The 277,797-nt window shown below is 42.8% G+C and overlaps 5 protein-coding genes and 2 long non-coding RNA genes across 17 annotated transcripts in view; 3 read left to right on the top strand and 4 right to left on the bottom strand.

The window, feature by feature from the left end:
- Positions 1–34,699: 34,699 nt before the first annotated feature.
- LOC309886642 lies at positions 34,700–49,215 on the bottom strand. The gene is made up of 3 exons (XR_014318958.1): positions 48,275–49,215; positions 47,215–47,734; positions 34,700–35,674 (listed from the first exon to the last, which is right to left on the bottom strand). It is a non-coding gene; the product is annotated as an uncharacterized lncRNA (long non-coding RNA).
- Positions 49,216–50,926: 1,711 nt separating this feature from the next.
- Positions 50,927–104,006, top strand: RLF (RLF zinc finger). Of its 2 annotated transcripts, none has more exons than XM_082777609.1 (8): positions 50,927–51,140; positions 55,870–56,024; positions 63,159–63,240; positions 77,624–77,756; positions 82,197–82,399; positions 89,642–89,778; positions 96,106–96,247; positions 98,875–104,006. In XM_082777609.1, exons 1-8 carry the CDS (start codon positions 50,928–50,930, stop codon positions 103,585–103,587), a joined length of 5,778 nt encoding a protein of 1,925 aa, XP_082633735.1. In that variant the 5' UTR covers position 50,927; the 3' UTR covers positions 103,588–104,006. The 2 variants fall into 2 exon arrangements, with proteins under 2 accessions (XP_082633735.1, XP_082633736.1); XM_082777610.1 differs by lacking the exon at positions 50,927–51,140 and adding an exon at positions 63,475–63,829 and having other exon boundaries at positions 55,968–56,024.
- Positions 104,007–111,433: 7,427 nt separating this feature from the next.
- On the top strand, positions 111,434–134,637 carry ZMPSTE24 (zinc metallopeptidase STE24). Its single transcript, XM_082777611.1, has 10 exons — positions 111,434–111,569; positions 113,262–113,408; positions 116,207–116,293; positions 116,978–117,094; positions 120,993–121,145; positions 123,993–124,134; positions 126,075–126,235; positions 127,470–127,574; positions 130,530–130,673; positions 131,013–134,637. The coding sequence occupies exons 1-10, from the start codon at positions 111,453–111,455 to the stop codon at positions 131,235–131,237; spliced, it is 1,398 nt and encodes a 465-aa protein (XP_082633737.1). The 5' UTR covers positions 111,434–111,452; the 3' UTR covers positions 131,238–134,637.
- Positions 134,638–139,015: 4,378 nt separating this feature from the next.
- On the top strand, positions 139,016–208,409 carry KDM1A (lysine demethylase 1A). 9 transcript variants are annotated; one of them, XR_014318959.1, is made up of 22 exons: positions 139,016–139,348; positions 142,045–142,210; positions 147,015–147,074; positions 150,585–150,718; positions 154,864–154,942; positions 155,797–155,889; positions 158,046–158,152; positions 160,012–160,093; positions 161,746–161,840; positions 163,430–163,516; positions 165,808–165,950; positions 166,861–166,951; positions 167,952–168,086; positions 175,903–175,976; positions 177,296–177,407; positions 177,791–177,923; positions 178,662–178,849; positions 179,261–179,375; positions 189,245–189,372; positions 191,821–191,967; positions 192,819–194,751; positions 206,370–208,409. XR_014318959.1 is itself a non-coding variant. In XM_082777733.1 (21 exons), exons 1-21 carry the CDS (start codon positions 139,061–139,063, stop codon positions 193,002–193,004), a joined length of 2,643 nt encoding a protein of 880 aa, XP_082633859.1. In that variant the 5' UTR covers positions 139,016–139,060; the 3' UTR covers positions 193,005–201,407. The 9 variants fall into 9 exon arrangements, 7 of the variants coding, with proteins under 7 accessions (XP_082633859.1, XP_082633860.1, XP_082633861.1 ...); XR_014318960.1 differs by lacking the exon at positions 206,370–208,409 and adding an exon at positions 195,874–201,407; XM_082777733.1 differs by lacking the exon at positions 206,370–208,409 and having other exon boundaries at positions 192,819–201,407.
- Positions 206,615–245,744, bottom strand: LUZP1 (leucine zipper protein 1). 2 transcript variants are annotated; one of them, XM_082777731.1, is made up of 4 exons: positions 245,452–245,744; positions 212,656–215,904; positions 208,442–208,606; positions 206,615–206,741 (listed from the first exon to the last, which is right to left on the bottom strand). In XM_082777731.1, exons 2-4 carry the CDS (start codon positions 215,797–215,799, stop codon positions 206,703–206,705), a joined length of 3,348 nt encoding a protein of 1,115 aa, XP_082633857.1. In that variant the 5' UTR covers positions 215,800–215,904; positions 245,452–245,744; the 3' UTR covers positions 206,615–206,702. The 2 variants fall into 2 exon arrangements, with proteins under 2 accessions (XP_082633857.1, XP_082633858.1); XM_082777732.1 differs by lacking the exon at positions 245,452–245,744 and adding an exon at positions 238,282–238,416.
- A 13,417-nt stretch (positions 245,745–259,161) lies between these two features.
- On the bottom strand, positions 259,162–260,971 carry HTR1D (5-hydroxytryptamine receptor 1D; the record flags this gene model as incomplete). Its single annotated transcript, XM_082777655.1, has 1 exon — positions 259,162–260,971. Exon 1 carries the CDS (start codon positions 260,296–260,298, stop codon positions 259,162–259,164), a length of 1,137 nt encoding a protein of 378 aa, XP_082633781.1. The 5' UTR covers positions 260,299–260,971.
- A 100-nt stretch (positions 260,972–261,071) lies between these two features.
- LOC309886628 overlaps positions 261,072–277,797 on the bottom strand; it is a 17,489-nt gene continuing 763 nt past the window's right edge. Inside the window, exons 2-4 of the long non-coding RNA XR_014318957.1 lie at positions 273,859–274,153; positions 263,073–263,113; positions 261,072–261,158 (exon numbers count right to left, since the gene is read on the bottom strand). This is a non-coding gene — a long non-coding RNA (uncharacterized lncRNA). The remainder of the gene's footprint in view (positions 261,159–263,072; positions 263,114–273,858; positions 274,154–277,797) is intronic.

Below are 277,797 nucleotides of genomic sequence, written 5' to 3'. Positions count from 1 at the left end.
TTGATTTTTGCAAAAACTCTTTTTATTTTTATTTATTTATTTATTTTAAGTGTAATTTGGTAAATATCTTCTTCTTCTTCACTTTCTTTGCTCTCCATTTCCTCTAATATCATTTTATCTGAGTAGGGTGGTGGATCTATGGTCATTTGTTTCAATAATGTGGTTTCAATTAACCGCTGGACAAGTCCCCTTACACAGGGGATAACGCAACAGCCAATAGCTGTCAAAACTCCTGCTACTATAATCAAGGATGTAAATATGGACATTACCATCCCTTTCCATTTACCAAACCAAGATTTCAACCATCCTGTGATGGAAGTGTCTGCTCCCGAATTTTCTGCTAATTCATTGGCAAGGGTGGTAAGCCCTTGCAATGCTCTTGTTACTGTGCCATCCGGGGCAGTATTGTTACGGATAAAAGTACAATGGTTGCCCAGCATCACGCATACACCACCCTTCTCCACAAGCATCATATCTAATGCTATCCTGTTTTCCCAAGCCATTTTGCTGATGGCATCTAGTTGTTCAGCGATTCCTCTCATCACATCCTTGGTATAATTGATGAATCTCTGCCGATTATAATAGAAATAATTAATCCAATCCACATTTTTATTGATTGTTACCCACCAGAACAGTAACTCAAACCCTGCAGCAATTTAATTTCTGGCTTTATATTCATCCCGAACTCCTCTAGGTACCCCAACAGAATCTATGTATACTCTATCATCAAATGATATTCCTAGGCCTCCTTTACTTCTTCTGGGTATTTGTGATGTTTCTCTTTCAAATGCCAGGGTGAAGGGTATAGCTGATTGAACAAGTGCACAAGTGCCTTCCCAATTAGATGGTAGGGTGGACCGTAAGATCTTCCCTCCACTGTACCACCAGAGATCTGCCCTGGGGATCTCTAGTCTTGAGCAGTTTCCCATCAAGTCCTTGGTAGCACAAGGCAAATTCTCCCAGATGCCAGGTAGCACTCACACCCTGCCGTGAGAGGCAAGCTGTATGGTTACCTATAGCTGTAGAGAATGCAGGGGGAACTGTGATATTGTTATCATGCAAGAAACAGCAAAGAGAGACTTACAGGCCTCATTTCCCCAGGCAGTCTTTTCTTGGTACAATGCAATCATACAGCGCATCCCTTGGGAGTCTTTGGTCCACCCCCATGGGAAGGGCACTATCTGGGCAATCGGTCATCCCGAGGCACAAGCATAGCAGTAGCTACGGTTGAGACTCTGGACGGTATATTTGACACATTCTATCCAGGCATTCACGTCCCCATATCCTGTTTGAATCTCAAATGTTTGAACTGCCACATTTCAGAGGGCCTCCTGTTTACTCTCCTGTTTTCTCCTTGAGTTTCTCCCTTTCTCTGATGGCAATAGAGGATTGTTTCCATACAGCTATTCTCAATCTGGCTGTTGTGTCTCTCCCAGTTATTTGTTCTTTCTGCTCAATTGTCATTGGGCATTTAAATCTCCACAAGCTAACACCTCACAAGCATCAAACGTGACGGCTTGTGGTACATAACCCTCTGTCACAGTCACCCATATTTTGATGGGGTATCCCGTTTTTGCTATTATCTGGTCATGCCTTTTCCAAGTTACCAATTGACCAAGGCCTTCTCTGAGGCCTAGAATCACTAAAAACAAAATTAATAATCAATTTTTCCCTGTCATTATTTTTAAACCTTAGGTTTCCAAATAATTATCGATACAAAAATAAGATGTACACTACTACTATAACAACCCCCCCCTTGGGAGCACTGCAGTTCGCTATAGGTCTGTCCTTTCTCTCAATCACAAGTCACACTCGTTAGTTACCTGTGAAAATAAAAGGTTAGTTTACAATTGTAAGCTCTTATCCTGCTCAGAGTCCACTACGAGATTTTTCTCTTCAATTTCAACTTCCAACAAGTCTTTTGTAGGAACAGCTTCCCAGGTACTAGCGTCGACAGATGCTCGAGTATAGTGAGTCCAACCTTTTTCCGTAGTTCTTACGGCTGTTTCAGTGGTCAGTAATTGTCCTTCCCATTCAGGCCGGAGTTGACTCTTCCCAGGTCCGAATCAGGACCCAGTTTCCTGGATGATGGTGGTGAATGGGGAATTCCAAAGGTGGGGTTTGAGCCAACAACCCACAGGTCCTGAGAGATGACAAAGAAGAAGACAACCCCAGAATACAGTTCTTAAGGAAACTCTCTTATTTTGAATTGTGGTATCTCATCCCTTCTGCCCAGATAGGGCAATCTGAACAGCATCTCATATGGTGAAATTCCTATATCCTTTCTTGGTGCTGTTTAAACCTGTAGGAGTAAATATTTTACCAAAGGAAGTTGGGTTTCTAACACTAGTTTAGTTAATTGCTTCTTTAATGTCTGATTCATTCGCTCCACCTTCCCAGAAGAGGAGGGGTGCCAGGGGCTGTGAAAATCCCACTCAATCTCTAAGGCCTGCTTTAACCCTTGCAGTAAAGCTTACACCCATCTAGTCACGTGGTCAATTAGGACAAACAAGTAACTCAGTAAAGTTTACCTGTATACTTTGGAAAGGTCAAAGCCCTGGCTCCCGTCCCCCTCTAGATGGGTTACAGAACACCTTTTTATTTACCTTTTGACATATGGTACATCCTCTACATATGTGCTTCCCTAAAGTGTATATTCCTACACAGACATACTTTCTTAGCACAACATCACACATTGCTTGCACCTCCTAATGACTCTTCTGATGTAAAACAGTTAATATTTGCCTCATTATCACCTTATTCAGCATTTCTCTCCCATCAGGGAGTATCGATTTTCCTTCAGACTTCATGGCTCCTGATTCCTTAAAAAAATCTTTCTTTTAAAACTTTTTAGTTCTTTCTTAATTTTCAACAATTCCCTGAATCCTCTCTGCATTTATTCTGTTTTCCTTCAGACATTAGATGCCTTAAATACCTGACTTCTCTTTCTCCATATTGTAATTTATTTATTTATTTATTTATTTATTAATACTCCCAAGCCCTGCTTTCCCAGAAAGTTGAATAGCTTGTTAGTAGCTTTCTTCACAACTCTCTTCTCCTGTCCTGACAATAGAAAACGATCCACATATTTGTTAACATTAATACCTCCTTGGGAGGTTGTAATTGCTCAAAAATCTTTTGTTATTTAAACTGACCCAAATAGATAGGTGGCCCTGTAAACCCCTGAGGTAAAATTGTCCATCTATATTGTTGCTTCCGCCCCCATTTAAGGGTCTTTCCAGTCAGAGGTGAATACACATGTATGTTTGCTCTCAGGGCCAGAGAGCACTCCATTAATAACACTGTTATTCCAGTCTAACAATTTACTAGTTGAATGCCCAATTTAATCATCAAATCCCTTCCCAACAAGTTAGTCTCTGCCTTGGATACATACAATAATTGCCCAGCGATCATTTTATTCCCTAGTCTTAGCTTGGTATCCCCCAAAACTGGCACTGTTATCCCACTCCCTTCTACCCCCATCACTTTTTAGGGTTTCATTGGTTAATTTAATCCCTGATACTTTACAAGTCAGTAATGACCTAGCTGTTCCCCAGTGTATTGGGTTTGATGGCAAGGTTCGGGGGCTGTGAGTAGGGGGGTGGGAAACTGCAGTGGCAGCCCCCGTGAGCAAAACCCAGAAGCCTCCCCGTGGCAGATAAGGGACAATTTCATCTGGCCCCAAAAGGGGCCCACTGCTGCCCAGAGCCAAGCCATGAGCAATACAGTCCGTGCCTCTGTGAGAGCACATCCACGAAAACAAACAAACAAAGAAACAAACAAAAACCTGCGTCTCAACAGCAGTTGAGAGAGCGAGAAACCCCCCCGCAGACACCAAAGTCAGTGCAGAAGGAGGGGGAGGAGGCGCTCCAGGCGCTGGAGCCGAAACCCCCCTGTGGCCGCTGGAGAGGCCCCTGGTGGAGCAGGCTGCTCCCCCCTCCCCGATGCTTGGGAAACTGAACAAACATCACAGCAAATATGCAAATATACCATAACTTCTAGACTGTTACTTAGATAATGCCTACATCCTCTTTCCCTGCTCATTCAACTTCAAACAGCTCTGTTAAATATTACATGCCACACCTTTAACACCTTCAGCAACTCTTTTAACACTTCCTTTATCTTTTTCCAGCCTGTACTTTTCTAATACCAGCACCAAAGGCTCAGTCAGGGTCCAACTTAATTCCATACCTTTTCCCTCCAAGATACTGAAACAACATATCAATATAGCATATTTCATCTCATTTTCCTTCTTTCCTCCTTCTTCCACTCCAGATATTCCCATTCGAAGTGGCCAGCCTGGCCACACTTAAAACATCTTATCAAAGCCTGTCTCTGCTAGGACTCGGGCCACAACACAGGCAGCCTTCTTTGCCTGCTATTCCTTCATCTCTCTTCCTCTCCTTTCCATCCTGGCCCTGACTCCCCCTGAAGATTTTCTTCATCTTTCTCCAACCCTCTGCCTCACTACCCGCTGCACTGTCAATACCATTAGTTTCGATCTTTTTTTTTTTTTTTTTTTTTTTTTTTTTTTTTTTTTTCCCTTCTTATCTCCCCTCCAGACACACCCCTCCAGGGCCTCCCGCAGGAGGGTCCCCCAGTGACTGTTCACTACATCCCCCCACCTTCTGAAGCATTTTCTGCGTATTTTGCCAGGCTTTAATCACACAATGAACTTTCAAGAGCCCTTGGGATACTGGGTCCTCAGGTCTCATCCCCAAGTACTTTCTCATTCTGACACTAAGTCTCTCATATAATTTCTGTGTTGCACACTATTATTATTCCAGCCAGGATTGGCAAGTGGGTATTTCTGCCCTGCCGGTATTACCCCTGGTCCTGGAGGATGAGCTCTTTCCCATTCTTGTATAGCAGCTCTCCTCCTGATCATTCCCATTTCTTTCCCTGTAAACAACATACTTAGAGACATAATTCCCTCCCCCAAGAGTATAAATCAGGTCGTAGGAACTGCTCTAATTGTTCAGCTAGGCTGTTGGGGTCCTCGAATAAAGACTTCCTCTCCTTCTTAAAAGTCCTAACCTCTCTGCTGGTAAGGAGGAGGGGGTAGTTCACCTAAGAGGATACACCGTTAGTGTTAGTACTGTTAGTATCAGGGAAGGCAAAATTCTCAACATATCTTCTACCTTGTTCTAATTCTTGCCAGAGCCTAGAGTACAATCCTTCTTTAGGGACAGTGTTAATTACAGTCCCTGTCTCCCTTCCCGGAGTGACTGCTGCTGCCACCAGTTCAATATTAAGATTATAGGGAGCATAACTTGGCTCCTTCTCCGAAAAAGGAATCTCATTGTTTACACATAAATTTAAAGCCTGAATTTTCATCAGACCCGTATTTTGGCCAAAATACTGCTGTTTCCTTAATTGATTCTTTTGTCCAGACTGATACACAATGTTTAACCTTTTTTTTTTTTTTTTTTTTTAATTACTTTTCTTTTACAATCCCTCTGATTTTGGGATTATGTTTCCAATTTCTTATCATTTTTCAGGAAGAACTATTAGTAGGCACTCCCCCAGGGATATCTCCCTGTCCCCTGGAACTCATATTTTCCCATTTTTCCTAACCCTCGCCAGTATGTGCTACAGAAATTTCCCTTTTGCAGTGTACCACACACCAACGTACTGAAAAATGGGGGTGTACCGCCAAGCACTTCCCCGTGCCAGCGTTACCGCACACCTATGAGTTTACCAGATTCCCTGGAACTCGTACTTCCCATCTTTCCTAACCCTCGCCAGTATGTGCTACAGAATTTTCCCTTCTGCAATGTACCACACACCAACGTACTGAAAGATGGGGGTGTACCGCCAAGCACTTCCCCGTGCCAGCGTTACCGCACACCTGAGTTTACCAGATTCCCTGGTGCACTTCCAAGCACTTCCCCGTGCAAGGATTACCGTACACCAGATTCCCCTGGTGTAGTGCCAGCACTTCCCCGTGCAAGGGCTTACCATACACCAGATCACCCGACCCCCAAGGCAATACTTAATATTTCTTACCTTGGTCTTTGCACAGAGTTACCGGATCGATTCTTAAAAACCCGGAGTGCCTACCTTCTTCCTTTCCCCACTACTTCACGGATCCTGCCTCTTTAACCAGTCTCGGGCCCTCTGTCAGCTTTCCGCAGAACTGCCACCGTCGATGCACAGGACCGCTGAAATCAGCGGGGCATGCCTTCCTGCTGCTGCGGCGGTGGGTCTCCCCAGTAGGTGACTGGATCCCGGACGAGCCCCCAAATTGTGAGAAACACTCCGTAGCCAATAACTTAGGCTCAGGCGAGGATCAGAGTGAAGTAGTAATTTATTTGCGATTGCAATGGCGGGCGCCCCACAAGCAGGAGAGAGCGCATCTACTAGTTCCAAAACACAGTTTATATACCTTTTGATGGCAGGACCCTCCCCTGTTTCCCCACTGAGTGGGTAATCCAGATTCACAATCTATCTGATGCTTCACAAACAATGCATGGCCTTCAGTCGCCGGCCTGTTAAATTTCAAATTTCTTTTGACATTTTTACTGCTTGAAGTGGTAATGTTTCTTCACTTATCTGACTTGACTTGACACTGTGATTTTCACCTAATTGTCCTAAGGAGTCTGATTGCCTGCATTTTACAAGGTCGCCTGCTAAACTTTCTTATCACTGTAAGCATATCTCAGTACCACATTCCCTCCTTCTAAACAATGTAACTCTGCAAAAACAACATTTCTATTCCCACAACCCCTACCCCAACCTCTATCCCTAATCCTAACCACTAACCCTAACCCTAGTTCCCCAGAACTACGTTTCCCGGTAAGCTCTGGGCACCCAACATGGTCTCCCGTAAGTCCGGAGTCCCAGAACTACATCTCCCAGTATTCTCTGGGCACCATACTTGGCCATCCAGAAGCCCGGTGCCGGAAAACTACGCCTACCAGCATTCCCCAGGCAGCTGGCTTGACCAATCACAGCCCGAGTGTTCGAGTAATACATTTACCAGCACTCACTGTAACCCATGGAATTATGGCCCTTTCAAAAAAGCCTCAAGCCCTAACACTAAAAAACTTCGAAACCCCTACAAGCCTAACCCAAACTATTTACCACACCAAACCCCTGAAGTCCTATGCCTAAAAGCCCTAACCCAAACACTTAAGACGCTCAAAACCCATACCCAAAACATTAGGATTCTAAAAGCTGATTAAGGAGGTATTGGGGAGGCATTGGGGAGGCAAGGACAATCCCCAGACATGGACTGTGTATCTTGAAACAAGACACTGGAACTCATGATAAGGAAGCGGCAGACGGACAGAGAAACAAACGTAAGGACTATAAATCTCAAAACTGGACTTTGGAATTCATTATAAAGATACATCAAACGGAAGAATTAGCAACAACCAGCTCTTGCAATTAAGAAACCTGCCAATTCAGCAGATTCCTGACCAAAGGTGAAAAGTACACTGTGAGGAAGACTCGGGGTCTTCCTCCCAAAGACCCCTGCCCACGTCCCAAAGACCCCTGCCCACAATTCTTGGAAGGCTCTACGCAGGCGCAAGGTGCCAAAAGGCTAATTAGCATGAGAAGCGAGGGAAGGCGGGGATAGGTAATGCATATGTATAGGTGCTTGTAGAATATTGATAGATTGATTGTATAAATTCAAGACTGCTTTCCGCTTTAGGTATGCACGATAGGTGGAGAGATCCCCCGTGCATCCAGCGCTGCAATAAAGAATATACCACTTAAAGGAATTTCGGCTTCGATCTTTGAATCAATCTGGCACCCCAGATGGGACGACCTCTCTGCCGGACCGCAGGACCCGCTGGGGACAGGACTCCCTAGGGTACCCCCGGGATTTCCCGGAGGGACTCCTCGACTCACCGGATCACTGCGGAGGCAGACAAGGACCCCATCATTGTAAGTGAGTATATTCTTTATTCTGGTTTGGTTTTCTGGTAGACCGGTCATCTGGGACTGTCCAGTAAGTCGGAAGGTGACTTCTGCAGGACAGTATTTGGTATATACTTCGTGGTTAGTACCACAAGTATATCTGGGGACCTTGGGGTCCATCTGTATCTGGAACTGTCTGTAAGTCAGAAGGTGATCTTCTGCGAGGCAGTGTTTGGTATATACTTTGTGGTAAGCACCATAAGTATATTTGGGGACCTTAAGGAAAGAGCTCGCTTTAAGGTCCATCTGGAATTGTGTTGTCTATTTCGGTTTTCTGACTCATGGAGTATGGTATTTAACTCCGGTTATTGTTACTGCGATTTTGGCTATTTTCCTGGTGGTAATAGTAGGTTCGTGGCATTGTTATAAGAAAGATATCGTTACGGTGTTACACAGTTCGGTTTTCTGACTTATCGCATGTGGAATTTGACTCTGACTATTGTTACTGTGATTTTGGCAATATTGCTGGTAATAGTAGTTTTGTGACATCGCTACTGAAAGATATTGCGTGCCCGTATTTTTGTGAGTGATACGTTTTGTGATACGCTTTTGTAAGTAACATGTGTATTCTGAAAGTGTAAACTGGAAACTGGGGGGGCAAACAAGCAGTGAAATTTTAAAGAAAAGTGTGTTAGGATGTGTTTTAAGTCACTGGAAGGATATTGGAGGATCTGCCGGTGGAAGTGTGAACAGGAAAATATTGATAAAATATCGTAATCAGTGGTGGCCGCTTTATAAGCTGGAATGTGGAGAAAAGTGGCCCCTAAATGGAACTTTAAACTATAATATTTTGCTACAGTTAATGTTGTTTTTTGAGAAGCAGAACAGGAGGAAATGTTGTATACTGATGTCTCGGCATCTTGGTGGGAAAAGGTACGGAATTAAGTTGGCCCCTGACTGAACCTTTGATGTTGGCATTAGAGAAGTACAGGCTGGAGAAAGATAAAGGAAGTGTTAAAAGGGTTGTTGAAAGTGTTAAAGGTGTTTGAAGTTGAATGAGCAGGGAAAGAGGATGTAGGAATGTTAATAGTTCTGCCTCTGCCCGAGGCAGAGATCTTAAAATCATGGGTGTTAGCCCTTTAGGGCAAAGGGACCATGATCGGTCCGAGAGAGTTGTCACAGAAACAGAAAAGCAGTCAACTCTTAAAACAACCTGAGTTCATGTGCGAGCTCAGATTGCTGATGGGACCGTTCAGGGAACTGTGGACAATTGCATTCCCCTGACCGACCCCCACTAAGACCCGAATCTTCCTGAAAATTATGAACGGTTAAGTAAATACTAAAACCTGGATGAATTGGGAATTGAGAATATGCTTCCAACAAGGTCTAAAAGAAAGCCCTATGGAATTTTTGGACCAACTCTGAAATGTAATGAAAATAAATAAATAAATAAATAAAACAAAACGGTTTGGACCTGGCTTCGGAGGACAAATTGACTAGCCTTTTCCTAGGGTAATTGACCTCTGATTTCAACAGGAATAATGGGGACCTGGGGAATCTACCCTAGCGGATCCTCCACTGGTTATAATGAAGCTAGGGGAGGAATGGAAGTGAAATTTCTTATTGCTATGGGGCAACGTATTCAGTTCTAAATCAAGCATTAATGCCTTCACAGAATTATTATGTTAGGGTAAATGGTGTGTTGTTGTTTAACCCGGCCGGCAGCTAAACACCACGCAGCTGTTCGCTCCCCCTCCCCCTCCCTCTCTGGGACGGGGGAGAGAAATGGAAAGTGAAGCCTGTGAGTTGAGATAAAGACAGTTTAATAAGACAAAATAATAATAATAATAATAATAATAATAATAATAATAATAATAATAATAATAATAATAATAATAATAATAATAATAATAATAATAATAATAATACAATGATGATAATAGTACTACTACTAATAATATGTACAAACAAGTGATGCACAATGCAATTGCTCACCACCCGCTGACCGATGCCCAGCCTAACCCCGAGCAGTCCGGCCCCCTCCCCTGGCTAGCCACCCCTATATATTGTTTAGCATGACGTCAGATGGCATGGAATACCCCTTTGGCTGGTTTGGGTCACCTGTCCTGGGTCTGTCCCCTCCCAGCTCTTACTGCACCCCCAGCCTGCCTGTTGGCAAGACAGAGCAAGAAGCTGAGATGTCCTTGGCTTGGTATAAGCACTGCTCTGCAACTATTAAAACATCAGGGTGTTATCAGCACTCTTCTCATCCTAAGCCAAAACATAGCATTCTCCCAGCTACTAGGAAGAAAATTAACTCTGTTCTAACTGAAACCAGGACAAGGTGTAACCGAAAAGGCTTATTTTTGTGAACCTTTGAAGTACAAGTTAGGGAAACAATGGGGCATACACAGATTTTTATCTATGCCTAGCTCCTCATGGGCACTCTTAGGTAGAGATTTATTAGAGCAAGTAGGAGCAGAAATTGTCTTTGAAAAAGGGAAATGGAATTAAGAATAGGAGAAGAACAACTAACAAATGTGTTAAGCTTGGCACTAATACAAACTGACCCTAAAAGTGAAATACCTTTAGAGATCACAGATAAAGTATGTCCAGGAGTTTGGGCTACTGAAACCCCTGAAAGAGCTAAAAATGTGACCTTAATAATTATTAAATTAAAGCCAGGACAGAAACCCGTTAAGGTTAAGTAATATCCTTTGAGGATAGAAGATAGGAAAGGAATTAAAGAGATAATTAATAAATTTTTACAGTATGGATTATTGATTGAATGCGAATCAGAATAAAATACACCCATATTGCCAATTAAAAAGGCAGATGAAAAAGCTATAGGCTAGTTCAGGATTTGAGGGCCATAAATAAAATCACTGAGGATATACATCCAGTAGTGGCAAACCCTTATACTTTGCTGACTAAATTAAAGAATAGTCAAGTCTGGTTTACCGTACTGGATTTAAAAGATGCCTTCTTCTGCCTAGGCTTAGCCACAGAAAGCCAAAACCTATTCGCCTTTGAATGGGAAAATCCCGATTCAGGCAGAAAGACGCAGCTTACGTGGACATTACTACCTCAAGGATTCAAGAATAGCCCCACTATTTTTGGAAACCAATTAGCAAGGGAACTCAAAACATGGATGCCTCCGGACACTGAAGGTGCTTTGTTACAATATGTAGATGATCTCTTAATAGCTACCGAGACTAAAGGGAGTTGTATTCAATGGACTATAAGTCATCTTAATTTTCTGGGTTTAAATGGATATCAAGTCTCTTGACAGAAAGTCCAGCTGGCTCAACAAAGTGTGACCTATCTGGGATTTGACATTTCGGAAGGACAACGAGAACTAGGAACTGAACATAAGGAAGTCATTTGCCGGACTCCAGAACCTCAAATGGTAAAGGAGCTACAAACCTTTTTAGGAATGACAGGTTGGTGTCGCCTTTGGATTTATAATTATGGACTATTGGTAAAGCCTCTATGTGAATTGATAAAGATTAATCAGTCAAAGTTAGTCTGGACTGGAGAAGCACAAAAAGTCTTTAAACAACTTAAACAAGAATTGATGATTTTGAAATATCAAGCAATATTGGTAGAACAGGACAACGTGGAAATTGTGATAACTAATATTGCGAATCTAGCCTCTTTTCTTAGTGATGCTCCGGCACAACCTGTGATTCACGATTGTTTAGAAACTCTAGAGACTGTGTATTCCAGCCGACCAGACCTTAAGGAGGAGCCCATGGAAGATGCGGAAGAAACTTGGTTCACGGATGGGAGCAGTTTTGTTACGCAAAGACAACATAAAGCTGGATATGCTATAACAACTACTCAGCAGGTAATCGAGTCTAAGCCTTTACCCCCTGGAACATCAGCTCAAAAGACGGAGATAGTTGCTCTCACGAGAGCATTGGAACTGGCAGCAGGAAAAAGGGTAAATATTTGGACAGATTCTAAATATACATTCGGCGTGGTACATGCTCATGGAGCAATTTGGAAAGAACATGGATTGCTGACCGCTCAGTGAAAACACAAAGTATGCTGAAGAAATTTTAAAATTGTTAGAGGCTGTAAAACAACCAGAAAAGGTAGCTATCATGCATTGTCAGGGACACCAAAAGGGGAACACCGATTTTGAAATTGGAAATCGATTGGCAGAGGCTAAGCAGGCAGCTGAAATAACTGAGGTGAAGGCATTGTCTTTGATACCAGACGGTAAAATCCAAACTATATCCAAATTATACAAAAGAAGACTTAAAATTAATTGAAGATTTGAAAGGTCAAATGAAACCAGATGGATGAGTATATTTAAAAGATAACCACATAGTAATACCCTCTAGTTTGACATGGCCCATAGTTCTTACAGAACACAATAAAATGCACTGGGGAGCTGGCACACTGCATAAGAGCCTGAGTCAGACATTAGTGGGACGATATGATAAAACAAGTAACTCAACAATGTAGCATTTGGTTACACAATAACCCCAATACCAAGAATAGAATAAAATTTGGAATAATCGGTAAAGGAAAGTATTCGGGGCAACAGTGGCAAATTGATTTTTCAGAACTCCCTAGAAAAGGGGGGTATCATTATTTACTGGTTCTGACTGACACGTTTTCAGGAAGGCCTGAAGCCTTTCCCTGTCGAACAAACAAAGCAAGAGAAGTGGTTAAAGTCTTGTTAAATGAAATAATACCATGCTTTGGGATTCTAGTAGCAATGTCTTCTGATAGAGTTTCACATTTTTGTGCACAAGTGGTAGACCAGATAAGTAAGATTCTAAAGATAGATTGGCAACTGCATACTCCTTATAGACCACAGGCAAGTGGACAGGTAGAAAAAATGAACCATTTAATTAAACAATAAATAGCTAAAATTGGATAAGAAGCTAATTTGTCATGGCCTCAATCCCTCCCTTTAGCATTACTTGGAATTAGAGTTAAACCTAGAATAAAAGGGAATTTGAGTCCCTTCAAAATCTTATATGGAAGGCCATAGCAATTTCTATTTAGTGGAGAGGACCTAACGCAGTTAGGATCAAAATATTTATATGCTTATATAACTGAACTTCAGAAACAATTAAATAAAGTACATAAATTTGTTTTAGGGACCAGGGCTAGAGGGTTGGATCAACCAATCCACCCCTTTAAGCTCGGGAATTATATATATATAAAGACTTTTTCAGGACAACCCCTACAGGAAAAATGGAAGGAAAGTGGATGGGACCATACCAAGTATTACTGACAACACACACCGCCATTAAGATTAAGAAGCAAGCAGCTTGGATCCACAATTCAAGGGTGAAGAAGGTCCCAGCGAGGATATAGACCACCACTCCAATTGGACCAACAAAATTATGGTTTTCCAGATCCTAATGATTGCAGGGGTGCGGTTCTCGGATTTGGGGTGGGCAACTTGGGATGAGAACTTACACCTGACCTTAATACAAACAATTTCTCAAGTAACTAATAAGACGAACTGTTGGGTATGCACCCATCTGCCACAGCATGGGAATAAGGGTGTATCGTTAATCGGGATTCCCTTGCCTGCAAACTTATCTTGGACTAATTTGTGGGAAAACACATCTTGGGGTCGAAAATATTAAGCAGTTTTGGAACTAGAAGTGAGTAGCTTCATGCCGTTAGAATCCTATTATGTATGTGTACAAAGGTGTAACCCGCCTAAGGGTATAGGAAAACAGCATTGTATAAATACGGATACTACTTATGTGGGAAATCAGACATCTTGTAATTGAACAATTGATATTAGTACGACTAGCGGCTGGGCAAATTCAACCAGCTGGACGGTTCCAGAAGGAAAAGGGTGGTATTGGCTATGCAATGATACAGCCCGTAAGGTCTTGCCTGAGAATTGGAAGGGAACTTGCACTCTTGGAGCGGTAGTCCCCAATATGACAGTACATGATGTAGTGCCTCGAGGTTACTTGAGAAATCATATCCGGAGAATCAGATGAAAAATTAACAATCCATTGGTAGAGAGACACACCCCTTTTCATAGTTTTGTGTGATGGTTTATCACATGGTTAGGAGTGAGTGAATTGGAAAAGGCAATAGTTAATATTTCTGCAATTATAGAGAAGTTAGAAAACAAAATTCTGGATGCTATAAAGGCTCAACAAGAAGAGATATCTAGTTTATCACAGGTAGTATTCCAAAATCGGATGGCCCTAGACTTGTTACTGGCCACTCAAGGGGGAGTCTGTACAGTAATAAACACAAGTTGTTGTATGTATGTAGATCAGAGTGGAAGGATCTCTACCGACCTGGAAGAAATATGGAAGCAGACAAGGATCCTACATGAGATCAGTAAAGATGATCTTTCATGGAGTTTTAGTGAACTATGGAATAAGTTAACCTCCTGGTTGCCCAATTTCCAATGGTTGAAACAAGTATTCATTGCTCTAATCGTATTAGTAGTGTTAGGAATATTTGTGTGCATGTTGTTTAGATGCCTGCTTTGTTGTGTTACTGTAAATAATGAAAGTATCTGATGCAAAAGAATTTGCATGGGAAAAGAAAAGGGGGGATTGATTAAGGAGGTATTGGGGAGGCATTGGGGAGGCAAGGACAATCCCCAGACATGGACTGTGTATCTTGAAACAAGACACTGGAACTCATGATAAGGAAGCGGCAGACGGACAGAGAAACAAACGTAAGGACTATAAATCTCAAAACTGGACTTTGGAATTCATTATAAAGATACATCAAACGGAAGAATTAGCAACAACCAGCTCTTGCAATTAAGAAACCTGCCAATTCAGCAGATTCCTGACCAAAGGTGAAAAGTACACTGTGAGGAAGACTCGGGGTCTTCCTCCCAAAGACCCCTGCCCACGTCCCAAAGACCCCTGCCCACAATTCTTGGAAGGCTCTACGCAGGCGCAAGGTGCCAAAAGGCTAATTAGCATGAGAAGCGAGGGAAGGCGGGGATAGGTAATGCATATGTATAGGTGCTTGTAGAATATTGATAGATTGATTGTATAAATTCAAGACTGCTTTCCGCTTTAGGTATGCACGATAGGTGGAGAGATCCCCCGTGCATCCAGCGCTGCAATAAAGAATATACCACTTAAAGGAATTTCGGCTTCGATCTTTGAATCAAAGCCCTAAACAACAAAATTAGAACACTTGAAGCCCTAACCCCAAAATTAAGATGCTCAAAACCCAAAGCCAACCCAAAACAGTAGGATGCTCAAAACCCTAACTCTAAACATTAGGACGCTCAAAACACAAACCAAAACCCTAAACTTTAGGACGCTCTAAACACAAACTGAAAACATTAAGACACACAAAACTCTGACCCAAAAATTAAGATGCTTAAACCAAAGCCCTAACCCAAAACATTAGGACGCTCAACACCATAACCCAAAACCTAAGATGCTTAAAACCCAAAGCCAACCCAAAGCAGTAGGATGTGCAAAGCCCTAACCCAAAACAGTAGGACGCTCAAAACCCAAACCCTGGAGAACCTAACCTAACCTGAAAAAAAAAAAAAAAAAAAAAGGATCTTAAAACACTAACCCTAAATAACTGACCAAAAATAAAACCCTAGGACCCTAACACTAAAAATCCTATCAACACTACAACCCAAAAAATTCTAAAACCCTAACACAATAACCCTGAAACCCTTAAAACCCTAACTGTTAAAACTCCAACCCAGTTATACACCAGTTACCTCCCTTAAGGGATATAGAGAAGCTCTCTCAGATATGGCAGTCCTACTTCTCCTGCATGCAGCCGGAGGTCGGTCTCATTCTGGTGCTGATGGTGGTGGAAGCAGGGGCAACGGTGGTACTGCTAGAGATACCACAGCCACCGGAGGTGGATTGGTAGGATATGGAGATGGTAGGTTATCCAACAGCTCCCGTTTATTTTCTTTTTCTTTTTCCTGTTCTTCTTCAAATTTCTTATCTGCTTTTAGTGTAAATATTGAGGCTGGAAAAGGACATGAAGTCCTCCTGATCCATAATCCTGCATAATCACTTTCTTCCCAGCAAAAAGGTTCTTTCGAATTAACATGTGTATTTTACTCAATTGGATGTAAAAAAATAACTGCAGTGACAACCGCACCCCAAAAATAACAGCTACCTCTGCTCATCACACACCACTCACTCCAGAGGCACCTCAGGTCATGATGTCATGGACTACACACTGCCTTTCAGCCTGAACAAAGAAAAACAAAGTCACAAGATAATCATTCAGCTGCCAGCATTAGCACCCATCCCTCAACAACACAAAGGAACCCCATTTACAATATTATCATTTCAAAACAGCAGCCCCATTGCCTCAGCACCTGGAAAGGGGATCAGGCCAGTCACCGAGTTGCCTACCGAGTGCTGGACAGTTCCAGAAGGAGCTCTTCCCTGTGACAGGTTCCTCCAAAGCTTTACACTCTACTGGGGACAGGAAAGAAATAAAAATAAGAATTTCAAAACCCCGTATCTGTAAGCTTTCAAGATTCAAAAGACCTCCTCAAGCACACCGTTCAAGCACTATGCGAGCAGCTGCTCGCAACAAGATATACTCTCCCACCTCCGCATTTGCCAAATACCACAGAGATGACTGTGCCAGCTGCCCTTCAGTACGTGCCCAGAGGCAGACCGGATGTCTTTGCCAAAACAGTCCGGAAAATGTATTAGTACACCCATGGACATTAGCTATCATCACTAACTGCCAGGCAGGACAGTTCCAGACCAAACACATACACACAGGCACACCACAAGCACTACAAACAAAACACACAACACAAGGCACAAGAAAAAGCGACCCCCAGAGGGAAGCCCTGTGGCAACAGCAAGTCAGAACAGGTGCTCTGCAGCAGACCCAAGGAGAGACTCAAATGTCACGACATGTGACTGGAAGCAACTACCAGAACTGGGAAAATGGATGCATAAAAAGCCTGCCTTCAAGACAAGAGACCAGAAGGATGGGGAGTGAAAACTCCATAGGAAGACGCTTAGGAAATCAATTCCCAAGCAAGAGCTCCTGATGCAGCCCAGTTGACTTCTTCAAGAGTGAGGATGGAAACAGATGTGATCTCAAACTGAATACGATGCACAAGACCTGAAACAGATCTGTACTTCAAGCAGTGACTGCCAGACAAGAAGTGCTCAGATCAGAGTCATGATGACAAAACAAGCATTGAGGCCCTTCAGCACCGCTATCAAGTCGCATGTCTAGTCAGTCCAGTGTAAAAAGCTAGGAGGATATCAAGACCTGAGAAGCACAGTGTAATACACAATAAATGTTTGTTCATTGTCTTTTGTATTATAAAAACAGGGAGTTCTGTTTGAGGAACGGGAGTTGTGAAAACTCCCTGCTGAAGTAAGGAGCTGTATAATGCTTTGCTAGACACTATGAAAATTCTTTTGCTTAATATAACAAAATAGAGAACCCCCTCCCCTTCTCTCCTTCTGCATCTCAGTAGCCTCTTTTGTTAAAAAAACTGCTGCAAAGTTCATGTAACCATCTCCTGATAAGTTGTTAAACTAGTGTATCAACATCTTGCCTTCCTGTCTCACGCTGGGCCAACATGACCAAATAAAGAAAGAAGTTGAGCCACAACGCTGAGGAAGACTACGGCCTTCATCTTCACGACCACCAGAGGGACAGAGACGACCCCCTAGCAACAGTGCGCGCAGTCACAGAATACACCAGGATGTGCTGCGTAATCCTGAAATCACCAAGATATAAAAAGGGACCCTGGCGGGGGTGAGGTGCGCGCCGTTGGTGGAGCCGAGACTCCCCGGCCGCCCAGCACTGTTTTGCTTGCTGTTGCTTACTCAATAAGTTCCTTTCTATTATTAATGCAATGCTCTCTGAAAATTAATTAAGGGGGCAACTTATAACAAATTTGGTGCCGTGACTCGGATGAAGGCAATCTGATTGAAAGACCTTCGGAGGGGGCACCCCGCTGATTTCAGCGGCCTTCGCTAGGACTACTTTCATTCAAATCCTTCACCGATGAACTCTAAATTCGGCAGCAAGCAAATAAAGCCGGCAACCCCTAGTAATCTTTGTGCACGAAGACCGAACGAAGACTCAGGAGTGAGTAAGTATAGGCCGGTGATCCGTTCGGTTGGACCGAACGAAGACTCAGGAGTGAGTAAGTATAGGCCAGTGATCCGTTTGGTTGGGGTTGGGTATCCTGGAGCGTGTCGTTGTGAGACGTCCAATTGCGGACGAAGCGAGTGCGGACCCCTCGGTAGTGTGGTTCCCACATCCCGCGAGGGACTGGGCCACGAAAAGGGGGAAGCAATTTGTGTGTGTGTGTGAAGGTGCTCCAGAAGATGGGACAGAAGAAGAGTAAGCCTTCTGGTCCCATGGGCGGGGTAACGTCTGATGTTAGGTTACCCCAGGATTAATGATTAAAAATTGGGAGGATTCCCCTTTTAGGCGGGGAAGGAATAAAGTAAAAATGATACATTATTGTGTTGAAGTTTGGGGTGGTAATCAGATTTGAGAAGACCACCTTTACTGGCCTGTATTTGGGTCCTTTGAAGATTGCGTTTGCCAGGCCCTAAATATTTATGTAAACTCAAAGGAACCTTTTAGTTTGGAAGAAAGTGAATATGCACGTTTGTGGATCAGCTCGGAAACTCGAGCCAATTTATATCCTCTAAAAGAAAAAAGAGGGGATGGGAGGCACAAGATAAACTGAGAATTAGAGATCCCAGCCCCACTACCTCCCTATATTCCACCACCCCCACCTGCAGCCCCTCCGACTCCCGGGCTTCCTAATCTGCAACCCCGAGGAGACTCTGATAGCAACTCTGATTCTAGCACTCAGGGACCAGTGACTAGGAATATGTGGCAGTCCCCATTAACTCTGGGGACGTCTGAGATTTTAAGAAAGAGACAGGAGGAGGGTAAGCGATCTTTAATGGCAACTGGCATAATGTTTGCAGCTGCTGAGGAATAATTCTAACTGGAATAATAACTGTACATTGTATATTGTATATATAAAAGCCCGGGCATTTTTGTTAAAGTGTTCTTTTATACATATGTTAATATGTAAATAGGTAAATTTAAGAACTGCCATTGAGGTGTATGTCTAAGGGAACAAAATTTGCCCAGGCATATTATCGGCACATCAGGTTTAAATGTCCTCAGTGTAATTGTCTACAGGCAGTTAATTTACAGTGGTCTGTTTTTACTTGTGTATCTGTATATTGTGGATTTTGGAGGGATTGGGATTGACTAGTAAAGATCTTCTAGGAAAACGGTGGAATATTAACCACTGTAGATTACAATAGGAAAAGTTCAAAGCAAAGAAATCCCAAGGAAAAGACTCCTAGGATATATACTAACACATTGGAGGGATATAGTGGGGTGAGAGGGTACAGAGAGTAAAAGAACCCTTATCAAATATTGTAATCAATGGTGGCCACTTTATAAACTAGAGGATGGAGCAGAGTGGCCCCTAAATGGAACTACTAATTATAACACCATATTACAGTCAATGTTGTTTTTGTGCAAAGAAGGAAAACAGGATGAAATATACAACAGTATATTGATGTTGTTTCAACATCTTGGAGGGAAAAGGTACGGAATTAAGTTGGCCCCTGACTGAGCCTTTGATGTCGGCATTAGAAAAGTAAAGGCTAGAGAAAGATAAAGGAAGTGTTAAAAGGTTTGTTGAAGGTGTTAAAGGTATTCGAAGTTGAATGAGCAGGGAAAGGTGATGTAGGCATTATCTAAGTAACAGTCTAGAAGTTTTGGTATATTTGCATATTTGCTGTGGTGTTTGTTCAGTTTCCCAAGCATCGGGGAGGGGGGAACAGCCTGCTCCACCAGGGGCCTCTCCAGCGGCCGCAGGGGGGCTTCGGCTCCAGCGCCTGGAGTGCCTCCTCCTCCTCCTTCTGCACTGACTTTGGTGTCTGCGGGGGGGTTTCTCGCTCTCCCAGCCGCTGTTGAGCAGCAGGTTTTTGTTTGTTTCTTTGTTTGTTTGTTTTCGTGGATGTGCTCTCACAGAGGCACGGACTGTGTTGCTATGGCGTGGCTCTGGGCAGCAGTGGGCCCCTTTAGGGCCAGATGAAATTGTCCCTTATCTACCACGGGGATGTTTCTGTTTTTGTTTTGTTTTGTTTTTTCACGGGGGCTGCCACTGCAGTTTCGCACCCCCACACCCCCCGAACCTTGCCATCAAACCCAATACACTGGGGCAGCTAGGTCATTACTGACTTGTAAAGTATCAGGGATTAAATTAACCAATGAAACCCTAAATGTGATGGTGGTAGAAGGGAGTGGGATAACAGTGCCACTTTTGGGGGATACCAAGCTGAGACTAGGGGATAAAATGATCGCTGGGCAATTATTGTATGTATCCAAGGCAGAGACTAACTTGTTGGGAAGGGATTTGATGATTAAATTGGGCATTCAACTAGTAAATTGTTAGACTGGAATAACAGTGTTATTAATGGAGTGCTCTCTGGCCCTGAGAGCAAACATACATGTATATTCACCTCTGACTGGAAAGACCCTGAAATGGGGGTGGAAGCAACAATATAGGTGGACAATTTTACCTCAGGGGTTTACAGGGCCACCTATCTATTTGGGTAAATTCTAAAAAAGATTTTGGGGCAATTACAACCTCCCAAGGAGGTATTAATGTTACAAATATGTGGATCATTTTAAGGAAAATCGATACTCCCTGATGGGAGAGAAATGCTGAATAAAGTGATAATGAGGCAAATATTAACTGTTTTACATCAGAAGAATCATTGGGAGGTGCAAGCAATGTGTGATGTTGTTCTCAGAAAGCATGTCTGTGTAGCAATATATACTTTAGGGAAGCACACATGCAGAGGATGTACTATATGTCAAAGGGTAAATAAAATGGTCTTCTGTAACCTATCTAGAGGGGGACAGGAGCCAGGGCTTTGACCTTTCCAAAGTATACAGGTAGATTTTACTGAGTTACTTGTTTGTCCTAATTGACCACATGACTGAATGGGTGTAAAGCTTTACTGCAAGGATTAAAGCAGGCCTTAGAGATTGAGTGGGATTTTCACAGCCCTTGGCACCCCTCCTCTTCTGGAAAGGTAGAGCGAATGAATGGTGAAATTAAGAAACAACTAACAAAACTTGTGCTGGAAACTAAGGCTTCTTGGGTAAAATGCTTACCTCTTGCACTGTTAAACATATGGACACAGCTCGGAACTGATATAGGAATTTCTCCTTTTGAAATGCTATATGGTATGCCCTATGACTCGGAATTGCCACTTGATCACCCTCAATACTAATTAAGACTTGGAAAGAGACTTTTTTAACACCACTATGGGGAAGGCCCCTATGTTGTTTTGCTTACCACAGAAACGGCTATTCAAACTGCAGAGAAAGGATGGACACATGCCAGCCGTGTGAAAGGACCAGTCCGGGAAGGTAAATGGGAGGCAGCTCCAGGCCCTGACGACTTGAAGCTGACATTAAGACGGACTCGATAAGTATTGTGTATTATCTGTGTATCGTGGGAAGGGGAGGAGGCCCTGTTTCGAAGGCTCCCTAGTAGGTTCCCCTGAAGAACACTGCTGCTGCCAAGAAGAACCGATACCTTGTAGTTCGCTGCAACCGAACTGACAAGCGAGGCAGAGAAGTGAAAACGGTGGGGGACTGAGGGGCTGACAATTTAGATGGGCTCCGACCACCTCCTACGATACATGGGAGTCAGTATCATCGTTTTGGTCAGCTATGGGTCTGCGCATCCCCACCAGCCTTTTAAATGGATCTTAATCAGATGGGAGGATCAATTCATCATCCAGCAAACAACGACAGCGGGTGCTCCCAGTTTCCGCATCACATTATGTGACCTGGCGTCAGTGCAGCCATGCTTTAACCAATCAGGATTTTATTTCTGCCCAAGTTCTAACCCAGGAAAGGTGTACTGTAATTATCCAAACGCATATTATTGTGCATACTGGGGGTGTGAAACCATTGCTACAGACTGGACACTTGGGGCTGGTCGGAATAAATTCTTACAAGTGGGATATGGGCCGCAAGGTTGTAACTGACAAGTGGATCCCCGTTACAGGTGGTAAGGGCATGGTATAGGGTATACAGGAACCTTCTACGGAAATAAAGAAATTTGCAAGGTTCTATATGTGGGATTATTCTGGGTTGTGCCTGCGTGCACAAAAGGAGGGGTCTGGGGTGCCTGCGAGCACAGTGGGAGGGGTCCTGGGTTCCTGGGTGGGACGTTTTAACACTATATAAGATACTGTCACGCAGCAATAAATTGGCTTACGGCACAGAACGCTGGTCGTTGTGTCCGTTTGTCCCGGGGCTTTCAGTCGGGTTATCCTACATATGGTGACCCCAACGTGATACGAACCCCGACGTGCAACCGGTTGGCGCGAGTTAGGCGCGGCGCGAGTTAGGCACAGTGCGTACGTACTAGGTACGCGGGTGGCCATGGGGCCTGGAGTTGATGAGGTGGTGAGTACTGTTAAATCCTTGGCCAAGGAAGTAGGGATAACACTACGAAAGAAGGACATACAGTCCCTCTTGCTCTGGGTGACACGCCGGAATCTGGCAAAGTCTCCTGTCCATTGCCTGAGACAGACCGTTTTAGAAACAGTGGGATGGGATTTATTTGATAGCGCCTGCATCGGGAACAAAGAGGCGCTGACTTTATTACCGACCTATGGGTCGGTGTGAGCGGTTTTGGAAAAGGTAGCCAACGTGACATGCCTGTGGGCTGCTGTGCACCGCACGCTTTTGTCTGATGGGGATGGTGAGGATAAGCGGGCTCCTATGGAGCTGCCGGTAAATAACAATCTAAAGGAGGGGTCAGGGCAGGCGAAGGAGGAGGCTCAATCGGGAGATGAAAATAATGTGGAGCAGGAGAAAGAAGAAGGTGGGAACCCCCTTGTGGCCCCCCTGCGAGTTTGGTTAGATCATGAAAAAATAGCAGTGCCTAGTGCTCTCCCAGCAGAAGGGAACGTGGTACATACTTCATCGGACAGGTCCTTTTGGGGGGTAAATAAGAAGGGCTCCCTTATCCTATTCCCTGCTGGGGGCCCTGAAGGGGTAGGGGTGGCATCCGGGCAGGCGCCAGCGTTTTCGGGCTCCCTCCGGCCGCCGCTGTATGCCCCTCCGGTGTTTGACCCTGGAAAGCGGGAGGGGGGGGAAGCGCAGGTGGAGTCTTTTTCGGAGAAGCCCCTACCATCGTCCGTGTGTCGCGTTCCCATTCCGTCGGGTGCTACGCCCCGAGAGAGAGAACGAGTGGATAGTGAGAGTTCAACAGATGAGGAGTCTCGAGATCCTCGACAGGTTACCCCACGGCAGCCGATGCACATCCGCGAGGAGGTGCAAAAGGCAAGAGAGCCTTGCGTTTGGCAAGGCTCAGGAGATGCAACCTCTTGCTGCTGCTCTCAGTGAGCAGATGGCGGGAGTCACGTCTGCCCTCCAGACATTTGCCCTCCAGATACATCCTGGTGGTTGTTTTCGCTGTGGTCAGCGTGGTCACGTAGCTCGTGAATGTCCCGAGAAAAGGGAACCTGTGGTCGAAGTCAGCCGTATTCGTTGTTGGGTGTGTGGGCGGTCTGGCCACCGCGCTCGGGAGTGCTCACAACGCAAAGGGGAAGTGAAAGAGGGAAAAAGGGATGGGCAGTCAGGAAACGCCAACGCCGGGACGAAAAGGGACCCACCGTCTCAGCCACAAGCGTGGGTCCCAACCCCCATCGAGCAGGGGTGGACAAGTCCGCCATCCAGTCTCAGGCCGGAAAACGATTGGTAAATACAGAAGCTTGGCTTGCAGGTGCACGGGCAGTGGAGCAAGGAGTGGAGATTCCCGTGCAGCTGCGGACTGCCACAGCTGAGCCCACTGTGTTCCCTCTGATAGCCGAGAGTGATGATGGACTCTCTAGCGTGAATTATCCCCTGATACAAGTTAGCTTTGACATGGGTTCTCGGCCAACTTTGCCTGCCCGAGTAGCTATTCAAGGTGTGAAGGATCCATTTCCATCGGTAGCCACTATAACCTTTTTAGTGGATTCTGGTGCAGATGTCACCTCCATTTCCGCCGCACACTGGCCTCAACAGTGGCCACTAGATCTGCTGCCCTGAGCGGTCAGTGGGGTGGGTGGTTTGGTGGAAGGTCATCGTAGCCATCATCCAGTATTGATTCGCTGGGATGACGCTGGCGTCTGGCGGGAGGTGGGGCCTCTCAGACCCTACGTTCTAGCCATTCCTATATCTCTGTTAGGTCGTGATGCATTAGTGTTAGCAGGAGCTCGCTTGCATATTGAACCTTCACAGCAGGTTTTATACAGGGGGCCACTGGGGAGCCGCGCCCCTGTTGGCGTTTAACATGGCGGTCGGATGACCCCATATGGGTTGCCCAGTGGCCCATCACAAAAGAAAAGCTTATCGCTCTGCATGAACTCGTCAAACAAGAAGTGCAACAAGGACATCTCGTTCCGTCAACTAGCCCTTGGAATTCCCCTGTATTTGTAATTAAGAAAAAATATGGGAAATGGCGCTTTTTACATGATTTACGTGCGGTTAACGCCTCGATGGAGGACATGGGGCCCTTACAGCCCGGGTTGCCGTTACCTACTATGATCCCTAGAGATTGGCAATGTATGATTATAGATTTAAAGGATTGTTTTTTCAGCATACCTTTGCATCCCGATGACACCAAGCGTTTTGCTCTAACCATTCCATCGTTGAACAATATGCAGCCAGCAGCCCGGTATGAATGGGTTGTCCTCCCTCAAGGTATGAAGAATTCCCCTACAATTTGTCAGATGTATGTGGCCAAAGCCCTCGAGGCAGTTCGTCAGCAGCACCCCACTATTTTGGTAGTCCATTATATGGATGACCTGCTGCTTGCTGCCCCCGTGCTGCCTTCGGGTCTGTACGATCAAATAGAGGCCGCTCTATTGGGATTTGGTCTGACCATCGGGAAAGATAAAACTCAGCTAGTGGCTCCATACAAATATCTGGGGACTCAGCTTACAGAATGCCTTGTGCAGCCTCAAAAAATGTTAGTCACAGAGAATTCGGTTACTAACTTGCATCAGTTACAAGTGTTGGTTGGCGCCCTGCAGTGGCTCCGTCAATTTGTTCCGCTGCCCCCTGATGAGATGCAATTATTTACTGATCAGTTACGGGGCGACACTGACCTGACAGCCCCGCGCCAACTGTCTTCCCAACATCAGCACATATTAGAGCGCTTTATGCAACGCCTCCAAAAGCAAGGCTTATGGCGTCGCGATGCCGCGCGGCCCTTACTTGCACACATCCTTCTGCAGGTACAGGGAGCTATTATTATTCTACATCAGGGCCAGCTGCAGCGCCCACTGCTTTTTGGCTATGTGTCTGTGCCCCACGTTGCATTTCCACAATGGGATGAACTCCTTGCCCTCGCTATAGAGTGGGCTCGAACGAAGGTACGTGCAATAGATGGCAGTGAACCGCGCCTGTTGTCGGTGGAACTACGGCCGAATGCCCTGGTGTCTCTTCTACAACAATCTATGCGGGTGCAGACTGCCCTTGCAGTTTACCCTTATCCTTTGCAGGCGTATCCAAAGTCACCTTATGCGAATCTATTTTCTGTACTTGATGTAATCCCTGCTTTGCCGATCTCTCCAGAGCCATTGCAGGCTCGAACTGTTTTCACTGATGCAGCTGGCTCCACCCACAAGTTTGCTGTGGTGTGGTGGACTGGCTCGGAATGGGAAGGCCAAGTGCGCTGCAACACTTCTGTTTCTTTACAGCGTCTTGAAATGCTTGCTATTTGTCTTGCGCTCTCTCTTTTTCCCACAGAGCCTTTGAATATTGTAACAGATAGCCAATACTGTTTTCGCTCTGCCACCCTCTGCCGTTCCTGCATTGCACCACGGACTGAAACCGCAGTCCTCCTGTATAATGCTCTTTCTCGGCGTAGCCAACCTGTTTTTGTAATGCATGTCAACAGCCATACCCAGTTACCTGGTTTCATTACGGCGGGTAATGCGGCAGCAGACTTGGCATGCTACCCCGCTCTTGTCGATACCCGCGTAGCTGCTGCCCAGTCGCACCGCCAATTTCACCAATCGGCTTTGTCATTGCATCGTCTATTTAAAATTCCGCTAGCTGACGCACGGTCTATAATAGCCACATGTCCAGCCTGTAGTCACCCTGCTCCTCTGCCATCTGGGGTAAATCCGAGAGGACTGCGCCCCAACGAGCTGTGGCAGATGGACGTTACAGAATATGCACCTTTCGGACGTTTCCGGTTTCTCCACGTCGTGGTGGATACCTGTAGTGGTATGATGTGGGCTACTGCTCTCACAGCACAGAAAGCTCGAGAGTGCATTCGTGCCCTGCGCATTGCAGTTGCGGTCATGGGTATCCCGCACACTCTAAAAACAGATAATGGTCCAGGCTACACTAGTCGGCTCTTTGGCCAATGGTGTTGCACCTGGGGCATCACTCATATCTTGGGTATTCCACATAATTCTACTGGGCAAGCCATTATTGAGCGTACTCATCTGACTTTGAAAGCTCGCCTCAATGCCCTTAAAGAGGGGGGAATGGAGGCAACTGGCTATGGAGATTCCTGTCCGCACGCTTTGTTATTAAAGGCCCTTTTTAGTTTAAATCATTTGGAAGGTCGATCCGCAGACCATGCTATGACAGAACGTGTACCTTTAGGGGTTGTTCAGGCACGCCTGGACAGTGGGCCGTGGAATCGGGATCCGGTACCCCTGTTAGTTATGGGGCGGGGTTACGCCTGTGTACAACTACCATCAGGGGTTCGATGGGTTCCAGCCCGATGGGTACGTCCGTTCCCTGAGCAGGTGGACTCAAAGGAACAGGAAATGAGTAAGTAACTTTCTCCCCTTTACAGCGACTCCTGCTTGTCCTCGCCTTGTGCCCTGCAGTGTACGGGGGCTACTGGCAGGAGTATGCTGTGGGCTACCGGACCGCTCTGCTGTTTCCAACGCCATACGCTTACAACCTACGGTCTGCTGAGCCAGTACTCAACGGGACACTTCGTGGGTTGTTCCCGCCGGTTACTTGCCAGGGAAGGAAGCTGTCTACCATCCTTATCCATGCCACCATGCAGGCAGGTATCAATCTGACACATGAAATACACTTGTCATCGGACGGCACCACACATGCGACAGAGGACGGAAAAGAAACTGATCTGCCAGTGGCGCAATTGTGCGGCTCCATTGACATTTGGGACAAGGGGACAACAGCGGATGTGACCATTCCACCATGGACAGTTAAGACCATGGTGCGCAATCAGTCGGTGGCCTGGTTGTGGGTGGGGCCACCGGGCCAAGCTCCTGCACCGGAGGACTTTTTCCCTGGGGATGTTTGGACTGTAAATAGCCATGCGACGGCCCCTTACCAATCGGTCCGCGTCGCGCATGTTTCGAACTCTGTTCATTGGCGTTTACCTAACCCCTATTGGTTGCTCTGTTCTCAGGAACGTGCTTGGAAGGTGATTTCAGCTAACACGACACTTGGTTTGTGCTCTATGGGTCTGCTATTGTGGCCACATCACACTGTTCGCAGCCCTCGAGCAACCCGAGGAGTCTGTAACATTCCGGTGTTGTTAAAAATGAGAGATAAAAGGTCAGTTCAGTTCACACAGCAAACAAGGAGCAATCAAGAGGAAAATTTAATGATAGGGTTAATTAGAGATTTCGCAAAAATGCAGAATGTGAGTCAAGTGACCGCTTGTTTACCTATACCTAAATCTGCAGGTGATTCTATACCCTGGGGTATAGTCACATCACCGATACCCCAGATTGAGAAAAACAAAACAATCCAATGTGAATCAGAAACAGTCATACAGACAGAAAGGCTGGAAGGGTTTTATAGAAAGTGTCAGATTCGCCTTTATTCTGGGTGTCAAAAGGAAAGAAATTACATATTTACGGACCTAGACAACGAGGATGGACGACTAGGGATGTGTGAGTATGATGCACCACGCACACGACAAAAGGAAAAGGTTATATGGAAGTGTAAAGAAGATAACGAGATAGGAGGATTAGAGGGTTGGGAGTCAGCATGGGCATTAAGTATACTGCAGAAATACCAATATGGAGGGAATACTCCTTGGTGTTTGCAGTGGGTAGGAAGGACGAGTAATGACCAGAGTTTACTATACGAGACGGCTCAGAGGGAAACTAGTAGTCGGGAGAGGGTAAAGGCAGTCCCGTGGTGGAATTGTACACAAATATTCAATTGTGATACTGCTTTAGAAACAATATCTCTGCTCCCGGTAAAGATAGCCCTAGCCACCGGATGTGCATGCAGAGGTCTGCAAGTTAACATGAGTATAACCAACCGGAATATAGCCAGCCAGACTGGTAGGGAAAAGACCTTAGTGAATTGTAAATCCTCGACTATACGAAGCATGGGACATTTTGTGTGGGCCGCCAGTGATGGAACTTGGACGACTCATTTAAGTTTGGATGGCCCAGTAAAAGAAATTACTTTAGGATTGCCCACCCTTTGCCTGCTTTGGAAAAAATCTCCTCTCATAGAGAGAAGGACAAAAAGAGAAGTAAGTGAAGAAGATGATAAGTGGCAGGAACCGTCCACTGGGGTAAAGATAGGATGGGTGGTAGAATTGTTGTTTGCCCCGATAGCCTCCTACCACAACAGGGAGCTGATATACAATTTGATGGGGCAAGTACATAGATTGGCCAACATAACCAAAAAGGGGTTTAAGGAATTAAATATACAGTTACAAGCCACAACAAGAATGACCCTGCAGAATAGATTGGCCCTGGGTATGCTTCTGTTAAAGGAACATGGCGTCTGTGGATACCTTAAAGATAAGGTTGGCCATTGTTGTATACACATTCCGAATGTAACTGCCGATGTAGAACATGACATATCCCAAATAGCCCAGGTAGAAGGCAAAATAAAAGAAGAGCAGCGTGACGCAGAACAGAATTGGCTGGGGGCAACTCTCGAGGGGTTAGGCTTTCAGCTAGAAGGATGGCTTAAATCGCTTTTGCAAACAATATTGCTACTGGTAATAGTATTCATTGTGATAGGGCTGGTATATGCATGTATTAAAGCAAAAATAGATAGAAGCAGTACAATGAATCGCAGCATGCTGACCATTCTCACCAAGAATCATGAAGGGTTCCCATTGCCACCGCTTGCTCCTGGGATGGATACTTTTCTCTAAGTAGTTATGATTAAATCACGCTTAGCGTAACGGGTTAAAGGGGGTACATTACTGCATAAAGAGGGGGGAGATGTGGGATTATTCTGGGTTGTGCCTGCGTGCACAAAAGGAGGGGTCTGGGGTGCCTTCAAGCACAGTGGGAGGGGTCCTGGGTTCCTGGGTGGGATGTTTTAACACTATATAAGATACTGTCACGCAGCAATAAATTGGCTTACGGCACAGAACGCTGGTCGTTGTGTCCATTTATCCCGAGGCTTTCAGTCGGGTTATCCTACATAGGGGGGTGGGAAACTGCAGTGGCAGCCCCCGTGAGAAAAAAAAACCCGGAAGCCTCCCCATGGCAGATAAGGGACAATTTCATCTGGCCCTAAGGGGCTCACTGCTGCCCAGAGCCAAGCCATGAGCAACACAGTCCGTGCCTCTGTGAGAACACATCCACGAAAACAAACAAACAAAGAAACAAACAAAAACCTGCTGCTCAACAGCAGTTGGGGGAGCGAGAAACCCCCCCCCCCCCGCAGACACCAAAGTCAGTGCAGAAGGAGGGGGAGGAGGCGCTCCAGGCGCTGGAGCCGAAGCCCCCCTGCGGCCGCTGGAGAGGCCCCTGGTGGAGCAGGCTGTTCCCCCCTCCCCGATGCTTGGGAAACTGAACAAACACCACAGCAAATATGCAAATATACCATAACTTCTAGACTGTTACTTAGATAATGCCTACATCCTCTTTCCCTGCTCATTCAACTTCAAACAGCTCTGTTAAATATTACATGCCACACCTTTAATGTTATAAATTAGACCACACAATTTACTGGTCTATTGAAATTATTTTATTAATCAAGTAAGCAGACACAAGCAAAACAGCGCTGGGCGGCTGGGGAGTCTCCGCTCCGCAACAGCACACACCTTCCCTTTCCAGGGTAGCTATTTTATAGCAGTCGAGTTCCAGCTTATCGAGACCTATTGAACTGGCTGAGGCTGCGCAGTTTATTGTTGAGAGGGGGGGTCGTTGTTCCTCTGCTGGTGTTCACACGTTGTGCTCGTATTCAGGTGGGGGTAATGAAGCGGCAGACAGGATGTCTGGTTTCACTCAAGGATGTGTATCCAATACTCCCTCCTGTTATCTGCTTGCTTTAATCCTCCCCTTTACCAAGGCCGTTAATTTGTACAACCTTATCTCTTCAGCAGTTTCTCCAAATTCCTCAAAGACAATGAACAAACCCCCCACTAATTTATCACATTTAACACCTTCAGCAACTCTTTTAACACTTCCTTTATCTTTTTCCAGCCTGTACTTTTCTAATACCAGCACCAAAGACTCAGTCAGGGTCCAACTTAATTCCATACCTTTTCCCTCCAAGATACTGAAACAACATATCAATATAGCATATTTCATCCCATTTTCCTTCTTTCCTCCTTCTTCCACTCCAGATATTCCCATTCGAAGTGGCCAGCCTGGCCACACTTAAAACATCTTATCAAAGCCTGTCTCTGCTAGGACTCGGGCCACAACACAGGCAGCCTTCTTTGCCTGCCATTCCTTCATCTCTCTTCCTCTCCTTTCCATCCTGGCCCTGACTCCCCCTGAAGATTTTCTTCATCTTTCTCCAACCCTCTGCCTCACTACCCGCTGCACTGTCAATACCATTAGTTTCGATCTCTTTTTTTTTTTTTTTTTTCCCTTCTTATCTCCCCTCCAGACACACCCCTCCAGGGCCTCCCGCAGGAGGGTCCCCCAGTGACTGTTCACTACATTCCCCCCACCTTCTGAAGCATTTTCTGCGTATTTTGCCAGGCTTTAATCACACAATGAACTTTCAAGAGCCCTTGGGATACTGGGTCCTCAGGTCTCATCCCCAAGTACTTTCTCATTCTGACACTAAGTCTCTCATATAATTTCTGTGTTGCACACTATTATTATTCCAGCCAGGATTGGCAAGTGGGTATTTCTGCCCTGCCGGTATTACCCCTGGTCCTGGAGGATGAGCTCTTTCCCATTCTTGTATAGCAGCTCTCCTCCTGATCATTCCCATTTCTTTCCCTGTAAACAACATACTTATAGACATAATTCCCTCCCCCAAGAGTATAAATCAGGTCGTAGGAACTGCTCTAATTGTTCAACTAGGCTGTTGGGGTCCTTGAATAAAGACTTCCTCTCCTTCTTAAAAGTCCTAACCTCTCTGCTGGTAAGGAGGAGGGGGTAGTTCACCTAAGAGGATACACCGTTAGTGTTAGTACTGTTAGTATCAGGGAAGGCAAAATTCTCAATATATCTTCTGCCTTGTTCTAATTCTTGCCAGAGCCTAGAGTATGATACTTCTTTAGGGACAGTGTTAATTACAGTCCCTATCTCCCTTCCTGGAGTGACTGCTGCTGCCACCAGTTCAATATTAAGATTATAGGGAGCATAACTTGGCTCCTTCTCTGAAAAAGGAATCTTATTGTTTACACACAAATTTAAAGCCTGAATTTTCATCAGACCCATATTTTGGCCAAAATACTGCTGTTTCCTTAATTGATTCTTTTGTCCAGACTGATACACAATGTTTAACCTTTTTTTTTTTTTTAATTACTTTTCTTTTACAATCCCTCTAATTTTGGGATTATGTTTCCAATTTCTTATCATTTTTCAGGAAGAACTATTAGTAGGCACTCCCCCAGGGATATCTCCCTGTCCCCTGGAACTCATATTTTCCCATTTTTCCTAACCCTCGCCAGTATGTGCTACAGAAATTTCCCTTCTGCAGTGTACCACACACCAATGTACTGAAAAATGGGGGTGTACCGCCAAGCACTTCCCTGTGCAAGCGTTACCGCACACCTATGAGTTTACCAGATTCCCTGGAACTCGTACTTCCCATCTTTCCTAACCCTCGCCAGTATGTGCTACAGAATTTTCCCTTCTGCAGTGTACCACACACCAACGTACTGAAAGATGGGGGTGTACCGCCAAGCACTTCCCCGTGCCAGCGTTACCGCACACCTGAGTTTACCAGATTCCCTGGTGCACTTCCAAGCACTTCCCCGTGCAAGGATTACCGTACACCAGATTCCCCTGGTGTAGTGCCAGCACTTCCCCGTGCAAGGGCTTACCATACACCAGATCACCCGACCCCCAAGGCAATACTTAATATTTCTTACCTTGGTCTGTGCACAGAGTTACCGGATCGATTCTTAAAAACCCGGAGTGCCTACCTTCTTCCTTTCCCCACTACTTCACGGATCCTGCCTCTTTAACCAGTCTTGGGCCCTCTGTCAGCTTTCCGCAGAACTGCCACCGTCGATGCACAGGACCGCTGAAATCAGCGGGGCATGCCTTCCTGCTGCTGCGGCGGTGGGTCTCCCCAGTAGGTGACTGGATCCCGGACGAGCCCCCAAATTGTGAGAAACACTCCGTAGCCAATAACTTAGGCTCAGGCGAGGATCAGAGTGAAGTAGTAATTTATTTGCGATTGCAATGGCGGGCGCCCCACAAGCAGGAGAGAGCGCATCTACTAGTTCCAAAACACAGTTTATATACCTTTTGATGGCAGGACCCTCCCCTGTTTCCCCACTGAGTGGGTAATCCAGATTCACAATCTATCTGATGCTTCACAAACAATGCATGGCCTTCAGTCACCGGCCTGTTAAATTTCAGATTTCTTTTGACATTTTTACTGCTTGAAGTGGTAATGTTTCCTCACTTATCTGACTTGACTTGACACCATGATTTTCACCTAATTGTCCTAAGGAGTCTGATTGTCTGCATTTTACAAGGTCGCCTGCTAAACTTTCTTATCACTGTAAGCATATCTCAGTACCACATTCCCTCCTTCTAAACAATGTAACTCTGCAAAAACAACATTTCTATTCCCACAAGAGTATCCCACCATCCCAAAAAACAGTGTTTTTTTGGGGTGTTTCTAGAAGCAACAATCCCCATGCTTTTGCTGCAGCTTTGAATGTTAAAAGGACAATACAACCAAGCAAGTAACTGAAATATTTTCAATGGGAATTAGCTCAAACCTTTCATTTACATATGAAGAAAAATCTAGGAGCATAGGAAATTACACATCAAAAAAAACCAACGAAGTAACAAGTACTGCGCACGCGCGACGCCCGGCCGCCTGCAGTACCTCGTTCCCACCAGCAGTTGGCGGCAGAGGGCGCCGCGGGCGCCCGACCAGGGGACCCGGTGCCTGAGTCCCGGTATGAAATGGGGACCTGGGCCGGGGACCTGACCCCACCCGGGAACTTGGGCTGGGAACATGATCTGACCCTAGGAACCGGGGCCAGGGACCGAACTGACCTGGGGATCTGGGACGGGGACCCGACCCACGGACCTGTGGCCGGGACCTGACCTGAACCAGGGATCCTGGCCGGGAACCTGGTCCGGGTACCTGACCTGACCCTGTGATCCGGGTCTGGGATGCGAGCCAGGGATCCGGGCCAACCCAGGGACCCGGGCCAGGTACACGACACAGGCGGCGGACCCGGGCCGGGGTCCCGACCAGACCCGGGGACGTGCGCTGGTGATCCGACCCAACCCAGGGACCTGGGCTGGTGACCCAACCTGACCCGGGGACCTGAGCTGGGGTCCCGACCCGACCTGCGAACCTGGGCTGGGGACCCAACCCTCCCGGGGAACTGGGCCGGGGACCCGACTTGACCCGGGGACCTGAGGCAGGGTCCCGACCCTACCCAGTGACCCAGGGTTGGAGACTCGACCCAACAAGGGGATCCGGGCTGGGGACCTGACCCGAACTGGGGACCGGGGCCAGGGACTCGACCCAAACCGGGGACCTTGGTCAGGGACATGACCTGACCCAGGGACCCGTGATGGGGACACAACCCAGGCCGGGGACCAGGGCCAGGGACACAACCCCACCCAGTGACCTGGGCTGGGAACCCAACCTGACCTGGGGACCTTAGGCCAGGGACCCGACCCGACCCGGCGACTCAGGCCGGGGACGCGACCCGACCCAAGGACCTGGGCCATAGACCAGACCCAACCCGGGGACCCAGGCCCGGATACCCGACCCCACACGGGGACCTGGGGCTGGAGACCTGACCCGACAAGGGACCCGTGCTGGGGACCCGATCCAACCTGGGGACGTGTGCCGGGGAACTGACCTGACCCGGGGACCTGGGCCGGGGACACGACCCAGGCTGGGGACCCGGGCTAGGGACCCGACCTGCCCCGGGAACCTGGGCCGGGGACCCGACCTGACCCGGGGACCTGGGCCAGGGTCCCGACCTGACCTGGAGATCTGGGCCGGGGACACGACCCCAGATGGGGACCTGGGCCGGGGACCCGACCCGACCCAGGGACCTGGGCCGGGGAGCCAACCTGACCAGGGGACCTGGGGCTGGGGACCCGACCCAACCCAGGGACCCGGGCGGGGAACAGACCAGACCTGTGGACCTGGTTGGGAGACCCGACCCGACCTGGGGACCCAGGGCTGGGGACCTGACCCGACCCGGGACCGTAGACCCAACTGGACCCGGGGACCTACCAGGCATACACCTATCTCTAAAATTGGCCCAATTTCTCGTGTCCCTACCCTGAAGGGCTTTGCAGCTGCTACCCAGAACTAAATGTCTCTCACGAAGAATCCCCAATGTTATAAGTTAGACCACACAATTTACTGGTCTATTGAAATTATTTTATTAATCAAGTAAGCAGACACAAGCAAAACAGCACTGGGCGGCTGGGGAGTCTCCGCTCCGCCATGGCACGCAACTTCCCCTTTCCAGTGTCGCTGTTTTATAGCATTGAAGTTCCGGCTTGTCGAGACCTGTTGACTTGTCGACTTGTCGAGACTTGTTCTGAGGCTGCGCAGTCTGTTGTTGGGGGTCATTATTCTTCCTCCAGTGATCACGCGTTGTGCTTGTGTTCAGGTGGGGGCAAAACAGGATGTCTTGCGGTGGGTGGGTGGTATCTTACAGAATCTTTGTTTTAACAAGGATGTTTACCCAACCCCCCCTTCCCCATTTGTCCCCATGTTACAATGCCGTGAGTTGTGAAACCTTATCTCCTCAGTAGATTCTTTATATTCTCAAGGACAATGAACAAACCCCTACTAATTTATCACACCCAACCTTTGCAGAAGCTTCCCTGGAGGAGGCAATGGTAGCTCCCAGGCCTGCAGCTACCTCCAAAGTAGGACCAAAATTCATAGAGACCTAACCCGTAGGGGTCTTCAGCTGCCACTGACCAGCAATTCTCTCTTTGCGGCTAAACACAATGTTTTATAAAACATGATTTGCTAAGGGAAGAGAAGGCACCAGTCAGGTACCGCCCTCCAAAGCTGGCCAAAGGTCTCGGGAGCCTAGCCTGAAGGGACTGCGCACTCAATCTCAATCTCTCTCTGGACGTGGCCAAACAATTTCACAAAGTATGCCTGGGAGGAGGCATGGGTAGCTACTGCGCTTGCACCTAATTCCCAATTTGGACAAAATTATCCTAGCTTCCCTCACCGGACAAGATGCTTTGGACCAGAACTAAGGCAGGTATGCCTGAGTTTGAACTTAGTTTGAACTTTTTCCTAAGTACAAACTGCTGGCAGGAAAGGGAGCTCCCGAGCATACAGCAGGCTCCAAACTTGACTACAATTCTTGGGGACCTCCACTAGAGGTTTCCAAGTTTAGCATCTGCAATAGAAAAAATCTCTCTTGGAGGAAGCCCAAATTTTGGAAAGGCATGCCAAGGTGAGAAAGCAAGGGTAGCTACCAGGCATAAACCTATCTCTACAATTGGCCCAACTTCTCATGTCCCTACCTTGAAGGGCTTTGCAGCTGCTACCCAGAACTAAATGTCTCTCACGAAGAATCCCCAACCTTTGCAGAAGCTTCCCTGGAGGAGGCAATGGTAGCTCCCAGGCCTGCAGCTACCTCCAAAGCAGGACCAAAATTCTTAGGGACCTAACCTGCAGGAGTCTTCAGCTGGTATTCACAAGCAATTCTTTATTTGGTGTTGTAGGTATGTGATGGAGTGGAAATAGGAGAGCAGAGTTTCAGAGAGATGAGGTGACATGATAGAAGATGAGATGAGGTGAGGGGAGCTGAGATGTTGTAGATGATAGGAGATGGAGTGGGATTAGGTGAGCAGATCTTTGGAGAGATGAGGTAAGGGGAGGGGAAGGGAGGGGATGGGAGATGATATTTGATAAAATAATCTGTTGAAGTGATACATGGTCAGTGAAGTTTAGGTAAGATAGATGTGTTCAGTTAAGGTGAGATGTGGTGTGGTGAGATTATGTGAGCTGAGTTTAGATGAGGTGGTATATATGAGCAGTGATTAGGAGAGATTGAGGAGTGAGATTAGGAGAGCAGAGTTTTGGAGAAACAAGGTGTTGGAATATAAGGTGAGGTGAGTTTACATGTGGTGAGGTGAGGTTTGTGAGATCGTGTGAGATATGGGGAAGTTAATTTAAGTGACATGGTATGACATCAGCTTAACTGACCATAGGTACAGAGAGATTAGGTAAAGTGATGTGATGTGAACTGGCCTGAGGTGATCTGAAGGGAGTTGAGGTAAATTGATATAAAGTGTGGTAACATGAGGTGAGGCGAGAGGGGGAATGAGGTGAAGTGAGTTGATACGAGATAGATGAGGCGAGGTGAATTGAGCTGAGATGCCCAGAACTGAGGAGAGTATAGGTGAGGTGAGGCTACTTGAGGTAAAGTGAGATGATGTGAGATTGGTTGAGGTGAGGTAGATGAGGCAAACTGGAGTTAGATTAGGAGAGGTGAGGTGAGAGGAGATGTGACAAGGTATGGTGAGGTGATATAAGATGGTGTGAAGTTACATGAGCTGAGAAGGTGTCACATGTGGTGAGTTGTTGTAAGGTGAGGTGAGATGAGATTTGATGAAACAAGATCACATGAAGTAATGTGCATTCTGGTGACATGAACTGAGCTGAGCAGAGAGGAGGTGGTGTGACCTGAGATGAGGTGAGAAGAAATGAGGTTAAGTGATGTGACCTGAGCCAAGCCAATCAGAGGAAAGGAGAGATTAGCTGAGGTGAGACAAGGTTTGGTGAAAAGAATTGAGCTTCACCTGACCTCCCTTCCCCTCACCTCTCATCACTTCATCTCTCTTCACATCACTTCATCTCACATTAATCTTATCTCAGGCATCTGCACTGGATGGAGTTTTCCAGGACTGAGAAATGGACTGACAAAACCCTCATGATGCTCACCATGGAGAGATTGCAGAGCCCTTCCCCCTTGTTAGAAACAAACCCAGCATGAGGACATGCTGGGTGCACCCAGCATTGAAGTAAACTGGATGGAAGGGCCTTGCTGGGCAACAAGCTGACCATGAAGCAGTAATCCAATAGTAAAAGATAAATAGTATGGATCAAAGGCATCTCAAAGGGGATTCCTTGAGAAGTCATGGACAGATTACTACTTACAACCTGGGAAGTTTGGTGAAAGGCTGGGAATCGTGCTTTTGATTGTTGAGAGGATCAAGAACATGTCTGGACACACTGTAACCTGCACAGCAGGAAGGGATTGATCAGAACAGAGACACTCAATTTCACACCTTGCAGGCACTGGTGAACCCCAGAGATGGCCGAGAGACTGCTGTCACTTGTTGGTCAAGCTGTGTCCCAGGGGCAGCTGCTACCCCAGCATTACCATTACTGATCCAAGCCATTCTGTGAAAACATCAGCATCCAGTCAGCAGCAATGGGCGTGTGCTGAACTTGGGTTCAGCTCACGCACAGCACTGCTTGCAACTGGGAGAGGTCAAGGCAGGAAGGACATCCCAAGCAGTGCTGGTTGCCTCATGAGGCGGCAGACCCAGTCACTGCAGGGGAGAGCACCGCTGGGCAGCAGAGGGAAGGCACATTTGGATCATCAGCTGGGATCAGAGCAGCCCTGCCTAACCCTCTTGTTCTCTTTGATGACTGAGGATTCTCAGTGACAGCCTGTAGGCAGGAATGAGTTCAAGCTGCACATGCAGCTTGAGGCTGGACCCCTAACTTGAAGGCGGTTGAAAGGAAAAGCACTTAAGTCAGTCTTGGCTAATTTAGCTGTCCATTTCTAGTTGTGTTTCAAATGACTTGGCTGTGATTTCCCTCTTGTTTGGGGACTGCAGGCTCTTTCTGGCTGCTTGTGACTCTGTCCAGAATATGGTTCAAGAGTTTGCAGGTCAGCCCAACGTGTATCTGTTTCTCTTCCTGTGGGACACAGTCAGCATGATAGAATGGACGTGCTTCTCAGAAGAACTGTTCCTGCCTCTGAACTGGCTGCAGCTTTTTCTTGTCATCTTTGAAGGAAAGAATTGAGCATCATCTTGCAGTTTGCAAAAAATGCACTACATGCAATGTGAACCAGAAGATCTCCTGCAATCTTCTAGTCTCACATCATGACAGATTTTGCTGTCTGTGCTGGTAAACCACCAAGAGTCAAGCACTTAGATTTTTCTTTGTGAATGACATGTTGTTTGGAGTAGTGAGTAGCTCCCCATAAAGCCTAAGCTTTAGCTTCTAAATTTTAGGGATGTCTTTTGAGAAGCACTGTCTTCCAAAGATACCATCTTCCCAAAGAGGAGCAGTTACTTATAGTCACACTGTCCTGCTTTCTTTCTAAAGGGACAGACAGAGAGACTGTGCAGAAGGATGCGCTTTGGCAAGGAAGTGGTCACACACTACCAATCTCAGACAAAGGGACAGAGGCAATGCAGGCAAATGTCATACCAAGTAAAGGCTGTTTCTTAGTCATCCACTGTCACCAAGCAGAATCAGCATGCATGTGCAGGTTCTTGCCCTGGTACCTGCTCTTGCACAGAAGAGACAAAGACAGAAGATAATATAAATTGGCCTGAGAGGGGACGTTAGGGAAGGTACCAACATTAGGGAAGATACCACCATCAGGGGAGATACGGTCACGAGAGAATACACCATCCTGAGGACCTCCTGACTCGACGGGCTGAGCCTCTCTTCTCCTCCCTCCCCTCCCTCCACATTGGGATGCCTTTGGTTGAGATCTGAACACTTAGTTATACCATTTGTCTCTGAGGAAACTTAGAAACCTCTATAGAGTCTTTGTGCCTTTTAGCGCGTTGATTTCCAGGCTGCATACCTGTGTATTTCATGCATGCTACCTTGCTTTTGCAGACAGTAACTATCACCGGCAATCCAAAGAACCTGTGTACTTGTTGCTGGAATAAATTGCACTTAACTGCATTGTTCCTAGCCGTGATAGTTCTCATTGAATGCAACTAGAGTTAGGACAGTTATATGTTATTGGTGAATCTGTGACCATGGTAGTTCAATGCTCTGAATCCGACCAGACCCATATCGGTTAATGTGTTATTGGTGAATCTGTGATTGTGATAGTTCAGTACCCTCAATCTGACCAGACCCATAACAGTTAATTAGCTACACCCCTTAATGTGACAGTCTGAAATGCTGGAGGTCAGCCAGACTGTGCCCACCATACAGGGAATGCAGGGGAAGGGAGCTGGGGAGCAACAAAGCAGGAGCAGACAAAAGGGCTGTGAGCACAGCAGTGACCCTGCACAGTGCTCACCTGAGAACCCCCCTGTTCAAACTGGCTGTGCCACAGCCACACACAAGCCCTTTCCCTTCCTGATCCTGGACAGAGCCCAGGCTCTGCAAAGCCAGCCTTCCTCAGGTCCTGATGATTCATGGAAGAACTCTACAAGTCAAAAGCAAATGAGTCATAGAGTAGGTATGTTATAAATGAAGTCTCAACTCAATTTGAATTTAGTAATATTTATAAAAGACAAGTAAACAGTGCTGGGTGCGCGGGGAGTCTACGCTCCACCAACATGCACACACAAACATCAGACATTCTAAATATACAGAACACTGCTTTTACATAGTAAACCCAAGTACACCTATACATATGTACAATCAGAAAAGGTAACAAACAATCTTTTAAGTCTATTACTATTAATGTCCATGTCTCGGGGAGCATAGTTGAAGTTGGTAATCCTGACAGAAGTGCTCCCATATCTTCCATGACTTAACAGTCTCCATTTTCCATTCATTTTCTTAATTAAAAACACCAGAGAATTCCAGGGCTAGTCGTGGGAGCAATATGTCTCACTTTAAGTTGTTAAGCAACTCAGTCTTCGGGCCTTATGTATCCTGATCTTCCCAAATTGAAGAAAAGCATATCCATCTCCTTTTCAAGGCCAATGAGGCCTGGGTCAAAAGGCATGTCCAGGTCAGCAGGGGGCGTAACAGCAAAAGCCTTCGATGGCTGTAGCAGCAGAGGGGCTGATGGCATAGCAGTCAGATCAGTAAATGAGCCCGCAGCTCCCTCACTGTCTGGCAAACCACACATTTCTGACTGTGGTCCCACACGGCTCTTTAAGGCCTCAGAGACTGCTCGCCAGGTGCCGAGCAATCCCACTGCAACCTTGCCATTTTTAGTTGCAGAGTCCCACACCTTGACCTCAGTTTGGTCCCATATTTCAGGCTCATAAACTGTCCAATTGTTAATAAGGAGAATAAGCTGTAAGGTTACCAGGACAGTCTTTGTTTCTAAGGACATATGATTCCCCATAATGTGCAACTGCTTACCAGCGAGAGGCAGTTGTGTGCACAGGTCCGCTTCTCTCAGCTCGAGCTTCTCTTCAGCTCCAGTGCACCTATTTCCAGCAACTTTCTGCACGAGCTTCTCTGAGCAGTTTGCTGAGTTTGGCGGAACCTATCTTCATGAGGCAATCAAAGTGCCTGTTCTAGTCCTGGTCTCCATTCTGCCAGCCTGTTCCTCTTCACTTCTTTTTCCTGCTTCTTTATTGATGACATGACTTCATCGTGTTGCCTTTTTTTTTTTTTTTTTTTTTTCTTTATCTTGAGGGCAGGCTCCCCTCTTATACCCTTCTCCCCACAGCAGTTCTTTTCAAAACAACTTTTCATTGGTCGGACAACTTTGAATATAACAACAACAGCAAACACCCAGAAACTTCCATGCCGTAATGGCTGGAGAACAAGAAACCCCAGACTGCATGGAGTCTCCTGAATCACCCTTCTTTGTTCCCTCTAAACTCTTTTATATTCCTGATGGCCTCATCATTAAGAGTCTAATGTTATCTCAACCATGGGGCTTTCCAACCCCCATGGCCACATTCCCAAATCTCCACCTTCTTTATTAATCGTCCCTAGAAACAAAGACTGTCCTGGTAACCTTACAGCTTATTCTCCTTATTAACAATTGGACAGTTTATGAGCCTGAAATATGGGACCAAACTGAGGTCAAGGTGTGGGACTCTGCAACTAAAAATGGCAAGGTTGCAGTGGGATTGCTTGGCACCTGGCGAGCAGTCTCTGAGGCCTTAAAGAGCCGTGTGGGACCACAGTCAGAAATGTGTGGTTTGCCAGACAGTGAGGGAGCTGCGGGCTCATTTACTGATCTGACTGCTATGCCATCAGCCCCTCTGCTGCTACAGCCATCGAAGGCTTTTGCTGTTACGCCCCCTGCTGACCTGGACGTGCCTTCCAGCCACTGGGGACTTCACCTGACTGACGTTTTTTCAAATATGATGGAGAGTGGCTTGGCAACTACATCAACCAATTCCATCAGGACCCTGGGATGCATGTAATCAGGGCCCACAGACTTGTACTTGTTAAGTTGCATCAGGAGGTTCCAAACTTGCTCTTCGCTTATGATGGGAGGGACTCTGCTCCCCCAGTCCCTGCCTAGAGGTCCAGGGACTCAAGAGATGTGGGAAGCCTGACCACCAGTGAAGACCAAGGTAAAGAAGTTAAGTACCTCTGCCTTCTCCACATCTGTTGTTACCTGTTCTCCTTCATTTGTCAGAGGCGATACACTCTCCTTGGTCTTTCTTTTGTGGTCAATGTACCTGTAGAACCCCTTCTTGGTATTCTTTGCATCCCTCATCAAGTTTAGTTCTGTCAGTGCCTTGGCTTTCCTGATCTTAACCCTGCACACTCGCATAGCATTTCTGTACTCTTCCCAGGGCACGTGGCCCTGTTTCCACCATCTGTGCATTTCCTTCTTTTGCTCAAGTTTAACCAGTAGGTCCTTGTTCAACCATGCCAGTTCCTACCTTCCCTGCTTGATTTATTACATTTGGGAATAAAGAGCTCTTGTGCTCTAATGAAAATATCCTTAAAGAGTTGCCAGCTCTGATCATATCCTGTGTCCCCAAGGACCATGTTCCATGGGATCTCATCCACTCCTTTGAACAGTTGGAAGTTGGCTCTTCTGAAGGTCAGGGACCTAACTTTGTTCTTAGCCAAGCCCATATTCCTTGAGATTAGAAACTCAACCAGAGCGTGAATCTTAGGTAATTCCCTATTTTCATCAGTGTTCTGCCCGTCCTACCAAATAAATATTCAAGCTTGCATTTTAGATGTCATTTATATGAACTTTTCCATTGCGTTGTCTACATTCATGCTTTTGCCATAAAAACAACTGAAATGGTAGCCCAAGAGGTCAATTACACAAAAATGTCTGAAAAAAACTTTCTTAAACCTTCTGGTTTCACATAACTGATAAACTTCTTGTTACACCCACCTAAAAAATGAAGACTTTCTCATGTCATATTGATCAAATATATTTGCCTAAGAAGAAACACAGGAATTGTTTAGATTTACACTATGACTCATAAGTACATGCAGAGTTGCATTTAGCCATCTGATTTTTAAAATAACTTTTGTTTCTGCCAGTTGTCTTTTACTAATTCTTTAACTTTTGTTGTTAAAACCTTTACACTTTTCCACACATGGAATCATAGAATGGCCTGGGTTGGATGGGATGTTAAAGACCATTGTGGGAATAGAAATGTTGTTTTTGCAGAGTTACATTGTTTAGAAGGAGGGAATGTGGTACTGAGATATGCTTACAGTGATAAGAAAGTTTAGCAGGCGACCTTGTAAAATGCAGACAATCAGACTCCTTAGGACAATTAGGTGAAAATCATGGTGTCAAGTCAAGTCAGATAAGTGAGGAAACATTACCACTTCAAGCAGTAAAAATGTCAAAAGAAATCTGAAATTTAACAGGCCGGCGACTGAAGGCCATGCATTGTTTGTGAAGCATCAGATAGATTGTGAATCTGGATTACCCACTCAGTGGGGAAACAGGGGAGGGTCCTGCCATCAAAAGGTATATAAACTGTGTTTTGGAACTAGTAGATGCGCTCTGTCCTGCTTGTGGGGCGCCCGCCATTGCAATCGCGAATAAATTACTACTTCACTGAGATCCTCGCCTGAGCCTAAGTTATTGGCTACGGAGTGTTTCTCACACCATCAAGTTCCAAGCCCCCCTGACATAGGCAGAAACGCCTCCCACTAGATCAAGTTGATCAAATCCCTACCCACCCTGGCCTTGTGCACATCCACAGCTTCTCTGAGCAACCTGTTCCAGTGCCTCACCACCCTCTGAGTAAAGAATTTCCTCTGAATATCTAATCTAAACCTACCTTCTTCTAGTTTAAACCTTTGCACCTTGTCCTATCACTACACTCTTTGATAAAGGGAGTCTTTCCTGTAGGCCCTCTTTAGGTACTGGAAGGCCACTATAAGGTTGCCCCAGAGCCTTCTCTCCTTTAGGCTGAACAACCCCAGCTCTTTCAGCCTGTCTTCGTAGGAATCATAGAATAATTAAGGTTTGAAGAGACCTTCAAGATCTGGTCCAACCATCATCCTACTACCAATGTCACCCACTAAACCATGTCCGTAAGCACCAGGTGCAACCTTTCCTTAAACACTCTCAGGGATTGTGATGCCATCACTTCCCTGGGAAACCCATTCCAATGCCTGACTACTCTTTCTGAGAAGATATGTCTCCTAATTTCTAACTTAAACCTCCCTTGGCGCAACTTGAAGCCATTTCCTCTGGTCCTATCATGAGTTACCTGTGAGAAGAGGCTGACCCCGAGCTCCCCACACCTGCCTTTCAGGCAGTTGTAGAGAGCAATGAGGCCTCCCCTGAGCCTTCTCTTCTCCAAAATAAACAACCCCAGTTCCCTCAGCTGCTCTGCACAGGACTTGTGTTCCAGGCCCCTCATCAGCTTCATAGCCCTTCTCTGGACATGTACCAGGATCTCAATGTACTTTTTTACTGAGGGGCCCAAAGCTGTACACAGTACTCAGGGTGCAGCCTCACCAGAGCTAAGTACAAAAGGTGGAAATAATAGCTTTGACTCGAGCATTGGAACTATCCAAAGGCAAGAAAATTAACATCTGGATAGACTCCAAATACGCTTTTGGGGTAGTCCATGATCATGGGGCTGTATGGAAGGAGAGAGGACTCTTATCTACTCAAGGGAAACATATAAAGCACACTGAAGAGATTCTACAGCTCCTAGAAGCAGTACAGCTACCTGCAAAGATGGCTATAATATATTGCAAAGCTCACCAAAAGGGAAATACCGCTCAGGAATTGGGCAATGCTATCACAGACTGGGAGGCCTAAAGAGTGGCTGAAAAAAATGACTTAGGAATACAGTCCTTGGTCCCAGATGGTAAGGTACATATTGATTGTGAACCCAGGTATTCCAAAGAAGATCAGAAATTAATTGAAAATCTAGGGGGAAAAATAGGGCAAGGTAGATGAGCAAAAACACCAGAGGATAAAATAATAATACCTTTTGCATTGTTATGGGCCATAGTTATGGCAGAGCATAGAAAATCCCATTGGGGAACAGAAGCCATATATAGGTATCTGAGCCAGTTGATATTTGCCCGGAATCTGTATACTACCATCAAGCAAGTAACAACAGTGTGAGGTTTGTTTACAGAATAATCCCAAATTGGGGCCTAAAGCCCAGTTTGGGCAAACAGGGAGAGGAAATTATCCAGGACAGCAATGGCAAATTGATTTATCAGAACTCCCATGTAAAGGGAGGTTTCAGTATCTGTTGGTCTTGATGGATACCTTTTCAGGGTGGCTGGGAGCATTCCCTTGCTGAACTAACAAGGCTAAGGAGGTACCCAAGGCATTGTTACAAGAAATAATACCGAGATTTGGTGTTCCTGTGGTAATTTCATCAGATCGAGGATCACACTTTGTTGCAAAGGTCATAAGCGTCTGGGAATAGATTGGCAACTACATACCCCACATAACCTTCAATCCAGTGGTCAAGTAGAGAAAATGAACCACCTAATTCAGATATAGATTGCAAAATTAGGACAGGAGGCCCATTTGTCCTGGCCTCAATCATTGCCTTTAGCACTTCTGAGAACCAGGACTAAGTCCAGGACCAAGAAGGGGTCGAGTTCTTTTGAAATAGTGAACAGAAAGCCCTATATCGTACAGTTTGGAATATCAACTCAGACCAGCAGCAAGATATTGAGGGATTACATAATAAGCCTGCAGAAACAACTTCGGGAAGTCAAGAAGCTGGTCCTAGAACTAGGACCTGAGGTCTTGATGGGCCTGTGCACAATATTGAACCTGGTGATTATGTATACGTTAGATCTCTTTCAGATACACTTTTAGAATCAAAATGGGAAGGCCCATTCCAAGTGTTATTGACTACTTACACAGCAGTCAAGATTAAAGAACAGACATAATGGATACATCACACCAGAATAAAGAGGGCATCTAGACCACAGTGGGAGTCAGCACCTACAGGACCGCTGAAACTCCAAATTCAGCAAAAAGATGGACAATGCTGGGTTTATTCAGCCTACGGTTAGGTCCCACCCTCTCATGGGAAACCAATTATCACTTTAAATTGACACCTATGTGGGTCAATTTGACCAGAGCCAAAGACTGTTGGGTCTGCATGGCCATGCCAAGGGGAGACCTAGAAATACTACTATACAGAGTTATGACCTCAAATTGGACTTTTATCAATAATGCCACAGGTGTCAATATGTGGAAGGCTGGGAAAACGTCTGTTACAATGTAAATAAAATGTGACAAATGACATAAAGGGACCCAGATTTACCCTCCAGCTGGAGGAATATTCCTAGAGGGATGTAAGAATAAGTCAATGGGAACCTGCAGTTTTTCTCCTCAATCTGGAAGTATTAATCTGACCACTATAAATTGTACTATTACAAATCTGCAAGAAGAATCATCCATCCAAACAATATCTAAATTGGAGTTAAAGGTTTTGGATGTAACCCTCAAAGGAATTTACCTTAATCATACAGTTCAGGCAAAGAGTAAGGCCATGAGCACCATATTCATATGCCCAGCCCCTACCGGATTTTGGTGGTTATGTGGGGATGGGTGGGCCTGGAAAATATTGCCCAGATCCTGGAAGGGAACTCATACACTTGGAAGTATAATTTCCCAGCATAAAATTATTAATCAGACTCAGATACCTTGGGGGATCCTACAGAATCCCTGGGTATGAGCTAGGCAAAGTACCAACCCGTTGGTAGAAAGGCATACCTAATTCCATAATTTTGTCTGATGGTTTCTGCCTTGGAAAGGGGTTAGTGAATTAGAAAAGGCAATTGTAAATATTTCTGCCATGAAAGGATGATAGTTCTTGGGGATTTTCAGAACTTTGGGAAAAACTTACTTCTTGGATACCTAATTTTACATGGCTAAAGCAGCTCTCTATTGTAGTCATTATAATTATCATATTAGGATTATTAATATGTTGTATGTTTCAGTGTTTCATATGGATATGTAAACAAACTGTGAACTCATAAGAGGAATGGAAAAAGCATAAGTTGAGACAGAACACTGAAAGTGGCAAGTATTTCACCAAGACCCTCAAAGGGAATGGTGTTATATGGCAAAAGAATTTGCTTAGGATAAAGAAAAGGGGGAACTTGAGACAGGGAACAAGGGAAAGCACGTCAATTTTGCAGGTTTTAGCTAACACAGGGAGTATGTTGTATATCAACCACAATGACAGGACTGCAGTAGGGAGTACAAGGACGGGATGACCCTAAAAGACAAGGGAAGAAAAGACTTCATACACATAGACAATAGAACCAGCAAGAACAGGCTTGGACTGCTGAAGTCTGTAAAAGAAAGGAAGGGTCAAAAGTTTAGCAGCGAGGAAGACTACTGGTGTTCATCAAAAGACCACCAGAGTACACTGGACAACCACCCAAGGACTCTAGCACGCATGCAAATAGGGGCAGGAACCTATGTTAATGATTCTCTGGATACCTAATGAATATGCAAGAGACTTACAGAGGGGGGGTGAAAGGAATATGTATATATGCTATTAATATAAGCACCCTGGGAGTAACCCTTGGTGTGCATACCAGGAGGAGTGATCTCCCTAGCACCCAGCTGCCATAAACATGCCTGCTTCATAATTCTCCTCAAGTTGTGAAGCTTTATTTCCTTGCCTCGATTAGTCAGGCAGGACTTGCCTTCCACAAACCCACACTGGCTGGGCCTTATCCCCCTGGTTGTCCCACATATGCTGTGTGATTGCATTCAAGATGACCTGTTCCATTACCTTTCCTGGCACCACAGTCAGGCTGACAGGCCTGCAGTTCCCCGGGTCCTCCTTACAACCCTTCTTATAGATGGGCGTCACATTAGCAAATCTCCAGTCACCTGGGACCTCTCTGGTTGACCATGACTGCTGATAGATAACGGAAAGTGGCACAGCAATCACATCCTCCAACTCCCTCAGCACCCTCAGGTGGATCCCATCTGGCCCAATGGACTTGTGACAGTCCAGGTGGAGCAGCTGGTCTCTAACTGTTTCCACCTGAACTGTGGGGTATTCTTCTGCGCCTTGTCCCAGACTTCCAGGTCAGGAGGATGAGTACCCTGAGGATAAGTGAGAAAAATCTCAATAATTTTCTTAGTCAGGATATTCTGTGAAGTTATTTTATTCACAATTGCAATGGCTGGCATCCTGCAAGCATTAGCGCACAGCGAAAGTTTATCATTACCATATATTCCCTATTACCTGACACCTGATTTCTCCCATTTCCTCATTGGCTGAGTACTAGAGGTTCACAACCTATTCAACACAATTCTATACCATATACGTACAATTTAATTTGACCAACTGTTAATTTCTCCTTTTCCTTTTTTTTCTTCTCTCGTGACTAGAGGGCCCATGATTTTTGTTTTTACTCATTTCGTACTGCTCATCCTGTTTTTCTTAGCTATCCTCCTTTTGACAGTGGGACCTTCCCCTTATCTGCTTAACATACTCCCCACTGCTATGCCACGCAAACACTTTTGAATATGCAAGGTTAATGGAATTTTCCCCTGCAAAGACACAACTCTTTCTCACATAAGTGGTCTGGCTAGTAAAGACAGACGCAAAGAAGGTGTTAAGAACCTCAGCCTTTTCCTTACCCTTAGTAGTCATGTTCCCCCCTGCGTCCAATAAAGAATGGAGATTCTCTTTGGCCCTCTTCTTGCCATTAATGTACGTATAAAAACTTTTTGTTATCTTTGACCATAGCAGCCAGGCTGAGCTTGTGCTTGGCTTTGGCCTTCCCGATTTTTTTCTCTGCATATTCTGGCAACTTCCTTGTACTCTCCACAAGCTGCCTGCTCCTTCTTCCACTGGCCATAAAATCTCTTTTTCTCCTGGACACTCATCAAAAGTTCCCTGTTGAGCCATGCCAGTCTTCTTCCCCACCAGCCCATCTGTGGTGTAAATGCCTGAAGTAACTAGGAAAATAAAACTAACATTCACATTTTTAAGGAAAAGGTACAGCATTGAAGAGGTTTTCAGGGTAGGGAATAACTGCATTATCTGAGCGTTCCCTAGGCTCCCAACCTTAGATGCTATCACGCTGGGGAAACTTGGTGTGCTAGCTCTAAGGAACAGCACGGAGCATAGAGTGGAGTGGAGACACCACGGCTAGGCTCTGTAATCAGATGGGGCCTCGATTGTTCTTGTGCACAAAGCTGCACTTTTTGCCACCCTAAGCCAAAGGCCTGTCATGTTTTGACAAATGCTGTACCCTAGTGTACTTTTTGCTCATTATAATATCATTATAATACCAAAACACACCTCCATCCCAAAAGCTACCCGCCTCCAAGGTGCGACCACCCCTCACTGAGCATGCGCTCTGAATTCCTCGGAGCCTATTACTTTAAACGGAGACGGGAAAACTACACCAATTATAACTAAGATATGCTTGACTAGAGCCACTCAAGCTCCACCTAAAAGATAGAAAATAATATAAATTGGCCCAAGAGAAAGGGGATGTTAGGGAAGATACCACTGTTGGAGATACCATCCCGAGGACAACATCCTTAGGACCTCCTGACTCCTGGGATCAGTCGACAGGCTGAGCCTCTCTTCCCCCCGATTGGGACGCCTTTGGGTGAGATCTGAATACTTGCTTATAAACCTCTATAGTCTTTGATCCTTTTAACACGTTTATTTCTAGGCTGCGCACCTGTAACATCTGTAACACCTGCAACACCTATAACATCTGTAACACCAGTAACATCTATAACACCTGTAACACCTATAACACCTGTGTATTTTATGCATACTAGCTTGCTTTGCAGACAGTCCCTATCACCGGCAATCCAAAAGAACCTGATTATCTGTTGCTGTAATAAACCATACTTGATTGCATTGTGATAACTCTCATTAAGTGCAACGAGGGTGAGGGTGGTTATCCGTGATAGTTCAGTGTTCTGAATCTAACCAGACCCCCAGGCAGTTAATGCATTTTTGGTGAATGTCCGAACGGACCCCCAGATGGTTAATACGTTTTTGGTGAATGTCTGAACGGACCCCCAGGCCGTTAATGCGTTGATGGTGAATGTCTGACTGGACCCCCAGATGGTTAATGTGTTTTTGGTGAATGTCCGACTGGTTCAGTACCCTGAATCTGACTGGGCCCGTAACGGTTAATCAGCTACACCCCTTAACGCGACACCATCTTACGGCACAGGGTGACAGCCTGCGCCTATACCTTGAAGACTTCCTTTCTTCCTTTCTCAGGAAGAAGGACTTCCTTTCTTCCTGAGAAACATCCAGCCTTTCTGAACCTCTCTGCTCTTCAGGACTGACTCTCAAGGGACCCTCTCTACCAGTGTCATGAACAATTCAAAGTCTGAAACCTCTGGAAGTCCAAGGTAGTAGCTTTACTAACTTCATCAAGAATAGACAGAAGTGCTCTGTCCCCCCTGGTCACCTTCATGGCCCTCCTCTGGACCTGCTCTAAGAGGTCCATGTCTTTCTTACACTGTAGGCCCCAGAGCTAAATGCAGTTCTCCAGGTGAGGTCTCAAGAGAGCAGAGCTGAAGTGGAGAATCACCTCCCTACTGGCTGCACGCGCTTCTTTTGATACAGCCCAGGATACGGTTGGCTTTTTGGGCTGCTAGCGCACATTTCTGGCTATTTTTGTCTAACTTGACGTTATTCCACAGTTACATGATTTCTCTGCTGTAAGGAAAAGCTTTAGGTAAAAACTATTTGGCATTCTTATTGTTCCTGGATATTGGCTGGGCATGAGACCCTCAAGGGATTTCCTAAATTCATCAGTTTTCTGCTTCCAGTCAAGTGCTTTTAAACAAGAATTAAAACAAATACAATCTAGATTAAAAATTTGGCTCTCACCATTGCCCGTTATTATCTTTCAGATAACCTTACCCTGGAATTACCTAACACTGGGTTTTCTGCTTGTGCTGACTCTGGGGCCAGCAGCAGACGTTTACAGCTTCTCTCTGCGACCTCGTCCCAGAACGCAGAGGAACGCCGGTACCCACAGAGCTGCCAGCCTACAACGGGCTGGCGTTGCACCCCCGTTTCCAAGCGAGGGCAGAAGAAGCAACAGACGAAGGACAAGCCCCGCGGCGCGGCGCTCCGCTCCGCTCCCTTCCCTTCCCTTCCCGCCGAGGCAGGCTCCCGTCGCGGCGCGTGACGTCACTCCACAGGAGGCGTCCACCCTGCGCCTTATCGGTGCCTAGGTTTCAGATCACGTGGACGGCGAAGAGCGCGTCTTGTCACGTGCGCGTCACGTGACGCCGTCCCGGGACGATGAGGTCAGTGGATGCGGATCACGTGATCCTTGCCTACGCGCTGTGGGGCTGGGTGCAGATGGCGGACGCTGAGGCCGAGGCGGCTCCGCGGCCCGAGATGCAGCGGCTCGTGGCGGCGCTCCGCAACCGCCTCTGGCAGCTGCAGACGGAGCTCTGCGAGCAGGAGGTGTCGGAGGCTTCCTCCCGGGCCTACTGCCGGGGCTTCTGCCAGGTACGGGGCGCGGCGCGGTCTGCAGGCCGCTCGTGGGGCCGTGGGCCCGGGGGCTCCGATCGTTTCCCTCGCAGCTGTCGCGGCGCAGCGCGGTGCCCGTGGCGGCGCGCGCTGCTGCTGCCCGGGGCCGTGCGCGGTGTGTCTGGCGGCGCCCCACTGCTCCCGGGACCGAGTTGGGCTGGTGGGCCGGGAGAGCGCCGCGGTTGGGCCCTGGCAGCGCTTTGGGCCTGGGCAGCATGTAGAGCCCTCGGGCGGTCCTTGCAAGTAAGCGAGCTCTCTCGGGCAGCTGGGCCACATGGCGTTTTCTCGTTATGAGTTTGCTCAGGATCTAGACCTCAGATTTTCTGCACTTTACCTAGCCTGGCATGAAAACTATCCAGGCTTGGCTGAGCACTGCTGTGGAGCAAGCAGCACTTAATGGCTTATGAAAGCCTGCGTTCAACTTAAATCGCTAAATATGTTTATGGGTTCTGGTGATCTTGCCTGCATTTATTTTTTTTTAATGTGACTGTGAATAGTGATGTGCAACCATCAGCAATTTCTGAATCAAGCCACTATCTTTAAGGAGAATAATTGCACCTGATTAAAGTATTAGCGATGGAGATGACTTACTCATAAATAAATAATTTAAATGGGCAATTAGTTATTGTTTCTCACACACCATCGTTTACTGTAAGCTCTAAGGTTAAATAATTAAGTTCTGTTAGAGAGCCTTTCCTGTTGAAACTGGAGATATTATGTTCTTAAAAAAAAATCTAGTTTTCCACACCTTAGTTGATACAGCTGTTTGACATCTCTTTCTGAATAGCAAATAGCAAAATCAGATGCTATTTGTGACCAAAAGTTTTACTGCTGCATTAGAGAGTGATAGTGTTCCATTTTTACATCTATAGGCTGTATACTTTGCCATACTCTTCTTTTGGGAGAATGTTTAGCTTATTGCTTATCGTGCAACAGACAGGCTTGTTAGGTTTTGGAATTCTTGCTTTGCAAACTGCAGAGTGCTGCTTGTACCTACTGCTGTCTCCCCCATGTCATGTATACTTTTAAGACTTCTGACCTTGTATTTACATGGGACTTTTTAAATGTGTTACTTTTTCTTTGTTTCATGTTTTGTAAAATTATCTTCAATGCTATTTATTACATGAGAGCATTGAAACAAATATTTGGCAAACATAGAGCACAGGCTGTCAAGATGATCAACACATATAGATACCTCGTCACCCAGATTAGATTGACTGGTGCAGATGAAGCTGTACAGACACTTGATCAATGGAATAAAACGATAATGCTGGCTTTTATAATTAAAAATACCTATAAAAAGTACATTTCTTTACGTCTTTGTACTATTATTGAATGGTAATCTAACTTCAGAACACCATTATAGTATAGATAAAAATGGAAAAGACTTATCCTTGGGTTGTCATCAGTTTTGATTATCATGATTGTACTTGTAAGAGATCCAGAGGAAAATATGAAATTTAGACCTGCCACACTTCAGTGAAGTGTGAATTTGTGATGTCATTGTGCAAACTGCTGTGGGCAGAGTATAATTTTACATCTTGGTTTCTCCTCATAACTGAGGATGCTTGTGGATGTTGTGTGGAGTTCTAATGGTAAAATTTTAAAAATAATCTAAGGTCTTCTCCCTCTAATTGAAACTTAATACAAAGTTAAGTTGAGCTTTTTAACAGCTTTCAGAGTACCATTGATACCATAAGTTTATCATGCTACAGCAGATCTTGCCTAGAAAGAAACTCACTTTCTTTGGTTTAAATATGATCTGGGAATGTAGCTGTGATGAGGGATTGAAAAGAAGTATTTTAGGACAACATGAGATTTTCCATCCTGTGCATACATTTGTGTCATGGTTCTGCAGGGTGCTGTGGAAGTTACTGAGGCTGTCAGAGCACGACACACAAATAGCTTTCTTATGCTTTGAGCTATATGGATACTGTGTTTTGTTACATAGAAATTTGCACTGTCATGTGCTGCTTGCTTTCTGGGAGTGATATTGGATGATTGTTTCCTCGGATACCTGCTTTTTGAGCAGGAGACTAAGGTGTTACTGTTCAGGATAACACAACTAAGAAACTCATGAAGCCTAAGTAGTGGATTGGCTCCACAACTTTACGCATTACAAATGTGATGCATTGTATGTTCAGATTATAAAGAACATCTCTATTGCATGAGCTCCAGAACAGTCAGCTAATGTGAACAGTTTGTGCTTATAGGTAGGATCTGAAAGAATCTCATCTGCACATATGCAGCACCTATTGGCTTTCCAAAATATTTAAAGCTGACATGGTTGAGGACTGTCAATTGTGATCAGGTATGTTTAAGAAGAGGTTGAATTCTTTTTATTAAACAGATACTTAAAACAGTAACAAGAAGTTAGGCAACTTGGATATGTTTAAATTAGTTCTGAGCAAGAAATTGGATGCTACACAAGAAATGCAGATAAGCAGGTATTCTACCATTTGAGGACATGGGAATCAATGCAGTATTGAAGATGTAGGCTGGTCTGTGAATTTTGCTGTAGCTGGTTACGTGCAGCCCCTGTTTTTCTCACCTCTCTCCAGTTAGATGGACAATTGTCGTTGAAGGAGAGAGCATAAAGTAGCTGTGCATTATTAACTGGACTTGAACTGTTTGAATAATCTCTTTGGATAATAAAATCAGGCTGCAAGGCAGTACCTGCTCTTAAAATTGTTACTTGACTATTTGTTAAGCAAGTGTGTATAGTAAATATTTGACAAGTTAAAACTTTTCCAATTCAATCTTGTGTGTGTACTGCTGGGAAGAGTCCCCAGTGGACTACTAAAATTTCTATTATCTGTGAAATGACAGAAGAACTTCTAAGGGCTGCTGTGATATAATTACTGCATTTTCCTTACTTATCAGTACACTAATAATAATGTTCAAAACTACGTGTCTTTGAATTTCAAACTATTTAGTAAGTCTTTTACCTTGAATATGACTTGATTAATGCTGGTTTCAGTGTATATCTATTCAGGGAGAGCTTTCTGGTAATTGGCTACTCAACTGCTAATTCTAGCTGATAAAGAGAAGATTGCAATTAAGGAAATGTACAGTGTGTTCTAGCAAAAAATATGTAATTTTTTGGAAACATTCTACCCAATTTTATTGTCTGCATATGATCTAAATGTCTATCACAACTTTCAAGTACTAAATTGAGTATTCTTTTAATGGATGTATTTTTAGGAAAGTGCAGAGATTGCTATGTTCTATCTCTGCAGTCACTATGATAGGCTTGCTATTGGGTTTACTAAATAGATGATTTTACGATAGCCATCAACTACTTGAGTATACTAAGGGATCATAGCTTGACTGCCTTTGTAATTTAATGCTTTATATATGTTTATATAACTTGTCATGTTACTAAATCCTTTACAAGTTTGTTAGTGAAGCACTTAGACTAGTAACAAACTACTAGTAGTTTGTTGCTTCTGTTAGTGAGCTTTATGCGGTGTTTAAGGATGGTTTCTGTAAACTTCCAGTCCTCCAACCCCCCACTTCTTTAAAATTTTTACTAATGTGGGTTTGGATAGTTTATACTTTTTATTCATTTAGGAGTTATATTACTGAATTCCAAGAGATTAATCTGCAAAACAGTCCTGATTTTTTTTTTTAAATTACTATCTAGTAATCATTGACTTTTTCATTAAAGATCACACATGGTTGTCCCAGTCATGTGGATGCCTGTGATTATTTTTTCTACCCTAGGACTAGTGCTGCATAGTTAGATCACTGACAGGCATTGGATAGTTTTTTTTTTTTTTTTTTTTTTTTTAAAAAAAAAAAAAAAAGGCATGTAGCCAGCTGCTTATTTCTTGCTGCTTTGAAAGCAGTGGAGTACTCTGAACTTTTTCCATACAGTCTTGGCCCTAAGACTTACAAAAATAGTCTTTTTGCCTTTTTTCTGCATTGCAGCTAGCCTTAATTTGCACCTTGTTTGAGTTAGGAAGGGTACAAGGTAAAAGATGAATTGTAATTGGTAAGAACATGAGCTAAATAGTCTGGAGTTAAAGGGTGGCATGCCTACAGGGAAAGGATGTTACTTGTGAAGCAGGCTATTAGTAGAGCTTTGCTGTCCTTGGTCCAGTGCAATGCCTGCTCTCAATATTACTTTATAACTGTAAGAAAATAGCATGGTGGTGATCGAAATTTCAAAAAGATGGGGAAGTATCATCCCTCTGCTAATTTTTTTTAAGTTTGATTTTCTTGAAAATGGCTGGATTTCAGTTTGCTTATTCAAATATGCCTGGGTAGGGTAGTATTGCTATGGTCAAGTACTAAAATCAAGGATAGTCTTGTATTTGGAAAATGACTGTAACAGTATGATCTAGATTCCATATTTCTCTTCTAATACCTTCATGTTTGCTGTAAGAGTAATATATGTATCCTTAAAATGGTACATCTGAGGTCATGTTTTTAATTGCCTGTTTTCTTCTGGATTCTCATTAGTAATAAACAAGTAATGTAGTAGTAATAGTGAGTAGTTTACTACTCAGTAGTAAACAAGTAATAAACAAGTGTTCCAGATGTAGTTCTGTCTTCATGGCAGTTGTACAAAAGAAGCCCTCCTTTGCAGTATAAACTTCTCAGTTCTAAGTTCTTCCATTGTCTATTGTCGATTGCATATTGATGTTTGTATTTTAAATAAGTTTATTATGAGAACTTTTAATGATAACTCATTTTCTTTCAGACACTACTTCAGTATGCTGGCAGTCGGGGTGCATCGGAACACGTTTTACCTTTTTTGGAAGTATATCGAATCTCCATCCAAAGCTTTGCTAATGCACGACCTTACTTGACCACAGAATGTGAAGATGTTCTTTTGGTACTTGGCAGGCTAGTGCTGTAAGTGTTAAGTTGGTACACGAATGCTTTAAAAAAAACTATATAACAGAACTGTACTTTACAAATGAATGGGCAAGTTGATAAAATATGGAATAATACTTAATTTGACAACTGTGTTTAAGATTTATTGTCTAGTAAATATCTTTAGTATTTTTAATCATTCTACAAAACTGTACCCAAGCATCTTGTAAACTAACCTGAACAAGTGGTAAGGCTTTGTTCTTCTGTACTTGGATAAATATGATGGCATTGGAAAGACTCTGTCCCATTGTAAATGTTCTGAAAATTACTTTTTTAATAGAAAAGGCTTAGTCTAGTCCAATAAACAGAAGTTTTAATGTTAGAGTTTCATGCGTGTATTAATAAATTATAAACCTATATTGCTTGCTCTGCAGTTGCTTCCTGTGTGTGTCCTCTCACCTGTAATGCAAAGTAGTTCTGAGCAGGTCCCTTTCTGAAAACAGTAAGCTGTTTTGTATTTATGATAGACTAAGTTGGACATGTGGGCTGTTGCTGTGGGATAGCCAAATGTAATTTAACCTGAGTTCTCTGAGTGTCTGTAGACAGATGATTTAAAGCAGAATGATTCTTGGATCAAAGAGGAGAACTGTTTTACTTTCTTTTTTGCAGTCCATCAGCAGAGTTGGGGTATCTTGTACTTCCTCATAGCTCGTTTTAAATGTAGAGATGCTATTCGTGATTGTAAATAGTGTAGCATAAGGTCGTTCAAAAATCATCAGTTACAGCCCTTAGCCTTGTCAGACCTTCCTTGGTAAGATTTCATTCAAAGGCAGGAAGGTGAAGACGCAGAGCCTTAACTATAATGATAATAGCATAAGAGTAATTCTGTCAGTCTTTCAGTGAGTTAATTTTTCTCTTATCAGTAGCTGGTCTGCTTTGTGATTTGAAGTCCAGTGTTCTTTTTGAGAAGGAGTTTGCAATGAACTCCTTGATCATACACTTGTTTTGTAATATACTAACTTCATTTATGTCAGTATTTCATAACCAGGTATTTTCATATAATGCCTAGATCTTTTTATTATTTTTTTTTGGAGTTAAGAGAAGATGTGAACTAGGAGTGATTTGTTATTTGTGATTTTTATTTTTTATTTTTTTTCCTTCTGCCAATGAGAGAAAATGCATGAAATCAGAAAAAAATGGGATCTGGAGGCTTAAGCTGCCAAATCACTTGGCTGGTACCCAATACGCATTTTTTGCAAAATACCTTGGTTGTTTTTGCAGACTGTCCCTTTATAGATAGTGTTCTTATCTTATTGTATTATTATTAATTAGCTTGTGTATTCTTTTGGTTCCAATTCTAATTTCAAAAGTTTGTCTTTTGCTATCTCTGTACATAGAGTAATTCATGCCGGAGTAGTTTCTACGTGGTGTTTGTGTGTTTGTTTTTTTTGGGGGGGGGGAGGAGGAAGGTGGTATGTGGCAGGAGTCCTAGTTCTGTGTCAGAACTACTTAACGAAATTGCTTTTCTCTCATTGAGGAAAAGTCAGAACATTCTGCTTCTGCTGACATGGTTTCTTCCATCTTCCAGTGTAAGGTACTTGTTTATTGCGGCTTGTATATTGTGGTGGAAGAGAGTAGAGGCTGGAATTGTCCATGTTGTTGCTGTGATTATACTTGAGAGGAATCAAAAGAAACTCAATGAGCGAGATCACAGCTGGGTATGCCATTTACCTTGTTTTGAGCTCTCCTGTGGCATTTTTTTAATATAAATTTCTAAGGGAGTGAGAGAGAAGGTAGGGCAGATTAAAGACAAAAAATTAAGTTCCATGGAGGAGGAAGAATATTAACTAGTTAGGGATGTGAAAGCGTATTGTTCTGATCTAAGTAGGAGTTCTGGGAAGCAATTGGGATTAATCTCAGCTGTCACACACATTCTTTTCAGACTTGAACCCTGATAAGAAATAATACAAGTAAGCTTCCCATTTTAAAACAGTGCTCTACTTACTATTGAAATCTTCCTTCTATTCCAACATCCCTCCTGGGTGAGGGAAAGGAACATCTTCCTCCTGGCATCCTTTTCAGCTGGGTGAGTCAGCAGTGGCAAAACTCAGTATACTGTGGCTTTCTGTGCCACTTGACCAGCTCAGCTTTGTGTTCATAGTAAGTGATGGGGGGCTTCTATGTAATGTAGAAGCTATGCCCCCCATAAGAAAAACGATGCTGATGAAGTGTGAGAACTTCTTGGTCTATTGTCTAACCTTGGGATACACAAGGAAAGCTTGGAGTGGTGACTGCTCTTGTGATTTGCAGATGCGTTAAAGAATTGAGAAGGAATGTTTTTGGTCATGGCTGTGAAGGAACTTGGCTCAAATATAACTCAGACTGCTTGTTCCCACTGCTGTAAAGAACAACATGTCTCTGCCCCTAACGTTCTCAAACACTGTAGCATACTCTACTGTTTTTTCATGATGGCTGTGAAGGCACTGGTTTGAAAGGGAGTTTACCATTTCCTCATCTTCAAAAAGGTGTTTTATATTTTTTTCTGTGCTCGAAGTAGTGAAATGGGAGTTGATTAGACCAGTGAGTTTAATACACATTGCTCCCAGAAGGAAAGTCTTTGCTTCTCATAATACCTCCATGAGGAATCACATATGATATTCATATCTTTGTATATTTAACAGAGCATTTGTAATAAACTGTTGTAATCAAACTAATTAACTCAAATTTATCATTCTGCTCTCAATCATTAAGAGTTAATTAAGCTCTCAACAAATGCAGGATAGCTTCTGGCTACAGGTGAACTAGTACTGCTGATAATCTGATGTATAATTAGTCATCTTTTTAACTCTAAGCAGCTTGAGATAAGAGAAGTTTTTTAATACAATTTAAAGATGAACACAATTTTGAAAGCTTCCAAAGTATTTTTTTTTAATTTATCTTTAAATTCTTTAAATTTAAATAAATGGATGAGGTATAAAAGTGGTTACAGAATAATTGTTTACATATAATGTGTTTTGTTTTTTTTTTTCCTAGTAAAAATACTAGGAATAGTATACAGAATAAAGAAAATGAAATCAAGGAGAGTTTTGACTTAAAAGATATTCTGAAGTTGAATGTTAGAGACGGATGCTTTGTTAATACCAGAAACATTCAGGCACACATTAATGTTTATTTGCAATAATTATGATTAAAATTTGGAATTAATTTACATGTAGGTAGATAACTGTGGTGGTGCTCACAAAGTAGGGTAGAAAGGTTTGACTTCATGAAGTGATCCTGGTATTTTGATTTGTGGTCTTAGTTATGATACCTTAATTCCATTGAGATGCATGTAGTGTGTTTACATGGCAGGGTTTTGGTGGCGGGGGGCTGCAGGGGTAACTTCTGTGAGAAGAATTCGGAAGCTGCCCCGTGGTAGAGTGAGGCTAGTTTCCACTGGCTCCAATGGGTCCCTGTCCCCGCAGCTGGCCAGAGCTGAGTCAATAAGTGATGTTGTTTGCACCTCTGGGACAGCATATTTAAGAAAGAGAAAAAAACTGCTGCGCAGCAGCAAGGGGAGTTAGAAACAGCCCTGTAGACATCAAGGTCAGTGGAGATGCCCCTGGTGGAGCAGGCTGCCCCCTACAGCCCATCAGTCCCACATTGGAGTAGATCTCCATGCTGCAGCCTGTGGAGCAGGTGGATGTGGCCTGTGGAGGACCACTGCCAGAGCAGATTCCGGGCCGGATCTGTAGCCTGTGGAGAGGGGACCATGCCAGGAGCAGATGACTTAGCAGGAGTTGCTGCCCATGGGGGACCTATGTTGGAGCAGTTTGCTCCTGATGGATGGACCCACATCTTGTGCAGTTCTTGAAGAGCTGCTGCCTGTGGGAAGCCCCTGCAGGATCAGTTCAGGAAGGACAGCATCCTGTGAGAGGTATCCCATGTGGAGCAGGAGCAGAGTGACTGAGAAGGAGCAGCGTGGATGTGCTGTAGAATGACCACAACCTCCACTCCCTGTTACCCTGTGCTGCTCGAGCGGAGAAGGTTGAAGAGGGTGGATGGGTAGAAAGTGTTTCTAGTTTCTTTCCTTTGTTTCTCACTTCCCTAGCTTGCTAGTAATAGGCAATAAATTTTACAAATCTCCCTTCTCTGAGTCTGTTTTGCCCATCACAATAATTGTTGAGCAATCTTCCTGTCCTTATCTCAACCCTTGAGCCTTTTGCGTAGTATTTTCTCCCTCTTTCCGTTTGAGGAGGGGGAATGAGAAAGTAGTTGTCAAGGAGCTTGGCTGCCCACCTAAGTAAAATCTCCACAGTGCGTCACAGTAAAGATAGATACAGGATTTGGGGGAGAGAAGTGCACACTGAAGTACTGTATAACAAAAACCCTTTTTTACATTATTGGTTAGAAAACACGAAGTTGAGGAGAACCCCCAAACCCTTGTTCTTTAAAAACGCAAAGGAAAAAGAAGGTATTTAACCTTTGGTAACAAGATGATACCATGCCTTTGAATTGTAGAGTAATGTTAGCTCAAAAGAATGATGCTAGGTTCTTTCTAAAGCCAAAGCTGTTTTGTTCAGTAGCAGTTGATTTCTTCTTTGGGAAGAATGGATGAGAACACAGAAGAGGAGTTACCAAAAGGATTACTCTGAATGGCCATTCCTCACTCTTGCCACTAAGGAAGGCTGAATGGTCTCTTTCCAGTTGAATGAGAGTCAGTTTTTCTAACACAATATTAAGACAATCAACTTGATTTTCTTAAATCAAGGGGGGGGGAGGGGGGGGGGGAACAGAAATCTGTAATCAGAATATCCTGGACATTCTTGTGGTTCAGCTGTAAGCTGTTATATGTGGTAGTTGTACTCCTAGAGCTTCAGATTTCTCATGGAGTCACTTTTTTGCATATGTTAAGATAGAGTTCTAAAATTGAGCTCTTGTGAGGCTTGCTATTACTGTTTTTGACACTCAAGTAACAGCAACCTGGGTGTAACTGTCTGGACTGGTGAATGAACTCTTATTGCCAGGCTTGAGTACAGTGGAAAAGTAAGTCCCAATTATTTCATAATATTGAGACAAATGACCTTTAGAATACCTGGCAGTTCTGTTACCCACTTTTTCTTGGGCATGGAAATGACAGGGATTTTAGAGTCTGATTATTTGAATAATGACTGAATGGCCGTGGGGAAGGCTATTCTTTTTTTCTGCCTGTCTGAAAGTGTTTAGAACTTTTTGCAGGTTGAAACTATTATTTAAAGGAACAGTACTGGGGAACTGTGAAAGCAAGCTTCTGAAATGTAAAAAAGGTAAACAAGATGGTAATTAAGTATTTTTGCATTTGATTTTGTTTACCTTATATCATAGAATCAGAATGTCTTGGGTTGGAAGGGACCTTAAAGATCTAACTCCAACCACCCTGCCATGGGCAGGGATGCCACACACTAGATCAAGTTGCCCAGGGCCTCATCTAACCTGGCTTTGAAAACCTCCAGGGATGGGGCAGCCTGTTCCAGTGCCTCACCACCCTCTGAATGAAGAATTTTCTCCTAACATCTAATCTAAATCTTCCCTCTTTTAGTTTAAAACCATTCCCCCTTGTCCTGTCATTATCTGACTAGGCAAGGAGTTGCTTTCCATCTTTTTTCGTAAGTCCCCCTTTAAGTATTGAAATGCTGCATTAAGGTCACCCCAGAGCCTTCTCTTCTTCAGGCTGAACAGCCACAGCTCTCTCAGCCTTTTTTCGTAGAAGGGGTGCTCCAGCCCTCTGATCATCTTTGTAGCCCTCCTCTGGACCTGCTCTAACAGCCCCACATCCTTCTTGTGCTGGTGGCCCTAGACTTGGCTGCGGTAGTCCAAGTGGGGCCTCACAAGGGCAGAGTAGAGGAGGACAATCACCTCCCTCCACCTGCTGGCCATTCCTCTTTTGATGCAGCCTAGAAGGCCAACTGCCTTCTGGGCTGCAAGTGTGCACTGCTGGCTCAAGTCGAGCTTTTTGTCCACTAGAAATCCCAAGTCTTTCTCTGCAGGGCTGTTCTCAATTAGTTTTTCTCCCATTCTGTACTCATGTCTGGGATTTCCCTGACCCAGGTGCAGCACCTTGCACTTTGACTTGTTGAACCTCATTAGGTCCATATGCACCCACTTCTCAAGCTTGTCCAGGTTATATGACTGTAGAATGTGGCTGAAAGCTGCTAAGGTATAACATTTTGCAAGTAACTCTTTAATGTCTTTGTCAAAAGTCAGAGGAGAGGGGGAAAGTCATTGGTTTTGGGTAGTAACCATTTTTGAACTCATGTTTGCTTTGTGAACATCTCTACCTTTTCCCCTTCCTGAAGCTGAGCTCTTACGTATGTGGGAAGAATGAATGTGTTGTCCTGTTATGTCTTATATGTCATATTTATTATTTGGGACTGGAGGTTTTGAACCAGAATTAGCGTGAGTTGGAACTATTTTACAATGCAGGTGTACCTTAGAAGTTATTCAGTGTATTTGTTATATTTGGAGTCTTAGATTGGTTTTATTTCTTAATGTTGCCATGAGTTGCAAGAACACTTTAGCTGTGTGTCCATCTTGTGGTATCTCTACACATAGTGTCATAGTTGATGCACTTAGTTTGAATAGGTCAAAGTGTTCTGTATGGCAGCTGGTTTTTGGGTATTTCATATGCCCAGTACAAGGTTAGATTACTCCCCCGCCCATTCATGAACAGTATAGGCAATAGTCTTCCCATTGCTTTCCCACCTAAAAAAGTGATCAGTGTTCTCAATGACATTCCCCTGAAATGAGGAGGATATACTAAATGCAAAGTTTCTTTTGTTTCTTAAAAGGGATAGCATTAGCCTGATGGTTTAAATGAAGGAATGTTAAGTAGATCTCACTTCCTCCTTTTTCTGTTTTTGGAAGAGCAGAAATAGTACAACAATCCTGAGCTATATTGAACAGACATTATTTGGTTATAAGACTAGAAGTTATCCTATCCTAGCGAGACTGTGCACGGTAAAAAGGAGTACTCTTTACTATGGCACCTAATGCCTGATTCTGAGGTTGTTGCTGACTTAACTGATTTGTGCAGTCAAAAATATTTGCTGCTGTCACTTCTTATCTGAATGTCAAGTAACATGTGCCACAAATGTTATTTATCATAAAAACAGAATTTGTTCGGGTAGCTTGCTTACTTGCCTCTTACTTTTTCAGGAGTTGTTTTGAGCTACTGCTTTCAATTCCTGAAAGTGAATTGCCACACGAGGTGTGGCTAGGATTCCATCAGTCTATACAGGTAAGTGTTCTAGATTTTTTTCTATTTTATGTGTGTATGTATATGTATTGATGTATTTATTAGGTTTTTAGATCCATATTCAATCTTTATTCAAGTTTAGTATCAAATATTTTAAGAAGAAACACATACAGCACACTTATCTATGTTGATCCCGTTAAGCATGCAATCTGAGATGTATGTGGAAGTGTCCTTTGAAACTGAATGAATAGCTGACTACAATGAAATTTTTGGCAGGTGCTGACTCTGAGCCCAGTTGCCAGCTGATACACTGAAAAGTTCCAGTCCGGGAGCAGTAGTTAACGGGTGCCACAGAGACACTACTGGGGTGACTGATGAGGCTGTATGAGGCTGTACATACATATATGTTGACTGATTAACAGTCACCATGTGCAACATGAAAGGAGGTTCACTGAGATGATTGCCTGAGTTGACTGAAGTGACTGCCTGCATTGATCTTCATACTTCAGTTAGAAATAAAAATCAAAGGGCTTTCTGAGATGGCCACTATTATCCTCAGTTGTTAGTGGACTTACACATGATAACATCATAGACAGTAAGACCTGAAACAAGGAAAGCTGTGAATTTTTAGGTCTGTGTTTTTAATAAAATCAGCTACTGTTTTGATGCTTCTCTTCTGCCACTTCCCCTGAATTCCACCTGTTCTACATTGTGCCTTTCTTGACAGCAAAAATCTAAATGGACAGTCTATTTGCAACAACAATATTAGCAGCCTTGGGCTGACTAGCAAATTTGTAACTACACAGCAGCAACTACAGCAAGAGAAGCATAGTAAATCTTGATTTGTTTAATGGTTTTTATGAGAGTACTAGATGGAGTAATGTAACAGCTCTGGAGTACTGTTCTGAAGACTAAAGACTCACAAAAGCCTTTTGTGAAGATCTGAGTAGTAAGTTAGTGTCCATACCTGATGTGAGATTAACATATTAGGATGTATCTGTAATTCAAGTGATTCTCAGTAATGTGTCTTCTAAGGTGGTGGTGAAACAAGCTAATTACTGTTCCTACACTGGAATGAAGATAGTTACAGTAGACGATGTAGGAGGAAGAGATGTTTTCAAGGCTTCGGTCTGAAAGTACTTAAGTGTCTGCAAGGACTTCAGCTCCTTATGGAGCTGAAAGATAGAAATCATAGAATGGCTTGGCTTGGAAGAAACCTCAAAGATCATCTAGTCCCAACCCCCCTGCCACGGGCAGGGATGCCACACACTAGATCAAGTTGCCCAGGGCCTTGTCCAACCTGGTCTTGAACGCCTCCAAGGATGGGGATCCATAGCTTCTCTAGGCAACCTGTTCCAGTGATGTATTAAGGCCTTCACCTTACAGTGAAGAATTTTCTCCTAACATCTAATCTAAATCTTCCCTCTTTTAGTTTAAAACCATTCCCCCTTGTCCTGTCATTATCTGACTAGGCAAGGAGTTGCTCTCCATCTTTTTTTGTAAGTCCCCCTTTAAGTATTGAAATGCTGCATTAAGGTCACCCCAGAGCCTTCTCTTCTTCAGGCTGAACAGCCACAGCTCTCTCAGCCTTTTTTCGTAGAAGAGGTGCTCCAGCCCTCTGATCATCTTTGTAGCCCTCCTCTGGACCTGCTCTAACAGCCCCACATCCTTCTTGTGCTGGTGGCCCTAGACTTGGCTGCGGTAGTCCAAGTGGGGCCTCACAAGGGCAGAGTAGAGGAGGACAATCACCTCCCTCCACCTGCTGGCCATTCCTCTTTTGATGCAGCCTAGAAGGCCAACTGCCTTCTGGGCTGCAAGTGTGCACTGCTGGCTCAAGTCGAGCTTTTTGTCCACTAGAAATCCCAAGTCTTTCTCTGCAGGGCTGTTCTCAATTAGTTCTTCTCATTGCTATGTTTATACCAGCAGGTTCCAGGACCAAGTGTTGCTGCTAGTGTCTATTAATCCTAACTGATGAAATTAGAAGCTAGTATTGTCCATGAATACTTCTTCAGTTGGAAGTGAAATTAAACCTTGAAGCAGTCCTTGTGCAGACCTTATCACAAGACCTCTTGCCACTATGACTGGACATTTACTTGGTCCTTGTGGCTGGGGTGCTGCTGCAGTAGTTCTGAAGATGCTGATGTAGAGATTATGAAGGAGCTTCTACTTGATATTTTAACTGCAGTCAGGGAAATCACAGGTGCAGTAACTCTTCAGTAGACTGAAGATGAATAAACCTGTTACTTCAAACTGAGAGAAACAGACCAGTAGAGCTGTGAAGTTTTGCCTGTAGCAGACAGAGGCGGAGGTGATCTGTGACTGGTGACTTTAGGTGTGGACAGAACTCCTTTTCCTGAAGTGCTATGGAATATTTACAGTCATGGCAACATTAAAAATAGTTGGTAGGGGCACAAACATAGTAGTAGAAAGAAGTGTGGTAGGTAGCGTTTAAATCCCAAGGCTTTATCAGTGTTTATTAGCACTCAAAAGAGAAGACACCAATGCTTTAAATTGTGAGATTCTCCTACTGGCTGCTGTAGTTCATAGTGGACACACGTTGCAGCACCCCAAAAGTAATTTTGGAGGTATATCAGTTTATTTTGACAATAGAGTTATGCCATCTGTTATACTTAGTCCATAGTTATTAGCTATGATGTTGCAGAGGATAGGTCTGTTCCCAGTCCATTTGCTTTTGGGGAGGCCATAAATAAGGTTGGTCAGCAGAGGTTTGTCTTACGTTAGGGCTGGTGGAAGAGGCTTGAAATTTACTATTTCCAATGTAACACTTTGCATCTGTAGAATCCTAGATTAGGGAAGTTGAGGAGCAAGCTTGCCATACACTAAAGTGAGCCTAATAAGTTTGTAAGTGGTGGTCTAGAATCGAAACAAGATGTACGCTTATATTCAGTGTGGGAGGGCAAATATAAGCTTTTCCCTGTTATAGCAGAAGTTACTAGTCAAAAGTACTGATTTATATCAGTTTTAAGAATTGTGAGCTTTTGACTAGTAATTTTTAGAGGGAGGGATCTGCAAGAAAAATTTTTGTTTCCAAGCAGAGTAAGTTTTAAGGCGTATTCATGTGTGTTTTCAGATTTCTGACACAAGTGATCAATATTTCTGTCAACAGAAGGGAGACTGTTAGTCAGGACTTTCTTGAGGGTGAATATGTTGGAAGCAAACTATTAAATTCCAGGGGTAGGGTGATGCAAGATGAGATCTTTCATGTCAACTTTTAGAAGTAACAGAAAATTCAAGATGTGCGGCTACTAGGTGTGATAATATACTCGGCCTTTTTATTGGGTTTTTGAAACTGTGGCTTCAGAATTAAATGGTTACCTAACGTTCCCATGGTTACGATAGTGGGCAACATTTGTGAAACATGTTAGTACTATTAAACCCAGACCTTGCTGAAGAAGTTTCTGCATTCTCACAAAAAGGTATTTGTAATGAAATTTTGAAGTAGCACTCCAGCAGAAACTTGAGAACAAGTACACCAAAAATCACTTTCAGCCTGTCACATTAGAACTTGTAGGGTCACAATCCATGACTGTGTACACGTGCTAATCTCTAGACAAATCCAGTAGCAAAGTAGCACAAAACTGACATGCTAGGACATGCCTCAGATCAGTATATGTTAATTTTCTTATTCTTTCCCTGACAAAAAGGGCAGGTGTGGCTGATGAGGGATGTAACTCCGAATCTTGCACCAGCTGGAGGACAGGTGTTTTCTTTGGATCTGACTGCAGTTACTGTTACAATCTGCACAGGTAGTGAGAGTGTGTGAAACTTTCTCAGGAGTGAAAAAAGTAAAGCCCTGGGTTTCAAAGCAGCAAGATGTAGGGGCTGTCTTCAAGCTGCAAATGGAAACAATGATGTCCAGACTAAAATGCTATCAAAAGTTTTATTTGGTGTCTGAACCTGTTCTTTCTTCCATTCTAAATAACAGCAGCTATGCCCTGCAGTCCCTCATGAGTCCAATTTCCCTTGCTTCTAGGAAAAATTAGAGGCAACCTGTGATTGGTAATGTATGAGCTTGCATAGCAGAAATCTCAACATGGATTTTAAATAGTGACAGCAGTCAAAAGGATGTGGACACAAATGTGCTTTAAAATAAGTCTAAAAAGATTGGAGAGTTGCAACAGGGCCATTGATGAAAGTAATCTGGAAGGGGATAGTGTGAGAAGTACTGTGGGGATGGATGTGATCTGACTAGTTGAGGAAGATAAAGTTAAGAAACTTAAATAATTTTCATAACTGAGATCTGCTAGCTCCATCTTGCATCCTGAAGCCCTCGTACAAGGGAAGAATTGCTGTTGAAAAAACTCTATTTACATTAGTTGTCTGAATCACAGATTGTCATAAATTGGATAGATAGCATTCTTTTCAGTAGTAGCACTTTACTTTTGTCCGAGTTGGTTATTGGGTTGTATGATACTTTTTGTCAACTACACCTTGCTCCAGAGGTGGTGGCAAATAAGTGTGGTATGTTCTTACTCTGAGACAGTGGCTTCTCGCTCATCTAGAATGTGAAACTTGATAACAGAGAGGAGCTTGGGATAAGTATCATTAAGAGACAGCAAATCTCAGCTACTATAATGCGATGTTCAAAAAATGTGCTTGCTTGCTTGCTCTTTGGCACTTGTTGGTTGGAAAGTGCTTGATGGATGTAAGCTTATCCTTAACTTATCCTTTCTCTTGTTTCAAGATAGAACTGTGAGGAACCTGGCACTGCTTGCCTTTTAATTAAAAAGTCATTTTTACCTCATTCCAAGGTCTTACACATGTTAAATGTCTTCATATAGTGCAGTAAAATCTTGCTGGGTTCAGTATACCTGGCAAAATTCAAAGTCATAGGCTGTTTTTTTTGTCTCTGACCTGATCAATGAGTGAACACTTGAGTGATAAAAGATAAAGCTGAAATATTAATATGTGAGATGGTAATGCAAAATGGATGCTATGACAACCTATTGTATAAGAATGCCATACAATAGTTCACCTGGAAAGGACCTTCAAAAAATCAGCTAGTTCAACTGCCTGATATTTTCAGGCTAACCAAAAGTTAAAGTGTATTAATGAGGGCATTTTCCAATTGCCGTTTAAACGCTGCCAGGCATGGGGCATCGGCCACCTCACTAGGAAGCCCGTTCCAGTGTTTGACCACCCTTGTGGTAAAGAAATTTTTCCTAATGTCCAGTCTGAACCTCTCCTGGTGCACCTTTGTGCTATTCCTGTGCATGCTGTGATCAGCTACTGGGGAGAAGAGACCGGCACCTCCTTCTACGTTTCCCTTCCCCAAGGAGTTGCAGAGAGCAAGTAGGTCACCTCTTGGCCAGCTCCTTGTTGCCCTCCTCTGGATGTATTTGAGTATCTTAATATCCTTTTTTAATTGTGGGGCTCAGAACTGCATACAGTATTCAAGGTAAGGCCACGCCAATGCTAGCTACAGCAGGAGAATCACCTCTTTTGACCAGCTGGCTATGCTGTGTTTAATGCACCCCAAAATCAGGTTGCTCTCTTGGCTGCCAGGGCACACTGCTGGCTCTCATTGAGCCTGCTGTCAGCCAGCACTCCCAGATCTCTTTCTGCTGAACTGCTTTCCAGTCACTCATCTGTGTCTGGCCTCACGCTTCCCCAGGTGCAGCACGCATCATTCTCCTTTGTTGAACTTCGTTCTTTTGATGATTGTCCAGTCTATATAGATCCCTGTGCAAGGCTGCCTATCCCTGAAGACAGAATCAACAGCATCTCCCAGGTTAGCAAACATGGTAAGGATGCATTTAACACTTGCGTCTAGATCGCCAATAAAAATGTTGAACAGAACTGGCTCTAGAATTAAGCCTTAGGGATTGCCATTGATGACTGGATGCCTGCCAGTTGTAGCCCATTTGCTATAAACATTTGAGCTTTGCCACTCAGCTGGTTCTTGACACAGTGTAGTATGAACCTGTTTGTCTCACAGTTGGACAGTTTGTCTAGAAGGATGCTGTGAGTTAAGGTATCAAAAGCCTTACTAAAGTCCAGGAAGATTACATCCATTGTCTTCCCTTCATCTGCTAAGCAGGTAGCCTTATCATAGAAGATCAAATTACTAAGGCAGGACTTTTCTTTGATTGATCCATGTTGACTGTGCCTGCCAACAGCTTTGTTATTTAAATATTCTCCGGGACAATGTTCTCTTTATCTTTTCCAGGGACTAAGGTATACACTAAATTTAAACCAAGAGGTCAGTGTTTTCCTGGGTCTTCTGTCATGCCCTTTTTGTAGATGTGTATAACATTGGCCAGTTTCCAGCCAGCAGGGACCTGCCCAGATTCCCAAGACCTTTGGTAAATTGCAGATAGGAGTCCAGGTATAATGTCTGCTAATTCCTTCACTCTGGGATGAACCCTGTCTGGCCACATAGACTTAAGGTGTTGAGCTGACACAACTGTTCCCTTACCAGTCCTGAGATATCCTTAATTGCCTGTAGAATAGCTCATCTGTGCAATCATCCTGGGTGGGTGCTCAATAGTAGACACCTGTGATGACATCTGCTTTGTTATCCATCTCCTTAATCTTCACCCAGAGGCTCTCTACTGTGTCATCCCTAATAGCAAGGCATGTTCGGTCTCATCTATCCCTTACGTATTGAAGAGACTGCTTGATGACATACAGTGAGAAAGATGAAAAATGCAATCTTTGAAAATGTGCTTCTATTTGTTTTGTGGATAGGATGCAGGATTTACCTGCACATCTGTAATAGTTTTCTTAGTCACCAAAGTCTGACTCTACAGTGGTGTACACAGACTTCTTATGTTTGTGACTGCCACTTGTAGGAATTCTGGTCTGAGGTTACGCACTTCATAAATATGAATTCAGATCAGTTTGTTACTCACTTCTAAAGCTGCCCTGAGGTTTTAACTTGAACATCTTCTGGCATCAGGGCTGACTTAAGCATTAAATTTGTCATTTATCTATCTGAATCTACTAGCACGCTATCTAGCTGTGTTTATATAAGTGGGGAATTTGTCTTACATTAATTAAAAATAAATAACATCCTCCCTGTGGAGCTCTTTCTGATGAATTTGGTTTCCTGGTCCAAATAGTGCTGGAAAGAAAGACTTCAGAGGAAGAACAGCTGTGTGAGCATAATGATTGCTTTGGTAATGTTTTCATATGCTTAAACACATCCTGAAACCTCTGTGTGCTGTTGCTCTTTTTTAGGCTTAGTGGTGTTGGTTAAGAGCAGTTTGGGCTTTGGTTAGGAGCACACCAGTGGTGTTCCCCAGGGGTCAGTGTTAGGGCCCATCCTCTTTAATATCTTTATTAATGATTTGGATGAGGGAATTGAGTGCACCCTCAGTAAGTTTGCAGATGACACCAAGTTGGGGGGAAATGTCGATCTGCCAGAGAGTAGGAAGGCCCCGCAGAGGGACATGGACAGGTTGGGTCGATGGGCAGAGGCCAAGGGATGAGGTTCTATATGGCTAAGTGCCAAGTCCTGCACTTTGGTCACAACAACCCCATGCAGCACTACAGGCCTCGGGCAGGGTGACTGGAAAGCTGTGCAGAGAAAAAGGATCTGGGGGTGCTAATAGGTGCTCATCTGAACATGAGCTGGCCATGTGCCCAGGTGGCCAAGAAGGCCAATGACATCCTGGCTTGTATCAGGAATAGTGCAGCCAGCAGGACAAGGAAGGGGATTGCCCCCCTATACTCTGTGCTGGCGAGGCCACACCTTGAGTGTTGTGTTCAGCTTTGGGCGCCTCACTGCAAAAAGGACATCAAGGTTCTGGAGTGTGCCCAGAGAAGGGCTGTGAAGCTGGTGAAGGGCCTGGAACACAAGTCCTGTGAGGAGCAGCTGAGGGAACTGGGGCTGTTTAGTCTGGAGTAAGAGGAGGCTCAGGGGAGACCTCATTGCTCTCTACATCTGCCTGAAAGGAAGGTGTAGGGAGCTGGGAGTCAGTCTCTTCTCACAGGTAACTCGTGATAGGACCAAAGGGAATGGCCTCAAGTTGTACTGGGGGAGGTTTAAATTGGAAATCAGGAGATGTTTCTTCTCAGAGTAGTCAGGCATTGGAATGGCCTGCACAGGGAGGTGGTGGAGTCACCATCCCTGGGGATGTTCAAGGAAAGGTTGGACCTGGTGCTTAGGGACATGGTTTAGTGGATGATACTGGTGATATGGTGATGGTTGGACCAGATGACCTTGAAGGTCTCTTCCAGCCTTTATGATTCTATTTTGCATTGTTTGCTCTAAGGGTTCACTGCCCATTGATCGTACAGACCCTAACGGCCAGTTGTGCCAAACTGGAATCTGTCCAGTTGGTCAGCAGCTTCTGTTGATGCTTGGTTCTGTGCGAGGTGCAACACTTGCATTTGTCTGTGTGGAACTTCATGAAATCCCTGTCAACTTGTTCCTGCAGCCTGTCAGAGGTCCTTCTCGATGGCTGCTCTGTCCTCCACTATGTCAGCTGCTCTCTAAGTGAGCTGTGGACCAACTGAGACCATGCTCTGTCAGTTATTCAGAACATGAATAAAGATGTGTCAGCCCAGTGTTCTGAGTCACACTGTTGTCTTTCTGGAAACTGCATTCAGCCACGTGAAGAGTCTGCTCCATGGTCTTGCTGGGGATGGTGCTTAATGTTGACTGGCCTGTAGTTCTCCAGAGTATACCTCTTGATCTTGGAAAACTAGTGTGGTGGTTTTTTTGTTTGTTTATTTTCCATGCACCAGAAACCTTCCCCCAGTGGTCATGACTTTTCAGAGGTAGTATTGGTCTTGCAGTGACATCAGTGAGCTCCATCAGATTTGCAGTGTTCAATGCCATGGACATATGACAAACAATTTAGGGCATACATATCTTGTCCTTGTGCTGCTTCATGGCCCCTAAATCTCTGACTAGGTATATAAGGGACCAGGAAGGCCAGAGTGCAGACCTTAACAGTAAAATCTGAGGCAAAATTATCAAGTACCCCAGCCTGTTCAGCATCCTTTGTCATTTGATGCACTGTTTTACTGATGTGGTCTCACATTTTCCTTGGCCTTCATTTTGCTTTCAGTCTTGCATTTTCCTCAACAAAGTGAAGAAAACCAGCTTGTGCCCCCTTCAGTGTAGTCCCCAGAGCCCTTTATTTACTTTTGATGTGCAGTGTCATTAGTGTGCATACATATGATCAGCAAGTAATGATAGTCTGAGGACAAGTCTTGGCAGCATCTCTGCAATATCTCAGATCCAAGCCAGTGTCAAGCATCAAACCTTACGAGACAATCTGACAGCTGAAGGTAGCCAGTACTTAGATGGGATTTTAACAGTGGTAACTGATTACTGTTAATTTGCTTTTTCTTCCTCCTTTCCTAATTTGCCTATTACATTAAAGATTGATTATAGGTGGAAAGTCTGTTTATTTAAAGGTTCATGGGGATATTGTTTCTTTATATGATGACTGCAGGTTAGGAAAGACGATTAGCCTAGCTCTGGAGTACAATGAATCTAAAGGCGTTAACTTGTGAAAAATCAGATTTTTTCTTAAAGAATAATTATTTTTAGTGCTTGTCCTGGTTTCAGGTAGGACAGTTAATTTTCATCCTAGTAGCTGGTAGGGTGCTGTGTTTGGGATTAGGATGAGAAGAGTGCTGATAACATGCTGGTGTTTTAATTGTTGCAGAGCAGTGCTTACGCTAAGCACTAAGCCAAAGACTTTTGAGTTTCTCACTCTGCCCTGCCAAGAGGCAGGCTGGGAGTGCAGCAGGAGCTGGGAGGGGACAGACGCAGGACAGCTGACCCAAACTGGCCAAAGGGGTATTCCATACCATCTGAGCAAGGTATGGAGGGGAGGGGAAGAGGGGCGGCTGCTAGGGGTTAGGCTGGGCATTGGTCAGTGGGTGGTAAGCAATTGCATTGTGCATCACTTGTTTTGTACACAGTATTAGTAGTAGTACTGTTATTGTTATTATTATTGTTGTTGTTATTGTTTTCCTGTCTTAATAAACTGTCTTTATCTCAACCCACAGGCTTCACTTTCCTATTTCTCTCTCTCATCCCAGAGAGGGAGGGGGAAGGGTGAGCAAATGGCTGTGTGGTGTTTAGCTGCCGGCCAGGTTAAACCACAACAGTGCTTTCTGCCTGAAATGAGTAGCATTGCTCAAAACTATTGTTTGAGGCTAGTTGGCTACCTCTTTGTTGTACTCACATAGTAAACTGTTCTTAGTTGTAGTCTCTGTAGTTAGGAATATGGAACAGTATAAACTTAATACTGGACACAGACTTTAGTGTTGAAAGAATGGAATACTTGTTTGTTCTGTACTCTATTAGTATGTGATGTTATACTTTCAGTAGATGTGGATAACTAGGGAGTGGGTGGAGGGAAGCCTGTGTTAGCTCTGTTTCACTTTAATTTGGGTTTTATTAAGTAGCATATCTGGTAGTATAGCTTCGTGGTCATTAGAAGTCCTTTAAGAAGAAAGTTCTGAGACTTAATTATGATAGCTGTGTATCAACATAAATGAAACTTCACTGTGAGAATGTAATTTTCTGCTCTCAGTCCTTTATTAAGAATAAGGTTCCCTCCTTGATACATGGGTACATTGCCCAGCAGTTAAATTAGGGTTTTCCTGTTTAGAGGTTTATGGAATAGTTTGTTGCAGTATTAGAAAGGAATGTAAGAGCGTTAAAGTTGGTCTGAAAATAGCATCTGATCCTAGGGACTTTGCTGAACTTCAATATATCCTGTATTAAAGGGTATCTAACCATGAAATTCAAAGATGCCTTTTACTCTGTATGGTAGTCTTGTGTATTTTCATAGCAGATTTACTTTGTTATAGAAGATAACTCAGTAACTTGAAGAATGCATCTTGTATGTTACAATGTAGAAAGAAGTTCATTGTGTCTTGACAATCCATGGCACAAGACTCCTTGGTTACTCCAGTATTCTGAGTGGTCCTAATGTTAGCACAGTTTAATTCTGTAGTCTGGAGAGGTGTAAAAGTAGAGAAGGAAGAGTTGAAGGAAAATAAAGACTCTATTAATAATCTGTAATAATCACATAATTATGATAGATACAATATAATATATTACAATTATAATTATTAATAAAAGTGATCATATCTATTAGTTCAGAACATGGAACTAATTCCAGTATAGATCGAGAATACGACAGAGGGTATTGGAAGGAAACCTGAGGTTAATAATAGCATTGTACATAAGCCTATAGGGCCTGATGACATGGCATCCTAGGGCATGAGGGTTAATGTAGTTGCCAAGCCTCTCTCCATCATACTTGAAAAGTCATGACAGTCAGGTAAAGTCTGCAGTGACTGGAAGAAGGGAAACATCACTCAAATTTTTAAAACATGATAGAAAGGAAGAGCAGAAACTGTAGACAGGCCTCATCTGTGTGCCTGGGAAGATCATGGAATAGATCATCCTTGAAGCTATGTTAAAGCATATGGAAGACAAGGAGGTTATTCAGACTGCGAACCAGGTATTCAGACAACCAAGGGCAAATCTGAACCATCTCCTGGTATTCTGTGGTGCAATAACTATATCAGTGGATAAGGGAAAAGCAACCGATGCATTTACCTGGAATTCTGTAAGGCCTTTGATATGGTCCCATACAGCAGCATCCTTGTCTCTCAATTGGAGAAGTATGGATTTGAGAATTGGGCTATTTCATGGATAAGGAATTAGCTGGATGGCTGCATCCAGAGAATATATCAATATCTCAACCAATATCTCAATGTTCACGTGGAGATCAGTGATATTGGTGGTATCTCTCAGGGGTCTGTATTAGGACTGGTACTTATTAGTATCTTTACTGATGTCATACTCAGTGGGATTGAGTGCATCCTCAGCAAGTTTGCAGATGACACCAAGCAGAGTGGTGACGTGACAGAAGGGATGCAATCCAGAGGGACCCACACAAGCTTGAAAAGTGAGCTCACATGAATGTCATGAAGTTCAACGAAGCCAAGTGCAAGGCGCTGCACCTGGGTCAGGGTAATCCCAAATATCAGTACATCCTGGTGAATAAATGGATTGAGATCAGCCCTATGGAGAAGAACTTGGGGATGTTGGAGAAGGAGAAATTGTATGGGAGCCTGTTAGTTGGTGTAGATAGCCAACCATATCCTGGGCTGCACAAAAAGTAGTAGGACCAGGAGGTCCAGAGGGGGACAATTGGCTCCCTGTTCTACCCTTGTGATATCCCACCTGGAGTACTGTGCCCAGCTGTGGGATGCCCAGCACAAGAAAAATGTGAATCTGTTGGGACCCTCCTCTGGACCTGATCTAAAGCTGATCAGAGGGCTGGAGCATCTATTCGGTGAAGAGAGGCAGAGAGAGCTGGGGTTGGTCAGCCTGGAGAAAAGAAAGCTCTGGGGAGACCTTGCAGTGGCCTTCTGGTAAATGGGGCATCTATGAAGATGGAGAGGGAGCATATACAAAAACCTGTAGTTGTAGGCCAAGGAGTAATAGTTTTAAACGAAAAGAGGGTAAATTTAGATTAGAAGTTCTTTGTTGAGGTTGATGAGGTACTGGAACTGAAGTTATGGATGCCCTGTTCATGCAAGGTTAGGTTGGATGGGGCTGCCCAAGGAAGTGGTGGAGTCACCATTCCTGGAGGTCTTTCAAAGAGGTTTAGATGTTGAACTTAGTGATGTGGTTTAGTGAAGTACTTGTTAGGTCAGAGTTTGGACTCGATGATCTTGAGGTCTCTTCCAACCTAGACAATTCTGTGATTTGAGCAGGTGATTCTTGAGGAAGGTGTCCCTGCCCATGTCAGGTGGGAGAATTGGACTTTAAAGGTCCCTTCCAACTCAAACTATTCTAAGGTTGTATGATTAAAAGTACTGCCAACTCTAAACACAGCTTGTTAGAACCAGTGGATATTGTCATGTATCAAATGCTCTCTCAAACTTAAAACATGACTGATGTCGTGTGTGACTGATGGAAGGAATGCTTTTACTACATGTGTAGTCACAAATTGACTACAGATAGTTAGGTAGCTTCAGTTTTGTCAGTTCTGGGGAGATCTTGCTCAGTGGTACTGTAACTTCTTCAGCGCAGGTCAACACTGTGTCAGTTTTCCTGCTAGAAACATTAAATGCTGGAATTCAATTCCAGTTAATTTTCTTGTGTGTTGACATAACCTTTTCCCGTGTTACTTCTATTATTCTTCCCTCAGATTGCCAGAATTAAAAATGGTAGGGCTTGATCTCCCTGAGGATAGTACAATGCAAACAGGTTTCATGGATGAACCTCTCTGTTGGAGACCTGCTCAGTGTGCTGTGTCTGAGTCAGTTTTCACAGCATCAAAACTATCAGGATTGGAAATACTTGGATCTTAATTTGTAAATGTGCTATGCATGGATTAGTTTCCAAGGGAGTGGTGTGTCTGTATAAAGTAGAAATGAGTATTCATCTTGATTAAAGAAGTTGTTCATGATCCACTTTGGTCAGGATTGCAAGTGTTGTACAGCAGTCTCTGCTGTTTATGTTGTGCTCTGTTTTCTCTTTAAGTTCCCTGAGTCTTCTCACATGTGTAACCACCAGGAAATCTACATTTTCTTATGACCCCTCATCTGCCTCACCCTTTTGGCAGATGAGAGTCCTTTCTGAGCCCCTTCTGGTGCATGCTGTTCCTTCCTTAAAGATGTTTTTTTCCTCTCGCTTTTCTCAGACTACTGAGAGACAGCTGAATGCTGGCAGCTCCCCCTTCTTCTGCATTAAATTTTAGGATGATTTTTAATCATTGCTTCACTGTCCATCCAAATCAAATCAGCTAAAATTTGTGTGCTGCTCTCTCAGAACCCTTCTTCTGCAAGAAGGTGAAAACACTTGATGGCACTGGACTGCCCTGTCAGAGGGTACTGATCAGAAGAATGTAACTGTGAATTTGGACTTTGTACCAAACAGCATGCTTTAATATCTCTCAAAGAAATAAGTCTTCTCTCACTATTGCTTACAGTAAATATAAAGTCTGAGGCTCACAATGTTTTTTTATTCATTTTGAGAAGTAATTAGTCTTAATTCCAATTTCTCAGTTGGCATTATATGCTTTATTACAAAACCCTTCATCTTTTATGAAAAAAAAAATATATTTAAAAGCTAGAAAGTAGTGGTAGACTTAAAAATGAGGAAATTGTTACATGCATGCATGAAGAGACATGAAAATTGCAGAAGAGTTACAACTGCAGAACAGTTGTTTTTTTGAGCTGTCATTACAGCTAAGTTTCTTTATATGGCAGTTGGGAAGCTTTATTGTAGCATTAGAGAAGCATATATGAGAAAGGATGTGTTGTGAAGACACCAATGCAAGCATGTCAGAACAGTAATGACTTAGAAGAATAGTGTAAAATTATCTGTCCTAGTATTTTATTATATTTTAATAAAATTTCATTAAAATGTTTAGCAAAGATTTCTAATGATTTATTTTTCATGTTGTAGGATTCACATGATGCTTTACTGGAATTTGGGAATAACAACCTCCAAATACTGGTGGATATCACAAGGGAAGGAGTGTGGAAAAATCCAGTTCTTCTTAAAATTCTATCCCAGCAACCCGTAGAAACAGAGGAAGGTAAGCATATGATTTTGGAGATGAGATGGGATTATTAAGAGAGAACTTGGTGCAATTTCGGTGAGGAAACTGATTAAAAGTCAGAAGGGAGTTGCAGTTTAAATTGCTTTGTGCAGTAGTATTCATAGGCTGCTAAATAATACTTATGATTGAAACTGTCTCACTAGCACACTGAATCCTCTCTAACATATCTCCACTTGGGCTATAGCACAAATATTTTAGTCTATTTTTTAAAAGAAGCATTTCTTTTTCATTATTAAAAAAAAAAAATTTTTTTACTCCCTAAGGTGCTTTGTTCTGCATAGCTGTGATTTTGAATGATTTCCTGAGTGGTTCACAGGAAGGAATAGTTAATGTCCACATCTTTCAAAGGCAAAGAAGATGCAAGTAAAGTGTGCATTTGAAGGGGAGACATGAGTTTAAAGGTTACCTTTTCTTAAGTTTTGGGCTGGGAATCTGATTGCAGTTAGACTATGGATGTAATATCTTGAATCCAAAAAAAAATGAGGTCAAAAAAAATAACTTTAGTGTAATTTCATGTAACTTTCTAATGTCTTCTCTTAAACTCTACATTTTAACTCACTGAATTTTTTCGTACCTATTAGTGGTACGGAGTACTTACAGATATTTCTTATAGTTGTTCCATTACGAGTACACAAGACCACAGTTTATCTTGGTGATACTCTAAATTAAATTAAAAATAACAGAGGGGGACAAGCTTAAAATATTTTCCTTAAAATTAAGGTACCATAAGCAAGGATTTTTAAATCAAGCTTTCTTCCATATCAGAATCCTTCTTCCTGGCTTTGGGTAGCCTCTCTTTGAGTTGTACTGTATTTGCCAGTCTTCACTTAAAGTATAGCAGAAGCACTCAAACTCCAAAGACTAGTTAATCCCATCTCTAACATGTTTTGAGGAGAATTATCTACCACTAATATTCTGCTTTGGAGCTTTTCATTACTAGTATTTTTAGGACATCCGGTTGCTGCTTTTAGTGGATTTCTGCTCAGACTTGCATTTCAAAATTTGTTCCTCTTACTGAAGATAATTACATCCTGAAAATCTTCATCTGTTTTGTTCAACTGTTCAACAAGCTTTAGCTGTAGCAAGCCAAGATCTGTTCTGGTGGACTAATGTGAATTCACATGCTTCTGTGTGGACTCCTTTATAGATTTAATTGCATCTTATACACATGACTGATTTTATCAGTGGCTGCTACACTTCATTCCTTTGCAAGAGTACCTTGTATTTCCTGTGATGTGGTTCAGAGTACCTCTTGTCTTCAACAGTAACAGCGTAGTTCAGTCCTTTGTCTTTTAATTTGGAATAAAGTTTCAGCAGACAAGAAATGGATTGTTTGACACATCTGTGACTGTTGAATTGGGCTGGGTGTAGGTCCCTCTTCCTGAGAAAGTGCAGCAACCTGGAATTTATTGATTTCATTGAGTTCTTTATTTAATGAATGTTTGTCTATTTAGCTGGAGCTGAATTTGTGCCCAAAAGAGGTGCTCTCATTTGAGTTTCTTTCATGTGATGCAAGCAGAGGCAACAGGACACTGGAGCTATTCTGGAAATTTTGTAGCTGCTGAGATGCATTTTCACATAGTCTAGAGTAGATGCAGACATGCTTAAACAATCTGAATATGACTTCTGAATCATTTTTTTAGACCAGTCTATCAAAGCAAGGTTTCTCAAGTAAAACGTAAGGTTAAAGAGGTGACGGTCAGAACTGCCATCTTAAAGGCCAGTTCTAAGAGCCCAAATATCTACCTAAAATGTCTATTCTCACTAGGTGTCTTTCTTCTGTGGTGATCTTGAAAACCTTATTTGTGGGTGGTGTTTTTTTTTTTGTTTTTGTTGTTGTTGGGGGGAAGGGGGATGCTTGCTTGCTTTTGGAATATCTTAGAGTCAACAAAAACGTCATCCTTGTGGCCTGTTACACACAACATAGCTTTTTAGACATATCTGAAAGGTCTTTCTACAAGCTTTCCGAACTTACTATCCTTGCATCCAAACAAGGTATTTCAGATACTGAGTGCTTTCAACAGACAATACGTGTAACAGTAAGTAGTAATAGAGCTTGTGTGAAAAGATAAGCACTGAAAAGGCAATGAGTGCCATGTGAGATCTCTCCTGTTCTCGCTGTTCTAGTTTGCAGCAAATATGCAAAACTGGTAGATGAAAGAAGTAGTGTTATTAGTAATGGAACTGGGAAAATAGTGACAGAGAGGCAATGAGGATATTTAATAACTACAGATACAATAGAGTAATACTGTGGTACTTTAATTATGTAATTCTGTGCGCTTATGTTATGGAGGAGACAGGTTTAAGTTTAGTTGCTTTTGTTAACTTCTTAGAGTATAAGCATGTTGAACAGGTGCTGCAAAGTTGCAGGTTTTTTTGAAGAGTATATAACTGTGGGAAAGACAACATAGGCCATAGGATTCTCCAGAAATTGTAACCAAATATTCAATAACATTTTAAAACAATTTCAGGTTTTTTTATGTGTATATGTATATATATATGTATATATATATATATATATACACATAAAAAATAAATCATAGAGCTCTAAAATCCTATGGGGGGAAAAAAAGAACTAGATTTGAAGGCATACATATACTTTACTTTTCATCTGAGAGATGAATGTGTCAGATTTGTATACCCAACACAGTGGAGCGAGACAAAATGAAAATTTAAAGAAATCTTGCTGTATGTGCCAATAAATTATGGTGAGGAAAATCTTTTTTAATCTCTTAGACTGTGCTGTTAACATATCTGGTATATCTTTTCATCATCAGACAAGTGTAATTCAGTGACTTCCACTGTTAATACTAAAATATCAACTGATCCATGAAGTTCTACGACACCATGCTTCATAGACTCTTGTCAGTTGTTTTTCACTTCGATTTCTTCCTTCAGTCCCTTCGTTTCTCTGCTTTAGGAGGTCAGATTCTGCTGTAATAGACTTTCTAGAAGTCAAATGATATCTAAGCTGGAATTATTCTTTTTGCCTTGTATAGGACATGATTGGAGCATAGATTAAACAATTATAAATTACCTAGGTATCTGCTGGATTACTTTAATCCATTTTTATCTTCACAATCATTATCAGGTCAACACCTGTATCTGTAATACAAGATGGAAATCACTGATCTGTTTCAAATTTTTCTTTCTTCATTTAATTCTGTCACTCCTTTGATCTGTTTGATGTTCTTGTATGGAAACTTAGTATTTTCTGACTGCTGTCTTCTGTTTGATAGAGATAGTAGGAGTGAAAATACACTTCTTACAGGCCACAACAGGAATGACAGGTTTGAGTAAAGGTACAGAAGAAAGAGTTCTAGTACAATGTTTTTTCAGTTGTTTTTAACCATTTTATCCTCTAGTACAGCAGCAGTTTCACGGAATATCTTCTGAAGTGTTGTAAATGGATGCTACTTCAGTCATCTAAAATTAAATTTGTTTAAATACATCTGATTCTTAAGATCTCTGTGATTACATGCAGTGTAAGAACATATCGACTCCTCTTAATTTTCAAGGGTCTTTTGAAATATGTACATATCTGGAGACTGTCAAGGTGCCTTTGTATTAATGCTTTGTATTAATGTTTTTAAAGCTGGGAATAGCCCGTAGCTGTTGAGAAGCATACTGTTTCTTCAGCAAAGGCAAAATACATCTTAAGTACCTGGAAAGAATCAAACTAAATGGTGAGGTTTTCAACCAGATGTCTTGAACTAATATAATTCTGAACTCAGGCTTTAATTCTGAACTCAGAATTAAAACTTCATTCGGTTTTAAACTTCATTAAATAAATTTTGCTAACCAATTACAAAAATAATTGAATTTCTAATATGGAATTATCTCACAGTCTCTTGTAATAATTAGTTGTTTGGTTGATCTAGAGTATAAGCCTAGCGTGTCTCAGATACTGTTCTTCAAAAGTACCATAAAAACAATATTTTCTCTCTGAAATTCATTCTGCGTATTTTGGCAATGTGTTTAACAGATTAGGTGGAAAAGTCTTTGGTTGAAATACTTTTTTTTTTTTACTTTTATCTTGTAATATGATGCTACAATTAAAAGTTGAAGACGCTGAATCTCAGCTTAACTAGTGGTATCTTGTTCAAAATACCATATAGTCTGATTAGTGTCCTTCCGTCACTGCCATGGCATAATTCTGTATTGCCTTGATGAATGCAATCATTTGATATGATTTCCACCCCCCATTTTCTATATCCCAGCATTCTGTCCCTACTTATTTGTTCTGAATGTGTGTGGGGAAAAAATACTACATTTATTGCTATGACTTCTTATCACACCCAGTGTTTTTAAGAAAGCTTATAAAAATTTGTAATAAAGTGTGAATGTAGTGAAACAATTTCAGTTAAGTGTTAGTTGTTATATGGTATATTCTCAAAGCTTTTTTTCTTTTCATAGCTAATAAATTGATTACACGAGAAGGACCTTCCTTTCTGCAGATGCGAATAAAACATTTGATGAAGTCAAACTGCATCCCACAAGCTACTTCCTTGTCAAAATTGTGTGCAGATTCTCCTGAAATTGCAAATGTTTCATCTTTTCGCCAAGCCTACATCACATGTGTGTGTTCTATGCTGCCTAATGAAGACTCCATTAAGGAGGTTAGTAAATCCATAGTCCCTTTTAATGTGTATCTATTAAGTATCTTAGAATTTTGTTCTTTAACTTCAGTTCTCTGTATTGCAGACATAAAGTGTTGCAATGGAGTTGCAAAAGATAAAATGATCTATTAGAGACTGTAGTAGTAAAGAACATTTGTATCAACCGCTAGTGTAGTTATGAATTGTGTTACTTGTCTGTGAGGTTAGATGTATTTGAAGTCTTAAAATAAATCTTGTAACTTCAGTTCCCTTTGTAAGCAAAATACAAATGTAAAGCTGTCCTTTCTGACTCCTACCACTGGATTGTGTCTCTAAGTACCACATCCAGCCTTTTCTTAACCACCTTGTTGTAGTTTAACCCAGACAGCAGCTAAGCACCACAGAGCCATTCTCCTACCCTCCCTTTCTGGGATGGGGGAAAGAATCAGAAAAAGAAATGAAAGCCTATCAGTTGAGATAAAGACAGTTTATTAGGACAGAAAAGAAAGGAAAACAATGATAGTACTACTAATAGTAACATGTACAAAACAAGTGATGCACAATGCAGTTGCTTACCACCCATTTGACAGATGTCCAACCTATTCCCAAGCAGCCAGCCCCCCCATATTAATTGTTCATCATGATGTCAGATGTTATGGAATACCCCTTTGGCCAGTTTGGGTCAGCTGTCCTGCGTCTGTCCCCTCCCAGCTCCTGCTGCACCCCCAGCCTGCCTCTTGGCAGGGCAGAGTGAGAAACTCAAAAGTCTTTGGCTTAGTGCTTAGCGTAAGCACTGCTCTGCAACAATTAAAACATCAGCATGTTATCAGCACTCCTCTCATCCTAATCCCAAACACAGCACCCTACCAGCTACTAGGAGGAAAATTAACTATCCTAGCCACAACCAGGACACACACCCAGGACAGTGACAGTACCACCTCCCTGGGAATCCCATTTCAATGCCTAACCACTGTTTCTGAGAAGAAATTTCTCCTAATATCCAAACTGAACACAACTGGCACAACTTTCATAAACTGGGTTTATGAAAGGCAGATCCTGCTTGACGAACCTGATCTCCTTCTATGACAAAGTGACGCGCTGGGTGGATGAGGGAAAGGCTGTGGATGTGGTCTACCTTGACTTCAGCAAGGCTTTTGACACCGTCTCCCACAGTATTCTCCTCAAGAAACTGGCTGCTCTTGGCTTGGACTGGCGCACGCTTTGTTGGGTTAGAAACTGGCTGGATAGCCGGGCCCAAAGAGTCGTGGTGAATGGAGCCAAGTCCAGTTGGAGGCCAGTCACTAGTGGCGTCCCCCAGGGCTCGGTGCTGGGGCCGGTCCTCTTTAATATCTTCATCGATGATCTGGACGAGGGCATCGAGTGCACCTTCAGTAAGTTTGCAGATGACACCAAGTTAGGTGCGTGTGTCAATCTGCTTGAGGGTAGGAAGGCTCTGCAGGAGGATCTGGATAGGCTGCACCGATGGGCTGAGGTCAACTGCATGAAGTTCAACAAGGCTAAGTGCCGGGTCCTGCACCTGGGGCGCAATAACCCCAAGCAGAGCTACAGGCTGGGAGAAGAATGGTTGGAGAGCTGCCTGGCAGAGAAGGACCTGGGAGTGATGGTGGATAGTCGGCTGAATATGAGCCAGCAGTGTGCTCAGGTGGCCAAGAAGGCCAACAGCATCCTGGCTTGTATCAGGAACAGTGTGACCAGCAGGGCTAGAGAGGTGATCGTCCCCCTGTACTCAGCTCTGGTGAGGCCGCACCTCGAGTACTGTGTTCAGTTTTGGGCCCCTCGCTACAAGAAGGACATCGAGGTGCTTGAGCGGGTACAGAGAAGGGCGACGAAGCTGGTGAGGGGCCTGGAGAACAAGTCCTACGAGGAGCGGCTGAGGGAGCTGGGCTTGTTCAGCCTGGAGAAAAGGAGGCTCAGGGGTGACCTTATCGCTCTCTATAGGTACCTCAAAGGAGCCTGTAGCGAGGTGGGGGTTGGCCTGTTCTCCCACGTGCCTGGTGACAGGACGAGGGGGAATGGGCTTAAGTTGCGCCAGGGGAGTTTTAGGTTAGATGTTAGGAAGAACTTCTTCACTGAAAGGGTTGTGAGGCATTGGAACAGGCTGCCCAGGGAAGTGGTGGAGTCACCATCCGTGGAAGTCTTCAAAAGACGTTTAGATGTAGAGCTTAGGGATATGGTTTAGTGGGGACTGTTAGCGTTAGGTCAGAGGTTGGACTCGATGATCTTGAGGTCTCTTCCAACCTAGAAATTTTGTGATTCTGTAACTTGAGGCTATTCCCTTCTTGCTTTAAAATTATCCCCCTAATGTAATTTCTCTCTTATCCCTTATAACTTATCATAATGTTATATGATATTAAAAAAAAAAAAAAGTGGAAGGCTTAGGTTAGTGGGAGGATGTTTTTTATGATGACATAGGTATTGAAATATCCTTGTAATGTTAAAACTTCTTCAAACTAAAATGACGTGGTAGACAAAGTCAAGATAATTCTTACATGGTTGTATGTTCTGTATCACAGAATGTTAGAGATTGGAAGGGAACTGGAAAGGTCATCTAGTCCAGTCCCCCTGCCAGAGCAGGAACACCTATTTCAGGTCACACAGGAACACATCCAAGTGGGTTTTGAATGTCTAGAGAAGGAAACTCCACAACCCCCTGGACCAGTGTTCTGTCTGTTCCAGCCTGTTCCAGTGTTCTGTCACCCTTACTGTAAAAAAAAAAAAAAAAAAAGTTCTGTTTCCTATTTAAGCAGAACCTCCTATGTACCATCTTGCACCCATTGTCCTATCATTAGATGTCACTGAGAAGAACCTGGCTCTGTCCTCCTGACACTCCCCCTTTACTTTTTTTTAAATATTAATAAGGTCATCCCTCAGTCTCCTTCTCCAAGCTAAAGAGACCCAGCTCCCTCAGCCTTTCCTTGTAAGGGAGGTGCTCCACTCCCTTACTCCCTTAATCATCCTTGTGGCTCTGCGCTGGACTCTCTCAAGCAGTTCCCTGTCCTTCTTGAACTGAGAGGCCCAGAACTGGATGCAGTATTCCAGATGTGGTCTTACTAGGGCAGAGTAGAGGGGGAGGAGAACCTCTCTTGACCTACTACCCACACCCCTTCTGATACACCCCAGATGCCATTGGCCTTCTTGGCCACAAGGGCACAGTTGCTGGCTCATGGTCAACTTGCTGTCTACCAGGACCCTCAGGTCCCTTTCCCCTACGCTGCTCTCCGACAGGTCAGTCCCCAACCTATACTGGTACCTGTTCTTGCCCAGATGCATGACTCTACACTTGCCCTCATTATATTTTATTAAATTTCTCCCTGCCCAACTCTGCAGCCTGTTCAGATCTCACTGGATGGTAGCACAGCCTTCCAGTGTGTCAGCCGCTCTCAGTTTAGTGTCATCAGCAAACTTGTTAACAGTGCGCTCTATTCCTTTATCCAAGTCATTGATGAATATACTGGAATATATATATTAATATATATGAATATATTGAATGTATATGGGATTATTGGACTAGATGATGTTTGAAGGTCCCTTCCAATCCCTAACATTCTGTAGTAGTACTGATCCCAGTACTGACCCTTGAGGAACTCCGCTAGATGCAGGCCTCCAAGTAGACTCTGTCCCACTGACCACAACTGTTTTCTTTTCACCAGCCAGTTCACAGTCCACCTCACTACCTGATTATCCGGATCCCACTTCCTTAGTTTAGCTGCAAGGATGCTGTGGAAGATGGTGTCAAATGTTTCACTGAAATGATGGTAGACCACATCCACTGCTTTTCCTGGCTCTGTCTTCATAAAAGGCTATCAGGTTGTTCAAACATGATTTTCCCCTTGCTAAAACTGTGTTGACTGCCCCTAATGACCCTTCTATCCTTGATACGACTAGAGACAATGCCACGGATAAGTTGTTCCATCACCTTTCCAGGGATGGAGGTGAGGCTGTCTGTTCTGCAGTTACTTGGGTCCTACTTCTCGCCCTTTTTGAAGACTGGAGTGACATTTGCTTTCCTCTAGTCCTCAGGCACCTCTCCCGATGCCTTATCAAGGATGATGGAGAATGGCCTAGCACTGACTTCCACTAGCTCCCTCAGCACCTGCAGGTACATCCTATCAAGACCCATAGATTTATGGATGTCCAGATTGCTTAATTGCTCTTAATCCAGTTCTCATCAACTGAGGCAAATTCCTTTATCCTGACTTCCTCTGGGACCTCAGGGATATGGAGCTCCTCAGGACAGCCTCTGGTATTATAGACAGAGACAAAGTAACTTTGCCTTCTCTTTACCTTGTCTTTATCTTCTGTCACCAGGGCACCCACCTCATTCATCAGTGGGCCTACATTGCCTCTAGTGTTAGTTTTATCCACAGTGTATTTGAAGAAGCCCTTTCTGTTGTCCTTGACCCCTCTTGCAAAGTTTAATTCTAAGGAGGCCTTAGCTTTCCTAGTTGCCTCCCTACATCCTCTGACAATAGTCTTATATTCCTCCCAAGTGGCCAGCCCTTCCTTCCATGATTAGACTCTCCTCTTCCACTTGAGTTTGCCCAGCAGTTCCCTGTTTAACCATGCAGGTCTCCTGTCCCCCTTTCTTGACTTCATACCTGTTGGGATGCTCTGATCTTGGGCTTGGAGGAAGCAGTCCTTTTGAATACCAACTATCTTGGGCTCCTGTACCTTCAAGTACCCTGTCCTATGGAATTTCCCCTTTTTCAATTGCTTGAAAAGGCCATAGTTGTCCCTACTGAAGTCCAGTGTTGCGATTCTGCTTGGTATTCTGTTCCTGCCACACGAGATCCTGAACTCCACCATCTCACGGTCACTGCAACCCAGGCTGCCCTCAACCTTCACCACTTCAACAGCCCTTCCCTGTTAGTGAGGACAAGATTCAGCAGCACTTCTCTCCTAGTTGGCACATCTATCATGTGCATCAGGAAGTTATCATCAATACACTGAAGGAATCTCCTAGACTGCAGATGGCTGGCTGAGTAGGCCTTCCAGCAAATAACAGGGTATTTGAAATCCCCCCCCCCCCCCAACATCCAAGACCTGTGATTGCGGGGCTGCTATCAGCTGCTTGTAGAAGGCCTCGTCACTTTCTTCATCCTGATCTGACACCCACAACAGTATTCCCCATGCCAGCCTGCCCCTTAATTCTCACCCACAGACTCTCAACTTGCTCCTCATTTGCCCCTGGGCAATACTCAATACAATGTAGTTGCTCTCTCACATAAAGAGCAACTCCGCCACCTTGCCTTTCTAGCGTGTCTTTCCTGAGCAGGACATAACCATCCATGACCACATTCCAGCTATGTGAGCAGTCCTACCATGTCTCTGTTACTGCCACCAAATCATAATCTCCTGACCAAACCACAGATTTGTAACTCCTCCTGCTTATTCCCTTCACTGCATGCATAGGTAGGTGTACAGGCACTTCAAGGAGCGAGCTGAGCATGCCAATTTCACCCTAGGAAGGTGGGAGGCCTCTCAGTCTTCATGAATACTAGAGCACTGCCCCACTGGTTGAAGTCCAGCTACAACTCCATCCCCCTTCAAATCTAGTTTAAAGCTCTCCAAATACAGTAACTTAGACGAATAGCCTGGCATCCTTCTTTACAACAGAATACAGGAAAAATGACAGCATTTTTCAATAGGAGTAACTGATGGCCATTAAAAATGTGTTTTCTGGTGTACTGTAGCCTGATAAACAATAAGTAGGTTTTAAGTTTGTAGTTTTAAAAGTGGCAATGTGTTTTTCAAACTGCCTAAGTTGAGAGATTTGTTTATTTATGGGCTTTTTAGAAACTGAGCTTAGTCTCTCAAGTGATGCGTATTCAAGCAGATCACAGGCAGTCATGTCATCTTCACATTTGTCGGAGCAACCTATTCCATATTTGCATGCACTGCCAATATCTGTTTTTCTAAAAATGAAGACCTGGAAGATCATTGATGTATCAGAACACTGCAACCTCTTGGCATTACTTCAGAATGTTTGCTGTGATACTGAGTGGTACAGTGGCAGTATATAATTGTGGAAATTATCAGAGATGAAAGTTGGGGCCATATAACTTCTTCCTAATTTGCATTACAAAATACGCTGATTGAATTTGTGATTTCTAAAGAATAAGAATAACTAAGTGAAGTCGCAAAAGAAGACTATGAGAAAATTGGAGTTATCCAGTTGAGACACATTCAGTGACTTTCCAAATGAGCTGAAAATGTGTACCTGTGAGCACCTAACAAGCATGAGAACATAAAAAAGGGTATTGCTTGCAGAGATGAGAATTAAGGGGCTGCATTAACATAATCCCATACATCTTAAAGTACATAGTATATAACAGTTCTCTACAACAAACATGAGAGTGCTGATCAAAGACTAGAGCTGTATTTTTTCTTGAAGTCCTTTTTTCTGCCCTATAGGGCTACTCAGAGTTTTGAATGTAATCTTTTTCTTGGCATTCCTACTGGAAGGAGAAGCAGGGGTTTGGTATTACAATAAGGCAAGAGTCTGCAGTTTGCAATGTTTTTTTGTTTTGTTTTGTTTTCTTTTCTTTCTTTTTTTCCCACTTGCTCTGTAATTGCAGTGTTAGCAGTCTAGGAGATGGCATTGCTCTTAGCCCTTCAGTTAAGTGTACTTTTGAACAATACAACAAGAACTAAGCAAGGAGCAGTTTTCTGTAGCACTCCCAAGTTTAGGGCTTGGATATAGGACAGAAAATAAAGGGTAGGTTTGTGACTGTGGCTTCGTTAAAGAGAGGCTTGACTGAGAGAAGAGATTGACTCCTTTGAATAGGAGCATCTGTAAATCCAGAACTTCAGTGGGCTTTTCTCTCTCTAAACACTTAAATTTTTAACATCGTGTTTTGGAATGTGATTGTTCAGAATTAATGGTTATGGGCAAAGAGGGCAAGAGACTTGCTTTTTCAGATCTCTTGACCTTTTTAGACCTGGGTTTTAATTGTCAAGAGGAAAACAGAAATGTTTTCGGAGGCAGAGAAGTTGGGAGTTGAGGTAAAGTGTTGCCTTTACGTAAATATTTTGCTGAACTGTCTGAAATAGAAGATGGTCCTGAAGAAAAGTAAAGGATAAGAACTAACGTTTTATACTGTTCCATAGCTTAAAGATGTGTGAACTCTGTATTAAACAGAGACAGTGTTTTGTTCATTTGTGAGACCACTTCCTTTAATACAGTAAACCTGCATTTCTTTTGTAAACATGTTCAGAAATGCCTCTTCTACTTTTTTTCAGATTGCAAAGGTGGATTGCAAAGAAGTACTAGACATCATATGTAATCTAGAATCTGAGGGACAAGAAAACACTGCATTTATTCTTTGTACAACATATCTTACTCATCAGCTTCAAACAGCAAACGTGTATTGTTCTTGGTAAGTACTAAGTATTACTGACTTTTTAACTTAACTGTTCTTTTCTTCACTGCTTACTGTCTTTCATACAAAAGAATTGAGCTGGTCAAGTACAAAAAATATGTAGTGAAATGAATGTAAATTTATTTGAGAAGTTCATCAGACTGAAATACTTTCTAGATAACTTATGACAACATAAATAGCTCATCTTTAGCCTTGTTAAGTCATAGTTGCAGGAAGAGAGCAGTTTGTCACCAAATGGCTATCAGACAAAAGTAATGTCAAAATTGTTCAAAAATAAAACAGCACTTGTATTGTTGGCATTGGCAGTAATGTTTTGACAATGTAGTATCTCTGTAAGTAATTGTCGTGGTTTAACCCGGTCAGCAGCTAAACACCACACAGCTGTTCGCACACCCTCCCCCCTCCCTCTCTGGGACGGGGGAGAGAAATGGAAAGTGAAGCCCATGAGTTCAGATAAAGACAGTTTAATAAGACAGGAAAATAATAATAATAATGATAATAACAATAAATTTTATTATTATTATTATTTATTATTATTATTTATTATTCAATGATGATAATAGTACTGCTAATAATAATGTGTACAAACAAGTGATGCACAATGCAATTGCTCACCACCTGCTGACCGATGCCCAGCCTAGCCCCGAGCAGTCCTGCCCCCCTCCCCCGGCTAGCCACCTCTATATATTGTTTAACATGCCATCAGATGGTATGGAATACCCCTTTGGCTAGTTTGGGTCACCTGTCCTGGGTCTGTCCCCTCCCAGCCTGCCTGTTGGCAGGACAGAGCAAAAGGCTGAGGTGTCCTTGGCTTGGTATAAGCACTGCTCTGCAACAATTAAAACATCGGGGTGTTATCAGCACTCTTCTCATCCTAAGCCAAAACATAGCATTCTACCAGCTACTAGGAAGAAAATTATCTCTGTTCTAACTGAAACCAGGACAGTAATGCTGGAACAGTGCTGTCTGGATTAATATTACACACACAAACTTCGTGGTTCCACAAAGCATGTTGTAATTCAGTTCCATTCTTCACTCTTGAATAAACTCATAGGAGTTTGATACTTTTTTTTCACTTCTTCCACAGAGAGATAAGTAGTAGGAATTGTGAGTCTAAAACTTCTCTACTCCCTTCTCTTTCTAGAGATACAAAACATTTTTGCATCTGTTTCATCTGTGGCAAGCTGATAGAATTAAGTAGGGATGCTGTTTTCTGCCCCTTATAAAATGGGTTTGTAGCTTTGGCTTCTGAAGCATGGCTAAATGTGTTTTTCTCCTGATTAAATTATAATCTCGATAAAGTCTTGCATTATCAAACACCTCAAATGTATCTTGGATATCTGAATGCAGTGAGCTGTGTTATTGTTCATTCACTCACTTCATGTTTTAGAACTATTAAGAAAAGTTTGCATAGCACTTAACTGTGAGTGGGAACAGCTGTTTGTTCAGCCTAGTCCAATCATCTCTACAATAAAGGTAAGAGAGATTTCTGCTTCAGGCCAGAAATATCCATTAGAGCAAAAATCGTACCTTGAAGAGAACAACGTATTATTGGAAAACTCAAAAGAACAGAGAATCTACCATGCTTAGGAGCTCTAAAGGCTGACTGGTTTTTGCTACTTAAATGTGTCATTAGAGATGGCTAGAACAGGGAGCATGCCCAAAGGACGTTGTCATGATTCTCATTAAGCCAGCAGATACAAGGGTGAGATACATCACATGATCTGTTTTTCAAATAAACAAAATGAACATTCTTTCTTTGGACAATAGAACATTTCACCTGAGACTTACTGAACAGTTCTATCTAAAAGCTGCATTCCTAGGTGCAGATTAAGACTCCAGCTTCAGGTATAGCTGAGACTTGTAAACCCTTGCTACTGGAGAATAGACTTCAATGATGTACTGTTTAGAATAACATCCCTTCTTTGTGACAACAGTGTGAGTAGTTTTTTCTTGCAGTAACAAGTCTGAGCTGTAAGTAGCTAGAACTTGAATGAAACTTTTGGGTCCCCTAATTCTAATATACACTTTCTCTTGACTAGCAAGTCAGGAGAGAACACTGCAGACTTCTAATCTCCTTGCCAGTCAGGCCCATGATGGCCCTGACTAAAGATACGTCTACAGCTGTAACATACATACGTAATTCCACATCAGCTTTAAAGTGGTTTAGTCTAAGTGACAAGCAGTAAGTCATGAAGATACAAATATAAGTACAGTCTAGCCACACAAGTACATTCCTACTTAAAGAAGGTGTTAGGCAGCTTTCCTTTCTTGTGGTGAGGTCATATCACTATGTCTTCACTGGTGATAGTAGTTGTTAAAACAAAGGTGTTCTTAGATCCATCCGTTCCACAACTGCCCCTCTGCTGCTGACTGAACATAATCCTTAAGTTCCAGTTCCACCCACCCTTCTTCAGTGACCAGACAGGAGAATGAAAGTGCGCATAATCTTCTGTGTAATACTGAAATTGTGCAAGGGTATACATTCAAACTGTATGTAGTACTGTGTACAACAGAGTTGTGCACAACTGATGCAGTCCATACCCATTAAAGAGAAAAACTTCCAGGTTGCTGGAGCCAAGAGTGAAGAAGCCCACCTTCTGATGGACTTCTGTCTTTTGAAAGTGATGTAATGATTTTTGATCATCGTGATACTTTGACCTGCAGGTTGTACCTCTAAGCCCCATTTCAAAGTATGGTTGCATAAAAACACAGATGCTTTGCTGGTATACTGCTGTTGGATGGAGTGGCCTTTTATATTGGTCCCCACCCCATTCCCTTGCAGTATATGCAGATATAATGATTATTTTGACATAACATAGATGAATTCAACTTGCTGATATGGCGGAAAACTTCTAATTTAGATGACTACTTTTCTGTCAGATCAGGCAGCTGAACTGATTAGGGGTCAGACGACACACTATAGTTGTAGTGGATATTACGGCTCACAAACATGAGGAGGCACTAGCTCCATACAGACTCTGGTGTGCACCAGAATAATTGCAGAGCTGATCTGAATCAGTGTCCTGGAACAGAGATAAGGTAATGTTGCTTTCTAATCATTAGTAAATTGAATGAGCACAGTCAAAAGCATGCCAAATATCAGAGCTATCTGGAAGGACAGTGTACATTATATGATGCTGCTGTGATATGCATGTTTAGTCTAACTCTACAACTCAAACTAATGTGGGGGAATGACTTACTAGAGTTTGCTTGCCAGACATTATATAGGCTCATGCATAGTAAAAAGATGCACTTAAAAATACTTGGTAAAAATGAATACATAAGCCGAGATACTCTTTTCTGTGACCAGCTGCTGTTTTCAGGGGGCAGCAATTGCTCAGGTAAATCACTTCAGAGAAGGTTCTGTCTGGTTCAAAAAGATAGGAGTGTAGTTGAAAGGTTATTTAACTCTCTGATGCCTGATCTACTGATGATTGGGACTCATACTTTTTCTATAACTGTCATTAACACCATGTGTATTTTCATTGTTAACAGTAAAATGTAATTTTTTGTCACATGTATTTAATCATAATTGTGCATGATGGTGTTTCGAGTCAATAAACATTATAAGTTTTGATCAGTTTTCATAGCATATTTCCGGTGCATTATGCAATTTGATAGGACAGAACTGAGTGTTGGTACCTAAAACATTTAATAGATATCTTTGAGAGGGGAGCAGGGAATAAGGAGAGCAGAGGCCCTTTGATACAACATAGTTTTTGTTTCAGTGTTCCCTTTGTGTTGTTACAGATTCAGTCCAACAGATAAGCCCTAGTATATGGTCTTGAAAATGTCCCATGCATCTGTAGAAAATCTTGAAATAAAATTGTTGTTTCCTGCAGAATTTTCTGGAGCACTTCTTGATTTTACAAAGCACCAGCACACTGAAATATTTTCCACTGCCCTCTAGCTGGACTTGCACTGACACTGTAAGGCTTGTATTGCTGTCAAACAAAATCCTGTGTGCTGCCAGCAGCCCATTCCCATCGTCTTTATCCATATCTTGCTTTATGCAGTATGAGAGTGAACCAGCATAAGTGATGCAGATTGGCAGCATTCTGGTTTAGACAGAGGAAAAAAAGGATATGCTGACAGCTGTGAACAGCAGGAGGAAAGTGAGATTACTTTTGATGGTCTATTATTGTGGATGATACTGAGACAAGATTAGTAAACCGTGCATGTGTGTAAATTAATACTGGTAGTGTGAAGCTTCATTTCACAGCTGAAGATGAAGACAGACAGGTTTGTATATGGTCTCCATCATGAAAATTGGGAAATTTTGCAGTGATTGTTGCTGATGATCATAGAATAATGTGTAATGCTACTTGATTGCTACAAGACACTTGATTTCCATTTCAGTTGGAGGTATCTACTGTGTTTGGAGCTTTGTAATTAATACTGCTGTGGGAAATAGTTCTGAGCTACTTGACTGCCTTATTCTCAAAGGAGTTGGGCAATTCATGAATCCATGAAATAACATAATCTTTAGTGTTAACATGAACAATATTCAATGTGAACTGCAGCTAAGCACAGTTTCAAAAATTTTTCTCTTCAGTCTGATATGCTAGCAAAATTTTATTCGTCAAAGTTCCTAGAGATACCTGTCTGCAGTTCTTTCTATTTCCTGTTGCTTCCCCCACCTCGAATAAATTTTGAAATAGAAAATTGCCCAAATACTGAGTTTTCTTTTTGTGCCTTTCATATATATGAGCTTTCATATATTTGAACACTGAGGAATATTCTAGGTCACCATTCTTAAGGACCCCTTCCAGCAGTCTGCTTTAGCTTTGCAGAAAGCAGGAGCAGGATGAGAAAAGGAAAAGGGCAAACACTGAAAACTTGTTCCTCTGACAGAAACTCTTAGGAGGGATTATCCAGAGTCAGTCCCGTCTTTCGGTATTCTCCCAGCTGAATAAATGCACAAAATGGTCTTTTGATAAAGCATTTCAAGTTGTTTTGTATCAGCTGTGGTAATGCCAAGTTTTTTTTTTTGTTTTGTTTTTGTTTTTTTTCTTTTAATACTTTTATTGGATTCTGTGAGTTTCTCAGTCTGGCTTTCCTTCATACAGTTTCCTTCATAAGTTTCATGTAGTAAAAGTCAGTAGAAAAAGTTGTTGATATTTTGGGTGTCAAAACAATGTCTTTTTCTTCTCCAGTTCTGTTTTGGAATTTAGTTAAAACACCTTTAATTTTGCTGCTTACAGGCTAGTTCCTTGTAGGCCTATCCATCTACTCTGTTCCCTTTCTAACAGAGAAAGGCTGTTAATGACATTTCTAAGCTTCCTTTTTTAAAAATCTGTGTTACTAGTAAATATTGTGTGATTGTATGCATTAAATATACCTCAGGTCAAATCACTAACAAGGCCTCATTCACTTTTGCTTGGCCTAGTGTTCTAGAGTACAATTGCAGAATTCAAAGAAAAACCCTTGCTAATATTCAAAGTTTGTGTGTGTCTTTGTAATCTTGTTTTGAACTGACCTTTTATCTAGAAACATTTATGTATAATTTGATGCATAGGGAGTTAATTTAGCAAAGGTGAAATTTGCTCCAGTGAAGAACCAGAATAAAAACTTTTTTCAAGTAGTATAAAAGATACAGCTCCTATCACTGTTTAATTTTCCATTTCTGTGGTGCCCATCGTGGTGGGAAAGCAACACAAAGTTGATTGCAATGTGCAAGTGCTGTTGCCTTGATTATAATAAACTGCATAAGAGAACAGCTCTGTCCTTGAATGGTGTGAGCAGTTACACACACAACTACTCAAAGACAGTAGACAAAGCCCTCATCTTAAATATTATCATTTATGTAACACTTCAAAGTGTGTTCTGCTAGAGGTGCCTTGAAGCACTGTATCAGAGTGGTGTCGCTGGAATGCACGTGTCAGCATCTAAGCCATTTGCCCAGTGGAAGAGAACTGGTTACGTTGCATTTCATCTTGCTTATTCTAAATTTCTATCTGGAAAGTTAAGACTTGCAAGTGTGGGTGGTTTGGTTGGTTGGTTGGTTGTTTTTTTTTGTTTTGTTTTGTGACTGAAAAGGGAATCTATGCAGCTGTAGATGTCTGTTAAGCAAGGTATATCCTCTTGTCTTTCCCCATTAGCAGGAGATACACTGTGCTTTGATCTGATGAATGTTTGGAAATAAAGCGTGGTAACTGTTACCATCAGTATTTCTAAGAAGTAGAGATGTGATTGAAGTGTGTACTGTTTTTTAATAACACTTGAACTACTGTGGTGTCAACTCTGAACTGCAGTGTATAGGCTATGGACAGATTGTGCATATCTGTAATGTGCTTATGTTTTGCTTTAAATTCTTTGCAGGGAGCTGACACTTTTCTGGAGCAAATTGCAAAGAAGAATAGATCCTTCTTTAGATTCCTTCTTGGAGAGATGTCGTCAATTTGGCATCATTGCCAAGACACTGCAGCATTTATTTTTCTTAATAAGAGTCATACAATCTGAAGTAAGTTTCAGTCCAGAGGATTTGGACGCAGCCAGAACTGTTTAGATGTATTTACTATTTTATTGATAATTCTGCTGAACTGCTATAAAAAAGAATCTAGCTTATTTTCAATGTTTTGGCTTTCTGCTTAGGTGCCTATTAGTTTTTTAATTAAAAAAAGCTTTCTGATAAAAAAAAAAAAAAAAATGTTGTCAGTTTAGCACATTGTTGAAGTGACCTTTGATAATTTCAGAATGATTATTACTAATTTGATTATTTGATAATTATAAAATTATTAATAATTGTGATTTTAGAATGTTTATTACTCTAAAATTACAGTTTCATAGTATTTTGCAGACAAAGCATAACTATATTTTGATCTGATGCCTGTTGGTTGTTGTGCCTCACTCTTGATTTTTGCAGCATCTCTAAGAGATGAAGACTTGAATGAAATGTAACTTTCTTATTCTGAGAAAATATCCTCATCCTCAAAATCTGTGATGCAGTAATATCTGCAGTTCTACCGTCTGTTTTGATACCTATGTTTAGACAGTCACAGAAAGGTTCAACAGAGGTTTAACAGCAATTTTAAAAGCCTCACAAACTCTTCTTGAGAAGCAATGGAAAGACTTAAATTTCTACATCTAGCAGGAGGTCAATCCAGTATTACTGTTCATGAGCATAGTAGGGACAGATATGGTTGCTCAGGAGACTGTTTCTGTCTTCCTTTGGCTGCTCTGATGTTTGAACTGAACCTGCGGCTACTCGCTGTATGAGAGTAGTTTCAAGAGCAATTATGAATGAAAATTAATCAGGAATTTCTTACTATAAAAGGAGGAAAAATAAGCCAGCTGGTTTTCAGGTTAAAAAATAAACTAGCTGGTAATACGTCTTTTATCCTTTTAGTAAAGGTATTATACAGATCTTAAATTAGATATGGGATTTTTCCCTTAGTAATGTCACTGTTTCCAAAAGATTTCAGATATTTCATCATGAAAAACAGCATAGCTTGGCACATGTACTGTAGAATTTGTCATGTGAACTTCAGTTGCACGAGTCCTTCAATTAACAATGCATTCCTAAATTTGCCTTAGCCTTTCATTTCCTCAGACTTTTTGCATTATTATGTGGTCATAAGTTAAGTCAGAGTTAAGGCATCAAAATGGATTATGGATAAAGCAGGCAAGGTTCCGTTTTCTAATTAAATTTGTTTGGCGTGAGGTTTGTTTGCCTTGGAGTCTCTTTCATTGACTAGAGTTACTCCTGTGAACCAAATGAGTTACCAAGTGAGATTTGATATGACAAACAAGTATCAAAGCCCTATTTTCGAGTCAAATGAAATAGAAGTCAGAAAGCTTGCATGATAGTCCTTCTGACAGAGCAGAGAGGAGAATATGGAACTCTCATTTGGCAAAGATTAATTCTATTCAGTTAATGAAAGTGCTTTGCACAGAGAAGTCTTTGTTCATAAAGTGGGCCTTTCACACACATTTTAAAAGCAGAGAAAGTGCAGTTATATAAAGTATACTTCATTGTAATACATACAACAGTTTTTCACCTCTTGAGTTTCCTTTTAAATATCGTTAGATTGGGAAAATAACTTTTTACTGCTGTCAAGCAAATAATGATGCTATTGAATTAAATTAGTATTGCATGACTATTGCAATACTATTAGTATTGCGTGCACTGCATAAGCAGTGCATGGTGAGGGTGAGACCTTGCTAATTATTTTCGCTAGTTCTTAGCTTTTTTGGCATTTACCAAAGCTCTTTTGGCATTTACTCTCTGAGTTGATGTAGGTGTAGTCATGTTAACCACTTGTCATCTCTACGCTATTCATAAATAAGTTTTGTACAATTAATAACTAATTACTTAATGCACTCAGACTTTGTTATGTTGAAGAGCATGATTTTGTCAGCATTTGGAACAAAATGGCTTTCGATCTTGTCTATGCAGAATTTAAAGTTGTTGTGTTTTTTGTTTTTTTCTTTTAAATCAGCATATGGGTACTGATTTTACATATCCTCCTAATAGTACTGAACAGTATTTCAAAGTTACATAGACTTCTTAGAAAATGTTTGAAGTTGAAATTCCAGTGAACTTCATCAGGAATTTTTTTTGCTCTCATACTGCTTATGCTGTTGAAGGCTGTTTTTTTTCAGGGTGCGAGTGTACATTAATTTCCTTATTACACGTTGACAGATATTGTGAATTAATATCCTGTGTGGATACTGCAGGAGTATCGTATGTGGAAGACTTACACCATTTTTTTAGGCATCTGACTTCGATACAATTGAGAGACAGGGAGTGAAGAGAGGTATGAATTGTGATTGAGTCAGTCCATGAAGAGAGGCAGGAGTAAAAAAGACGTTTCACATCTAACACCCTGAATTAGTCGATGTGAGTTCTCCACAGAGTACACTAAAGGACGAATCCACTCACTTAAAAAACAGAAGAGGTCACTCACATAAAGTAACTTAAATTTTTTTAAAGCATGCTGAGGTGACTCAGGCACATAAGACTCAGAAACCTGAACATGTTTTGAATGTGCTCTAGTCTTTCATAGTTCTTTCAGAGAACAGTTCAGGAGAGAATGTACTTATCAAAGAAAGGTAACATTTGTGGCTGTTTGTTGTTTTTTTTAACAGGCAGAAGAAGCAGGACTTGCTGTGTCTGTTTTGTTGTGTGTGAGAGCCCTTCAGATCAGATCAAGTGGAAGTGATGAAATGAAGACATCAGTATGTAAAACTATTGCATGCCTTTTGCCAGAAGACCTTGAAGTTAGGAGAGCTTGTCAGCTTACTGAGTTCTTGCTTGAGCCAACATTGGGAGGATTTAATATGTTGGAAGAGCTCTATATGCAACCAGATCAGAAATTTGATGAAGAAAATGCACTGGTTCCAAACTCACTCCGTTGTGAGCTACTGCTAGCTTTAAAAGCATACTGGCCATTTGATCCTGAATTTTGGGACTGGAAGACTTTAAAGCGACATTGCCTTAAACTTTTAGGGAAAGTGGGCTCTGATTCTGAGGATGATGCAAGTTTTAATATGTCAATCAATGAAACCGACATGTTAGAAACTTTCTTGAGTGACTATGAAGAGGCAAAAGAACATAAATATTATGATGGAAAAGACACAATTAGCTACCATAAAGAAAAAGCAAGAGTAAAAAAACCTATTGGTTCTTCAGAACGATACCAGAGATGGCTTCAGTACAAATTTTTTTGTGTGCTCTGCAAAAGGGAGTGTATAGAGGCTAGAATATTGCATCATTCTAAGATGCATATGGAAGATGGTATTTATACATGTCCTGTGTGTACTAAAAAGTTCAAGAGAAAGGAATTCTTTGTACCACATGTAATGGAACATGTTAAGATGCCACCTAGTAGAACACACAGACCAAAAAAGAAAATAATACTGAAAAAAGAGAGATCACTGCAAAAGACAACAGCCTCTAGCAGTCCCACTCCAGCACTTCAGGAAAAGTTGTATCAGCCAGAGCAGTCTGAAAAATTTGAAAATGATGCACATGAATACGTCACATTTAGCCAACTGGAAAATTGCCAACTACAAGACAGAGACATCTATCCATGTCCTGGAACAGATTGTTCTAGAGTATTTAAACAGTTCAAATACTTAAGTGTACATCTGAAAGCTGAGCATCAAAACAATGATGAGAATGCAAAACACTACTTGGATATGAAAAACAGGAGAGAGAAATGCGCTTTTTGTCGTCGACACTTTATGACATCCTTTCATTTACGGGAACATGAACGTGTGCACTGTGGTCCTCAACCATATATGTGTGTGTCAATGGATTGTTATGCTAGATTTGGGTCAGTTAATGAGCTTCTTAATCACAAACAAACACATGATGATCTGCGTTACAAATGCGAGCTAAACGGATGTAATATTGTTTTCAGTGATTTAGGGCAACTTTACCATCACGAGGCACAGCATTTCAGAGATGCATCATACACCTGCAACTTCTTTGGTTGCAAAAAGTTTTATTATTCAAAAACTGAATTTCAGAATCATCTTGCAGTGCATAATATTGCAGTGTCAAATGGGGAAGTGAAGCAAACAGTAAAACTTGAAGATTCAGTTTCAAAAGACAAATGCAGTTATCTTCCACAGTCTCAATTGCTTGAACAATCTGAAAATTCCAATCAGAATGAAAACTTGGATCCCATGAGATCACAGGAAATTCCACAGATTAAGGAAGAAGTGCTCTCTGATAGTGAAGATTTAGATGATGAAAGTAATTGCAGTCTTCATTGTGAGAACCATAGTGCAGCTGCTTCAGTAAATCAAGGTCAGGTGTCTCCTTTACTTATGGAAACACTGGCTCACAGTCAAACAGTTCCAGGCTTTCTCATGTCCCAGGAAGGAGTCTTCCATTCAACAGATGTGAAGCAACAGTGTTCTGATGTGGCAGTTTGCTTTGGTGAAAAAAAATTTTCATGTGGTTTTGAAGGCTACTGTTCCACGCACAAGAACTCCAGAGGTATGCAAAAACACCTTCGCAGGACTCATCCATATAACTTCAAAGGTAAAAAAAAAATGGAGATGAAAACTAAAGACTTTTTTGATCTATTGAGTGATGCTCAGGACAGTAAATCCCCTACAGACAATACAGAGTTAGGTCATAGTTCAGATACAAATGCTGACTCTCCAGAAAGCTTGTATTGTAATATAAATGTTAAAGGGAACAGTGGCTTCAAGGAAGAAACTTGTCCTTCTTCTCCAGAAACATCTTTTTATGATAGTTCTAAAGATTCAAATATTGAAGATAACATGTTGGAACTAATGTTAGGCTTGAAACATCTAAGCTTAAAGAATTCTAACATGCAGAATTCTTCAAAAAGCAAGCATTTTTTGGGCTCTTTGCAGTCCTACTCATCTAGAGACGCCAAGTGCCCTGAGTCAGTAGTAGATGAAACTACCTCAAAATTTCAGTTTCAAGAGCAACACGAAAATTTACCCAGCCAGTACCTTACTCAGCTGGCAGCTAAACCATTTTTCTGTGAATGTCAAGGATGTACGTGTGAGTTTGTAACCAGAGAAGCTCTGTTAATGCATTATGTTAAAAAGCATAACTATTCAAAGGAAATGGTTCTTCAGTTAAATATGTTCCAGCATCGGTACTCACCATTTAAGTGTCATATTTGCCAAAGATCATTTACAAGAAAAACACACCTTAGAATTCACTATAGAAACAAACATCAAATTGGCTGTGAGAGGGTAACTCACAAATTTGAACATGTAGGCTTATGTACAGATGACATACATAAAAATAGCACTGTTCCAACACCTGTCTGTGCAACCAAGGTTGAATTCATTGAACATTCAGATCATTCTGAACAGCTGTGTCATCCTAAAAAGGAAGAGTGTAGTTCTGAGACAGACTTGGAATCCGGTGAAGAGACAGACAATGTAACAAGAAAATCATCTAAAATAGCATCTCTGGACAGCCATAGGGAAGAACTGGAAGCACGAGAGGGAAGAGGAAGTAAAAGAACAGTTGCTAAAGGGAACTTATGTTATATATTGCATAAGTACCACAAACCATTTCATTGTATACATAAAAGTTGCAACTCTGCATTTACCAACCAGAAAGGTTTGATTCGCCATTATAGGACTGTTCACCAGTATAATAAGGAACAGCTCTGCTTAGAAAAAGACAAAGCAAGAACGAAAAGGGAGCTTGTCAAATGTAAAAAAATATTTGCATGCAAACACAAAGAGTGTGGTAAGCGGTTTTTATGTTCTAAAGATCTTGCTAAGCATTGCAGTGACTTCCACAATGAACACTTAGAGGATCAAAAACTGCTTTCTGAAACTGAATCTGCAAGATTTGCTTGTAATCAAGCCCAGTGCCCTGCTGTATTTTATACCTTGAATAAGCTTAAACAGCATCTCATAGAAGAACATGCTAGTGAAGAAAAAATAAACAAAGATTTTGAAATCCATTGTGACCTTAATGGCTGTGATCGAGTTTTCACAAATTACAGTCACTACTCTCAACATGTGTATTTTCGACATAGTGAATATTATGATAGTCTCTTTGGAAATCAGAAAGAGGAAGAAGATAATCATAACAAAAATAAAAATGAACAAAGTTATCTGAAAGACACTTTTGACATAAACAAGCAGAATGGGAAGCAGTTAAAAGAAAAATCTAAGAGAGTTAGCAGAAGTAAAGAAAAGCATTTGATTAATCTCAAAACAAAAGAGGAAGCCCTACAAATGTGTAAAGAAAAGTCTAACCAGACCCAGTACCCTTGCATGGTTCAGGGATGTCTATCTGTTGTCAAATTGGAAAGCAGTATATTGAGGCACTATAAACGCACACATCAGATGACCAATATGTATATAGAGCAAAGGATTCAGAAACTTGTTGTTTGTGTTAAATGTGGCATAATGATTGAAAAACAGACCTCCTCTGAAACAGCTTTAGATTTGGATAAAAAAGGCATAAAGGTTAAAGACGAGGTATCAGCTAATCCTGAGTATGTGCAGGAAAGTGAAAAACTTCTTGTTCCAAATTCTGATTGTGAGCATCAAGATGTAAGCAATGAAGACCAAAAAAGAAATAGTGTAAGTTTTGATACAGGTGCCTTTATGTATTCAGGCACTTTAAAATATAGCCACAGTTCAAAAACCAGCTCTTTTGAAGAGCACAATGTCAGGGAGTCAGTTATGTGTAAAACTGAAGATTTTTCTGAAAATAGTGAAAGAGAAAATAGTTCTTATTTCTCCAGTTTACAAATGGAATTGCCAAGAGAGAAAGACACAGAAGGATGTCAAAATAGTGCAGTTACTCAAAATGCAGAAAGAAATGTAGTTTTTGCTACAAAAGACAGATTGCAGAAGCCTTCAGTCTCCAGACCATTTGATTTAAAAACATATAAGCCAATGGGATTTGAGTCTTCATTTTTAAAATTTATTCAGGAAAGTGAGGAAAAAGATGACGACGACGATGATTTTGATGAGGTAGTGGAATGGGAGTCCCCTGAGCAGTTGTCAGTAGATAGAATCTTGCAAAAAGAGGGAGACAGTCAAAGGGATACACCAGTAAAAAGCTTTGTGGATGACAAAAACGTAATCATACCCCAAAATAATCGTGGGCAACTAACAGAAATCCAGCCCTTGTTGTCTGAATCATCGTCTGCCCCTTCTTTAGAAAATTTGAGGGCTATCTTGGACAAGGCATTAACAGACTGTGGAGACCTTGCCTTAAAACAACTTCATTACTTAAGACCAGTAGTTGTTCTTGAAAGATCAAAGTTTTCCAAGTCCCTTATAGACTTATTTCCAACAAAAAAGGCAGATGAGCTTTGTGTAGGAAGTACATAGTTTTGCTTAGAGCAGATTGCCTGCACTACTGCTATATGGGGAGAACTTCATTTAGAACAGTAATTGTTACAGTACACACTGTTTAGGTTAGTTTAGACTGTTTAATTACATGAATGTATAATATCTGTCAAAAGTATTGGCTAAGTTAATTTAGCTCCCTTTTTTTTTTTTTTTTTTTCCTCAATGAACTATGCTGATTTTGGTGCTATTTAATACATCAGAATACTGGGGGCTTCCTCTCGCAGAGTAAATGTGCATGATTGTATATGGAACACATACTAGGGTACCAGGGTTTGGGGGGCAATGGAGTTATTACTTGACTTGAATGTGCACCCTAGGGTGCTTTGTGTAACATATTGTACACTACAGCATCTTATATTTTTTGAGTTATGAGTTTCAATAAATTACAGTTTTTCACCCATTTGCTTACTGTATAGTAAATCTGTAATGTGGGTTACTTGTGATTGAGTTTGGAACCATTCTGACTGCATTGGATAATGTTGTTTAAATTTTATGCATTTGTAGATTTACCAAACTGATGAACCGCTATACAGAAAGTAAAGTATTACATTTTATTTTATAATATTATCTGTCCTTTTTTCAGACTTAGTACATGTACAAATTAGTACAGGCAGAAAGCACTTGCCACTTAGAAAGATGAGAAACTCCTAGTTACCTTTCCTTTTAAAGGAAGAAGCTTCTGAGAGCATTACAACATGTTTGAAAATAATTGACAGGCTTCCATGAAATTTGCATCACAGTAAAGTTATGGATACATGTTTTGGGCTCCCTGCTTAACTCTTCAGATAACAAAACCTAACTGGAAGATTCACCAGAAAAGCCATGTTTTAAGATCTATTTCTTATCTTTTTGTCTAATTTCTTTGCCTACCTTTTGGATACATCATGAGGCCCAGTCTGTTTCCCGTGTAAGTGTTTTTTCTTGATCTCTATGAGGATGCTAACAAGTGAACAAACAGCCCCTTACTGATCAAGGACTGGGGTTTGATGGAGTGTTGCAGTTTTTATACTGTGACCTGGAAAAGTAGCAATGGAAAGAAAATGAAGCAAACTTTGCAAAGTGTTCTTTAAACAGACAATGATTATTGATTGGGTGCAGTGATGAAGAGGGCTGTTTAGAAAGCTATATTAAAAAGTCTGGGGAACTGTTATGACCAAAGCTCAGTGTCTTCATGCTAACCACTTTAAAAAGTTATTTGGATGTCTTTAAAATAAAGGCTAGGTTAAAAGTCCTACTCCAAGCAGGAAAAGTGTAGTTTATTATACTTTTCCTGTCATCTCATTTTGCTAAAATATAAAAAAAATATAAGCTTCTTGTGATGAAAGGATATGGTGCAAGAAGTTTCTCACTAGCTTTTAAAAAATAAAAGAGAGAGGCTCAAAATGTTAAATAGTACACCAGGGTCAGGCAAGTGAAATAGTGTGTTCCAAATGGTTTCAGCTCTTAAAAGTGTAGTCATGTTCAAACATGAATCATCAGGATCTCAGAACAAATGGGATTAACTGCAGGCAATAAATATGTGATGACTACATCAGATAATGGGCTTAGAGAGATACCAATACACTCAGGGTTTTTTGAGCATCTCACAAAGCAAATTATCCCCATTCATGCCTATATTATAGATCCTGGTGTGTAATATTTAAAAAATAATAAAATAAATAAAAATTGTATAGATCCTGGCTACTAATGTTAGAGAAATTGTTGCTCTTTCTGTAGGCTTAAATATAATGCAGGACAAAATAGAGATGCAGACATTGTTTTTGCCTGTTAGGTATGAAGGCAGGCCCTGCAGTATTCTTCAGTTTAAGAACTATGTTTAGCAACTGCCAAGTCAGTTTTCCTCAGTGGTTGTACACAAGTGTCTTAGAGGTTTTTTCCTCTGGTGATCTGTAATCCTGTGCAACAGTGGGATTTTTATTGCTGTGGTCTCATCTTTGTAGTCATATTTCTGTTCAAAGGATGTCACACTGGACTGTCAGTTACTTCCTAGTTAGAAAAATAACTTCTTATTCATTTGATATACTGGCAGTATATTTCAGTCTTTGTACTTGGTCATCTATAATATATCATCCCATCTCAGTGAGGTAATAGACGTCACACCATGAAAACTGCATGGTTCCCATCTGCATCCTGATTCCCAATTTCTTCGTAGGCTGGTCTGTCTGATTTTTCCAGTTCCCTCATGTTGGTGGGTATAAGGGAAAGTCTGAAGTTAGGAATTTTCACTGCCATCGAGTAGGCCATCAGTTTTCCTTCCAAGTGCTACCAGTACTTGTTTTACAGTGAAGATTTAACATCCTATTGCTCCCAAACATACCTGATAAATGTCTTGATCTCTGGTAAAGGAATACCATTGTGCTGACTTCTTAACTTAATAAATAAATAAATAAAATTCCTACTGTAAACAGTAGATACCTGAGAAAATGGAGGTGCAAGTTCATAATCATGGTACATTGCTTTCGTTTTTTTTTAATTATTTTTTGTTCTGTGGTTTTTGTAGCAACAAAACATTTCCTTTGCTGCAAATTCCTGTCTTCCTTTTAAGTTCCCCAAGGCTATGGGCTTCCCTGTCGTGTTCGATGGGTAATAACAAAAGAGTACTGTTATTAAGAGAGACCTGCTAGACTTCCATACTTCTTGCAGGACTCCCCGCAGAGTTAACAGTTTGGATCAGTGGTTTTCCTTGACTGTTATTTTGTGCCTGTTTCTTTGTTCATGCACGATCTTTAGATTTTATAATAGCAATGCAGTCTTATGAAACTGGATTTGGCTTGACCAGGAGGGGACAGTTACCTTGGATTCTTCCCTAGTTTGCAAAGTGAAAGTTCCAGCTTTCTGGGGATTCCCATGCAGCATATCTCTGTCTGCAATGAGGAGTCTCAGAACAAGAAGCTAAACAAATGAATTTATGAAACGTGCTATGCCAGCCCGCTTTATTCTAAAAAGGACTTAACAGAGCTTACTTTAGTAGAATTTGAAGCAATGATACTGCATTGCAAGGAGAAAGAAAGCAGATATTAGGAGACTGTCAAGAGATGAAGAAAAATGGCCAAATACTAGATTAGTCAGTATTAAGTTTCATAATTCACTTATCCAAGTGAAAGGAATCCTTTCAAACAAGTACTGATAAGGTTTTGCCTGTATTATTGTGTGCAGCCTGCGTAACTTGTACTGAATAAAAATAACCTAAAAAACTTGTGTACAGACTGCAGTTCCTAAGGGATGAAAAGTCTGTGAATGATGGTTAAGAACGCTTAAATTGGGTAGCAAATGTATGCTGGAGAGGAGCGCCCCTTCTGTCCTCCCCTCACATAGTATGAGAAGCTGTGTGAGCTTACAGAGAGCATTGGCACAGAGCAAATCTGCAGGAACTCTGTGCTGGAAATCAGAGAAAGAAAAAAAAAGAAGTTACAAATTCTTAGAGCAGTCCTAGAAGGCCTTTTCTTTAGAAGCACCAAGGGAAAGAGACCTCTGTGATCTTGTTAAAGGACTGAATGGAGATGACTGGCTTCAGTATCAAAAATTGCACCTCTCCAATAGCATAGGAATTTCCTTCAAGCTCTGTGCTAAAGTGTGATGGAGCAGCTCTCACCTGACATGGCATCATTCCTTTGTTATCTATATGTCTGGTCTATGGTTCAGGGAAGAGCTGTCACAGCATTGTTCCTCTGTTATTTACAGAGTGTGGTGGAGCCTGATACTGCATCACACCCCCAGTTATCTATGTACTACATGCATGGGACGATCTGGCCTCCCTGACCATATCTAGAGTTCTTGTGATGTGACTAGCCAACAAAGGCACAATTACATGCTAAGGAGGGGTTGCACAACCTGAATCGTAGCCAAAATGGAAAAAGACCTGAATCATGGAAAAATGCTGACTAAAAAAAAGTTAATTGTCTAACAATCCTAATAAGGGGGAAATCCTTCAGTGCACAACTAACTTGAGAACCCTCTGATACCACGCGGTAAATCTAATCTGAACCTTGCCATTCTCAAAGCTTTGTCAAGTTGCTGTTCTAACTACATTTGCTATAGCACATCAAAAACTGGAGCTGTTAGGTATGACATAAATCCAACCTTGTAATCTACCCCCAAAGTGGCAATACATTTCAATCACTACTAAATCTGAGTTTGCCTGAGTAATCTTGCAACATAAAGTAATATTAACAAGCTGTGTGAAAGTCAGGAGTTTTACTCCTTTGCATTTCAGGTCATTAAGAAACTCCTTGTTTATACACGCAATCCTTCTAAGTTCTTACCTTTAATGGAGGTCAGGGAGGGCAAGAGGGAAAACAAAAAAAAGAAGCAATATCTCATTTGGGAAAGTTAATTCAGCTCCAGCGTGTAAGTTCATCATGTGGAATGCTAGGAAGAATGGTAACAGGATGTTAACAGATGTAAACAGGAACAGACAAGGATTTTTGAGTAGCTAGCTGCAGTAGGAACCACCCAAAACTATCAAACAGCAAAGACTAGTGCTCAGCTTCTTGTCCACCAACACCCTTGGCTCCTCCTCAGGGCTGCTCAGAATCCATTCTCTGCCCAGCCTGTATTCGTGCTTGGGATTGTCCCAGCCTAGATGCAGCACCTTGTACTTGGCCTTGTTGCATCTCATGAGGTTTGCACAGGCATGCCTCTTAAGCATATCAAGGCCCCTCAGGGTAGCATCCCTTCCTTCCACACAACACAGCTTGGTGTCATCAGTAAACTTTCTGAGGGTGCCCTCAATCCCACTGTCCATGTCACCAACAAAGATGTTAAATAGTACTAGTCCAAGTACTTAACCATGAGGAACACCACTCGTCACCAGTCTCCACCTGGACACGGAGCTGTTGACCACAACTCTGAGTGTGACGGTCCAGCCAATCTCTTACCCACCAAGTAGTCCATCCATCAAATTCATGTCTCTCTAATTCAGAGACAAGCATGTGAGGTGGGACAGCATCACATGCTTTGCAAAAGCACAAATAGGGTTTTGTATCAATTTCAACATATGAGCTGTGCTTGAACGCGTATAATAGCCAGAAAAACCTGAATGGGGTAAGGGATTCCAGACCTGTAACTGTACGAGGAGCAAAATGAGGCAGTTAAGAAAATATACAGCTACTGTACACCTCTAGGCTGTGAAAAGCACAAATGGCTGCATGGCAGTGCTGGCAGAAACTGCCGCAGGAGTTCTTAGGAGCACAGCAGGATAAGCACTGCTAAACACTTTGCGCAGTAGCATGAGTTTTCTATGGAGCCTTGTGCACCCCTTCCTTCAGAATTGAGGGTGTTGAGTTGTTTCTTTCCAGAAATGCACAATGCTCCAGTCACTGAACTCACATCTCTAGGAAGGCAATGGCCCTGGTTTTGCTCAGCCTGTGTCCTTTGAGTTATAAGGGTTGTTCCAGGTCACCTGCTAAATCTTTGGGGCTGTGAGGAGAACCTGTTTATTTAACCTGATTAATGACTGTGCCCTGATACCAGGCCCAGAAGAAGAGCAGTTCCACCAACAGGTGTTTATTTTCCTTGATGCAAGGAAAGTGAATGTTTGTTTAACACTTTGTTCTTGGCTTTGGAGCAGATGCAAAAGGGATTAAGGGCTTTTAGGGCAACATTTTTGTTTTGGAATTCACTTGCCAGACCCGTGAGTACAGGCTGCACATGGTCACGCAATCACTTAGGTTACAACGAACTTCTTGAGATCATCTAGTCCACCTCATCCACCCTAACTTCTGCTCAAGCAGGGCCAGAGCCAGGACTTTGTCCAGTGGCGTTTTGAGTATCTCCAAGGATGGAGAATTCACAAATCTCTCTGTGCAACTCAACCCAGTGTTTTACCTCCTTCATAGTAAAACATATTTCTTTGTGTTTAGATGGGATTTCATGTATTTCACTTTGCACCTTCTCACTGGGCACCACCGGGAAGAGTTTGGCTCCCTTGTCTTCACTCCCTCCCATCAGATTTTTATGCATATTGATGAGATTCCCCCTGAGCTTTCTCTTCACAAGGTTGAACGTTCCCAGCAATCCCAACCTTTCCTTGTAGGAGAGATGCTCCAATCCCTTCGTCACCTTCATGGCCTTTCACTGGAGTAACTTCAGTAGCTCCATACCTTTCTTGTGCAGGTGAGCCCAGAACTTAACACAGGTCTCCAGGTGTGGCCTCGCCAGTACTGAGAGGAAGGATGACCTCCTTCCACCTGCTGGCAACAGACATCCCTTTAGATATAACTCCTTCACACTATGGATCGGGAACCCTCCTGTGTACGTGTACTAACAACTCCCCAGACATTTATGGGCTGACACCAAATTTTACTGCATTTTCTAAATTATCCTCAGTCCAAACCTTTTCATTGCCTTGGCCAACTCTTCAGCCAAATGTGCTGCTCCTATGGCTAGGGGCTGTTGTAGTCCTCCTGCCCAACCAGGAGCGACTCTGTGCCCTGTAGAACTGGTACCCAATACAGCTCCTCAGCACAAACTACAAGATCACTCTAAAGGTGATCTCACAGTGACTTAGCTCCATGTCAGGCAATGTGAATCCTCCTCACCAAACCTAGGTGGTCCCAAGTTAGAGCAGTTTGGGAAGCTAAGCCTTGACTTGCTCTGCCTTATGCATAGTGCCAGTCTGTGCTTTTGCATTTGGCAAAAACGTAAGAAAAGACATTTGATGGGGAAGGGATGACAGCTACCTCCCCCATGGAGAAACTGCAAATGTTTACCTTTGATATCTGCTATGTGAAGTTCCTATGGACACTGTATGCTGCTACAGAGTGGTTGGGAAAGTTCAGATGTGTACTGACCTAGCTCCTCAGATTCACCTGAGGAGTGCATTGTTTGCCCTTGCCCAGCCAATTCTCCTCCATTGCTATCACATCATTCCTCTATGTCTTCCAGAGGTAGATTGGGTTAGTGCTCCACAAACTGGACCTGTTGGTGATCCTGTTGTGATTCAGAATCTATAACTGGTGGAGGTGCACAAAATTAGTGTCATCCTCCATCTTGGTCAAGCTGTGCCCTCATAGCTGGAGTCAGGTGGACAGAACTTTTTCTTGCCTGTACTCTTGCCTGTACACTGTGCAGGTAGGTCCTGGCCTGCTGTTCTGTATCTGTCTGTGTCACTGATTACATTTGGCTGAATCAGGCTGGAAGCTGGGCACCAGAATGGCTGCATAGATTAGACAGGTATTGTGCATGCTCTGGTACTACATCAATATCCTTTCCCCCTACCCTTGCAGCCCTGCCCAGCCTCCAGAATAAGTATTTGGATTTCTTTTGATCACACCTAAATTTGGGTTTTTGAGTGGGTGTCGAGTCTTGTTCTGGAGTGTGGGGAAACTTCAGCTTGCTCTGTTCTACAGCTCAATCCCTACATCTTTGCACCTGAGCACCGACAACAACTTTTATGCAGGGTAAGAAGTCCAGCACCAACATGCTGGTGCCGCTGACTCCCAATACCACCAGCAGTTCTTAAGAGCTTTTCTCTGCCCAGCTTTCTCAAAGCATCAAGAGCCGTAAAGCCCACCAGGCTGCCGCAGCGTCTCCTTGCCCGACCCCAAGAGCTGACGCGCCCTGTGGCGCACTCCCAAGCGCATTCTGGCCAAGAAAGGCACACCGTCTGTACCGGCCGCGGGCCAGCCGCCCCCGCCGCAACCACCGCGACCCCTTAACGCTCCCCGCTGCTCTTTGAAGGGACGATCCCAGTGCACACCGCGCGGCCCCTCGGGCCCCCCCCGCCACGTTGCTTCGCGCGTCGGCCCGGCCCGGCCGCAGCTCCGCCGGGCGCCAGGTGGCGCCGCAGTGCGGGCGGCGGTGGCGGAAGGAGGAGGGAGGAAGCGCGAGGTCGGTGCGGAGCCATGGCGCTCCGCGGCGAGCTGTGGGCAGATCTGCCCGCAGAGAAGCGCATCTTCTGTTCCGTGCTGCTCTTCTCCTGGGCCGTCTACCTCTGGGAGGCCTTCCTGGCGCACCGGCAGGTCGGCGGGTGCTCCGGCGGCGGCAGGCTTCACCTGGGTAGAGGCTTGGCCGCAGCTCGGCCTGGCTTGGCCTCAGCCGCGGGGGCAGCGGGCGGGAGGGCGAGCGGAGCAGCTCTGCCGGGGGCCGGGGGTCGGGGCCGGGGCCGGGGCTGACGTCCGCCTGGGGAAAGCTCGGCCCTGTCTCGGCCGAGGTAGTGGGGCAAGGGCGCGGCGCTGCTGCCCGTGGCCTGCCGGGCGGAGCTCGTTCTCCGCGTGCAGTCACCGGTGAGGGGTGGAAGGGGTTCGTCGTGTCCGTCTGTGCGGCCCGCGTGGTAGGTTCCAGAGACAGGCGGCAGTGTTAACGGCACTGGACGGAGAGCGCGGACCAGCCTCACGTGCTGCCGCTGTCTGCTCGTTCTTGCCTTTGCTCTGGAGCCTGGCCGGTCCTTTGCAAATGAACTGTGCTTGCTCGAATGATCGAAGGCACTGTGTCCTGCTTGTTCCAGAAATGTGATGGGACGCTCACTATCACATTGCTGTGTTATGTGAATTCATAGAAAGACTTAACAAGTGCAGGAGCATTGGAGTAGGGCTGGCTAGCAGCCAAACACCCACTCAGCTGCTCATGCCTCCTCCCAGGGCAGGGGCAAGAACAGGAAAAGCAAAATTAGAAAACTGAGGTCAGAGTACACACAGTTTAATAAGTGAAGAAAAAAAAAAAGAGCAACAAGTCCTGCAAATGCCATTGCTCACCACCTCCCACAAGTAGGCTGATGTTCAGCCAGTCTTCAAGCAACAGTTACCTTGGATTTCAAGCCCTTCCCAACGTCTTCTTCCTCCATCAATTTTTATTGCTGAGCATGATGTTATATGGTATGGAATATCCATTCATCCTTTCTGACTTCTCTTCCAGTTTCTTGCCCACTCTGGCATCCATGCTGCAGGGTGGTGGGTAGAGAGATAGTGATGCTGTGCAAATACAAAGTACAGCACTGTAAGAGTGTGTTTTTCTTCTACTGTGGAGAAAGTTGACTCTATCTTGGCCAGACCCATCAGCGAGGGAGAATGTTGCTGGGAGGGGAGGAAGCAATGCTGCTTACACTTGTGAGCCGTTAGATTCAGCTGAGCTGTCAGTAACACTGCAGTCCAATACTTTAGTCAAAGGAATAGTGCACTTTGAAGTGACAGAGGGTAGGAGCTTTTCCTCTAAAAAAGGAATAAAAACATTCAAACAAGATAAGACAGTGAATAATGACTTTCAGACTTCTGAAATTTGCAAGTTGCTTTTTCTTCTATAGCTCCTCATTTATGCAGCCAAACTATAGGTGTGGTTTCTGGTTTCATGGAGGATCTGGTATTTAGTTTGAAACTCTGCTTAGTAGTAATCATGGCACAGTAAGTCTTATACTGTGGAAAAGCTACTTTGTATGATCTTTATGTAGTAAGTATTTATGTTATAAAGAAATAAGTAAGAAAGCAACTCAGCTTCTGATTGTAAGAATTACGCTTTTCTTTTTAATTTAGAACTTATAGAAAATGAGAATTTAGGAATATTTGTTGTCTTTTGCGGGGCAGGGTTAATAGCATTTTTTGTTGTTGTGGTCATTTTTTTCCCTATCTGTGGTGGCTGATGGGTACTTGCTGTGTGTAACTTTTCTCTCCTTTAAAAAAAAAAAAAGATGCAGTTTTTAAGTTTCTTTTTCAATTTTTCAGAGACGAGTGTATAGAACAACAACACATGTACCACGGGAACTAGGACAGATCATGGATTCAGAAACATTTGAAAAATCTCGTCTGTATCAGCTGGACAAAAGTACTTTCAGCTTTTGGTCAGGCCTGTATTCGGAGGTTGAGGGCACTGTAAGTACCTGAGCTACTCTAGCATTCATACGATACTTTTCATGCAGTTAAAACTGTGAACTACTTTGATTTTTAGCGATCCTATGCAGCAGCACTGTTGGCACAGTGGCATCTCCCGTTAAACTGAAATTTGGAAGACTTAAGATTCTGTGTTTCTTGTTTGTGGCGTATTGGTTTTATAAAAAGAAGAAATTATTTAGACAGCACGTAATTTCTCTATGCAGTGCTGAGTACTGCACAAATACAGCATCAAATACAGCATACATTGTTATGTATTAGTGTCATGTCTGGCCTATTATGCTTTCCAAATAATTAAGGAGTATTAGAATTATTTTCAGCTGTTACAAATACAGATATTTTTCTGTGTTTGAAGGGAAAGGGAGGCAGCTACTTTCATTTTAAAATAAATTTTAAGTAGTACGTAATAAAAAAATGAGAAGAGGAAGAGTACCAGTAGATTCTTCTTGACTATACAGATGTTACGCTTGGCAAGTAATGTTCAAAAATATGAAAAAATAGAGCTGAGAGTTAAAACAAAGTGTCTATATATATGATATGCAAACAGTTGTAGAAGAAACTTTTTCTGACTTAACAGCTGAAATATATTGGTCGTTAGTAGCATGACTGGGTCAGAAATGAATCTTGAATTTCCTGGCATTGGCAAGAATATAATTACTATGTATTATCTACCACAGTAGTGAACTTAAGGATAAAAAGGTCAATTTATGAAAGATAATGAAAATAGCACTGTAAAACCATATAAATCATGTAACAAGAGTAAGAGGACTGGGAGCACTGGTGGACAAAAATGAGACATGAGCCAGCAGTGCAGAAAGCCAATCAAATTCCAGGCTGCATCAAAAGAAGCATGGCCAGCAGGTTGAGGGCTTGTGTCCTATCACTTGTCACCTAAGAAAAGAGACTGAGACACACCTCACTGCAGCTTCCTTTCAGGTAGTTGTACAGAGCGTTGAGGTCTTCCCTGAACCTCCTTTTCTCCAGACTAAACAACTGCAGTGCCCTTAGCTGCTCCTCATGTGTCTTGTTTTCGAGTCCCTTCACCAGCATTTTTGCTCTTCTCTGCACACACTCGAGCAACTTAGTGTTCTTCATATAGGGACAGGCCCAAAACTAAACACAGTACTGGAAGTGCGGCCTGAGTACAGGGTGACAGTCACTTCTGTAGTCCTGCTGGTCACACTGTTTCTGATGCAGGCCAGGATGCCATTGGCCTTCTTGGCCACCTGGGCACACTGCTGGCTCGTGTTCAGCTGGCTGTTGATCAACAGCCCCTGGTCTTTTTCTGCTAGGCAAGTTTCCAGCCACATTTCCCCAAGCCTGTACTGCTGCATGGGGTTGTTATCATCCAAATGCAGCACCTGACATTTAGTGTTCTTGAAGGCCGTACAGCTGCCCATTGGCCCAGCCTATGCAGATCCCTCTGCAGAGCCTTCCTACCCTTGAGCAGAACAACATTCCCACTCAGCTTGGTGTCATCTGCAGATTTACTTAGGGTGCACTTGATCCCCTTATTGAGGTTGTTTATGTTAAAAAAAAAAAAAAAAGTTAAACAAAACTTTTAAAAACACTGTTTTTTGGTATCTATTGCAGTTCTCTGCTTTTTATGTTGCAGTAAGACCAATGAACAAAAATCAAGGAACAAAAAACAGAAGATGGGAGGTAAAGCTCCCAGTTAATCAATCGAGCACTGTCCTAAATAGAGCAGGTCTCAGTAAGCTGAGATACAATCCCTATATTCTACTAGTATCTTCATTTTATTTCATCTTCTGAATAAGAAGTTAATGTTCCCGGTGGGGTTTGGTGGGTTGTGGTCTTGGCATTCTGAATCCCAGAGCCTGAGTTTGGGATCAGAGTGTGCTGTCCCAGGAGGGTTGGTAATGGACCTGCAAGCTATTTGCTGTCTTTATTCTGAATGCCTTTCTGTCAGTAGGTGTATTTTAATGTTGGTAGGCAACTAGGCACCACACAGGCCAGCTCACTCCTCACCCCCCTCCACCTCCCATCTAGCAGGGAGGAAGGAAATCAAAAGGGCAAGCATTAGAAAATTCATGGGTTGAGATAAGGACATTTTATTAAGAAAGAAAGAAATGAAGAAAAAAAACACCACATCCAAAGGAAAACAAAACAAAACACAAGGAATACATAATGCAATTGCTCACTAACAGCCATCTAATGCCTTTCCAGTCCCCAAATAATGTTAGCCCCATCCCCCAGCCAAATCCCCCATTTTGTTGTTCAGTATTTTCACTAGAAATCCAAAAACATAGCATCATATCAGCTACTATGACAAAAGTTAACTCTCTAACATCCAAACCAGCACAGTAAGGAATTCATGCAAGGTTGTTCCAGAACAGTCAAGTTGCTGAATCTTGGCATGCCCTTCATAAAGAGGGCATTTTTGTGTATTATACAACTGTAGGGCAAATGAATTTTAAGATCTTCTGAAAAACATATTTGGTCTGAGACAATGTAGCAGCAAAATCTGTAGTTAATAGGCTTGTATATATATTAATATTTCACCGGCAAAACAAAAAAAAAAACAACTGATCTCTACTTCAGTATAGTAAAAATGAACCATTGCAATCTATTCCAGGCATTGTTTATGCAGTGTTATGCGTGTGTGTATTTGGGAGGGAGGGTGTCAAAAACTTAATCATAAAACAGTTCTGATTCATCCTTAAAAGCTGTTTATTTTGCTAACATTTTAGATGGATGGGATGATGTCCTGCTTCATATTGCCTCTGTGGTTTTTGTTTTTTGTTTTTTTTTTCCCAAAGATGATTCTGATCTGTGGTGGAATTCCTTTTCTCTGGGATCTCTCTGGTCAGATTTCCAGTCGCGCTGGGTTTGGACCAGAATATGAGGTAAGCAATCTTTAAGTGCTAGAGAAAATGTGTGGTCCCTAGAAGAAAGATGTCATTCAGTCATTAGGGGTTCTTTTTTACTCTTCTCCAAAAATTTGGCAGAAGGTGCAAAATATAGCTTGTTAGATTTAAAAGCTATTGCTTTTCAGACAGTCAGCCTCTGTTTTGTTCAAAAGTCAATGGTATATTGGAGGAGAACAAGGAGTTTTTCTAACCAGGTTTAATGAGTAGTTGTGACCTCTGTAATCTCCAGCTGCTTCGTAAGACATACAAGATGAGAAGCTATTCTAGATGTGTCCTGAAGTCAAGAAATACTGAACAATACTTAGTGATAAACTAACACTGTAGTGATAAAATGAACATAGGTGAACATACACTCTCTATATGTACTATGTGCTAAGGACAGGAAGAACTGTTTTTACAATTCAGCTTTATCTACTGCTTAATACAATTTTAAAGTTTTCAAGCATCAAACAAATCCTTTATGAAAATAGTGTGCTTTGGTTTAATGGAGAGTATTCCTATAATCAATAATCTGATAATTGCAAATGTGATTTCTGTAAATTTATCTAGCTTTAACTTCTAACCAGTTTCAGTTAAACCACTGGTGTAAAATCCATTCTGACAGCAAGAATGTTAGTGTCAGTACAGGTTGGTAAATACTAGGTCTCTCTTTGTTTTTAGATTATTCAGTCACTGGTATTCCTGCTGCTTGCAACACTCTTCAGTGCATTGACCGGTCTCCCCTGGAGTTTATATAACACATTTGTCATAGAAGAAAAACATGGCTTCAATCAACAGGTATCATAGACAACGTGTATGCTGACTTAATGCCTTTGTTAGGTTTGGTAGGTTAGATGGACTGGCATGTCCACATCTGTGCCAAAGATTGTTATTTTTAGGAACATTTTTACATGCTCTACATAAAAATAAGAGCAATGACAGTTCATGACTGTTGCAGATGTCCTGTGCCACATCCATAATGTCTTTGAGTGAGGCTGTGCCCCTCAGCAGCTTTCTAGCAAAAAGTTTCTGTTATAGCAGTGGAACTAAGAACATTTCATACCTCAGCTGTTCATTCTTGGATGGATCATTCTTTGCTCTTCATATGCTCTTCCTGAGAAGCCTGGGTTGCTGCTCAGTAGGGGTACTTCTGAACACTGTACAGGTGAAACAAAAATAAGAAATTATTTTCCTCTTCATCTCACTCATTGATTTATTGATTTAGCCTTTATTAAATTAGAAAATTTGACTCTTTGCACTTCTGTTGGTTACTCACTTTCAGCACTGGCTTTCTTGACTTTCTCATCAACTTAGTTTAACCTGTTTCAGTATCAGTATCCCATGGGAACAGCCTTTCTTAATGGGAGAGAAACTTCAGTGTGGATGCATAGTACTAGAGTACTGTGTTCAGCTGTGGGATCCCCAAAACAAGAGGGACGTGGACCTATTAGAACCAGTCCAGAGGAGGGCCACGAAGATGATCAAAGAGACCATTACTGTGAAGACAGGCTGAGAGAGCTGGGGTTGTTCAGTCTGGAGAAGAGAAGACTCTGGGGAGACCTTACAGTAGCCTTTCATTACATAATGGGAGCCTACAGGAAAGCTGGGGAGGGACTCTGCTAGGGAGTGTAGTGATAGGGCAACGGTTTAAACTAAAAAGGGGTAGATTTAGATTAGATATTCAGAAGAAATTCTTTACTCAGAGAATGGTGAGGCACTGGAACAGGTTGCCCAGAGAGGCTGTGGCTGCCCCATCCCTGGAGGTGTTCAAGGCCAGGTTGGATGAGGCCCTGGGCAACCTGATCTGGTGGGTGGCATCCCTGCCCATGGCAGGGGGGTTGGAATCTTTGAGGTTCCTTCCAACTGAAGCCATTCCATGATTCTATTATAGGCAAAAATGTTTCCCTTTCACCAGCCTTGGTATGTGTCAGCACCTCATGAGGACATACTGCTAACTAGGACTGCCTAGGGAAGTTTTTTATTTTCCTTGGTTGCCAACAGGTCTTGCTACTTTTTATCCGGATTAGATGTATAGGTGGGGAAATTGTGGAAGAGCTGCATGCAGAGGTAAGCATACAGGTAGGCTAACTTCCTGCCCCTGTAAAGGGAGGAAGGAATGTTCCCATGTTTGCAGAACATGAGTCAATCATTTTTTTCTTCAGGCAAATACTTAACTAGAATATTTATTTAATACATTTATTTTCTCTCTGCCACTCTGTTCTTTAATCCTTAGAAACTGTAAATGCTGACTGTCCTAATTTTTGCAGTATGTTTGTATCCAGGTCTAGCCCTAGACATCTTTTTGACATTCAGAATCCTTGAATCCAAAGACATCTTTGATTGTCTCTCATGTTAATCCTGTGTAGCTGCATCAGACCTACTCTTTGTTTATTTCTCCTACTATAGTGGGGAGTAAGTTCCATCTTGGTGACAGAACTGGAAGTTCTTTGTTTAGAGGACTTAAAAGTCCTAAGACTCAGTACTGGAGCTTGTAAAGCACTAGAGTTAGAGCAAACTGACAACGCAGCTGATGGGTGGAGAGCTTGACTTGAATATGTATAAACACTTTAAGATGCAGTGAGCTCAGAGCACTGATCAAGCCTTTCTTCTGTGCAGAAGTTGAGTGTCAAAAGCTAAAGTTAGCAGCTCAGGTTTCTCCAAAACTGTCTTGAGACAGCTTGCAGAAGCCATGTAGTTTCTATGTATCCTTTAATGAGAGTGAGAATGATTGAGCTGTCTGCCTAATGTCTTTGTTTCTCCATAACGGTTCTCATGCCAAGAACTGAAGGCTGAGTCCAGCTCCAGTCCAATTTGAGACTCCAGTAATGTTAAATCTCTACATTTCATTTTAGACTAATGGGTTAGGCCCTTCCGTGAATGAGCTAAATTCACAACTGATTCCTGGAATTTATTGAAATGATTTTCAAAGGATTTTCAGGCAGACTCTTTTTTCCGTGGTAGCAACTTTCTGAAAATAATGCTTTTTCTTGAGGTCACATATGCCTTAGAAAGCTGAGAAGTGGGGTAAAGACACAAGACACCATGCAATTTTATAGCTCTGTTCCTCCTAGATCATGGCACTGGCATTAAAAAAGAATTAAAATGAAAACTTGAGCTTAATTGTATTTTCAGATGGTGGTCCTAATGTCTTCATCCAGCAATATCTAATGTTTCGTCAAGTCCAGTGGAACCACTGCTAGCAGCATGATTCTGTTAAGAGTTCTTCCTTGTGACTGTTTAAGTGATTGTTTCTTCAGCCATTTACTAAGCTCAAAAAATGAAAAAGCTATACAACAGGCCTCTTTCCAGCTGAGCTGAGGAAAAAAATACATGGGAGTGCATGGATGTATGTACATTGTTTTTTCTCTCTCATGGCTTGTGCCAGTTCAAGAGTCTCAGTCAAACAGAAACAACTTTTCTTTTGTCCAGGACAAAGCTTACACAGATCTTTCATGCTTTTCCTTACAGTTTTCCTGTGGTGCTTTTCAGGAAAGAAGCACTGCTTAGTGTGACCAAGGCACACGTGCTTTTCTAATTACAGAATGGTTTTGCTGAACAGGTTCATGTTTACAGGCAAAAAACAGTATTGTCTGGAATGCTCCATTTGTGTGGACACATTTCTGTACAATTGTATTACTGCTGAAACTGATAATTGCTTAGCAAGAGTATATCATCAAAGTGCTCACTGTGTGACCACAGTGAATATGTGTACATAAACCCACAAATTTATATTATTCTCTGTCTGATTTGTGTTTATTACAGTCACGGAAGTCAGAGGCATCTATACAAACTCTTTCCCTAATCGTTATTTTTTTATTTAAACCTGTTTTACCAGTATGCTTTTTTCTTTCCAGACAAGAGTTCCATATGTTTAACACAGTATGGGCTTTTTAACACAACCTTGTCAGAAAGGATCTTTACATAATAAACCCCTCACTTCTGTGCCTTGCAGATAGCTGTAAGTACTGAAGTAACAATTCCTGAAAGAGCTAGTTGGGTGTCTAATGTTGCAAAATCACTAGATCAGTTTGATTCAAGTACGGGTCTTTGAAACATCCATTAAACATCCATCCTAATAAAGTTATGCTAATTTTAGAAGCTGAGACAGCTACAGGAATAGAAACTACATACCAGTGGAAGCTAACTTGGAGTGAAATGACCAGTTTAAACCTAAAAGTCTTCAGTAGGACTTTTGTCCACTTTTCAGTTAAGACAATCAGCTTGGTAGCTGCTGAAGGTTGAGATTAATTGAGGCAACTGTTCAAAGACAAAATATTTTACAATAGTTTTGTTTCTTTCAGTTTACTACTTCTATAAAATCCCATGATACCTGGAATATTCGTTGCTAAAGGAATTAAGGGACAGATAAGCTTACATTTTTCTTTCTTCCTTTAGTTAAAGATATACATGCAATAAAGTAAGGGTTTGGGTCAGATCTTACTAATGAAGCATGCATCCACATGGGCCTCAAGTCTGGGTGGGTGTACAGACCCACAGCTATCTGGAGTGGAGCTGAAAAGGGTCTTCAGCCTTTTCTTACTGACTCTACTTTCCTTAGCGTGCACTGTTATTGCTACTTCATTATTTTGTGATTTGTCTTACTTTGTTTGTGCTTCCAGTGAAGGAATCAGTTCATTAACAAATATCACCTGTTAATATTTGTATTGTAAATATCACTGATATCCTTTCTTTACAGACACTGGGATTTTTTTTCAAGGATGCCATCAAGAAATTTATCGTGACTCAGTGTATTCTGTTGCCAGTGACATCCCTTCTGCTTTATATTATTAAAATAGGGGGTGACTACTTCTTCATCTATGCCTGGCTCTTCACATTAGTTGTTTCCTTGGTGAGTAAAAGAGTACGTGTGGGTTGCTTCCAAATGCTAGATACTTGCATGGCTCAGTATGCCGAGCTAAGTCTAGACACTCACAAGTCTAAACCTCGGGAGTTTTAGTGTCTGTAATGTTTAACACTTCATGGTATTCTCTGTGGACCTGTTCAGAAATAATAACTTGTATTAACTAACCACATTAGTTTGATATCTTATATTTTATCTATTACACTGGAGTGTTTTAATCAGTTGAAAAATAAACATTCAAAAAAACATGGAATGCTGGAATTAAAATGCTGTATGGTGATAGGCTTTCCTTTTTCTTAACTATAGAAAGGAAACCAAGACAACTAAAATTGGTTTGACAAGACTAGGCAAAAAATGTGCTTTGGGCACATTTATAAAGTTTCATGTATTTCCATTAGGTGTCTCTTCTAGTTAACCAAACACCAATTCTCAGTTGCATTGCTTTGTATTGAGACAAGTATTGATTTTTCCCTTTCTGGTTCAGCTCATGTAGCTTATTTTATATACTGAATTGGTAACTGACATTTTTAGGTCTTTTTTTAGAAGGATATTTTTGTATATATTGTAAGGATGTGATGTTTTTTATTTTTTATATACTTAGTGCTCTACTGTCATTTTTGTCTCGATATACTACCCATTGCTCACCCAAAGAAGAAATTAGAGAACTAGTGTTGTACATATTCATTTATTTTTAAATTAAAAGAATACCGTAACACCTTAAGAACTGTAAGAATTACTAGATTACATTCATGTAATAAAGTGTGTCACGTTAGCCTAACAATAAAATTGTTTCAATCCCAGATTCTTGCGTCAGGTTCAGAATTTCTGGTTGATCTGGGTTGTATCTTCAAGAAGTCTTTTAGGAAAACCTGGCAAGGAAATCATGATTGTTATTTTTCTTAAGCTTCTTTTTTTGTGATTTATATTAGGTAGTTATGTGTCTTTTGTTTTGTTTTTTCTTCATCTCATCACTGCTTTTAGATACAGCTTCTATATCTTTCTTGGACTTCTTTCAATTTGTCAGCTTCTGTTCTGGTCAGCCACGTGTATTGACTGGCCACATTTAGTGTAGCTAAAAATCCACAAAATTTTTAGCTACAAAAAATAGCTAGTGAATGCTTTAAGTTTTTAGGTTTAACAGCATTAAAGACTTGCTTTTTCATAGATGGATTAAGCTGAAATTTTGAAAGAACTGGTAATTTCAGGACTGGAAGAAGGTAATCCCTGGAAAATGTATAGATACTTTAGAAACTGTGAAAACAGAGCCACCCTATCTTTTACTCAGCAAATGCTAGAAAATATGTGTCTTGTCAGAGAACTACAGATATCTGTACTGAAAAAAAAGGTAGCAAGACGGAGTGGCTCACTTTCTTTTTTTTTTTTTTTTTTCCCCTTTCTGGGACTAATTGCATGCCCCAGCAATTGGTGCTTTGCAGGTGTCTTGCTTTCACTGTAGCTTTACAGGGTGTTGATCATGGTTTCCCACCTTAGTGGGATTTTGAACAGTCTTTGACATACAAAATAAGTGTAGCAGCTGTTAAGAGTTACTCTTTAGAGTTCACTTTAGGGAGAAAAGTTCCAGTTGTAATCATGTTCCATAACATCGTAATTATGGTCAGTTGCATCCTTCTTCCAGTGTATAATCCCTGCTGATACCAAGGGATTACACAAAGATCAGAGATGAAAATTTATGATTAGTACACCCACATTTTAAATGGCCTGAGACACTTGTGTGGACAGAAATAGTTGATTTCACTTCTATAAAATACGTTCCAACAATTTCTGCAAATCATCTGCAGTTTTAAACTCTTATTTTAACAGTTACAGTAACAAAAATAGGTTTTGTTTTTTAAGTGTTGTCTTATTCAAGCAGATAAGCGTGTCCATATAAGTCAGTTTCCTTAATTTCAGATATATTCTTACTTTTCAGTAGTGTGGATTCTTTTCAAAAGTCAACATATATGTTTTCAATGTGAAGAAAAAAACTGTTTATTTCTGTTTCCTTCTCATGCCTTGTTCCTTTTTACTAACCAAAATTAAAACTTATTCCCAGTTCAGTCCTTTTTCTTTTAAATAAATAAATAAATAGTTTTGTGTAGGTCAAGAGTGTGAAGGAAGGAAGTTCAGCTTTTCTTTCCATCAGTGTTATTCCACTCCTGGCTTTCTCATTTGGGCTGCTTCTGGTGCAATTTTGAAGAGGTGCAAGTGCATCATAGTGAGGTCTGGGGATATGGCTGTTAATCACTTTGTAACACAGACATCAGTCTGTTCCTTAGCCCTGTGCACAACTGGAAAAAGGGGAAGAAAACAGGACAAGAAATCTCTCGCCTGTTCTAGACTATGGCTGTGCAAGTTAACAGGAGTTTGAAGAAGCAGAACTACCTCTTGGTTTAGTGGGCTCTGCTGCTCATTAGGAAACACTTGAGAACTTTCCGGTGTTGGTGAAGTAGGTGAAAGTGACAGCCTGTCATTGATAAGATCACTGCTGCCAGCTATCGTAGTGGCTTTTTTTTTTCTGTGGTTTGAGGAACTCTCAGAGCAAAAGCACTGTTTTTAGTAATTTTGCTCAGGATTGTTTGGAGACCAACCTGCCCCCACCTCCATCTTGCTGTTGAATTGCTGATTGTCAACAGTCTAAGTCATTTTCTTTATAGATGGGATGACCCATGCAAAGCCTTGCTTTGCTATAGATCACAGTTTATACAGGATTCAGTTTATGAAGGTGTGTTTTTCTGAACTGTGCTCTCCCTGTCCCCTTTAAGCCATGCCTCATAGTTAGTACTAAACACATTTGTATGTTCTTTTTTTTTTTTTAATATCCATATGTGTTTGCAGGTGCTTGTTACAATCTATGCAGACTACATTGCACCTTTATTTGATAAATTCATTCCACTTCCTGAGGGAGAGCTCAAGCAACAAATTGAAACAATGGCAAAGAGCATTGACTTCCCATTGACTAAGGTGTATGTTGTTGAAGGTGAGATTTTTTTGAATAGTCTGTAACTTTAAATTTGTGGATTTTTAGCTCTGATTTTGAATGTTATAGCAGGGGAGTTGTTTATGTTCAACAGCTATTGTGTTACTTGCCAAAGTCTGTGCTCTATTCCTTTTTTCTTTTTCTTTTTTTTTTTTTTTTTTTTGACTTTGGGTGAGAAAAATGAAGCTTGAATATACAGCCTTAACTGAGGATGTCCTTAACAGCCATTGCCATGACATGCGCTGTGACGTAGTGCAGTCAGAAACGGAAGCAGCTATTAAGTTTCCAATTCTAGAACTTAAGGCAGAAGGATTTTTTTTTTTTTTTAACTTTTCTAGTCTTTTTTCAGTATTAATTGCGTTACAATGTCCTTAGTGAAGTACTTGAAAAAGCTATGAATGTTAAAAACACCTATTCCTCTTTAGAGTGTTCATGTGGACAGCTGATTATGGTGTGATTGAATAAACCCAGCCCTTCTACTTGAGATTGTCACTTTTTCACTTTGGAGTAGTAAATTGTGCATCCTCTTTTCTTAGCTTGTGGAATATAACATGGAGCATGCCAGCTACCTTGTCGTTTCCTCTCCAATTCTATCTTCATGGAGAATTTTACTCTTTAATGTTTCCACTGCTACTCATTTTGCTCCCTTTTGTATGTGATTTCAGGGACTTTCGCCAATTTAGTTTCTGTTTTGCCTCACCTGTGAGGATAGAACATATTTCTAATGCCTTGGTGAAAGCAACTTGAAATGGAATAAAGAGCTGAAATGGTAGAATTTTACTGCAGTGGTAGAATTTTGCTTTAAAAGAGAGAAGATAATGAATTTTTTTTTCTAGACTGGAGGTTGTGGCTTTTAAAACTTTGGGATGGCTAAATACAGCCACTACTCTACTTCGGTGCAGCCAGAAAAATCTACTGTTGATATACTTGGGACCCAAGAAATTTAAACTTTTAAACTTTATGGTGAAAGCCCTGTGAGCGAATTCTTAGTACACTGGCACCTCTGTGGTGTATCACTGCATTAGCTTCTTCAGCATGCCTGCATTTAGTGGCAATGATTTGCAGTGGAGAGAGGCTGCCAAATCCATATTTTCTTTTCCTGGCATCCTTCAGGCTGTTGAGCCAACAATGAACCCTGCTGACGTGGGGGGACTGATGCGTGAACATCTTTTTGCCAGTGTTCTGCTGCACTCTGCCTTGTCTCTTCCCACTCCAGAACTAACTTCTTAGTAACATGCAACAAAACCCTTACATTTCATGGTTTGTTCCGTAACAGGCAGATGATAAGGTTCATTCCCTATAAATGCTTTGGTAAAGGTTGAAGCTTCTTACAATAGACAGAGGGGATAACGCTACCTAGTGGCTGGTCATCAGATTTTCTTGCTGAGAAGGGACTGGATGCTGAGGCTTCATACTCTGACCAGCCTCTTCCTCTGTTGGTCTATCTTGGTTTGGTGCTGAAATTACTATCACCACAACATGAGTTGGCTTGCAATGGAACAATGGATATTTTGTGCTCTGAGGAGTTGGTGTGGCTTATGCATGTACTGTGAGAGTCCGCCTTCAGCTTGAAGTGCTTTATCTTTTGTTGGAAAAAACAGACAGATTTCACCTCTTCTCTCACAGAGACCTTGTTCAGTTCTTGCATTGCAACAGCTCCTGTCTATAGGCAAAATTAGGTAAATCTAACAGTTACTTTGATCTGGACAGTTTTGTTTTTGTTTTTTTTTAAATGAATTCAACAGTTTATTCTGCGGAAAGGCTAAAGTATATCAATAGTAGAAAGAATCCATGAGTCCACCATTCAGGTGACCTAGATGAAAGTAACTGCAAAAATTTGCCTATTTCAAATATAATAATTTTAAGGGCCTTGCATAGTTAAGCTGCAGTACACAGACTTATTCAGATCAAGGTCTCTAATGTAAATTTTTACTTAACAGGTTCTAAGCGTTCTTCTCATAGCAATGCTTACTTCTATGGATTCTTCAAGAATAAGCGGATAGTGCTGTTTGACACTCTCCTAGAAGATTATTCTGCACTGAACAAAGAGCCAGCAGAAGGAGAAGAGGGTGAGAATGAAGAGACAAAGTCTAAAACAAAAGTGAGTTTCTCTGTTCTATTCTATTCTGGCTTTATTTTTCACTGTTAATGTAAATAACTTCTTGGTGGGATTGTCCCTTGTGTTTTCTGAATGTATTTTAAAGGTCCTAAATGAAATGCTAAAACCCAAACCAAATAATTCCATCACCAAAGCTCAAGGATATTGAGCTGCCATTAAATGGAATTTCTGGGGTTGTTAGTGAGTGGGTGCAGAAAACATCAAAGAAACCTCAGAAGTCCATGGGAGCTTTAGCTTTTTGTTTTCTTGCATGTAACAAATGTGTCTTCCCTGTGACTGATCAAATGAGGAGCCTGTTCAGGTTTTTAGATTGTTCCTTCTCTTGGGACTGCCACACCTAAGCTTCCCTTTGAATTGAATGCTTTTGACTATCAGTACATCATTTATGTGCCTTTTGTTGCAGGCAAGAATTTTGGTGCAAGGTGCGCATGTGTGTACATACACAGATTACATGTGCACCCTTCCCCGCCCTGGTCAAGAACAGGATGATAGCCTTTCATTGTCCTTTGTATTATTGTGCAACTGCACATCTTCTGTACAGCTTTTGTGGTTTCAGGAGAGTTTTGGGGATGGATAGAATTGGCAGGATATTTCCAAAGAACCTGAAAGAGTAATTCTGAGAAGAATGAATTGCCTTACTCAGCCTAGGTGTAGGTCTATGTATTGATTTTTAAGAGGAGGTGATTCTGAGCTCACCTGCCCATCTTTCCTGATGATATTTTTAAAGCATATCATAGCATTTGTTGCAGATGATGGGAGTGTTGTCATTCAGTAATACCTTGGGAGGAAGGCTACATTCTGAGTATTGAAGGAAGTAGAGGGAGGACTTCACTCTGCTTTTGATTCTGCTTTAAGAGGTTGTGGCTCTGAATGTCAGCTTTCATTGTAATGCCTTTTCCTGAGTAAATAAACAATTAGATCAAGGGATGGCACGGGAGAGTTTGGAGGCAAGTTTTCTAGTATTGTTCAGGTCTGTGTGGGAATGTCTGTATGCATAGAAATAAGATATCACCATCTCTTGGTAGAAGATTGTTGAACTTGCAAGTTTATTTTTTGTAAATATCTTCTCGAAGAAATCTCAATAAGAAGTTGGATGTGTGTATCTGCCAGTAGAAGGGACGAGCCTGCTCTTGGGAAACTTCCTGATGTAGGAAGACAAATTAATAAATAAGAAATTGATTCAGTTGTGTTCAGTTCAACTTCCTTATTCCCTCAGAGTAAGAAGCAAGGATGTAAAAATGAAGAAGTTCTGGCTGTCCTTGGTCATGAATTGGGTCACTGGAAACTAGGTCACACTGTCAAAAACATTATCATCAGTCAGGTAAGTTATGATATTGTTGGTTTTCATAGAGCATTCTGTAATTGTTTCCAATTGCTTGCTTCCAGATTTGTAAGTGTACAGTGAGCATGCAGTAGCCCTTCTGTCCCCACTTTGCCCCATCTGGCTAGTAGGGAGCATGAGCCATGAGTCTGAGAATAGGTATTTTCCTCCCTTCTTGGAGGGGTACGAAGGAATGTGATTGTGGATTATGAAATCTGACCCAGAGAGTATTTCTGAACTTATTTATATTGTTTTCTTCTACCTTTTGCATTAGTTGTTGGTAAATATGTTATTGTGCCTATATTATAATAGGTATATACATGTATGTAATATATATTATATATAATTTTATTTATTATATGTTACTGTGTGTAACCCCATTTGCAAGAATCCTTTGGGCCCGCCGCATCAGCCAATTGTTGACCCATCTTATTGTGCTTTTATCTAACTGTATTCTGGTCATTTTGTCCAGGAGGATACTGTGAGAGACAGTAGCAAAAGCTTTACTGAAATGCAGACAGATTGTATCAGCTGGCTTCCTTTGGTCATCTAAATGGGTGATCTTTTTGTAGAAGAAAATTACGTTTGTTAAATATGACCTTTCCTTTCTGAACCCATGTTTGCTCTGACCAATGACTGCATTGTCCTTTAGGTGTTTTTCAGTAACTCCAGAATAATCTCCATAATTTTACCAGGCACTTAAGTGAGACTTACAGGCCTGTAATTGCCAGGTTCTTCTTTCTTGCCCTTCTTGAAAATTGGGATCACAGTTGCCAGCCTCCAGTTAACTGGGACCGCTCCAGATTCTCAAGATCGTTGAAAAATAATAGAGAGGGATCCCGTGATGACATCAACCAGCTCTCTGGCTACTCTAGGATGAATCCCATCAATCCACATAATCGATACCTATCCAGGTGGAGCAGCAAATCCCACACAAGTTTGAGGTTGACTGGGAGTTTATCATTCCAGTGGTCACAGTCCTCCAACTTGGGGTCCCACAGCCCGTCACTGATGTTGAAAACAGAGACAAAAATGCATTAAACATCTCTGCTTTATTTATGTGTCCCAGTTTGTTAGGTGACTGTCCCCATCAAGGACATGTTTGCTCTGGTCCTCCTTTTCCTGTTAACATACTTTAAAAAGCCTTTTTTATTGTTCTCCACACTGCTGGCCAGCTGCAACTCTAATTGAGCCTTGGCCGCATTAATTCTCTCCCTGTAAATGTAAGCAGCATCGCTTTAGTCCTCACATGTCACCTGACCTTGCTTCCAGCAACCATACAATTTCTTCTTCCACCTAAGCTCTTGAAGAAAATCACTGCTCAGCCAGTCTGGCCTTCTGCCCCTCCTTGCTTGCCCCTCCAGCATTTTGTATTTGCCTGTTCTGTGCTCTTAGGAGGTGGTACTTAAAAAAAAAAAAAAAAAAAAAAAAAAAAAAAAGGCACTGTTGGACTCCATTGTCTTTAAAAGCAGTTTCTCAGGGGACTTCACTAACAAGTTTCCTGAGCAGTCTGAAGCGTGCTCTCACCGAGTCCAGTGTTGAAATTTTGGTGGTAGTTTTTCTCCTATCACCAAAAATTTTAAACTCGACTACTTCTTGGTCATTATGGCCAAGGCAGCCACCTATCACCATTTTACCCACCAGAGCCTCCCTGTTTACAGGCCTCCATCTAGGAGGGCTCCTTTCCTAGTCAGCTTTCTTAGTACCTGTACCAAGAAGTTCCTGTAAAGTCTGCCATATACTATGTAGATTTGTCTTGTTCTAGTTATCATGCATGCTTTTTTCCTCAAATTCCAGACTTTTTTGTCTCTTAGCTTATGACGGTGTGTTCAGAAATGCTTCTCTTTTTTTTTTTTTTTTTTTTTTTTTGTGCTAAGGCTATTCACTTTTTTTTCATTCTGGAACATCTCAAACTTTTAACTTACGAAAATCTTTCTGATTCCATAGTACTTTTTCTTACCCATGCCACTGAACACGTCAGTAATGTCCTTTCTGCTTTGATTAACACAATTATATTCCAACTTCTGATGCTGATATTGATCCCTACTAATTAAAAAGCAACTGATATGTTTTTGCCATTCTGGTAACTCATGTAACTTTTGTCTTCGGATCTGCTTTTTAGATACTATTATTTCACAGTAATAGGTAAACTTCCAGACATCTTCAGAAATTCTTCTTCAATGTTTTTTGTACTTTTTGTATTGACTGTTTTCTGTCACAAATGTCCCTCTTCTTTCTGTTCTGTCTGTTGAAAAACAAGCATTATTCTGCCACATTTCACATTACTCCAAAAAGATTAAACAGCCACTTGAATGGATTGAAAAGGTACTAATAAAATTCTCTATAAAACATAATAAAGCATGGTAGTGCCCCTTGCCTCTGAAAGGCCAGCCAAGCAATGTGCAAATATGGTTAGATAGAAGCATGGGTTGTTTCCAGGAACAGAAATGTGACACAGCAAACGGTAGGTAATGCTTTGAAGAAGGGTTTTGGACACACATTGTTTGTTTTTAAATGTTTTAGAACCTATGCTTAATTCCAAGGAAATGGGTTGTCTCTTCTATTCCCCCCTTGTGTATCTTGTCTTGCCTTTTCATTTCCCTTTGCTACTTAAAACTTGTTTTTAGCACACTGACAGAAAATAATTAGAAAATCAGAGAATGTTTTAGGTTGGAAGGAACCTCTGGAGGCCTTCTGGACCTTGAGCAGGTTGTCCAGGACCAGAAGAAATTATGTTTTTTTATTGCATGCACATACTGGAAACTGGTAAAGGTTAGCTGTTTGTTCTTCTTCATATATGAGTTCTAAAGTAATCTATTTGGATTTCTTGTTTGCTTTTTTTTTTTTTTTTTTAACCCCCGGGGAGTTTCTATGCAAATCTGTGACATTTTAGGCCATATGTTTGACTTGGATGAAAAACCCATCTTAATCAAGAGTGTTGTTTCCTTTCTCTAGATGAACTCCTTCCTGTGTTTCTTCTTGTTTGCTGTGTTAATTGGTCGAAAAGAGCTCTTTGCTGCATTTGGTTTCTATGAGACTCAGCCTACCCTGATAGGCTTGATGATTATTTTCCAGTTCATTTTTTCACCTTACAATGAGGTAAATTGTTCAATTTGTCTTTGAGACATGGGTGCTGAAGTATCATTCTATTTAAACTATGATTTTATTTTGACTTTATTATTATTTTGGAGAAGAGATTGAAGTTTCTATGGGCTCTATCTGTTATCTACATTTAATAAGTAGAATTTGCGCTCTGTGTCAGAAGACTCCCTGTTTCAGATGTGGCCTGTATAAATCTTAATGAGATCATTCCTCAGTCACAGTAATGTGTGTGGGATGAGGAAAGGAAGATACTGTAGTGGGCATTTACTAATATTGTAAATAAAATATGGATGGTTGAATTTTTAGATAATTATTAATATACTTCTCTCTTCACAGATTCTCTCTTTCTGCTTGACTGTATTAAGTCGACGATTTGAGTTTCAAGCAGATGCATTTGCCAAGGAACTTGGGAAGGCTAAAGACCTATATTCTGCTTTGATCAAACTAAACAAAGATAATTTAGGATTCCCTGTTTCTGACTGGATCTTCTCAATGTGGCATTATTCCCATCCACCCCTTTTAGAAAGACTTCAAGCCTTGAAAGATACAAAGCAAGAGTGACAGGAATCACTGTTAGTTCAAAGACAGTGTTTCCATCTCAGAGGCAAAGTTCAGAGCTGCTTTTTAAATTCTTTTTAAAAATGGATCGCTCCATCTGAGTGTGATATTAACAGCGCAACAAATCTGAGAGTTCTGAAACAGGTATTTAATTATAAATTACTTTTTTAAACAAAAAAACTGTGGTACTTAATTTAGAAAAACATACTGGGTGAAGACCAAGACACCTTTCCCTCAAAACACTGGCTTTTATCTCCATATCATAGTATAGACTTGTAAGAGAAGACAAAATAATACTTCAAAGCACCTGTTTCTTCAGTTGAACATTGGTTTTGATCCTTTTCTCATTCTCAGTGTTCTGTGAACCTTCCCTTCCCATTCTCAGCCTTTATTCACAATGAAGAAATACTGAGTGACTTGGTTTCTTACATCATAACTGTATTAGCTTGTCACTGTTGGTGTTTAAAAAAAAAAAAAGTTTAATGCAAGTACAGGCCTTTCTGCTGGATTCCAGTTCATGTCTGTTGTAATTGAAAATGCTACTTAATAAAGCCTCCTTTTTCAGAAATGTGGGAATAAGGAAATGTACCATGGCTTCATTGAAAATGACTATTAGTCTGTATTCTGTAGCATTATAGTGATATTTTTCTCTTCTGCTCCACTGTGCTTCTGGGGATGTGGAAGAATGTTATGGAGAATCCAGACAGGACCCATGGAAGGACTCAGGAAAAAAGCTGCTAATTTATAGAATCATAGAATGACTTGGGTTGGAAGGGACCTTAAAGATCATCTAGTTCCAACCCCCCTCCCCTGCCATGGGCATAATTCTTTGTTCTCCCGTTTGCTTGTGAGCATAATAGTTAACAGCTTTTCCATACTTCAGTTTTTCCGTTTCTGTCAACCTTGGCCTCATTTTATTGTGTATATAGAAGTGGTCAGATCCGTGAACAGTGTGTCAGAATTTAACTTCCATTCTGAGGGCAGAGAGAGATCTGGAGGCTTTGTCCCCCACTCTGGGGAGGGTTTTTCCATTAATATGGATACAACTGAAATAGTGTTAGAATACTTAGAAAATTTTCCTCCCCATTTTGATACAAATAATACAAGATTTAGTTTATTCATGTAGATTAGAGAAAGGCAAATGGATAACCAGGGAAATCGCTTCTGCATCTGTTATCTCAGATGAGAGGAGCAATTAAATTTACTTTTGTTGAATAAAGATAGCAGTTAAATGTAGGATTGTATGTGTCATACAAATGTTTTGGACCATACTGAATGCAAATACTTCATATAAAAATCAGATTTTATACCTGTGGTAAGTTAAAAAGTTCTCTTTGAACAGAGATGAGCAGAACAAGTCAAAGCAAATTCTATCCTTTCAGGTGTCTGAGTGTTCTCAGAGACTTCACCGTTAATTAAATTAATTTTTGTGATCATAATGAAAAATGCCTTATAAGATAGGCATGATGATGTCTCAGGTGCAGCAAGATACCAGATGTTGCTGGAAACCATATGTATGCCTTATTCTATTTGTGTTTATACCCTAAAGCATGAGCATGTGAAGTTAAACTATAGATATGGACTTCAAAGACAGTTTTTAATTATATGGGGAGCCTATAGTTTGTCATGGTAATTGCATTGAATAAATGGCCTTGAAAATAAAAGAGCTAACTTGAATTTGTCAGTTCAGAAGAGTAGATAAACATGTTTCGAGTTGCAGAGATGTTTGTTGGTGTAAGCCTATGGAAAATATATGTATGTTACATGTGCTCTGAGAAAAGCATTCATGTCACCCTCTAGGTAAAACATACTCAAAACTGATTTTTGTGGTTATTTCAGAAAATTGGCAAAACACAAACCAAAATGGGACAATGAAGAAAATGCCAGTTACTGTGGAAGCATCTCAGACATGAAATATTTAGGCTATTAGGTGAAGATAGTACTGTTACAGAAATTTCCTGGTGCTTCCTTTTCTTCACTGTCACTGTTTGGAGGTTATCTCAGCACTGGCATCTTGTTTGTCAGTGTGCCCTGTAACCTTCTGCTTGTCCATGTACAGGCAGAATGGCAGATAACTGGAATGCATTACCTGCATGTTGCTGACCTGCAGCCTCTAGCTGTTTATTACGTTCTGGAGAATAGTCTAAATCACACTTGAGTCTTTCTATGCAGCACCTGCTGCTGCCTTCCCGGGTGTCCAGATCCTCCTACAGTGTCTATGCAGCCATGCAAGCAGTCATTCAAGAACAGCTTGATGACAGAGTTTGGCTACTAGAATCAGCCACACATCTATGTCCTTTTTAATTAATGACCAGTTTTGAGAAACAAGGGAAGAATATAAGCAACGTTTGGGGTTTTGTTTTCTGTTATCTTTAAGCTAATAATGCTCAAATACCTTGAGGTAAGGGAATGCAGAGCAAAACATCTTTGTCAGTACATACTACACAGGCAGCCGTAGGGCTTGTGGGCACTGATCAGTGGTGTCCTGCCCAACAGCTGATAGCTCCAGCTTTCCCTTCTCTGCCTCACCAGCTTTTTCAGGCTGAGAGAAGATATAAAAGGGAAAATGAAAAATCTAACCCAAACCTCACAAAGAGACTAAAGAATGACTAAAATTGGGATGCTTTATGGAAGAGAGAGATTTGCTGCCTGCCTGGGGCCCGTATTTGTGATTGAAGAGGCTACTGAGTTTGGTGGGTCCTAAAGATTATAACCCCCTCCTACTTTTTCAAGTTGAATCAAATGAAGCTGTAACAAGGAAACTTGAAATATCAAAAAGGAAAAATCCATGTCCCTTGGAAAGATGTTGAAGGGATTGGAAGCACAAGTAGTGTTCTCCTCTGTCCTTCCAGTTGGTGAATAGGACCCAAGAAGAAAGAGATGAAGGGGCCAAGTGAAAGACTGGCTGCGAGGCTGGTGTGGTGCCCAAGGTTTGGGGTTCTACTAGCGATACACTAGCACGATGCACTAGCGATATCAGTTGTGGCGTACCACTTGGCTGCCTTCGATTCAAGTTCGTACTGAAGTTCCAGCATGTCCGGCACTGCAGCACTCAGTGGTGGCGTCACTTCATTCAGGCCACGATAGTCCACTGTTAGTCTCCACTCACCATTAGACTTTCGCACTGGCCATATGGGACTATTGAAAGGTGAATGAGTCTTGCTGATCACTCCTTGGCTCTCCAATTGACGAATTAGCTTATGGATGGGAATCAGGGAGTCTCGGTTGGTGTGATATTGCCGCCGGTGCACAGTTGTGGTAGCGATTGGCACTTGCTGTTCTTCGACCCTCAGCAACCCCACAACAGAGGGGTCCTCTGAGAGACCAGGCAAGGTAGATAATTGTTTAATGCCCTCTGTCTCTAAAGCAGCTATACCAAAAGCCCACCGGAACCCTTTTGGGTCCTTGCAATATCCTCTTCTAAGATAGTCTATGCCAAGGATACATGGAGCATCCAGGCCAGTCACAATGCGGTGCTTTTCCCACTCATTCCCAGTCAGACTCACTTCAGCCTCCAATACAGTCAACTGCTGAGATCCCCCTGTCACTCCACAAATATAGATGGGCTCTGGTCCTTTATAGCTCGATGGCATTATAGTACATTGTGCACCGGTGTCTACTAAAGCCTTATACTTCTGTGTGTCTGACATGCCAGGCCATCGAATCCACACAGTCCAATAAACTTGATTGTCCCTTTCCTCCCCCTGGCTGGAGGTAGGGCCCCCCTAATCCTGGTCAGAATCTTCTTCGTTTCTGTGTTTGAAGGACTGTCTGCTGGAAGTTGGAGAAGCAAACTTTTCAGAGAATCCCTTTTTCCCGATTGTTTTCTTTTGCAACTCACGTACCCGTGCCTCTAGTGTTGCGGTAGATTTTCCATCCCATTTTCTCATGTCCTCTCCATGGTCTCGTAAGTAAAACCACAGGGTGGCACGGGGTAAGTACCCACCATATCGTCTTCCTTGTGTGGATGAACGCCTACCCCTGATAGCTGAGACACTGCTTTGTTCAGGTGCAGAGGAGAATAATCTCTCAAGTTGGTGAACCTTTTCAGAAAGTTTATCCCAAGTGTTCTCTTTTGGTCGGTGGACACTGGTTTGTTCAGGTGGGGAGGAAGATAGATTCTCTTTAAGTTGGTGAAACTCCAGAAAGTTTCTCCACAGCTGAGACGCAGGCCTGTAAGAAAGAGGAGAGACTTTCTTCGTACTGCCGGAGTTGTTTAGCCACTTCATCCACTGTGAGTTCCTCATCCTCTTTCCAGGCCATTATTGCCAATGAGCTGGCATATGATGATGGTGCACTCTGTACAAACTTCCGCCACATGGGCTGTGTACAGCTGACTTCATCTGGATCTTTGGATGTTTGTCTGAGGTCTGGATCCTCATAAATCACTTCCCGTACGGCTAATTCCCTCAGGTACTGGATTCCCTTCTCTGTAGTGGTCCACTTGCCTGGTAGACATAAAAGTTCTTCCTTGAAGGGATACCTTTCTCTAACAGCTGAGAGGAGACGCCTCCAGAGGCTGTGAGATTGTGCTCCATCTGCAATTGCTTTGTCAATGCCTGCGTCTCTAGCAAGGGATCCTGTGGAGGAATGGTTAAGTGAAATAGGACATGTGGATGTTGGGCAGTTAGGAGGCAATGGGCTAGTGAAGTACCGTACTCAACTCACATGAGTCTGGCACGTACGCAGCTGGCTGAGAGCCAATCAGGCTCAAGGACACGATGCCCTTGAGCGATGGGGAAAGTCCCTAAGGCGGGACGGTGGCTAAAAGAAGGAGGAACTACCTGAAAAGAGCAGGAAATGTTAGCCAATCCTGAGCTTAGTTTTTGCAATATGTATGAGTTGATTATGTTCGAACTAGATAAAAGGCGACTGAGCTATCCATTAAAGTTGAAGTTTATTGTTCACTCATATTGAGTGTCTGTGTCTTCCTTCCGTCGACAACAGGATCCCAGCCATCTGGCTTCCCTGCCATCTAATTCCACACAATTGGCTGCAGTGTCCCAGCACCGGAGCAGCCAGGTGACAAGCTGCTCACCTATACAGCGACCAAAATCTTTTCACACATCTTGTAGCTCACGCTCATATAGGTTTCGGGTAGTTACTGTTGATTTTTCGGCATCCTCATCTTCCTCCTCCTGAATCCCTGATGGCCCAGCATTGTCGTCTCTATACCTAGATTTGGCAGAAGACTCTCTGCATTCTAAACAACTTGAATCTCTATACCATTTTTTCACCTTCTCTACAGGGGCAACTTGCACTGCTACAGCTCATTTCTCTGACCCAGCTACAGGGTCTGCCACAGGGGTTGGAGTACCCTCTGCAGGGTCTACTTGCACTGCTACAGTTTGTTTCTCTGACCCCGTTACAGGGTCTGCCAGAGGGGTTGGAAACTGAAACCAGGACACCAAGCTAGCATGCATGGCTATTAATGCGTTAAAAGGCACAAAGACTCTAGAGATTTCTAAGTTTCCTTGGAGATACCTGGTATAACCAAGTGTTCAAATCTTCCCCCTCAGCGCCCAAACGATGGGGGGAATGGGGGGAGGGAGAAGAGAGGCTCAGCTTGTTGACTGATCCCAAAAGTCAGAAGGTCCTCATGATAGTATCTTCCCTGACATCCCCTTTCTCTTAAGCCAATTTATATTTTCAATTTTTTAGGTAGAGCTTGAGTGACTGTAGTCATGCGTATCTTGGAAAGGTATAGGCTCTGAGAAATACAGAGCACATGCTCAGTGAGGGGTGGTCACACCTTGGAGGTGTGTTCTATTATTATAACAATATTATAAATGAGCAAAAGTTCACTAGAGTACAACATTTTGTCAAAAACATGACAAGTGGTTGGCTCAGGGTAGAAAATGTGCAGATTATTGGTCTCTGTGTGCACAAGAACAACCAAGTCCCCACCTGGTCACAGAGCCTAACCGCGGAGTCTCCTCTCTACACTCCATTCTGTTCCTTAGAGTCAGCATACCAGGTTCCCCCAGTGCAATACCATCTACAGTTGGAAGCCTATGGAACGCTTAGGTAATGCAGCTACACTCCATCCTGAAAGCTTCTTCAATGCTGTACATTTTCTTTAAAATGTGAATATTAGTTTAATTTTCCTGGCCACTTTAGGCAATTACTCCACAGTGGTGTCCCACAGGGATCTGTCTTGGGACCAGTACTGTTTAATATCTTATACGATGACATAGACAGTGGGACCAAGTGCACCCTCAGCAAATTTGTAGATGACACCAAGCTGAGTGGTGCAGTTCATATAACTGAAGAAAGAGATCCCATCCAAAGGGACCTGGACAAGCTTGAGAAGTGGGCTCATGTGAACCTAATGAGGTTCAACAAGTCAAAGTGCAAGGTGTTGCACCTGGGTCAGGGCAATCCCGGACATGAGTACAGACTGGGAGAAGAACTCATTGAGAGCTGCCCTGCAGAGAAGGACTTGGGGGATCTGGTGGATGAAAAGCTCAACATGAGCCAGGGCTGCACCAAAGGAGGAGTGGCCAGTGGGTTCAAGGTAGGTGATTGTCTCCCTCTACTCTGCCCTTGTGAGGCCCCACTTGGACTACTGCATCCAGGTCTGGGGCACCCAGCCCCAGGAGGATGTGGGGCTGTTAGAGTGGGTCCAGAGGAGGGCCACAAAGATGATCAAGGAGCTGGAGCACCTCTCCTATGAAGAAAGGCTGAGAGAGCAGGGGCTGTTCAGCCTACAGAAGAGAAGGCTCTGGGATGACCTCACTGTGACCTTTCAATACTTAAAGGGGACTTATAAAAAAGATGGAGAGTGACTCTTTGCTCAATCAGATAATGATAGAACGAGGAGGAATGGTTTTAAACTCAAAGAGGGGAGATTTAGATTAGATGTTAGGAGGAAATTCTTCACTTAGAGGGTGGTGAAGCACTGGAACTGGTTGCCTAGAGAGGCTGTGGCTGCCCCATCCCTGGAGGTATTCAAGGCCAGGTTGGATGAGGCCCTGGGCAACCTGATCTGGTGGGTGGCATCCCTGCCCATGGCAGGGGGGTTGGAATCTTTGAGGTTCCTTCCAACCGAAGCCATTCCATGATTCTATTATAGGCAAAAATGTTTCCCTTTCACCAGCCTTGGTATGTGTCAGCACCTCATGAGGACATACTGCTAACTAGGACTGCCTAGGGAAGTTTTTTATTTTCCTTGGTTGCCAACAGGTCTTGCTACTTTTTATCCGGATTAGATGTATAGGTGGGGAAATTGTGGAAGAGCTGCATGCAGAGGTAAATTTACGGAATAGGCATAAAAGGGAATCAATAGGCATTGTTTCAGCTTGCTAAAGTAATTGGAGGTTTTTGTGAGACTTGCAGGACAGAGAACCAATAAGGAGCACTGCAGGGCCAGAGGAGTAACTGGGAATTCCCTTGGAATCTGCCCTAGAGGGGAATAGTTATTTGTGAATTCAAAGCAACCATTACATCTGTAGTAATGGCAAGGTACTGCCAGCAGCAAGATCAAGATGCAGGTTGGGCTGATAGTGTTGCTGGCAGCCTCCCTCTCAGCCGTCTCGTGCCAAGATCCCAGGAGACGCAGGGCTGAGGTGAGCTCTGGCACCCGGCTTCCTCACTGCGTCCTTCCCGCGGGGCCGCTCGCCCCTGCACCACCTCACCCCGTCGCGGAGGCTACGTCAGCAGGCCGCGGACCATAGGGCGAGGACGCCATTTCCGCATGCGCTGGCAGCCGCCCATACCGGAGGCCCGGCGCGCGCGTGCCACGCCCCGGAGGTGGTGTAAGGGGGCGGTGCCGGTGGCCCTCTCGCGGCCTCCTTTGTGCGGGGCGGCGTGGCACGGCCGGGGCGATGCTGTCCGGGGGGAAGAAGGCCGCGGAGGCGGCGGGGGCCGGCGGCGAGGGCGGGCCCGAGGCGCCGGTGCCTCCGTCCGGTGCCGCGGGAGCGCTGGGCTCCTCCGCCGAGGGCGGCGGGACGGCGGAGCGCACTCCTCGCAAGAAGGAGCCGCCGCGGGCCTCGCCCCCGGGCGGTCTGTCCGAGCCGCCCGCCGCCGGCGCCGCCCCGGCGCCCGGCGCTGAAACCACCGGCATCGCCGAGACCCCGGAGGGTCGCAGGACCAGCCGCCGCAAGCGGGCCAAAGTAGGTGGAGGGGCGGGGTAGGGGTAGGGGTAGGGGCCGGGGTCTGTCGTGTGCTGGGCGGTGCTGGACTGGGGAGGGACCTGCGAGTGCCCTGTGCGTCAGCTGCGCCTCAGCTTTCCGTAGGCGAGGTTGGAGAGTTGGGGCGACGTTTGTGTGGAGGTGAGGCTTAACTGTGAAATCTATACCTCTTAAGTAGCTTCCAATAATTTAGGCTCCCGCTCTGCGATCTTTATGCTTTCCTGAACGTAGGAGAACATTTCTTGTTCGTTAAACTTCTATTTGGAAACATTGTTGCAGAAGACTTTGAAGAATTTGGGCGTGCCCACAGCTGGTTGTTTTCGATATGGAAGCTGAAATTACTTCTTAGAGACTGTTGTGCTGTAGCATGGAATGTCTTGCTTTTCAGAGTATTTACATGACGTGGTAGCCAGACTGGTCCTTTGCATGTAGAAACTGCCAAAAGAAGTTAAACTGGTACAGCCTCGGAGGTGGCATACCTGGATTTTCCTTACTTTCTAGTGCTCTGTTAGCAAGTAAGAATTCATTATTTGTGATTGTGTTTTGGTGATGCTTCTCTGCATTGACACTATCTGTTAACTAAGGACGTTAATCTCTTGTAGCATGGTATTCCCATAATCACTTCAAGTTAGCGCAAGGTGTCACTGTATTAATCAGTGTAAATGTTTCTGTTGTGAAATCACTTGAGGAGCTTTGCCAGCTTGATTGTTCTCTGAAAGCTGTGGGAGCTCAAGGAAGAAGGGAGACTTTAGAGGGCTTTGAGGCAGTTAGTTTCTGTTGGTTTCAGGTACCTGTGATGCTGTGAAAGAGAGCAGATAATTGAGTGTGTTAGTGTTTTACTGAACTTAGGCTTTGCTGTGCACACACTTTCCAATGTTGCTTTGATTTGTTCCCATTAATGCCCTTCCTTAATGATCAAACTCTGTAAAAGTGAAAGATTTGTTATTCTTGTGATGAGAAATGCAGTGTTCATCTCATGGTAGAAGCTGACCTGTAGGCTGTTGTAGGGACACTAGCAGATGTTTTCTGTTTAGTTTTCCAGTGACTGCATATTTTGATAATGACTTTTTTCTTTTCCAGTAACCAGGGAAATTTAGTAGCAATATACAAGACTTTTTTATTTTGAAAAACGGTTCTTGGAAAAAGCATCTGTTTTTGGGATTTCCACGTTCATTTTAGGTAGAGCAAGCTTTTTTCTGAAACTAGTAATGTTATTTCTTTTTACTGGAGAACAGAACAAAATATGTAGCTGAAGAAGGCAAGTGAGGGTTATCTTATCTGTTACCTGAATCTTCACTGTATGTGATCAGATGTTTACTCCATTATATCCTCAGAGGGTTATCATTTAATTATTTTGGCTCTTAGATTTAAACAAGAAGGCATGGGAGTAGAGAGGGAAGACATGATTGGAAGGCATGTAGTGGACTGAGATAGGCACAGTCCATCCCACGTGCCTGCAGTTACAACAACTCTCTTCATCAATGGAAGAGCCATGCAGTGGGGTATGGATAGCTCTTAAACATAAGATTTGTGTTACCGAGTTTTTTCAGGCTGGTAGACAACTTTTTGGTAGCACTTCTTTGCATTTTGTTTGAACTCTGCATGTTTAATATCTGCTCTGTGGTCAGGTACTCAGTAAGTTCAAAATTAATCCTGAATTATCATCAGTGATCCTGTTTCGCATTGTATCTTCTCCTTGGCATTCATTTTAGTTCTGTAAGTTATCTCTAGCAAAGCACTTAGACTAAATTTGCAGGTGTGAGTGGTGCTGTGGTAGTCTCTGATACCCCCTCTGAAGTATGACTCCTGCATCTTGAAGTCTTAGTTGAGAGGTGGCCAAATCCAACATACAGTTTTGAAGAGACACTGCAAAACTGGAGCGCTGGAGAGAAATGTAGAGGTGCATTTTTCAGTATTTGATTTATGTGGGGACACTAATGAGAAAAGCTAGATGGCATTGTAAATTACAGCAGTAAAAGTATTGGAGAACCAGAATAAGAGAGATCAGATAAAGTCTGGTTGTGGGTTGTGTTTTTTTCTTTGTTTTTAAAGAGGAAGCAGAACTATAAAGCATCTGTGAGCTAGCCACAGCTTGTTCTAGCAAGTAAAAGCTGAAAACAGGAGAGAGGTTTTTCTCTTGAGCCACCAGCGTGACCACTCTGGACAAGAGGCAAATGTGACCCTCTGTACCAGGGGAGGTTTTCCAGTAGATAGAATATGTGCGTAAGCTATGTTTCTGGGAACATGGCTTCTGTGGGAAGAACTGTGTATGGTTCTTATTAGCCTTGTCTGACAGATAAATTCAAATTATAGATGGGACTCATCCAATTTTTCACCCTTGAGTTTGACAGGGAGGTGAAGGTAGGAGAGAAAACTACAGAGGTTAAATCATGAAGCAAACTTAATGGATGCATACAGACTTGCCTAGATTTTAGGAAAAAACGCTTTCTGTTGGACAGTTGAGTGCTGAAGACAAGTTCTTTTAGTGGAGATGAAAACATGGAACCTGTTAAGCTGTCGAAGACCTGTATAACATGGTGCCTGAGATAAGACTCTGGACAAGGTAACTTAGGCCTTTTCTTTGAGTCTGTATGCAGCAAAATTGCTTACGGTGTTCATTTTATTATTGGACTTGCAGACATCTTCATTGTGTTTATAGTCTGTTGTGTTTTCTACAGGTGGAGTATAGAGAAATGGATGAAAGTCTTGCAAACCTATCAGAAGATGAGTATTATTCTGAAGAAGAGAGAAATGCTAAAGCTGAGAAAGAGAAAAAGCTGCCACCACCACCACCACCAGCTCCTGCAGAAGAAGAGAATGAAAGTGAGCCAGAAGAGCCATCTGGTAAGTAAAGAGAGACCTTCTATTGTAGCACTATATATGTGTTTTGTTGCCAGAAATAAAGTGTGGCCATGTGCAGCGTGATGAATCCCATGTCTGGTTTTGATTGTTCTATGCTTTTTAGTTTTCTGTCCCCATGTGTGGAAGGAGGGTAAAAATGTGGAAGAGTAGCCTAAAGAAGATGGTAATGTGTGTAATATAATCCTAAACTAAGCTGAACCTCTCATACTGTATTCTTGTAAACCTTATTGATTTGACTTTAGAAGCTCATTGACCAGAATAGCTGCTTTGGCACTTATCTGCCGCACTGGCTCAAGTGCAAATGTTAATTTATTTGAGAGAAATAATGTTAGATTTATTAGGGAATTGTTGTTCAGGAGAGCTGATTTAATCCATAGAGATTTTTGTGGCTTTCAGTTATGGATCTAATGTTAATTTCTGGTTGGACACTGCTTAAACTTCAGGACCTTCCTCATTACCTTTGACAGAGTTACAAAGCTTTGCTTTACACAGGAAAGGCTAGTCTTGTTAATGAAGCAGTTATTGTTTTTCATGGTATTAGCAGTACCCTATCCATTCTTTAACTCTGTTGTATTTACAGCTACCAACATTTGGACTCAAGTTGATGTATCATAGTAGTGTTCACAAAATCATGCTCTTGCAAAGTTTAGCTGTCAGTTTTCACAATATAATGTATGTACTCATTGGTTTTAGATGGTAGTTGAAATCTAATAGTTGAACTTTTGCTGGTTAATCACTGATGTGAATAATTGTTGGTCTTCTGTTCTGCTCTTAATGAGCTGCTTTTTGTCAGGCAGGTCTGAGCATGTAGACAATGTGACTGATGTCACTTTGGAGATACTTACTGACAGTTTCAAGAAATACATTAAAAATCACAATTGTTTTCTTTTGAAACTGATTTAACTAATTATTTATCCTAGACTTTGGGTTTAATTCATGAGATATAATATTATATCATTCTCCGTGTATTTCTCATGTGCCATTTTGTACCTAGAAGAATGATTGTTTAATTCAGTTTAAGGCATCATCAATGCGGGACTGCATTCTTCCTTGTGAAGGAGGAAACATAGGCAGTGATAGGCTCATGCTTCTTTGTACATACTACAGTCCGTTAAGCAGTTGTTCTGCAGGCACCATGTTTAGTCACCTATATGAAAATCAGTTTTAAATCAGGCCATATATAGATGGCTAGAAATAACACAGCTTCAGGTCATTATATCCTTGCTAGAAATCATGAACATATGCATGTTGGAGTGATGTAGGACCAGTGTATGAAAGAAGACAAATTTTCAGTTGTCATTCTGTAGTTACTCTTAATGTGTTGTTGAAGGCTTTTGAAGGTGTGTGTGTTAGTGTTTTTGTCTATTTTCTAAAATGCAGGCATCAGAGCATCAGCTCATCTTACACTGGATGTTCAAGTATGTTGAAACTTGTTATTTAAACGTTAGCAAGAAAAGGCATATAATCTGCTGTGTATTCTCATAGAAACGATTATAAGTGAGCTTTTCTCTCTGTCACTTCTTTGAAGCAAAAACAGAAGTGTTCAATAAGAAATAATAAATAGGATATTAATGCTAGGGCTGGGTTACATTTTGAAAATTACGCAAGATACAAAATATAGCTTGTATATTACTGTTCTTTTATTCTCAGTGCAGGCTGTAATAATTTAATTTGTGTATAAAGCCTGCCAAACTACAGGTAACGTGGTAAGGATGTAAAGCTCTTGTGTTTTGAGTTGTTACCTTTTGTGTTCTAAGTGCAACCATAAAAATGTAAATGTTAACAATAGCTGGTATTTCATTAGTCTGTACTCATAGTTCGCATAAGAAGCAAAGTTAAGTTTCACACTTCAGGTCATAGTGAAATGTTGGTCGTAGTGGGGTTGGGTTCCATTAATATGTTCAGCTTTGGTGAACTACAGATGTTTTGGTTATGCAGATTGTCATAGTCTGGATTTGCAAGATCTGCTACACATTAAACAGTATTTCATGATTAATATAAGTTAATTTACTTAAAATCTCTACTTTTTTGTTTGGGAAATATTCTCTGATAGTAAAAATAAAATAAAATAAAATCACTTCTGGTGCTGAATGACATTTGAGTTCTTGTTTGCCAGTAGCCCTTTTGAAATTGAGGAGTTTTCTCCTTTTTTTTTTTTTTTCTCTTCTAAGGATCTTTTGTTTGCCTCTACCAAATTGGATTTTCATTTTTGTCCCTCCTGAAGTTTTCCTTTACCAGCTCCTGTCTTAAGTTTTGTTAGTATTCTTACTTTCTAATGATCTTGTTTCTAGCTGCTGTCTTCCAAAGAACTGTGAACCCAAATATGGTTCAGATTTGGTGGTGCTTTGTCTCTGCCTTTTCATCTGAATTGTCCATTTTCCTATTGAGATTTATTACTTGGTTTTAGCCATCCTTTGCTGCTATTCTTTATTTTTACGCAGTGGATGATTGTATGAAGTGGACTAAAACAAAGTAGACTCTTTTCCTGACCTTATTCCAGGTTACCGTTCAGTTCATGGTCCATTATTCTGTTGCCTTGCCTCTTTCAGCAGATTCTGTTCCTGCAAGTCATGCTCAACTGCAATAGTTTGGTGTTAAATGGATTAGTACTTTGCTTGCTGTTTTGTTCCTTTGCAGGTGGAATATGATTTTCTTAGTGGGAAGGAGGGAGAATCTGAGTGCTAGTGTGCCTTGTTTACATGTTTCCCTACTCAGACTGGATAGTGTTTAGAATTTTTGAAGCAAGCAGTAGTTAGTAATATTTTTTGACTTAATAACAGCTAAACAATTTTCTGTGTTAACACAAGAAAATATTGACTTCTTTTTGTAGTGATACTAAGCAATTTTGTCCCCTCTATTCACTGTCTGTGATAACAAATGCCACAGACTGATGTCTGCATCTTTGCAATTCCTTAACTTATGAAAGATGAAAGTGTAACTTTTAGTGTAATGTAATGGCTTATGCTGGAGTGTAAATATTGATGTTCGATTTATTTTCTTGCAAGAATGGAAGCAGGTCCTGTAATGCTGGAATAAGTTCCCTGCAAAGTAAAGTACTAAAGATGTAAGTGAAGTTAGGAATTTGATCTTGCTGTTGCAGATGCATTAGTCTAGAGAATCCCGATTCTGACAGGGAAGCCTGTCAGAATGCAAATATTTGTCACAATCTCTTTTGTGAGTCTGAACTTTCCTGCTAGTAGGGTGTTGCTAATAAATTGCTTTTGTTCCTCTACTGTAACTTAGTGAAAATGGCCTCCTTGTTTCAGAGCCATATTAAGCAATATGGTAGACAATCTTTTTAAAGCTAATTAAGATTTTAGAAGCCCAGTTCTTGAAATTGTAGTGCCCTAAGGCACTCAGTATACTCAGTAAGTCTGTGGGGATCTTTACAGAATTATACTAAAACTGCTTGAAACCTTGTTTATTATTTTACTTGTAGACGTATAATGTTACAGCATGCTAGATGTGCATCTAGATTATCAAAGTATGAGAACATTTGGTTCATTAGCTTAGATTAAATTAAACCATTTTTATATTAAGTTAGGGTATCCCCTGAGAGCTTTGAATTATATTTGGCAAAATTGTTCTCCAATCCCTAGCTGTAGAGTAATCTTAATGATTGTGTATTCAGCCTCAGCTTAGAACTTGTCTTTATGTGTTTGAAGATGGCACTTTGAGTGGTCATGGTCTAGGAAGTGACCGTTTGCTGCCTTGAGTTCAGAAAACACCCTGCTTCCTGACTGTTAAAGCACTTGGTTTGAAGTAGCCTTAATAGAGGTGTAGATGGGTGAACAGTGCTCAGTGGGCTTCGTAGTGTTCCATGGCTTTCTGTTCTCTGGAGGTGATGATGTGACCAGTATTTGGTTGTAGAAATGAGTATCACTTATGAGCTAAACTGGGAGCTAGCTGCTTCTGTGAAGATTAGCAGCATGAAGAAGGCTATGTATATTAGCTTTGTTTCTGTAGACATCACAGCTGTTTTAGAAATACTCTGTTCTAAGTTGTGTTGGAGTCCTATCAAGGCTGCTGTTTAGGATTTACAGTCAGGCTAAGGTAATACAGAGGCTTGTTCAAATCTTTCAGATGAGTGCTTCGCCTTTCCTTGTGTCTCCAGCTCTGGATACATTGAAAGGCTGATGTCTTTCAGTGGTGGGTATTGATTACATTACTGATCTGTGGATCAGCAGTATTGACATATACTTGACTTAGAGGTTGTGTTTGTTAGAGTATTGCTGGTGTATCGAGGGCTCTGAAGCCAAGGTTCTGAACCTTTCATATAAAGTCCCTTCATCAACCTTCAAGGAAAGGTTTTGTAGCAAGGAAGGAAGAGGCTCTCTTCAAAGTAAGAGGCTTTTCAGAACGGTTTGAGCTATACCCTTGCATATGAGGAGATGCAGGAGTCTCAGGGGAAAGATTATCAAATTCTTATGGTTCTGATGGTATCCATCTACCCAATCTTGGCAGTAAGAAATGTAATCTTGTTATTCAAATCCTAGCCATTAATGAAGTTGATCCTAAGTATTTAGCCCCTAGGAATGCTACATATTGTGTACTTTTTTATTTCCCGAACAAGTCTGATGTGAAGGATCCAGTAACACGGATAACACCTTAGAAGACCACAGAGTTTGGTGCCCTGGACCTAGGTTCATGAAGATGGGATTCTCAGAAAATGGGTTTAGTTAGTTGGTGAAATTTAATACCTAAAACGCCAACTGCCGGGCCTTTATGTCCAGTATGGTTTAACTTATGGAGTAAGGTCCCTGAGTTCTCCTCTTTCCTTCCACAGGGCAAGCAGGAGGACTTCAAGACGACAATTCTGGAGGGTATGGAGACGGCCAAGCATCAGGTGAGGGTGGCATTTGATGCTTGCCACTTAGGAGCAAGAGCCGCCAAGCTAGGGAGTGATGCTTGCAAGTGCGCATGGGTGTGGGTGTCCAAAACTTAGCAAGAGGTGCAGGAGTTGTTTACTCACCTGTTCAAAAAAAAAACAAAAAACAAAAAACAAACAAAAAAAAAGTGAGGGGTATTTTTCAAAAAACAGTTGAGGTCTGTAGTGAATACAGAAAAGGACACTGACCTATGTTGAAATGTCTCAGGCCGATCTCTCATCCCTCCTTTCCTCTCCATGTTCAGAGGAGTCCAGACATACAAAACGATAATTCTTATTTAGACAGTTTTTAACAGAATATTTTAGAAAAGCCCCGGGCTTCAGCACAGTAGTCTCTTTTTTGAAGTTGCTGAAAAAACATAGTGAGCAGTACCTTTCTTTCCCTCTATTTTTTTTTTTTTTTTAAGGGATTGAGTTTGATATGAATCCCAGTGGTTAGCCCAGGAGATCTATCTGTTGGGGAGGTCAGTAGTCTGCTTTTCAGTGGACTGGGTGGCAAATTGTGTTCAACATTTGATCTAAGTACTGATGTCAGCAGTATGCACTTGCTGTTTAATTCACATAATTGATATCCTTACTCTTAGGTACTTAGATTGCTGCTGAAAATCATCCTCCAGCTCTGCCACTTTCACTGTCACATGAGGAATGAGGATTAGGGTTTTAAGCAGAGGAGTTGAAGGCTCCAGAACCTTTTCTGTACCTTCAAGATATTCTTTTTGAAGCAAATGCAAATTGAGAAAATTCATCTGTGTGTGCATCCTTGCTGTTTATGTAAAGGAATCTATGTTTTGGTTCTTACCATTCATACAGAATCACTCATCACTCACACAGAATTTCTGAATATTACAGATTGTGGACTTGAGGATGTGTTGCCTATTTCATTTTTAGGCAGGCACTCACTGCTTGGAAATTATGCATAATATGCATTACATACATACGTTGAGGGTTTGCTTTAGTAATTGACTGATTCATTAGCCAAATAACTTTCCTTTGGAGTGTTTTTCATCTGCAGATGTTTCAGTAAGTCTTTAAATGAGCAGTAGCCCTCCGGATTTCTTCTGTGGGGGAGAAAGACTATCAAAATTTCAGTACACTGGTTGCTGATACTGAATGTCAGGAAGTGTTAAGTGTGTGTGTGAATGTGTGCAGAAGAGTTGTTAATTGAGTCTAGGCAGAGCCATTCCTACCCTCTTTAATAACTTGCCTGCCCCAAGGAAAGCATATGCAATTCTGAACTTGTACTCCTTTTACCATGTTCCTTTTGTGAAATGCAAAATAATAAGGGGGGGCAGGACAGGGGGGACTGTTTTATCTGCTTGAAAGTCATTTAACTTTGAGATGTATAGTTGCAAAATTAAATTCAAGGACATTTAGTTTTTAACATCTTCTGGTTGTTGGATAAATAAAGTGGTCTCTTTGCTCATGATACATAGGCTTTTCCTAAATTCGTGTGTCAAATCCTGTTTTGTTTTTTGTCTAAACTCTGAATACCAGCGCTCATCTTGAGCTGTTACTAAGATTTTTAGTTTTACAGTTTGGGTGTAGTCATAAAAGGTGTGAATTTAAAACAAAGAAAAAAAAAGTAAAAAGAACCAGAGTTTTCTGCTATTTGGTCACTACATGGCAATCGATACATTTTAAAAAGTATCTTGAGAATGCCCATTCATTTTAGCATAAGCTTGTAGAGTGAGTCAGTTAGACATTTTCAATATTCCTTTAATTGGCCATTCTCTAAAAAGTGTGCTGCTGAGCTTTTTGCTAACAATTCACGATCAGTTCATGATGCCTTAATATCTGTTATATTAAAAATACCAGAGAATGGTAAACTTTGGTTTGCATGTAATGTTATAGAGATAATGGTTCAGCATATACATTCATATGTAGGTATCTGCACATTTGGTACAATGTTAGACTGAAGGACAGATAAAGGGATGAGGATTGTCTGTTACTGGAGAAGCTGAAGCTAGCACTGCTATGCAGTTCTCTTCCATAGCTGAATGTTACTGTCCAGAAGCATTACTGGTGTGTCATCATTTCCTATCATTAATTTCAATTTACTTTCTTGCAGGGCTTTATAGCCTATGTTTTTAATTTCCTCTTGTCAAATTCCTATAAATAATTATAGACAGTTTTCTTTACCTTGGGCCATCACACAGCTAGTTCTTCTAATCTTTGTGAGTAAATTTTATTACCTTCACAAACATTTTCTTGCTTACTTTTTTTCTTCACCTTTGGGAAGTAAAAATGCTAATGGTGTGTATGGTTGCACCAGAACCAAAGGAAGAGAATTGCTGCATTTCCTCAGTACCGTGGCATGGGCATCTCTGCACTTCAGACTTTAAAACAGGTCTCTTGGTTAGTGGAATACACACTGTGAGCTTACATATTCTGTGACTACAATTTTCAACAATTCCAGTTTCAGCAAATGATCTTAACCTTGCTGCATTACTTGTGTTCTTTTCCCCCTTGGGATGTATTGGCTTATATCTTTCAAGACCTCTCTTCTGTCTGTCTTGATCTTAAGTTACTTCCTTGGACATCTGAGACTTACATAGTTCTTGCTGTATTTGACATCTCAGTATTTTGTTTTGCTCGCTGTGCCTGCAAGATTCGCTCTGTGCTCCATTTGTGCTGTAGCACTTTATGCAACTGTAGTGCTTTATGCCTTGGTTTGTTGCTTTATAACATTCTAATGAGATTGGAGCATGTAAGGTACATAACTGCATTATTAGTTCATAGCTAGTATTTTTGTTTGAATTATGAGGCATACAGGTTCCTTTATGAACAAAGTCTTTTGACATAAAATGTCTACTCTGTTTAACATTATTTTACACATGGAGCATTTAACATGAAAAGGTAGAAATCTGTTGCTGTTTGTAGGTAGTACTTGAGGAGGGGAGGGGTTCTAGGAATAGCACAAGTAGGTTTATATTTCATTGCAGTGCATGTTGTGCATATATATATAAAAATGCAAAAGAAGAACCTAAGATGGATTCCTCTAGCTTGAGGAGAAGATCAGTGCAAATGAAACCCTTGGAAACCAGGTGAGAAGGGCTGTTGTGCTTGTATCTTATAGGTCTTTTGGTTTTGAATGGGCTCCAAAATGTTTTTCATACTCTGACAGAAACTAGAAACTACACAAATGAAGGACAGCATCTAAAACAGCTATGATTTATTGTTTTTTGCTGTCTTTGCGTTCTGCCGTCCCCTTTTACTTTTCAGGTTGTTTTTGCCATAGTATAGCTTTTTCATTAAGCCTAGACAATATCTGTAATTCAAAGAGTTGTTGATGTGGGAAGCAGCATGTCCTACAGAAACAAATAAAAGGATTAAGTGAAAGCATGTCATGAAATCAGCCACCATGTCACCTCATGGCTATTCTAGATACCTTAGCTAGGAAAGGTAGGGTAAAAAAATACGTAGCAGTTCCTTTGCAGTGCTTGTAGACAACTTGTCTTTTTATTGTAGGTGTGGAGGGCGCAGCTTTCCAGAGTAGACTTCCACATGACCGTATGACATCTCAAGAAGCAGCCTGCTTCCCTGATATAATCAGTGGGCCACAGCAGACACAGAAGGTGTTTCTGTACATCAGGAACCGCACCGTAAGTGTATTGTAAAAAGTATTGATGATAAAGGTATAGGGCATTTGTGTAGCATTGTACCTTGCAAAGAGTTTTTGGCAGTTACCATGTCTAATAATTAGTAGATGTTTGCGGTGATGGTGGTTCATTTCTGGCATCCTCTTAAGTTGTTAAAGAAGGTATTACCCAGTCCTCGATTAAGGCAGTGCTCTGAAACAGTGTAAGTAATCTACAGTGTATTTACAATATCCAAAACATGGTCATAATGACATCAAAACTATGTGATTGAGCTCCTACAACTTTTAAATAGCAAACAGAGCATTCATACCAATTTTCTATTTTTGGTCACAGCTTATAGTTTCAGTAGGATACTTGTATTATTGCTTAGAATAAGGCAAAAAGTAAACCCTCTCAGCTTTTGCTTATTTTTTTTTTAACTAAGAATTCTGTTGCTGTACTCAGACATCAAGTCAGTTGTGTTGCTTATTCTCAGAATGGAATAGTTACTTTTCAGCTTGAATTTCATAAGAGTTGTCTCTGAACAAATGAAAGTCTGCTTCTGAATGTTTGTAGAATCTCTACTCGATACAAAACTTCCATGCTGCTTAAAAACAGAAGGAAGATACAATGTTAACATAATTAGTTGGAGAGTTTATTCAAGCAAGCCTGAAGTTTAAACCTTAATAAAACTTAAACAGTAATACGGTCTCTGAGGGTGATTCTTTTAAATTGTGACAGTGTTTTTAGATTCCTCAGTATGCAAACAAGATTCAACACTTTCCCCTGTACTTAGTGTTTTAAAAAACACAATATTAGAAAAATCAATAGTAGGAAAGCAAAAAAAAAAAAAAAAAGTTAATTTTTTTACTGGTACCATATTTAAGAGAGAAAACAACTTACAAACCACTTAATAAAGCCTCATGCTGAAAATCTTTGGAAAAGCAGCCTTTCTTGACCATAAGACAATGAAGTTTTTGTTTGTGTTCCCATACTTTTTTTTTTTTTTTTTTTTACACACTTGAGATTGTGATGCCCCTTGACAGTCAGTTAATGACAGTAGCATCCAATTCTTGAAGAATTACTCAGTTGAAATTTAGGCATTGTGGACATCTTGCTCAGAGTGACTTCTGACTTTCCAGTGAAAGTTCTTCTAAGTTCTAGTTCTAACTGAAGTTGTAACTTTTGGAAGGGAAGTCATGAGACATGTTTGTGAAGACCACTTAAGAAGCAGAGTCATCAAAATTCTAGTAGCATTAAAACAGACTAAGGGAAGCCAAAAAATTTGAATAACAGTTTGCACAACGTGTACAGTGATAAATCCCTTTACAAACACATCAGAAACAGAAGCCTTCCGCTGACACTAAGAAATTACTAGGATTTAAAGGAATGCTTGGAAGGAGAATTTTCAGGGTTGCATTAGCAAAAATGTGTCATTAATCTTCTGACCTTAATTGCTATGGAGGTGATTAGAGAAGTTCCTAGGCAGGAATCCCTTTCTTGATTGGACTTGAGTGGATCTTCTCCAGTCAGGCTAGCAGAGGTCATAGAATAGCAGATCAAGTGAGTGGTAGTATAAACCCAGTGCCCAGCAGGTCTGTGGAAAAGCTATGAACTGCAGCATGCATCCTCTTGCTTATAGCTGGCACAGTACCAAGGAATTTGAAAATATTGACAAGGGCATGAGCACTCAGTTCCAAGGAGTTAGACTAGTGAGTCTGGTATTTCCAATGGTAACAAATGTAGAATCAAGTGAATGACCTGGTTGGTGAAAACATAATTTGGAATGCTAACGGTAGGCTTTGTAAAGGAAGGTCATGCTTTTATAATCCACCTGAGTTCTTTGAAGGTTTCCATACGAAAGTGGGCGAAGGAGATCCAGTTAATGTGATCTTCTATATCCCCTGGAGCACCCCTCCCCCCATGCTGTGAAATCCCATGCTAAATTACTGTTTGTTGAAACAGATCAGAAATATTTTAAGGCCTGCACTGCTCAGCGTATTCATGAAGGTTTAGTTTTAAAAACTAGAACTTTTAAAAGAGATGGTCATTTGTCACACATACCAAGTTATTTTTAAGTCGTAAAATTTGCAGCTGCAAAAAAATGCTGAAGTCTCTTATGTGTAACTGCACATAAGTAATATAGCAATTGAAATCAATTTTAAATAAAAGTAAAGTTACATGGACAAGGGAAAGTAATTGTATATATACATAGCAATTTACATCTATAAATACAGGTTATGGTCTTTGAACTCTTTCAATTGAGAATGAAATCTTAGAGTTCTGGTATGTAATATTATGAAATAGATTCACGATCAAAAAGGAACATCATTAAATTACTTGGTAATAAGTAGAAGTTATATGCTGAAGATAAAATTTGCCACAGTTGGCCTCCCAAATTATATGGAAACTTTCCTCTTCATTATGTTTGTATAATCTCCATTTTGTGTTATCTATGAGAAGCTAAGAAGTTCACTAGTGTAATTGTAGAGAAATACCCAAAGAAGTAATCTTGGAATGTAAAATGGTGTGGATATGCTATGTATGACCTAGAGTTACATACTGAACAGCTAAATATGCTTTCAGTGTCATGGAGTAGTTCTTAGGGAAATGAATTGTGACTAATTTTATGACTCTTTCTAGCATGAAATTACATTTATTTTGCACTGGCAGTTGTAATTCTATTTCTGCTTTATTTTGAAGTGTAACTGTCATCTAAAATTCAGTAGTGTCCTTAAGAGTATGTTTTAACTTTTGGTTAGCCCTGAAGCAGTCTGGCAGATGGTCTCAACGATCTTCATTAGATCCCTTTCAACTGAACCGTTCTATTCCCTGTATGTACATGGTCAATATATTCCATGCTGTTGTCTTATTTTTGGATGCTTAAAGATCTGAGATAAATTGACTTAATTAGATGACAGTTATTTCTGTAGCTTTTACAAAAATTTGAAATTCAATGCTGCAAAGTCAGATGCTGGTTAATATTGCTGGCTAATGTTGCCAGCCCAATTAAAGTATCACACAAAATACTGGCCATGCAAGTGGAAACTCTCACAGAATCATAAAACAGTTTTGGTTGGAAGGGACCTCAAAGATCATTGGGCATGGACACCTTTCACTAGACCAGGTTGATCAAAGCCCCTTCCAGCCTGGCCTTGAATGCTTCCAGGGATGAGAGTACCCACAGGTTCTCTCGGCAACCTGTTCCAGTGCCTCACCACCCTCATAGTGAAGAATTTCTTCTTGATATCTAATCTAAACTTACCCTGTTTTTGTTTAAAGCTATTACCCCTTGTCCTATCACTGCCCTCCCTGACAAAGAGTCCCTCCCCAGTTTTTCTGCAGCCCCCTTTAGGTACTGGAAGGCTGCTGTAAGGTCTCACCACAACTTTCTCTTCTCCAGACTGAATAACCCCAACTACCTTAGCCTGTCTTCATGTGAGAGGTGCTCTAGCCCCCTGATCATCTATGTGGTCCTCCTCTGGACTCATTCTAATAGCTCCATGTCCTTCTTGTGCTGGGAGCCCCAGAGCTGAATGCAGTACTCCAAGCTGGGGTCTCATGAGAGCAGAGGGGAAGAGTCCCTTCCCTCGCCTTGCTGGTTACGCTTCTTTTGTTGCAGCCCAGGATACGGTTGGCTTTCTGGGCTGCAAGCACACGTCTGGCTCACGTTGAGCTTCTTTGTCCACCAACACCCCCAAGTCCTTTTCATCAGGACTGCTCTCAATCCATTGTCTGCCCAGCCTGGTTTTGTGGTTAAGGTTGCCCTTACCCAGATATAGCACCTTGCACTTGGCCTTGTTGAACTCTGAGGTTTGCACAGGCCTATGTCTTAAGCCTGTCAATGTCCTTAGAAGAAGGCTCCATGAAGCATTCTGGCTCTTATATTTGTGTGGTTTTTTTGTTGTTTTTTTTTTTTTCTTTTGGTATATGCTGTCTTTTACATGTGATTAGGAGGTTACTAACTTGATGTATTTACACCTGTTTAAAATGGTTTAGGTAAGTAAAATGGATTGTATTGTACATTAAAGAGCACTGGAAGGTAAGGTGCCCTGTAATTGGTGCATGTTGGATAGCATATCATCCCTTGTCAGGGTTTGGTTACAAATGTGTACGTGGAAAACACTTATTTTGTTGCTTAATAATGTGTCTTACAATTTGTTTAACAGCTTCAGCTCTGGTTGGATAACCCAAAGATCCAATTGACATTTGAGGCAACTATCCAACAACTAGAAGCACCTTATAATAGTAAGTCAAGCTTTTCACTGACAAAACTGTACTTTATATATTATTTCAATTTTTCAGATTTGGGAAAAAGCAGCTCAAAGTCAAGAGAGGACTTCAGATAGGTCCTTTTCTTAATGTGCAATGAACGCTTGGCGAGCGTTTGGCTACAAAATGAAATACTGTAATATGCTAATGTTTCAAAGTTTGTTCCTTTAGTAAGGAAAAATATCCATAGCGGAATTCTCGAAAGCTGATAAGAGATGGGTTGTTACAGAAGCTTTTTGCAAGTAAATTCACATGCAGCTTTTAAATTTTGTTACAACTTAATGGTGGTTTGATGTTGTGAGTTTCTTGTTTGTAAGCTTTCTGGATGACATTCAGAAGTTGCATTAGTCTTGAACAGTGTGACCATAGAAAAGACAATGCAAGAGCAAGGAGCTACAGCCTGCAAATATAGGATCTCCCATCATTCTCAAAAAAAGATTTTGATAAACTGGAAAAGAATGGAGGGCAGCTATAAAAAAAAAAAAAAAAAAAGTAGTTAAAAGAAAGTAATGCTGAAATGAAAGCACATGCTATCAAGTATTGCAAAATAGTGAATTATCAGTGTTACTAAAAAGAGTTCAGTGCTGCCTGTTTTCCAAACAATATTTAAAACTACAGTATAGCATAGAAAACAATTCATGGTTTCTAGAAAGTTTTTACCTCTCTCTTCTGTCAGGAATATGGATTCTTCAATAGAGCAGCTGGGGGTGCAGAAATGGATGCATTCAGTGTGATTTTGCTGGGTTGCTGCTGTGACATGCTTGGTTGTGAATGTTTTTAGTTATGTGCTGCTGAGCATACAGTAATCTTAAAATGTTACAATTTTTTAGGTGATACGGTGCTAGTTCACAGAGTACACAGCTATCTGGAGCGGCATGGACTAATCAACTTTGGTATCTACAAAAGAGTGAAGCCCCTTCCAAGTAAGGAACTTGAAAGCTGTGTCTAGATGGAGTTTTGCTTGTATTAATCTTTGATCTGATTGGACAAATTTTGGAGCACCTTTTGGTCTATTTCTAGGATTGTGGTGCTGTGACAGTAATTAAGGCCTACAAGACATCTGGCTAGATCTTCACTGTCACTAGATCTTCACTGGAACAGGCTTTCCAGGGGGGCTGTGGAGTCTTCTTCTCTGGAGACATTCAAAATCCACTTGGATGTGTTCCTGTGTGACTTGATCTAGGTGTTCCTGCTCTGGCAGGGGGATTGGACTAGATGATCTTTCAAGGTCCATTCCAGTTCCTAACATCCTGTGTTTCTGTGATGTTCATGGTTTTCATTCTGGCACGGAGAAGCCTTGTGTTGCTAGGTTGAGCACTTTTAAGAGGGAAAAATCTTAGCAAACCTCCTGTAGATAGTTCTATGGCTGTTTAACTGTTTGAGTTATCCTATTCTATCTAGTGAGTTACCCTATTCTCTCATTGGAAGAACTAGATAAAAATACCATATTGTACTTAATTCTCTTCTTTGTAAAATTCAAGCATATAAGCAGTTTCTGAACTTGGATGTCCTTAGAGCCAGTGAAAAGGTGGCTGATGAAAAATTCTTACCATGCACGAACAATTACTGTAATATTGGGACAGACTGTAAAAACTTTGGCATTACTTAGGCATACCAAAACTTAGCATTCCTATTCTGGTGTCATGTGTTTCAGCACCTGAGGTTTGAACTGGACCTGTTGGTCTCTGCAATACGTATTAAACCTGCTCTATGTTTTCTGCACATGTGGTATAAAGCACAGTTCATTCTTGATACTCCATATTGTCTGTACAGTTGGTGTTCTTCTAATCAGTTATTGTATAATGGCAGTTTATTGGTAATGTTTAAAAAAAAAAAAAAATCCAGTTTCATAGGCAAATTTTCTTAGGAAACTTTGGAAAATTGGTTTAACTTAAGCTGGCCTCTTCATAAGGAAAGGGGGTAGTTAAAGCTTGTAATGTAGCGACTGTCAGCTCACTGTTACCTGCCTTGGAGGTAAGATAATCCAAAACAGCATGGGGGGGGGGGTTGGATATCCTTTGGACAACAGAACCCCAACTTCATGAGGAACAAAATGCAGTAACTCCCAGCTAGTGTAGTCAGCATGGGTCTTTCAGAGCTGTTAGGTCAGTGTGTTCTTACTTGGCCTAAGCATATTCCTGTAGGGGATCTTTACCCCAGGTCTGATTCGTTTGCTCTCATCTATTGATGACAGATATCTAATAAATTAGCCTCATTTATAAAATTGATTTTTTTATTTTTAGGTGAGGACTTAGAAGACCAGCTTTCATAGCTGCTGGTGGTTGTTACTTCTCTGGAGACTTCTAGGAGTCTTTCTCTCTAATGTGTTTGTATATTGAATGATTTCAGTAGATCTTGTTTTCAATTTCTACTTCTTCATAAAGCAGTCACTGCATATAAAGTTTGAAGAAAGTTAAAGGGTAGTTGACAGGTGCAAAATGAATGACTGATGGAGAATGACCATGAAGTAAACTTAACCTGCATTAAAAGGAATTTAGATGTTAACAGTAGCTAATGTCTAACATTAACTAGACTAACAGTTATATAAAGTTTTATTCATTCAATGATAACTAACTTGAAATAAGCAGAAAATTCACAAGACACTGTGCTTAAGTGTTCCTGTAGGATAAGAGATGCTGATGAACACCTTGATTCAGCTCCAAAGCTTTCCAGGTTTTGTTGTACTGGGTCAGGAGGAAATAAAGCTGTGATACTTTGTAGCAGAGAAATTAGTAAGAATCAGATTCTTCAAATAGTTTTTTTTTTTTTTTACTTGTTTTCTTTCTTATCATAGATGTGCTACTGACCAATTTCTCTTGTACTTGTCTAATGAAACAGATACAAGAACATTTTTGAAGTACTTTATTGTTACCATATTACTTACATATTTACCTCAGTTTTATTTCTGTGGTTAATCAGTTTGTTAAAAAGCTTTTACTGCATGAATTGCCAATGAGAAGAAAGCTGCTTTTCATTCCTGATGTCTCTTAGACACAACTTGAACTTAACTGCTTACACTGTAGTGATGCACATATATAGCCTATGACTTATTTTTTTTCCTTTCTTTTTTTCTTTCCAGCCAAGAAGACAGGAAAGGTGATCATTATTGGTTCTGGAGTCTCGGGGTTGGCAGCAGCTCGCCAGTTGCAGAGTTTCGGGATGGATGTCACAGTTCTGGAAGCCAGGGTATAAATATCTGTGCTATTTTACTTTTATAATGAAATGTAAGCAGTAACTGCATTTGGCGCTACCATAAGACTAAGTATTCCAGCAGCATGACCAAAGATGGGTAAACTCATTTCTTGCAACCAGATGGAAGGTATGGGAGTACTAAACTTGTCTTACTAGAGAACAAGTGTATATGTTCTCATTAGGAGTTGACTAATGCTCTCTCAGGAGAGAACTGTATAGTCAGGTGCTAGTGCCATATGCTTACCACCAGTAATATCTGGAATCTTCTTCCTTTGGTGATTAACTGATTTTTTTCATTGGAAAGTAGAATACAAGTCTGTATTTCAAGAACTTAAATATGTAAAATACAATTATTTTCTGTAATTCCATTATGTAGTTAGGTGGGGTTATTTGTTGCACTGTTCAATTAATCATTTATTCATTCTTGTTTATTACTGCGTTCTTTTATAACCAGCTCTAAGTAGAATCTTGTTGACTTGATTTTTTTTCATACCTAGTCAACTAGAAACAGTTTACTACTAATTTTAATTAATTGAAGCCATAGACTAATTACTTTGGAATTTATCTTTAGTTTACTTCCTGATTTCATTTTGTTAATATGCTTGCTTGGACACTTCTAGCACAGATTGTGTGAGGTTGTTTCTATTGAAGTAATGTGTCAGACTTCTCTTTTGCTAGCTACTGCTCTTATTCATAGGTAGTAAGAGCTGCAGGCTATGTGCTTCCCAGTTCGCATACCACTAGAGCAAAGGAGAACACAACCATCTAACTGTTTAGATCTCTCTTGCACACCTGAATGCATTATGTTTTTTTATTTTGTTTCTTAAGATGGAAGTTAAGAATCCATGGTGTAATTTGGGTTTTGTTCTGTGCATCTGATGATGGTTTTTTTATTATGACAAGTACATAAATTTGACAGAAAGATATTTTAGAATCTTAGAGTTTAGATTCTAGAGTTTTAGAATCTTAGAATTAGAATCTTTAGCGTTATTTTTGCTTTTTTTTTTTTTTTAAGGCTGTTTGGTGTTTTCATTCATTAAGACTTCAATGATTTGGGGGTAACTTCCTTGTGTCCACTTGTTTTCTGAAACTTTCAGACTACCAGTAATGTTTACATGCTTCTGAATTTCTGATTTTATTACAAAAAAAAAAAAATCAGAATTTACAGTATCATATGAATTAGTAGCTGTATCGGATATTTGCTCCTAGTTAATTGATTTTTGTCAGGTAACATCCTACAAGCTGGACTGAGTATAGGAAAATAAGGCCTTTTTGCTTTTTTTTTCCTAAGTTTACTATGGTAGGAACAGCAGAAGTGTCATTCTTTAGTCAGTGTGCCAAGAACAAAACCCTTTTTTTCCCGTTTCTAAAATGGTCTGTTGATACGTGGTTGTCGTCTTGATTTATAGTTGGCTCTTTGGCAGAAAATAAATATGAAAAATTGTGAGATGGTGTTCCTGACCCTTAAATTTAGTTGTTGGGCACACTTGAATCATTTCTAGGGTAGGTATTGGGATTTGTGGTAGGAAGTGGAGGGAGGTACATAACTTTAATAAGTGCATTGGCATTGAAAGACTTTTCTTAGAATCACAGTTAAGTCTAGCTGTACAAGTCAGTGTTAGACTTCTCTTAACTTTTTTAATGCAACTTCAGCATTTTATCCGTTAACTCAGGCAAATCAATTGAGGTCAAGTATTCATTTGCAGAGCTTCTTTAAAAAAAAAAATCTGTTCTGTTTATTGAACCTTTGGCTATGAGAATGTTTAGTTCATGTTCTGTAGAAGGTTGTGATGATTTAAGATGAATATGCTGAATGTGTTACCAGGTTTTAATACATTGTGCTTTTTTAAAAGGACCGAGTAGGAGGAAGAGTTGCTACGTTTCGCAAAGGGAACTATGTAGCTGATCTAGGAGCAATGGTGGTAACAGGACTTGGTGAGTTTTTCAAAGTAACCAGGGGGGTGCAGAGGAAATCTGCAGGTCAAGATGCTACAAATCTGAATTATTACGCTGTTTCAATTACTAGCCAAAATAATTGTGTTTCTTAACACCAGAACTAGAGGTTCTTGTTTGACCTCTTTGGCAGTTAGAATTTTTCATCAGTGATTTTTCATAATAAATGTGAGCTCACGCCAGAAGTTGAGATTTTTATTTGGTGCCCTAGGTTTGATTGGTCACTGAAGTTGTGCTGGTGCTTGTTATGTCATTGAGCTGTTGTAAAAGCATTTTACTTAGTTTGCTCATGCTTAGTGGAATTCTTTCCTCTTTCCTTGGCTTGCTATCCTTTTGTGTGTCTGTTCCTTTGCCTAGTTCCTATAAGATGGTATCTCCACGGGGTACACTGCACTTAATGGGCAAGTCTTTATAAAGCTGCTGTACTCAGCTGCCACTGGGCCTCTGAGCTGAGGTCCAAGGACTGAATCACTAGGTAACTTACCTGTCTTGTAGTTAAGTCTGTATTAAATTGCATATAGAAACTTTTTCCAGAGTATTGAATTCGCACACTCATGGTAAAACAGATTTAAGGTTTCCTAGTGAAAGACTAATATTTTTATATTTAATTCATCATGAGTGTTTCCTTCCCCAAAAGAAGCTATCCTTAGTACTGAACTTGAATCAAATCTTGCTGTACTGAAGGAGATAGCAGATAGTTTGTACGGTAGCCTTCATGTTTCTGAATCTGGAAAGGAGGGATAACTACTGAAAAAGTTAAAATTCAAGAAGGTGAAAGACTGAAACTGTGGGGTATTTTCTGTTTTTGTTAGTTTTCTTTAGCAAGTAAACTGTGGAAAAACTATTTTTTGTAGTTCACCAAGTACCTTCTAGGTGATTGAATTTGAAACACTTGAATTTACTGAACCTACTTAAAAACATTGTTTTGCTTATTGGTTGCATCTCTAATGACAAGAAGATATTAGTGTGGCTTAAATTCCCTGTGGGTTGAACTAATGTTCCAGACTGGTCAGTTTGCAGAATCAGAGAACATTGCAAAGCTAACTTTGCAAAGCTTTTACCCAAGGTTTACTTTGTAATGTAAATCCATGTCACTACTTCTCCCCTGTATGCCATTTCCTATTTGTGTCAGTGCTTTCCCTATCCTCTGCCATATTTACAGGTGCTTAGAGATTTCTGCCTTCCTTGTATTTCTACATGGAATCTTAGATCTTCTAATATTTTTATTTACACATCTTCCAGGTAGAGTTGGTGTGCATGGTTCATCTTCATACATTGTATTTACTAGTGTTGCTTGCTGTTGCTCCACTATGTTTTTAGGGACTGAATTCTTAATGTTACATGTCAGCAGACTCATAAAACTCCCAAATTTACTGTGCAATTGTAGAAACTTTCCTTTGTTCTTCAAACACCATGTGGACATTTTGAAAACATAGCTATAAACTCTTGATCTTGCTAAGGTTGCTGCCGCTCACTTTTATAATCAACATTTTAACAATTGTTCCTTAAGTGTTGGTGGGCAGGTGTTGTTTTTTTGTTTTGTTTTTAATTTAAAGTAGTTTATAGTGTGATTTTTGTATTTAATTGCAGACAGACTTTTCAGAAGTACTCTAACTGTACAAAATGTTTTCCAGGAGGAAATCCCATGGCTGTAGTCAGCAAACAAGTGAATATGGAATTGGCTAAGATCAAACAAAAATGCCCACTTTATGAAGCAAATGGACAAGCCGTAAGTCTGATACTATTTTCATAAATCTCTTAAAAAGAAATAGTATCTCAAATGTATGTTTTCTGCCTATTGATCAAGCATGAGTAGCTTCTAGGAAGAGGCAGGGGTAGTAATGAAAACATGTGCCTTCTTGAGGCAGTGTAGTAGTATTTTAGCATATCTGCACTTGTTTTTCTAAAAGCTGTTTTTTCAGGTTAGTTTTTAACTTTGAGATTTCAGAGATTTTGTGGAAACCAAACTCCTGTTTGTTTTTCCCTCCCAGTCCAATTACTTTTTTTCCTTATGCAATTGTCTGTCTCTCTCTTCTGTGAAAGAGTTGTCTGCTGTGCTGGGCCTCTACCTTTTCACAGAATCACAGTATTGTTTAGGTTAGAGTGAACTTCTAGAGGTCATCTGGTCCAACCCTTCTCAGGCAGGACCACTTAGAGCCACTTGACCAGAACCATGTCCAGACAACTTTTGAATATCTCCAAGGATGGAGGCTCTACAACCTCTCTGAGCAACGTTTTATGGTGCTCTATCACCTGCACAGTATGGAAGTGTTCAGGCAAACTCTTGTGCTCCCTGGTTTGTGCCTATTGCCTCTTGTCCTGGTACTGGTCACCACTGAGATGAGCTTGGCTCTGTCCCCCTTGCACCTTCCTTTCTGGTATTTATAGACATCGATAAGATCTCCCCGAGCCTTTTCTTCGCTAGGCTGAACAGTTCCGGGTCTCTCAGCCTTTCCTGCCTTTCCTTATAGGAATCATAGAATGTCCCAAGTTGGAATGGACCCACAAGGATCATCGAGTCCAACTCCTGGATCTGCACAGGTCTACCCAAAAATTCAGACCATATGTCAGAGATCATAGTCCAAACACTTCTGAAACTGACAGGCGTGGTGTTGTGACTACATCTCCAGGGAGCCTGTTCAATTACGTGACCACCCTCTGGGTGAAGTGCCTTTTCCTAATATCCAAACTGAAACTACACTGTCACAGCTTGACTTCATTCCCTCAGGTTCTATCACTTGTTGCCAGAGAGAACAGATCGGCACCTGCCCCTCTGCTCCCCGTCATAAGGAAGCTGTAGACTGTGATGAGGTCTCCTTTCAGCCTCCTCTTTTTCAGGCTGAACAAGCCAAATGACCTCAGCTGTTCCTCGTAAGTCTTCCCCTCTAGGCCCTTCACCATCTCTGTAGACCTAGGATAGATTCTCTAGTCCTTTAATCATCTTTGTAGCCATTCACTGGCCTCTGTCCAGTATCTCCATGTCTTTCTTGTACTGGGAGATCCAGAACAGGAACATACTACCTCCAGGTGAGGCCTCAGCAGTGCTGAATACGGCGTAACTTCCCTTGACGTGCTAGCAATGCCTTGGCTAGTGCAGCTCAGGTTGTTATATACAGATAGTCTTCTTTTTAATGCTGGCTTATGTTCAATTTGGTGTTCACCAGGAACCCCTGTGTTCTTTTCTGTCAAGCTGCTTTCCTGCTCAACAGACCCAAGCATGTCCTTGTACGTGGGGTTCATCCCTAAGTGCAGGACTTTGTAGACTTTGTACTTCTCCTTGTTGAACTTCGTGAGGTACCTATTAGCCCATTTTTCCAGCCTGTCAAGGACCTTCTGGATGGCAGCATGACTCTACAGTGTATCAGCCATCTTCTCAGTTTTGAATCATCAGAAAACTTGCTGAAGGTATGTATGTATGCTCTGCCCTGTCATTAATGACAATTGAACATAACTGGACCCTCTAGTTACTAGCCTACAACTAGACTTTGTGCCACTGATCACAATGCTTTAGGCCTAGCCATTCAGCCAGTTTTTAACTCACATCCATGTCTGCCTGTCCAACCCACAGATCAACAGCTTGTGTATGAGGATATTATAGGAGATCTGAAGTGCGGGTAGGGACTAACCTCTGCTCTCCTTTCATCTATCAGGTTAGTCATTTCATTGTAGATTTTTATCAAGTTGGTCAGGTATAACCTCACCTTGGTGGATCCATGTTTGACTACTGGTATCATTCTTTGTGTGCCTGGAAATGGTTTCCAGGATTAACTACTGGGTGCCTCTATCTCACATTGTGATGACTCACTGTTTATACCTGATGGCCCTGTGTGGCTTAAGAGTTGGGTGGACCAGTTTCATTGTAGGCACATCTGGCTTCTCAGTGTTGGTGGTGGTGAACGTGTTTTGCACTTGTAAGCCCTTAGGTGGTGCAGGTGTCTTCCGTTTGGTGCCAAAAGTCAGCAGTTTCCATCCTTCATCTTCAGAGTTTATGCTTGCTTCAACAATGGGCACAACACTATCAGGGTCTTTCATGCAGCTGGGGTCACAGGCTTTTCAAGCAATAACAGAGAAGATCCTGTTTATTTATATTTATTTTCCTCTGAACACTGTGCAGCCTGTTTTCTTCCTCTGGGACATCTTTCTGCTTAACAGCGTAGCTTCACCAATATGGCATATCTTATGCAGGACAGGGCTATCTTTCCTTGCCTCAGAAAGAGGCCTCAGGGACCTGGAGGGCTGCATCTGCCATCTGAAGCTCTGTCTGTGTTGAAGTCTTCACCCTATCATGCATAGCTCCTCTAACACTTGTGAGTGGAAGAAGGGTCTGTACTATGTTACCACCATATCTGAAACCGCCAGAGATAGGTATTCAACTGTAGGCCCCGTTCTGCACAAGCTGCTGCATTTGCTGGCTGTTTCTGCACTTCTGTTGTTGCTGCTACTGTTTTTCCCTGAAATAAGTCCGTTCTGGCTGTTGTACTTATCTCTTGAATTATAAAGAAATGACTAACCACTGCCACCTGGTTGAATGCATGCAACAGTTCAGTAATAGTATTCTTGAACTGGGATTCACAATCTTAATTAGCTGTATTTCTGTCCTCTGTAATGTCTGGCTCCGTGAACTTGTATGTATCCGGCTTGCTTAAGTTGTCCCTAATTTGTTTTTTCTCTATTACTGATTGTACTTCTCCCTTCACACACTCTGTTGCTAGGAAGAGAGACTGAAGGCCTGGGAGCAGAACTTTACTCATGATGACTGAGACAGAGAAATTGAATACTTTAGTCTTCTCCACATCCATTACCACAAGATTCCTACTAGGTTCAGCAGTAGGTCTTTGTAGTCCTTGATAACTTTCTTTGTTTTTGCTGCTGCTATGTCAGCTCTTTTGCTTAACATCTCAGTTTTGACTCTGGATCATTTCTGTTTTTTTGTCATGCTATCTCTGCTTGCTTGGGCAATGATTCCTCATTCCTCACAGATGGCATGTGTTGTTAAAATAGATACTTAAACTCAAACTTGGAAGATGGAGCTTTAAATGATCATCACAATTACCATCAGTTTCTTGAAACTGGGTCTCTAATTTTAAGTTTCAGTCTCAAAGAGAGTTGCCCGATGCCTCTTTACCCAGTAAGGGTATTATGAAAGAGACTGTTGCTGAACTCACCTTCCAACAAGAAAATCTTTGTGTGTCTATACATTGGTTTGATTTCATTGTAGAAGAGAAGTTGGTTATGGTAATCATTTGCCAGCTCTTCTTGTAGCTATTTGGTCAGACATCCTGGCAAAGTGCTTTTATGTTGTACAGACCTTGGTGTCTGGCCATCTGAGAGAGCTAAGGTTATTAAATTTATTTTTATAAGTGCTGTTTTGAGCCACTTCTTTGTTATATTCTTGAAGGTTCACCCTAGTTAAGGACAAGTCATACGTTCGTACAGTGGTGCCAAGAAAAAAGGTATCTGCACCTAGCCTTGCTCATTCCCCTGATTTGAGGAACAGTAGCATTTTGAATTTTAGGTATGAGGTGGTGTGAATTTAGACTGTACTAGAGAAAGTAACAGAATATTTCTGTGGTTTCTGTTAAAATGTTCACTACTACTGCAGCATCCTGTCTGAGACAGGCTGAGAGCTTTTGTGACCTATATTTTTCTCCTTACTTGTGAGTAGGTTATCACAAACTTTCTTCTTTGACTCCTAGGTTCCAAAAGAGAAAGATGAAATGGTGGAGCAAGAATTCAATCGTCTGTTGGAAGCCACCTCTTATCTCAGTCATCAGCTTGATTTTAATGTTCTCAATAATAAGCCTGTCTCCCTAGGTCAGGCTCTGGAGGTTGTCATACAGTAAGTGACTTTGTTCTTCACAGTAGAATTTTCTATTTTACAGAGGATTGTCCAAAAGAAATATGAAATAATTTGATGCTACTAGCTGTTTGTTTGCTTCTAGGTTCTTGTTCACATGTTTCTTGTTTAAAGTAGCGAATATTTTGTTAGAAAGCTTCCTGACAGTCACTACTACAGTAACTGGTAGTGGATAATGACTTAATATGCATTGGCGTACTTACTACCTACTTACTAGGCCTGGAGTGTCTTCCCTTTGAGGAAAGACTGAGAGACCTGAGTATGTTCAGCCTTGAGAAAAGAAGACTGAGAGAGGATTTTATTAATGTTTACAAATATCTGAAGTGTGGGAGACAGAGGGACTTGGCCAACCTCTTTTCAGTGCTTTGTTGGGGACAGGACAAGGGGCAGTGGGCAAAAAATGGAGCACAGAAAGTTCCGCACCAACATGTGAAAGAACTTCTTTACAGTAAGGGTGACAGAGCACTGGAACAGACTGCCCAGGGTGGTCGTGGAATCTCCTTCTCTGGAGATATTCAAGGCCTGTCTGGATGCCTACCTGGGCAACTTGCTCTAGGGAACCCCTGCTTTGGCAGAGGGGGGTGGACCCAATGATCTCTTGAGGTCTCTTCCAACCCCTATAATTCTGTGATTCTGTGATGCTCCAACTGAAAGGTAATGACACTTATAATATACTTTTTAATAACATCAGGCAACTTCAGGCTTGTGTTTTAGCCAGTCAAGTATCATTTATTTACAGAAATTTTTGTGAAATTTCTGGTTCCTATACTAGTATTTACTTAAAATATCTTATATGCTTGTATGCATTACACCAATGAGATTATAATAATGAGATTTCTTAATACTGCTGGGATTTTATACTGAGCTGACTCTCACTTTCTACCTATTACAGATTGCAGGAGAAACATGTGAAAGATGAACAGATTGAACACTGGAAAAAAATTGTGAAAACACAGGAGGAATTGAAAGACCTTCTTAACAAGGTCAGGTTTTGTTCAGTGATGATGATTAGAACAGGAAGCTAGCTCTATCTTCCTCTAATGGCAAAATGTTCCAAAACAAACCTGAACAATAAAAAACAGGTGTTGTTAATGCTGTTCTTAAAAATATCTGTTCATTTAAGGCCTGCCAGGAAGCACTGTTATCGCAAAGGAGCACCAAAAACTTCTTAAATTCATGCTGCATTTCTAGTCTTCAATTTTTTTCTCTTCCCTTTCAGAAATAATTAGGGAAAGTACCTAACTTTTTACATAAAAGGGCAATAAGTGCTGCAAAAAAAAAAAACTTTAAAGAAATTAATTTAAATAGAGAGCTAACATAAAAGTTGAGTAGTTTTCTCTTTGTGCGAGAGGATTTTGTCCCCATATGTAAAGTGGAGCACATGTTTGAGCAGAAGACTGTAAAATGTCAAGCTGGGAAAAGAAAGGGAGAAGACAGACGTGATCAAACAGTGTTGTGTCATAGCTTCTCTTAGAGACTTTTGATAATGACTAAGGCTCTTGGGGGGGGTGGCAGGGGGAATAGTATTTTAAAATGTTGTGTTTGGTTACCAATGGGAATAACTGTGAAAACAGCTTGAAAATTAAGTGCTTTGAGGAGAGGATAATCGAATCTGTGATTTGTAGTGTAGAAACACTGTCTAGGCCATCTCTGGAGTCCTACTTAGGATGTTTTTAGTTGGAGTAAGTAGGATCTTCTCCACAGAAGTTTCTAAAATGAAATATGTCTGAGGACAGCTGATTTTGTTCTTCATTTGCAAAGTGTTTTGTTAGAAGTCAGTGATGTTGGGTTTAAGCATGTTATTTTGAGGCTGGTGGTATCTATTTTGGCTTTGTGGAGGTAGAATTGCATATAGGTAACATCTGGAAATCCCTGTTATAATGGCATACTTTGAGATGAATATCCATTTTACACAGTAACTCCTATGAAATCTACCTACTCTCCTTATTTTCTTTTTCCCTTTTCCTACTACACCTTAAAAAGATGGTGAATTTAAAAGAGAAGATTAAAGAACTCCATCAGCAGTATAAAGAAGCATCAGAAGTGAAGCCACCTCGGGATATTACAGCAGAGTTCCTTGTGAAAAGTAAACACAGAGATCTGACTGCGCTTTGCAAGGTAAAGGATGATATACATGTGGCATTTAATCATAGGATCAGAGTCATAGAATATCCTGAGTTGGAAGGGACCCACAAGGATCACTGAGTCCACCTCCTGGCTCCACACAGAATCAACCAGAAATCAAACTCTATGTCAGAGAGCATTGTCCAAATACTTCTTGAACTCTGACAGGCTTGGCACTGTGACCACTCCCTGGGGAGCCTGTGTTAGTGCCCAACCACCCTCTCAGTAAAGAACCTTTTCCTATTTCCTAATAACCAACCTGAACCTCCCCTGTCACAGCTCCATGCCGTTTGTTCCTTTGGGTCCTATTGCTGGTCACCAAAGAGAAGAGATCAGTGCCCGCCTATCCCCCCATCCTTGTGAGGGAACCATAGGCTGCATTGAGATCTGCCCTCAGTCTCCTCTAAGCTGAGCACATCAAGTGATTTCATCCACTCCTCATACATCTTGCCCTCTAGACCCTTCATCTTGGTAGCCCTCCTTTGGACGCTCTATCCAAAACTGAACACAGTACTCCAGGTGAGGCCACAACAGAGCAGAGCAGAACAATCCCTTCCCTTGACCTGCTAGCAATGCTGTGCCTGATGCTCCCCAGGATACAGTTGGCCCTTTCAGCTGTCAGAGCATGCTGCTGACTCAGATTTAACTTGCCATAAAGCAGAAACCTCAGATTCATTTCTGCAGGGCTGCTCTCCAGCCTCTTGTCCCCAAGTCTGCATGTGTAGCCAGGGGTTGCCCCTTCCCAGGTGGAAAATCAGCACTTGCTCTTGTTAAAATTCATGAGGTTAGTGATTGCTAGCCCTCTGACTTGTCAAAATCTCTCTGCAAGTGCTCTCTACCCTCAAGGGCGTCAACAGCTCCTCCTAATTTAACGTTGTCTGAACCCTTAAGTCTTTGAAGACTTCAGCAACCAACTAACATTATCTGATATAAATGCTCACTCAAATACAGCACTCTCAGAGAATGTAGTAGGGCATAACTCTGGGTTATAATACTGATAATAAGGCTGTATTTAATATCTTAGTTACCTGTCCTTTGTGTTCTTGATGGAGAGTATTAACATTTTGAAGGCTCAGTTTTATGTATCCATCTATGCTGGATCACATCTGAGAGTATTTAACATGTTGAAGGCTAAGTTTTAGGTCAAACTTGATTGTAAGTACTACTTGGTCCCACAATAGTCTGGAAATAAAATCTGTATTTGAAGAGAGATGCTCTTCCTCTAAGATGAAAAAGCTGGGTAGAGAGAAGACTTTTACTCAGGAAACCAAAGACTTTACACAGCTCTATCTTGACAAGCCAAGTGTGTGTGTGCCTTAAAAGGAAGCCCTAGAAACCCTTCTTTCTATGGTGAAGACATTCTATTAACCTAGGTAAGATGGAATCATAGATCATTTTTCAGCTGCTACTTCATTAGAAAATAAAAATCTACTTGGAGTCCAAATGTGTTTGGGCTATTCTAGTCTCATGGATATTTCTTTTCAAGTCTATTTTTTGTCAGCTAGAAGAGTATAACAGATCTTTTCCAACTGGTAATACAATCCACAGCATTTATCAATGTCACATGATGCACTGAGAAGTCAAAATGGCTTCAATGGAAAAGAAGAAAATTCAGGTATTTACTGCGTTTTTAGTAAAGACCTCCCCCTTCTGTCCCTGCCCCACCCATGTCAATAAAGAAAAGTACTAGTAAGTCTGTTGTCGTACAAGATTGGAATGTGTGTTTTTGTTTTCTCTTCTGGCTAGGCCCTGAATAAGTGGGGATCTAGGTTCTTATATAGTGAAATTGAGAGCAGACTTCTACATTCCTTCGCAGTTCTTTCATGATTAAAAAAAAAAAGTGTTGAAAGTATTGGTTTTATAATCTGGAAAAAGAGCTCAGTTTATAAAACAAAGTAAGATAGCACTAGTCTGTACTTCATCTGTAACCTCTGATCAGTATGCATACAATGTGTGTGTGGTCAAAATATATTTTTAATTACAAATAAGTACATCATTCCCCCCTGCCCCTTGCTCATTTTCATGCTTTCTTAGTGTTGAGTAGTGTGTCAACTATGTGAAAAGCAACAAAGTAAATAGCACCCTGTCCTGTTCTGAGAAAGTATACTTTTAATTAGTGAATCTCATTAAATATACTCATCCTACTGATTAACTATTCTTTCATCTTGCTATCACCAGCAAAGCTTATTACTGCATTTTGGTACTTCAAGTCTGTGTGGAGTAACCTATCTAGATTGTGTGGCCATACACCGTGGCTAGTAAGACTACATAAATCTAGGATGGAGTTTCTTGACCTTTTTTTTTGCTGTTGTTAAATGACTTATACAATGCAAATATTTTAAAATAGGATTCATATCTTCTCCATATATGAATGAAAAGTTCTAGGCTTCCAAGTCAGCTATTCATCATGCTGCTTAAATATTTATTTTAGGCTGAGTGACATTTGTTCTTTCTCTTTTTAGCTAACAAAGGGAGATAAGATTTAAAAATTTAGCCAAGGAAACCTATTTTTTTAGTTGGATGTTGAGATTGTATAGCATAACAACAAGTAGATTAAAAGCACTAAAAGAAACTGGAAGCAAGTTCTTTTTATGCTTCTTTTGCCCTCCCCCTCCTTTTTGTTTTTAGGAAAACATTTTTCTTTAGTTCTAGGATGTGTAAAATGACCCTAGCAAAAGGGCTCTTAAGAGAATGAATGTGTTCAAAGTAGGGAGCAAATACAAAAATCTTACTACCGTTTTTGCTTCCTTTGTTTTCTATTATCAAAAGGATTAAGCCAAATCCCACTCAAGGAATTTTAATACAAAAAAAAATCTGTAGCCATTGACAGTAATTATTTTTGTATGTATTTTGAAGAAGTGTTCTGATGCAGGAAACAAAACCTTATCCATGCAGTAGCTGAAATATTTTGTATTTGGCTGTAGGATGTTCCACATAGATGTTCAGAAATGATAACCAGCCAGGTGTTCCGGCCTTCTTATCTATGTGGTCCTCCTCTGGACTCATTCTAATAGCTCCATGTCCTTCTTACGCTGGGGGCCCCAGAGCTAAACGTAGTACTCTAAGTGGGGTCTCATGAGAGCAGAGGGGAAGAGTCCCTTCCCTCGCCCTGCTGGTCACGCTTCTTTTGTTGCAGCCCAGGATACGGTTGGCTTTCTGAGCTGCAAGCACACATGTCTGGCTCACGTTGAGCTTCTTTGTCCACCAACACCCCCAAGTCCTTTTCATCAGGACTGCTCTCAATCCATTGTCTGCCCAGCCTGGTTTTGTGGTTAAGGTTGCCCTTATCCAGATGCAGCACCTTGCACTTGGCCTTGTTGAACTTCGAGGTTTTCGCAAGCCAACCTCTCAGGCCTGTCCAGACCCCTCTGGATGGCATCCCTTCCCTCCAGCATGTCAACCGCACAACACAGCTTGCTGTCATCAGCAAGCTTGCTGAAGGTATACTCAGTTTAACTGTCCATGTCACCAACAAAGGTGTTAAATGTCACTGGTCCCAGTACTGACCCCCTGGGGAGTATCACTTGTTACTTATCTCCACTTGGACATAGAGCCGTTGACCACAAATCCTTGAGTGCAACCGTCCAGCCAATTCCTTACCCACCAATTGGTCCATCCATCTAATCCACATCTCCCCAATTTGGAGATGAGTGTGTTGTGCAGGACAGTGTCAAATGTTTTACATATGTCTGGGTTGATGATGTCATTTGATCTTGCCCTATTCACCAATGCTGTAACCCCGTCATAGAAGGCCACCAGACTTGTCAGGCGTGATCTGCCCTTAGTGAAATAATTTTGGCTGTCACCAATCACCTCCTTTTCCATGTGTCTGAGCATAGTTTCCAGGATGATCTGCCCCATGATCTTGCCAAGCACAGCGGTGCGACTGACTGGCCTGTAGTTCTGCATGTCTCTTCCTTTTGTCCCCTTTTAAAAAATGGTGGTTATGGTTCCTCTCTTCCAGTCAGTGGGATCTTCACCAGACTGCCATGACTTCTCAAATATGATAGATGAGATTAAGGCAGGGAGATTGCTCAACAGTTGCTGTGATGAGTAAAACAGTGTCAGGGAAGATTAATTCAGTGCTAATTGATAACAGAGTAGGGCAGTGAGAAGTAAAAACATGTTCCCTGCACTCCACTTCTTCCCCAGCTCTGCCTGGACTCCTCTCCATTGGCTGCGGATCTGGCTTGGTAGTCTATTCCATTGGGTTGCAGGTGGACAACCTGCTCCACCATGGTCCTCTCCACAGGCTGCAGGGAAATTTCTGCTCTGGCAGCTGGAGCACCTTCTGCCCTCCTTCACAGAATCACAGAATTTCTAGGTTGGAAGAGACCTCAAGATCATCGAGTCCAACCTCTGACCTAACACTAACAGTCCCCACTAAACCATATCCCTAAGCTCTACATCTAAACGTCTTTTGAAGACTTCCAGGGATGGTGACTCCACCACTTCCCTGGGCAGCCTGTTCCAATGTCTAACAACCCTTTCAGTAAAGAAGTTCTTCCTAACATCCAACCTAAAACTCTCCTGGCGCAACTTAAGCCCATTCCCCCTCGTCCTGTCACCAGGCACGTGGGAGAACAGACCAACCCCCACCTCGCTACAGGCTCCTTTGAGGTACCTGTGGAGAGCAATAAGGTCACCCCTGAGCCTCCTTTTCTCCAGGCTGAACAAGCCCAGCTCCCTCAGCCGCTCCTTGTAGGACTTGTTCTCCAGGCCCCTCACCAGCTTCATCGCCCTTCTCTGGACCCACTCAAGCACCTCGATGTCCTTCTTGTAGCGAGGGGCCCAAAACTGAACACAGTACTCGAGGTGCGGCCTCACCAGAACTGAGTACAGGGGGACGATCACCTCCCTAGGCCTGCTGGTCACACTCTTTCTTATGCAAGCCAGGATGCTGTTGGCCTTCTTGGCCACCTGAGCACACTGCTGACTCATATTCAGCTGACTATCAACCATCACTCTCAGGTCGTTCTCTGCCTGGCAGCTCTCCAACCACTCATCTCCCAGCCTGTAGCTCTGCTTGGGGTTATTGCACCCCAGGTGCAGGACCCGGCACTTGGCCTTGTTGAACTTCGTGCAGTTGACCTCAGCCTATCGGTGCAGCCTATCCAGATCCTCCTGCAGAGCCTTCCTACCCTCAAGCAGATCGACACACGTGCATAGCTTGGTGTCATCTGCAAACTTACTGAGGGCGCACTCAATGCCCTCGTCCAGATCATCGATGAAGATATTAAAGAGGACCGGCCCCAGCACCGAGCCCTGGGGAACGCCACTAGTGACTGGCCTCCAACTGGACTTGACTCCATTTACCACGACTCTTTGGGCCCAGCTATCCAGCCAGTTTCTAACCCAACAAAGCATGCGCCAGTCCAAGCCAAAAGCAGCCAGTTTCTTGAGGAGAATGCTGTGGGAAATGGTGTCAAAAGCCTTGCTGAAGTCAAGGTAGACCACATCCACAGCCTTTCCCTCATCCACCCAGCGTGTCACTTTGTCATAGAAGGAGATTAGGTTCGTCAAGCAGGACCTGCCTTTCATAAACCCATGCTGACTGGGCCTGATCGCCTGCTTGCCCTGCAAGTGCTGCGTGATGACTCTCAAGTGGATCTGCTCCGTGAGCTTCCCTGGTACTGAGGTCAAACTGACAGGCCTGTAGTTCCCCGGGTCAGTCCTCCAGCCCTTCTTGTAGATGGGTGTCACGTTTGCTAGCCGCCAGTCAACTGGGACCTCCCCCGATAGCCAGGACTGCTGATAAATGATGGATAGTGGCTTGGCCAGCTCCTCTGCCAGTTCTCTCAGTACCCTAGGGTGGATCCCATCCGGCCCCATCGACTTGTGCACATCCAAGTGCCGTACCAGGTCACCAAACAGTTCTTTGTGGATAGTGAGGGCCACATCCTGCTCCCCATCCCCTTCCACCAGCTCAGGGTACTGGGTATCCAGAGAACAACCGGTATTGCCGCTAAAGACTGAGGCAAAGAAGGCATTAAGCACCTCTGCCTTTTCCTCATCTCTTGTAACTAAGTTTCCCCCCGCATCCAGTAAAGGATGGAGATTCTCCTTAGTCCTCCTTTTTGTGTTGATGTATTTATAAAAACGTTTTTTGTTATCTTTAACGGAAGTAGCCAGACTGAGCTCCAGATGAGCTTTGGCCTTCCTAATTTTGTCCCTGCACAGCCTTGCTACATCCTTAAAGTCCTCCCTAGTGGCCTGCCCACTTTTCCAAAGATTATAAACCCTCTTTTTCCTCCTAAGCTCAAGCCACAATTCTCTGTTCAGCCAGGCTGGTCTTCTTCCCCGCCAGCTCGTCTTTGGGCACGTGGGGACAGACCATTCCTGCGCCATCAAGATTTCCCTCTTGAAGAGCACCCAGCCCTCCTGGACTCTTCTGCCCTTCAGAACCGCCTCCCAAGGGACTCTACCAACCAGTGTCCTGAGCAGCTCAAAGTCAGCCCTCCGGAAGTCCAATACAGCAGTTTTACTGGTCCCCTTCCTGGCCTCGCCAAGAATAGTGAACTCCACCATTTCGTGGTCACTCTGCCCAAGACAGCTCCTGACAATCACATCCTCCACCAGTCTTTCTCTGTTTGTGAATAGAAGGTCTAGCGGGGCACCACCCCTGGTAGGTTCACTAACCAGCTGCATCAGGAAGCTATCTTCCACACTCTCCAGAAACCTCCTAGACTGCTTTCTCTGGGCTGTGTTGTGCTTCCAGGATATGTCAGGGAAGTTGAAGTCCCCCACGAGTACAAGCGCTGAAGATTTTGCAACTTCTGTCAGTTGCCTGTAGAACTCCTCATCCGTCTCCTCATCCTGGTTCGGCGGTCTATAACAGACCCCAGCCAGGATACTAGCCTTGTTGTTCCTGCCAATCCTAACCCAAAGGGACTCGACCTTGTCATTCCCAGCCTCTAGTTCTACAACCTCGAAAGACTCTCTAATATAGAGAGCCACACCACCACCCCTTCTGTGCTGCGTGTCCCTTCTGAAGAGCTTATAGCCAGGCATTGCAGCACTCCAGTCATGAGACTGGTCCCACCATGTCTCCTTGGTGTCTGCAGGGCTGTTTCTCTCCATTTCTCATTCTTCTTTTCCAGATGCTGTTGTGCAGCAATTATTTCCTTTTGTAAATATTTTCTCTGAGACACAGCCAGTGGCTCTCAGTGGCTCAGCACTGGCCAGTGGAATGTCCTTTTTGGAGCTGGCTGGAGTCTGTCTCTAACATGCAGTACCTTGTGGAACTCTTCTCACAGAGGCCATCTGTGCAGCCCCTTGAAACCAAGACCTTGGCGTGTAATCCCAATACAGAAAGAAAATGATTTTATACAGTTCTATTGTAGGTTTGTTTGATGGAATTCTGGAGGAAAATTGAACTAGATCATGTATTTGCTTTTTGTAAGGTTACATCTGCCTTGGAAAACTCTACATTTAATATTAACTATAGTCTTTTAATAGAGAAATAAGAATAGAAATAATATTGTGTAGTATGAAAGAGCTTCCAGTACTGTAAGAAAATTCTGTAACTATTATGGATCTTCATGTTCTTCAGATGTGAGCATGCTAAAATGTCAGGAATCTAAACACTACTTTTTTTCTGCAGTGCGACGTAAGTTTCTGCATATCTGAACTGCAGAAGGGCAAAATAGGTGGATTAAATGTTGAGAAAATAAAAGACTTGATTTAGATTCCACTGAAGCTCATCAGTCTTCCACTTCCATCTCTTATAATTAATCCAGTTTGATGCTACATGTTTCTAAGTCCTTTTGAATATGAACTGATTTTAACGTTAGCTTTTAATCCTATGTAGGAGTATGATGAATTGTCAGAAACACAAGGAAAGCTGGAAGAGAAGCTACAAGAACTTGAAGCCAATCCACCAAGGTAAAGATATGAACTATAAAAATGAATACTTAGGAAAGCATGAAGATTTTTGCTTGTTTTACTTTCACAGTATATTAAAAAAAAAAGCCATGTTTTTCTTTTAATCATGGTAGTTTGCACAAACGTGAAGTATGAGTTCCCTCAGTTTTAGAACTTTTCTTTCTTGGTTGTAGAAGTCATAGAATTATAGAATATCTCGAGTTGAAAGGGACCTACAAGGATCATCGAGTCCAACTCCTGACACCACACAGGTCTACCCAGAAATTCAGACCACACGACTAAGAGCACAGTCCAAATGCTTAAACTCTGACAGGCTAGGTGCTGTGACTACCTCCCTTGAGAGCCTGTTTCAGTGCATGACAACCCTCTCAGTGAAGAACCTTTTCCTGATACCCAGCCTGAACCTCCCCTGTTGCAGCTTGACACCATTCCCTTGGGTCCTATCACTGGTCATTAAAGAGAATAGATTGGCGCCTGCCCCTCCAATCCCCTGTAGTCCACAATGAGGTCTCCCCTAAGCCTCCTGTTTTCCAGGCTAAACAGGCAAAGTGATATCAGCTGCTCACCATAAGTCTTCCCCTTTATGCACTTCACCGTCTTAGCAGCCCTCCTTTGGATGCTCTCCAACAGTTTTACATCCTTTTTGTACCGTGGTGCCCAGAACTGCACACAATACTCGAGGTGAGGCCTCACAGTGCAGAGTAGAGCGGGACAATCACCTCCCTCGACCAACCATTAATGCTATGCTTGATGCACCCCAGGATACAGTTGGCCCTCCTGGCTGCCAGGGCACACTGGTGGCTCATATTCAGCTTATCAACCAAAACCCTCAGATCCCTCTCTGCGGGGTTGTTCTCCAGTGTCTCATTGCACAGTACGTGTGACTCAGGCCAAAAGAGGGTGGTTCTTAGGATGTATTACAGCAGTAATCCTTGCTGTAACCAGTGCCTGATCTCAAGAAGCCTTTCAGATTTGAAATCCTTGTCAATGATAGCATACCTACTCTGCTTATTTTGACAAACGATGGCAGATTATAAGGATGTACGTTGCTCTATTATGACTCTACTAGTTTTTTAGTTTTTTGTATTTATGCTCCTTAACACGTGATTTATTTAACAGTCTTCATTTCTGAAGTTTTGTTTCCAGCTTCATTTAGTATGTTATATAAGAGTCCATCTTTGAAAATGTGATTTTGCTGTTGTTTGGCATTTTTAAAAATTTCTCCTCTAAGAAGGGACTGAAACAAATTTTCAAAAACAGTGCGTTTGCATTCTGCTCTGGCAAACTAAATGTCTTTTGTATTGCATTTTTTTTTCCAGTGATGTCTATCTGTCTTCAAGAGACAGGCAAATACTTGACTGGCATTTTGCAAACCTAGAATTTGCTAATGCTACGCCCCTCTCTACACTTTCACTGAAGCACTGGGACCAGGTAGCTAATTAATGTATTTGTTCAGTTATATACTAAAAACTTATGGTATATTTATTTCACTCTCATGGAAGTTCCTTTGTGTTAATGGGTCTAAACTCTTGAATGGTATCTGCTTTTATGTAGATACTGTTCTCTTACATGGCTGTTATTTGCTGATGATATTCCAGGAAGCTTTTTATTAGTGCTGAAACTTTCTATAATAATGCTGTCTCCTGAAAGCTTCTGTACTGATTACTTGACTAATAAAATAAGTTTTCAAATTCTTCAGATTTCCCTTTGAAAGTTTTTATTGAAAACATTTTGCTACTGTTCAGAGTTGCTGATTGTCTATTGAGTGATGTGATTTTGTTATAAATGCATGCTTTTACACATCTTTGTTTCAGGATGATGACTTTGAATTCACAGGCAGTCACTTGACTGTGAGGAATGGATATTCCTGTGTGCCTGTAGCCTTAGCAGAAGGGTTGGATATTAAATTAAACACAGCGGTTCGACAGGTTCGCTATACAGCTTCAGGTACATGAAACCACCTCTTGAAAGCTGCTCTGAGGAAGTATAATCACAGAAATGCAGTGCTTTTGTTTTGATCTTATAAAACCTTTCTATCATATTTTAGGTTGGAAAAAGCCACATTTCTTGTTCGTGTTTAATTGTGTAGGAAGCTTCTAGGGATTAATAAATCTTTGTTTCTTGCTTGTTTCTGTGGCTGCTCTGAATCTGTCCTTTTCAGCTGGATTTACTGATATGTAGGTTCACTTCATTGGGATTGAAGATTTTGGAGTAAGAGGTCTTCGACTGCTTAAGGTACCGCAGGCTCTGGTATTAGGAGTGTAACTAGATATAAGATGGACTTGAATGGAAGGAATACACCTTTTCATTGTTCTTCAAAACACTGGGCTCAAGAAACTGTCAGCTGGGAGAGTAACTCAGTGATAGGCTCGTTCTCTACTTGGTATTTAGTTATACATATATTTAAATCTCATTTATTAGTGTAGATTAACCCTTTTAGCCTAGTGTGGCCATCCTTGGATGCATTGTAAATTCTGCTTTTTGGTATTCAGCTATGTGGCCAGTAAGATTTAGTTGCCTAGAAGTTACATAAAGCTTGTGTAATGCTGTCTCTGTAACCTAAGTGTTTTCTGATGTGGATATGTTTTTATGGTGGTTTTATTTTTTTTTTAATTTTATGTTGAGGCCTTTATAAGGCCTTTTATTTCCCAGTCTATTAAATGACTTTTCCTCTCCTTTTTCCAGGCTGTGAAGTGATAGCTGTAAATACCCGATCTACTAGCCAGACGTTCATTTATAAATGTGATGCCGTGCTATGCACTCTTCCCTTGGGAGTATTGAAACAGCAGCCTCCAGCAGTACAGTTTGTGCCACCTCTTCCTGAGTGGAAAACTTCTGCAGTGCAGCGTATGGGATTTGGCAACCTCAACAAGGTCAATTGGTCATTGAGGGAACTGCAGGCAGACCAGGGCATGCAGCAGAAATGTTTATGGTGGATGAGAGGAAGGATGGATGAGAGGGAAGGATGTTTCTTCCACTCCTGTTTGCTAGACTTTGATGCTGAAAATTATTTGAAGAACTGTAAAGGACTTCTCTATATGCTATGTAATTTGTAAGCAGTAAAATTTGTCAAGTAGGTTGACATGGCACATATGTTGTAGCTTGCTAAACAGGTTATTAACTTATGAAACATGATAAAGGTGTAAGCTTTTATGTATTAAGCATGTACACTACATATTCTCTAGATTTTCCTTCCTTGACATTTCCAGTGATGCAAATCAGTTGATCTCTTTATTTTTATTTTTTTCCCTGAGCTCCTAAGTCTTTTGATTCTTTGTTTATAGGTTGTGTTGTGTTTTGACCGTGTCTTCTGGGATCCAAGTGTCAATTTGTTTGGTCATGTTGGTAGCACCACCGCAAGTAGAGGAGAACTTTTCCTGTTTTGGAACCTGTACAAAGGTAGCTCTGATGCATTTCTACTTTTGCCAGTGTCTTATTTGTATGGTTTCAGATCTAGAAAAGAGCAGTTCTTAAGATGTTGTTAGTGTTCACATATGGATATGAGAAGGTAATACTTCACAGAATCACAGGATAGTCTTTGTTTGAAAGGACCTTAAAGATCACAGAATATCCCAAGTTGGAAGGGACCCATAAGGATCATCAAGTCCAACTCCTGACACTACACAGGTCTGCCCAAAACTTTAGACTATGTCACTAAATGCATAGTCCACTTGCTTTTTAAATTCAGACAGGCTTGGTGCAGTAATTGTGTCCCTGGCAAACCTGTTCCAGTGTGCAACCACCCTCTTGGTGAAGAACCTCTTCCTGCTGTCCAGCCTAAATTTCCCCTGCCTCAGCTTAGCACCACTCCCATGGGTCCTATCACTGGTGTCTACAGAGAATAGGTCACCTGCCTCCCCATTCCCCCTCGCGAGGAAGTTGTAGACCGCAATGAGGTCCCCTCTCAGCCTCCTTTTCCCTAGGCTGAACAGGCCCTGTGACCTCAGCCGCTCCTCATGTCTTCCTCTCTAGGCCCTTCACCATCTTCATCGCCCTCCTCTAGACATTCTCCAACAGTTTAATGTCCTTCTTGTACTGTGGTGCCCAGAACTGCACACAGTACTTGAGGTGAGGCTGGACCAGCGCAGAGTAGAGCGGGACAGTCACCTCCCTCGACCAACCATTAATGCTGTGCTTGGTGCACCCCAGGATACGGTTGACCTTCCTGGCTGCCAGGGCACACTGCTGGCTCATATTCAACTTGCAGTCGACCACAACCCTCAGATCCCTCTCTGCGGGACTGCTTTCCAGTGGCTCATCGCCCAGTCTGTACATATAGCCAGGGTTGCCCTATCCCAGGTGCAGGACCCAGCACTTGCCTTTGTTAAACTTCATATGGTTGGTGATTGTCCAGATCTCTCTGCAAGGCCTTTCCACCCTCATCAGAGTCCACAACTCCTCCAGGTTTGGTGTCATTGGCAAATTTGCTCAAAACACCTACATCCAAATCATTTATAAAGACATTGAAGAGGACTGGCCTAAAATGGAGTCTAGAGGGACCCTACTAGTGACCGTCTGCCAGCCAGATGTGGCCCCATTTACCACAACCCTTTGAGCCCTGCCCGTCAGCCAATTGCTCACCCATCATATGTTTTTGCTAAGTTGTATGCTGGACATTCTGTCCAGTAGGATCCTATGGGAAACCATGTCAGAAGCCTTGCTGAAGTCCAAAAACATCACATCAGCTGCTTTCCCTTGGTCAACTAGATGGGTGATCTTATCATAAAAGGATATCAAATTTGTTAGGCAGGACCAACCCCTCATGAACCCATGTTGGCTGGGACCAATGACTGCATTGTCCCCCAGGTGTGCCTCAATGTCAAGAATCATTTTCTCCATAATTTTACCAGGCACTGATGTGAGACTGGCAGGCCTGTAATTGCAAGGGTCTTCTTTCTTACCCTTCTTGAAAATCAGCATAACATTTGCCAGCTTCCAGTCTACTGGGACCTCTCCAGATTCCCAAGATCATTGAAAAACAATTGAGAGAGGTCCCACGATGACATCAGCCAGCTGATGAGATCATATAATTCCAACCCCCCTGCTGTGGGCAGTGACACCTTCCACTAGACCAGGTTACTCAAAGCCCCATCCAATGTGGCCTTGAACACATCTAGGGATGGGTCATCCACAACTTCCCTGGGCAACCTGTTGCAGTGCCTCACCACCCTCATACTGAAGAACTTCTTTCTGATGTGTAGTCTGAATCTGCCCTCTTTTCTTTTAAAGCCATTACCCCTAGTTCTATCATTATACTCTGAGGAGTTGTCATCATCCTGCCCCCCCCCTGCTTTGCTGTAGGCCTCCTTTAGTTACTGGAAGGCCACTGTAAGATCTCCCTGGAGCCTTCTCTTCTCCAGGCTGAACAACCCCAACTCCCTCAGCCTGTCTTCATGTGAGTGGTGCTTCAGCCTCTTGGTCATCTTCATCACCTTCCTCTGGTCTCATTATAATAGCTCCATGCTCTCCTTGTGCTGGGGGCCACAGAGGTGAATGCAGTACTTGAGACGTGACCTACCAGGGCTGAATACAGGGGGACAATCACTTTCTTAGTCCTGCTGAATACACTGTTCCTGATACTAGACAGGATGCTGTTGGCCTTCTTCGCTACATGAGCATGCTGTTGGCTCATACTCAGCTGACTCTTCACCAATAGCCCCAGGTCCCTTTCCAAGTGGCAGCTTTGCAGCTACTCTTTCCCCAGCTGGTAACATTGAATAAGCGCCTGAAATGCAGGACCCAGCACTTGGCCTCATTGAACCTCATATAGTTAGCCTGGGCCCATCAGTCTAGCCTATCCAGATCCCTATGTAGGGTCTACCGACCCTCAAACACTCTCTCCTATCTTGGTGTCATCTGCAGACTTAATGAGGGTATACTTGATCCCCTTGTCCAGATCATTTATGAAGTTATTGAAGACAACTGGCCCCAATACTGAACCCTGGGGTCACCACTAGTTGACTGACCTCCATTCACCTCCTTAACTCCATTCACCACGACTCTTTGGGTCTAGCCACCTAGCCAGTTTTTAACCCAATGAAGAATATACCCTGTCCAAGCCTTGAGCAGCCAGCTTCTTCAGGAGAATGCTGCGGGAAATGGTGTCAAAAGCTGTACTGAAGTCTAGGTAGCAGCCTAGCCTTTCCCTTGCCCACTGAGTGCTTCACCTTGTTGTAGAAAGAGATCAGATTCAGGACATGCCTTTGATAAACCCATGCTGACTGGGCCTGATCATCTGGTTGTCCTGTCAGTGTTGCATGATGGTCCTCAAGATAATCTTCTCCATGAGCTTCCCTGGCACAGAGTTGAGACTGACAGGCCTGTAGTTCCCCAGATCCTTCTTCTGGCCCTTCTTGTAGATGGGCGTCACACTTGCTAGCTGCCAGCCAACTGGGACCTCCCCTGATAGCAAGGACTCTGCTGATAAATGATTGAAAGTGGCTTGGCGAGCACTTCTGGCACTTCCTTCACTACCCTCAGGTAGATCCCATCTAGCCCCATAGGATTGTGTACATCTAAGTGTAGTAGCATGTCTCCAGCCATTTCCTTGTGGATTATGAGGGCTTCATTCTGCTCCCTGTCCTTTTCTACCAGCTCAGTGGTCTGAGTACCTAGGAAACAACTGGTCTTGCTGCTAAGGGCTGAGGCAAAGAAAGCATTAAGTATTTCTGCCTTTTCCTCATCTCTTGTCACTGTTTCCCCTCACATCCAGTAGAGGATGAAGATTGTCCTTAGTCCTTCTTTATTTGTTTGTGTATTTATAAAAACAGTTTTTGTCTTTGACAATAACAACCAGATTAAGATCCAGTTGGGCTTTGGCCCTTCTATAACTTTCTCCCTGTACAGCCTCACAACATCGTTATAGTCCTTCTGAGTGGCACACCCCTTCTTGTAAAGGTCATAAATCCTTTTTTTTCTTCCTGAGCTCTCGTCTCGACTCCCTGTTTATCCAGGACTGTGGGTCTTCCATGCCAACTCATTTTTTGTCATGTGGGGATGACCTGCTTCTATGTTTTTAGGTTTACGTACTTGAAGAGTGTCCAGCTGTCCTAGCTAGACTCCTTTGCACTTCAGGACTGCCTCCCAAGAGACTCTGCCAACCAGCATCCTGTTAAGGAGGCTCTTCCAAAGTCAAAGGTGGCAAGCCTGCTCTGCTCCCTCCTCAGCATCTTCTGAATCTAGAACTGCACCATTTCATGATGACTGCAGCCAAAGCTGTCCCCGAGTTTCACATTTACCCCCCTAGCCTCTCAGAATGAGATCCAGCGTAGCACCTCTCTTCATTGGCTCTTCTATCATTTAGATAAGGAAGTTGCTATCAGTGTATTTCAGGAACCTCCTGAATTGACTTTGTCCTGCCGTGCGGTGTTCTTTCCAACAGATATAGGTGTGGCTGAAGTCACCCGTGAGAACCAGGGCTTGTAAATGTGAGGTTGCATCTATCTGTCTATAGAGGGCCTCATGTGCTTGATCTTCCTGACCAGGTGGGTAGCAGATCCCCACTGCAATGTCACCTGTCCCTCTCCTCCCTTTTATCATGGCCCATAAACTCTCTGGCAGTTCCTCATCCATCTCCAGGCAGAGCTCCAGGCACCCTTCTCACCTCCCCAGCCTGTTCTTCCTAAAGAGCCTGTATCCTATCATAACACTCCAGTCGTAGGAGCCATCCCACCACATCTCTAGTGCCAATGAGGTCTGTTCTTCCTAAAGAGCCTGTACCCTATCATAACACTCCAGTCGTAGGAGCCATCCCACCACATCTCTAGTGCTAATGAGGTCAGAGCCCTGCAGGCATGTGTATATCTCTTAACTTGTGTATATCTCTTGTTTATTTCCCATGGTACATGCACTAGGACCACATACACATCAGACTGTGAGGAACAGGATGGATTGAGGTTCCCCTCCCCTGGCAACCGTAGTTTAAAGCCCTTTTCACCAGCCTTGCAAGCCTATGACCGAACATGCTCTTTCCCATCTCTGATAGGTAAGCCCCATCAGCCCTCAGCAGACCAGGTTTCTCAAAGCGAGTCCCATGTTTTAGGTAGCTGAACCTGTCTTTAGCACCAGTCCTGCAGCCATCTTGATTTGCCAGATCTGACTGGCTCTTTCAATCCCCACCTGTTTGACCTGTGCTTCTGGGTCCATTACTGCTGCTCCTAGGGCTCTGTATTGTTTCTGGATGCTCCTCAGACTGCTCCTGGCTGCATCACTGGTGTCCATGTGAAACATTAGCAGGAGATAGTATAGAATCATAGAATCATAGAATATCCTGAGTTGGAAGGGACCCTTAAGGATCATCAAGTCCAACTCTCGATACCGCACGGGTCTACCCAAAAGTTCAGACCATGTGCCTAAGTTCACAGTCCAATCTCTTCTTAAATTCAGACAGGCTCGGTGCAGTGACCACTTCCCTGGGGAGCCTGTTCCAGTGTGCAACCACCCTCTCTGTGAAGAACCCCCTCCTGACGTCCAGCCTAAATTTCCCCTGCCTCAGCTTAACCCCGTTCCCGCGGGTCCTGTCACTAGTGTTAATGGAGAAAAGGTCTCCTGCCTCTTGACAACCCCTTACGAGGAAGTTGTAGACTGCGATGAGGTCTCCCCTCAGCCTCCTCTTCTCCAGGCTGAACAGGCCCAGTGACCTCAGCCGTTCCTCGTACGTCTTCCCCTCCAGGCCTTTCACCATCTTCGTAGCCCTCCTCTGGACACTTTCCAACAGTTTCATGTCCTTTTTATACTGTGGTGCCCAGAACTGCACACAGTACTCGAGGTGAGGCCGCACCAGCGCAGAGTAGAGCGGGACAATCACCTCCCTTGACCTACTAGCGATGCCGTTCTTGATGCACCCCAGGATACGATTGGCCCTCCTGGCTGCCAGGGCACACTGCTGGCTCATATTCAACTTGCTGTCTATCACGACCCCCAGATCCCTCTCTTCTAGGCTGCTCTCCAACGTCTCATCGCCCAGTCTGTACATGCAGCCAGGGTTTCCCCGTCCCAGGTGCAGGACCCGGCACTTGCTCTTATTGAACTTCATGCGGTTGGTGATCGCCCAGCTCTCCAACCTGTCCAGATCCCTCTGCAAGGCCTTTACGCCCTCATTTGAGTCCACAACTCCTCCAAGTTTGGTGTCATCAGCAAACTTGCTCAAAATACCCTCTATTCCTACATCCAGATCATTTATAAAAATATTGAAAAGTACCGGTCCTAAAATGGAGCCTTGAGGGACCCCACTGGTGACCGCCCGCCAGCCTGACGCAGCTCCATTTACCATAACCCTTTGGGCCCTGCCCGTTAGCCAATTGCTCACCCATCGTATGATGTTTTTATTTAGCTGTATGGTGGACATTTTGTCCAGTAGGATCCTATGGGAAACCGTGTCAAAAGCCTTGCTGAAGTCCAAAAAAATCACATCAGCTGGTTTCCCTTGGTCCACCATACGGGTGATCTTATCATAAAAGGAAATCAGGTTAGTTAGGCAGGACCTACCCTTCACAAACCCATGCTGGCTGGGACCAATGACTGCTTTGTCCCCCAGGTGCGCCTCAATGAGTCCGAGAACCAACTTCTCCATGATTTTACCAGGCACTGACGTGAGACTGACAGGCCTGTAATTGCTAGGGTCTTCTTTCTGACCCTTCTTGAAAATTGGCACAACATTTGCCAGCTTCCAGTCTACAGGGACCTCTCCAAATTCCCAGGATCGTTGAAAAATAATTGATAGAGGTTCCGCGATGACATCCGCCAGCTCTTTCAGCACCCGGGGATGAATCCCATCCGGACCCATGGACTTGTAGGGATCCAGGTGGAGTAGCAAATCCCGCACACGTTCAGGGTCAGTTGGGAGTTTGTCATCCCCACCGTCCCGGTCCTCCAGCTCAGGGCACCCTGGGTCCCGAAGCCCATCATCGGCATTGAAGACAGAGGCAAAGAAGGCGTTAAGCGTCTCTGCTTTGCCTGCGTCATCGTCTGTGAGGAGACCTTCCCTATCAAGGAGCGGCCCTATGTTTTCTTATGTTTTATGTAGTAGTCCTTAGGTTTCATGAGGCTTGACAGTCTCTTGGTGATATCCTTGATACAAACCCCTGGTAAGCAGCAGACTTCCCTCAAGAGTGGATGGGGTTGGTAGATGGGCATCTCTGTATCTCTCAGAAGAGTCTCCTACTAGTATCACCTCTCACCTTTTCTTAGTAGGACTAATTATTACATGAGGAGCAGAGTGGGCTTCCTTACTCAGCTCGACCTTCCCTTCAATGAGTCTTTCCTTTACAGCTTGCAGAAGGGTGTAGTGGTTCTGTAGGGGCATCTCAGGCTTAGGGGCAAGCCTCTCCCTCCAGCTGGTCCTTGTGGTTACGAGCTTCCACTTTGGAGTTATTTGCCCCCTTCCTTTCTGTGAGAGCCGATGATGGAGTTTTGGGCTGTTTGGCCATAGACTGTTGGTCCCCTGCAGTCTGTACTAGGAGCCAGCTTTTGAGTTCCTCATCAACCTCCCTGATACTATGCAGCCTTGTCACTGACTCCTGCAGCTCAGCCACCTGCTCCAGGAGGTCCTTCACCTGTTTTCCTGTAGGAAGACAAACGGAAGCAGAAAGCACCACTAACTTGCAAACGGTTGCCCGGTAAATTAGGGCAGAACGTGGTTTGCCAATGCTGTGAATTCCAGGCTATTTCTGTTAAATTGTATTACTTCCCATCAGGTCAGGTGGCTGAAGTGGGAAAAATCAATTACCCTTTCTTGTGGATAGGTAGGTGGTAGTTAACATGATTGCACTTTGAAATACTGTTGTAGAACTGACTGAATTTGTGTAGGTGTAGTCATTTATTTCTCTCATATTCTAAATTTCTGTAGCCATAGTGTTTTGGGCAGAGACTACTTAAACTGATAGAACAGATTAGAGAGCAATTGTTAATCCAGAAATGAACAAAAAAAAAAAGCATAGAAGGCTCACAGCACATACATTATTAGTTCTGTGGAAGTTCTTCAAAGGGCTTTTGTCAGAAGATCATTTGATAAAGGCTTAAAGACTGGGTGGATTTATGGCAGGAATGGAGAGAAATTCAGGTAAAATGATAGCATGAATTTGTGCTGCTGATGGGTCACCTGTTATAGCTTACTCAAGAATTCTTATGACAGTTTAAGTCTAGTTCAGGTTATAACCTCTCAGAAAACATGTAGCCTCAGGAATTCCGTACATGTCCTGGAGCAGATGGCCTCTTTTCTTGGTGACCCTTTTCTGCAGCATGCTGTTGGATATGTTGTAAGTGTATATACACACTTTGAGATGGAGGAGAGCCTGGTACAAACATCCAGACAGTATGGATCAGTGGAACTCTGGGCAGAAATGGTCAGTGTTTTCTGGAAGTGCAATGATGTTTCAGTCTGATTGTTTTCTTAACTAGTATTTCTGTTTTTTTGGGGACATTATGAAAGAGAAAGTGCCTCATCTTTTTCATCATCTCACAGTTGCTCACTGATTTTAGGCTAAGGCACGTTTTCTGCTTGATGTTTGCTGTCGAGGCTCATTGACTGCCATAAGGAGAAAACATTTTCTGGAGCAGTGGTGCATACTCATCATGCAGGAAGCTTTTCTGATCAACCCTTTGGTATTTTCAGCAAAATATTTCCTGTTCTTCTGCTATCGCTTTCTACTTTTCTGTCACAGTTCTAAATTAATCCAGGTGACCTCATAGCAACATTTCAGATCTGGTTAAATGCTTACAAGGTAGGATATTGTGCATTACAGTTTCCTTAAAGAAACAATTTTTGTCAAAATATTTTTGGGTTGTCTGAATCCAAATTTTCATGAACAAATTCGCTGGAAGATGCATTTTCAGCATGTAGTTGTTACAGCAAGAAAATAACTGACTAAACTGCTGAATAGGTCAGAGATCTCATGTCAGAAGTGGCAGTGTAGGAAAATCTTTACTGCTGAACTGGCAAAAACATTTCCCAAAGCCTGTGGATGATATGAAACCATGTTTGTGTTTTGTTTTTTTTTTTTTCCTTCAATAGAGTTAATCTCTAAGATGAACAATCCTATGTGTTTCTTCTCTAATGAACTGCTTCTAGTCCCCAGAGGTTGCAAGGTTTGAAGTGTCTTAATTGTAGCTTGATTAGTGCAATTTTCTTTGTAACAACAGCCTTACTAGTCTAGTTTCTTCAGAGTTTCAAATGTTTTTATTTCTAACAAAAAAATATTGGGTCTTCCAAACTGTATATCAGAACTGAACTTTTCTTTATGGAAGGGTAGCTTGATGGGAATGTGTACCAAGAGATCTCCGTATATACCGGGAGATGAGGAATTCACCACTCATTTTGGAAACCTGTACAAAAGTTAAGTCCGTATTTTTAATAAGGACTTAACTTCCCACTTCAGTATGCTTGACATCTGTTTTTAGGTGTAGTATTTCCTTTGCTAAACTTAGGAGAGTTTATAAGTGAGGAGAATGATCTGATGAGAACCGTGAGAGAGTTATTAACTGTGCTCACGTCTGTCATTTATTGTAAATGCATGTTTCTAGTTATTGGGTTGTTTTATTAGCTCTTTGATACTTCCTAAGATTTTCATTAAATTTGTGAATACCAAAAATGTAATCTTAATCTTAACAATAGCAAGCCAGAGATGATAATAGCCTCATCTATTCATTTGTTTGTATATTCTGTAATTATATTAACTCCCTTCACCACAGCATCACATGGGCAGCCAAGTTACTTGATATCTGTCCTTCTGACTTCTGAATTCTTCTCAAAATTGCTGCTTTTATGGATATTGTGATGCTTTTCATAGTTTTGGCTCAATTTAGATTATCTTGAATGTGCATTGGAAATCTAAATTTTTGATTGAACTACTTATCCTGAAAATTTCACTGCTGTGTTGATATTAATCATTGCTAAAATTAATCATAGATTTTCTGTTCTGTCAGATTGTTTGGTTGTTAAATCCTAGTGAAAATTTATGTAAAACTAGTGGTGCTTTCCTAAAAGAAAATCTTTCTTCTGTGTGCTGTCTTTCCTAATAAGTGTGTTAATTTTTAATATATCGGTTGTCTTGATAATTCCAAATAGTACTGCAGTGTATATTCATTTATTTTCATCTGGATAAATTGACATGATGGGAGAAGATTGAGAACTGCTTTTGTTGTTTTTGTTGTTATTGGTTTTTTTTTGAACCTAGTAACTTAGCTGCAGATGATAATCAGACTTGGCTGATGAAAATGTTATATTTCAATCATTCTTTTTTCTTCTCCCCCACTCCGTCTTCCCTGATTAGCGCCAATTTTATTGGCCTTAGTAGCAGGAGAAGCTGCAGGGATTATGGAAAATATCAGCGATGATGTCATTGTTGGACGGTGTCTTGCCATCCTCAAAGGCATATTTGGCAGCAGCGCTGTGCCACAGGTTAGTACAGGTAGCTTTCCTTTACTGGGATTTTTATATACTACAGTAATATAAAAAGTATACAGTAACTTTTAATATATCAGTTGCTTTTGAGCATTTGGTTTGTCATAAGTTGGACTGCTTACTTATGCGTTTTTCATGTAAGGAGTAGATTCCCTTCATTTTCTTTATTGTAGAATAATTGAATGTGGCTTTATCATCAGAGGGTTGGAGCACCACTCTTACTAAGAAAGTCTGAGAGCTAGGGCTGTTCAGCCTATAGAAGAGAAGGCTCCAGAGTGACCTCATTTCAACTTCTGGAGTGTGCCCAGAGAAGGTCTGTGAAACTGGTGAAGGGCCTGGAACACAAGTCCTGTGAGGAGCAGCTGAGGGAACTGGGGCTGTTTAGTCTGGAGTAAGAGGATGCTCAGAGGAGACCTTATTACTCTCTACAGCTACCTGAAAGGAAGTTGTGGGGAGCTGGGGATTGGCCTCTTCTCACAGATAACTAGCAACAGGACTAGAGATAATGGCCTCAAGTTGCACCGGGGAGGTTCAGGTTGGAAATTAGGAGACATTTCTTCTGGTTAGGCAGAGTGGTTAGGCATTGGAACAGGTTGCCCAGGGAGGTGGTGGAGTCACTGTCCCTGGGGGTGTTTAAGGAAAGGTTGGACGTGGTGTTTAGAGACATGGTTCAGTGATAGTGGTGGTAGGGGGATGGTTGGACTAAATGACCTTGGAGGTGTTTTCCAACTGTAATGATTCTATGAGTCTGTAACTTTTCAGTACTTAAAGAGGACTTCTAAAAAAGATAGAGCGACTCTACTCAGATAATGACAGCACAAGGGGGATTTTAAACTAAAAGAGGGGAGATTTAGATTAGATGTTAGGAGGAAATTATTCAGAGGGTGGTGAGGCACTGGAACAGGTTGCCCAGAGAGGCTGTGGATGCCCCATCCGTGGAGGTGTTCAAGACCAGGTAAGATGAGGCCCTGAGTAATGTGATCTAGTGGGTGGCATACCTGCCCATGGCAGGGGGGTTGGAACTAGATGATCTTTGAGGTCCCTTCCAACCCAAGCCATTCTGTGATGATTCTATGATCCTCAGCCTTTTACTGCTTTATATATGGGCATCGAATCTTTCCAGCTAACTGTAAGCATGGATTCTTAGTGAATGAGTGGATCTCAGAAATCAACAGATTGAGCATTTCCAAATTATAAGTCTCAGACTGGAGAACGCAAAACAGAAAAACTTCAGGCTTGCCTTCCAGATAAATCCACAGCTCCTTCTCTGAACCCTCTATTGACAATTTCACTTCTTAATGAGATTTTTCTGTGACAGGAGCCAACAGTGAAGTGTTTTACAGCAGCTGCTTACTGGTAGGATTTTCAAATGGAAAAACAAACAACACTAACAAAGAGCAGAGAAATATAGGTTCTGCAGGGGATAAATATGAAGTTCAGAGACAAAGACATCTTCCGTTAGATGAGGTTGCTCAAAGCCCATCGTGTCTGGCCTTGAACAATTCAAGGGATGACGGGGTATCACAACTTCCCTGGGCAGCCTGTTCTTCACCACCCTCATAGTAAAGAACTTTTTTCTGATATGTGATCTAAATCTACCCTCTTTTCATTTAAAGCCATTACCCCTAGTTGTATTACTACACTCTGAAGAGGAGTCCCTCCCCAGTTTTGATGTAGGCCAGTTTTAGGTACTAGAACTTCATGTTCAAGGTTCATGTTTTGATGCTTGAATTTTTACAGAGAGTGATTCCTGTTAAAGCTCAGTTACATATTTGAACAGAATCTGGGTTATTTGAAGGTTCTGACCCTTTGCTCTTCATGTTATGTTTGCAGGTTTATGAAGATGTCCTGTTTTTTCTTGACTACTGTTACTACCTTAGGGGGATACTGTTTTGAGTCCTGGTTATGTTCACACTTTTGTATCTTTTGGTGGAATATATTTCATCCTGGCTGTTACCATAGTAAACCAGATGGATTTGAGGAAAAACGCGTTTTTGTGCAGATGCCACTTACGCAGTCTTTTTACCAGATAAGTTACGGACCTTGTACAGGTCTATGCCATATTTCAGTCAGGAGACAGCTTCAAGAGAGTTGTGGCTGAAAGGATATAAATGAGTAGGAATTGTATATTGTCTTTATGTTGATAATGAGAAGAAACAGAGCATGGAGTACACAGTATGCATGTACTGCTGACTGCAAATTCTGAATTCCAGTGCAGAAGCCATTTGGAGCAGGTTCTGCTAATATATCTCAAAGTATTAAGGCTGCTGACACCAGAGACAAATTATTTACCATAGTATGAGTTACCATGAAATATAAATGTGGAGTTCCACAATTAACATTAGCTTAGGGATTTATCTTTTATTCTTCAATTTGCATCTTTTATATTTTGCACTAACTGTAGAACTTCCATTGTGTCAACAACTGAAGTTTCTCTTGTCTCAGCCCAAAGAGACTGTGGTGTCCCGTTGGCGTGCTGACCCGTGGGCCCGGGGATCATACTCGTATGTAGCAGCTGGATCTTCTGGAAATGACTATGACTTGATGGCTCAGCCGATTACTCCAGGACCAGCCATTCCAGGTGCTCCTCAGGTGAGAGATTTCTCAGTTCTTCATAGAAATACACCAGAATGTGATGGTTTTGGTTTCTAAGGGTGAAGGCCAGAAGGAGAGGAACAGGAAGCAAAAAATCTCTCCCAATTTGTGATCCAGCACAAAATGAAGGCATAAGTCCTCTCCAGTTCCTTTTGAGAGGATGAAGTCTTGAAAGGAAAAACAGAAGGATCTGTAGGACTTTGGTTTTATTAAGGTTGTTCTTATACACTGATGCAAGTCTCTAATAAACACAGCTATTGGTAAAGTGATTCTCTGCAGAATATAATATATGAAATTGTTTTCCTCATCTTTTTTATGGCACTGACAAATTGCTCATTTAAGTGAATTATTGAAGCGTTCTTTTGTTTGTATTGAACTAGAGTTCATGTCCCAGTGTCAGAAATCATCATTCATCTTAAACATACATGTAAGTTTTTGGTTGTAGGATTGTATATACAACTCTAAAATGTTTTTAAGTATACAACTTAGGAGGCTAATCTCCTTATCTGCTTCTTAAAGTATTGTTTTTGAAGTAGAGTTCTATTATCTTTGTATCAAAGCAAATATATTAGCAAGTAATAGGAAAGTATTTCCTCACATTATTTATCACAAACATGAAATGCTTCTGTGAAATGAAAGGTATATAAAGATTTTCATGGTAATTTGTAGGATAGATTAAAATATTTTTAGTAGACTATTTTGTATGCACTACTTTGATGTTATGGGAACTGCAGTGTGATTAGAAGACACCAAAATACTTCATAATGTATATTTGTTACATGATCTGAAAGACTTTTTGAACTGAGTTTGTGCACAAGTCATAATGGTGTTTTCTGTTCCTCTTTCAGCCTATTCCTCGCCTGTTTTTTGCGGGAGAGCATACCATTCGCAACTACCCTGCCACTGTTCATGGTGCTTTACTGAGTGGACTGAGAGAAGCAGGTCGCATTGCAGACCAGTTTCTTGGGGCCATGTATACTTTGCCTCGCCAGCCTACACCTGGGGTCCCCACACAACAAGCTACCAGCATATAAGAGAAGTTATCAGAAGAGGAGTAACAATGCCACAGAGCTGATGTTGTGATCCACTTTTTAGGATGAAGGCATATTCGTTTAGTCTGTAACAGTATCTGCTGAAAGGAGGTGGCCATGAGTTGCTGCATAATACTTTGTTAGAATGGCCTTACAAAAGCTTACCTGACACTGGGCTTTTGGCATCCCTTTACAAAATCTCTTACAGCTATTTGAACTGTCAGTGTACATGGAATCCTTTACTACTAGATTGGTCAGTGAGATTTTTTTTGACTGCAGATACTTTCTGAAAGTGGAATTATAGCTGGAGTTTCTAAGGTTTTTATCTTACCTATTTGTGTATTTACAATTCAGTCATTGCAGAAAAGGCCCTTTAGAAATTGGTTGCTGTGAACAGTAGCTTAGTGTAGAATTTATGTAAACATTTTTGCTTAATTAGTTCTAAAGAATAGTATTTTTGACCAATTCTATTCCTACCTGGCATTTGAGAATTTGGTGCAACTGTTTCCCTACCAGTAACAGCAAATTAAAAGCAAATCACACCCCTGCAAGGTGGTCTGTTGGCTGCTACACCATGCACATCCTGTTTTAGAAAGAAAGCTGGTATTAGTAAAAGTGTGCTAATGATACTATTCTATTAAATACTTTCAACAAAATAAATTATCAGAACTGGATATTTTTAACTTTAAAAACTACGAAAATACTACTCATATTTGCATATGTAGAAACAGAGTTGCCTAGACAGTAAGCTAGCTGTAGACCTGATCTCTTGATTGTTGTATGTGGCAGTCAGGCACTGTGGGCTGTACCAGCTGTCTTTTTTTCCCTTTTGTCCAAAGCCCAGAGAAAAATGTGTTGTGTTTTTTTTTCTACTGGGTTGATGAGATGATGTTGCAGCTGATTCTGAAAATCATTTTGGTTTGGTTGCTTTTCCAGATATTTTCCTTCTTACACCATGCACAGAGACTTGTTTTCATTGCGCAGAGCAGTCTTATTTAATCATTTAGGTTCTTTCTCCCTCTCCTGCTTTCCCTAGTTAACATTATGCTTTTTCTTTTTCCAACTTTTCTCACCTCCACGTTTCTACTATTTGTTTCCATCTCATCTACCTCTGGTCTTTTTTTCACAGTTATTTCTCCTTTCCCTTTTTATATTGTTTTTTTGTTCTCTACATGACCCTCTGTGTGTACATGTGCATGTCCCAGCTTCCATCTGCCTTTGTGCCTTCCATTCTGCTAGTGGACTAGCATCTGCTCTTGTTCCTGCCCTTCCCTCTGCAATTACATTGCCCATGCTTCTTCCTGAAGAAAATACATGCAAACATCGCTGCAGGCCCTAATTGTTTATAGCTGTGTTAGTTCTGTTTACAGACTTTCTGTCTTGATTCATTGCTTCTACTGTTTTCTTGTGCCTCGTTTCTACTAGATCTTTCTTCTTCCTGACTGTTTATTTTCTTGTGGTGGTTGCTCTCTCATATGTTTAAATCTGTGAGTGGGCATCTCCGTAGGCAGTCCTGATATGCAGTGAGAAAGGAGAGGATTCTGTTGTGGCAGGGGTAATGGAAGAAATCAACACTAGTCATCCTTGCTGTCCTTCCAGGAGACAACATAAACTTTGTGATGCTTGGTCAAGAAAGCCCCACTGAAGTGGGACAGGAAACATCCAGCAGGGCTTGGAGGAGGAGTGTCCAGGGGAAGATTCAGAGTGCATCGGTTTATTTGAGTCTTAAAACTCCCTGGCTTCTGTTCAGGTAAAAGCCTGTTTGCAACACTACCAAGAGAAATCCTATTCCAAGATAAGCTGATTTAGTCTCTTGACTATTTTGACTGATGATGGAAAAAGGATCCGAGTGTTCAGTAACAGGGGTTTTCTGTTTTCCATACTTGTGGGGTGGTTTGCAGGGTTTAGTGATGCTGCTGTCTCTGGCCATGAGGACTGTCTTCCAACTTCCTATAGCACTGTCAAAAACTCAGAAAAGCACTTCTGGCCTACTGGAAACTAAATAGTTCTCAACTGAACATAGCCAAACTGTATTTTCCAGACAACTATCAAGCCACTTTTACATCAATGTGCTAATATTTTTCAGGGTTTCTGTTCTCCTGCTGTAGGTTCACTTTGACTGAGAGACTTAGCAGATTATTCAGCTTGCTGAATTGTCAAACACACAGAGATTTGTCTGAGATGTTCAAATGTAAACAAACTTCCTTTTATACATTGCTGTTACTTTGAGCAGGGCTAATCTTTGACCCTTGACAGTCAGGCTTTCTTGTCTTCCCTCTTCTGGGTATTAGAGACTGAACAGCTCAGCATACTTTCAGCTTCTAGGAGTCTTTCAGTCTCTAGACTGACAGATAAAGCTCTGCAGCCGGTTGCTGGACACCCTAGAGCTCCTGTGTTGCAGCTCCTGCCCTGCATGGCCCACTTTCTAGTGGTTGATGGCACTGGTTGTACCCTAAGTAGAGGTGAACAGTGGTTGGATACAAAGGACAAAGACCTTCTGGTTGCATCCTGTAGGATTGCTGGGATGGAGAGGGGAGCTTAGGGGGAGAGCACTATTAACCCTAGGCCAGCTGAAGTTTGTAGACATGGAAAAGGCAGCCTGGTTAAGGTTCAATCAACTTAGTGTTGGAGTTCAGCTCTGTCAGATCATATGGGGGAGCTTCCATTGCTTGTTCAGCAGCAGTATAGTCTCATGCTTCTTGCTGCACTGCACTGATTTTCCTTGAGCAGCATTTAGCAGCTCTTTCCTTGCTGCATCTATATCTAGGGACAGTGTGCGGTGTATAGGAGCATGCTGCTCTGCTCTCTGTGCCAGTCTGTTAGATGGACCTTTGGCATGACCCATAATGGCTGTTTTGCACTGCCTCTGCAGCTTTCCTGTCACTGTGACCTGCTGAGGAGAAGAAAGCATTGCAAGTAAATGGGTCACCAGGTCCTCTTCATCTCAGCATCCTTCCTCATGGTGCAGCCATTTTTCCACTGCTGCTGTTTGCTTGACCTAACTTCCTGGTAAGACTCATCTGATCTGTTTCAACAGATTGTGAATGATCTCTCAGCACCCAGCAGCCTCAGATCTATGGCATCACAAAAACTTGTGATCAAGGCTGGTTGCACCCTTTGTAGCGTTGTTTCCCACCTATTCTCAGGGACCTGTCACTTCTCACTCTACTCCATGGGTAGGTGAATTGTATTTCTGACAAAACTGATTGGTCTCACTTTTGGGGGAAAAAAATAGGTCCCTATCTAGTTGGACCTTCCCTTCTGTACTGAAGATGTACTGTTGGTGTTCAAGAAGTGTTTGAACAATGCTCTGAAGGTATATGATTTAACTGTTAGGTTGCCCTGAGTGGAGTCAGGAGCTGGACTTGATGTTCCTCATGGGTCCCTTCCAACTGAGGATATTCTGTGATTATAAGATGAAGGACCACAGTAACCTGCAATGGAGTTCTGGATCCTGAGTGAATGTATGTATTCACTAGTCAGGATTGTGCTTTCTGGATTGGCAAATGAGCAGGAAGACTTGCATTTTTCAGTTCTCTGGATGTCTGAGTTTTTGTCAGGTAATAGTATCTATTTTGCAATAAATTACTGTTAGCTCAGGGTATTTGTGTTCAGTCTCTGTATGGAATTGAATATTTGCTATGGTCTTGTCTGTAGAGGAAACTAATCGCAAAGCATGGGTTCTCTATCTTAATCTCTCTGTTCTGTTATCTTTAATTGACTGGATCATAAACATAGAAAAACAACTTTATTGGGTGTTTTTGGTTTCTTCTCTCATTATGAATCTTTTCAGCTGACTAGTTCAAATTCAGTGGAAGATACTGCAGGCAGCAAGGTGCTCAGAGTGCATGTCGTCTTTAAGGCATAAAGTGGCTCTATAAAATGGGATGACTTAACTTGAATTAGACTTATTTGTAAATCACAGATTCTTTTTAAAGGTGATAATTCCACAAGTTACTCTTCTCAGAAATGGTTACCAAAAGAAAATTAGAAGCCATGGTGGTGTTTGTAAATTTGCTAGTTTCGCCAATGATTATTTCCAATTTCCAGTGCATCTAATTTCTGAAGGTGTATTTTTTTTTCTCTGAAGGGACATTGAAGCTTAGAGGAAATGCTTACACTGATAATTCTCCCAGAGTACCTAGATAGATATTAAAGATTTTCTTGAATGCTTCTAGACCTCATTTTTGGTGTATTAGCAAAATCACCTGAATAAACATGTTGGGGGAGGGATGGGAGGGACAAAACAAGTCAACTTCGGAGAGTCAGTGGAGAATATAAGCATCTGTTTAATTACCTGTGCATATCATAGAATGCTGTTTTATCCAAAGAGCAAAATTGTCTTAGTTTTTTTCCAGCTTTACCAATATGTCTGCTAAAATCTGTTGCTTATCTACAGAGTTTGTTGGCTTATATTAGCAAAACTCCTGCAAAGCTTGTGGAGTCTTTGCCCAGTAGTTTTGATCTCTGGATCTTCTGGGCCAGAAGTCTATATCTCTTTTTATTAAATTGTTTGTTGGGCCCCATCAAGTTTGCGTTAATTGCATTTTTTCTCTGAAGGGACTTCTCACTGTTATTCCAGTGTTCTTTAGATACTGTATCACCCCACCCCTATAACTTATAAGGGTGTTTTACTTGAGCAAGGGTAGACAACCTGTTTTCCTGACTCTTAACAAAACAGGTATCTTGGACAGCAAACCTACTGTGGATTGAAAGGTCTCTTTTTCATGAAGCTCCTGAAGGCATTCACCCTGATTGTGGATTGCATGTCTCTCTGCAAATACATTTGGATAACCGCTTGGTTTAGAGTGCAGTAACCTCATGTGGGTGTGATCTCCAGTCTTGGGCACTCATGGTTTAACAAAGGGTTCAGGTCTCAACCACGATTCTCTGCTACTGTTAGAGAACAGAAGTTTCTCCAACCCCAAGTTAGATGCAGAATTAGAACAGATGTTTGGACAACATATCCTTAGTAACTTCTTGCTCACAGAATTGTATCTTCAATTCTGAATAACAGGGCAAATAACCTCTCAAACTGCAGAATTTGAATGTTTTTTCCTGATTCACTTCAACTTGATGTTCTTAGGTAAGTGTGCAAAAGTATTACTTCCATTAAAGCAATTGCTATTTCTGTAACATTACTGAATAGCAACGGAACCAACAGAAAGTCATAGCAACAGAAGACAACTTTTTCTCTACCTGTCAATGGAGGATGTAATTTAGAATTTACAGTGTGACTGGAGTATTCCATGTAGTCTCTTTGCCTTTATTAATTCATGATGCCCTACCTGATCTTTTCACATGTGCCCCTTAGACCAGAGGTGCTAGAAATCTCACCATCTCCTCAGTTCCACATACCATATGTTTCTGTTATATTCCATTGTTAAATTTGGTTTGGGTCAGCACTGGAGGGGATATGCTCTTTGAGTGGATATGGATCTAGGACGTTATTTACGTCAGCTTCAAGTTGTTCTGATGGGTGGACCCCAGATGGTGACAGGACACATCTGGCATTCTCTCACAATTGAAGAGTCTTTGGGCTCCAGCCTATTTCAGCCAGTAGCTGAGATGCTGCAGCTTTTGAAGAAAACAAGATTGCCATTTATTGGCAACTTGTCACAGTTTTAGAGGTAGCTCATCCATTTGAGGAGACAGGATACCAAAGCTGCTGTTTTACAGACCTCCTTTTGGAGGTCCTGGAGTCTGGCATGTAAAGGGGAATGGCTGCAGCAGGTAAGATCTGAAGGCAACTGGAAGAACTCCAGCTGAGAAGATAGGCCTAGGGCAGATGTTGTGTGAAGGAAACAGTAAGGAGGAATGATGTTGTGGTATCCACTTCCATCTGGTGGTTTGGTTCAGTCTACTTGCTTTATTTCATTAACTTTACCATGTAGAATCTCAGCTATGTTGGATGCAGCACAGAATTATCGTGTGTGGGATCTTGAAGTTAATGGCTTCAACTTTATGGCTAATCCATGCCTAATTGTCATTATTAGGAAGATAGAGTATTTTTTCCCCTCCTTGGTACCATAGCCAGGGTGATGAGTCCCAAGCAATGCAGAGCCATAACACACTGCACCTGAAAAGTGAGAGCAGTGCTGGGCTATAGTCTGTGTCACTAAGAGTTAAACGTCAAACATGTTCACTGACAACAAATACTGGGGCTTCCAGCTCATAAGGAAAATGACCTACGTTCATAATAACGTGGTGTTTAAAGAGAGAAGAAGAGAAAAAGCCCAGAGTGCCTGAGAAAGGGTGTATCACTAAGGATGAAGTATTTGATGTGCCCCAGGAAAGCAGTTTGGCTGTGGCTGCCCTGTGAGGGAACTGGAGGGAAATGTTTGCCTTCATGTTTGTGGTACAGGGAGGGGGTCATGGTCTATGGATAGGAGGCACATGATGCGCCCTAGACCAGGCTTTTAACTGGATAGTACACGTGTAACCTTGGAGTGCAGGGAGGCATAGGATTGAGTTGGGTGAGTCACCTAACTCTGCTCTGTAATGGCAAAACCACAGCATTAGGCTCCTGCTTGCTCATTTTATTATTTTCTGACCCACTTGCATTCTTCTTTGTGCCATGACTACTTCAATGGGAAGGCCAAAGGGTACCCCCTTTAACCTACTCCCCCTCGATTTACCCTGGTTTGGGGAATGGCAGGTGTTGGCTTGAATCCTCAGCAGACTGAGAATGGAGATTTTCCTGGTGATATCTAGGCCACCAAGTGATACGAAATAACACCACTTTGGTGTTTTTGAATGGAAATAGCTGTGGCTGCTGTGCCTGACTTGGTGCTATCCATGTGCTTGGAGTCTAACAGAGCGGGATTGAAGGGTTTAGGTATCCTTAAACTTGTTTCCATAACCTTATGGCAGCTATAAGTCAGGACAATTGTATTTGTGTATCTGTGCAAATGCCAAAAAGCAAGGAAGAACAGGTTTCAGATGCCTTGAATTAAAAAGCATGTTGATAAAGATATTAACAAGGATAAGCACACTGAAGAGCTGATTGGAAGAAGCCCCTCAGTGGGAATGTGAGTAGCTGGGTAACAGCATACCCTGTGCTAGTGAAAAGTGATGCTGTACATTGAGGGTACAGAGTTCATTCAGTGGGACTGGCTCTAGGGGCAGGTATTCCTGGCCTAGCTGAGGATATAGCAGAGCCTTAAGAGCATTTGCTGACTGGAATGACAATGGTGTTTTGGATTGGTTTGCAAGGATAGAAATGCAGTTAAGGGGAGCTGTCAGCTATGTCTGTAGCTTGGGTAAATGCTGCTTTGAATGTGATGCCAGAATTAAAACTTCAGACAGCGCTAACATCAGTGTGAGTGGCTGATGATGGACCCCAGGAGGAGAAAATGCCTGATCTAAGCATGGGCAGCACAAAGGATCTGGCTTAAAATGTTTCTGTTGAAGAGATGTTTTACATTAACTACCTTCTCAATAGGTCAGATAAAGCAAAGGTTTGAAGCTGGGATAATGGAAGTGCATGGTTGTTTGTAGACAGCAGTAAGACTACAGAAAACCAGCACAGCTCATAGACATGACTGATCAAAAAGAAAAGAGAAAGCAGTTAGTTTCAGGGCTAAGCAGCAATGGTATGGTGTAAGTCCATTAGTCAAGTACATTTACTATAATGTCCCCATACAGGAGTGGTGAGCCTAGCCTTGAATCATGAACAAGGAAGAAGAACCATCCTGTGGTTATGAGCGCGTGTTTTAGGGGAGAGACTTTAAGCAGCCATGGAAGCTACCAATAGTAACTCTGTACTATCAGTGATCTCTGCTCACTGGCAAGCCAGACACAGCAGCATGTCTGTTGTAGCTACTGTAATGCTTTAGAACAACCTCTTTAATAATGCTCAGTAGCTGTGTGTGTTAACTGGGAGAGAAGAGTACTCAGCCAAGCCAAAAGTCACTTCTTTTTTTGTAATGCCTAACAGAGGGAATGTTTGTAGCCTTCACCTGTAGTTAATTAGCTTTGCCTAGAGTAGCAGCTGAATGACAGCTATGAACAGCTCTTGAAATGTCACTAAACACTAGTAACATGTTTAATTATTCAGTTTCTGGAGCTGCATCCAGTTTTGCAGATTTATTCAAACAGAATAAACCAGATAGATCAGACAAAGCTCTTTTCCTTACAAACTGTGGTACGCAAGTTCTCCTAAAAATCAACACACTTCTTCCCTACTGATGTGGTTATTATGGGGGCCAGTTTTTTATATGACAGGTACTGTTGCAATGTCTAATTTTATTTTTTTTTTGTGGACTGTACCCACACATTGCACTAAACTAGGAACTGTAATGGAGACCTGTTCTGACTTCTATCCTCTCAGCTCTTCCAGAGGAAGGCAAACAGATTTTGATTTCATTACAGTCTATACTGGTTGAGTAAAGGAAATCTAATGAAGCAAGTGGCTTGTTTCCTTCTGTAAGAATGCTCTTCCTCAAACCTGCTCCCAGCAATGCAAGTCTAGGTCATCCAGTATAGGTGGGGAATGGTATTCAACTTCATTTTCCATGTGTAGGTACTGCCCATGCCTTTAAGTGCAGCCTAGGAATGGGTGTTTGAGATCTGTCTGGATATGTGTACAGGGCAAAAAAGTAAGAATGGAGTAGTCAGAATCAGCATTAACATAACTGCTGCAAGATGGAGCTGCCTCTGCACTTCAACAAGGGACATTAATACCTCTGATTAATGACCACTGTCAGTAGGGATTCAGATGGAGCTTTAAATACCACACCACAAACATATAAAAAGAGATTTTTATTGGTTATATACTGTAGAGCTGACAGCGTTTGAGTCAGGAGAGACATGCAGATAAAGTGTGTTTACATTTGGCATGCAGACTAAGAGCACTGTAACTAGTAAAAGGTGAGCACCATCTGTATCCACTGAATGGGCAGCCCGGGGAGGAAAGAGTTGGCTTCCCTCTGCTGAGCACACTGACAAAGACTCAGGTGGAACAGTGCTTGATAGCTCTACTGGACACAAAGTTTGCTTTAGGGAAACAAGCAATACTATAACCTGAAAAATTAACTTGGATGAGTGTGACTATGAAAAGATTTCCTGCTTTATTGTCTTCTAACTAAGCTGCCCCAGCCCAAGTATATGTCTACAAATACAAAAAAAAAATAGTTTTTCTCTTAAAAATACATTCCATGCAGCCTGGATTGCTGCTTCCACAAGGCAGGTGCCAGCACTGCATGTTGGGCAGCCTACAACAATTATCCTTTGGGTCCCTAGGTTACTGACCATAAGATGCATCTGCGAACAATGGCTTCACATTTCATCATGTATATAGCAGTCCACTGAAGGCTGACCTTGGCACAGTGCTTTGGCTGCTCCAGTGATGTGCAAGGGTGGCAGAGATGAGGTCTACTATGTTAGAGATAACACCAATGTGACTATTGCTTCAATCTGTAGCAAGAAATCGCTCATGTCAAGTGTCTTTTGAAACACCAAGTGCACCACCCTGGCCTGTGCTTCCTTCTGTTTTCCTTTCCTGGAGGTATTATCTGCAGGTGGACAGCAGTTCTCCCTTCATCAGTGTCCAGTAAGCTGCAGTTGAACATGAGGCACTGATGGTTGCACTGTGAAACTGTCCCTGCTCCATGCGACCTGAGTGGATGGAGAGGTGACGATCTGGAGGCTGCAGTGTCATTTCCAGACATGGAGGGGACCATTCCATGAAGCAGCAAGCTGCTAACCCCTCAAGCTGCCACTGGCCTTTTGAGGAAAAGCCACTGGTTCTCTAAAAAGGGACAATGTCTCCGTTTACTTGGAAGAAGCAAGCACTGACACACTTCTGTTGTACAGCAAACATGTTTACAATTTTGGAATTGTCTGAATGCTTGATACACAGCCTCTTGGTGTCACATCCGCTAAAAAGCCTGTTTTATTTATATGCTAAAATTACAAATATTTCTTCAGTGATGGCAATATTTACACATATTCTATTTTACAGCTGTTCAAAAAAAGTGTGCAATTTGAGTAAAATACACTGTTTCCTGAAGTCATTGCTATAATTTTAATAATACATCAGCTCCTATTGCACTCATGATTAACAGGGCATGGCCCCTTTCAAATTTACAGAGGGTTTTCTTTCAGATTTAATCCCAGTTGTGGTAAAAACAACCTGGTCTATACTCAGTGACATCTTTATTTACAAGCAGTTACACTGAGCAAGAGTTCAAGGTATGTGCTGTAAAATATTGAACAAATTAGTGAGGCTGACTTTAGCCATGGTAGCTGGAGAAAGGAGAGATGTAATTTGTGAGAAGCACCTGAGGAGCAGTGCCAGAAGACCTGTGTCTGTAGCTGGGGGACTCCTGCACAGCGTGATCTGGCTGAGCAGCAAGGACAGGTCCTCCAGGTGCTCTTGGATTAGGGAAAGCCAAGCCCTGGCTGACAGAAGGGGAGAAACCAACAACTCTTGCTGTTGGTGCTTGTTCCTTTCTCATTCCAAACATGGAGTTGCATTATTGGGGTGAGCTGTAGAGCTGAAAAGACAACATACTAACTAGATTTTTGTGAGTTGGGTTAAGGGAAGCCTGTGTCAACCTGGAATGTCACATAGCAATGCAGAGCTCTGCTGGCCAGGAATGAAACTAGTTCCCCCAGACGGAGCACCAGAAGTACAATGGTAAACTGCAGCCATGCCAGGACTGTGTGGGAAGGAGAGGGCTTGTGGATGGGTGAGGGAACCTGAGCAGCCTATTAGATAAAGACTAATGTCCTACAGCAGGATGGGGTTGTCACTGTGAGAAAAGCCATACATTAACTGCTCAAAGCAATCCTCATCCTCGTCAGTGTGTATGTGCTGTCCAGCTCTTTTAGTTGGTTGTTTTTAAACTAAACTGTGAGTCTCTGGCATCAGTGTCACAGGACAGACATCTTAAGTGTCACAGGTGACATCTTAACTATGAACTCTGCTTTATAGGACAGTACTGCAATGCCAAGCAGGTAGTCGGCAGCAGTCTTTCACAGCAACTCTAATTGTGTCTTATATGGCTGACCAGCTACTAAACAGGTTTGGGAATGTAAATTGGGGTAAATAATTACTGAGGATGTTTGAAGAGGTAGGTATATCCTCCTAAATGCAAATTGCAAGGTTCAAAAAATTGCTGCAGGAGATGTTTGGGTTGCTTTCTACAGACCAGCTGCACTGGCTTGGAGGGGTTTTTGAAGCACTGTCTCCCATGTAACCAACAGAGGACCTGTTAGGCATCTTATATGAGGCAGCATATTTTATTGAAGGGAATTATTTCTTTTAATATGAAAAGAAGGTGCAGAAAGCCAAAATGTGGCTTCATGAGGCTGACAAAGCATTGCAAGCCAGCCCTGTGAAAGCATAGGTGGGATGTGGCACAGCTGGGCAGGTTGCAATGCTGGCCATCAGCTGTGGAAAGCCTGCAAGATTGCATGAGAAGGCAAGGAAACTGAAAGCACTTGAGTAACAAATCCCAGTAATGCCAGGGGGAGAGGTTCCTGTCATACAGTCAATGTCTGAGCAAGGCAAAATGAACTTTCACAAACAAGTTATAAAGTCCATAGCGGTGTCAGATTACAAAACATGCACCCATTTTCAGCATTTCCTGACAAATACTGCAGGGGAGGGAGGAAAGAGGCATCTCAGAAATCCGAGTTTAATTGCAGAATTTCAGCTTCTTTACTTTTAGTTTGGATTTTGAGTTTGTGATGTTTTTTTTTTTGCTTTTTTAATACTTAATATTTATAAAGATCTTTTTTTTTTTTTTTTTTTTTTAACTAGCACTGCCATGTCATGAAGTGGTAAGAGATAGCAGCTGATATAATTTATTTTAATATAATTTAATTTTAAGACTATTAAAGCTGCCACAGTACTAAGTTAAAAGCACTATCTTTTTGTCTTGTTATGCAACTTAACATGTATACATGTCATGAAATATAAAAGAATAAAATGGATTGCAAAAAATATAGATTTGGGAAAAACATCTAAAATTTATGAGGAGACTTTTTTCAAAAATAGTCTTTTTCCCCCTCCTCCAAACAAAACTTTATTAAAACAAAAACAACAAAAAAAAAACAAACAACAACAAATAAACACATGTCATTGAAACATTTTCCTTATATGTGTTCATAGATATTTTCCAACCAGCTCCATTTTTTTTTTCCTTTTGCCTCTTAGAATTGAGGCATATAATTCCAAGATAAGGAGGTGATGCAGCATCCCATGTGCACATATGGATAGCTGTACATGTGCTGCTGTCGTAGCTGCTCACCTGGAAGGTAAGATGTAGGAATGACTGTGGAGGCAACTCAGGTATGGGAGCTGCTGGATGACAGTTGTTCACCCAGCACCTCCAAAACAATAGAGGTTTTCCCTTCTATATCATCCTCCTCATGCCTCTGTGGAAAGGGGCACCTGTTTCCGCCAAGCAGAAGAAACCAGTGAGGGAAGTCAATGGTGGTTGTGTACAAGACTGGAAAGCCATGGGCCAACCCTGGAGGAATGTAAAGGAAGTAGTGGTAGAGCTACGGTGTGTGAACCAGGTACAATCTCCTTGCTTAGGGCAGATGCTGTTCCAACACCTGAGCACCTCTTGATGAATCCTCCAACTCTGATGCAGTCATTGGCCTGTGGGCCCTGACAAGGAGCTGTACCTCTGTAGTCTCTGACCATACTGCAGTCCCCAGACACAGCTGATGGGGGGGAGGGGGCATGTCCTGAAGAGGGGCACAGACAAAAGCTGCCTAAGTAGCCGTACTGGAGCTCAGTTTTCAGTCTAATCCTGCTGTTTTTCCCCATCTTTGGAGGGAACAAGGGCATTCTACTTCTCAAGCCAGAAGAAAAGCACTTGTTTCTTTGTTTCTTGGAGCTCAATGGTTTAGAGTGAGCAGCAGCAATGTTGCCTGCATGATGGAAGCAAAGTTTTGGGCAAAAGAGCACCCTAGTCCAAGCCTGGAGAAAGTTTTGCTGTTGTTTGACTGCTGTTGGTTTGGCTCAGTGGCTCACTTAGTGCAAGAGCTCAGCTGGTGATTAAGTGGGTCATACGAAGCTTATTGCAGAGAGAGTGAGCAATGGGGGAATAAACAGTTTTTAAACGTTTTCTGCTCTCCTTTTCTGTTTTGTGTAAAACCAGTGAATGTTTTTTTAATTTTCTTGCTTACAGACAGAGCATGCTAAGAACACAGGTACTGGGATGACCACAGCCCAAGACAACAAAGGTGTATTTAGGACAATGTGAGCGCTCACTGGAAACTGAAAGCTTTCAGTTGTGGAGCTGTGTAGGACAGCTTTCACAGGCTGGTGGACTGCATGCAGTGGAGGGATACTTCCTGCAGCTCATCTAAATGCAGGTGAATAATGAGAAGTTCTCTCTTGTCCAGGTCGTACCATCATTCTGGTTGAAAGAGTGGCTACGGCAAGTCAGTGTTCCCGTATGGAGACAGATCTACTGTTTTATGAAGAAGGTTAAGATTGCAGGTACAGAGATGAGAAGTGGGAGTCCCCTGAGCAAAGTCTGCAGCTGCCTCTTCAGCAATGAAGAAAAAAAATAAATCACTGGTAAAGTTCCTGTACCTCACAAATCACATTAGAAAACTGGTTTCAAACTGGCTGAAGCCTCTGGAGAGGTTAAAAACAAGTGTGACACCTGTGAGCTTGGTACAAGCCTGTCTCTTGCTCCATTATCCTGCGTGTTCATGGGATGGAAGTACAACTCATCTCCTAGACGTTGTCCAGTAGACACGGGAGGCACCCTGTAAGAGAGAACCCCGCAGCATCACAGATTGGACAGGACCTGTGGATGCCTCTGGCAGCATTTTTGCTCTGGGGAAAAGTATTGTGATTGCCTTCAGGCAGTCATCCCATGCTCAACAGACTCATAGTCTAATGGTAGGGCAGTGACAGGATCAGTTCAGAAGACAGTGACTGCCAGGCCTTACAGTGGAATGCTCAAAGCAGAATAACCCAGACCAGCTCCTCACAGGCTTTTACCATCTTTTTTTTTTTTTTTTTTTTTTAAATGCTATAGCATACTCAGCACCCATTTCCACGCTGGACACATGGATCTGGCAAGTGTGATGCATAACACCTGACAGCATGGATCATACTAAGCTGATTTAACATCAGGTGTCTGTAGAGCATGCCTCCAAGTGCAAGGTGTTCAGGCTTCTGTTAGTCAACACGGAAGCACCAACTGACAAATGATGTATGTTATGGTGACGACTTTACTCAAGTTTTCATTTAATGCTGTTTCAGTCTGTGCAGAGAAAGGGAGGCATTACTGCCTCAGGTAGATGTCTGCGTCTAACCAAATGAATGTCACTGTGGTTAACATCTTGGTGATCACAAGAGCGTAACTGTAGTGTACATAGTAGGACTGTGTCCCCCTGTGCTCTCTGACTGTGTAGGGCTCTCAGTTGCCTCACACTCCTGCTGCTTGTGTATCAGGACTCAGCAACTTCTGTGCACCTCCAGTAAGATGCAATGAAGACCGGTTTGATAAAAATATTTATGCTGGGGCTGACACACAAAATGGAAAAAAACAGTTTTAACTCTTGCAGCCTGTGGTATGCTTTTGTAGCACTGGCAGTCAAATCCTGTGAGGTTTGCATGCTGGATAAGCTCCAAACCACAGCCAACAAATATTTCAAGTTGCAATGTGATGAACGTTATTACAGTGCTGGAGCCACTGGCTGAGATGCCTAAACCCCTATAAAACCCCTCCATATTTTGTTAAAAGAAATTAGGATCCGCACTACCAATCCACTGAGCTCTGTACAGCTGCACAGCTGAAGAAAAAAATGCCAGGAGTAATTTCAGTCTTTCATACAGTCTTTTGTGGCTGTGCACCTAGGACTGAAAGTCCATCTGGACCACTGCCTCCTCCAAAGGTAGCCCCTTGTGAAGAGGCTGGGATATGCATGCTCTTCATTTTTCTAGGAAGAAGTCATGATAGCCATAAGGTAGGCCATTTTCCACTTCTTTGTGTGGCCAGAAACGTGTGCTCGGCAGGCAGAGCAGCAGGTATGTAGCAGCAAACAAGCACCCTAGTGGTACAGCAGCAAGCTGAAGGAGGCAAGTCCATGGCTGATTTTGTCTCCCCATATCATCTCCGGTTGTGTCCAATACAAAACAGGTGGCCGGGGATGACTAGGTGTAGTGGCTTTTATTCCATGGAGGATGCCTTTAGCCATAGAGATAGTTAAAATTAATTTAATATAGAAAAATAAGGGGTTTTTTTGTTTTCTTACCAGTATAGGAAATACTAGTAATTTACTAAAGTGATGCAGACACTCCACCTCTGGGAAGCACTAATCTAAGACTGGATTTCTCCTGAGAGGTTTATCCTCATTTGGGCAAGCAGTTCACTGAGTTATGTTACTGACAGGTCAGTTCAGATGTTGGCTTCTGGCCTTCTAATTCTCTTTTATACATGGTCCTTGAACTTGCATACCTGTTCTTCTGATTGGAGACTCAGTGGTGGGTAGGGGTTGGAATCAGCATCCTGCAGTTCCAGCTTGGTGGGTGGCCTTTTCCCTGGTGTGTCAACCTGTGAAAGGTACTCAGAAGAGCCGAACTGTTTTCTTCTGGAACTGGGCACAAGATCTTTGTTTTCATCCTGTGGGAAGAAAAATAAGAGGATTTGGAATTGGGGGCTATAGCAAGGTCTGGAATAGCTCCAGGTTCCTGGTCCCAGGTTTGCAGTGTGAGGTTCTGGTTTGAGTACTTTTGGCAAGGAGGGTGCCCAGGCCACCCGACCAAGTCTAGGAAGTCTTTACATATATGCTCACAGAGAATTTTTTTAATCCATCCAATAATTTATATCATAAAGTTCTGGGTACTGAGTCCTCTGTCCAGCTGTGAGCCTTTAGTGCTTGTGATCGATCCATGAGACTCAAGACTCAATCTCTTAAAAATATTAACTCTAAGTGTTATCTACCATGGGTGGGAGATGACCAGTAACCTGAATCTTTTATTTTCTTGGCAATGAGGATGTGATGTGGGATTTTCCTACACTGTTTTCCCAGTATAGGCATCCGAACAGTACTTTCAAACTCACTAATGATTTCTTGAATGTCTGCCAGGACCTCTATGGGATGGTCAGGCTGGCCACCCACCATGTGTCAGAGTGCCTCCTCAGACTGTACCACAGCTGGGTTGGTGTGGCTCAGCACAAGAGGCAATTGCATTATGAGAAAAATCAGCTGTACACTGACAAGGATCTTGGAAGCTGCTCTGAACAGATAATAACAGCAATGCCTCGCACCCTAGAATTCACACAGAACACACTCAAGTCCTTGGACAAAATTACTGAGGTATAAAGAAAGAAGAAGGAAAGAAATATGTAATATGTAATATGCAATAGTAATATGGCATGATTGGTTGCTTGAGCTGGAAGCTGATGTGGAGTCAGCAAGGATACAATGGTGATGGGTGCACCTTCTCTTAATCCTTGAGCAGAGGAGAGAAGAGAGCAAGCATCCCTGGATACTGTCAGGGAGGCTTCCATGAGACCTCCACCCCTCATGAGGTACATACGAAGAAAAGCCTACCTTTAGGTTTTTAATCTAACATCTGTGGCACACCACCCAGCTCCAAGGCAGTCACATTAATATCACAGCCATGAGGACAAAAAAAAAAAAAAAAAAAGCACGTATCTTGCACAGTTGCCGGCTTAATAACAATTGCCTGTTATTAACCTTTGCACTAAGTCAGACACTGCACATTTTCAGCAAATATCATGCCAGAGAAATACTTATTTAATTATCTGAAACACAGACCATCAGAATGACTGAAGTGCTGCATCTTCTTGTCTTTCATGAAAGCCTAAAGAAAATGCCTGTAAGCACTAGAGGGAGCAAGTCCTCAAGATGCAACATTCATCCGTCAGTGCCTACAGCTGATCCTACAGCACCTATCCAAAGCAGAGCTCCGAAGAGCTTCTGTAGTGCAGTGTTGCTCAAAGCTGAGCTTGTGTAGCTTGTTTGCTTACATCAGCAATAAAACAAACCGAAGGTTTAATTTACACCTTGTGCCTGGCATCTCCTTACAAGAATTATTTCCATGTGCTCAGTTTGGATCTGACCCAAAAGACAGGATGAGAGGCAGGGGCTAAGCCTCCTGCTCTGCTGCAGCAAACGATCAGATACAATGAGTGTCTCACACAGACAGAACAATGTATTTTGACAAAACCAGCACCAACCCTGTGTTTTCAAAATAGGATTTTTAAGGCGATCTGAGACTGACTAGTGGAGCTGGAGTAGGGGTGGGAGGGTGGGTGGTGAGGTGACAGTGACGTCTTTACAGGAAAGCTGAATATGGAAAGCTGCTCCCAGTGTTAGTTACCACTGAACAGTGCTGAGTCTTCCACCAATGAAATAGCAACATCTTTATCAGAAACACAGACCCCATCAGACTACTTGTGATATAAATCTCCAGATATCCTTCAAAGGCAAATACTTTTTTTTTTTTTTTCCAAGGACATAAACAATATTTTGAACTGCCCAACATCTTTCAGGGTAACTTGACGCTGCTCATTTACAAGCTATTAATGTACTTACTTTATGACCATGAATTGAGAATACTGACTACATGGTATCTGGGTGATTTTATTTTTAGGTAAGATGCAGAGAGGGACATAGCACAACATTCAAAAGCCCTGCGTGAACTAACCACACGTCTGCTTTCCTGCCTACCTGTCACTCCACAGATGGCCAAGGATGGAAGCCAGCTAGTTCATCAAAGATACTCAGACACATAGAGGTCAGGACGTCAGGACATTCTCTGTAAGGTACACTTCAGCTGCTGTCATAGGCATGCTTCATACAAGCAAATTTGAGCTAACTGACCTTGAGACCACCTGCAGACTGTACTGCAGACCTACACTCAGTCCTGGATGTACTTCTAGGGGAAATATGGGAGAAAAATATGCAAACGCCTTAAGTTTCACTTTTCTGGGAAATGTTCCTTAGCTAGCATGGTAGTCCATGGACACCCACATCATTGCCTACCCAAGTTGTGCTTTTTTTTGCATAAACTGTTTTGCAAAAACTGTTTGGGTAGCACTACACCGAACTACCATTCTCAGAAGAATTTTAAATACGACAGTCATATCTTCTGAGAGGAAAGGATCGTCTGTTCTCAGCTAAGCTGTTTGGACAACAAGGCAGATGTCTTCTCACCTTCTCTGTGGGGCTCCATAACTAGCTGCATGATATCCAAGCTGCAAGGAAAGGCCTCTTCAGATGCAAGACTCATGTTTGTGGGTACCATGAATTCAAGCTCCTGGGCCAGTGGTAGGCCCAGGGCTGGCTCTCCCATTTCCTAAGCAACATTATGCAAAAAGAGACTGTCAGTTCTGCCTGGATTTATGGAAGAGAAGTACAGACTGCCTGTAACACACCAGTGACCATGGCTAGGGAGAGTATTGTCACTTGGACTCTCATAGCTACAGTTGTAACAGATGTAGGGTTGCACAGACCTTTCTCCCTATGATATCCATTCAAGCACATTGCCTGGGTGATCCCATTCCTCACTGTCCCCTTCAATACAGGAAATTTAGGTTTTTCACTGAGGTTTATGAATGCCAGCAATCATGCCTGATGCATTCTTAGTGTCCAAACACAGCTGGAAAGCCAACTTGCACATTTTAATTCTAGGCAATAGACTCTACAGAGCAAATGCAATGGTGCTAAGTGCTCTGTGCCTTTCACTGCCAGAGAAGTGGAATGATTTTGTACATCAGCACCATCTCATCTTTGTCAATGCCACAGTCATCTGGTTGTGAATTTGTCCCCTCTGTCAACAGTCCTATCAGATTACTCACCCAGGCTCCCCTAGGTGGCTGGAAATGGAGGTGGCTGCTTAGATCAGCTTTAAGTAAAGAGCAGAGGCAGCAGGTGCAGTGAGAATCAGCACATGGTTTAAAAGACTGGAGGGCCACTTGGTGCCAGTGGGTGGATTTAAAATATGCTGGTGTCTGCAAATCTATTGGCAAGTGCATCTCACCAGCTACTCTCTGCCCCCACTCAAGCAGACTCTTCATTAGTAGCACCCAAAAGAACAGGAAAGAAGGAAAGCCATCCCTGCGGCTCTCACTTTTCAGATGGTATACTGATACAGACCAAGGAGGTAGCAACCCTCCCATGTAACCAGCCATCACTGGTCTGTTTAAGAGATGTCCAGGAAGCATTTCCAGACCAGAGTCCAGAAGCGGGCTCTGGTTTTGCATGCAGGAAATCATGCAGCCCTTACCAAACAGAGCTAAAGCTGCCCTGAGGCACAACCCTATGAAAGTCTAATTTGCCTCATTTTTTGGTGGTTCTCCAAGCTGACTGTGCCATGCAAAGCCACTCTGAAAAACTTATCTTATCCTACATACGCTGTGACTGTATCTTCTCCAATCTTGGAAAGACCAAATAGATTTCAGTTTGTAATTATTCAGTTTGTAATTATTCACATAGCATTAAAAGATCAGTGCAGGTGGATCTAATTTCAAGAAATCTAGCTTTCTTTACACATACTTTTTACAAGATACTCCACTGAGCTTGACAGGAGTTGGAAGAGGGCAGGAAATAAGCTGTAAGAATTCCAAATCAGGTGTCCTACAACTAACAGATAACTTTAAAACAAGTTGAAAGGCAAGAACGCTTAATGTAACACACTTACAGGTAATGTACTTTGGTGCCATGTAGAAGCCACCGTAGGATCACTGGTGTAGCTCCTGCGCGTTAGCAGTTCTGGTGCGCTTAAGTTACTTTTGGTCCTTCGGGACCCCAGTTCAGGGGCATTCCAGGAATTAGTTGTGGCACTGGTTCTTGCTGAGGTCTGCTCCAAGGAGTTTGGTCGTATACTGTTCCCTTCCATTTCGGAGAGGTCCACTGAGGATGTGCACTTGTTTGTAGTACTGGAAGCTGCATTTTTCTCTATTTTTATTTGAGAGTCCTCCACAGAATGTAAGCCTTGTCTTGTTCTCCATGAACTTCTCAGAGTCACATGTTTTGTTTCAGATGAAACTGTATCTGAAGAGCCATGGCTCTTTGAGCTGATTGTATCTGAAGGCAAATCACTGTTCTTCTCTGAGAGTTCAGTAGTCTTTATTACAATGCTGCTTCTGGAGACCACTGTTTCTGCTCTACCTCTCAGAGCCACCTCTCCAATTCTGTCGGCCTCAGATAATTTCAGAGCACTTCTATTAACTGATACCTCGACAGGTGGGGAGAGACTGTTAGTTATTGGTGAGGGTTCATTCAGAGCAACTCTGATGTTGCTGGTGCTAACATGCTTTTCCTTTGCTGCTATGTCTGCAGTGGGCCTTGGAGCTGTTGGCTCAGAGGGGAAGATCGTGATGCTGCTTGTCATCTTATTAGTTACCGTTTTAAAACTGGACTTCTGTTTTTCTGACTCTGCCTCAGATATAGTCCCTCCCATGACTGCCTTCATGTCCTTTTCAACAATTGCAGGTTTAATGATGGCTTTTGATCTCAGAGCTTCTCTTGGGCTGAATGGCCTTCTGGATTTAAATCCTCCAGTGCTGGCATCTGATGGTTTTATACACTTGGTGGAGTCTTCATCATGTACAGTGTTTTTGTCATTTTCAAAGATAGATGCTCTAAAAACTCCCCTGGAATTGGAGAACTGCTTGGAATTAGCTTTCTTCCTTGTCTCAAAATCTGACTGAGTGTTTGTTTTTTTGCTTCTTCCTGTTTCTTCATCTGAATTAAGTTTGTCATGACTACTCTGGACAGTTTTGGAGTCTGTTTTTAAGCCAGCATTTACATGATCTGTTGCTGAAGTTGAAGACTGCTCTGTATCTTCTTTATCCGGACCTGTAAGAATCCGTAGAACGTCTTCTTGACTCCTTGAGTGATGTGAACGCTTTGTTGGTGAAGGTTTTGCATTTTCAAGTGACATGTCTGTGAATTCTCTTTCCTGGGAGATTGTTGCTCTTTTAGCCCTTCCCTCTAAGGGTTGCTTGTGTGATGCTGCAAAGGTGTTCATTGCTTCTGTTTTAGTGCCAATGCAATCTGATGCCAATGCGTGGGAGGAGAGGTGGTACCTGTATGCTGATGCCATGCCATTGGAAGAGGAATAATTACCCCTGGGGAGCACTGTGTCCCCCAGGAAGTCACTAACTTCTGCCTGGCTTGTTTTCAGCTTCTCAGCTAAAGAAGCCACTAATTCACCTTTGCTCAACTTGTCATCCCGTATGTCAGTGCTGGTTTGACAGTTGCCCCGGAGCGCCTGAGATGTCTTTTCAGCCTTGGATCTCAGGCCTGTGTCACCAACAGGTTTAGAAGGTGTTTTCCAAGATTTCTGCTCATGTGCAGCAGGAGGGTATCGACTGAGGACAGATGGCTGCTCCTTTGATCTCTTCACCTCATTCTGCATGATGGAGGCTTCCTTCTGACCAGATGAAAAAGTGGAAACTGAAGATTTCTCTTCCAGTCTTTTCATATCTGTTGCAGCAGCATCCACACTGGATGCTTTTCCTGCTTTTCTGTTCATTAAACTCGGACTGGGTACCTGCTTACCACCATGGCTGTAGCTGTCATTACTGAAGGAGAAATCTCTGTTCTTTACTCTTTCCCGGCACTGCTGAGGTGAAACCTCCCTTGGCTTGTGCTTGATAGCTGTTAAATCTGTTGCAACACCTCTGTATTTAGGTCTGTCATGTTTTCCCCTGCTAGAAAAGCTCGTATCTTCATTTTCAACCTCTCCATTTTCCAGATCTTTCTGTTTCTTTATTTGCATTTTTATTTCTTCTAACTGACCAGTTAAGAGTTTGTTTTTATTCTGTTCACTCAAGTAACTGTCTTGCAGGTCATTGTTTTTGGCCCTCACTTTTTTCAATTCTTCTTCTAAAGATTCAAAATGTTTGATCTGAGTTTTAAGTTTCTCAATTTCTTGTGTGAGATCTTTCACTTTGTTGTCTTCCTGATTTTTATTCTTTTGGTTTTCTGATTTATTCCTGGTTTCATTTTCTACATGTTTTAGGTAATCCACACTTCCCTTCCTTCTGGTCTCTTTAGAAGGCAATGCAGAAGTCAAATCATCTTCAATTCTCAAATCATTTCTGTCAAGGAGATTATTTGATGACCTTTCTAGCAAGTTGGATGCATTTCTAGTTTGATCTGCCCTATTTAGTTTATTGTTTTGTTCTAGTTTCTGTGTTAGCTCCTGGATTATTTTCTCATTTTGCTTTTCTCTTTCATTAAAATGTTTTCTTTCACTGATAAAGGTTAGTGCTAAAGATTTCAATTTCTCTAACTCACCCGTTAAGCTTTGCTCAGTTTTATCCAGCCTGTCTTCAGATGCTTCAAGTTCTTTAACTTTCACTCGAAGTACTTCTAATTCTGTAGATATCTTTTTGGTCAAATTCTTTTCTTCATTGAGGCTAAGACACAGCTGTGTGCAGTCATTCTTGCTCCTACCAAAGGCCTCCTCCAGTTTCTCCAGCTCTGCCATTCTCCTCTGCAGGTGTTCAATTTCTGACTTCAGTTCTCGGGTGAGGCTCTCTTCCTCTTGAAGTTTTTCTTTCATTAACCGGCAAAGCTCTTCAGCTTTCTTAATTTCTTCATCCTTGCCTTCAATCTTTAGCACTCTTTTACGTAGGGCTTCAATGTCAGCTAGCATGCTGGAGTTGCTGCCTTCTGCCTGGATAACTTTGTCCTGGAGGTCAAGCAGCTCATCCTCTGCTTTCTGGAGATTTTTGGTTGCTTCCTCCAGTTCATCAAGGCGACGACTAAGACTCTGCAATTTGAATCGTAGATGCCGATTTGAGGTCTCCTTATAACCTGTAAATTCTGCCATGTTTACTTTTTATTCCTTTTAGGTAGAAGTTTTGCTCAGTCTGTGTGCTTAACACTTTGTGTATTCCTGTTATGTTATACTTTCTTTGGAGAGAGGCAACTCACCCTAAAAGAAAAAACACTTAAAATGAGTAGGGAAGCTCAGAATATACGTATTATATATGTGATATGCATATAGATACATATACAAATATTTATATGATTTTTTTTTAATTAAACATGTTTCTCAGTGCTAAATTAGGAAAAAATAAACTGTAAAGAAGCACAGAATTTCCAAAAATAGCCTGTTACCAATAGCTGATGAAGGAAGTGTCCTCTGCTGTCTGCACAGGCAATGCTTGCTTACCCTGCAGCCCCCACAGCCAGGGTCAGCAGTTGATACAAGCCTGCCTTTACACAGGCTCCTGGGTCAGGCACATGCAGGAGCCAGGTCCCTACACAGGCATGTACCCATGCAACTAACAACTCTCATCTCAGCCATTCATGTCTTCTGAAGACTCCTTACAGATAGAGACTTGTGAACTATAAATAAGACCTGGAAACCAGAAAATACAGACCCCCAGACATCCAGTGGCTGCCAGCAAGTCGGGTTGGAAGGCCGAGCAGGCGGTTCTCAGTGCATGCAGGTCCCCCCCACTAGTTGTGCATGGCCTTGATTCACAGAGATGAGGGAAGTGAGAAGCTCCCTCATGTCTCTGCTAAGGGACTGCTGCCTGCAGCTTGCCTGGCTGCTCCAGCAAGAAACAGGGAGCTCCAGCATACCGGTGAAGGCTGAGACCTGCTGCCAGCCAGCACTGCCCATCACTTCCAGCATTTCTCCTGCAGCTGACGTTACTTGGCATCAGACTTTACCCAGGTTGTAATTATGTCCCAAGGACACTGTACCAATGGAGTTTCAAGTTTCTCCTCTCCTGTTTCAAAAGCTGTCAGTGCCATCAACTGTCATCCATTCACCCACCCAATAGAGGAGCAGTTGCAAATACTCATGCTTCTATTCCTTGTTGCCACTGATGATGAGCAGCAATTACAATATATGGGCAAGCTCCAACACACTAAATGTAGCTCTCTTCCCAGATTGGAGATGGCAGGGCTTTTTTCATATGGCCTTTCTGTGCTCAGCATGGGGTAGCCAGGATGGAGGTGGGAGGATAAGATCTCCTCTGGTTCTCAACATCAGCATTGCCCTGTCCTGGGCTTCAGGTACATCCCACTCATGCAGTGAGTGTGCAAAGGCTAATGCAAGCATTTGGAAGGGGAGGTGACTGCAGCTCTTTGACCTGTGCCCTTGCTCAGGCTGTCTGTCTTGAAGCAGGATGTGGCCTCCAGCATTTCTGTCAGAGCTCTCTGCAGAGGAAACACTCAGGAGTTTCCTATTTCACAGTGCCAAGAGGTGAACAGCAGGATGTGGGGAGGAGACAGTGCTGGCAAAGGAGACTGCTGTGCCCCAGCACAAAGCCTTTGATCAAAGGTGATTCATTTCCTGATGGGCAAAGGGGACTGCAGTGCAAACAGGCACCAGTGGCACACACCAGGCAATTGCCATGCACACCAGGCACCCAGAGTGCACATCAGACACCCACAGCATGCATCAGGCACCCGCTGTGCATACCAGGAACCCTGTGGTCCCTCTTCTGCGGGATAACTCTCACCAACATACTTGCTCAGTCTCACGCACACCAGGAAGCTGAAAGAAGCACTGTAAAGAGCAAATGAACAGGAGCCTTGAGCCCTGGGGTGTCTGGACTTGGCTGTACATGTGTCCACTCCCTCACTGTGGTGGTCACATCCCACGCCTGAACCACCCTCCCTTGCGCTGCCTACAGATCATAAAGGCCACATAGGCCACAGCCCTGCTGAGTGGCCGACAGCTTTGGCTGCAAATAGGAAGGGCTGTTCGGTCCCAGGCAGGATCCCATCAAGAAACGTCACCAGAATGTCACAAGAAAGGGCAAAGCAACTTTGCAGCACCATGAAAAACAACACTGTTCCCAGCATGCCATGGAAAAGGGAGTTAATGGTTAACTCAGCATCAGGCACTGGTCAGGAAGCACAATCAGGCCCAGCCTTCAGTAACAGCAGCTGCGTTTCAGACTGGCTGTCAGGATGCAATCCTACAGGAGCTTCACATGGGCTCAAATGTGGGACTCTCTGCAGTGCTTGTACACAGCATTGACTTTCAGACCACCGCTCTTGCAGGTTGCTTCTGCAGAAATCGGCAGGTGAGGGCTGTGTGCTGCCTGTGAGCACTGCACCAGGCTAGGGAACAGTTCTGATTTCCCAGTGCTCCTCACCATGGAAAGATCACAGTGGCTTTGCAAGCTATGTCAGTGAGACTGGCCTCACAATCCCCATCTTAAGAAAAGGTGGAAAATGAAGGCAGGTGCACAGAGGGGTCAGGGAGCTGGATCTCCCTCTCCTCCCTCTTATTCTATTCCTGCAGCATCAGCTGTCATCTAGGTAGAGTTGAATCTCTCCTCTCACACCCTTAGGGTTCTTAGGAAGCTGCATCACAAAGGGCAGTAGTGGCTCAAGTTCAGTGAGCTACTGTTTGCAAAGAGAGGCCCTTGCCCTCAAAGACAGGGGACTTCTGAGAAGAAATTATCTCCCTGGGCAGTGACCTGGCATGGTCTGATGGAATCTACAACAGGAAGAAAAGGGGTTATGGGCACAGATCCCTGGGAAGGGATGCACTATTGCAGGTAAACCACCCTTAAACTAACTCGTTGTTCCAACAAATCACCCTAACAAAGTTGGTTCCTGCAGATTTGGGACCATGAGTAGGTAATTATCTGCCCTTCTGTCTGTACCTGGTAACGCTTGGTGAAGAGCTTGGCAGGAATTAAAAGTCAAGAATTAGACCCTCACACTACACTGTCAGAGCCCATGGGTCACAAAGAGCAGGAGAGGGATGTTGAGACACTATCCCAAGAGTCACTGATGCCAGAGGCTGCTCAGAATCCCAGAGGAGAACCTGATTTCTACAGAAAATTCCAAATCTTTGAATGAAACTGAAAATTGAACTCAGTAATTAATTTTGAAAATGGTGAGGGAATGGTAGATCCCGTGGCAGAAGAATCCCAGAAAGATTCAAGGATTCAAGGTCAAAGGGACCTTCTAAGATGTTGCCTTCCCCATAAACCTTCTCATATGTCTGGAATTAAGTGCCCTCCCAAGACTCCACCTGCAGAGACCGCTTGTCTTTGCATCCTGTCTTCTGTGCCAAACTTACTGTTCACTCAACAGCAGCTTTGGGTCACTGGAGATCTCTCTCTCATAGGCTTCGAAGCCTCTCAACTATCTAAGTCTTCCTCTGTAGGAGACAATAACCAGGACTTACCTCATTGCCAGAGTACTCAGAGGCAGAGCAAACAACCTGCTCTGATGCGAGCACACCTTTGATTTCTATTTAGAATTAATGTTTCCAAAATCTAAAACAAACTGTGGCAGCTGGTTCCTCTGCCCTCTGGTTAATTGTCTGTTGCATAGGGAACATTTAAACACAACAAATTAGAGATGATGGGCCCCCAGGAGCACCTCATGTCACATAAAACTCATTTTTCCCACAGTACATCCTCACCAGAAACATTTTGCAATGTACTCCACCTGGTTTCCTCAACAGCCAGACTGCCCTGATAAGTCGTCTTTTGAAGAGAGAGACCTAGTCTGTAACACCAAAAAGACAGTGGGATTCTCAGTGCTTGGGAGACTCCCAAAACAATCTCAGCTGATTATGGCACCAAATATCTGCTCCTTGGGTGTTGAAACATTTTTTCTCAAAACTTTTTAGGGGTATCCTATGTCCTGTATCTTATATGATGTCACTCAAGAGTAGTTATTTTATTTATTATATTTATTACCGCTCTGACAGGCATCAAATAGGGAACAGTTGAAAGATCTTGAAGCAAGGGATATGGGATAACTTCTAAGATAAAGACGTCCTATGATATGGTAACAAACATCTCCAGGATCTTCAGGACCCTTGAAGTCTAGCTAAATCAGTGATAGGCTCTGTGTGGCTTGGCAGATCACACACAACTGCCCTTTGGGATCTCCCATAAGCAGCTTGAACTCTGCAGAAGCTGTGTGGGAACATTCCTAGCCTCACTGAGCCCCGCAAGGACATCCTTTATACTCCATCCAAACAGCCAAATTGCTGCCACACACAGGTACAGATGTTCTCCCAGCCTAGAGTCGCTCAGACCTTGAGCTCCTTTTCTATCCAACCCAACCTTTCCTGTAGAAATGACTCATAACTAATGATTTCAGAAGTTAAAAAAAAAAAAAAAAAAAAAAAAAACAGACAAAAACCAACTCACACATTGTGAGAACTGAGTCAAAGTTAAAGCCCTTTCTGTTTTCTTTTGCTAATATATCACAAGCCTTTTAATGAACAAATACAGTGATGGATAAACACTAAGAAAATCAACTTATTTTGGCCTTCTAAGAGAAAAGGTGGGATTTCTTCTCTGCTTTAAGTCACTGCTACAAGGTTTATGTATCTGAGTTGGTCATATTCTCCAGACAATGGCATGGCATATTCAGAGGACATTCATTTCATTCTCAAAACAGATTCTAGAAGACCAGGTAATGTACCCTTCAACTCTCTCCATGGAAGGGGAATAAGCAGCTCAGTGATGGGAAATGAATCCCAAGTAAAGATTGATTTCTGGATATAAGAAGAATCCTAATTCATGAATGCTCTCAGTGCAGAGTTGCACATTTCTAAACAACCAAACTTGGGACAGATCTCTTGGATGAGATTTAATGAACATACTTCACAGTCATAAATCTGCAAATTTCAGATGAAGAAAACCCATCACACCTCCCTACATCTTGTACACCTTTATGAGGGATCTGGTGCTTTGTCTAGTGCTTTTGTATTCTTTAGAAGAGTTCCAAGCAGCATGCCATCCTTGGAGCAATCCCAGCCTCACAAGCCTCTTATCAATAGGGTGTTTTATTATCTTTATGCTACGCTACTTTCTTCTCTTAATATACTTTATTGTGGAGGAATCCCAAAGAACAAAGGGCTGCTATTGCCTTCCTAAGAAACACAGGCCATAGAGTTTCACCTACAAAACCCAACACTGAACTGTACAGAAGTACTCTTCAAAGTATGTGTGCAGCAAGACCTGCTTTCCCAAAGCTATTTGAAAAGCAACGTGTCAAAAGATGTACTGACTCATAACACCCAAAAGGGAAGATAAGACACACATATATGTACTATGTGTTTGAGCTGTTGGTCAAGCTGTTGGTCAAACTGAGGCAAAAGAGGGAAATACACAGGCAGTGGAAGCAGGGACATGTGGCCTGGCAAAAGTACAGGGATGCTGTCCAGATGTGCAGGGATGGGATCAGGAAAGCCAAGGCACGGATGGAACTGAGCTTGGCAAGGGATGAGAAGAATGGGAATGGGAAGGGATTCTAATAGGTACATTGCTCAGAAAAGAAAGGCCAAGGAGAGTTTTCCCACTCTGATGGACGAGAAGGGAGAACTAGTAGGAACAGACATGGAGAAGGCATACTCAACAACTTCTTTGCCTCAACCTTCACTGTCAGTCAGGTTTCCCACCTCTCTTGTTTCCCTGAACCCATAGATGGGGGCCGAGGGAGCAAAGTCCCACCCACCGTAAGCGAAGAGCAGGTATGAGACCAACTGATGAAACTGAACAAGCACAAGTCTATGAGCCCTGACGCCATGCATCCCAGGGTCCTGAAGGAATTGGCTGATGCAGTTGCCAAGACTCTCCATCATATTTGAAAAGCCCTGGCAGTCAGGCGAACTCCCTGGTGACTGGAAAAAGGGAAACATTGCTCCCATTTTTAAAAAGGGTAGAAAAGCGGAGCCAAGGAATTACAGACCGGTGAGCACCACCTCTGTGCCTGGCAAGATCATGGAAAAGATCCTCCTGGAAGCAACGTCAAGTCACATGCAACACGAAAAGGTGATCTGAGACAGCCAGCATGGCTTCACCAAGGGTAAATCATGCCTGAGCAATCTGGTGGCCTTGTGTGATGGAGTGACTGCATCTGTTGACAAGGGAAGACTGATCGATGTCATCTACCTGGACTTCTGTAAGGCCTTTGACACGGTCCCACATGACATCCTGATCTCCAAGTTGGAGAGAGATGGATTTGATGGGTCAACCATTCAGTGGACAAGGAATTGGTCACACCCAGAGAGTGGTGGTCAGTGGCTCTGCATCAGGGTGGAGACCGGTGATGACTAGCATTGCTCAGGGGCCTCTCCTGGGACTGATACTGTTTATTATCTTTATCAACAACATAGACAGTGGAGTCAAGTGCACCCTCAGCAAGTTTGCAGATGACGCTAAGCTGAGTGGTGCAGTTGATACAACAGAAGGAAGGGATGCCATCCAAAAGGACCTGGACAAGCTGGAGAATTGGGCCCACGTGAACCTAATGAGGTTCAACAAGTCAAAGTGCAATGTGCTGCTCCTGGGTCAGGGCGATCTCAGACATGAGCACAGACTGGGAGAAGAAGTCATTGAGAGCTGCCCTGCAGAGAAGGACTTGGGGGTTCTGGTGGATGAAAAGCTCGGCATCAGCCAGTTGTGCGCACTTGTGGCCCAGAAGTCCAACCACATCCTGGGCTGAATCAAAAGAGGCATGGCCAGCAGGTTGAGGGAGGTGTTTGTCCCCCTTTGCTCTGCCCCTGTGAGGCCCCCCTTTGAGTCTTGCTTCTAGGTCTGGGGCCCCCCAGCATGCTGATCTGTTAGAGCAGGTCTAGAGGGCCACAAAAGCGATCAAGGAGCTGGAGCACCTCTCCTATGAAGAAAGGCTGAGAGAGCTGGGGCTGTTCAGCCTGAAGAAAAGAAGGCTCTAGGGTGACCTCATTGTGGCTTTTTAGTACTTAAAGGAGGCTTATAAAAAAGATGGAGAGTGACTTTTTTCTAAATCAGATGATGACAGGACAAGGGGGAATGTTTTTAAACAGGAAGAGAGCAGATTTAATTAGATATCTAGAAGAAATTCTTTATTATGAGGCTGGTGAGACACTGGAACAGTTTAGCCAGAGAGGTTGGGGATGCCCTATTCCTGGAGGTGTTCAAGGCCAGGTTAGTTGAGGCCTCAAGCAACCCGATCTAGTGGGTGGCATCCCTGCTCAGGTCAGGGGAGTTGGAACTTGGTTATCTTTGAGGTCCCTTCCAACCCAAGCCAATATGCAAATAAGCAACCAGCTGGATTTACAAGACAGTGTAGATCAAATCAACTGCAACTGAATTTAACTGACAGAATCATACCATGAAAATCTCATTCACTGCTTAATTATTTTCATAAATCTGGTCTCTGACAGATTGACATAATGATACCCCAAATGTGGGCAGTATGAAAGCATATAGAGCCATCCAAAGCAGGTAGACCTCATCCATAGAGCCAGGCTCTTGTCAGTGGTGCCCAATGCTAGGACAAGAAGCAATGGGCACAGACTGGAACACAAAAAGTTCTGATGTTCATCTGAACATCAGGAAATACTTTCTTATGGTGAGGGTGACTGAGCACTGGCACAGGTTGCTCAGAGATGTTGTGGGGTCTCCCTCCTTGGAGGTATTCAAAAGCCATCTGGACATGGCCTGGGCAAGTGGCTCTAGGTGGCTCTGCTGGAGAAATGAGGTTGGACCAGATGGCCTACAGAGGTTCCTTCCAACCTAAACCAAATTAAAAGTAATTCAGATGTAACTCACCTTGTTCCATTGCAAGTTTGTGCATGAGAACTTGTCCTGGAGTAAGCATCTCTCTGAATGAGAAAATTTTTACCCTTAGTGCACAAATTCCACCTTCTCCTGTTTAAATGAACTAGCTTGAATGTCTTGAAAGATACGGCTAAGAAAATCTTTGAGCCATCTGGAAGTTTAGCATTATTTAAATACATTATAATGAACAAATTATTAGTGGTGTCCCTCAGGGGCTGATAATGTTTAATGTCTTTATTAATAACCTAGATGATGAGACAGAGTGTGATCTCAGAAAGTTCATGGATGATACCAGACTGGAAGGTGGGGGGAACATGGCTGATATGCTGGAGGGCAGGGCTATTATTCAGAAGGACCTTGATGGACTGGAGAAAGGAGTGGACAGGAGCCTCAGCAAAGAGAAGTCCGAATCTTGCTCGTGAGTCAGAATGCCCTAAGCACCAGCAGAGGCTGGGGCTGCCTAGTTAGAAAGCAGTTTCACAGAAAAGGACCTGGAGGTCCTGGAGGACTAAAGTTGAACAAAGTTAGGAGTCCTTGTGTCACAGAAGGTTACCCATAAACTGGGCTACACCAGCAAAATTGAAGTCAGCAGGTTGAGACAGGTAAACCTCCTCTCTCTTTGGTACTTGCAAAGCCACATCTGGAGTGCAGTATTGCTTTTACTGGGGCTTCCCAGTAAAAGGAAGACACGGATATACTGGGGTGAGTCCAGCAGAGACCACCACAATGGCCATGGGCTGGAGCAGAGGACATGCAAGGAGACACTGAAGGGACTGGGTTTATTCAGCCCGAAGAAGAGAAGAAAAAGACATTTTACAGTTTGAAGCTGCCAGATAGGAGGATGTAGAGAAGACAGAGTATGGCTGGTTGAACAGTGAAAGGACAAGCAGCAAAGGACACAAGCTGCAAGAAGGAAAATTCCAAGTGGATATTAGCACAATTTATTTTTCACCACTAGCATGGTCAAACACTGGCACAGAGTCCAAGAGAAGCTGTGGAATCTCTGTTCTTTGAAAGTACTCAGAGTTCTACCAGACAAGGCCCTGGAACTCCCCAAGTGCTCCACAACTGATGTGATTTATTACATACATCAGCAAATTTACTGAGGGTACACTTAATTTCACTGTCCATGTCACCAACAAAGATGTTAAATAGTGCTGGTACCAGTACTGACCCCTGAAGAAAACCACTCATCACTGATCTCCACTTGGACATTGAGCCATTGACTGAAACTCTTTGAGAGCGACCATCCAGCAAGTTCCTTACCCACCAAGAGGCCCAACCATCAAATCCATGGCTCTCCAATTTAGATACAAAGGATATCATGGGGGTCAGCGTCAAATGCTTTGTATATGTCCAGGTAGATGATGTCAGTTGATCTTTCCCAATCCACCAATGTTGTAACCCCATTGCAGAAGGCCACCAGATTTGTCAGGCATGATCTGTCCTTAGTGAAATCATTTTGGCTGTCGCCAATCACCTCCTTCTTTTCCATGTGCCTGAGCATAGTTTCCAGGATGATCTGCCCCATGATCTTGCCAGGCACAGCAGCAAGACTGACTGGGCTGTAGTTCCCCATGTCTCTTCCTTTTTAATCCTTTTTGAAAATGGAGGTTATGGCTTAGCAATTATATCTGCCAGATCTCTCTGGATCTGTCGATGTATCTCATCAGGTCCCATGGACTTGTGCAGCTTTAGGCTTCTTAGCTGGTGTTGAACCTGATCTCCTGCAGCGGGTGGTTCATAATTCTCACAGTTCCTGACTTTGCCTTCTGGGACTTGGGCTATATAGCTGGAGATCTTGCCAGTGAAGACTGAGGCAAAGAAGTCATTGATTACATCAGGCTTCTCTGCATCCCAGGTGACCAGATCTCCCATTTCCCTCCCAGAGAGGACACACCATTTCCCTAGTCTTACTTTTATCACCAATGTACCTATGAAAGCCTTTCTTGTTGCCCTTTGTGTCCCTGTCCAAATTTAATTCTAATAGGGCTTGGCTTTCTCAGCCTGATCCCTGTCTGCTTGAATAATGCCTTAGTATCCCTCCAGGATTATGTGTCCTTGCTTCCACCCTCTGCAGACCTTCTTTTTCTGCTTGAGTTTGGCTGGGCGCATCTTATTCATCTTTGCAAATTGTTACCCAACTTCCTGGTGTTTTTACCCAACTTTCTCTTTGTTGGGATACCTCACTCCTGTGTTCCTGTCCCTGAATATCAACCAGTCTTCTTGGGCTCCTCTTCCATCCAGCATTTTGTCACTTGCTTGGTTCATTACCAAGCAGATCCCTGAAGAGGGCAAAGCCTGCTCTCCTGAAGTTCAGGGTAGCGAGCTTGCTGTGCTCCCTCCTTGCTGTTCTCAGGATTCTGAACTGCACCAATGTCATGGTCAGTGCAGCCAAGGCTGCCCTTGAGCTTCACATTCCCCACCAGCTCCTCCTTGTTGTCGGGGATGAATTTAAGTTGGGCTGCAGATTAAGCTGACTTACTGGCTGTAGTGGCCAGAATTCTTTTGTACTGCTCTTCAGGTGCTCTCCTGCTGACCCATGACCTCTTTCCAGGCTCTGGACATCTATCACTGACACTGGCATCAGACTGTGAAGAGCAGGATGGATTGAGGTTCCCCTCCCCTGGCAATCCTAGCTTAAAGCCCTTTTCACCAGCCTTGCAAGCCTATCACAGAACATGCTCTTTCCCATCTCTGACAGGTGAACCCCATCAGCCAGCAGACCAGGTTTCTCAAAGTGAGTCCCACGGTGTAAGTAGCTGAACCCCTGCCTGTGGGTTTTACCAGAATTCACTATTTAAATGACTCATTCTAGCTCTACCTTTCCCCATGGATTTGCCATTTGGGCTTTCTGGTTTTCCCCATCAAGTATCTGCATTTCCTAACGCTCTTCTGAATTTACATTATCAATTTTATTCTCCCCTATTTAGCACAGATTGTGTTCCAGTGCTCTTGCAAGCCATAGTTTTGGCCAAGCCATCTTGTTAGACATTTGTGAGAATTTAGTATTCAAGACATTTACTAGAGTATTTTTACAACTCCCAATTGCTATGCTCTTAAATTTATATTTTTCTGCACACTCGGTTTTGCTCATCATTATCTACAGCTTTATCTACATTTCTTTAGCGGCATCATTGGATATAACCTTCCACTAGGACTATATTAACTTGCCTGCACAAAACACACAGTCATTTCACACCTGTGGGAATGGAGACAAAAAGCTTTTAGCTAGAAACACTTGTGCTAGCTGAAACTCTTTATGAATCGGGAGATAACCATCTTTCCTTTCAGGCACTGTAATTAAACAACTACTACTTCAGACCTGTACAGATAATTTCTGTCAGAAGTCCTTAGGAGCATGACAGTGTTCCTCTCCAAACACACAGAAGCATCTCACTCTACATTTCCTCTTCCTTGGTTTGATTGCTTGTTGGTAATGGAGTCCCACAAACATGGACATCCCCAACATGCTCATGTGGGAATGACTGTTGGCACCTACTCTCACTATCCTCTCCACTAAACCAGGATAGACATGTTGCCAGCTGTACGTCTACTAAGTAGTAGAGGACTTTGTTATCTTGCACAAACACATTTGGCACTTAATCTATCTTTTTACTTATGCTTTGATACTGCAACAACACTCCCTCACTATGATTGGTGGAACCCAGGCCCCCCTTGGTGGCACTGCTCGTCTTTTATGTTACCAATCATACACCAAGTTTCAGCCTAAGCCAATCCTAAAGATGAATGAGAATTATTAATGCTTTGGCCTACAGCCATTTTTTCCATTTATTTCTTCTCTTGAAGCTGTAGGGGTTTGCAGTAGTCTCTGGAGAGCAGCTCTCATCACAACCAACAGAAAGTTCATAGCTTAAAACAGTTATAATTAGAGTCAAGAATCGCAATTTGCCCCATTGCAATTGGATTCCTCAGGGTCCTCCACACTGTCAGATGCACACAGGCTGAGTTCTGCATTCCACAGCTGATGAGTGGTCTAGTTTCAGGGGAGAGACAGAGTAGGGTTATTGTCCATGCTCCTGTGGATGGGACATATACCTGATACTCCTCCCTCCTCCACCTCTCCAAATACTTAGGTAAGCTTAGATCCTCCCTGTTCTATTTTCTGCTAAACCATTACTCAGAATACCCGTGGGAAGTGTATTTTTGCACTGATCACAATGCTGGGAGTGTTTGCGCACACCTGGGGAATGGGAGCCTTAGGCAACATAGGTCACCAGCATATGTAGTCAATAATGCTAGGAGCCCGATAGTCACTTCAGGCACAAGGACTGCCCTAGAGACATACATCAGCAAAAGCTGGGGATTCCTTTTAGCAGTCTGGCCAAACAGGTTAGGGGGGAAAATCGATTAGACCACACTGGCACATTTCCACCCGAAATGTAGGTTAGGTGTGTTAGTTGGAATCTGCCCTGTGTGCATAAGCATCTGTAGTTTTAATTAAAAGGTTTCTGGTGTTGTGTACGTATGCAAGGGAGTGTGAACATGTCATGCTCAAAGGTGGTAATGCTACTGACAATTCATGTCTGCATCACAGTTCAACATGATGAGAGCATCAGTGGGATTTTTCTTTCCTGCCCTAGGGTGGAGCAGGCTGGGAGAAGTCTAGCATGTCATTTTCCATTTCTAAAGCAAAATTTTTCCGTCGTTTATGCAGAAAAAGGACACAGGGGTCACCAGTTGTAGCAGGTAAGGATATTGTGATCAGAGCCTTCAGTCAATTAAAGACAGAAGGAAAGAAAATGTTTCTAATTTGCTTTTGCTTTTTATGAGCTCCTTCTGGCACCCCGTTCTTGATCCCATGCAATGATATGTAGTTGTGGGAACAGGAGAAAAATACTCCAGAAAAAAAAAATAAAAAAGTATTAAAAAAAGATATTCAGACTAAGTAAGAGCCAAAGTCCACTAAGACTGGAATGTCATTAATCCTGCACACCAGCTGCAGACATCTAACAACGTCCCAGTGCAGCTGAAGAGAGGCAGATGATGTGTTTGCTTACACAGTGGGGAGAAGGGCACCCTGGCCCCACTGAACAAAAAGGCAAAATGCCAAGTGTCTTTTAGGGATGTCTGCACTTTGGGGGATAAACTGTCTCAGAAACATCTGCATCTGCTAGGAGAGGAAATTCTAAAAGTCAGAACAAGCTAAACAATCTGGAAATGGTTTGAATATTGACTAATACAATGCTAGACTAGAGACATGAAATGAGACTACAGCCGAAAACAACCACAGCGACCACAGCATTCATGGAGACTAAAACAAAAATACCAAACAATATCTACAGCAAGTGTGGGAGACTGCAGCAGGCTCTGCAGATACAGGAGAGGATCTGGTATGTCACCAAGTCACATGGACCCTACACAGACACTCCAATCACCCACTGAATTCTTCTGTGCTGCTCTGCTCCCAGCATTGTAAGAGAATATCCTCTACACTGGGACCTGAGCTAGGAGGGCCAATCTGAAAGTAGCAGAGCATAAGGCCACCCCCAGTTGCTCAGAGTTAGCAGGTGCTTGGAGCAGTGCTGGGGTTTGAACAGCTGCCATTGCTTTACCATGCCCGGCATAGAATTTGCCTTTCTCTGCAAACCTGCCACTCTCCTTTGGCTCCACTTCCTGCTTGCCTTGCACTGAACACATTCACAAGTGAAGGCTCACTGAGACCAAGCTTGAACATTCAGTCATTAGGTATAGCATCTTCCTTCCAACAACATACGACGGTCGTTATCCCCCACAAGAATCAGAGCTCTACAGCTGGTGACGTCCCCTCACTGGAAACAGTGGAGCAAGAAATTACCTTTGCTCTGGAGCTACTGATCAGAAATGTGGCAATACCTTTAAAGCCTCTCAACATGCTGTTCCTATCTGCCAGGTATCAAAAAATGACTTGCACATGCAGCAGACAAGTTATCTCTTTTGAGAAGATCTTCATTTACCCTATATTGGAATCTAGCAACACTTTTTTGTGGGCGGGAGAGCTGGGGATCTCGTTACAGAGACCTTTCTGCCTTCAAAGTTTCAAGAAAAATGTCCCAAACTGCACTCAAATCAAAGCTGAGGACGATACTCTTCTTTGACTCAGTGTCCCATGCTGCTACTTGTCCTCAGATTTTAGTGTTATATTTGATTTCACAAACACTATGTGGGCATCCCTCCAGCAAGTCACAAACTTGGCAGCACCCTGCAGACAGCATGGGAAAAACAGCCCTAGCTCAGTGCTTCCTTTATGATTTTTTTTTGCACACTGAAGTCGTCCACTTCCTTCACCCCTCCATCCTTCCCTCCTGCCTCAACCAGGCTCAGCACTGCCAGGAATTTAGGGACTACAGATGCCACCATCACTTCTGCTCACCCCCATAACAAGTTCTGGCCTTGATGCCAGAGGTGCAGCCTGGAACTGAACCACCCACAGGCTAACTGAAAGCCACAGGATAAACACCCTAGGAGGGCCTCACACTCTCTCTGAAGTTTCCTAACTGTCTGCCAGCTTTTTTGTTTGTTTCTGTTGTCTACTTTGTACCCAGTTGTCATTGTTTTTAATCTATAATTCTTCAGCATTGCCCCTTTCAATGAAAGAGGCTCCTCAGGGATACTCTGGTATTTATGAAGACATCCGTTCAATGTTAATAGCAGTACAAAAAAACAGAGTATTAGAAAAATAATGTAAACCAGGAGGGAAAAACACTACTCAGACTCTAGTTCTGTAGGCTTCTGTCTCACCCATCTCAGAAATGCTGTGTGTAAGGATGCTGCCCAGGTTCAGCCCCTTCAGTCTGAAACAGGGGCAGCTGATGGGGAAGGAGGTATAAATGCAGAGCTATAAAATCTGGAGAGTAGCACAGAGAGGTGCTCTTTGCTGCTGTTTGTAGAACACAAATCAATGGGCATCACCTAGAATGACTGCTGATGACTCCATGTTCCTTTTCCTCTATCCCATCACTTCAGTCTCCCTCTCCCCGTTTCTTAAAGCTCTGTTTTCCCTAGACAGTTAGCATATGGTGAAATCTCTTATAAGATCTATCTTCCACCTCCTTCTTAGGAATCCATTTCTAGCCACTGCTGTGGAGACAGGACACAGGACAGGTAAACCCTTGCTCTGATCCAGTAGATCTCCTGCCATCTTCTTGGGCTCTTTTCCTGTCCTGCCCCAAACACCTATCTGGGTCAGACAGGGTCAGTCCTGCCCTAATGGCAGAAATAACATTGCACATCTGACGAGCACCATACCACAGATGGGCTACAGTACCCAAAAACATAAACCCAAGCAATTTATCATCCAGCAGCATCTACAGAGCTGGGAAAGGCATCCCTGCTACCATATGCCTAATAAGATCAATATCAAGTACTCCACATCATTTTATTCACTAGACATGGGCAACTTTAACCTTCACATTCTTCAGCATTATACCCTAGCCACGCGTGCAATGAAGTATCTCTGTTGGCATGCAAATTACAGGGTATTCCACATTTTTCCACACCTCACCTGATACAGGGTATACTCCACTCTCCTGAATGAGTAGGGGAAGCACATCCAAGCCAGCACCTTTGCAGAACCACTCCTTTAGTTGCTCTGAGCTTTTCTGGCCAAAAGGCTTGCTCAGCAATCCAGGTGTTTCCTTCCACACATCCTACAAACCCTGCAGAAAAACGGAGATCACTCCAGAAGCCCAGCAACATGTGGCAAGGAGCAAAACTTCAGCAGTGAGTACCCAGCTCAGCCACAGCAGCGCACTGTTACAGGTAGCTATGATGCCACTGAAAATCAAAGTGGAGTGGGGCAGTCTTTTGGCATCCCTCCCAGCTCTCTTATGTTAGGAAATCCGACCTCAAGGTCCTACCCAGCCTTACCTTTTTAGAGGTTGAGGAAAGAGTCTGGCTAAGCTCTCTGCTTGATCAGTTCATCTCCTTGGACAGTACCTGCATTCCCAAAGTCTACCCTTTTGTAGCTATGCATTCAATATAGGAGTCCAGATACTCTCCCTAGATTTAAAAAAAAATAAAAAAATAAATAAAAATAAAAATAAAAAAGGAGGGGGAGAGTGGAGGGAAGGAAAATAAAAAAAGAGTAATCAGCACTGTCAGATAATTGTTCATCTGATCCTCTGATCCCAGGCTACTGCCTAAGGCTGCCTAGATGAATGGCCCCTTAGAGATGCCACTGTTATGCTGTTGACCACAGAGAGTGCTTAAGTCTATCAGCACATTAGCCTTGCTTCAATCTGTTCTCTGGCCCCAAGTCCGACTAGTATGAAATGAGAACCCCTGTCTGATCAAACATTATCAGCCTCTGAACAGGACAGTCCCTGTTGGTGCTAACTCCTGAGTCATTCCCAGCAATGACTGCCCCTTTGGGTCTGGAAAGGTGTGGGCCAACCCATGCCAAAGATGACACAAGCATAAAGCAGCACTGATGACGGTGATCATGAGTGTCCTCTTAAGTACTAATAGGGAAAACCCTTCGTGAAAAGCTGAGACAAGTGTCTAACCAAGCTACACTTTGGGAAATGAGTCCTATCTTCTCTATACAATTTGCCCCGTGCTTCCTTTAAGTCTGTGCATGCAGGAACTAGTTCTGAGCATCCCCGGAAGGCACCACACAGACCCTCAAATTGATATTATAGCACAAGGAAATGAAACATGAACTGAGTTACAAAAGGAATATGGAACATATTGTCTTGAGTGCAATCACACAGCATGTGCAGGGCTACCTGGGGATCAGGCCCAAGTCAGCACAGGTTCATGAAAGGCAAGTCCTGCCTTACCAAACTCATCTTCACCTATGACCAGGTGACCCACCTCATGGATGAAAGGCTGTTGATGTAGTCTACCTAGACTTCAGCAAGGCCTTTGACACAGTCTCCCACAGTATTCTCCTGAAGAAGCTGGCAGCCCATTGCTTGGACAGGTACACGCTTTGCTGGGTTGAAGACTGACTGGGCAGGCAGGCCCAGACAGTGGTAGTGAATGGAGTTAAGTCCAACTGGCATCCCATTACAAGTGGTGTTCCCCACAAGTCAGTGTTGAAGCTTATTCTCTTTAATATCTCTACTGAGGACTCGAATGAGGGAATTGAGTGCACCCTCAATAAGTTTGCAGATGACACCAAGTTGGGGGGAAAACATCGATCTGCCAGAGAGTAGGAAGGCCCTGGAGAGGGACCTGGACAGGTCAGGTCAATGGGCAGAGGCCAAGGTATGAGGTTCTATATGGCTAAGTGCCAGGTCCTGCACTTTGGTCACAACAACCCCATGCAGCACTACAGGCCTCGGGCAGGGTGGCTGGAAAGCTGTGCAGAGAAAAAGGATCTGGGACTGTTGGTTGATGCTCATCTGAACATGAGCCAGCAGTGTGCCCAAGTGGCCAAGAAGGCCAACAGCATCCTGGCTTGTGTCAGGAATAGTGCAGCCAGCAGGACTGTGGAGGTGATTGTCCCCCTGTGCTCACCTTTAGTGAGGTCACACCTTGAGTGCTGCGTTCAGTTTTGGTCTCCACACTACAAGAAGGACATCAAGGCCCTGGAGCCTTGTCCAGAGAAAGGCTAAACTGCTGAAGGGCCTGGAACACAAGTCCTGCGAGGAGCAGCTAAGGGTACTGGGGTTGTTTAATCTGGAGAATAGGAGACTGAGGGGAGACCTCATTGCCCTCTACAACTTCCTGAAAGGAGGTTGTGGTGAGATGGGTTTCAGCCTCTTCTCGCAGGTAACCAGTGATGGGACAGAGGCAAATAGCCTCAAATTGTGCCAGGGAAGGTTTAGGTTGAAAACGAGGAGAAATTTCTTCTCAGGAAGAGTAGTCAGGCATTGGAAAAGGTTGCCCAGAAAGGTGGTGGAGTCACCGTCCCTGGGGGTGTTTAAAGAAAGGTTGGATGCAGTGCTTAGGGATGTGGTTTAGTGGGTGACATTGGTAGTAGGGGGATGGTTGGACCAGATGACCGTGGAGGTCTTTTCCGACCTTAATGATTCTGTGATTCTACAAAGTGATCATTCAGATTCAAAGATAGGTCTAGATTTTCATTTTTCCTTGATCTTTACTAATAGCTGTTTAATTCAATAACCTTCAATAATCCTTAACAGATATCTGGAATTAAACAGTCTGTTTAAATTCAGTACACACACATACTTGTGTGAGTGTTGAGAAAGACCACAGGTGTATCTTTGAGAACCACCCATGTGTCCTCCTGCAATATCCCCAGAGCTAGATGCAACTACAGGCCAGAATAATTTTTAAAGAAAGCAGAATGACAACACAGCGAATTATTTATGGGAAAAAGATTACGGTCAATTTTAACTGCTCCTTTGTAGGCCCACCTTTATAAATCATTAACACTTTTATCCACCAAAGAAGAACATTCCCTATATTAAACACGATCATCAGAATCCCAAAATACAGTAAAAGCTTTACCTCAGGTCCCTGTGAAGCTGCTGTTACTGTGCGGATCCCTCTTTGGGGCACACCACCATCTTCCTGGCTAGCTTGCAAGAAGCTTGCCCTAGCCTGGGTGGCATCTGATGCAGCCTCGCTGGTATAAATTCAATACTTGCCCTGCCTAGTGCAGATCCAGAACATACCGTTGCTGGCACCATTTCAGAACACTGCATTAGGATGTCTGGACAGCAGCACTTCTGCAGTCCTACGCAGCATCCTGCCCCGACATGCAATTGCAGCCAAAATGCATGGGGCTGGACTAAGGCTCAATTAGTAACAGTACAGTGGTGAAAGGGTGCCTTGAAGAAACCAGTGAGGATGAACTAGGTTACAGGTGCAGTGGCTGTTACTCTCAGAGCAAACTAAGGTTTATGCTTGATTTGAACTGTAAACTTCCTGTGGTAAGGTTGTCTTTACCTACAGCACAGTGCACACACACATGCCAACTGTGGCAAAACTACATCAGCTCACACATGTGTATGAGCCCAGCAGCACCAGAAACACTAAAGATTTTGAACAAGCATTTGTTAGAGCAGATAGAGACAAGCAGCACTCCTCAGCTCAGTGAGGAACACCAGGGGTGAACATTGCTACTATGAAGAGAGGAGAAGGAAGTGGTCCACCATTTGAAACCCCTCTGGCATGAAGGCTGGCCAGTTTAGGCTATGACTCTGCAGAATCACCTGTTCCAGCAGCATCCTTCAGCTGTTCAAAGGGAATCCTTCAGCAAAGTGAGAAGAGCTCTCTGCAGCGCCGCCTCCCATCTGCTCTTTTTGCAATTCATAAAATCCACTTTGAAGGAAAATCTTGGATGTCAATATACCAAGACTCCATCACCTGATTAGGGCTTCTTTCAGAAGCACTTTCTGGGTGGCAGTGCTCCCAGCAAGACCTTCTCCATGCCATCCAGACACAGCACAACAGCAGCAGGCAAGACGAGGCATGACCAGCCACCACGAAGCCCAGCTGCTCCACTGAGCAGAAGCAGCAGATACCTCGCCCACCTGCAGGCACTGACTCAGACATGCAGCAAAGCAGTGATTCCTCCCTGAAGTCATCTGAACTAGGTGGACCTCAGACAAAGCATTTCACAACTTGTGAACAAAGTCTGATTGGTTAACACACTCATAATCTCCAAATCCTTCTTGGTCTCCCAAGTCAAACTCCTGGGAACCCTGTCCTCTAGTTGTATCACAAACATTGACTATGAGCTGGGACTTGCTTATAACAGACCTTTCTCTCCCAAAAACTCCCAGCCTGCAGCTTTAGAATATATCAGTTTTGTTTACTGGCAAATGCAAAGTCAAAGGAGGTATTCAGTAGTTTATGTCACTCTGTTAAATGTGATTTATGCAACAAAGACAGCTGGGTAGACTGGAAGACCCTAACAGGAGTCTTTTGTATTCAATTTATTTCTGAAGATACCCTCAGGTAACAAAAACAATAATAATAACTTTTACAAACAGTTGACAGTCTGGATCTTTTTAAGGAGCTTTTTTATGCCTCTGTGAGAGCATACTCATAGCCATGGAGACAAACACATTAACCTCAAAACTGACATTCAAAGACTAATAAGACAGTGCAATGCTGTCTGCCTCACACTGCAAAGAACTCAGAAGAAAATACAGCACATGTACAAACCAAGCAGAGCAGCATTTCTGCAGGTGTGCTGGTATTTTTCCAAAGCAACTCTTCTGCTGTGGGCATTAGTACCCAACACGTTTCCTATAATGTTAGGAGTCCCTGCCCCTCGTTGGAAGAGACACCTGCTGCATCATCACATCCCACAGGCAGCCATGGAAAGGGAAATTCAGGAATGCAGTCCAGCTGCCACAGAACAGTGCAGGCAGCCAGGCCACGAGCCAGCCATACACCCTCTTGTCACCCTCCACAGACAACAGGAAGGCTCCAAAAGAAGCTGCCAGGATGATACAAGGCAATCAGGCCATTGAAAATGGCCAGCTCAAGATAAATCCTGGATGAATTCACGGACAGAACGTTTTCACCTGTAGGCTGAGTGTTGCAAAAGACTGATGGGTGTTTCATACAAGGCACGTTGCACCAGAGGCTGGGAAAACTGTCAAAAGAAGTGAGGGTCTTACTGTACTAGAAGGCAAAGACCAAACATGTTCACTGTGCTACAGCCTCTTTGCTGGTCTGAGAACAATGAGGTAAAAGGCTTGATGCTCTACCTGACTTTGAGGTCTGAGTTCTGATGACTGGACAAGGGATTCAGCAGCTGCTGTTGGGATTCTCCTTAATGTAGAAGAGGGCCAAAGGGCCACCTGATCCCTCTATCCAGAAAGCGATCTGAGTTGTTATCCTCCATAGCTTGCAGAAAGTGCTTCCTTTGACTAGGATTGCCACTGACTCTACAAAAGAAAAGCTGTAACTGCACAGTGGAAAGATGCTCCTTAATGTCCAGCTGCCTCCCTCAGCAAGCAGCTTAAAAGCTGTTTGTGGGTCAGAAGTGCAGGCCAGGATTTCCAGCAGAAGGTGCTGAGTGGTACTTCTTCCACAGGACCGAATACACTATTAACTTTGAAGTTCACCAAGCTCCTATGAGCCTCATGTCCATGAGGCCAAAGCTGAGAGGGTTCAAGATGCCTAAACAATTCAATACTACTACGGAAAAACTTTGTTTCAAATTCTCAGTTTCATGCTGATAGAAAACCTACAATCTAGATATAGCTTACTGGTAAGAAAGAAGCAGTGCTCAGGCACCCTGCATTTACATTTTTAAAGTCCACTGGCATCTGATGGACAATGGACAACAGGCACTCTGTACAGAAGATGGACAAATTCTGTTGTTCCTGAAGCACACGTGCTCCTGCAAGCATTACACAGGATGCTAATGAGGCTTAATGTCAAGCATTAATTTATCTGAACCCACTACTAAATGAAGATCAGAGCCAAGAGAAGATACATGCCTTTTTGACAAGGCATTTAAGAAGTGGAGAGTGAAAAATCAAATGTAAGCCACAAATGGCAGCAGAGGGTCTCCCTCTAGCACTTTTCCAGGGCATGGCTGGCTAACCTCACTCAGTTGTGTTGTTATTTTTGTGTCTTTTTCCCCCTTGTACTCTCTGGACTGAAGGAAGGAAGGATGTTTCAGAGGAAGGAAGAACAGGCTTGGCTGTGCTGAGACAGGACCACACAGCTTCCTGCCCAGTGCTGTTCCTTTCTACCAAGGAGGGAAGAAATGGGAAATCTACATATTGTGTCTCATGTAGGTTGCCACTAAGGTGATGAACTTAATTCCAAGTACCACAGAGATTAGTCCAGCTCCTGCTCCAAAGGGGGCTGCATCAAAAGGTGCAGCAAGTTGTCCAGGTCTCCATCAAGTTGCGAAAATCTTCAAGGACTGGGACACCACAACCCCTGGGACCCTGTCCTGTGTTTGACCAATCTCCATTCCTTGTCTCTCATCCTTTCACTGCACACCACTGACATGAGCTCAACCATTTCTTCTCCACAACCCACACCAGGAGGAAGGGGATCAGACACTCCATCTCGCCTCTTCCAGGAACATCACTTCCTCACCTCCCACACCAAGTCCTCGAGCTCCCCAGCTGTATCAGCAACACTCCCTGACTGGACACTTCAGACCCAGGACATGACTCTTCAGACACCATCTCGCCAGCACTGAGCAGAGAACAACCGTCCTTCTCTGCCTGTCAGCTGTGCTGTTGCTCATGCAGCCCAGCACACGCTCAGCCCTCACAACTGCACTGCCCAGGCTTTACTGACTCCTGTCCAGGGGCTCTTTTGCAGACAGCCTGTGTGCCCCTGCCAGCTTACACACAGCACAGACAGGTTCAGAGGGAAGGACCATGCTGAGCCACACACACTCCAGCAGTCACAGCAGCCACCAAAGGCATGCAGGACAGAGATCTCAAGCCTTTCTAGTGAAACAAGCTTGAACCATAGACAATGGAGGCAAAACTGAAAGGTGAATGGTATGGATCTGTGGGTAGTGGCTTGGGAGCAAGTTCCTGTTTCCCTAAGACAGCTAGAGAAAGGGTGCTGCAGGACAGGGCTGGCTGCCACCACTGCTCTGGGGGATGTGGGGAAGATGACCCAGGCTCAAGGAGCATTGTGCTGCAGCCAAGGTGCCTTGCTGCTGATGCTGGGAGGACCTGTTGTCCCACCCCGGAGACAACCCATTCCCAATGACAGCAAGGCTTTCCAGGACTACAGAACAGCCAAAGCAGACAACAGGGTATGACTGTTTTTTTCTGCACACAGCAGTAGCTATTTTACCATGCCTGTGCCTAAAGCCAACCTTACATCTATCCCTAACCCAGCTGTCTGGAGCTCACCTTTGCTGTCTGCACTCTGCAGCATCCGAAGAGCTCAGCTTTCAGTCACTGCAGGAGAATGGTCCCCCCTGCCTCCCCAGCAGGTTATAGCATTGCTTCTGCATTCACCTTCAAAAACTCAGTTTCATAGCTTTTCCAAATCACTGATGATCATTTTGCACTCACTCTCTCCTGCACAGCATCTCTGACAATTTGTTTCAGATAAAAAGAAATGCCCTGTTCCAAACTGTGCCAGTCATTACTCTGCTCAATGCAAAAAAAAAACAAAAACACAACTACTTAAATGCAACATCAAAAGAATTTAAGAGCTTCTACAGATACTGTATCACATTCTATAGCCAAATCTCAGAGAAACTTCAACATCCACATGTTATATAGGATACCTTTACGTTAAGACTTCAACAGCACATTCAACAACACTAAAAACAATCCCAAACAATAGATATACAGGATGTGATACAAACAATAGAGTGAGAAGCTCCATTAGGATTTCCCAACTGCTCTCAGTTAAAATTCTTACCACAATGCAGTACTAATAGTTACTTATCATCATACAGGAATCGTTGTTCTCCAGTAAAAACAAACGTATTTCCAAATGATTCACACTACCTGAGGAATTAATGTTTTTTTTCAGCTCTGTTCCAGATCCTAGGTCAGGAATCTCCTTTCTATTCTGGTAAATTCCATCAAGATATCACATGTAACAACAAGTTCTTGAAACAGTTTCATCAGATTTTCCCTTTAAGGTAACCCACCGCACTCCCAGGTGAGGCACAGACACCTCAAAGGCACAAGCAGCTGAAAGTACTGCAGCGGAATCAGATGATCAGCATAAGCTTAGAGCTTCTGCAGCCTCCTTTCAGCTTTAGAAACGTAGCCTGTGATTTTCAAAGTCACCCAGCAGGGAAGCCACAATCCAGTGCAGTAGTTTAAAGCCCGGATAACACATATAAAAGCAATTTATATAAAAACAATTTTGAGAGCAAATATGAAAACAAAATCTGACAGATGCTGCTTCAACATGTAACGAGGTTGCAGCACTGCAGCAAAATCTGTCATTCCCAGCTGTATAATGTTGCGCTGCATGCAGGCACAATGTGAAAGAGCTGACAATGCCAAGGAGTGCTACACTGCTGCAGAAACGTGAACAGTTTTACCCTTTTGCAAGCATCTGGATTGCATACTATAACAGAGCAAAATGTGTTAAGTGAAATAGCTGGGGTAAAGACAAATGGGTAAAGAGCTGCTTGAGCTTATGTTCATTTTAGCTAGTCATGTAGAAAGGCATGTTTTCAGCTTAGGATGAAGCTACCATCTAGAGTACAGATAAAATGCCCAGAGACTGAAACACAAACTTGAAAACTATTGACACAGGTGATATTGACACACAGTGTCAATGTTTTCTTGCTAGCCTCTATTCCACCTTTCCTACTATGGCACTTGTATTTCCAATTCAGCGCACTTGCTGCTGCCTACTCCTGTACCATTATATGCAAGTGCTGGGCTGACCTGCACATTGTCCGTGGGTTCCCAGAGCAGGAGAGGTGCCGTGCTGCAGCCATGGGAGCCTCCCTCAGCTGCCTGGCAGGATGACTGCTATGCTGTGACACAGGTTGGGTAACCCTCTCACATCACCTCCTACAGAAGCAGAAGCTTTTCTCTCCTACTGTGCAGCCTGACACATAAGCCTCAAGCTTCAGGGGCTTTGTAATATTAACCACCAAAGTTCATTCTTAACCAGGGCTAAGAAAGCCTCAGTTCTCATTTCCTCCTCCTGCTGCTCTGCTCTTTCAGAGACAGGCAGCACACACTCAAGGATCTGTCTGGTCTCATCCACAATGGTGTTTGCAGGGTGTCTGAAAGAAATCTGTCCCTTTCCTTCTGAGCAAGCGATCACAAATCCAACAAAGAAACAAGGGCTTTCACTGCAAAAAGTCATATTTATATTCACCAACCACCTCTCAGAGAACCATCAAGTTTGCAATTTAAAATTGCAAACCTCAAAAATGGCTAGGTGAACGAGTCAATTTGAAACTAAGTGAGGTCTAATACCCGGGTTATATAGGAGGTCAAACTATGACTTCATCTGTGATTTAAAAACCAATTAGCTAGGTAAATTCAGAACTATGTTTACACTCAGTGGCCAGTACACACAGAACAGATAAAAATCATCAAAGCCTACACTTTCCCTTCATGACATGAAGGAGGCAAAACCACCACACATTCCTCCCCAAGCCAGGGCAGATTGCGAGAGGGTGGTGAGGGAGCACAGGTCCTTTTCATCCCAGAGCACTGCATGTGAGAAGCAGGACTTGCCTGCAGCACCAGGCAGCCAGCCTGCTTCTGCCTTGAAGGGAGGAATGAGGGCTGTCACTGAGCACAGCCATGCTGCGGACTCCCAGCTCCCTGAGGCTGGGCAGCACTGGGAGGAGGCAGCACAGAACAGCCGGTGTCGAGTCACAGTGGGACAGGGAGCAGCAGAGGGAAGCCTTCCCCTTGCACAAGATACATGCTCTGGCACACAGGGCCAAAATTGTTTGGACTTAACTACAGTAACTTTTCCACTATAGTGCTCTAAATGTGAAGTCTGCACTACTGATGCTCAAGTGTGGACAGCGCTTTGTGTGAGCTGCAGCTTCCCAGACACAGAGTGTCCAAAGTCACCACAAAAGCAAAGTGATGGTGCAGATGCAAACAGGGGCATGCACGTGGCAATACTTAATACAAACAGGGAACATTAACATTGCAAAACTGATCTCACAGTGTGGATCAGAACAGATCCTCACACTGATGATTCAGTCATTTTTAGACAGGCCTGCCCTGTGCCTGGCACTACTTGTGCCTTCTACCCCCATGCTGCCCCACTCCAGCCATACAAGTGTCCTTGGCTAGGACAGAAGTACGTAGGGTTAAAGGGGCTTGGGGGCAGCTAATTAACTTTCACCAGATCCACTGTACACTGCACCAGCTGGGGGAGAACTGGAAAGAGCACCCAGAGGAGAAAGCTGCCAGAGGAATGGGAAAGGCAAACCCACCTCCTTCAACCACCATGTCCACCTGCACTGACCTAGCATTTCCCCAAACTGTGACTGGAGAAAATGTAAAAGTCCCATTGTCTCCTCCAAGTTACAGCAGCAAGCATCAGCTCCCATTTGTTTGTCACACAGAAACAAACTTAGCAGCTGATGTCTCCCTATATTTTATAGCAGTGTATTTTGGCAACCTTGTTCCTAAGCAAATGCTCCATTTCATTCCCTGGGCTACTGGTATGGATCCTAATGGGTTCCACTGCTGGCACAACTCATCCAGCTCTCACTGCTACAGACACAATACTCACGGCAAAAAGCTGCATAGCAGGCTGAGTATCATATTTAAACTAATTTAAACTTTCTAAAAATCCTCCATCTTTTCAACCCTTCATTATAACAGTGCATTCAACTTTCTGTATCATGTTTCTACGAGAATCTCAAAAGTTCAGTAACATAAACACTAGATTTGCTGTACAACCCCTATGAGCAAGCACCAAAATAGTCTCAGCAATGTTTTACCAAGAAGGAAATAGAAACTGCTAGTGTATGGTGTTTGTGCTCCTGTGTCTACTGCCAGTGCACTTAGGTGCAACAAACAGCCTTGCCTATCTTACTCCACCCTGCTTGAGGGTTAAAGAACATAGAACTGAACTGTGCCTTACAACCCCTTATCTGTTGAGATGAGGGCCCCTACAGGGAAACATCGCTGTCAAAACCTACAGAGACACAAAAAGGGTAAGACCTAAGCTGGCACATTTTGTTGGCTAAAATTCAATGCCATACTTCATGCACTCCAATTTTCAGGCTGCTGAGACAACACAAATCCCACCAATTCCACTGGAACAGTACACACAGGTATCAGTCGCTCATGGGTTTTTCCATCAAAATGAATCTGTCACTAACTCCAAGTCCCCAAATCTAGACATATGACTGACCATCCAGTGTCTGCAATAGTTGACCTCAGTCACCAGATGGAGAAGTCTGCCTTTGGCTGTTCACCCAGGCAAGCAGCTGAGTCTGGGATAAGTGCAGTGAATCCCACACCTTTGGTGACCACTGACAGTAGAAGAGATCAAGTTAAAGTACTCAAAAACCTCAAAAAACATAGACTGTGAAAAACAAAGGGAATAATAGCATCAAAAGGTGAAGCAGAGCACCAGAGATGGAAGAAGTAATTGCAAGCAACACTTGCTCATCAGCTGTCACCAAGTATTTCAAAATGCATGCTTTCTGTATCACATACACAAATCCAAATGTAACCTAAGAAAAAAGACCTTACAATGGTTTTAGACAAGTGCTCTCCTTCCAATATGTTTTAAGAGTTCCCATGACTTGCATTGCAGTAGTTAGTGCAAAACATGCTGCCGCTCCTGATCATCATGTCAATCTTCCAAAGCAAATGGTGTCCTAAACAAGATTATTTGCTTCATTTGAGCTTAATATTTGCATCAAAATTGTTCCATTTTGTGATTTGGCTCAGTTACACCAACCAGACTTTTTGAAAAACTTCTGAAAATAATAAGGCATGTCTCATTTGTTTCCTTGCTGACCACTGCCCTTGGTGGGAAGGAATGGCTTCACAGAGGATGAGCACAATCTCAGAGTACCTGTGTACAATACTAGGGTTAGATCATGCTCAAAGATTTAATCACAAGCTCATCCGAAAGAACAAAATAACTTGGCCTAAATTGTTAGTAAGGCACACTGTTATTTTTGTTTTGTTTTTAATTACCATCTCTGGTCACAGCCAGATGTGAGAGTACTCTTTATGCAAGAAGATCTATTTTTGTCTACGTTTACTAACTTATGTTAAATACATAAACTCAGTAGCTTATTTGCAGTTGGGCCAAATTTTCAGAGCACAGAGAAAGCCAGAGGAGCTGGCGAAGAGACTATGTTGCCATAACATATTTTGTCTTCCTATAAAGTAGAAATCTGACAGCTTGCCCTTAACTGGAATAAGAAAGTTTTACCATTTAAAGGATTAAGGGAAAGCTGAGGCTGAAGGGCCACTGGGACCAGAACAAAGGCAGGGAAGTTAGTTACCAAGGACCTGCCTACTCTTAAGTTATTCTGTGCTTCTATATCTCCTTATCCTGATTTACTCCTGCCCTCAGGAATTTTTAGCCACATGTCCAAAAAAACACAGCAAACAGTTTTGCAAGCTTTCCTCCACTTCCAGGGCCTGGCCTGTTAGAGGGGGCTTAGGTGACCCAACCAGCCCCAGCTGCCAGGGCACAACCCCAGACAGGGGCTGTGCTCACCACAGCTGAGCAGGGTTCTGCTTCGCAGCCCTACGCATGGCCAGTGCTCCCCAGGGCCTTTTGGAGCCTTCTGGGAGCCCGTCCAGCTCAACAGCTTGGCAGGCAGCAAACACAGGAAGAGAGAGCAGATCCTTTTCTGCTGTATGAGCAAGCTTAATCAGTACTGGGAAGAGTTTGAGTACTGGAGCCAGTGCAGCCATCCTTACTGCTGTGGATCCAACACAATAGAGGAATTATGCTTCTGCAAGTACCACCGATGTGAAATGGCCATGTAACACACTGCGCCTACTGAAACACATTGACTGGCCACAGGCTTTTATTAACTAACCAAAGCACATAATTGTTGGTTTTGTACTCACACATGCAGTAGAAATGCAGAGGAATACTGTCCCTCTTCATTATCCAGTAGGCAAGGAAATACGTCTCTGCCACAAGACTGTAGGCATATGCTAAGTAACTGCATTTTATCTAAAGCTTGAATGCCGAAGAAAACTCCAGGGTTGTAAAATATTTCCCCTTTTACTATCGTCACTATGCATTGTCGCTTAGGAGAGATTCCGCCCAGGAAGCTCTCAGTTCAGCTAGAGACTTGATAAGAAACAACCTCAATGCATGCTGCAATTGCAAGCACTATTTTCAGTGACTTTGTGGAGAATTTTAATAGCATTTATGCACCTATTAAAATCTAATCCAACTGCACCTAATCAGAAGGTGCTGACTAGTTGGTATGGTCACTTTAACTTGGGTTTGATTGGTTTAAAGGCTTCAAGTGTAGCATTAGAAAATAAAATGCAAATTTGCAATGAAAGCGTGGTCATCAAAGACAACCACCAAAGGTCCGCTACTTCACTTGCTCTACATACCAACAACTTGTGACACCTGGCAAAGCCAATTGCAGTATTTGAGTAAATTTAAGAGGAGAAAAAGGAAATTTTGTGATGTTAAATAAATGAATTCCCTCAAGACAAGGCAGCAAAGAAGGCTTAACCTGATTAACAAAGGCAGAGAGCATCAGAGAAGCTCACACATAACAGGGAGAACATTATTCATCATAAATAAGAGTGGATGGGCTGGGAAAAAAATCAGATAAATAAATAGCTGACAGGAAAGCAAGTAGATAGCTGCAGAAAGAAAGAAAAAAAAAAAAAAAGCTGATGGCTATTCACAGGAACCCCATGCCTTAAGTGTGTAGAAACCTCAAGAAGGTCAACTACATGATAATCGTAGGAGAGAACCCTACACTGAGTGTTTGACGTGCATTAGGCATTTAGTTATCTCCAAACCGTCGGTGAATTTCTGCGCGCCTTTGCAGAGTACCCGCAGCGCTCCAGCCTGGCATAAAGGCCGTGTGCCTTCCGGCCGGCCGCGCCGCGACCCCGCGGCCAGCCCCGGGCCCCGCTCCGTACCCGCCGCCGGGTAAACGGCCGGTCCGGGAGCTCGGGAGATTCCTCGGAGGCGACCGAGCACAGCCCGAGCCGCCCGAGGGCGGCTCCCACCGGTGGCGGGGCAGCCCCGCGGGGCGCCGCACCGCTCTCGCCGAGCTCCCCGGAGCGACGGCCGCGGGCCGCGGGCGCGGGGCCAGTGCCGGAGCCCGCCAGGCCCCGGCGCGGCGGGGCAGGCCCGGCCTGGCCGCTCCCGGCAGCGCGGCCTCGCCGCGGTCGGGGTCTCGCCGCCGCCACGCCGCGGGCACCCCGGTCCCGCGGCACCCGCCCGGCGCGGGCTGCTGCAAGGCGGTCTGCTGGCAGCGCAGACAAAGCGGATGCCTCGAATTCCTCCCCACCCCGCCGGTCGGGCGGAGGCGGCGGCGTCGCGGGGCTCCGGACGGGGCCGCGGCACCCGCCCGCCCGCGGCCCTCCGCGGCGCCCACCTCTGCCTACCTGGGCGGCGGGAGCGCCCGCGCTCGGCCTCCGCCCGCGGCGCGCTCGGTCCGCTCGGGCAGCCGCCGGGCCGACCCGGGCCGGGGCAGCCGCGCCACGACTCGGGCAGCCGCAGCCCGCGGGGCTCGGGCTCGGGCTGCGGGTCCGGCCGCTGACAATGAGAGGCGGGCCGCGGCACCGGGCGGCGCCTGGCGTCACCGCGGGGGGAGCGGGGCCGGCAGGGCGAGGGGCGGGAGCGCGGCGCTGCCGGGCGGGGCGGGGCGGGGGTCCTGGGCCTCGGCCCCGCTCCTGCTCCGTGCCGCCCGGCCCGGCCGCGGCACCGCCTCGCGGCGCCCTCCGCCGGCGCCTGGGCCCAGGTCCTCCGGTTTCCTTCGCTTTCCCCGTGGTTGGGAGAAGCCGCTGAGGGAGCTTCGGCCATTTTGGGGGAAAGCCGGGCGTGGGGCTGCCGGGTCGGGCCTGGCCTCGCGCAGCCGGGCGGCCCTGCGCCTGCCGGGCCCTGCTGCCCGCCCGGCCGGTCCCGGGGCCGCGGCCGGAGCTGCCTTTATCTGAGTGCCCCCGCTGGAGCAGGTGGATGTGGCCTGGAGGAGGCTGCGGCCCACGGAGAGCCCCCGCAGGAGCAGGCCCCGGGCCAGAGCCGCAGCCCTTGGAGAGGAGCCCACACAGGAGGAGGGGGCCTGGGGGGAGCTGCTGCCTGTGGGGGACCCGTGCTGGAGCAGTTTGCTTCTGGGGGATGGACCCCGTGGTACGGAGCCATGTGGAAGCAGTTCTTGAAGAGTTGCTGCCTGTGGGCAGCCCCCACAGGATCAGTTCGGGAAGGACGGCATCCCGTGGGAGGGACCCCACGGGGAGCAGGGGCAGAGAGTGACCGAGAAGGAGCGGTGGAGACGAAGTGCTGTAGACTGACCACAGCTCCCATTCCCTGTTCTCTTGCGCTGCACAGGGGGAGGACATAGAACATGGTTGATGGTGTGAAGATGTTTTAGTTTCTCACTGCTCTAGCTTGTTAGTAATGGGCAATAAAATACCTTAATCTCCCTATGCTGAGACTGCTTGACACGTGAGGATAATTGTTGAGTGATTTCCCTGTCCTTATCTCAACCCTTGAGGCCTTTTCATCTTATTTTCTTCCCCTTTCCCTTTGAGGAGGGGGAGTGAGAGAGCAGTTGTGGTGGAGCTCAGCTGCCCAGATGAGTAAAACCACCACAGGTATGTGCAACCAAAAGATGTTAAGATGGAGCTGGAGACAAGAGACCTTCCAGCACCAAATGGGAAAAGCTGCTCAAAGTATTTTTCTGCTATTAAGCAAAACCCCAGGACTAGTGTAATGCAGAGCTTTTCCTAGAGGGTGGTGTGGTGATGGACACTGAGAGCGCTAGCTATCCATGCCTTTGTATAGCATTGGGCTAAACTGCCCAGCTGGGTCAAAGGAGGATCGGGTCAGCAGCTGGTGAGTGCTTCCAGCCCACAGGCAGACTTGAAAATCTTATAATGCATTGTCCCCTTTTGCTAGTAGGTATGCTAGCTATAGTCCAATACTGTATATATATTACAATACATTATGTATATATATTCCAATTTGTTCCAAATAAATTTTAGGCAATGCCAAAGGTAGATGCTTCAAGTGCTAGGTGATTCATCTTGTAAAGCTCTGGTAGAATATTGCGTGTGTTCACATGGAGTTGCAGGAATGCAATACCAAGAACACAACAGTGATATGATATATCTTGTTAGTACAAAGATTCACGTAAGACATTTAATTATATTGTTTTTTTTACATTTCATGGTGTGCCCTTATGACCAGGAAAACCATTTAGTGAACTGAACTGCTCCCCCAGGACAAGGAAAAACCAAAAAACAAGTGAAAAATGTGTGCTTTCTGCTCCCTGACAACGTGCCACCTGTTGGCTCCTGTGCTTTACTGGTGGGAGAAGCCTGGGGGATCCAGTCTGGGACGAGGGCTAGTCAAAGGGCCCATCTCTGCCACCAAGTTCAGCACCATCATTTTGGATGCCAGGTGGAGAAGGCTGCATGTAGTGAGTGGGACCCGCAGCAGAGCTGGGGTGACACCCCCAACAATTGGCTGGCAATGCTCATACTTACTGAAGACTCACCAAAATGCTTCATCATTCTAGCATATCCCAAAGGACCAGAGCTCACCTTACGGCCCCTGGCAGCACTATCAAGAGTTTCCCCAGGGTGGCAGAGGTTAGGCTTTGGAAATGGCAGCTAAGTCATAGCTCTTGAAGTCCCCCCTGGAGCCCAGGGATAAAAACACTGTTGTAGCACTGACCAGGGATGTTGAGACTCCTGTACCACAGTCTCCAGGAGGACAAGGTCAGTGATCTCAAAACCCCATACCTCTGATATGCTGTGGAGGTATCTTTTTAGGGCAGAAGGGAGTGATTGGTCTGACAGTGTGCATTTACTACGCTTGTTCCCAGTTCAGCCCTCAACATTATGGAGGTTTGGGTGTTGGGATGGATAGAGGGGGACAACATTCAGGAGAGGATGAGAAGGGAAGGGCCGGAAAATAAGATGTGTCTCCCCACCGTAGGCTCTCTCCTTGGTGTATCCTTCAGTGTCATCTGTATGGATCGCACCTGCTTGTTGTTAGCAGTTGGCTGCAGTGGTCTGTTTGGGATCACTCCTGGCACCCAGGTAGGCTACTTAGCAGCCATTGATGGGTATCTGAGGAAGACAGGTTTCTAGTGGTAGTACTGGCATTCTGGTTTGAGTTTTGGGAAATCAGCACCCACCCTTTCAAGCCAAGAGATGGCTATTGTGCCCGTGCCCCAGGCCTTAGTGAGTCCTCATCATGCATCCAGTCTCTTCTCCCAAGCAACAAGCAAAAGGACAAGACAAAATGGCTTCAAGTTGCACTGGAGCAGTTTAGGTTGGATATTAGGACAAATTTCTTCACTGAAGGGGTTGTGAGGCATTGGAATGGACTGCCTGGGGAAGTAGTTGAGTCATCATCCCAAGAGGTATTCGAAAGACGTGTAGATGTGGTGCTTACAGACATGGTAGACATGACGGTCTAGGTTAATGGTTGGACCTGATGATCCTAGAGATCTTTTCCAACTTAAATGATTCTATGATTAATGCAATCTACACAGTCATGCTCATTATGGACTATGAAGAACGCTTCTCAGTCTCCTGTGCCACAATATGTCAGCAGTATTTGGACAATGAACTGCTGCTGGAAGGAAAGCACAAGGCAGAGTGTAATGACCTCACTACCCAGCTTGACTGATGGGAGGCAGTCAAGGGAGGTGTGAGGGAAATACTGAGGAACATGCTGAGCTCTAAGGAGAAATAAAGAAGAACAAAGAAGCCGGAAGGTTCAGATATCAATACTGTATCTGAACCAGCTTCCAGGTGGGGATTCCAGTGTGAGGAAGAAACAGTGACTGGAAAACCAGGGAATGTCAGTGTGTCAGACCTCTGGATCAGCATGGGAGTCACCCTACCCACTGTGGTGGAAAGTGGCATGGCTGCAGCTGACAATACCATGGATGCGGCAACAGGGCTGCAGCTGTCTGAGGAGATACACAGGCGAAAAAAGCTGTTGTAGAGTTAGAGAAAGTTTTCTCACAGAAAATGAAATGTGATACATGACCTAAGGGAAATGAGGAGAAATAAGGAAGCTGTAGCTGTCCTGAGGGGAAGGAGTAATTTTTTTCCTTTCTTATTTGTGGGGACTTAGTGCATTCAATGGAAACATCAGAAATGACAGAAAGGGACAAGTGGGGATGTAAGAAGCACTGAAGGCAGATCTGGGCTCTGGGCTGGAGTGGGGTAGTGCTGAGACAAAGTTTGGCAACAGAGGCAGCCTTTTGCCAAAAATTGGCAGAGGAGACAAGAACAAAGTCAGGGAGCCCAACTCAACCTGAAGAATAAAGGGAACGAGCAGTGGGGCAAGCTACATATGGGCTGGAACAGGAAGATGAAAGAGGATGCAGAGGCACAGGGCAAGGGAGGAGGAAATACAGCAGAGGTTATGCTGTTGGTGCTGCGTTTAGGGTGGGCTGGAGAAGCTCACTGTGCTTGTGTGCTTGATATGAATAGCAGAGTTGATAAGAATAGCAGAGAAAAGCAGCGATCTCTTTCCCCCGGGTCTCTTTCTTATCTCAAAGACAGTCACTGTGGTGTGGCAGCTTCCTCTTCTTATAGTACTTGGCAGAAAAGGTTGTGTATTCCAAAGGGTGCAGAGTGTAAATAATGTGACCAGAAATGAGGTGGGTGGAGGGGAGATAATAAACACCCATAAAATCACAAATAGTATGGGGAAGCAACAGAAACTGTCAGCATGTCTGGCAACAGAAGGGTGTAGCAGGTTTAAACAAACAAAAGTAGCTCTTGCAGTTTAAACACTGCTTGATAGCATGAGAAATGCATGACCACAGGATGCCACAAACACCAGAGGTATGAGTAGGAAAAGGGACTAGACAAGCTCACGGGTAACAGATTTCTCTGTAGCTATGAAAAATATCTAGTCATCTCCTAGTCTGTGAAGGGCCTGAAGTGACTTTTCAGATGCTCTTTCTATTCTGTACTTGCTGTTTCTATGGTGAATTTAAATGAGGTATGTAAGTTGATCTAACAGCTTGCTAATGATGATACATGCAGTTCTGTCCTGTCCTGAAACTACTTTTGAGTCTGTGCTGCTTCTGTTGCACCACTTCTAGCATTTGTTCTGTTCATTACAGTGGCAGAAAATTAACAAGAAGTGAATACTTTTCACCAGTTTAGTGAGTTGAATCAGCCCACATGTTTATGAGCCAGTGGCATCCATCGAAACAAAATTTTTTGCTGTTCTCTGCAAGGAAGATAAGAAGTTTTTTTAATGGCAGTTGAAATTCTTACATTATTACTTGATTCCAGGGCTTCAACCTTTAAGTATTAACATCAGGGTCATGATAGGATCCCAATATTTATTGAATTGGCTTCTAAAAGCTTCTGACAGAGCTGGAGCCTTGGCTACACTAGGTGCCAGACAGACTTTAGGAATATGAATAAACACAGATAAGTGGGGGGGGGGGAGGGGGAGGAGGGGAAAGAAAAAGAAAAAAAAGAAACATCTTATTATGACTCCTTTGTTATAGTTACAACATTCTACCATGATGTCCCCTGACAGCCCACAACCATATCAAGGTACATCAACAAAGGTACTGATCTCTGAGAAGCAAGCAGCAACATCAGAAATAGGACAATGTCATATTCAGTTCATACCATCTTCCTCCTGGTAACAAAGCATATGCTGTGGCATTACAGTGACAATGCCATGTCATCTTTAGACCAAGGCTCTTCATCTCTGTCTTCACCAGCATCATAAGACAGAATCTGACATATCTGGAGAACAGCATAATGGGTAGTGGTTGCTGTTGGCAGTAATAAACAGGATTTACATGCACTCAGAGCTAGGTTTGTCTGAATATGTTAGACAACTCTAGTACAGACTCAGTCTCATTTCAGTCTTTCTTCCTAGGCAGTGGAAATGTCATTAAAGTCAACTGAGTTTAGGGGGTATTCACCCCTTCCTGGAGCAGACATCTTAAAAATATCAGCTGAATTAGGCATACACATGAGACCAGAAGGATGCCTTTTAGAGTGCCAGGGAAGCTGGCTAATGTCATTGCGAGACTGCTTTTTATCATTTTTTGAAAGGTCCTAGGGAAAGTTCTGGTAATTGAAAAAAAGACAGATGTCTTCTTCCTTAGTTGTTGAAATATTCTGCACTGAAATCTAATTGCAGGGTTCTGCAGTGAACACATAATGCTTTGACTTTTATTTATCTAATTCTTCTGTTTTGAATAAATTCTAATTTGTCATTGAAATAACTATCTGTTGGAACAACTACAAATTAAAAAAAAAAAAAGTGTTTTACTTTACCTTTGTGCTCAATATTACCAGAGTTTAACTGGAGAGACTCTTAGAAATCACGCAACTCTCATGTGCCTTCTTTGAAATGCATTTGTGTTCTCTTGACTGTGATCCACAGACGATTAATGACACAGTAAATATGGACATTGATCTCTGACATAACAGCCTCCTCCTTTCAGCTATGTGATGTTATTTATCTTTCATTTATGATCCTTAGTTAGTGTTTTCCTATGCTAGTGCCACATAATTTTTTTCCCAAATATGAATTCCTGAAGCATTATACCAAATATTTACCAGCATTGACAATGGTGTAATATTGGACCATATGCCTTTTTGAACTAGCCTATAATCAAAGAAAGGGGACAGTTTATTTGCTCTTGAATTACACAGTGTCTTATAATTGCCCAAAGAACAGTAGTGGATCATGTAGTGGAAATATTCTATAATATTTTGCCATTCTGTTCATCGTTGGAAGTAGGCAAGACAGGGGAAGAACAAAAGTATAGTTGATCCAGATAAGGCAATGTGAATAGACCATCTAGCCTCTCAAAGGACCATTATCTGTGGTTTTATGATTCATGGAAGTCCTCACATTGGGTAGATGTGAGGTATTCCCAAAATACTCTCTGGGAAGTCTGTTTTTCATCAATGTCACTCCCCTGATACCAAAGGACAAAGTTCAGTTTTATCTCTAGAAACAATTCAGTTGTGTATAAAAACCATCTACTACTTACTAGAGAACAGACTTGATCCTGGGTCTTCTACTTTCTAGGTGTGTTCTAAGTACTGACCTATCCAGGTCTGGCTCTCCTTTCCCTCTTCTGAGCATGACTTGTATACATGTATGTACAAAGAGGATAAAATTTTCTGGCTGGAAACTATTGTGGGGCTGGGGAAAGTCAAGCAGGTTGTGATCCAGCAGCTATGGGAAGGATGCTGGATAGGAAGGTTCCAGGTACTCTTCTGAACACTGGAGACACCTTTGGACAGACAAGGGTCCTTCATGAAGGGCAGGCTCAGAACATTGGTATGGAAGCAGAGATAATACCTCCCAAACCAAGGAGATAAGATGAAGAGGAAATTGCATTCTTCAAGGACTTCTTGCAGGATTCCCTAAGACATGGGTTTCCAAGTACCCTGCTTCAATTTCTCATTGATCTTTAATTAATTTAAGCTATCTTCTGCAGGCTGAACAACCCAAACTTTCTCAATCTTTCTTCATGAGAGGTGTGCCAGCCTCCTGATCATTTTTGTGGCCCTCCTCTGGACACACTCCAGCAGGTCCATGTGCTTGGATTGGGACCCCAGATCTGGAAACAATACTACAGGTGAGGTATCACTAGAGAGCAGAGGAGGAGAATGACCTCAGTTAACCTGCTGGCCATGCTTCTTTTTATGTAGCCGAGGATATGGTTAGTTTTGTGGGCTGCAATCACACATTGCCAGTTCATACCCATTTTTTCATCCACCAGTATCTCCAAGTCCTTCTCTGCAGGACTGCTCTCAATCAATTCATCATCTAGTCTGTATTGATACTGAAGATTGCCCCGACCCAGGTGTAGAACTTTGCTCTTGGCCTTGTTGTACTTCATGAGCTTTGCGTAGGCCCACTCCTCAAGTCTGTCAGGGTCCCACTGACATCCCTTGGCATCTCTTCCCTCTAGAATATCAACTGCATCACTCAGCTTAGTGTCATCTGCAAATTTGCTGAGCATGCACTCAATCTCACTATCTCTATCACTGATGTAGTATCAATGAATAGTATTTGTTCCAGCATGGACCCTTGAGGGATACCACTTATTTATTACTTATTTCCTCTTGGACAATGACTATTGCTCTGGGCACAGACATCCAGCCACATTTCTTTGTCCATCTAACAATCCATCCATCCAAACCATATCCCTCCGATTTAGTCTGAAGAATTGTATCAAAGGCCTTACAGAAATCCAAGCAGATGACATCAGTAGCTCTTCCTTTGTCCACTGATGTAGTCAGTCCATCATAGAAGGCCACTGGATTAGTCAGGCACGATTTGCCCTTAGTGAAGCCATATAGTCTATCTCTAATCACCTTCCTATCCTCCATATGTTTTGGCATGACATCCAGAAGGATCTGTTCCATGATCTTACTAGGCACCAAGGTGAGACTTAATGGTGGGTAGTTTCCAGGATCCTCCTTGTGACCCTTTTTAAAAAGGGATGCAGTACTCCCTTTACTCTAGTCACTGGGGACCTCTCCTGACAGCTAGGACTTTTCAAACATGATGTGGAGAATGGTTTAGCAACCACATCAGCCAATTCCCTTAGGACCCTGGGATGCATCTTGTTGGGTCCCATAGTCTTGTGTACATTCAATATGGTTCGTGTCCCACCATGTTTCAGTGATAGTGATTAGGTCATAGCTTTTTAAGTGCACAGAGGCTTCCAACTTCTTCTGTCTGTTACCAAAGCTATGTGCATTAGTATAGAGACACTTCAGTTGGACTATCAACCCTGTCACCATTTTAGAGAAACATACTTTGAGGACTTTAACAGGTTTTTCACTATTGGTTCCTAATATATCAGTAGCTCCTGGCTCTTTTCTGTCCTCTTCACCCTCCCTTCAAGTACTTCTACACATTGATGAAATCTCCTCTAACCTTCCTCTTCTCCAGGATGAACAGTCCCAGCTCTCTGCGCCTTTCCTTGTAAGAGAGGTGCTCCAGTGTCTTGATCATCTCGGTGGCCCTCTGCTGGAAACTTGCCAGTCCATATAAGGACAATCTTCCAATATAAGGAAAATCTTTTTCACTGTGAGGACAGTCAAGCACTGAAACAAGTTACCTAAAGATGCCCAACATCCTCTTTCTTGGAAGGCTGAAAAAAACCCTCAGTAACCTCGTCTGATGTCACAACTGGCCCTGCTTTGAGCAGGACCTTAGATTACCAACCTCCAGAGGTCCCTTCCAAGTGAATTACTCTGGTAGTGTGTTGTGTGTCCTCAGATCTGAGCAAGGACTGATACAATTGCTATCGTTGCCTCTATCAGTATTTCTAATTAAATGTTGGCATCAGCTACTCCAAGTCTTTGATTTCAAGTTTAGAACCAGGTATCAGGACACCTGAAGGACCCTGTAGAAGATGCTCCCTCAGTGAAATGCAGACCAAAATTCAGCATTACTTGGACAACCAAGTGGCAGCTTTGCTGCCAAGTTTTTTCAGGAACACTGTGACCTTAGGGCTCACTGCTAGCATGCTGCCTTGGAACATCAGGTAGGAACAGGATTAGTTGTTCTTAAGAGACCAGTCTGAAAGCAGCCCTGCCTTAGGGAACATGAAGTCATCAGACAATAAAAAAGGCTTTTTCAAGTTTGTCAACAGCAAGAGGTCAAAGGAAAATATGGACTGATATTTGAAGCAGATGGTCACCTAACAGCTAAGGATGAGGAGAAAATGGAAGTATTTAATGCCTTTTTGCCTCAGCATTTAATAGTTACGGCAGATCTTGGGCTGTCCGGTCCTCAGAGTTGGACGACCATGTCTGAGGGATCAGTGACTTTCCATCTGTCGTCACCAAAATTCTAAGGGAACTGTTTTATCAGCTCAGCATTCATAACTCCACGGGGCCTGACAGCCATTCATGCCAGAGCATTGAAGGAGTTAGCAGATGTTATAGCTGGATCCTTTTCTGCAATTTACCAAAGGTCTGGTGAGCCTGAGGAAGTCCCTTCTGACTGTAAGTTGGCCAGTGTTACAACCACCAACAAAAAGGGCATGAGAGAAGACCTCTCATGGAGACAGGAAACTACAGACCTGTTGGTCAAACCTCAGTCCCTCAAAAAGTTATGGAGAAGATTGTAAGACATTTGAAGAACAAAGCTTGGTAATAACCAAGCATAGTAATTTTTTAGTAATTTGATCTCCTTTTATGATAAGGTCACCCACTTGGTGGATGAAGGGAAAAGGATGAACGTAATCTTCCAGGATTTTAGTAAGGTCTTTGATACTTTCCCTCACAGCATCCTTCTGGACAAATTGTCCAACTGTGAGACAAACAGCTGGGTAATGCTATGCTGGGTGATGAACTGACTCAATGGTAGGGCTCAAAAAGTCATAGTCAATCATGTTACATCTGGCTGGTAGCTGGTCACCAGCAGTGTTCCCCAAGGTTCAATTCTAGGACCAGTCCTGTTCAACATTTTTATCAATGATCTGGATGCAGAAGTGGAGTGCATCCTTAGTAAATTTGCTGGTGATACTAACCTGAGAGGTGCTGTTGACTCCCTAGAGGGGCAAGACATCTTGCACAGGGATCTAGGTAGATTGGAGCACTGAACAATCATCAACAGAATGAAGTTCAACAAAGGCAAATGATGGGTGCTGCACCTGGGGAGGCGTGAGGACAGATACAGGTACAAATAAGGAGATGAGTGTCTGGAGAGCAGCTCAGCTGAAAGGGATCTGGGGGTGCCGGTTGACAGCAGGCTCAACGGGAGCCAGCAGTGTGCCCTGGCAGTCAAGAGGGCAAACCTGATTTTGGGGTGCATTAAACACAGCATAGCCAGCTGGTCAAAAGAGGTGATTCTCCTGTTACAGCTAGCATTGGTGTGGCCTCACCTTGAATATTTTACACAGTTCTGGGATCCAGAATAGAAATAGGATGTTAAGGTCCTTGAAAGCAACTAGAGGAGGGCAACAAAGGAGGTACAAGGGCTGGAAGGCATGTCTCATGAGGAGAGGCTGAGGACACATGGGTTATCTAGTCTAGAGAAAAGGAGGCCAAGAGGTGACCTCCTTGCTCTCTGCAACTCCCTGGGAAGGGGGAGCACAGAGGGAGATGCCGGTCTCTTCTCCCTGGGATCTGATCACAGGATGCATGGGAATGGCACAGAGCTGCACCGGGAGATGTTCAGACTGGGCATGAGGAAAAATTTCATTACTGTGAGTGTGGTCAAACACTGGAACAGGCTTCCTAGTGAGGTGGTTGGTGCCCCATGCCTTGCAATGTTCAGGAGACATTTCAATAATGCCCTCAATAATATGCTTTAACTTTTGGCTAGCCTTAAAGAGGTCAGGCAGTTGGACCAGATGATCTTTGTAGGTCCCTTCCAACTGAACTGATTCTGTTCTGTTCTGTTCTGTTCTATTCTATTCTATTCTATTCTATTCTATTCTATTCTATTCTATTCTGTGGCAAGCCAAGCCTGTAGCTCTCAGCAGATGCTGGTATAAAGCAGGACATGTCAGGATTATGCTGGCTGGATTGTGAGATGGGCTGCTGAAAAAACATATTTGACTCTCTCCTTGAAGTCCCTAAGGAACCAAGACCTTCACTCTGGCTTCCAGCTCTGACCCTGACTCTTGATTTACCTTTTATCCTCTTGCCCTAGTAGTATCTTTTGTTGTGGTTGTTGTTTGATTTTATTTTTGTTTTGTTTTGTTTTCAAGCTGTAAAACAGGTAAGTTTGTGCAGTTAAAGCTGTGTACTTCACTTTCTGTACATCTCCTGGTATTTTCTGCTCTCTCTGTGTCCACAAGACTGTGCCAGATTGAACACAACCATCCAGAAAGCACACGATGCAGGCAGGATGGACAACACAGGAAGGGCATCTGTGGAAGAGGAGGGGAAGTTTAATAGTTACACAAATAAGCAGTGTCTTCATGACAGGAAACCTTTTCCTGTAGAGCAAAAAAAAAGTCTACACAGTCTGATACTGTGACTTCTGGGATTATACACACTTCAGGCTGTGACTATCATTGTGGGAGACTGGAAAGGACTCCTGAGGGAACGAGGGGATGTCATATCACAGACATTCTCATAGTAGTACTTATATGACTGCAGGAAACTTTCCAAGGTGCCCTTTGTTCTGGGGGTTAGCCACTGCTGGCAACATTGCTGGGTCATGTTAAAATGAATCTTGTCTTGCTGTGTTAATGCCAAATGGAAAGGCTCTTCCAAGCAGGGTGGCAATTAAACGCTTTGTGTGTAACTAGAGAGGACTGTAATTCTGCCATCTACATAACTGTACTGCCTGATCCTGCAGTATGTGGGTTGTTCCACTACGTTACTGTATGGTGCAGTTCTCATCTGAGGCACCACCAAGAAAAAGGCTGTGAAAGAAATGCAAAGGAGAGGCTGAATTGCTTTGATAGATGTGGCCTGTGGTGGAGTGTGTTGGGATGGCTAAGACAGTGGATGATGGAGTTGAATTTGATCAGACTGAGAATTGGAACAGCTATCAGAAGGATGATGGGATAATTATTTCAAAGCAATGCATGCTACTGATATGCATTATGAGCATGGTATTTCTGCTATAACATGATCAGTGACGCTAAAAAGGTTAATGAAACATGGGCTGCAGCACTTAGTGTGATGTCCTTTCTGAGACTTCAACCAAGACCTGGAGCAATCCTCCATGTGCCAGCTTCCCACCTTCCAAAAACAGGAAATGATCCTAGAGACAGAGAAGTTACAGGGGACCTACTCCACTTCCACTGCCCCAGAGGAGAATCCTGACATCATGATTTCTGACAGAAGTTTATATGGCAAGTTCTCAAAGACTTACTGAAATAGTGACTTCATATCTAGTCCAACAACATTAATTTATAAGTAAGTTTTTCTTGACATTTCACTTAATTCTCTCCCTTCTACGTCCCTGTCTTCTTGTCTTACTTTCTATGAATATGGAGAACTGATTATTTCCTTCCTCTTAGCAGTTGTCCTTTACCTATCTAAACACTTCAGTCTTCAGTTGCCCACATCTTTTAATGTTTTCCCAGGGTTTCACATTTTCTACATATCATTTGAAGATTTTCAATTCTCACGAAGACTTACAAAAGTAGGTTTTTATTGTCTCACTCCTAAGCACTTAGTTGCTCCCTAAAGGAGTCTGCGTGCCCATGGATTAGACACAGTAATGTTCAGCTTTCTTTGCTGAATTAGCGCTGCTTTGTTTTTCTGTGTGTATGGAATAAATATGTACTAGAACTAAGTAGTAAGACTTCTGGTTCCATTCTGATATCCCAGTCATTCTACACTGGTACTAAACATATTTTCTTGTTTCAGATCGGGTGTAGGGAAAAAAAAAAGAAAAAAGAAAAAAAGAAAAAAAAAAAAAGACATAAAATCAAGGTAATTTTCAATAATCTTCATGCTATTTATTTTGTAGTATTTCTGCACTGGCTATTCTACTCATGATAAAATGTGTAAAAATGCTTTCAAATAAACTGTCTTCTTTCTGCAGTTTACCAGAAGTGTAGCTTCAATGAATATGTTTGTGAAGTATCCACAGAACTTACATACTTGCTATGACTTTGTGCCTGCTGCTTACAGCCAGGCTGTGTCACATGTTTTCTGAAAAAGTTACTGGTTTTATCAATTTCAAATGGATAGGATACATGCTATAGAAAACATAGGCATCAGATCCTGTTCTCCAGAAACTTTCTCAGTCTACATAAATTGCTAATAATATACAGCAGAAATACTGAAGTCCTGCAAATATGCACATGTTTTGCTCCCATCAGGTTAGAAAGGTATACCAGACTTGGTAGTATGTGCCATCTCATCAACAAAACTCAGCTTTCTGATTCACAGTCTTTCATTTGTTACAAACCTTACTTCATATGTTGATCTTACATATACAAATGATCACTGGAGAGACGAAAGTTCTCTTATGATACACAGAATTCCAGACAGAAAGAAGCAAATTGGCAAGAAGTTCCCAGCTACATGCACAGCACAGGGCAGCAGAGATGGCAGTTACTGCTCTATACCCTAGGAATCAAAGCACAGAAAATCTCACGGGAGGCTGCAAGATTGTACAAGAGTCAGTAACACGATAGGAGAGAATCAAGACGAGCACTTTTTGAAATGTATTAGTTTTTGGAAAGCCTGTTTAAATTCTTCATTAAAAGCTGTATAAATGACTGGATTGATTAATGAGTTTAAGTAACCTAACCATGTAAAAAAGTCCAGTAGGATGGGATGAAACCAACATGCATCCTGACAGATTGGTAGGACAAGAGACATGACAAAAAATGGCAGCCAGCAGAAAATGAAAGCTCCCAGAATAATGCCTAACGTTTTGGTGGCTTTCCTTTCTCTTGCAGCAGAAATTCTTTTCCTTTCAAGGATACTATCTGTAAGTTTTATTTTAACATGATTGATAAGTATTGGGGATCCACTTGAATGGGAATGCCCTTCATGAAGGCCAGCATTAATGGAGCAGAGGGAAGACCCAGCAGAGCCAGTAATCAGGTGTGCAGTAGTAAATCGTTTCCCATATAATGATGGTGGCTTCAGAATCCTTGATCGAGCTGCTACATAAATTCTACCATACAAGATTAGGAGAAGCACAGTTGGGATGTAGAAAGCTCCACAGGTGGAATAAATTGTGTAGGAAATTTGATCTGTGTTCACTGTACATTTTGCAATTTCTTCATGAGCTTTCACTTGCCTCCAGAAAAATGGTGGCACAGAAATACTAATAGATATCATCCAGACCACAGCAATCATGAGCACTGCTCGGCCAGCAGTCCGGCGTTTGGCATATTCCAAAGCATCTGTGATAGCCCAGTATCTGTCCAGTGCAATAACACAGAGATGTAGGATTGAGGCTGTGCAGCATGTGATATCTGACGATAACCAGATATCACACAACACTTGGCCAAAGGCCCACGTGTGGGTGACAGTGTAAGCAATACTGATGGGCATCACTAGAACAGACACTAAAAGATCAGTCACTGCCAAGGAGCCAATGAGGTAATTTGCAGGTGTGTGGAGCTTTCTAGTCATAAAAATTGTAATAACAACAAAAACATTTGCAAGGATCGTTGCCAAAGTTATGACAGACAGAAGGACTGACAGGGATATCTTCAGCCCTAACAGTGTCCTTTCATCCAAAGCCAGTGGTGTTTCAGTAAAATTTAATGACTTATTTGCTGAGCTCTGGAGAGAGAACTCTGATGAAAGGTTATACTGAGTCATCCTCTGTACTGATTTCACTTTCCAATGTAATCTTTCTGGGACAATGAAGAAAAATGCTCACCTTTTTGCTGAAATAGAACTTTTCATACTTGCGTCCAACACTGAAGAAATATTAACTTGTTGAAAACATCAGATTGCACAGTAGACAAGGTACTCTCTTAAGGCAGATTTTCCATCTCATCTTATGTGATGCTATTGTTAAAGCAAAATGTTAACATAATCATCCAAACATGATTCTGCTGTTTAATACAAGAAGTACTGTAAGTTGAAATTCAAGCGTTTTTCATTTTCATCTTGAAATTTCTATGTATATGAAGGCAAAGTCATTCATTATGAACTTTGCACCTTCTCTCTGAACTTTTCTTCTACAAAGCTGCATGAATCAATATTGAAAAGTGGAGGCTGAAACAAAAATGTCTGGCATGTAATTGATGCCCTAGCGTTGGGGACAAAGCTATCCTCAAGAATATTTTCTCTTCCACTCTTAATATCTGAATGTCAGGCTTTTGATATTTATAAAGGACTCTACTGGTAGAGCACTCAAGATATAATACAACGCTGTCTGGATTCCTGCTGTAAACATAATTTCTGCTAGGTTTGTAAATTGGGACCTGTTTCTAAACAGTGCAAGGGTCTGTTTTCATTTATTCCTCCAGACCATTCTGATTTTCTTTTCAACACACATTCAGTCTTCAAATGCTGAAGTCAGGTGTTGGTTACCAGAATTCAATGCATTGGCGCTGAAGCTCAAAGAATGTTCCAAGTACTGAGATGTTCCTGATCATGCACACATGGTGAATGATTGTAATGACTTGTGGTGATTCCCTCAAAAGAGGAAGAATATGGCTGATTAAGGGGATCTGGAGAAAGAAAGTCAATGTTTTAGTCCAAAATGGTGATACAGGATTTGTGGAAGTTGAGGTATCTACGTATACAAACCACAGGCTTTCCATACGTTTCTTTAGATTCACTTAATGTAACCTGAAATCTTTACAGACCTTAAGAGAACATTCTAAGACAGATTTCCTTGAGATCTTTCAGTCAGACCCACTCACAAGTACAAGAATGTCACTTACATTATACTAACCCACACTTTCTTGAAAGAAATCCTGAATATGGATCATGAACAGCTTTGAAGCATAATCCGAAGGCTATTAGCAGAGATGCTGAACTTCTTCAAGAACATAACCATCAGGCTGGCTTCCTCCCAACCATGGATGTAAAATGCCTCTAACAACCATAACTAGTGCAGCTTCACAGCATCTGACAGAGAACTGAGATTCACTTGGTTAGGAATCTATGGAGCAAGAGCATCGTATATTCTACATGAAACACTAACATGCCAAACAGCCTCCCTCAAGCTCCTGAGTCCTATCATAATATACAATACTTTCTGGTTTTGTGTGTTTGTTGTTGCTTGTTTGTTTGTTTTGTTTGGTTTTTTTAAATATCCACCTTCTGTCAGTCAGATTTATTTTTAGAGATGCTTTTTCTTTTTAGGTGTATTTTTTCATTAAGGGGACCCAGAAGAATCTCGTATTTGATGCTAAACTGTTACTCTCTGTTTGTTTTTTTTTTTCCAAGAGGGCTCAACCCTCTTCATAATGTACATCGTTGTGACACTGAGCAAAAGCTCAGTGGATAAGAACTTTTAAACATAAGAATGGCCGTAGCAAACAAAGAAATCCAGTCATGTGTCTCCAACAAAAGCCCATGTGCTCAGCCCAGCTCTTGCCTTTTTCTCACACTTTTTCAACTCTGATACATTCTCTCTGAGACAGAGGGACCAGAATCACAGAGCTGAAGATGTGGTACACCACAGAATAATGATTCAGCATAATGATATTCCTGTTCTCTTCTCAATTCCTTTCCTAACAGTTCCTGAGATTTACTTTTTTAATCATCACAGACCATTCATCTGACATTTCCATTAAACAGCCCCAATTAATATAATTCCAAGGGCATGAACAGTAACATCAGGATTTCTTTCCTGTTTGCTCACTTTTTGAATCTCTCTGTACTGAGTCCCTTCTCCCACTTTTTAACCTAACATTTTTTGCAACTCTGAACAGTCAGTCCTTGTCTTTACTATGCTTGAAGAGCTTTGTCTCATCAGCAGATGTCATCACCTCAGTACTCACATACTTTCCAGATCACAGGTAGTCTAAGCCTCCTTTATTTACCTCCTTTTGCCTCTGGCAAAAGTCCCTTAAAAATCCAAGATATTATATGATTTGGACTTCAACCGATCCATACAAACATCAACTTTTCCTACTTATTTCAACAGTTTTGTGAGGCAAACTTACCTTTACAAAAGCCATTTTGACTATTCCCCAAAACACTGTACACTATGTGTACAGTAATACTATTCTTTATGATAATTTCTGCAAACTGGCCAGGTACAGACATCAGGTTGGTAGACAGTTAGTCAGATCTCTTTGGAAAGTGTAGCTGTCTTGCAGTTGGAAAGTCCAAATGGACTTCTATGTATTTTAAGCAGAAGTTGAAAGCCCCTGCTTATACCATTGCACTTTGGATCTTGAGTTGCATTGAGCTCTTTGGCTGAGCATTATCTGGTCATGTAGATTTGTTACTGTTCATTTTGGCCAGAAATAAAAGTTCCACTTATAAATGTAAGTTTTCTTTATCTTCTCCACTTTTTTTTTTCTTTTTTTTTTTTTTTTCCATTTCACCTTTACCATCCCTCTGACTCTCTGACTCAGTAGTATGTCATATCACAGCTTACACTTTTAGAGTCTAAGAAAGCTCTTTACCTGAATGCTGGGCCGACCAGACATCCCACACAGGAGAAAACCTAAACCAAAGACATGAGACGGACTGATTAGCAACATTAAAGACAACAACCATATTACCTAAAGACTAAAGCCAAATACAATCTTGATTTCATTTACTGCAAAATGTAATATTGAGCTTTTCCCCATATATGCCAAGAAACAACCATTTTTATAAACATAAAACTAAGTGCATGCCATCCACTCACCAGTACATGAACAATACTATAAGAAGTCCTCTTGCTTCCAACAGTTATAAATCACTGGTGAGGGTGGGAGGGTGGGGGGGAAATTGCAAAGCATGGTGTTTCTACTCAAATGAACTAGTCTGAAGTTAAATTAATTATAAATCTTCAAAATACCAGTCAGACACCCTGACACTGGAAAAAGGTCTAACAGAAACTAAGCAATGCCTGAAAGATAATGAATTACTGAATTCATTTTTATAAACATACAATGTTTTCAGTGGTATGTTCAACGGAAAAATTCTCCCAAGTCTGATAGTTATCACTTACTTAAAGTGCATTGGCTATTTCCTGTCCCATGAATAAGGCTAACATGACTGAAAGTCAATTTCAGAAGCTGTCCAGGTTAGGTTTCTATACCCTGTGACAGAGGAACAGCTTGCAGGATTTCACAGAATCATACAATGGTTTGGGTTGGAAATGATATTAAAGATCATCAAGTTCCAATCGCCCTGCCGTGGGCAGGGACACCTCCCATTAGATCAGGTTGCTCAAAGCTGCATCCAGCCTGGTCTTAATGGCCTCCAGGGATGGGGCATCCACAGCTTCTCTGGGCAACCTGTTCCAGTGCCTCACCACTCTCATACTGAAGAATTTCTTCTGAATATCTCACCTAAACTTACCCTTTTCTAGTTTAAAGACATTACTCCTTGTCCTATCAGTATACTCGCTGTCGAAGAGTCCCTCCACAGCTTTCTTTTAGGGCCCCTTTAGGTACTGGAAGGTCTCCCCAGAGCCTTCTCTTCTCCAGGTTGAATAACCCCAACTCCCTCAGCTTGTCTTCCCATGAGAGGTGCTCCAGCCCCTTGATCATCTTTGTGGCCCTTCTCTGGATTTGTTCTAATACTTCCATGTCCTTCTTGTGCTGGGGACCCCAGAGCTAAATGCAGTTTTCCAGGTGGAGTCTCACAGGAGCAGAGCTGAGAGGGAGAATCGCCTCCCTCACCCTGCTGCCCACACTGCTTTTGATGCAGCCCCAGAAATGGTTGGCTTTCTGGGCTGCAACTGCACATTGCCAGTTCATGTCAAGCTTCTTGTCCACCAAAACCCTCAGGCCTTTCCTCATCAGGGCTACTTTCAAACCATTGAAAATGGATTCTAATCCTTAGAAATGGAAAATGGAAATGACAAATGGAAAATGGATTCTAATCGCAGAAGTCCGTATCTACCTGGGTTCTCAATGCCCAAGGTATTTCTGAAAATATAAGTATCATATATTCTTAATTTTAATAAACTCCTGCACATGTGCATATAAATTATGTCTTCCAGTTGTGAATCTTTGACCAAGAAATATGTACAGCATGTTGAGTAGCTCTTACATGTTCTGACTGGCAGGGCAGCATCTATCAGATATCAATAATCCGGCAAGGCAGCTATTAAATATCATTCATTGGTTTCAGAATAAAATGGGAGATTTAGTTCCCTGAGCATTTTGAGAATGCTTGGGCCTGACAGAATTTTTATTCCCTACTTAGAACTTTATCTTGGGTATTCACTGTGCAGACATTAATATATATTACTTATATGCTAAATTATCACCTGGGACTTATGCAGAATAGTTAGTCAAAATTTTTTTCCCTTACAAGCAGTAAGGTACCTCTACACAAGATAATGCATGGAACCACAAAATATATATGGAAAAGTATAAATAAATGAATAAAAGCTCACAGTGTAGTACTTAAACATAACCATAATACAGTTCCATTACTCTTGAGCTACTTGAATAAAACTGACAGGCAGTTGCTCTGCCCGGAGATATGCAGATGGACATAAAATTCTCTTAAAACCTGTATCTCTGCTATTGTAAAGACACATTTTCTTAATGATTTAACTTCATATGCTATAAATAAATGTCAAATATAGTGGATTGCTATGAAAACAAAGTTACATGCATACATAAGTGTTTAGGACTCAGGGGCTCTGGATCTACTTTTATAAGTTTCTTTGAATATAGTTTCCTGCTCAAGAGACTTTCTTTCTTAATTTACAAGAGTTGGCAGTCACTACTGTTGATATAAAAAAATACTAATGGTGCTCCAGTTAAAATTAGTACTTTAGTATCATAGAATCACAGAATTATTAAGGTTGGAAAAGATCTCCAAGATCATCTGGTCCAACTGTCCCCCTACCACCACTATCATCCACTAAACCATGTCCCTAAGCACCGCATCCAACCTTTCTTCAAACACCCCCAGGGATGGTGACTCCACCACCTCCATGGGCAAACCTGCTGACTCATGTTCAGCTGAGCATTCATCAACACTTCTAGGACCCTTTCCTCTTCACAGTCTTCTAGCCACTCTGACCCTAGCCTGTAGCATTGCATGGGGTTGTTGTGACCAAAGTGCAGGACCCAGCACTTGACCTTGTTGAACCTCATCCCATTGGCCTCTGCCCATCAATCCAAACTTTCCAGTTCCCTCTGAAGGGCCACCCTACCCCTCAGCAGATCGACATTTCCCCCCAACTTGGTATCATCTGCAAACTTATTGAGGATGCACTCAATTCCCCCATCCAAGTCATCAATAAAGATATTAAAGAGGATGGGCCCCAACACTGACCCCTGGGGAACACCACCGGTGACCAGTCGCCAGCTGAATTTCAGTCTGTTCACCACTACTCTCTGGACCTGGCCGTCCAGCCAGTTTTCAACCCAGCAAAGTGTGTACCTGTCTAAGCCATGGGCTGCTGGCTTGTCCAGGAGAATACTATGGGAGACTGTGTCAAAGGCCTTGCTGAAGTCTAGGTAGACTACATGTACATCAACAAACATTGCTATCATCCACCAGGTGGGTCACCTGGTCACAGAAGGAGATGAGATTGGTCAGGCAGGACTGCCTTTCATGAACCCACACTGACTGGGCCTGATCCCCTGGCTATCCCGCAGATGCTGTATGATTGCATTCAAGATGACCCGTTCTATCACCTTTCCTGGCACCAAGGTCAGTCTGACAGGCCTGTAGTTCCTTGTGTCCTCTTTATGACCCCTATATAGATGGGCATCACATTAGCAAGTCTCCAGTCATCTGGGACCTCTCTGGTTGACCATGACTACTGATAGATGATGGAAAGTGGCTCGGCAATCGCCTCCGTGAACTCCCTCAGCATCGTCAGGTGGATCGCATCTGGCCCCATGGACTTGTGACAGATCAGGTAGAGCAACAGGTCTCTGTTTCCACCTGAACTGTGGAGGGGTTATTATGCTACCTGTCCCAGACTTCTGGTTGAGGAGGCTGAGTACTCCGAAGATAAGTGTTCTGGCTAGTATGTAATTAACATTAGTTATTATCCAGCTAAAATGAATGTCTTCCCAATAATTTGTTACTTTTATTTACTTTTATAATACTTTATTTTTATATATACTTAATATACTTTATATATACCTATATATAATATATATGTTTATAATACTTTTATTTATTAATACCTTTTATTTAACTAAGAAAAATCTTGAATAGAGACAAATGATTTTCCTGTTGAAAAATGGAGAAAGAAAAAAATTACTTTTCCTAATCTACACACATTGAATAAGAATCTAAAGCAACCTCTAAATTAAACTTATAGGTAAATACAAGGTGAGACCTGTAGCTACATAGTAAGGAAAGAAGAACACAAACATATTTACAAGGCATACACATCCTGAAATACTGTGAGCTCAAAAGGATGAAGAGGCATGTTCAGCTGAGGAGAATCTTCCAGTGGGATGTGTTGCCTAGAGAGAGTTTAAATGATCTCTGGAACATGACACAAGCACTGAGTGAAAACTGAACTACCCTCTCTCAATGGTATGATTCTCTCAGTAGTATGATTGTCTTAACTATGTGCAATCTACAGTGTGGGTAACTGCAGGCCCTTAGCTGCAGTACCTGAAGTTATGTTTACAGTGCTGAAGCCATCAGGCCACGGTGCTCTTTCTGGTATGGTCTCTCTACCCGACAAGCCACTGTAGGTTTTCACCCACACTTCTCAAGACGGAAATCCTATCAGATGAGTTGGCTACATAAGCACTATCCTTGACTCCTCTTCTTGGGCTTCTCCAGGTGCCCTTGGCTATGGGATGTGGGTATTTTTTCAGTTCAAATTGCACAAAATAAATTGAATGCGATATTACAGCCTACCAGGATGAGGTTTTCATAGCAGAACACATGACATACAATGGATAGCTTGGAACAAACTCCAGGATTGTGTTGGATGATGGCAGGCAAGTCTTGCTCCATGAGCATTCCAGAATGGCACAGAGCAAAGGAGGCCAAACCTGTTTATCCACACTACTGTCCCCAAAATGGCATGCACATTTGGTGGTCAAGGGCAGATAAGGCAAACTTAGACCCATACAGTGAGGCTGAGGATAAAACAACGTACAGAGTGATCCTGAAGTAAAACTCTTTCATAGTGATGGCACAACCTCAGCGAACAGCTCAGTCATAATAGCCTCCTCTGCAGCCAGTGGGGTGAGAGTGGCATATCCCAAATGCAGGGCCACTACAGACGAGGACTGTGACTATCTCCCTCCTTCGCCCAAGACATGGTCTGGGATGACTGTGTCCTTCATTTGTAAGTAAAGTACTGAAGGCTGCATAGGGGAAGGACCTTTAGATCAGGTCCTTTGTCTGCACATTCAGTGGTTCCTGGCTAAGTCCAGGATGTGTGTAATAATGCTTTGATATGCTGGAGAGATTGGATGAGTTCTCTTTAGTTCATCAAAAAGAAGAAAAGAGAACATCACCACAGGAAAACAATACTGAAATTAAGAGACAGTTTTAGACAGCGCACTGCTGTTTAACTGAGCAGAAAAATGGAAAGCACAGTTCATGGTATGGAAAGTGAAGCAAGGCACATATTCAATGTGAAATGAGAATACATTTTAGCTGTTGGTGATAACCACTGTTATCATCAATAATGTTAATAATGTTTTCATAGTTCAAGGTGCTTACCTAAAGCCAGGTACTTCTTTTGAAAAGTTGCTTTCTGTTTCAGTTCTATAGTTACAGTAACACTGTAGTGGGTTTACATGGCAAGGTTTTGGTAGCAGGGGGTCATAGGGGTGGTTTCTGTGAGAAGGATCTAGAAGCTGCCCCATGTTTGGTAAGGGCCCCACTGTTTTCCAGAGCTGAGCCAATAAACGATGTTGTTTTGCACCTCTGTGAGAGCATATTTAAGACAGGGAAAAAAACACTGCACCTCACAGCAGCTGGGAGAGTGAGAGGAGTGAGGAACGGCCTTGCAGGCATCAAGGTCAGTGCAGAAGGAGGGGGAGAGGTGCTCCAGGCGCCAGAGCAGAAGTCCCCTGCGGCCTGCGGTGAGGACCATGGTGAAGCAGGATGTCCCCCTGCAGCCCATGGAGTACCACGGTGGAGCAGGGTTCCACGCTGCAACCCGTGGAGGAAACCATGGTGGAGCAGGTGGCCCTGCACCGACAGAGGCTGCCGCCTGTGGAAGATCCCTGCTGGAGCAGATTCCGGGCCGGACCTGTAGCCCGTGGAGAGGAGCCCACGCAGGAGCAGGTGACCTGGAAGGAGCTGCTGCCCATAGGGGAGCCAGGTTGGAGCAGTTTTCTCCTGAGGGATGGACCCCGTGGTACGGACCCATATCTGGAGCAGTTCTGGAAGAGCTGCTGCCTGTGGGAAGCCCACGCCAGATCAGTTCATCAAGGACTGCATCCCGCGGGTGGGACCCCACAGCACAGGGGACGAGAGTGACCGAGAAGGAGCGGCAGAGAAGAAGTGCTGTAGACTGACCATAACCCCCATTCCCCCGTTCCCCTGCGCCACTCGGGGGGAGGAGGTGGAAGAGGGTGGATTGGGGGGGGGGGGGGGGGAAGGTGCTTTTGGTTTCTTTGCTTTGTTTCTCACTTCTCTAGCTTGTTAGTAATGAGCAATAAATCTTACTATCTCCTTATGCTGAGTCTGTTTTGCCCGTTACAATAATTACTGCATGATTTTTTCGTCCTTATCTCAACCTTTGAGCCCTTTTCACATACTTTCTCCCCATTCTTCTTTGAGAAGGGGGAGTGAGAGAGTGGCTGTGGTGGAGCTCGGCTGCCCACTCGAGCGGAACCACGACAAACACAGAAAGGGAAAAGCAGGGAGGGAGAGATGTTGCTCCCTTTTAAACTCTGAAGTGTGACAAGGCAGGCACACTTGCAAACGTGAGGTTAATAGCACCAAAAGATAGTTAGACTGCCATCGTGTGGACAATGAGCATACTTAACGGCAGCCCGTGCACAGGAGACAGGAGAGATGCCCAAAATTTCCGAAGATACTTAGTCCACAGCATAAACTAAGTCAGGACACATTCCTGTCCCCTCTGGAGTACAGCTACCATTAGGATGATTTTTGCAGAAAGCAATTTTATGATGCAGCTGACAACACATTCTGACAATGCTCAGGTGCAAAGAGAATGCTTTGGTGATCCCATGAATATCTGTGTTGGTGTGAGGTAAGCAGTATATACAGAAATAAATATATTGAAATGAAATTGCTCAGAATTTGCTCTTTCACTGAATAGAGCAGAAAAAAAGAGAGAACATGATGAAATATCTTTTAAGATATTGAAAATGTTTCTTTTAACTTCACACTGAAGTCAGAGGAATTAGAGAGTATATGCTCTACCTTGTAGCTGGGTAACAGCCAGGGATGGCTGAAAATGGTGCTAAATTTCAGGAAACCAATAAAAATCCATTTGCTTTCCTATTGTTTCATAACTGGCTTTAATTTTTCATTTAAACATAGAATCCGCTATCTTGCCTAAATAAACTATGTATTCTGTCATGCTGAAACCTTGACCAGTAACAAAGACACACTCTGCGTGACCTAGCAAACAGCAGATGGCACTCCTAACAATACTCATATTTTTGAAGAAGACATTCATAGGAGAACTCAAAAGAGGGAGATGTTTCTAAGTTCTTGTATACTAGGGACAATGACTCAAGTACACAGCATTAGAGTGCTTGCAGAGTCCAACTTTGAGACCAGAACACAAACCAAAGACAAGACTTGCTCAAGAAGCTATAAAAATTTGCCAGTCCACAGAACATAGTCAAATCAAGACGCATCTTCCGGGAGAAAAACAAAGTAACATGACAGTGTATTGTACTGAAAAATTAGGACCACTGAAAATGCAGATTGTGTAGATGTCAAAAGGTGGTAAAATCAGTAAAATGGAATGTGACTAGGTTTGCATGCACATAATGCATGCACAATGTTCCAGTACGAAGAACTGGATATGCTGCAAAAGTAATCATAGTCCTAACTAGATTCCTGGCTTTGGATTAAGCTGTCTGAAACAGATACGGGAAGGAACAACATTTTGCAAAAGCTATAGATGAGATGGAATAAACTTGAAAAAAAATATACACATGTACCTTGCACAATAAAGTAGAATTAGGTAGCACCATGTACTGAAACGACTACCACATTATTATCATAAATGAACAAGAAAATATATTGGAGAGAAAGTTTAAGAACAGCAATGGTGATTATTTGTGGTTATTTGCTGTCCGTTACCCACAAGCTAATGAGCCATTTGAACTTACTGTTAGCAACCTGTTAGCAGAGTAATCTCAAATAGAAGTATCCTCATACGATGAGGAAATCATTTCAACACTGGGTACATAAACTAACCTAAGAGCAAAACACAGGGAATCTAAAAGACTGTCCTTGTTAGCTTGGGACAAGCTGCCCTGTCCCTAGGAAAGAGGAATGAGCACAACTGCAATTGCTTGTTTGTTTTTCACTAAAGCAATAACTGAGAGCTGGAAGTCACAGTTCTTGGGAAACGCCTAAAGCACTTGCAGGAAGCAGCAACCCTCAAAGCCACACTAATGTCACTCAGCACTTAAGGCAAGATCAATTCTTTGCTCCACTGTTCTCAACCCCACCGTGTGTGGCAGAGTGATGTTCCCCTCAGATGTCTTGTGCTCCTGCCTGGAGGACTTAGCATGGTTTTGCAGAGTACAATACCACCTTTGCTGGCAGGAGGGAGCAGACACTCTTCATGGTCTCAGCCTGTTGTCCTCCCTCTCCCATAGCCATGAAGTTGCACTGTGCACTCTGGGCACACAGCAGAGGGCCTTGTTTTGGCCAGTGTCCTGTGGGTGCCCCTCACAATGCAGCACAAAGGGTGGATCCCTCCTGCCTACACATCAGGCAGGTAGTGTAGGCACTTGCCTGTGTAGGCATCACATCTATACATGAACCCAGGTCTATCCACATGCATCCTGATGTTTTTCACAGGATCCTGATTCCCTTTGTAGCAAGTATGTGCATTAGTAGAATAAATTATTAAAAATTCTTTAGACACTGAGCTGAATCAACAGGAGCACAAGTTTGCACCTGAATTTCTCATGGGGAGCAGCAAGACAACTGTGTTACTGGTTAGAATTGTTATTCTGATTATTCAAGACATTTCTGAGCTTTCACATAAGATCTCAGGTGTATCAACACCAAACAACTTTTTAATACTTGAACATATTTCCAGAAGTAGAGCTTTAATACTCCAGTCATAGCTATTTTGCACCTTCCTGACCTTTATTTGCTATGAGATGACTTCATCAGCATTTCTTAATTCAACACACTATTGCACTTCATCAATTATCTAACCAATGCGAAGAAATTACAAATCTCATATACCATACGTATAGATTAACTGTTGATTGATAGCATTATATTGCTAGTCAAATTAAAATGTGTATTTCCAAAGCTTATTATTATAAAACTTTATTTTCTTAGCTTTATTACATTAGGTCTACACTGATATATCAATTCTGTTTGCTATGGATATAATGTTATCTACTTATTATTATTAATTCAGTAATATGAACACTGTTTTCAGCATTCCTCTCCTTGTCCCCTACTTCAGTGATGTATCATGTGCAAATAACAAAGTTTAGGTGGGATTCATCACAGTCCACTTAGACATCTGAGAGTCAGAGCCAGTCAGCCGCTAAGACAGCTTGAATAACCTGCCCTTCAGGGAGAGCATCTCTCTTCCTTGACTGTAAGGGGAGCTGGAACAAAAGAGTTCATGTTTCCAGAGAAGTATACATGATATTTCACATGTTCACTCTAGCATGGTTCATGCAGCGCAATTAAATCTCTAATGCTAAGATTATTGTAACTATTTCAAAGTAAATCAGGTATGCTTATTTTGTTTCTTTGATACAGAGAAAAATAATCTAAGTGCTAAATTGTATAAAAAACATGTCCTATTTTAAAATAGAAACTATGGTAATTAGCAAGCAAGTACTGGCAATGTTTAGTACTTTCTCTTCCCCCTCCCCAGTTTCTATTTTTTTGCTCAGCTTTGAAGAAAATGCTGTTTATTTTCTCTCTCCTGTCTATATACATGGCCAGTGTGTAAGAGCTATCCAGTCCATTGCTAACTGCCAATCCACAGCTGCTGATATATCTTTTAACTAAATATGACTTCTGATGGGGCTTTGGGCAGCCTGATTTAGTGAAAGATGTCCCTGCCCATCACAGGGGAGCTGGACTAGATGATCTTTAAAGGCCCCTTCCAACCCAAACCATTCCATGATTCTATGATTATCAAAAAGAAAGGTTGGGATTTAGTGAGCAGTGATGCTGGTAGATGTTATAGCACAGCGTACGTTACCATGATTTCTTTGGAGGAAGGAACTAGGGCACTTAGCTCTAGCATTACCTAAACTCCTTAATTCCATCAGCCTTACAGTGTCCAATGACAACCACGACAGACATCTCCGATGACTTGCTTTCCTCATGTTTCCTCTTCCATTATTATTCAATACCATACAATAAGTGGAATTATAAGGGCTGATCAGATATAGTGTGGTATGAGATTAAACACATCGGATGAGATTCATACAACTGAGCAGTACATATCAGATGTCAGTCAATGACCAACGTGTCAGTCAATCACCTGACCTAAGTTAACTACCAGGAAGGAAGATCATATTGTTGCTTACAATTTGATGAATCTCATCTCAAAAGGACTGATTTCTCTCCTCTGACTATAAAGAAAGTTTAGAAAATTAGCTCAAATGTAGGTGACTGACGTCTAGGCACATATGGGCAACTAAATGTCCCTGTGAAGCCCAGCAGATAGGCATGCAAAGATGAGGTTGCATGAGCCCATGCCCAGAAGTAGCCTTGTGCCAAGTCTTCCATCACACTGAAGGCCTCTCAGTGCCAGGTGACCTGTGCACAGCACAGACACAGAGTGAATTTGGGTTTGCAGACAAGCCCAGAGGTGCCTTTGTAACACAGCCATACCCAAGTTCTGCAAAGTGGGATTCAGGCCAAGTACAGTGATGCTGTTTCTGATCTGGACAGTCTTATTGCTGCAGAAGGCCTGACCTGGCATGTCTGTGTCCTGATTTTGCTTGGGATACAGTTAGCTTTCTTTCTAGTATCTGGTATGATGCTGTGTTTTGGATTTAGGATGAGAATAATGCTGACAACACACTGATGTGTGGCACTTTTATAATCAGCTGTAATCCATAATCATAGATGCTGGAAAGAGATACAAAGAAGGAAAAATACTTGCAGGTTCCAGCCAAACTAATTGCGCTCAGTTCAGCACTGCACTGTGCTCTGCTCTGCAGATCATCTGTCGATGCTTTATTCAACTTGGTTTCAAGGTATGCTGCCATTCCCGTGAGACTTCATCTCTGAGCAGTGGTCCATTAGTTTCTCAGGGCCATCCAAATGCATTAAGTTTCACTTTTAAGCTTTAGCCATTTTTTCTTTGCCTGCTTTCTTTTCCAGTCCAGAACTCCAGAAGAAATACAATTTTTCCATGTACAGCTTTGTAACATACAGTATCATACAGCTTTGCCTGTAAGGAATTTGGAAGGCATTGGTTGATGTGCTGATATTTGCACTGAAATAAACAGTCATGACTTAAAAATACAAGCTAGGATGTAGAATTGATCTGCCTAAATACATATGTTTAATCCGAGCACCCACATGCCCTTCATTCCCCATCTCCCCCCTTACTGACAATACAGGGAATGAGGTAGTTTCAGAGGGCAGGACAGTGACCATTCATGCAGTGCTTCCCCACCTAGTAAATAAAGTCAATATGCACATTTGCAGAAACATGGCCTTACACTTCCTGGAAAAAGCATTCATTTATCCTGCTCCTCCTTACCCTCTGTTCTGGACGCAATTCAGGAAGAAACTGGGAACAACCTTGGGCTGAATGACCTCATCCAGAACTGGCAGCTAGATGTGTCAGAGTATACACAGGAGTTTACCTACACACATGCAGAATGTAATTCTCCTGTGATGGGAACTAGAAGGCCCAGCAGCTGGTACCGCTTTCAGTAATGGCTTGGTTAATGAAGTGGATGGTAGGCTTCTTCCAGTGATATAACACTGGATAGGTTTTAGCATACAAGAGAACAAAATTAAGAAGATCAAATTTGAGTATAAGAACAAGTACAAGGTATTTGTACTGCATGGCATCCAGGGGATCAGGCCCAGACAGCACAGGTTTATGAAATGCAAGTCCTGCCTGACCAACCTCATCTCCTTCTATGATCGGGTGACCAGACTGTTAGATGAGGGAAAGGATATTGACGTAGTCTACCTAGACTTCAGCAAGGCCTTTGACATGGTCTCCCACAGTAGGCTGCCCGTGGCCTGGACAGGTATACTCTTCTCTGGATAAAGAACTGGCTGGAGGGCCATGCCCAGAGAGTTGTCGTTAATGGAGTTAAGTCCAGCTGGCATCCCGTTACAAGCAGTGTCCCCCTGGGGGCGGTACTAGGGCCTATCTTGTTTAATATCTTTATTGATGACCTAGATGAGGGGATTGAGTTTACCCTCAAAAAGTTTGCAGATGATACCAAGTTGGGGGGAAATGTCGATCTGCTGAGGGGTAGGGTGGCCCTTCAGAGGGAACTGGAAAGTTTGGATTGATGGGCAAAGGCCAATGGGATGAGGTTCAACAAGGTCAAGTGCTGGGTCCTGCACTTTGGTCACAACAACAGAATCACAGAATTTCTAGGTTGGAAGAGACCTCAAGATCATCAAGTCCAACATCTGACCTAACACTAACAGTCCCCACTAAACCATATCCCTAAGCTCTACATCTAAACGTCTTTTAAAGACTTCCAGGGATGGTGACTCAACCACTTCCCTGGGCAGCCTGTTCCAATGTCTAACAACCCTTTCGGTAAAGAAGTTCTTCCTAAGATCTAGCCTAAAACTCCCCTGGTGCAACTTAAGCCCATTCCCCCTTGTCCTGTCACCAGGCACGTGGGAGAACAGACCAACCCCCACCTCGCTACAGCCTCCTTTGAGGTACCTGTGGAGAGCAATAAGGTCACCCCTGAGCCTCCTTTTCTCCAGGCTGAACAAGCCCAGCTCCCTCAGCCGCTGCTCGTAGGACTTGTTCTCCAGGCCCCTCACCAGCTTCATCGCCCTTCTCTGGACCCGCTCGAGCACCTCGATGTCCTTGCAATGGACAATGCAACCCCATGCAATGCTACAGGCTAGGGTCAGAGTGGCTAGAAGACTGTGAAGAGGAAAGGGGCCTAGGAGTGTTGATGAATGCTCGGCTGAACATGAGTCAGCAGTGTGCCCAAGTGGCCAAGGAGGCAAACAGCATCCCGGCCTATATTAGAAATAGTGTAGCCAGCAGGAGCAGGGAGGTGATCATCCCCCTGTACTCAGCTTTAGTGAGGCCACACCTTGAGTGCTGTGTTCAGTTTTAGGCCCCTCACTACAAGAAGGACATTGAGGCCCTGGAACATGTCTAGAGAAGGGCTACAAAGCTGGTGAAGGGCCTGAACACAAGTCCTGTGAGGAGCAGCTGAGGGAACTGGGATTGTTTAGTCTGGAGTCACCATCCCTGACAGTGTTCAAGAACCACTTGGACGAGGTGCTACAAGAGATGATTTAATAGCTTAGTGGGTAGTATTGGTGATAGGAGGACAGTTGGACTAGATGATCTTGTAGATCCTTTCCAACCTTGAGTTTCTATGATTCTATGATTTGTATTTAGTTCAGGTAGAAATAAGCAGCTGTGCTAGCATACGATGGAGTGTAACCAGCTAGATAACAGCTCTGCATAGTGTAGGACTAACATGTCATCAGCGTCAACAATATTGTACCCCTTTAAAGTGGCAAAGACTTTGGTAGATTTGTCCTATTCTTAAATAGGACCTCTGATAGATCTTAATCTGTTCATCTTGAACAAAGCCAAATGGAAGCCTTGTGTTCAGCCTTGGGCACTGTGTTCCCCAGATATGGACCACATAGGAAGAGGTCAAAGGAAAGCAGTGAGGATTTTCAGAAAAGTGAATCTATGAGAATAAACTGAATGAACAGGCATGTCTGGGCTAGAAAGGACTCAGCTGGAGATGTTCAACAGACTTTATATTCATGAAAGCCTGCTGCAGAACAGGAAGGAAAAGTCTGTTCCCCATGACTATGACTAATATCACTGAAAGGAGAGGGATTTAGCTGCACCAAGGAAAACTGAGCTGTTAAGAAAACCTTGCACATGGTAAGGGTAGTGAAGGTCTTAAAAGATTTGCTTGGAGAGACTGTGACATCTCTGTCATAGACATTTTTTAAGAATAGCTTAAACAATCTTTCTGAAACACGATTTCCAACAGCCCAGTACTGGGGAAGCAAAATAGATTAGAAAGGGCCTTTTGCCCTGTGAAAAACACTGCAAATACTATTTATATTTTTATTTATTTCAATACACTGTAAACTTAGCCAACTCAAAATGAACCAAAATCCAAGACAGTGCAAGCTTTGCAGGACACCATAGTTCAAATCTGAAACTGGCTCAGGACTCAGCTTTATGGTACTATGATGCACCAACTGGTAAGGAATGACACGACTGCTTATAACAACTTCTCACTAGGTGCCACTGGAGAACCAGGGCTCCCATTCTTCACCGTTTCAGAGCATGAACAGGAGGAAGGAACATTTCCGTGACTCTGCCAGGTAGGAACACTTTGCCACTGTTCTTTTGTTCTGCATTTAGGTGAGGACAGTGTACTGTCATCATGCTTACTCTCTGTAAAAGACACTGAAAGCAGCCAGGCCCATCACATCTTCCTGCATTTTGACATGTTTGAATTTAAAAATATACTTTGCAGAACTCTAAAAATGCTGTGAACCAGCATTGCTCACAGCACAGAGCAGATTTGATTTTTCTATTTTCTGATTCTCTGCCATTTACTCACACATGCCTGCATTACATGTGCTCAATTTCGATCTCCTTCTAGCCTACCAGAAGTGTGATATAGGGAGTGACCACTGGCTGCAAAGAAGACAGAACAATCTGTGATTTCAGGAGAAATAAGAGTGATGTCTAGTGATGATGCTATTCTGGGATAGCCAGGATCTGGGAGTAAAAGGGAAAAATGTTACGGGCAACATGAAAAACAACAGATTGACAATATGTGTGATATTTGTTCATTTTAATATTTAAGAGGAGTGTATGATGCACAAGCT

The sequence above is a fragment of the Aythya marila genome (assembly GCF_965140915.1).
Source record: "Aythya marila genome assembly, chromosome: 22".
NCBI classification, from domain to species: Eukaryota; Metazoa; Chordata; class Aves; order Anseriformes; family Anatidae; genus Aythya; species Aythya marila.
The sequence above is the reverse complement of the archived record's forward strand: the minus strand, read 5'-3'. Positions and strand labels throughout refer to the sequence as shown.

Excerpts from the sequence above, each read along its gene's own strand:
- ZMPSTE24 (XM_082777611.1), top strand. The coding sequence starts at position 111,453 with ATGGCGCTCCGCGGCGAGCTGTGGGCAGATCTGCCCGCAGAGAAGCGC. Across the intron at positions 124,135-126,074 it reads TAAGGTGTATGTTGTTGAAG|GTTCTAAGCGTTCTTCTCAT; the intron begins GTGAGATTTTTT and ends TTTACTTAACAG. Across the intron at positions 130,674-131,012 it reads TTTTTTCACCTTACAATGAG|ATTCTCTCTTTCTGCTTGAC; the intron begins GTAAATTGTTCA and ends CTCTCTTCACAG.
- RLF (XM_082777609.1), top strand. The coding sequence starts at position 50,928 with ATGAGGTCAGTGGATGCGGATCACGTGATCCTTGCCTACGCGCTGTGG. Across the intron at positions 56,025-63,158 it reads GTACTTGGCAGGCTAGTGCT|GAGTTGTTTTGAGCTACTGC; the intron begins GTAAGTGTTAAG and ends TTACTTTTTCAG. Across the intron at positions 89,779-96,105 it reads GCAAACGTGTATTGTTCTTG|GGAGCTGACACTTTTCTGGA; the intron begins GTAAGTACTAAG and ends AATTCTTTGCAG.
- KDM1A (XM_082777733.1), top strand. The coding sequence starts at position 139,061 with ATGCTGTCCGGGGGGAAGAAGGCCGCGGAGGCGGCGGGGGCCGGCGGC. Across the intron at positions 161,841-163,429 it reads ATGAAGCAAATGGACAAGCC|CCTGTCAAGGACCTTCTGGA; the intron begins GTAAGTCTGATA and ends CCATTTTTCCAG. Across the intron at positions 177,924-178,661 it reads GGTTCGCTATACAGCTTCAG|GCTGTGAAGTGATAGCTGTA; the intron begins GTACATGAAACC and ends TCCTTTTTCCAG.
- LUZP1 (XM_082777731.1), bottom strand. The coding sequence starts at position 215,799 with ATGGCAGAATTTACAGGTTATAAGGAGACCTCAAATCGGCATCTACGA. Across the intron at positions 208,607-212,655 it reads GGCACCAAAGTACATTACCT|GATGAAAACAAAGATCTTGT; the intron begins GTAAGTGTGTTA and ends TTCTTCCCACAG. Across the intron at positions 206,742-208,441 it reads GTCTCCAATCAGAAGAACAG|GGTGCCTCCCGTGTCTACTG; the intron begins GTATGCAAGTTC and ends TCTCTCTTACAG.